Source organism: Sphaeramia orbicularis, chromosome 1 (genome assembly GCF_902148855.1).
Source record: "Sphaeramia orbicularis chromosome 1, fSphaOr1.1, whole genome shotgun sequence".
Lineage (NCBI taxonomy): Eukaryota > Metazoa > Chordata > Actinopteri > Kurtiformes > Apogonidae > Sphaeramia > Sphaeramia orbicularis.
The window spans coordinates 55,078,627-55,366,984 of record NC_043957.1 but is presented as its reverse complement, the minus strand read 5'-3'; the positions used below and the strand labels follow the sequence as shown (position 1 = coordinate 55,366,984).

At 37.9% G+C, this 288,358-nt stretch overlaps 5 protein-coding genes, 2 long non-coding RNA genes and 2 pseudogenes across 10 annotated transcripts in view; 2 read left to right on the top strand and 7 right to left on the bottom strand.

Moving 5' to 3' along the window:
* The window catches only part of kcnq5b (potassium voltage-gated channel, KQT-like subfamily, member 5b), a 296,398-nt gene extending 285,837 nt beyond the window's left edge, over nt 1–10,561 (top strand). Inside the window, exons 13-15 of one of the 2 annotated variants that reach the window (XM_030142230.1) lie at nt 1,361–1,465; nt 7,709–7,835; nt 9,237–10,561. In XM_030142230.1, the coding sequence (XP_029998090.1) occupies nt 1,361–1,465; nt 7,709–7,835; nt 9,237–10,544 (1,540 nt within the window). In that variant the 3' untranslated portion in view covers nt 10,545–10,561. The remainder of the gene's footprint in view (nt 1–1,360; nt 1,466–7,708; nt 7,836–9,236) is intronic. The other variant, XM_030142235.1, reaches the window with a different exon arrangement.
* A 5,776-nt stretch (nt 10,562–16,337) lies between these two features.
* LOC115424940 (elongation factor 1-alpha 1) lies at nt 16,338–30,936 on the bottom strand. 2 transcript variants are annotated; one of them, XM_030142358.1, is made up of 8 exons: nt 30,810–30,936; nt 24,071–24,235; nt 23,686–23,865; nt 23,179–23,475; nt 21,947–22,097; nt 20,146–20,402; nt 19,805–20,039; nt 16,338–17,057 (listed from the first exon to the last, which is right to left on the bottom strand). In XM_030142358.1, the coding sequence occupies exons 2-8, from the start codon at nt 24,212–24,214 to the stop codon at nt 16,933–16,935; spliced, it is 1,389 nt and encodes a 462-aa protein (XP_029998218.1). In that variant the 5' UTR covers nt 24,215–24,235; nt 30,810–30,936; the 3' UTR covers nt 16,338–16,932. The 2 variants fall into 2 exon arrangements, with proteins under 2 accessions (XP_029998218.1, XP_029998227.1); XM_030142367.1 differs by having other exon boundaries at nt 24,071–24,225; nt 30,810–30,922.
* Nucleotides 30,937–34,616: 3,680 nt separating this feature from the next.
* On the bottom strand, nt 34,617–54,645 carry LOC115424828 (NACHT, LRR and PYD domains-containing protein 14-like). Of its 2 annotated transcripts, XM_030142237.1 has the most exons (9): nt 54,562–54,645; nt 45,342–46,973; nt 43,037–43,381; nt 41,101–41,268; nt 40,828–40,998; nt 39,838–40,056; nt 37,997–38,170; nt 37,728–37,898; nt 34,617–35,113 (listed from the first exon to the last, which is right to left on the bottom strand). In XM_030142237.1, exons 2-9 carry the CDS (start codon nt 46,955–46,957, stop codon nt 35,098–35,100), a joined length of 2,880 nt encoding a protein of 959 aa, XP_029998097.1. In that variant the 5' UTR covers nt 46,958–46,973; nt 54,562–54,645; the 3' UTR covers nt 34,617–35,097. The 2 variants fall into 2 exon arrangements, with proteins under 2 accessions (XP_029998097.1, XP_029998100.1); XM_030142240.1 differs by lacking the exon at nt 54,562–54,645 and having other exon boundaries at nt 45,342–47,088.
* A 1,696-nt stretch (nt 54,646–56,341) lies between these two features.
* Nucleotides 56,342–58,843, bottom strand: LOC115425227 (uncharacterized). Its single transcript, XR_003936209.1, has 2 exons — nt 58,634–58,843; nt 56,342–57,958 (listed from the first exon to the last, which is right to left on the bottom strand). It is a non-coding gene; the product is annotated as an uncharacterized LOC115425227 (long non-coding RNA).
* Nucleotides 58,844–60,308: 1,465 nt separating this feature from the next.
* On the bottom strand, nt 60,309–82,220 carry LOC115418012 (ras and Rab interactor 2-like). The gene is given in 9 exon segments (XM_030132293.1): nt 60,309–61,511; nt 62,894–63,057; nt 68,228–68,359; nt 69,194–69,419; nt 69,723–69,805; nt 80,385–81,354; nt 81,356–81,633; nt 81,666–81,814; nt 82,006–82,220. Coding segments are annotated over 9 exon segments (2,544 nt in total). The 3' UTR covers nt 60,309–61,184.
* A 56,244-nt stretch (nt 82,221–138,464) lies between these two features.
* On the bottom strand, nt 138,465–254,111 carry LOC115424856 (sodium/potassium/calcium exchanger 3-like). Its single transcript, XM_030142253.1, has 17 exons — nt 253,900–254,111; nt 235,766–235,894; nt 197,023–197,099; nt 184,194–184,268; nt 176,796–176,880; nt 172,930–173,033; nt 167,243–167,317; nt 157,819–157,844; nt 157,660–157,713; nt 157,435–157,565; nt 151,578–151,738; nt 147,514–147,778; nt 147,245–147,411; nt 146,201–146,315; nt 145,130–145,242; nt 142,147–142,212; nt 138,465–140,276 (listed from the first exon to the last, which is right to left on the bottom strand). The coding sequence occupies exons 1-17, from the start codon at nt 254,093–254,095 to the stop codon at nt 140,124–140,126; spliced, it is 1,992 nt and encodes a 663-aa protein (XP_029998113.1). The 5' UTR covers nt 254,096–254,111; the 3' UTR covers nt 138,465–140,123.
* Nucleotides 203,593–203,711, top strand: LOC115430101 (uncharacterized; annotated as a pseudogene).
* LOC115430055 (uncharacterized) lies at nt 204,271–204,389 on the bottom strand (annotated as a pseudogene).
* Nucleotides 236,965–237,253, bottom strand: LOC115425201 (uncharacterized). Its single transcript, XR_003936197.1, has 2 exons — nt 237,222–237,253; nt 236,965–237,121 (listed from the first exon to the last, which is right to left on the bottom strand). It is a non-coding gene; the product is annotated as an uncharacterized LOC115425201 (long non-coding RNA).
* Nucleotides 254,112–288,358: the final 34,247 nt, after the last annotated feature.

Here is a 288,358-nt window from a genome sequence, read left to right as displayed (position 1 = left end):
GTGGTCAGTTTCACACTGTAAAAAAAAAAACAATGAAAAATTAGTAATATTCTGGCAGTAGGGGTGCCGAAAAAATATTGTAAAATAACAGAAAATAACTATCTCATAAAAATACGGTAATTTTCCATAATTAAATTACAGTTTTTTGCCCTAACTTTACATGAGATTTTGCATGTTTTTTTTTACTTTTTAATGTTTAATAAAGAATATTTACATGTATTAAAACAATCAAATTACATATATATATATATATATATATATATATTTATATATATATGTGTGTATGTGTATATATATATATATATATATATATATATATATATACATATAACATTTTCAATGAGACTAAGTTGTACAATCCATAAAAACTGTATTTAGACAGTTTATCAGCGCTTATACATGTTATACATTCACAAAAACACATTTATTCAACATTTTTGTTGTGAAACCTCCCATAATTACACAAGATATTTGTCAATTAACAAACCAATCTTGTTAAACTTACAGAACAAATACTTCTTTTATGGTTAATTGTCAGTAATTTTATCTCGATTCATTATTTTTTTTTACAGTATTAAACTTGAAATTAACAGTTCAATCTCATAAATAGAAAAGAAGTATTTGTGAAATTATGATACATTTGCAAATGTATTTTAACTGTATTTTTCTGTGAAGAAAGAAAAAAATTCTTTTAAAAAATGGAAATTTTATGGTTATTCACAGTTACAGTTTTTTCATGTTATTTTACATTTGACGTGTAAAATCACTGTCTGTTTTTGTAATTTCATTGATGTTTTCCTGTATGTTAAAAATACAGGAAAATCTGTAAAATAAACAGTGAAAATTTCGTTGAATTACAGATTTTTTTTTACAGTGCAGATGCTGCAGCTCTTTCATAATCCATAGTTTCAGTTCTTGTTTGTTCAGTATTAATTGTCCTCCTTGTAAATCACAGCTGGACTGACTGTACATATCCTGACCAAGGAAAATCAAATTCTCATTTTGTGCAGTAATCTACACCTGGATTTACTGCCTCCGTCCATTATAATATACATTATATAGACTAAATTTGCCTAAAATTAACATTTATTTGCAACATAGTATAGCAAACTATTACATGATCAAAAACAAATTAAATTTAGCAAAAAAAAAAACACTTCTCAGTTTTGAATGTCTGGGGTCGCCAGAAATTTGTGATATTAAAATGGGGTCATGAGCCAAAAAAGGATGGGAACCACTGCCCTAGTTGTCTGTAAGTGTGTTGTATTGTGAGTTTGTATATGCATGTCTTCACCTGTGTGTGTCCTTTTTCACTTTTACTGTCCGTACATTTGTGTGTGCATGTGTGTTTCCTTCACAGGCTGGACATGATAGTCGGCCCTCAGCCCCTGAGCAGCCGAGCCAAGACCTTTTCTTCCCCCTCCCTGCCTGTCTATTACAGCAGAAAGAACTCCACCACCCAGGGGTCAGAACAACCCCCCCCCCCCCTCCCCTTCACACACCACACAGACCCACTTCACCTCCATTTCAATCAATTCAGGCCTCAAAAACTGACCAAAAACTGGCCTGGAAGACAATTGATTGAAGTGGGAGTGAAAGGATTCCCAGTGTCCTTCCCTCTTTTGTCTTGCATTAATATTTCCTCACTTCTTACCGTTCTGGGTGTGAAAGACGCCACTGATCAGAACACAAAGCTGCATGGTACTAACTTTTTTTTGCCAGTTGTTTTGTTGCTACATGCTACAGAAATGTTCAGACAAACTCATGCAGAGTAAAGGAAGGCTGCTAACACTAACTCCCTGTTGTTTCACTGCATGGTCTTTACAAACTGTGACTTACATGAAATGCTGACGGAGCTGGGGTCACGCTGGTGGGCTTTTCACAGATGGCCATTTTAACCTGCAACTTTCAAGTTAAAATAGTGGCTGGATTTAAAACATACGTGCACATGTAAATAGTTTTGTGATATTTGAAGGCCCTTTTTAAGTTAAGGAAGTTTTCAAGAGTAGAAAGAATTGCAGTCAAGTTAGCACATATTCAAGAATAATAGATAGATAGATAGATAGATAGATAGATAGATAGATAGATAGATAGATAGATAGATAGATAGATAGATAGATAGATAGATAGATAGATAGATAGATAGATAGATAGATAGATAGATAGATAGATAGATAGATAAGACTGTAAAAAAAAAAAAAAGGAAACAAAAAAAAACGGTATTATTCCAGCAGCAGGGGTGCCGAAAAAATACTGTTAAATAACGGGAAATAACCATCTCATAAAAATACGATAATTTTCCATAATTAAAATACAGTTTTTTGCCCTAACTTTACATGAGATTTTGCATATTTCTTTGGACTTTTTAATGTTTAATAAATAATATTTACATGTATTAAAACAATCAAATTATCTATAAATATATATAGAAATAATTTTCAATAAGACAAAGTTGTACAGTCCACTGATAAAAACTGTATTTGGACAGTTTATCAGTGCTTATACATGTTATACATTCACAAAAATACATTTATTCAACATTTTTGTTGTGAAACCTCCTGTAATTACACAAGATATTTGTCAATTAACAAACAAGTCTTGTTAAACTTACAGAACAAATACTTCTTTTACAGTTAATTGTCAGTAATTTTATCTCATTTTATTTTATTTTTTTGCAGTATTAAACTTGAAATTAACAGTTTAATCTCATAAATAGAAAAGAAATATTTGTGAAATTATGAAACTTTTGCAGATGGATTTTAACTGCATTTTTCTGTGAAGAAAGAAAAAAAATATTTTAAAAAATGGAAATTTTATGGTTATTCAGTTATAGTTTTTTCATGTTATTTTACATCTGACATGTAAAATCAGTCTGTTTTTGTAATTTCGTTGATATTTTCCTGTATCTTAAAAATACAGGAAAAATCTGTAAAATAAACAGTGAAAATTCTGTTAAATTACAGATTTTTTTTAGTATAGATAGATAGATAGATAGATAGATAGATAGATAGATAGATAGATAGATAGATAGATAGATAGATAGATAGATAGATAGATAGATAGATAGGTTTATTTGTTCCTTCACAGGAAAATTGTTTTCACATTCTGTACAGCCACTACCTTAACACTGTTTTGTTACATTTCCATCATTTATTGTACAGTGCCAAACCCGAGGGGGATTTTCTATTACTGGAAGAAAAAATTTTATACTTAACTAAACAAATTCATAGTGTTATGTTTTATAACAATAATATAACTTGAACCAAAATACAGTACAGAGATTTTTTTTATTGTAATTTAAAGTGAAGTAATGGGTTGTGCTGAGAAAATAAATTAAACAGGAAAATTAAGCAAAATTAAATGGAAAAAATTTTACCAGAGTGAGTTTGTGCATACCTAGGGTCCTGTAGAAGGTCAGAGAGCCTCCCTTCTGTAGTATGTGTTTTCATTTAACATCAGACATGAATCCAGAAAAAATTAACCTGTGAGTTGCATAATAATAAAAAAAAAAAAAAATGCTGTGGGATAACACCAACATGCTATTGGCCACATGTAACAGCCTCTTGGAGCTAAGTGCTGTTATTTATAACCAGAAAACACATGTAGGAGTATCAGTTTTCTCTTGGTGATGACAACGCAACAACAATAACAGTAACTGCATGACACAACCCTTAACCCCTTTAATTAACAAACCGACCTCACTGGATTGAGCAAGAACATACATACACGCAAAAAAAAAGACAATTAAAGGCATCAAAAGCAACTAGTGTGTTATGTAAAAATCGATCATCAGCTCTTGTTAAAGGATGCACAGATGTGTCTGAATCTCAGAACTGGTTTTACTTGCTGTTGTCTGTACTTATTGATAAATGTACTTTTGTGTGTTAGCGACAGTCAGTCCCTGTTGTCTGCAGAACTCAACCCAGAACTTTATCTAATTATAAATAAAGTGGATATTTTCCAAAGATATAGTTTCAAACAGTAGCAGATTTCACTAACTCTGGATGTCCCATGTGATGTGGAGCTCTGCCTGCAGAGGCCTTCAAGAAAATGTTCTCTTTTTCAGAGAACGAGGCCTGTTCCCTTAAAGATGCAGAGGACTTTCGTGACCAATTTTTCATCAGATCTGTAAAACCTCAGTCATATCCTCAGTATCATGAATCTGTAAGTCTAGCAGCCACCTGACAGCAGCAGCGAGAACAGACACGTCGCAGAAACAGCAGGAGCTCCCTTCCCTCTATGCATATTCCTCCAGCCGTTTCCGCGTCGTGTTTGTTTCATTCATAAAATATCATATGGATGCGCTACCGCTGTCAGGCAGCTGCGTGAACCTCTGCTTCCCACAATGCACGTCGCAACAAAATTCCGAAGATGCCCAAGTTACCTCCCAGCTCTGTTTGTAAACACGTTTGTTTATAGTGGATGGAACTAAGAAATTGTTCACCGTAATGCAAGAGATTCAGGTGAGTAATCACAGAAAGACTTACAGATTCATGATACTTAACCGATGACTGAGGTTTGACAGATTTGATGAAAAATTGGTCACAAAAGTCTCCCGCACCTTTAAACAAAAAGTGTGGTACACTCTAAAAACTCTAACTATGCTCTACTCAGTTTAATCTGTGTAACATTTTTACACTCAAAAATATTGAGTAAATTTGAATGCTGTGAAATCATTTAGATTTACCTTATGAATTAAGCACATGGAATTAAAAAATTGAAGCAGATCTGAATAACTAAATTGAGGACCATGAAATATAAAACTGAGTCGATATAACCCTAACCCTAAGTTCAAACCACTCAAAAAGCAGATGCAATTTAAATATTAAATAGATGCAACTGAAAATTAGGGTATTATTTTTAACAAAACATATCTGCTACATTTACTCAACATTTTGAATTGACTGTAATTCATGCTGAATTATCATGTAATGATGTATTGTGGTTAGAGGACTGGCAAGATGTTTACTCAGTGAAATTAAAGAGCACAGGAAGTGCATTCAATTTGACAAGTAAGATGTAGTTTAACGGTGAAAGAGCCACCTACTATTGTAGATGAACAGGTAAGGCATTGTTGGGCCTATGGCACTTCTGGTGCACCTCAACAAAAATAAAAAAACAAACAAACACAAAAAGGACAATAAATATTGCCATATACACATTAACCCCAAACAATTCTGCTGAACGCCTGCACATAACTAGAAAAGCACTCTGAGAGCGCAGACCTCCGCCAAGGCAGATCAGTGCCCCCCCCCCCCCCCCCATCACCACCAAAATTTAATCATTTGTTCCTTGTGCCAGTATCAATATTTCCTGAAATTTTCATCCAAATCTGTCCATAACTTTTTGAAAGATCCAGATCAGTCTTTGCCATTTGATAGAACACCCCATTGTAAATCCCTGAGTCAAATTGCATGAGATTTGCACAATTCCCCCATATTGTGATTTCCACCATAAATATTAGTCCCATATTTATTTTACCTATATTTTAAGATTCCTTGACCATGAAAACATACCATTAGCAACTGGATTCATAATTATGTCCTTATTAGTTCAGTAGTTATTCACGAAAATCACATTTCTCGTAATGGCGGTTTTCTTCTGGATCTAGCTCCTTAAGTATTAAAGCTACATGAAATCCGGTGGCATACTCCCGATGCGGAACTGACTGAGCTACACGATGGCGCTTGTCAGAAATTTCTACCTTTAATATAAAAGGCACAGTAGGCCAAAAAGTAAGGGCACCCCCATTTTTTATATAAATTGAGATAAAATCCGCCTTCTGGATCAGATCCGGATCAGCCTTTGAAATGTGATAGAGGACCCCATTGTCAATTCCTGAGTTAAATTTCATGAGTTTTGGTCATTAATTAAGCGAGATATTGGGAAACGAAAATTTTGGCCCCATTTACCACAATGTTAACGAAAGTTTCAAAGTGATCCAGAATCCAGGATTTCTTCCAGGATCACCCCCAAAAGTTAATCATTTCTTCCTTATCCCATTTCCAACAAACCCTGAAAATTTCATCAAAATCTGTCCATAACTTTTTGAGTTATGTTGCACACTAACGGACAGACAAACAGACAAACCCTGGCAAAAACATAACCTCCTTGGCGGAGGTAAAAATAGCACATAATCAAGCAATATGCCCAATACCCACAATGCAATGCAGCAAACATGCCACAATATGTTACACTTACTTTTCAAAAATGTATTTACTCTTTAATTTAGTAGTACTTCAGGTTAGGGATGGGAATCAAGAGCCGGTTCTTTTTGAGAACCGGTTCCCAGTAGCTCAGTTCCTTGGAATCATGGTCCTCAGTCTGATGAAGGGCCTCAGCCCGAAACGTCACGTGGTTTAATAAATGCTTTGGGAGCTCACAAGTTGTGCTGCCCTTCCTTTATTTTTTTCATTGTTTTTTTGGGGGGATCCTGCACACCTCTTATTCTTCGGATGTGCGTGTCGATCACTTCTCTTCATACGTTACAGTAGTCCAACCTGCTAGAGATAAATGCATGGATAAGTGTCTCTAAGTCTGATTTGATTCTAGTAATGTTTTTGAGAAGGTAAAAGGTTGATGTAATTGATTTAATGTGGCTGCTAAAGTTTAGGTCTGAGTCCATTATTACAAGGATTAGAGAATTATTATGAAGGATTCAAGATGACGGCTGGCACTTTCTCTTGGTTTTTGTGGATCAAAGAAAATGTCTTCAGTCTTTACAGAAAATATTATGGATATCTTAAAAGTATAAACTTATCTGAACTATCTCTAAATCTGCGTAATTGTGTTGTCTGTCCTATCTGGTATGATTACTAAACTATTTTGTTATCTTGTACAAAACTTCAGCATTAATGAAATGTAATGAAAAGTAACTAAGTAATGAAATATTGATGTAATACTTAGGGTAAAGTTAAAGTTAAGTTTAAGCATAATCTCAATTTCTGTGGCTGGAATATGAATCACTGACACAATGGGCTTGAATGAATTGTGTTTTATTTTAAATACCAATTTTAATCAGTAATCAGTTTTTTCAAATCAAATGTTCTAACACCGTGACCTTATACAGCAAAATTAATTCAAACTCATTCTTCAAAACTCAAAAGAACAGCAATTATTTTCAAACTATTGATATTGAAAACCTGAAAGAAAAATGTCAAGCAGGTCAAGGAAATGAAGTCATTTTCAGTTGAAATGATGAATAAATTAATGCCAATTAATGACCCACTTCATCTAAATCAAAACACACTGCAACAACGTATGACCTAATGTGTACACATATTGTAAATGTTTGAGCAACTGCAACAAATACATATATTTTTTTGATTTCAGAGTAAGCTTTATCCAAATTGATTTGTCGTTGATGCTTAAATTGTCTTTCACATGTTTGCAGTATTGAGACTGAGTGGTATTTAGAGGAGAAATGACAACAGAAAGCAAAACCTGTCCGTCTGACTCTTGTTGTAATAAGAACCTCTCAAATTTAGGAACATATGCCTTGACTTAGTGATGTGTATGTTCTTTAAAAATCCAGGGGGGAAATCTATTCTTTCACTGGTCTGTATTTGTTGGAAAGAAAAACACACTTAAATAGTTTCTTCTCAGTCTTCCTTCCTTTCTCTGGGCTGCCTCGCTGGACTTGGACTTCATCACAGTTCTTGCCCCACATCGGTGTATCTGATGTTGGATGTGTTGGTTTTTTTTCCAGAGTAGACCAAATCCTCGGGAAGGGCCAGATCCCTCTGGATAAGAAAATCCGAGAGAAGCTTTTGTCTGAAGGCGACATACTGGAGGACATGAGCATGTTGGGCCGGGTCTGTAAGGTGGAGCGGCAGGTCCGTCATATCCTCATTTTATTCTCTGATGATCATCTTGAATCTTTTCAATAACCTGTTTTTTAGGCCTTTCATACACATTGTCTTCTTGAAGTATGGCCGCCTATAATTGATAAAAATAGGACCAATGGCCCTGTAGCTTACTGGCCAAATTAAAAGGAAATAGATCCAGATGCCATTTATTATCACCCAGTTCTGTGTATTTATTCTATTACAGAAATAGCCCATGTTTTGGTCATATTCCAATCAGATCTGTAAAAAATTCAAATTCCAACTTGATATCATTGATATTTACTGATTTATTGGATCAATCCACTTCCTATCTCTTACAATGGGAAAAATTTTTCAAAGTCGCACCAAATCCAGAATCAGATCCAGATGGAAATAATTTCAATCCCTTGTGTTGACATCATCATACAGAAGCTGTATACCAAGTTTGAAGTCAATCAGAACTGGAGTTTGGGAGAAAAAGACGATTGAAATTTTGTCCCCATAAGAGCCCATGTTAAATTTTCCGTCAGTTCCGGATCCAGAAGAAGATCCTGATCAGCATGTGGACATTATGTTTTGGTCATCTCCCCATCAGGTCTGTAGTGTAGAAATTTACACTGGATATCATTTATATTTACTGAGTTATTGCATCCATCCACTTCCTATCTCTTATAATGGGGAAATTTTTCAAAGTGGCACCAAATCCAGAATCAGATCCGGATCCAAATAATTTCACCAACTTTTGCTGACATCATCATAAAGAAGCTGTATACCAAGTTTGAAGTCAATCGGAATTGTAATTTCGGAGAAGAAGACAATTGAAATTTTGTAACGGACAACAGGTGCCACATGACGACAATAGCTTACAGCCTGTTGGCCGGTAAGCTACAAATAAGTTTTTAGAGCAGGTGTGCTAGTTTTTATTAGTTTTTGTTTTTTTCTAAATGCTTAGTTTTATTTATTTTTTTTATATCTTTTTTCATCTTCGCCGTCAAATTCAAATAAATTCCAGACAGGACTCTGCTGCTTTCTCCCAACTTTAGTCTCCATGTTTCCAGGTAAAGTGGGGAAGAAAAGACGACTCTAAACCACAAGTGACGGACCATGAAGTGTCGTATGGTGCCGCCAGCTAAAATTGCTTGAATGAAATAAATCGATTTCATATCAATCCGACATTGACAAAAACAGAAACGAAGGGAATTTTATCCGTAATTTTTAAAGGTTTTAGTTAGTTTTGTAAGCACACAATACAGTTTCAGTTAGTTATCGTTTTTTCTTTTAATTCTAGTTTTTATTTATTTCAGTTAACGAAAATGTTTTTTTCAGTTCTAGTCTTCGTCATTTCGTTAGTTTTCGTTAACGATAATAACCTTGGTCCATTCCTCATTCTTCTCCTTTTTCTCCATACAGGTCCAGTCAATCGAGTCAAAGCTGGACTCGTTGCTCGACATCTATCGTCAGGTTTTGCGTAAAGGCTCGTCTTCAGCGCTCACGCTCTCCTCTCTGCCCCTCTTCGAGCTGGAGCAGACCTCCGACTACCACTCGTCTGTTTTCAGTAAGGACCTGTCCTGCTCCACCCAGGTCAGCAGCAGCGGTGGAACAGCTCCCCCTGGTGGCTGCGTCACACGCTCCTCCACCAACTCCCACCTCTCCCAGGGAGGACTTCACCTCATCCTGGCCCCATCCAGTGAGCTTAGCCTCAATCTTAACGCCTCCTCCTCCACCCCTCCTTCCGGCCTCCCTTCCTCCTGTTTTAGTCCGTCACCACTGCCGCATCATCACCACCACCACCAACATCATCCTCATTACCCCCACCATCACAAGCAGGGTCAGCCCACCACACCTGAAAGTGGTAATGATGAAGCTATGGGGAGCTCTCCACCCATCCTCACCCCAAATAGTGTCACAAGTAGTGTGAGCGGAGGAGTAGGAGACGGAGGCTTTCCTCTTCTGGCGAGGCTTCCACCCCCGCCCCCTCCCAGCCGGAGCGGGGGTCCAGGCAAGTTAGTACGAGCGACATCCACAGAAGTGTCCCCTGATATGGACGACTTCTGTGGAGGTCTGGGGACACACATGGAGGACAGCGGTGTCAGGGAGGACCTTGGCCTTGGTTTGGGGCTGAGTGGACTTGGGCTGCAGCTACCAGGAAGCACAAATAACAACAAGCTCAGTGCCAAGGAGGAGGGGTCCTGGAGGAGACATATGAGCCTGGAGTTGGAGCCTCTGGTGCCGTCCGCCCTCGGGTGCTGCTCCGGCGCCATCGCGTTAGACCAGGGCTTGGGAAAGTCCATGTCAGTGCAGGACCTGATTCAGGCCGGCCCCCAAACAGCCCAGGACACCCCCCACCACCACAGCCTCTGCCTCTCATCTCCCACCGCCAGCACAAGCAGCGATTCTCCCATTGGCTTCCACAGCTGCAGCCAAGACTCAGGGGGTGGAGGTGGAGGGGGAGGGGGTGGTACCGACAGGAGTGGTGGGTTAGGATGGGGTGATGACGACCTCTTTATCAGCGATAGGGACATTGAAGCACAGGGGTTTGACTTCCTGTCACAGGGGACCGCTGAGGCCCATAAGTACTCCTCAGAGCTCCTGAGAACGGGGGGCCGAGCCGGGGAGGGGTCTCACGGCTCAAACCAGAGCCTGGCCAGCGGTCATGCATCCTCACCTTCTACTGGCAGCACTGAATTGCTGAATATGCCACATGTACGTCTAAAATAAACCAGATGGTATCTACAGATCTAACCTCAAAGTGACAGTTTTTATCCTATTATGTTGGAATGTGGGAGGGGGGGAATATTAAATACTGAAACAAGGGGGTCCTTTTTTTGTTTAATTCTCATGTTGATCCATTTGATAAGAATCACAGTATTTTCCTACAGGCCGATCACATAGGGCGCATCTATGGAAGTAAATCTGTCTTATTGGATCTTGAATTATAAAAGCCATTGAATTTCTAGCACTGGATTTTTTTTTCTGAAATTAAGTATTTGAATTTTTTTTTTTTGCACTGAAATGAAGTATTTGAATTTTTTGTCTCTCAATTTTATTATGTTCATAAATTTAGAATGAAAAAATTCAGAAGCAAAAAAATTCAGATGCAAAAAATTTAGATGCAAAAATTTCAGAAGCAAAAAAATCAAATGCAAAAAATTCAGAATCAAGAAATTCAGACGCAAAAAATTCAGATCACACATCCAGAAAACAAAGGATAAGCAATCACTTCTATCAAGTGGAACAGCCAGCCAATCAAGTAACATTAGGTTGGTCATGTGATGCTGAAAAAATTCCGATACTTTATTTCAGTGCAAACAAATTCAGTGCTAGAAATTCAGCGGCTTTTATAATTCAAAATCTGATGAGACAGATTTACTTCCGTACGCATCACTGCACGAGTTATTCTTAATTTTAAAATAGGAGAAAGAAATCTGCATGAAGGAAATGAAGGATGAAAGAAACGCACAACCCTCGATTACCAGGATTTTGCTGTTAAACAATCCCGACAAAACTTGGTGCTGTATCAACTGTTGGTTGATACAGTACATACCTTGAGACACAGCATGAACACTGCATGTCTTTACTTAAAGGTACTGGATTTCACAACGGCACAGTTTACACACAGACAAAGCATCAAGGCATGGACACTGAAGGCAAAACTGAGAAGATCACATCTGTTTCAACTGTAGAAGGGGTTTCCTGTCTTAAATGTACACAAATAAATAAGATTTTTTTTGTTCTTTTTCTGAGATCATGTATTATGCTCCTGCTGAAATGAATGTTAACTCACCATGGCCAAACATTTCATTCAGACTTGCAAGCTTTCTGTTATTTCCCATACAACCGATCCTGGTTTCTGTTTCCTTAAAGGTTCAGTGTGTGATATTTAGTGACATCTAGTAATCCAGATGCAGACTACAAACAAATTAACATTTCTCATTCTCATCTACTGTGGTTGCCAAAACTAAAAAAAAAAAAGGTCTCTTGCTAGCGTCACCGTTTGTGTTGTCTGTTCTGCACCTTTTACATAAGAGGATAATGAACTCAGTGCCAGCAAATGCACCCTAACACTGACTGCTATGCATCCGGAAGAATGGAAGAATTCTGTTTGTAACTATAGTGGAAATGTGACAGTATCAAGGTTATTATCGTTAACGAAAACTAACGAAATGATGAAAAAAAAATAGGACCAATGGCCCTGTAGCTTACCGGCCAAATTAAAAGCTTTGGGAAATGTATCCAGATGCCATTTATTATCACCCAGTACTGTGTATTTATTCTATTACAGAAATAGCCCATGTTTTGGTCATATTCCAATCAGATCTGTAAAAAAATTCAAATTCAACTTAATATTATTGATACTTACTGATTTATTGGATCAATCCGCTTCCTATCTCTTATAATGGGAAAATTTTTCAAAGTCGCACCAAATCCAGAATCAGATCCAGATCAAAATACTTTCAGTACTTTGTGTTGACATCATCATACAGAAGCTGTATACCAAGTTTGAAGTCAATCAGAACTGGAGTTTCAGAGAAGAAGACGATTGAATGTTTTCCCCATAAGAGCCCATGTTAAATTTTCTGTAAGTTCCCGGATCCAGAAGAAGATCCTGATCAGCATGTGGACATTATGTTTTGGTCATCTCCCCATCAGGGCTGGACTGTAGAAATTTACACTGGATATCATTTATATTTACTGAGTTATTGCATCCATCCACTTCCTATCTCTTATAATGGGAACATTTTTCAAAGTGGCACCAAATCCAGAATCAGATCCGGATCCAAATAATTTCACTAACTGTTGTTGACATCATCATAAAGAAGCTGTATACCAAGTTTGAAGTCAATCGGAATTGTAGTTTCGGAGAGGAAGACGATTGAAAGTTTTGTAACAGATGACAGACAACAGATGACGATGCTGCCGGACGCCACATGACGACAATAGCTTACAGCCTGTCGGCTGGTAAGCTAGTTAGAATTGTAAAAAACATTTTCGTTAACTGAAATAAATAAAAACTATAATTAAAAGACAAAAAATGATAACTAACTGAAACTGTATTGTGTGTTTACAAAACTAGCTAAAACATATAAAAATTCTGGATAAAATTCCCTTCATTTTCGTCTTTGTCAATGTTGGATTGATATAAAATCGATTTATTTCCCTCAAGCAATTTTAGCTGCTGGCACCATATGATATTTAACGGTCCATCACTTCTCGTCACTTGTCGTTTAGAGTCGTCCTCTGGTTTCTACTCTACCTGGAAACATGGAGACTAAAGTTGGGAGAAAGCAGCAGAGTCCTGTCTGGGATTTATCTGAATATGACAGAAAAGAAGAGAAAAGATATAAAGAAACTAAAACTAAGCATTTAGAAAATAATGAAAACTAATAAAAACTAGTAAACCTGCTCTCAAAACTAATTAAAACTAACTGAATTAGAGAAAAAAAAAGTTTAAACTATAATGAAAAATCCAAAACTGTTATAACCTAGGACAGTACAACATTGTGGACAGTGAATGGCAACCGACTCATTATAAGATGAAAAAAACAATGATTTTCATTTATGTATAATTATAAACAGGCAAATAATTAGGAATACATTTAGTTTATGCATTTAGATTCTCTTATAGCCCCCCTAAGTCTTACACACTGGACCTTTTTTAAGCAAATTATTATCCACAACTATGATTTACCAATTAAAAAATTTTAAAAAATCCTCTGGGTATCTTTTCAAAGAGACGATTTGAAAATACTAGAGCACAGCTGTCAAACATGCGGCCTGGGGGCCAAATCCGGCCCACCAAAGGGTCCAATCTGGCCCATGGGATAAATTTGTGAAATGCAAAAATTACACTGACGATATTAACAATCAGTGGTGTCAAAATCATCTTAATTCAGGTTCCACATACAGACACATACAGTCCAATTACAGTTACAGTTATAGTTAGATTTCAAGTGGGTCAGACCAGTAAAATATTATCAGAATAACCTACAAATAATCATAACCCCAAATTTTCTCTTTGTTTTTTTGGTGCAAAAATGCACATGAACATGAAAATGTTTCCATTACCAAACGATACTTTTACAAAAAAAAAAAACATGAATAACCTGAACAAATATGAACAAATGGAAATGTCTTAAGAAAAGTAAATGCAATTTTACCAATATTCTGCCTGTTACTAAATGTTTTGGGCGATTGTAATGCACGTGTGTAAATGATAAACTGATAAACCCAGGCATAATATTGTTAAAATTATACTTGTTTTTCTTAGGACAATTCAAGTTGTTCATGTTATTCAGAGTTTTAAGAAAAGAGGTGCACAACACGCACATCCAAAAAATAAGAGGTGTGCAGGATCCCAAAATTAGTGATGAAAAAATAAAGGCTCGCACAACCTGTGAGCTCCCAGATTTTTAAGGAAACTTTGTAGATGTAAACCTGATCATACTATAATTTTACTCTTTTCACTGTTATTACCTCCGCCAAGGAGGTTATGTTTTTGCCAGGGTTTGTTTGTTTGTTTGTTTGTCTGTCCGTTAGTGTGCAACATAACTCAAAAAGTTATGGACAGATTTGGATGAAATTTTCAGGGTTTGTTGGAAATGGGATAAGGAAGAAATGATTAAATTTTGGTGGTGATCGGGGGTGGGGGGGCCCACGGGGGGCGCCACTGATCAGCCTTGGCGGAGGTCTGCGCTCTCCGAGTGCTTCTAGTTACTTTACTGGTGTGGCCCAGTTCAGATCCAATTGGGCTGAATGTGGCCCCTGAACTAAAATGAGTTTGACACCCCTGTACTAGAGTTTAAAGCACTATTCTATTGGATGTGCCAGTTGAAGAACCTAAAAGAGATTCAATACTAAAGATTTTTACAGAGAAGATTCAAAAGCAGTTTTTAAAACCAATTGTTAATCTCAGAAAAATAACTTTAAGGTTTGCAAAATGATTCACTGTAATGTAAATAGTTAACTGGCTGAAACATGCTTTTCCTTTAGATTTACTTTTACTTTGACAAGAAAAATGTGAGTCACAACTGTAATGGGAGCAGCAGAAAAGATAAGACAAAAAGACATGTTGGTGTCACTGCCAAATCTTTGGATGCTTGACATTTAGTTTTTAACCACATCAGCTCTGTTGTATGATGTGCATGACCCAGTATGTTCACACTTGCATATGCAATGGTACATGTAAGAATTCCCAGGAAGAAGCCTGAACTCAACGCCTGTGCAGATCATACTGCCGATAGTACCAGCAAGACGACTATAGTCCAGGAGAGACGGAGCTGTTGCTTATTCTCAGATTATGTGAGCTCAGCAAATGACAGATATGGATTGATACATCTTGAATGTCATATCTTGATTTTTTTTTTAAAGTTTGTGTCATTTGTGTCTTATCAAATGCACTTTGTTTTCATTGAGAATCACGCTTAAAAACTTTTCTGAAATCTCACTTTTTATTGAAATTGGCTCTTTGCTACATTTTTACACAAAACGAATCATTTTTGTTAAAATTCACGGTTAGTGTTTGCTTATTTCATACTGTGTAATGGAGTTCATTTTGTTTCCGTAAAGTGGACTCACAGCAGAATGTAAAGCTTTCATCGCTAATATAAGCAGCACAGATATAGCTTCACCTGCTGGGGCACAGTGGGCAGTAAAAACCATTTTCACTCATCCTCTCCCATGGCACAGTATAATATGCATCACGTTGGCTTGTATGGTTCTGTAAAAAAAAAAAAAAAACAAACAAAAAAACCCACAAAATGCAAGTAGGGGCTCTCTATCCAAAGGCGCAGTGGTGCCATCTAATGTTCAGTTAGCAGTACCTCAATTAAAACCCAAAGACCTGTATCTCAGAGCAGCGTTATCAGTCAGGCTTGGTGATGGGTTTTCATTTTTTATACATTTGCATGAGTAGGGTGACATATTCAGACCTATTTATACTTATGAATGAATGCCAAGTCATTAAGAAATTGCATCAGCTCAAAATGATTGCATCAGTAGTAAAAAAAAAAAAAAAAAAAAAAAAAAAAAGGCCCCAGCTCTGATATGAAGTCTTTAACATGTGCAGTCCTTATTGGTGCCTTGTTTCTGTGATACATTTTGTTTTCATCTCCACATTTGCATCATCCTGAAAAGTGCATTAGTTTTGTCTGAGCAGAAATAGTTGCACTGTCTTCATTTTCTTTTCTCGACTTGAAGCATTTTACACATTGTTTTTGAATTCAAAGATCATTTTGCTACTGGGCATTAAACAGGCCTTTGACATGTTAACAGTCTGTCTCATTTCTATTAATTTATTTAAATTATGTGCACATATTTACACGTTAGTAATGATCTCATTTAAATTTATGAAGCCTGTAATGTAATGAAACTGCAAGTGAATTATTTCTCATTCGTCAATAAATGAAATTCTGTGATGCCTGTTGTGTTTGTTTTGTCCTGGACACTCACTAAAACTGTGTTGTTTTTTTTAGTGGTTGAGGAGGATGAAGATAATGACACCAGAGGCAGACGTACTGTTTAAACATCTTTACTTTTATGAACATGTTCTCACAAATAACAGTGATTAAGGTGCATGAACTGAACATTAACTAACATTTTACAGTGCTTCTGCAAGGGAGCATAAGTCAAGCAAAGTGCTAGGAATGATGTTCAAAATTGCTGATTCTTGCTTTTCTAAGGTGCAAACAGGGAACATGCAAGCAGCTAGCCTACCTGTGGCTAATAAGCTAATCTCTTTTAAAGCTAGAACACTTTCCTTCAATAAAGAGCTGGAAAAGGAACATCTCAGTCTTAATATTGGCGCTAAACAACTACGTTTGTTGGCTAAGTCCATGAGCAATTTTATGCTAACTACAACAGCACACAACCAGAAAGCCAGTTATGCAAATTAGTTTTGTTCTGCCACAAATCAAGTGACAAGAAAACTTCCATGTAACAGTATGTTAATCACTAACTGTGAGGTATGAGTGTTTCTTTTTTTCCTTCGTCTGCTTTTGCGATGCATTGTGATAATAGACCAGACGCTGACTATGGTGCGCAGAAGGGGGGGGGTGCTAGTGTGTCTTCGGCCATGGTGAGCGTTTGGGGCAGCAGCCCAGCACAACGTTCATTTGGCCTTCTGTGCCTTCTGCGCAGACTTGGTGATCTTACCGCTGGTGGGGGCTTTCTTTTCCACACCTTTAATCACTCCCACCGCCACCGTCTGACGCATGTCACGGACAGCAAACCGCCCTGTTGGGAAAACGCAGGAAAAGCTTCCAATTCAACTTGTTGAGTGTAAAATTAGAAATAACATTTAAGGGACAATGACATATAGCAGGGGTGTCAGATTCATTTTCTTTCAGGGGTCACATTCAGCTAAATTTGATCTCCAGTGGGCTGGACCAGTAAAATAATAACATATAAATAATGACAACTCCAAATTGTTGTCTTTGTTTTAGTGTAAAGAAAAAAAAAACATTAAATTATGAAAATACTTACTTTTATAAACTATCCAAACAAAAAAGATGTGAATAACCTGAAAAAACTGACATTTCTGAAGAAAAATAAGTGCAATTTTAACAATATTATGCCTCAACTTACCATTTCTACATGTGCATTATGGATCAGATCTACAAAGACACTAAACATTTAGTAACAGTTAGAAAATAGTTAAAATTGTGCTTCATTTTCTTTAGACATTTCAGGTTGTTCATATTTGTTCAGGTTATTCACATTCTATTGTTACAGGATAGTTTGTAAATGTAAATATTTTCATAATTTGATGTTATTTTTGCACTAAAAGACAAAAATTTGAAGTTGTTAATTCAAGATTTTTTTTGGCTTAATTCAAAATTTTTTTTGGCTAAACTGAAGATTTTTTTTACTTAATTGAAGATTTTTTTGCTTAATTCAACATGCTTTCCTTAATTCAAACTAAATTTTTCTTTTTCGCTTAATTCAATTCAGTGGAATTTTTGACTTTGCAAATTCATCCCAGGGGCCGGACTGGACCCTTTGGCGGGCCGGATTTGGCCCCGGGCCGCATGTTAGAGACCTGTGACATATAGGGACAGGTCGATTTTAAAACACAAAATTTAATACATTTTCATACATATAAATTAGGAAATAAAATGTCACCCTGCTTTATCTTAAATTTAATAAGGACATGTTCTGGTATCCTATCTGTTTTGCCCACTTTGGATTTATTTTAAAAATAGGTGTGTCTGGCTCAGTAAAATGCACAATTTATGTCTAGAAAATCATTTTGGACCATGTTCAGTGAAGCATGACTCAACAATATCAAGCATGTCCAAAATGGATCCCTTGTAGCATGATAATGTCTGTAAGTATGAAACTCTTTTGTATTAATAGTGACATGATCTACTCAACTGGAAAGGAGTTCCATTAAAACACAGGTGCCCAACATGCGGGGGCAAAATCAGGCCCACTAAAGGTTTTAGTCTGGCCCTTTGGATGAATGTGTGAAATGCAAAAATTACACTAAGGTATTAACAATCATTTTAGTTCAGTTTTCACATTCAGACCAATATGATTTAAAGTGGGTCGGATCAGTAAAATACTACGGTAATAACCTTGAAATACTCACAACTCCAAATTTTTCTCTTAGTAAATGTAAACCTTTTCATGTATTTACACTAAAACAAAGTATAATTTCGCAAAAACTGTGAATAAGCTGAACAAATATGAACCACTTGAAATGTCTTAAGAGAAGTAAGTGCAATTTTAACAATATTGTGTCTGTAAACGATAAACTGAAGCATAATATTGTTAAAATTGCACTTATTTACTCAGTTTGTTCATGTTATTCACGTGGTTTTGAGGGGTAGTTTGTAGATGTAAACATTTTCATAATGTGATCTTACTTTTTCACACTAAAACATAGAGGAAAGTTTGGAGTTGACATTATTTATATATTATTATGATATTATTTTACTGGTCTGGCCCACTTCAGGTTAAATTTCGCAAAATGTGGCCCCTAAACTATGATGAGTTTGACACCCCTGTATTAAAGCAACAAATACTTATGATCATAAAAACAACAAACATTTGTAAATAAGACATTTAGGTGATCACTTTGGATGTTACATTTACTTCTGTAATGTACAATTTTTAAACCTTCTTAGTTTACCTTAAAATTTAACATATTAATTAATTAATTAATTAAACATCTTGCCCTCCTCATAAATTCTAAAGCTTTTATGTATAAATATAGTGTGTTGAACATATTTCAAGTCAGGTGGCCAAGAATGTGATTTTGTGATTTAAGAAGTCAAACCTAATGATTTCGCTGCATTTTCCAACATGATATTCAAATGTGTTCAGGTCAAAGGTCATGTTTGGTCTATATATGGAGCTGGATACATATAAAAGGCACTATTTAAGTATAATATGCATGAATGATATATACGCTGATAAAATTGCATAAGATCTTTGATGTCATTTTTAGAAAATATTGCTGGTGCATGGTGATGTGGAAATGGGGGTGACTTTAGCTGCTGCTGTAGCAGCATCTGGCGGTTTAGTTAGTTGCAGAATACCAATATATGGCATCAGAAGATGGATCCTTCTTGGAATCAAAAATTCAACTATTTCTGAGTAAGTCTATGAAAGTGGGCCGGGTAGGGACAGAAAGGAGAAAAACCCTTTGCTCAACCTACTTAACATTAGTATGGTCTTGGCCAGAAAAGAAAAAGATTTGTGTTTCTTTTTCATAAAACAACTTTAAAATGATATTGAAAAAAGTATGATTCAAACATTCTGTACTGTAAATACTTTTGAATAGATTTAAATGTCAAGATGGTTGTACCACAAGTTATTTTGACAGGTTAAATAAGAAAAAATTACAAATAACTACTAACTTTACAAAAGTGAAAGATTTCAAGGTGTCAGAAAATTCAGATAGATAAATAATTAGCAGATTCTTTAAAACAGATTAACTAATAAAATTACAAACTGAGAGGATCCAGGTATCTTACCGAGCGGTGGGTACTCAGAGAAGCTCTCCACACACATGGGCTTTCCAGGGATCATGTCCACAATAGCAGCATCTCCTGACTTCAGGGATTTAGGATTGTCTTCAAGTTTTTTCCCAGAGCGACGGTCGATCTTTTCTTTGAGCTCTGCAAACTTGCATGCGATGTGTGCAGTGTGGCAGTCCAGCACAGGGGCATAGCCAGCACTGATCTGCCCAGGATGGTTCAGGATGATCACCTGAAGAACCCGAGACATGTCAACAGGTAAAGACAACTTTTACACGCACAGTCATTAAAGGGCAACATTTAAGGAAGAATTCTTTCCAAAGCCAGAGGGTGTAGACCTGGGAGGTGAAGCTGGCGGCCTCCTGTGGCGGGTCACTCCTGCTATCACCAGCCACGTTGCCACGGCGAATATCTTTGACAGACACGTTCTTCACATTAAAGCCAACATTGTCCCCAGGCAGGGCCTCGGTCAGGGCCTCGTGGTGCATTTCCACAGACTTCACCTCAGTGGTCACATTGACGGGGGCAAAGGTCACTACCATGCCAGGTTTTAGGACACCTGTCTCCACTCGGCCAACTGGCACGGTCCCAATGCCTGAAGGGAAGGAGGTACGGAACATTACAAGTACAAGTCAAACAAAGTTTCACCCCACCCAGCAGGATTGTGGTAAATTAGATTTAGTCACGTCTCAGTCAAACACCACCTTGAGCTTCTAATACACAGGTGTCAAACATACGGCCCGGGGGCCAAATCCGGCCCGCCAGAGGGTTTAACCTGGCCTGCAGGATGAATTTGTGAAATGCAAAAATTACACTAAAGATATTAACAATCAGTGGTATCGAAATAATTTTAATTCAGGTTCCACATACAGACACATACAGTACAATTAGATTTCAAGTGGGTCAGACCAGTAAAATATTATCATTATAACCTATAAATAATGACAACCCCAAATTCTCTCTTTGCGTTTTTTTGGTGTAAAAAAGGAAAACTACATCAAAGTGTTTACATTACCAAACTATACTTTTACAAAAAACATGAATAATCTAAACAAATATGAACAAACGGAAATGTCTTAAGAAAAGTAAATGCAATTTTACCAATATTCTGCCTGTTACTAAATGTTTTGCGTGATTGTAATGCACATGTGTAAATGATAAACTGATAAACCGAGGCAGAATATTGTTAAAATTGCACTTGTTTTTGTTAAGACAATTCAAGTTGTTCATGTTATTCAGATTTTTAAGGAAACTTTATAGATGGAAACCTGATCATAATATAATTTTACCTTTTTCGCTGGTATTGTTTTACTGGTCTGGCCCACTTGAGATCAAATTGGGCTGAATGTGGCCCCTGAACTAAAATGAATTTGACACCCCTGTTCTATTACACTGATACTGTATATGATGAAATCAAACTTTTTTATTTATTTAATTTTTTTTTTTTTTTTAGTGTCATCCCTGACAAAGCAATGCAGCACAATTTGGTCTACAGCAGGGGTCACCAACCAGGTCTTCGAGATCTACCATCCTGCATGTTTTAGATGTATCCCTCTTCCAACACACATGATTCAAATAATAAGCCAATCATCCAGTTCTGCAGAAGCCTGACAACGACCATCAGGTGTGCTGGAAGAGGGAAACATCTAAAACACGCAGGATAGTAGATCTCGAAGACCAGGGTTGCTGACCCCTGGTCTACAGAATGAGTCTATTACACCTATTGAAGTAAAATGATACAAATTTCAGTCTGCAAGCACAGGACACACTTAATGTAACAAACTGCATGCAAGATTTCTGAACAGTGTGTTCTCTTTCTGTAATACACTGTGGTTTCCTATGTGATTTGTACACCTTGCCACACCAAGTACTTCCTTGTCATCAGCGTCCTAACTTATTACTATTCCTCAAAGTTGTTTATGTGTAAGTATTTCCATAAAACTGCACCATGAAAAAAGCCCACAATCAGGAAAAAAACAGTTGGGATTCTTTCAAATCCTCAATCAGTGCTCTCATTTCCAAAATACTTCAAGCCTATCTATTTATCCTGACACATTAGACAAACTTGGTAATTGGAAGACTTGCATTTTTCAAACCTATCAACTATACTGACAGTAGCAGCAATAGCACCACCCTCACCTCCAATCTTATAGACGTCCTGCAGAGGCAGGCGGAGGGGCTTGTCGGTGGGGCGTGTAGGGGGCTGGATGGCATCCAGAGCCTCCAGCAGTGTGGTTCCAGAGGCATTCCCATCTTTACGGTTGATCTTCCAGCCCTTGAACCAGGTCATCTGAGCAAAAGTGACATCAGTGATAAGACAAACAGCCATGTTATCCCTGGAGTTTCTGAAACCAACTGAACTATTCGTTCCAATGTTTAAAATTCACACAATTACCCCGCCCCGAAAGGGGAGGCAAGGGGTATTGTTTTTGGTTTGGTTTGTTTGTTAACACTCTAGCAGCAAAACTATTGGTTGAATTCATACCAAATTGGGTTTATAGATTGCCAGAGACCCAGAATAGATCTGATTACATTTTGAGAACAGTAGGTCTAAGTTCAAATTTATTAATTAATTTTTTAAAATCTTTTTTTCCCCATTTACTTATAATGGGCAGAATTTCAAATGTCTGTAGCAGCAAAACTATTGATTGAATTCAAACCAAATTGGGTTTATAGATTGTCAGTGACCCAGAATTGATGTGGTTACATTTTGGAAAAAGTAGATCAAAGTTTACAATTTTTATGCATTTTTTAAATCTTTTTGTTTCACCCATTTACTTATAATGGGCGAAATTTCAAATGTCTATAAAACATCAATTTTGTTTCAATTTACTTCAAACTTGGCACATATAGAGGCAATTGATATGCTGACATCAGCACATGCATAGACATGATATCAGCTGGACTGATGCCACAATAAGCTGAAATACGTGTAAGGGGCAGGGTTTGTTGTGCCTGGCACCACTTGTTAAATATTTTATTTCAATGGATTGCTGTTTCTTTTAAATTCATTATTGTTAAGCTTTCTTCATCCTGTGAATAGATACCACTATTCTAAATTCCAAACAGATCAAAATATCAAAAAAGAAAAAGTTGCATGTGACTATTTTCAAAATGTAAAAATGCAGTAAAAGAAAAGCTATGTTTTTTTGTTTTTTGGTCTTCCTATAAATTTGGTGAAATGTCACTTTATGCCCCTTTGAATTTTAGTCCTTGAGATACTTTCTGAGATGGTTTTCTCATCCTCATTACACTGTCTCAGTTATTTATTATTTATCATTTTATTAATATCAATATTTTATTGTAAATAATTTATTTTTTATTTGTCAAATCATGTTACTGTTGCCTCTTCAGCCTCCAGTCATACTCACATTGGGGCTGGGTTCCAGCATGTTGTCTCCATTCCAGCCAGAGATGGGTACAAAGGCCACTGTATCAGGATTGTAGCCAATCTTCTTGATGTAAGTGCTGACTTCCTTAACAATTTCATCATAGCGCTTCTGGCTGTAGTTGGGCTCAGTAGAATCCATCTTGTTAATGCCCACAATAAGCTGCTTGACTCCGAGGGTGTAGGCAAGCAGGGCATGTTCACGAGTCTGGCCGTTCTTTGAGATGCCAGCTTCAAATTCGCCCACACCTGCAGCCACGATCAGCACCGCACAGTCTGCCTGAAAGGGGGGGGGGGGGGGGGGGTTCTGCCTTTACCGAAACTAACACAATCCTTATCAAGTGACTTTTTAACATATTTTGTTACTCCAAAACCACATAATTCATCTATCTAATCTAAATAATATGACCGAAAATCTACTCTCTGCTCTCCATGGTCTCTTAGTAACATTGCTTTCATCTATCAGGCATTTCATTTTGTGTCTCTCTACCTGAGACGTCCCAGTGATCATGTTCTTGATGAAGTCTCTGTGTCCTGGAGCGTCAATGATGGTGACGTAGTATTTGCTGGTCTCAAACTTCCACAGAGAGATATCAATGGTGATGCCCCGCTCACGTTCTGCCTTCAACTTATCCAGAACCCAGGCATATTTGAAGGACCCCTTTCCCATCTAGTAGATATGAAAAGTAACATTAACACGTTTATCTCCACACACATAGATATTTCTTGTTTCAAAAGCCTGGTATAATCAGTTACATCTTATTATTCTTATATAAAGCAAACACTGGTTAAACAAAATTTAAAAAAAAACATGCTATGATACTTGTAGAGCACAATGATCTTACTTTTATTCTAGTAAGTCAGTTGAGTCATACCTCAGCAGCTTCCTTCTCAAACTTTTCGATCGTTCTCTTGTCAATGCCTCCACACTTGTAGATGAGGTGGCCAGTGGTGGTGGACTTGCCTGAGTCAACATGTCCTATGACCACAATGTTAATGTGGAGCTTTTCCTTCCCCATGGCAGCTTGTCCTGGATGATACTGAGAAGGCCCAGCAGTTCAGTTAATGGGGTAAAGAGACTTGGTGAAAACCATCATTTATACACAAGCAAGTGTCCCTTACACTCTGAGGTTATATTTACAAACATTAAGAATGTGCAAAATGGCAAAATTGTTGGCAGTTACTGATACCGATATTTAAAACATTCTGGCCGACAATCAATGTTAGTTTCTCTCTCTGTCTTCTGTTTTTGTTGCGTCATGAATAGACTCAAATACACAAATTTATGAAAAAAAAAAAAAAAAAAACTTTAAAAAAATACAGAATATCAGTAATATCATATACATTTACATTTGTACATGTGTCTGTTCACCTGTGTGTGCATGCGTGGGTGCCCATGCATGTGTGCTTGGTAATTAGGATTTGAAAGATGTCAAAGAAGAGAAAACTGGACAGAAGACACTTCTTTAGGAGTCAAAGTGTAAGTTAGTTCAAGCGTATAGAACCGTAGAGGCTTAACAACACAGATATTGAATAAAAGACAATATTTAATGCCAAACAGATACACTTTTTAAAGTTATTTTTTACTCATTGTTTTCATGTATTTCTGTAGAAGAGAACAACTATATAAAAAACACAAATAAAGAAAGTTTGTGGGGAAAATACAATAAAACCTCAGATTCTAAATGTGATTCTCGATGTGATTTTATCCATATTTTTGGAGAATAAATTACATGTAACAATTGAAAGTGAAAGCCAGTTTGCTCAGGCAATAACTGTACCATCAAACTCTATGATCACTGTATCCAGAATCTGTTCATATGTCATGCATCAACAAATTTATGTCAGGTGACAGACAGTAGAGAGGAGGGAGGAGGTAGAGGAGGAGAGGCTGTAAATTCACAAGTGAGGTTAAATATGATGTTAAATATAATGATGAACATGTTAGTCATGAGAATAACTTCGCAGAATGCATTAAATTCTTGTATTCTCTTTAGATATTGAGATATGCATTATAAACATGCCAATTACTGATTTTTTTTTTTTTTTTCTGACCATGATTGTTTGCTTGTTTGATCAGCTCTATATGACATGAAATTGTGACTGCAAATGCAAAAAAACATCAACTTTCAGGAGTAGTGCCTTGGAGCACTTTTGTGTCTCCACCAATATCCAAATCAAACCTACACCCTTGAGACAAGGTAATGGCTTATTAATTAGCCTTTTGGGGATCACTGTTAAAAACCTGCCATTAATCACCTTACATGTGGTTCGGTTTGTTAAACCTATTATCTATTTTATTACAGAAAGTTACATGCAAAAATAAAATTAAAAAAACATACTGTGTAAATTACGCAAGTGTAAAATATTGCATTAATGGCCGTATTGGTGAAAGGATTAATATTAGTTACTGTCAATGTGACTGGTAGAACATTTATGAAGAGTCACCCAAAAATATTTGTAAAATCTATTGACTATTCTGATGTGACTGCAAATACTTAATTTTTCCATTTATCATTTATGTAGTTCTTGTTTGATTTAAACAGCCTATTACGAGGTTTCAGTTTCTCAAATAGCTGCCTCCAAACTCTCAAATACCATTTGTAAAACATATACAGTACCTAAACTTCTGGACAATAAAATGATGACGTTAACATTGTACAAACGTGTAATATTAGTACTTATTGGGGATCAGTTAGCTTAACTGAGCTATTGTTAGCATTACAGGCTACGGATATTTTATTAGCTAGATTTGAAATATATATTTTAACATAGAGTAACTGAAAATTACCCAAATTTATTGTTTTACCTCTTGATTTGTGTGAAGACTGGCTAACAAGATAGTGAACTACCTTTAAATAAACAGATAAATAAAAAAGTAGTGACCTAGCTAGCATTAGCTTAGCTATGTTGCCTGCACTTCCCGCCACTTCACCCCTGAAAAAATAAGAAAACTAAAATAAGTTAACAGTTGTTTACTTCATAACATAGTTAAGGCTAACTTTAGTCAAATGAATCTCTCCTTTTGGAATATTAAGAATAGTTTTTTTGCATTTTGCCTTTGTAAAAATTTCAAACATGGCACATTGACAACCTGACATGTTAATCTAATGTAAATCTGAGGTTTCATTATGGGCCTAATAGAACAGAGTCTGCACTCTTACCTTCTCTGTGTGTAACCACTGAGTAAACCAGAGAAATACGCTTTTGTTAAAGACGTGGTTTTTAGCCCAAAAGCGATTTAACGTTGTATCACTGTTCCACGGTGAGGCGTGCACGCGCTGAGGCCGCGCATGACATTAATGCTGCGTTCATGTCCACCCGTAACTCCTGTTTTTCCAAACTTCTACTGGTGTTGTTTTTTTCCCCAACTTTATTAACAACATTTGAGTATACGGTACAACATTTTAAACAAACAACAGGATGTCAAAAGGGAAAAAGCATTTGAACATATAAATTTAAGAAAATAATGCATAGATTTAAAAATACAAAGCATAATATATAAATAATTGTAAAAAAAAAAAAAAAAAAAAAAAAAAAAAAAAAGTAAATAAATAAAAAATAATAATTCTGACAAATATAAATAAATAAATGAATGAATGAATGCAACAGAGAGTTCAGTCAGTATTAAAAAATAGTTTATAACTAGCCAAAGTGTTAGTGCTTTTTTATTATTATTATAAATGAGTTCTAAAGATTTAATATGATTTCCAAATTCTAATAGGAAGATTTTAAAATTTGGGAGTGTTTTAGTATATTTGTTTTTATGTATATGGAATTTTCCAAATAATATGAACAAATTTACAATAAATTCATGTTTAAAATAAGTAATTACATTTTGGGATGTTATATTTATTTTATTGTTACTTTTAGATATGATATAATTTTCCATTTTGGACCAAAAATTAGAAGAATGTTCACATAAAAAGAATAAGTGTATAGTAGTTTCAGATTCAGATTGGCAAAAGTTACATATTTCTTCCACATCATAAAATCGACACAAAATAGCATTGGAGGGATATATGTTATGTAAAATTTTGAGATATAAAATTCTAATTTTGTTTGTAATACAGTATTTATACAGTAATGTCCATGCTTTTGACCACTCAGTTTTAGAAAAACTTGAATTCCATACTGCTTTACCTCTGGAGGAAATTTTCCTCTTTTCATTCAGTGCATTGCGTATATGCCTGTTATTACAGCTCGAACTAAAAGTATTAATGCCATTAATCAATAAACAAGGCTTATTTGTCTGTGATGTTAGATAACTCGTACTAGATCCTCTTTTTTTTTTTAGTTTTTATGTTGTATTTTATTTATTTATTTATTTTCCTTTCAACTTTATTAACATTTGAGTATACAGTACAACATTTTAAACAAACAACAACATGTCAAGAGGGAAAATGCATTTGAACATATAAGTTTAAGAAAATAATGCATAGATTTAAAAATACAAATCATAATATATAAATAATAGTTAAAAAAAAGTAAATAAATAAAAAAAATAATAATTCTGACAAATATAAATAAATAAATAAATAAATGCAACAGAGAGTTCAGTCAGTATTAAAATATTGTTTATAACTAGCCAAGGTGTTAGTGCTTTTTTTTTAATTATTATTATTATAAATGAGTTCTAAAGATTTAATATAATTTCCAAATTCTAATAGGAAGATTTTAAAATTTGGGAGTGTGTTAGTTTTAGTTATTTGTTTTTATGTATATGACATTTTCCGAATAATATGAACAAATTTACAATAAATTCTAGATTGTTTGTATCATGTTTAAAATAAGTAATTACATTTTGGGATGTTATATTTATTTTATTGTTACTTTTAGATATGATATAATTTTCCATTTTGGACCAAAAATTAGAAGAATGTTCACATAAAAACTCATACTAGATCCATGTTCTCCCACTTACGAGTTCTGACGTCACATGACAATGGCAGCCCCCGTGGATGTGGTGTTTATGCAGATTGTTTATTAAAACAAAGTATTGCTCTAACGTTATTTATCTGCAAATGTTCTGCATAATCAGCAGCTGCTCTAGCTAGTTAGTTAGCTAGTGTTCAGTCCATTGAACGCATGAATAAATTTAAACAGCTTCTCTTCCGTTATGCACCATTTTTCCTCCTCTGTTTCCCTCAAATAACCAAGGCGCAGGCACCTTTGGCGATAGAAATGTTGGGAAATGAAAATAACATATGGTCCACCATGCTGGTTTGTTTACATCCAGCTCCCACACTTCCTTGCACTCAGGCAGTTTGGTGTGACTTGCCTGGAACGCTACAAAGTCATGAGTTGTGGTTTGAAGTCGTGATTTATAGGCTCAAAAAAACGGCCTGGAACACAGCATCAAAATGACAACGTTCCATTTGTTGTACTGAATTCTACTTCCTGCCTTGAAAATATGTCCAAAAAAAAGCCAGAAAACTTTATTTTAGTTTATCTAAATCCTTGCTGTTTTAACTATATCTTGCCTAGCCCTTTGTGCTTTGTTGTCCAGTCTGATTTAGTTATTTTTCTTTCTGCTTCAATATTTTCATTACACCTCAAATGTCTAAAAAGTATTATTATTTTTTGTTTGTTTGTTTTTTGTTTGTTTTTTGTTTGTGATAGTTGTAATAGTTGTGTTTAATCATTCCACCATGTCTCAAATGTATTTCTATATTTCTCTTTTGCAATGATTATCTCATTCTTGTTCTGTAAATTTGCTTTGTGCCAATAATTAATTAATTAATTGATTGATTGATTAATTAATTAATAATTCTACTTCCTACCGTAAACTGCTCCCCCTTCCTAAATCAGCAATGAAGAGGACAATGTGCACCAAATCCACCCTGTCACAACTTTTTCTCCTTTCTGACCATAGGGTATGAAATTAATTGTGAATTATTCAAACTCTTAACACCATCATAGCTGTGTAGCAATTCAGAAATGAATAATATTGTAAGATATTGCAGTTATGTTTTTTTAATCTGGTTAATATTAACCCTTTCATGCATAGGGGTCACTACAGTGGACAGCTATTACTATTCTACAGCTGTTCTCTTGTATATTCATGGATTTTCTTTTTTTTTTTTTTGTTGTTGTTTTTTTTTACACATATCTTTATTAAAGTTTGAAGACACTACATATCTTTTCTGGCATGAAGTGGTAACATGTAGATCTCTCCTGAGCATAAACCCCCAGAATCACAAGCCCTCCCCATAGTTTTCACACAATTTATCAGTAAATACATGTTTCTGTGCGTCAAAAATTAAACGCATGGTGTCCAGCTGAGTGGACATTTGTGCAACTTCATGAAAAATAGGTTCATCAGAATTTTTTTTTTTTTTTCATTATTATTTTTTAATGTATTTTTATTTTTTAAAAATTTTATTTATTTATTATATTTATTTTTCAGAAGAAAATTTTCAATCGCATTGTTTTTTTCATGCCTAAAGAGGAATAAAAACACTCAGGAAAAAAATTTGATTAAGGTTCTCATAATTCGTGCATGAAAGGGTTAAAGAACTTGCAAACTGTAAGGAATATAAAACTTTCTAAAGTTAAATCTTAGAAGCACAACACACAAAATATACAACAATAAAAACAGATACCGTGGCAGGGAGCAGAATTTGGCACCAGATATTGCCAAAAACTGCATCCCTTATTACAATAAGCTTGCAAAGCTACAGGAGTGAAATGACTGTAGCAGCTCACATTTGGAGCTCTTCTGGTGTGACAGGGTGAATTTCGTGCACTTTGTCCTCTTCGTGGCTGACTTAGGAAGGGGGGGGGGGCAGTTTTCGGCAGCTGCTGCGTGATGCAGTTTTCGGCAGGGAGCAGAATTCAGCACTACACCATTGACCTGACCGCGTCCCCGGAGCACGAGACTGCGCCTGCGGCTGGTTTTGGTCTCAGAGGGAACATGGGATCAACATGGATTATCTAAGAAACATGAGGAGAAGGGGAAAGCCCTTTGACAGTTACAGGCCATTTACAGCTGCTAATCACATACAGTTCATGTCTGCGTGACCATTATTATTATTATTATTATTATTATTATTATTATTATTATTATTATTATTGCATTGGTTATTGCGTAATCGTGAGTCAGCCCGCACTGATGGGTGATTTGCTGGATAATGGTCAATATGCGCCAAAAACATGGAAGTAAAGGACAGTAAGGACATACTGCAGCAGTGATCAGGCAGGACGTTCCACTGCTGACAAATGTCTCCATCATTGTCCCCAACTTTACCCAGAGTTAACAGCCTTATCTGGATTCGACACAGGAGATGCCCACATAAAGGATGCTGGGAGGTGTGTTTTGCCTCCGTTGAAACTGCGCCATCCAGGCCTACGCACAACGACCGCAAACGGTGCCATCCACACCCATCCGCACTTTTTTTTTGGCACGGTTCTCCCTGATCAGATTACCATGACACCGATGCAACACAGCATTCAGCTCCACGGGTGGAGTCTTAGAATAATGCAATTACATAACATCTGTAAGGGACGTCCACAACTGTCCATGAGGGACTGAAAGTGAATGACAGTGCGCGCACACACACATGCACATGCGTGTGCGTGTGTGTGCGTGTGTGTTACCGCCCTGTGTCCTACCTTGTGTCGGTGAAGCGGCTCCGCAGATTCAGTGCAATGACACCGGAGATGCTGAACTGACACAGACGCAGCCGTGGAACCTCTGATGCCCACTGGCGTCACCAGCGTCACCAGCGTCACCCACTGCAGGTTCCGGATGTGGCCACTAGATGGCGCTCTGGCACAGCAGAAGACTAAGCAGGGCCACGGAGAAAAGGTGCATTTGTGCAGTTACAGTTACAGTTACAGTTACACGAGTGGAACTATTCCAGCGACAATCAGAGAACTGACACCTTTTAATGACTTAGAAATCCATCTAAGACAGGGCGGTCAAACTCATTTTAGTTCAGGGGCCAAATTCAGCCAAATGTTTTGGTTTTTTTTTTTTTTTTTTTTTTACTTTATTTAAATATCAATTTACAAACTTTGTCAAACATTTAGCATGTAACACAATACATACAATACAGGAGAATACAGATATAAAAACAAAATACAATCATAAAATCAATATATGCATGAAATACATGTTCAATAATTCAGATACAAAAAAATAATACATACATACATACATACATACATACACATACACATACACATACATACATACACACACGCATACATACATACATGCATACACACACACATACACACACATACATACATACATACATACATACATACATACATGCATACATACACACACACACATACATACATACATACACACATGCATACATACATACATACATACACACACACATACATACATACACACACACATACATACATACATACACACATACATACATACATACACACATACACAAATTACGTTAAGTTGGTCATATGACGCTGAAAAAATGGAGATACTTAATTTCAGTGCAAAAAAATTCAATGCTAGAAATTCAGTGGCTTTTATAATTCAAAATCTGATGAGACAGATTTACTTCCATATTTGACCTTTAAAGACCCACCACAGCTACTGTATTTTTGTCACAACTTACAAATGATTGTTTGTTTGTTTTTTTGTCCTTCCAAAATGATTGATCACCCTTTATTATATTATCATCTGCATTTTGCATTTCTCAGTAAAAATCGTGTATTTTCCTATATTTAATTTACTGATCATATAGATGTCCATAACAGTTCAGAATATTTTCAAAGGTTATTATATCAAATCAGAAAAAAATAGAAAAAGTCACTTTTTTAACAAAACATATCAATAATTGGACATAAACCAAGGGTCTCTATCCACTGTCATTTATCAGACTCCATGGGTTTTACTGGTGAATCCATGTTGTAGAAGATGACAGTGTTTCCACGTTCACTATCGAGCCTCTGAACATCCACATGGGTCATATCTGATGACCATGAAAAGATGAGAAAATGCATTTTATACCAATGATTTACAATGTGGATGTTTGGGTCTTTATGGGTTGATATGTCTAAGTGCAATGTGTATTTTAACAATCTTTTTCTTACTGTCAGATGTGTAATTAATTGTAATTTTCTGTATTTTAGCACTCGTCTTCAACTCATTTGTGGTTAAATTTATATATTTTTTAAATTGTACGTTTATAACCTTGTGCAACCTTTTAGTGTGGCAATTTATTTGTCCAGGGACTGCAGATGAAAAATAGCCATTGGGCTAAATTATTTTTAAAAATGTGAATTAATGTACAATGTCCCTCTTAAATAAACCAAGAAATAAAATAAATAAATGCTCTGTGGTGAAATGTAAGCTAGTACTTTAACCAAGCTGGGCACATATTTTGTAAGGACTCCCTTCTCTTATTCAGATTCAGAAAACTTTATCCCATATGGGCAATTCATCTGCATCTTACCATAGACATCAGCCCAGACATCAGCCCACATCCAAAGTGCAATGTGACGAACATAAATAAATCAGTACACAAATACAGGATTATTGAAAGCAACTACGAATAAATGCATTTAAATAATCAACAATAAATACCAATGCAGACTAAAAGACCCTATTGGTTCTGCTAATATTTAAAAAATGAAAAAAAAAAAAAAAAAAATCTTATAAAATGACTAAAATGGCCCCTGTCAGAGTTTAAAAGTGTGATAGCTGAAGGAATTTTAGGCACACTTTGCACTTTGTGCTAAAAAACTTCATATTATTTTTCACAATTTAAATAAGGTTAGAATTCAAAAGTTGTTCATTTTTGCATGATCTTTAAAATTCTGGTCACCAACTAAAATTTGCACATTGTAAACAAAAGAAAATTACAAGACTAGCATCTGTCTCCAAGTGCCTAAAACACACTATTTCTTCCATTTGATCTGTATGATTAGGGCTGACCTTGATTTACAAAAATAAAATCAAATTAGAGCAGAAAAATAAATCAATATGGAATATTTAATAGTTTGATTTATAGGTGTGCCTTTTTGGTACACTTGGTGACAGATGCTAGTATTTTTGAACATTTGACCTAGGGCCAAAAATAATAATGCAAATGAACCGATGTTGGAGTTAATCACTGACATACGCCAGGCTGCAAAAATCAAATAAGATGCAATCCACTTTTTATGTAGTATATTGAAAAAAAATTCTTTTTTGTGATTTTTGCATCCAAAAAAATGGTTTGTTTGCATTACAAACATGGCATTTAAAGGGTTAAAAAATGTGACAATTATTGAGTATTTGGTATTTTTATTTACGGCTCAAGTTGACGAAATAGAAAAAAGTGTAAAAGAATTAAAAAAAAAACAGTATGAAATTTTTTTTGACATTATTCCACAAGTGTGCCAAAAAGGCACACTTGGTGCTTAGTAAGGGCCTTGCTGGACGGGATACCAGAGGGTTAAAATATTGAACCAACAGATAAAAGAAAACATTAAAAGGCTTTCAATAAATGAACAATAAAAGTTCCTTAAAATCTTCTCGCTGACATTAAAAGAGTTCAGTCTCCTCATCAGATGGATTCTCTGTTGGCCCCTCTTCACCACAGATTCAGTGTTGGCATCAAACCTGAGCTTACAGTCAAAAATAGTGTCAAGATATTTGTATGAATCCACAATCTGATCATCTTCACCATGGATCACACTCACTCTGTGGCCATTGTTGTGTCTAAAATCAATGATCATGTCTTTAGTTTCCTTATTCTACATATGTCCTTCTGTTCATATGTCCTTATACTACATATTGATTTTGAAGAGAATGCAAGCAGATGGTCAGATTTACATCCAAACATGAAAAATTACCATTAAAATTAAAGAATGAGAGACAATTTATGTCTTTCAAAAGTTATCTGTAACAGAGAACAGTCCCTTCATCTCCATCAAGGATCAGATTTATTCACTCATTCCAGTGTCCATGGTTAAAGTAAAAGCGTATTGTGGTGATCTGGACAGGTTTCTAATCAGGGATTAGGTAGGAAAACATCACCAAATCCACCCATTAAGAGTATTTTACTGGCCAATAAGTACAAGTACTGGACATTTTAGTATTTCATTATTATTAAACCAGTGTTTTTAAAAATATAAATTGTCTGCTTCTTTCTTGTTTTTACTAGGGGACAGACATTTCTAAAAGTGGAGGTTGACCTTCTACCAAATTCTACACCTATGTACAAATTTAAGGCACTTGTGTTTTGGTATTTCCATTTTCCCCAGTTTTTTTTTTTTTTTTTTTTACTTTAACTCTGCACATCAGAAGCAAATATTGCACCTTTTACTCCACTCCTGACAGATTTAGTTCCTTTCAGATTAGTTTTTCATCTCTTTATAGTCCATGTAAATCCAAGAATAAAAAAATACTGTGAATGTGCTTAATCTAAAATACAACACACACGTTTATGGAGCAGTAAGTTTAATTCAAAAACATCATTTAGTAGCACAACACAGTATTTACTGTGAAAGTAAACTTTTAGTTTGTGTACACTGATAAATACTTAAGACTTGGAATACAGAACTGTAACTTGTGCATTATTTTCGTAATAAGGGATATTGCATGAGGAAAAAAGCTAACAAGGGGTAAAAATATACTGGGAAACAGGTAACTCTTTAACCATTACATATTGCTGCTCCATGTATGACAATGAACATGAACATACATACTTGAATTAACTAAATGACAAACAAGCATGTCGAACACAGAGTTCAGCAATAGGGTGCAACCATAGTAAAAAAAAAAGAATTAATAAGAATTAGGAATAAAATGACAAATTTATTGCAGATTTCCCACTACAAAAATGGTGACAGATCATGCCACACCTTGAAGTCCCATTATGGTTAAATGTATATATTTCTTGTCTGTCTTGGAATATCTTCTCCCTCTCTGTGCTCAGTCTGTTGACACACTGAAAGGTAAGAGTATTATTAGTATTAGGATTATTACATGGCAGCTGATCACATGAATGAATTTTAATTCACTGAAGTATCTGTGATTAATGACGTGATTTTCAGTTATGGTACACTATAATATAAGCTAAACAGTATTTTATGAAACACATATTGAACCTCTAATGCAGAAAAGCCATTTAGTGATACTGAACACTGCAGTGCAGAAACAGAAACTGGATTTCTCTTTGCTTTTTAGGTTTTGTAAACCAAACTGCACAGGACAGATTTGATGCAGCTAACTCATAAATACAAAAAAATAGTTACTGAAAATGACATGGAACTAGTAATGAACAGGTGATCAAACTCCAGGGTTTTACTGATGACTCAATGTTGTAGAACATGATGGTGTTTCCACGTTCACTACGGAACCTCTGAACGTCCAAACGGATCATATTTGATGACCTTGAAAAGATGACAAACTGCATTTTACATACAACAGGTATTTAACTTTTTATATCAGTAAATGATTTGGTCTGCCAGTGGATGTTTGGGTCTTTATGGGTTAATCTCAAAATGGAAGAGTACATATCCAACATAATTTTGACCTTAAATGAAATGTGCATCACATATGTATGTGTAAAGAATGATGATATGAGATATGAGGCATAACCTATTAATTGTTGCCAATCAAATGGTGAATAAGAAACTGTTTTGGGTTCATACATTTGTAGATCTGACTCCCAAAGAGTCAGTGCCTCACCAGCCATGAAGTTCAGTGCACGTCACTGGTGACAGGCTTATATACAGTCGGGGAAAAAATTATTAGACCACCCTTGTTTTCTTCAATTTCTTGTTCATTTTAACACCTGGTAGCGTTAAAGGTACATTTGTTTGGACAAACATAATGATAACAATAAAAATAGCTCATAAGAGTTTAATTTCAGAGCTGATATCTAACCATTTTCCATAGTTTTCTTGATAATAACCAAAATCACTTCAGTTCTTCCATCAATAGCTATGGCATTGTACTGACCAAAAGAGCGCTTTAGGCATTCCATGTTTTCTTTTCTATCTGTTTTAGTCACATGATACACACAGGAGTTAGTACTTGATTGCATAACCATTGTTTTAGATGACTTTTGATCGAATATTTTTTCCCGTGACTGTATAATGCCCTGTGCACATGACAACGAAATTATGTAAATTCGCAAAAGTTTAATATTGTTTCAGCCTTTTGTCCACATGACACTGGCACTGTCGGTGCCTTGAAACGGTATTTTTGGAAAACGGGTCCCAGAGCAGAACAATCTTACAACACCACTCTTGCATTGCCATATGGGTCAGCAAAACCCCACTTTTTGGAAACAATGATGCCATAGTACCACATGACCAGAAGAAGAAAACCCTGGACATAACAACCAGTAACAACAACAACAAAAGATTACAAAGTTGTGTTTGCGCTGCAGGTGCTGCTAATAAACTACTCTGCTAACTACTCATGTGCATGCTCATGGCTCTGTCTATGTTTGTGTACAGCACCACATACAGGTGTGGCACATGTATTACACCATGTTAGCCCAGTTTTCCCAATTCCACCTGGATGCAGATATTTCTTGAAACTATACCTGTATGGACGCGAAACTTTTAGAATCTGCAAAAGAAAAATACCACCAGCATTGTCATCTGGACATTGCCTAAATGATTGTTTCTATTGTTTTTTTCCACTGTCATGTGTGCCAGATCTTCATAGGTCAACACCAAAACTATATAGCTTAAATTCTATTCCTTTACACTACGTGGTATCGGCTCGACTCGACTTTTTTGCGTTTCCATTATGAAAAGAACCTGGAATCTGGTACCTGGTACTAGTTTTTTGGTATCACCTTCACCGAGGTTCCAAGACTGGGGACCAGATACTAAAACGTGATGTGTAAACACTGCAGACCACTGATTAGTCAGACAGTCGTCTCTGTGACCCGCCGTTTTACAAAAAACAGATGTGGAAGTTTACAGTAAATATAGCAGTAGGTTAATCCACATGATGACAGACCATAAAACTACACCATGGTTTGTCGAGGAGGTTCAGACATAAAAATTTAGCATGAGTTTGATGAGACAACACAAAATGACTGAGTTTATCAGCAACTCTGAGCAGACGACACGGAAGTAATGCGCCGCATCGCTATGACGTCCAGGTACTGTAAAGTCAGTAGTATCCTGTGATGGAAACGGTCTCCAGGAATAGGACCTGGTACCCGAGTCGAGTCGAGCTGAGCCACTTCTATGTAGTAGAAACGCAGCATTATTCTACATTTCTTTTACTTTTCTCCCAAGCTTAGAAAATAAAACCTGTCACAAAAGTCTGTAAATTTCCATTCTGAGGTAAAAGTTAAGTTTTTAGTTTAATTTTTAAATTCAGGAGATTTAATAAAACACTTCATTTTCAGTTTCATATCATTCACTCAACAGTCTTTCCTCTGTTATGGCATTAAACTTTTTCATGTTGTGTTTATATATAAACATACTGCTTTACAGTTGTATTTTGTGTTACAATTGGGCAGAGAACGTAGAATTTGGACAAGACTATCCTGTGGGCTATTAAGCATAGGAACCTTAAGGGGGTGTACTCACTCTATTGACTTTAACATGTATTTCTCATTCTGCGTCATTTCCATCAGCACGTTGATTCCCTGGTCGTTCAGATTGTTTCCCATGATGTGCAGTTCTGTCAGGCGACGGTTTGACTTCAGGGCAGTCGTGAAAAAGTCGATGCTCCTTGAGCTGAAGCCACAGCTCCTAAGTCTGGTAAGAAATGGAGACAAATCAGAAAAAAAGATCCAGTGCAGCCCAGTAATTAGCTTATTATTAGAAGAATGCTCCGGGGAGTCTTATAAACTCACAGTAGTTTTTCAAGTTTACACTGGGTGCTTGTGAGTGCCAGGCAGAGAGTCCTGACTCCTTTATCCTGAATCTTGTTACCAGACAGGTCCAGCTCACTGACGGTGCTTTCATACGATGCAAGTGCGGATGCTAACTCTGTACAACAGTCATGAGTCAGACTGCAGTAACTCAGGCTGAAAGGAAACAAACTGCTATTACTACATGTAGGGGTGTAACGATTACCAGTATAACAATAAACCACGGTAAAATTGCAGACTGTTACTATTACTGTTTAAATTCTAATTATCATGATAACTGTGTTTGATTACTGCACTTTTAGGGGAAAAAATCCTATGCAAACCTATGCTTTTATGTCAAATATTTGAGTATAGTTTTAATTTATTACAATTTTGATTTTATATATATATATATATATATATATATATATATATATATATATATATATATATATATATATATAATATTTGGAACCAATATTCACTTTTAAAGTCTCTGAAAAGGTTCAGTAAGCATCTGTGTGTTATTTATGCAATAAAGCATATACATTTTTCAAATTGGATTTTATATTTTTTGTGTATTTTTTGGCCTTTTATATTTTTATAGAAGGAGAAAGTGAAAAAAATAATAGACAGATGATGTAGATGAAGTTGTGCTGAAAAAAAAGATACCAAATATGGGTATAGTAAACATTTCTGTATATAGTATATAAAGGCAAAATCAAAAGTACCTAAAAACGGCCAAAATAGGCTCAGACCACTAAGGGTTAATATTTGAATGTTTCTGCCAACGAAAAGTACATTGTGCCAATTATTATTACCTCTGCCAGGAGGTATTGTGATCACTTTGCTTTGTGTTTTTTTTTGCATGTTTGTTTGTTTGTTTGTTTTTATAGCAACTTTACGGGAAAACTATTCCAACCATCTTCACCAAATCTTCCCCACAGATAGGCCTCGGCCCTGGGACCAACCCATTAAATTTTGGGCCAAGTAGGCCACAGTTCAGGTTCACAGCAAGGTCACAAAATCTCAGATTTTCCTACCTCTCATCACTGAGCAATTTTCGAAAATTCATAAAAAAATTCAAAATGACTCCGATTAGCCTCCAATTTGATCCACCTGTAGCTTCTAACAATATCTTGTATCTGGCACAAAATTGTCCACATCCACTGTGGAATGTGGACTCTGGAGACATTTCAATTTAACACTGAAAATCCCATTTACGACACATTTTTCATTATAACTTAAGAATACTGATTAGAATTTAATATAATTTGACATACATATGACTGGTACCAAGCTTCAACTTTTTCTGTTGTATGGAACAACCTTGAAGAAATGGTCGATCCACACATGCACACCATTCGGGGTGCTTGGTGGAGGTTTTGCATTCTCTGAACGCTTGTTTCATCTGGGTTTGTCTGTTTGTTTGGCTGTTAGCAAGATAACTCAAAAAGTTATGGACAGATTTTGATCAAGTTTTCAGGAAATGTTGATACTGGCACAAGAAACAAATGATTACATTTTGGTGGCGACCGTGGGGAGGGGGGTACTGATCTGCTTCAGTGGAGGTCTGTACTCTAGTTTTGTGTTTTTCTAGTTTTATTTGGTTTTTTTTGTTTGTTTGTTTTTTTTCTCAAAATACAACTTGGTTAAATTATTTCAGTGTGTGTATAAGTACTTTTTGAACATTTTGAGCACAATTTCAACAATACTGCGACAATAATGATAACTGTGATAATTTTGGTCACAATAACTGTGATATGAAATTTTCAGATCGCTACATCCCCAACTGCATGCTATTTCTGAAGACAAAAGTGTCTTGTATATCCAAAAAGACTCACTTGAGAGTTTTAAGATGGCTGTAAGGATTCTTCAGTCCTGTTGAAAGTTCTTTGACTCCCTTGTCTGTGAGGCAGTTTATGCTGAGGTCAAGGTCTGTCAGCTCTACAGCCTGCCAGCATGTTTTGGGAAGAAATTCTTGACTGTACAGCTGTGAGATGCAAGCAAGGACCTTTGATATGTAGCGGCAACCCTCACTCGTGATTCCACATCTAGACAAACTTGTTAAGAGAAAAGGAACAAAGAAATAAAAATGAGATCCAAGGATATTCAGTTATTTCATTTGCTGAATGTTTAAAGCACAGGTGTCAAACATGCGGCCCGGGGGCCAAATCCGGCCCGCCAATGGGTCCAGTCTGGCCCTTGGGATAAATTTGTGAAATGCAAAAATTACACTGAAGATATTAACAATCCTTTTAGTTCAGATTCCACATTCAGACCAATTCAATCTCAAGTGGGCAGGACCAGTCAAATACTATCAGAATAACATAAAAATAATGACAACTTCAAATGTTTCTTTGTAAATGTAAATATTTTCATGTATTTACATTAAAACAAACCATAATTTTGCAAAAAAATTTGAATAACCTGAACAAATACAAACAACCTGAAATGTCTTAAGAGAAGTAAGTACAATTCTAACAAGATTCTGCCTGTTACTAAATGTTTTGTGTGTTTGTAGATCCACTGTGATCCATAAGTTACAATGTACATGTGTAAATGATAAACTGAGGCAGAACACTGTTAAAATTACACTTATTTTTTCAGTTTGTTCATGTTATTCACATCATTTGAAAGGATAGTCTGTAGATGTAAACCTTTTCATAATGTAAATTTACTTTTTTCGCTCTAAAACACAAAGAAAAGTTTGGAGTCGGCATTATTTATATATTTTTATGTTACATATGTTATAATATGTACTGGTTCAGTGTGGCCCCTGAACTAAAATGAGTTTGACACCCCTGGTTTAAAGGATTATTGCTTAAACTTACTTGAATTTTTCCAGCCTGCTCCATGCCACCATACCTTCACAGATCTTCTCAAATCCTGCATCTGCCAAGTTATTGTTGCTCAAATTAAATTCGACCAGATTGCTGCTTTCTACCTTTAGGGCTTCCCCGATATTTTCACAGCTCAACACCGTAAGGCCACAGTGGTACATCCTGCCCAAAAGAGGTGCACATGTGAACAAGTGATGATACAAACTGTTATCAAATGACCGCTGTGTATTTAATGCCAATGAGCATTATATTTGCGTCACTCACTCCAGTTTTGTCAGCTTTGAGATATCAAACTTCGCAAAAAGGTCATTGGCAGCCTCGTCGCCTATCGTGTTGATGCTCAGATCCAACCATTTGAGGTGAGTGGAGTTTTTCTGCAGAGCTGAGGACAGATAATAGCAGCCTTGTCCCTCAATGTTGCACTGTGACAGTCTACAGTGAAAACAGAGACACAGAACAGAACAGATTAATATGTACCTATTTGGAGCGTTGTGGTTAGAAATGTATCTTCTACAATACAAACTACTCCACAGAACACATCTCACTGGGCAGAAAATGTGTAAAATGGGATTCATTGTATGCCGTCTTCAGGGAAGATCAAATATAACATCCATGTTCACTCCAATAATAAATAATCCTGCATTTCCCCCAGGGTGACCCTTTCTCAGATGATAAGCTTATGTCATTTGAACAGTTTACTAACAGTTACAAATTGATCAAACAAGATTCCTTTCGCTTTTTGCAAACAAGGCATTATATCACTCATAGCACAACCCCTATTGTCCACCCTGAAACATCTGATGTTGAGAAAATGCTGTTTCAACAACATTCAAAAGTGTCTCTGAGCTCATTTTACTGTGTACTTAATTGTTTATGTCACAGGTGTCAAACATGCGGCCCGGGGGCCAAATCTGGCCCGCCAAAGGGTCCAATCCGGCCCATAGGATGAATTAGTAAAATGCAAAAATTACATTGAAGATAGTAACAATCAATGGTGTCAAAATAATTTTAATTCAGGTTCTACATACAGATCTCAATTGGGTCAGATCAGTAAAATAGTATCACAATAACTTATAAATAATGACAACTGCAGATCTTATCTTTGTTTTAGTGAAAAAAATAAAATTACATGAAAATGTTTACATTAACAAACTATTCTTTTACAAAAAATGCGAATAACCTGAACAACTATGAACAACCTGAAATGTCTTAAGAGAAATAAATGCAATTTTACCAATAGTATAGCTGGCACTATATGTTTGGTGTATTTGCAATAATAATCTAAGTGGTAACGCACATGTGTAAACTGATAAACTGATAACCTGAGGCAGAATATTGTTAAAATTGCACTTGTTTTTCTTACGACATTTCAAGTTGTTCATGTTATTCAGATTTTTAATGAAACGCTGTAGATGTAAACATTATCAAAATGTAATTGTACTTTTTTCACTGTTATTATCTGACTGGTCCGGCCCACTTCAGATCATATTAGGGTGAAAGTGGCCCCTGAACTAAAATGAGTTGGACACCCATGGTTTATCTATTACTAACACACAGGGGGTCAGAGGTGTGTGGGAGAAGGAGCTGTCTGTGACCACTGATGAAGAAACATGGGATACCATTTGGTCTTTGGCAAAAAAAAGATTTCAATTTGCACTCAGACAAGAGGAATACAACTTCAATTTTACACAGGTTACATATATCCCTTCACTGCAAACATCTCTTCAACCACTCTTTCCCCTTTGTGTCTTAAGTGTAAAACTGATGTGGGAATCTTAACTCGTTTCTGGTCTTGTTGTAAACTGCAAAAATATTGGGCTAAAATTGTATGTGAAATGGAGACAATTTTTCAAACTAATATAGAAATGGACCCCATATCCTTGATCCTGGGTCTTCCAAGTAAATATGTGAAAACAGCAGCCGGCAAAAGACTGTATAATATTCTAACATTTGCAGCAAGGAAAAATATTTTCTTGCAGTGGGTCAAAAAAAAAAAAAAAAAAAAAAATAGAAATGTATTTTCTTTTCATTTTCTTATTGTCCACTCTTTTTTTTAAACTTTATTATCATTCTTTGAACATTCTGAGGTTGCTTGCTATAATACCAGATGTTAGACTGCAGTTTGAATTATTCTGATGAAGAAAATAGGATTTACCATTTAGCACTAGTATTTAGGTGATCAGGTATTCAGTAAACTTACTTGAGGGTTTCTAATTGGCACTCAGGAGATTCCAAACCACTTGAAAGATGTTTCAATCCATCATCTCCTATTTCATTCGCACTGAGGTCTAGCTCTCTCAGCCTCTGGGATCGTCTCAGTGCGGTAGCCAGGTGTCGGCAGGCAGGTGAGGTCAGTCCACAGCCCTGTAACCTCAGTGTTTTCAGCTTGCAGTTTGGATTGGTCAGCCCCTGCACCAGCTTCTCCACCCCACTGTCACCAATGCAGTTGCATCCCAGGTCGAGCTCCCTCAGGTACGACTCTTTTGTACTTAGAACTGCAGCCAGCGCTGGACAACACTTGTCTGTCAGGTTTGAGAACCTCAGCCTACAATGATATGAACAGTAGCAATATATGCAGGACAAATTATAAGCATAGGATGGTTGAAAATACAAAACATATCCATCACTTTTCACTATAACAGTACTTGCCATTACTAACAGTTTTTTTTTTCCTGAAGCAAAACTTCATTTAATGGTTAGAATCTGAATTTAGTGGGTTTGTAGAGGCTGAGAATATAAATAGCAGATCAGTCAGCAGATATTTTTGTTTTTTGTTTATTTCATTCACAAAAGAAATTCTGCTTCCACATGTCAGCAGACCGAACACTTCATGAACGAAAAGGAGCAGAAACAAGAGCAATCTTGTATTTTCTGCCCCTTTTTCAAAAAATACTTTTAAATCTACAGTAGCAGAGGTAGAGGTTATGAAATCAACCTCTTAATATAATATAAGCCACCACTTATTGCTGCAATTCATCATTTTTACACTATTTAATATGTATTATGTACGTGTATATGTACACTGGTCCTAGGAGACACTTCTCATTCCTCCGTGTTGTTTTTAACATGTTTGAATGATAATAAAGGAATATGAAAAATCGTTTAATCGAATTAAAAAAAAAAAACAATCAATAGATTAATCGATTACAAAAAATAATTGATCGCTGCAGCTCTTATGACATGGCAAGGATTGGAATCTTGCATCTTTTAGCCAGAATCGTTGCCTTAACACTGGATTCCAGAGAAAAGAAAAACCTGACATGGCCACACTGTGGCAGACTAGAACCATTTCCCCTGGTAGACAAAATAAAACAAAAAGATTAAAGACATCGTGTGTGGGGTTCCACAGAGGTCAGTGTTGGGTCTGAAATTGTTTATCATGTACATCAATGATATATGTAAGAGATCACAAATATTCAAATTCATTTTATTTGCTGATGACACAAATGTAATCGGTTCAAGTGACAATTTACGGCAACTTCTGGACACTATCACTTCAGAATTCATCAAAATCAAAAAACTGGTTTGACAAAAACAAGTTGTCACTAAATCTGAGAAAGATTTAATTTAAGATTTTGTTTTTGGGGCTTTTTTTGTTTTGTTTTTTTTAGTTTTTATTAATATCTGGTAGGATAAGTTGTAAATGGGTATTATCATATTAGTGGATATAGGAAAAAGGATGTGTGATATTGTTATACTACTACTACTATTATTATTATTATTATTATTATTATTATTATTAGTAGTAGTAGTAGTAGTAGTAGTAGTAGTAGTAGTAGTAGTAGTAGCAGTAGTAGTAGTAGTAGTAGTAGTAGTATCATTATTATTATTATCATTATCATTATCATTATTATTATCATTATTATATTCATACAAAATAATAATTCCTATGTAGTGATCATAAGGAATAGAAATTGGGGATAGGAGCACATAAGTTTTACTTCTTCCAACTCCTTTTTGAGCATGTATAATTTAATTTCATTTGTTTTATTATTATTATTATTATTATTATTATTATTATTATTATTAATAATAATAATAATAATAATAATAACAATAATTTGTTTGTTTGCTTATCAGTTATTTATGTATCAGTACTTATATTTTGTTGGTTTATTTTTGTTTTGATTTCACTGTCTACATGTTCAAAATAAAGATTTCATTCATTCAATACAGCTATTCTCAATGTCATGTGATTATACACACTAGTGAAAACATAATTATGACATACAACTTATACTCCATTTCTACAGGGTGTCCCATAAGTCTCCATACATAGGAGACATAATACATATGGTTCTAACATGGATTTCTTTATATTTCTTCTTTATAGTTCTTCAGCAGTGGAGGACATGCATTGAAATGTGTTCCCGACAAAATGGCAGTCATATAGAGCATATTATAGAAATAAAAATGGTTTATGTCAAGAAACGTTTATTTTTCCTATGTATGGAGACTTATGGGACACCCTGTACACACCGAAAATAAAGGAAATTCGAACTTACATGGCTTTTATGGATTTCAGAAGAGCTGGGAGTTGTCTGAGGAGCCTTTCATCACATCTTGTGCACACTTCCATCTCAAACTTGTGGCGCATGCCTTCAAAGTTAGCGGTCATTTGACTGATTAATTCCCACCGATCTGATGAGAAGCCAGGGATTGGAGATGAACGTGTCTTCATATAACATGTGACTTCATTCAATAAAGCCTGGCTGTCAAACTCTCTTAGACAGTGAAACAAGCGCACAGCTTTATATGTCAGAATGTTGTCCAAGATCATCATCTTCATGTAGTAAAACAGTGGATTTGAGGCTTCCAGTAACCTACGCTCCTTTATCAGGCCAAAGATGAAGCGAAGGTGGACATCATTTAAACCATTTTCCAGGCCCATCGCTGTGTCCACCAGGTGTTTATAATACTTCGACCGCCTTGCAACAGGATGGAATTGAGTGTTCTCCACTTCACGTAATCCATTCAGGAACTCACAAATGCATATGTGACCAAAGTGGAACACTGAGACGTCACGCAGCCCCTTCTCTTCTCTCAACACAAGTGGATACTCTTGGGAAAAGGCAGACAACTCATCAAGAGTTATGTAATGATCCATAAGATCATCTTCAAACAAAAGTCCATCCATCCACAAATGAGATTCTGCTATCTCTTTCATCTTATGGGCAATATCAAAGTTGAATGTTCTGATGAGATTGGAGAAAATCTGGGTAAGACTCATGGGACTGATTTCAAAGTCATCTTCTGTTTCTTCCAGATGATCCTTCAGAACGGTTGCCATGATGGTACACATGGATGGTATCTGGCACAGGAAGTCCAGACTCCTTGATATTTTCACATGGTCAATAACTCTGTTGGCAAGTTGATCATTGTTGACAATATCCCTGATGTGAAGCTCCTTCTGTTTGTCATCAAACCCTTGTATCTCAGTGTATCTGAGTATATGGGGATGAGGGATTTGTGTTGCTGTTGCATGTCGCGTCGTCAGCCAGATGTGAGCTTTGGGAAGCAAGTTTCCCCTGATTAGATTAGTCACCAGGCTATTCACAGTGGTTCTTTGTGACACATCACTGACTTTTGGACAGGAGAAGTTTAAACAGTAACGATATTCATCCAGTCCATCAAAGATAAACCACACATTTTTTTCATTCAAACTGGAAATGTGGAGTTCCTTCAGCTCTGGGTAAAACATCAGCAGTAGTTCAATTAAATTCATTTTACAATCAGACCCCAGCAAATATAACTCCCAGAATTTGAGAGGGAACAGAAGCTGGATGTCAGGGTAGGCTTTGTCTTCAGCCCAGTCTAGAACACACTGCTGAACTGCAGTGGTTTTCCCTATTCCATACACCCCTAAAGTCATGACTGTTCTCTTGCTGGTGTCATGTTTGCAGTCGCAAGATAAAACCTCCACAAGCGGAATGGTGTCATAGACCATCCAACTCTGACTGTCAGAATGATCAAAATACCTAAATTCCTGGTAACACAGCGTTTTGTCATCGTCTTCAAATGTCCGATAGCAGAACCTTGAAGGAAGTAACGGGTGGCTGCCATTATTCAGATTGTGATACTTCTTCCGCAGTGCAGTTTTGAGAGAAGTTTGGAGATCCATGGAAATGCTGCGGTACCTGAAAATAACATAAAAAGTGTAAAGAATTAAAGCTAAGGCACATAAAATACAATAACGTTCTAACTATTTAGACTGCAGCATTTAAGGGATACGTCTTCAAGTATGAAAGTATTCATGCTGCAGCAGGAAGAGAGTAGGGGAGCTTTTCTGCAAAGGAAATGAAACTTTGAGGGTTTCACTGCTCCACTGGTTACATCATATCTAAATGAACAACCAGTAAAAAGTGCAACAATACATGCAAGTAATTTCACACATTTAACCTCCTAAGACCCAGCTGTGTGTTTTCTGTCCACATTTGTGGACAAGTTTCACAACTTTATACAAAAAAAAAAAAAAAAGAAAACTGTCCACCACAAAGGACATTCCATAAAAATTTTAAAAACTGCATCTGAAAAAACTGTTGCATCATGGTGTTTCCAATATAGGCACTTGTTCAATAAAAAAAAAAAAAAAAAAAAAAAAAACAAAAAAAGCTTGTACTTTGCTGACATTTCCTGGGTCTTAAGAGGTTAAATGTAATTAATGTATCACCCATTTTATGTTGTTTTATGTAGCTCAACTGTATTTCTACCACAGATCATGTATGGGATAGTGGTGGGTGGATCGAACCAAGTATCGATATCAATGTTGGTACTGATATTGATCGATACCAGGGTAATGAGATGGATATTTTAGTTTCAGTTTCTCTGCTGTCTGTGTCTATGTGTAGAAGTGAAACCAGTTTAACAGTTTACGCTCCAGCCAGGCAGGCACACCTGGCTTTGGACCACAGGAAATGGTCCAAAGCTTCACGCCATCAAATCTTTCAATTTTTTTTTTCATTTATTACCTCCGCCAAGGAGGTTATGTTTTTGCCAGGGTTTGTTTGTTTGTCTGTTTGTTTGTCTGTCCTTTAGTGTGCAACATAACTCAAAAAGTTATGGACAGATTTTGATTAAATTTTCAGGGTTTGTTGGAAATGGGATAAGGAAGAAATTATTAAATTTTAGTGGTGATCGGGGGTGGGGGGGCCCACAGGGGGGGCGCAGACCAGAAAATTTCATCAAAATCTGTCCATAACTTTTTGAGTTATGTTGCACACTAACGGACAGACAAACAGACAGACAGACAAACAAACCCTGGCAAAAACATAACATCCTTGGCGTGGGGGGGCCCACGGGGGGGGGGGGCACTGATCAGCCTTGGCGGAGGTCTGCGCTCTCCGAGTGCTTCTAATTCATTTATTTATTTATTTTAAATCACTCACTAATCACTCACTCATTAAATCACTTTTTGTGATTTGATGTTGTAATATCACGTGACTCAGCTGTCCCAGGAAGGCAAACAAACAAGCGTGTACCAGCAAAGTCTGTCCATGAGCCCATGGTTACATTTCTGATCACAGATGTCTGATGTTACTAAACCTAAAAGGCCTCTTACAATTCCCAAATACTTTGTTACAAAATCAGAAACAAAACAAGGATATGAATAGGAGATGCTTTTAAAACATGGAGACGGCTGAAAGCGGAGAAGAATTTGAAAAACGAAGTCGGCTCTCCCGTGGTCTCCCACAGCCCGTGCTGCGGTCTCACCCCGGGTGAAGAGACCAGGCCTTTATTCATATCAGTGTAGGACTCTTTGCTTGCCATTGTAACTTCTTGTAGTAGACGCTCGTGCTGGATCTGGCAACCCCTAGTCTGGGGGGGGGGGGGGGGGGGGATACCATGCTCTACAGCAGGGGTCACCAACACGGTGCCCTCTGGCACCAGGTCGCCTGCATGGACCACGTGAGTCGCCCGCAGGCCTGTTCTACATATAGAACTAGTCCAGGTGTCTCCAACATGTTGCTCGCAATCTACTGGTAGCTGCCAAGGGTCAATAATATGAGAACACAAAGTTGATTTGTCATTTGGTTGAACAGGTCTAAATTTCCACCCAATCAAAATTACAAGTGTCCTGCCGCCCCCCCCCCCGAGATGAAACAGTCAACTAGCTGTCAATCAAACTTTAGTGCTGGTTTGCTGTCTGTCATTGGAGAGGGGCGGGCCCAGGGGGAGCAGGAAGAGCCACATGCCAGGCAGGAAGTGGGTTTAGCCCCGCAACGATGTGGGCCGCGTATAGTCAGGGAGTTATTTTCACCAACAATGAGACACAGACTTCTGTTTGACAAAAGTGAAAGACAAGTGTGTGTGTCTGATCTGTGGGCGGAGCCTGGCAGTCAGTAAAAGATGCAACGTGGAGTGGAATTTCACCAAAGTTCACAGCAACTTTTCTGGAGATTTTCCAGTGGGAATCAGCCTCCGTAAAGTTAAGATAAAAGAGAAAAACGAAATGCCAAAAACAACAGTCCATATTCAGTACAGTACATATATTTAGAGTCTGGTTTCAACCCACTCAATATGTAAAGTGTCATGAGATAACTTTTGTTATGATTTGGTGCTATATAAATAAAATTTGATTTGATATTCACTAAACTGACCAAGGCCAACACTTCAGCTGAGGTATCATTAAAGTGGTTCACATCCTGGACCAGCACAAACAGCCCTTCACTGATGGAGGTAGAATTAAAGAGGCTATGACCGCGGTGGTGGAATCAGTATTCCGATCAGGACCAGAAACAGAAGATTTGGTCCACTATCGCAGATGGGGACTCCTATTTTGGGGGCATTTTGTCATACGTCTTTCGCCCAGGGGCAGGGTTATGTTCTATGTGTTAGGGGATAACTGGATTATGACACCACACGAACACAAGAACCCGCATCCAACACATCAGTGACGCAGGACGTAACCCCGCCTCCGGGCGAAATGTTCCAAAAAAACAGGAGTCCCATTGCTGATGTGTGCGCTATCTGCACATGCACTCAGACAGCTGGAGTCGGACCTGAACATCTGCCTGTGTGTTTGACTCCAGTGTGATGACTCTGTAGAAGTGACAGGGGGATGGTGGATTTATGTGCACAAAGTTGTTCTGTTTTTGACTATGTTTTGACAACATATGTGAATTTAGAACAGGTCAAATCCTTCAGAAATACAGCAGCACATGATAGTGAAGTTTTATTGTGTGAGTGACAACATTCCTTTTCAGAATTTCTAAGTATTAAAAATTGCACATACCGGTGTGTATTATTTGTTTTTAATAATTCTATAAAAATATGCAGGATTGCTCCATTTCATAATTTTTGACATAGTATTAAAATGTTTGGGAATACAGCAGCAAATGCTTGTATTTGTTTTTTTTCTACTTTTGATTTTCTTAATAAAAGTAAAATAATAGCTTCATATTAACACTTTTTAAAGGTGAGGGAGAGTTTCGTGACCAATTTTTCATCAAATCTGTAAAACCTCAGTCATTTCCTAAGTATCACGAATCTGTAAGTCTGTCTGTGGTTACTCACCTGAATCTCTTGCATTATGGTGAACAATTTCGAAGTGCCATCCACCATAAACAAACCATATGTTTACAAAAAGAGTCGGGAGGAAACTCGGGCATCTTTGGAATGTTGTCGCAATGTGCATTGTGGGAAAAGGAGGTTTGTGCAGCCAACTGACAGTGGCAGCAGAAGTGCGAGCATATGATATTATATGGATGAAACACGACGCGGAAATGTCTGAAACGCAGATACGGCTGGAGGAGTATGCATAGAGAGAAGGGAGCTCCCGCCGTTTCCCACAAAATTCCAAAGATGCCCGAGTTACCTATTGGCTCTGTTTGTAAACATATGGTTAGTTTACGGTGGATGGCACTAAGAAATTGTGTACCGTAATGCAAGAGATTCAGGTGAGTAATCACAGAAAGACTTACAGATTTGTGACATTTCGGCTATGACTGAGGTTTAACAGATTTGATGAAAAATTGGTCACAAAAGTCTCCCGCACCTTTAAGTATTGTAAATGTTAAAACAAAGAAATATAAATAAATAAAATAATAAAACCGGCAATGTTACAAACGTATTATACAAAATATGTGTATGTATGAAAATTAGGTATGTAAATAAATGTTGCTAAATTAGAGTAGCTCTCCCGCAACTTCATTATGTAAAAGTAGCTCACAGACGATAAAAGGTCGGTGACCCCTGCTCTGCAGTATTTTGAGTGTGACTGCAGTATCAGTTTTAGCCACAATCCTACATGCGACTCCTTTAACCCTTTCATGCACGAATTATGAGAACCTTAATCAAAATTTTTTCCTGAGTGTTTTTATTTTTCTTTAGGCATGAAAAAAAACCCAAAAAAAACAATGCGATTGAAAATTTTCTTCTGAAAAATAAATTTAAAAAAATAAAATACAATAAAAATAATTTTAAAAATTAAAAAAAAAAAAAAAAAAAAACATAAAAAAATAATAATGAAAAAAAAATTCTTATGAACCTATTTTTCATGAAGTTGCAAAAATGTCCACTTAGCTGGACACCACACATTTAATTTTTGATGCACAGAAACATGTATTTACTGATAAATTGTGTGAAAACTATGGGGAGGGCTTGGGATTCTGGGAGTTCATGCTCAGGAGAGATCTACATACTGTTACCAATTCATGTCAGAAAAGATATGTAGTGTCTTAAAACTTTAATAAAGATATGTGTGGAAAAAAAAAAAACCTCGACAAAAACAACAAAATCCATGAATATAGAAGAAAAAAGCTGTAGAATAGCTGTCCACTGTAGTGACCAGTATGCATGAAAGGGTTAAAGGTCATGAAAATGCATTCAGATTTAGCAACGTGATGATGTATCCATCTTAATTATTAAAAAATATTGTTATCGGCGATGCTGTCCCTGTATTTACTTGGTATTGGAGTGATACTAAATATTGCAGTATAGTATAGTAACCACTCATATGGGGATTAGGGATGACCATTTAAAGTACTTTTTAAAGCTGAATAATCAAGCAAAGAATAACCTCATGTGGTACATTTATGCAGGGAAGTGGTGGACAAGACAAAACAACAGCTGCTAGGGTCAGGTTGAGGTTTATCCATCTATCTAACAGAGAAAACAACAGGAACAACCCATGGTACAAGCAATGGAATGCAGCCTTGAATGAGAACATACAAGCTGTAAGTAACCTTTTTCCAACAGAGCATTTTGCCAAGTTTATCACATGAAGGCCTAACCTGCACCCTGCACATTCTGTTTATTTATTGAGACATTTTATCAAACTGAAGTCTACCTCAGTGCTGGTTGCAGAGACAACATGGAAAATCATCGGTTCTTTACACAGTATACAACTATACTAGAGTTGTTATTCAGTGCATCACACAGCTACTATTAATACTCAGCTGAACTTCACTACTCATGTGTAGGAGCCACTGACCGACTCGATCTCCTGTTGAACCTCACTTGAACCCTTAACACAGGGGTGTCACACTCATTTTAGTTCAGTTCCACATTCAGCTAAATTTGATCTGAAGTGGGCCGACCCAGTAAAATAATAACATAATAATATATAAATAATGTTAACTCCAAACTTTTCTCTATGTTTTAGAGCGAAAAAAGTAAATTTACTTTATGAAGAAGTTTACATCTACAAACTACCCTTTCAAAAGATGTGAATAACATGAAGAAACTGAAAAAAATAAGTGTAATTTAACAATATTATGCCTCAGTTTATCATTTCCACATGTACATTATAACCTACAGATCACAGTGGACCTGCAAATACACAAAACATTTAGTATCAGGCAGAATATTGTTAAAATTGTTCTTACGTCGCTTAAGACATTTCAGGTTATTCACCTATTTTTTTTTTTTTGTAAAATTATACTTTGTTTTAGTGTAAATCAGGCGTGTCAAACTGCTTTTCTTCCGGGGGCCACATTCAGCCCAATTTAATCTGAAATGGGTCGGACCAGTAAAAAAAAAAAAAAAAAAAAGCCAATAAATACCCAATACATAATGACAAGTCCAAATTGGTTTAGTGCAAAAAAAATGACATTCAATTATGCCAATATTTACATTTACAAACTATTCAAACAAAAAGGGTGTGAATAACCTGAAAAAAAAAAAAAATTGTTAAGAAATTTAAGTACAATCTTATCAGTATTATCCCTTGATTTATCATTTATACATATCCATTACAGATCAGATCTACAAAGGCACAAAACATTTAGTAACAAGCAGAATATTATCAAAATTGCACTTAATTCTCTTTAGACATTTCAGGTTGTTCATATTTGTTCAGGTTGTTCACATTTTATTGTTAAAGGATAGTTTATTAATGTAAACATTTTCATAATTTAATGTTTTTTGCACTAAAACGAAGAGGGAAAAAAAATGGTGTTGTCATTATTTATAGGTTATTATGATATTATCTTTTGAGTTTCATGCCCTAACTTGCACTTTGCAAATTCATCCCGCGGGCTGGATTGGAACCTTTGGCGGCCGGTTTTGGTCCCCGGGCCACATGTTTGACACCTGTGGTGTAAATACATGAAAATATTTATATTTACAAAGAGAAACATTTGAAGTTGTCATTATTTATATGTTCTTATGATAGTATTTTACTAGTCCTGCCCATTTGAGATTGAATTGTTCTGAATGTGGAACCTGAACTAAAAGGATTGGTAATATCTTAGTGTAATTTTTGCATTTCACAAATTCATCCAAAGGGCCAGACTGGACCCTTTGGCAGGCCGGATTTGGCCCCCGGGCCGCATGTTTGACACCTGTGCCTTAACATTATGAATGAACTGATGTTTGTAATAATGTTTTTTTCTGTACTTCGTATTCTTTGTTTCTGTGCATATAATACTCTGATAGTGATGTACTTAGCATCGATACCTCAGTTGTACGCTGACTGTCATTTTGCTGGTCTTGGTCCTTCTGTGCAGAAGTTAAATAAATATGCAAAAACACATTTCTCTTTGTCGGTCTCCCTTATTCAGTCAAATTTCCACCACACTAGTAACATGGCTTTCATGATGTGGAATTCATCCACTGTCTTTAACAGCTTTGTACAAAAGGGATGAATGTGGGTGCAGACATCATAAAATCAAGACATCATTATATAACAAAGATAAAAATCTACATCTCTCCCAGATTTGTCACTACATTGACATCTGCAAATATTTTTGTAAAATTTTAACTTTTTTAATCACAAGTAAAATTGGATGCAAAATGGTGAAATAATACAGCACCTTGGAGTTCACATGACATAATTTAATATACTAACTAGTTCTAATTTAAAAAATAAGATGTTTTAATGAGAAATTGACGTTTGTTTATGAAGGATTTATTATTATTAGGTATTTATTACTCATCAGGTGGAAGATTTTACATTCAGACCACATGTATTTTTGTCGCACATTTTTCTCTCAAAATCAGAATAAAATCAGAATTCTCAGACGAACCCCTCAAAAAGGAAAGGCTGAAAGTATCTGGCAACTTTTTTTCAGATTTCAATCCTTTTAGAAATTTATCAAGGCATAAGCACACAAAAATATTGCCGTCACGTTCAGTGAAGCCTGTAGAAATCGAAAGTACAGAAGGAGTTGTGAGTTCATCTGGAAATGTTCCATCTGTCAGCCAAGAGGTTCCTTCAGCTGAACTCAACAGGCATGTCCTCATGCACTTTTCATCCATAAACTGACACTTTTAAATCGAACTTACCACGAAACTGGAGAAGTTCACGTCTTTCTGCACAGACACGTCAGTCTTCTATGATCGTAGGTTGGACCAGCTGGACGGAGGAGAGTCAGAGAAGGGACCGCTTTTCCTGCCTCTGATTGGCTAGAAGGGCTCTTCTCCGATTGGCTCTTTGATCTGGCATTTAATACGTACTGGGGTACTCCAGCGGCTACGGTGGCTCATCAAGCACAAAAAGGCTCATGGTTCTACTAATTTGTGAAATTAGTAGAAGAAGCTTTTTACCACAAATTTCCAAGATTTCATGGTCTAAATTCACATTTCATGGTAATAATTCTTCAAGACTTGTCTAAAATTTTATATATATATATCTATAGATAGATAGATAGATAGATAGATAGATAGATAGATAGATTTATGGCTTGTGACAAAAAACTGCAGGATATATTGCGGAGAACTTTTAACCCAAAGTCCATGAGGGTACAGTCTAAACAAAAATGCATTTAAAAAGTAGTGCCCAGACATGGGAACGAAAATGATTTTCTAGCCACTTTTCATGGTTCACCTTATGGTAGGGTGTTTTAGTTCAGGGGCCGCATTCAGTCCAATTTGATCTCCAGTGGGCCAGACCAGTAAAATAATGGCATAATAGTATATAAATAATGTCAACTCCAAACTTTTCTCTATGTTTTAGAGCAAAAAAAGTTAATTTACATTATGAAAAGGTTTACATCTACAAACTATCCTTTCAAAAGATGTGAATAACATGAACAAACTGAAAAAATAAGTGTAATTTTAACAATATTCTGCCTCCGTTTATCATTTACACATGTACATTAGAACCTACAGATCACAGTGGATCTACAAATACACAAAATATTTAGTATCAGGCAGAATGTTGTTAAAATTGTTTACGTCACTTAAGACATATCAGGTTGTTCATATTTGTTCAGGTTATTCACATTTTTTGTGAATTTATACTTTGTTTTAGTGGAAATACATAAACACATTTACATTTGCAAAGAGAAACATTTGGAGTTGTCATTATTTCTATGTTATTATGATAGTATTTTACTGGTCCTGCCCACTGGAGGTTGAATTAGTCTGTATGTGGAACCTGGACTGTTAATATCTTAGTGTAATTTTTGCATTTCACAAATTCATTACAGGGGCCAGACTGGACCCTTCGGCGGGCCAGATTTGGCCCCCGGGCTGCATGTTTGACACCTGTGCCTTATGGCCTAGTTATATTCACATCATGAGTGAACCAGCCCATAGTGTGTTTGATTCGAATCAGAGTTTGCATGTTTGTATTCACACACACACACACACACTCTTAAACAGACCATACGAAGTAGGTGTGAATACACCCTAACTGGCAATTCTCTGTTTCGAGTCATTTAAACCCTGAACAGTGATGTGCCACTCACTGATTCCTTAGCAGTCTCTTGACTGTCACTAACACAGATTTCAGTCTTTCTACACAGAAGTCAAAAAATAAAGACAAATTTCACTTTGTTTCTTTCTCTTTATTCGATCACATTTCCACCACAGACAGGCCAATTTATATCCAGGTCTTTTAGGAGGAAATGGAAGCTGTGAGCTCCAAACCAAAGACCACTACTTTCCTGCTGAACATCCAAAGATGTCTCATGACTCGGCAGGCTCTTAGAAACACTTTACTGGCCTTTCAATATAAAATCCACAAACCCACTTGACAAGTATCCCTCTGAAGTACTGAACTGTCCTGGAAGTTTTCTAGCACTTGGACACAATTTGAAGCAAAAACACAAAAGTCACTGAATCGGGGTTAAGGCAGGTATATTTTTGCATATGCAAAGATACAGCAGAAAACAGAAACAACAGATCGAACTTCCAGAGTTCTGCTTGCTGCTGCCTCCTTGGTACAGAAATACCAAGGTTTTTAAACACTAGGTCATCACCATGAAAGCTCAACTGTCAGTGGCTGGTTTTTCATTCCACTTGCATTCTCCTTTTCCGGTGAGGTTTTATTTTTCCAGTGAGGATGTATTGATCAAAACAGGTGGCATGTTAAAATGAGATTCTTAACATGCATGCTGGTCATTTATGTTTGAATGAGGAACTGTTAAACAATGTGTGTGAATGAGAAATCACTGCAAGACACATGTACTTATGGGTATGAATAAAATGACCTGAACCTGCATTGTTGCAATTTCCTTGTCAGTACGTTTAGGCCTGTACAGTAGATTATGAACATGATCATCTTCAAATTACCTGCAGTTTTACTGAGGAGTTGTTAAATATTTGTGACTAATGGTACATTTCATATGCTGTTGTGTGCAGATTACATTTCAACATTTAAATACTCCTTCCTGCTGTCAGAACAAGTTCATGTAAATGCACGCCATAAAAATAATGCTGCATTTTCCTGAAAGACAACATTTTGTTTGTGTATAGCTTCTTTTCGTGGAATCCTTCACCTAAACTATGGTTACATTTGATCCATATTTAAATGGATGTAGTTTAAGTTGTGTTTCAGCCACATGCTAAATACAAGAAGTAGAAGATGTTCCCTTTTAATTGTATATTAGCCTTAAAGTTGACTCTAAGACCTGGTGGATGGTAAGAAATATTTTTCTCCAGTCCATAACAAACATCTGGAGCAGTATCCTTCTGAATGTACTCCATAGAAATATCAGACACAACTCAAAGTCCAGTATTGAGTCCAGTACAGCTATATGAAATCTGAATCCAAATCTTTCTCACATTGAGAATGAAAGAAGACATTTGATTACAAAAATATTTCTACATAGAGATGTGAGCTACAATTGACCAGCAACTGTAGAAAAAACAGAAAAGCAAAATAACATTGCATCATAACTTTTAACAATAGTTCAATTTATGTATTAAATTAATCTTTTAATATTTATATCTGGGTTATTTTGCTAAAATTTACATATCAATTGATGATGTCTGAGTTTTCAGTATCATACAGTATGTTCACTCTCTCTGTAGGCACCTGGAGAACAGCAGTAAAGGTGAACATCAGTGACACAGAACACTATACAATGTAACCTCTATTAAAAGGAACTCTTGCAAAATAAATATCTGGCAAATGAGCCTGTGCTCATCACAGGTACAGTATATACGATATCTCCCAGCCATACTCTAGAGATGTTTGATTGGACACCAGCACTTTACACACTTCCTCCTTCCATTCGGCAGCACACAATAAACTGTTTAAAAATGTTGAGGCCCTTTTCTTGCTACACAAATCCTTTCATGAAAATGATAATTGTAATTATTTGAAGCAGTATCCTGATAAGTCTGCTGATCATTTGTTGTCAACATCCCCAGCGAAGGGCCTGTTCAGATCTTGCATTAACATCTTTGCTATCTTAAGAGCCATTTTAGAACAGAAATAGAAAAACAAAACTGTCTAGAGCAGGGGTGTCATTTTAGTTCAGGGGCCACATTCAGCTAAATTTGATCTGAAGTGGGCCGAACCAGTAAAATGATAACATAATAATACATAAATAATGTCAACTCCAAACTTTTCTCTATGTTTTAGAGCGAAAAAAGTAAATTTCCCAATGAAAAGGTTTACATCCACAAACTATCCTTTCAAAAGATGTGAATAACATGAACAAACTGAAAAAATAAGTGTAATTTTAACAATATTATGCTTCAGTTTATCATTTACACATGTACATTGTAACTTACAGATCACAGTGGATCTACAAATACACAAAACATTGAGTAACAGGCAGAAAATTGTTAAAATTGTTTTTACTTCTCTTAAGACATTTCAGGTTGTTCATATTTGTTCAGGATATCCACATTTTTTTGCAAAATTATATTTTGTTTTAGTGTAAATACATCAAAATATTTACATTTACAAAAAGAAAAAATTAGAGTTGTCATTATTTATGTTACTGTGATAATATTTTACTGAATCCTGCCCACTTCAGATTGAATTGTTCTGAATGTGGAACCTGAACTAAAAGGATTTTTAATATCTTAGTGTAATTTTTGCATTTCACAAATTCATCCCAAGGGCCGGACTGGACCCTTTGGAGGGCCAGACTTGGCCCCCAGGCCGCATGTTTGACACCTGTGGTCTAGAGCCAAAAGATACCCTTATACGTTTGATCTTAAAATAGTGACTGTTTAAGAAGCTCTTTAAGATTAGTTATATGGAATATGTCTAGGATGACTTGACTTCTTCCCTGGAGTCTCTGTGCTTTATCACTCCACAGGTTTTCCCTGGATCATCACAGGTTTTCCCAGGATCCTCTCTGAACCTGCTGCTGTGGTCCTGCCTCTCTCCCCCTTCATTGTTATCACTCACTTATCCATATAGTTATGATAGTGTTTATTATATAGTTCCACAGATGTTCTAGTTTAGTTATCTGTGCGTCAACTGCATCCATGTGTCTCCCCCCTACTTCCCTCTTTCTCCCCCTCTCCCCCAGTCTCTCTCTATCTCTATCGCTCTCTCTTTTTTCTCTTCCTTTACTCTCTCTCTCTAACTCCAACTGGTCAAGGCAGACGGCCATCCTTCAGTAGTCTGGGTCTGCTCCAGGTTTCTGCTGTTAAAGGGAAGTTTTTCCTCACCACTGTCACCAGTCACAAGTGTTTGCTCCTGGAGGATTCTGTTGGGTTTCTGTAAATTGGCTTAGAGTCTGGTTTTGACCAACTCTATATGTAAAGTGTCATGAGATAACTTTTGTTATGATTTGGCGCTATATAAATAAATAAATTTGAAATTTTTAAAATTTAGAATAATTCAAAGTTACAGTCCATTTACAGAATTACACTAAAGAAAATGGTGACATTTGTCATTATTCTGTTGTGCAGCAAAAACTGACTGGTATGTGAAAGCTTTCTTTGCAATGAAGTATACAGATGAATACCTTCAGTGTCATAATATCAAGATATATATAGTCTACTTTTACTACTATTTCTATTTTAAATTTGCAGTGCAGTTGAAGTGCACTACATTTTTACAACAGCATAACATCAGAATGACTTTAAGGTTGTTACAATAATAGCAAAAATGTGGAAAAAAGTAAGATTTTTGTATATTTTTTGACAAAGCCACATGGAGCCACTTGAAAAGGGCCCAAGATCCAAATGTTACTTGGGAGCCACAGGTTGCCCACCCCTGGCATAGACAAATCTGGCCATATGCAGACAAGTTGGAGCAGTCTGAGCAAGAATTACAGCTGGACACATTGGACATCTGAGGACAATGCATGATCTGAAGAAGGACTGGGAGCCTCCTGGTGCTGACACAGACCTGCCTGGGATCTTTCTTGGTTGGTTCTCATCAAATGTCTTAACTAATACAATGACTTCACAGGTCTCATTAATTCATTTGGTCATGAATGGATGTCCTGGTCAAGTTGTTTTTAAGCTTTTTGAATGTTCTCCTTATATGCTTTCTATATTTATTTTGTGAACAGATACTGCATAAACAGTGTAATAAAGGCTCTACAGCACAGGTGTCAAACATGTGGCCTGGGGGCCAAATCCGGCCCGCCAAAGGGTCCAATCCGGCCCATAGGATGAATTGGTAAAATGCAAAAATTACACTGAAGATATTAACAATCAATGGTGTCAAGATAATTTTAATTCAGGTTCTACATACAGATCTCCGTTGGGTCAGATCAGTAAAATAGTATCACAATAACTTATAAACAATGACAACTGCAGATTTCATCTTTGTTTTAGTGAAAAAAATTAAATTACATGAAAATACTTACATTAACAAACTATCCTTTTACAAAAAAATGTGAATAACCTGAACAACTATGAACAACCTGAAATGTCTTAAGAGAAATAAATGCAATTTTACCAATATTATGCCTGGCACTATATGTTTGGTGTATTTGTAACGTAAGTGGTAACGCACATGTGGTTAAGACAGAATATTGTTAAAATTGCACTTGTTTTTCTTAAGACATTTTAAGTTGTTCATGTTATTCAGATTTTTAATGAAACATTGTAGATGTAAACATTATCAAAATGTAATTTTGCTTTTTTCACTGTTAATATTTTACTGGTTCGGCCCTCTGCAGATCATATTAGGGTGAAAGTGGCCCCTGAATTAAAATGAGTTTGACACCCCTGCTCTACAGCATGTGAAATGTCATAGTTTAATTCACAAATGTGAACATTTTTTAGAGGTTGACCCTAAAACACCCCTGTTGTACACCTAACTCCAACAGAACCCAAAACCTACCAAATCCTTCTGTAAAATTAGAAAAAAAATGTTGTGTTTGTGTAATGCTTAAAAATACTAACATCAAACTATTGTGGGCCTCAGCTTTTTTCTTTTAAACAGTTTATATAATGAATCAAAACTACTGTTTGAATGATATTTCATAGATTAAGACAGATACAATACACACACCATCTTTTCAATCAGACATACTAAAAACCTGTCCATAAAAAAAAACTTCCAAAAGCACCCTTAAAATACCATGAAACCTACTGTTGAGGATCAAGTAGGGCTGGGTGATCTCAAAATGGGATTGTGATAAAATTAAATGTTGATAACGATGATAAACCGTGGACATTTTTTCTTGATACGGACTATCACACAAAAAGAAATAAATATGGTATCCACAGTGCACATTGTACACTGTCATCTACTCCTGCTATTCAACCTGTAGACAGTTTCCATTGTGTACGAGTGCTGGGATGCAGAGGTTCAGGTTGGGGACCCTCCTGTAGACAAAGTGGAAGGCGTGGCCCCGGGGCCGGCTGTGGAGCTCCGCTTTAATTCTCTGGGGGTGGGTGTCGGGGGCAAGCTGCTGCCTCGTGTCCTCTGTCACCAGAAACAGTGCATAGTTCTCTGGGTCACGGATCTTGAACTTGTAAGCGCAGACTGAGCAGACCTCCTCTGTGGTGGTGTAAGGCTGGACTATCAGGGTTTTGGCTGTGCATCCTGTGTCTTCGTCTTGCAGGGCGACACGCAAATAGTTCTGCAGCACCAGACAGAAAAGGACAGATTAAGCATTTACACAGTACTATGAAGGTGTACTAGGTCACATTAAATACAAAATAAATCAAGTGGGAGAGGGGGATGATTAAGACCCTCACAAATGTATAAAAAAGGACAAAAGTATGACTTTATGAAGGCCTAAACCTGGAAGAAAAATCTCAAAATACTGAAGATTATGGTCATAAATGTACTCAGATAATCTCTGAAAATACAGTGCTAAATCTGCAAGGAATTCATACATTTGTGAGACACAAAAAGGCTTGGAAAAAGGTATTTTGAGGTGAAAAAAATTTAAGTAATAGTAATTTAGGAATTTGGAGGAAAAAAAAAGCTATTCTCTACAAAACAATCAATTTGTGGGAAAAAAAAAAAAAAATTAAATTATATATACATACATATATATATATATATATATATATATATATATATATATATATATATATATATATATATATATATATATACTTCTTTTTTTTTTACATAAAGATCATATCGTACAGACAAAGAAAAAAGAAAAATTCTGGTAATTTCAGTTTTTTCTGGAATGCTACGCCCCTTCTTCTTGTACAAAATGTGTTTTAACAGAAGTGACCCTGTAAGAAAAATACAGTGTTACACTATTCTCTCAGAATATACTGTCTGCTTGAAGGTTGTGTCATGGTGACCTCTCTCCAGGTGGTTAACCCCCACAGTGTTCCGTCTTCTTGGGCTTGTCTGTGATTCCTTCTTGCTTGAAGGCACTAAAGCTCCCTCAGTGTTTCAGTATTTTGTCTTGCCATAGGGGCATGGCCTAAGACAACTGGACAAAATGTACAAAAACAAGATGCTTCAATACCACCTGGAGATTGCCTCTGCCAAAGGAGGAAGGCGTGGGCTTTGTTACCATACACATACATCACAATGTTTAGAAACGTGAACCAATGAGTGTACCATTCTTTATTTTCGATAAGAATCTATATTTCCATGTGTTAGTCAGTCAGCTGCTGCTGCATCTTGCATCCAGTGACTCTGTCTTGTGTGTCAGTGTCTCAGAATTTTTGTATCAGACCCTAATACACCATCATAAACAACAGACAATAAGTTAAAGTATTTTTCAATTCCACTGCAGTGTTTGGACGAGCATGCAGACATGCAGCTACCAAACTATCCACTAGAGGGTACCATCCATTAACAACACCGTGTCCACATGCTGTCATGTTAGTAAAGCTTATCTCTTATCATTGCTCACGGTTAAAACAGTGCGTTTCATGCACCCTTCCAATGCCCGGTGTGAGGTTTGGACAGTTTTTTTCTTTTGGTGTATTTGTACAACTTTGACTCACTGCCTGGATGTTCATGGTAGGGTCAGGTCAGGCGTGATACCTGAAAGTCATCCACAGAGGGCGCTAAGCGCTGGGCAGTGCGCCGCTGATGCCACTGGTGCAGAGTGTTCCTGGCCTCAGAGCTCAGAACCCGGGCTGCCTGTTCCTCCTGGAAGTTCTTGATGAGGGCCATGGCTCCGTAGACACTGGTCAGGTAGTATCCACCTGTGGCAGACAGCCCATGAGACCATGGTCATGTTAGAAATTCAAGATGTTTGAGCATATGAGTTGAGTGGTTTCAGAAAATGGACCTTTCACTACCGCTCACTGCGCTCCATGTTTTCATGTAGAAAGATGAGCGTATCCAGGAACTCAGACAAACTCTCAGACCCTCCCCACACACATGCTTCTGTAGAAAACTGCATAAAACAGCTCATTCAGTCTGAAACAACACAAGCACTAGCTTATTCAGTCAAAATAAATGATATCCAAATGTGAGTAGCATAAATCCCATAACAAACTAAAGAGTTCATTATCCACAGTCAAGCATGCATCACATGTCGGAGTTCCCCTACATGCTTTCTGCAGTGACTCCACTACTTTGGATTTGGTCTCATTGTACAGTTCAGGAACTGCTTTCTGGGCAAAATACTTTCGGTTCAGAAGTTTGTATCTGGGCTCTGGTGTCTGCATCAGAGCATGACAGCCCTATTTCCAAACACTAGCTTTTAAGCCTGTTGGGTGAATGTGATGCTCTGTAACTGTAGCCAAACAGTTAGAGTCGGTGTTACTATGTTCCCCTGGTCCGTTCCTTAAGGCGTCCGGGCAGCACGCTCCATTTTTATTTTCATGCAGCGCTCTGTGGTGTGTTCCTGTCATTTAATAATTATGAAATATAATCGCTATCAAACATTTATGAATTGTGATTGAATCGTCAGGTGTCGCATCACGATGAATCTAATAATTGATGTATTGGCACACCCCCAACATGCACACACACATTTTCTTGTATGAACTACTAGTAGATCTTCTACCAAGTAGAAAAAACTTATGCACCACTACATCTAAGCCTCAGGGTTAGTTAAGATTAAAGTGTATACTCTGGATCTGCCAACGTAGACCAAGGTCATTATCGTAAACGAAAACTAATGAAATGACGAAAACTAGAATTAAAAAAACATTTTCGTTAACTGAAATAAATAAAAATTGTAATTAAAAGAAAAAAAAACAATAACTAACTGAAACTGTATTGTGTGTTTAGAAAACTAAGTAAAACGTATAAAAATTATGGATAAAATTCCCTTTGTTTTCATCTTTGTAAATGTCGGATTGATACGAAAGCGATTTATTTCACTCTAGCTTAGCTAGCGGCACCATACGACACTTCAGGGTCCGTCACTTCTCGTCACTTGTCATTTAGAGTCGTCTTCTGGTCCCCACTCTACCTGGAAACATGGAGACTAAAGTTGGGAGAAAGCAGCAGAGTCCTGTCTGGGATTTATTTGAATACGACGGGGAAGAAGAGAAAAGATACGACAAAACTAAAATTAATGCTAAAACTAAACTAAAACTAAGCATTTAGAAAAAAATGAAAACTAAAAAAAACTAGCAAACCTGTTCTAAAAACAAATTAAAACTAACTGAATTAGAGAAAAAAAAATCAAAACTAAAGTATAATGAAAAATCCAAAACTATTCTAACCTTGCTGCAGACAGGTTAGGGTTGGATTGAATTCTGGTGGCATTTTCAACCATCTTTGAAGAAACCAATCCAGTATGTTTAGTTCCATTCATCACCCTCCTGTATTATTTCACACTCACAGTTATGATTCTCAGAAGCTCATATATTTGTGAAATACTCCACTGACGCCAGTGGCAAGACTGCACATGGACTTGGGCTTTTCTTACGCGAGCTCTGTGCCAGACAGGCTGACGCTGAGAGGAAAATATTTTCTCCTAGGGAGGGTTCAGTCTGATTTCCTCTGAACCTGCTCCAGCTCATTCAGGTCTTACACTGACTGGAATTTCCTACCAGTGTCGTAATGACTGCCCCTCTAATGAATATGTTTTTTAGGGCATTCTTTCTGAACTGATCCATATATCTGAGGCGCAACAAGATAAACATTAAAACTAATTACATTTAAAGAAGGAAAAACTGCAGGCCTGTGTATTGATTTAACCCATAATGACCTAGTGCTACTTCTGTGCTAATTCTTAAGTGTTTTATCACTATTTATTACAATATTATCATCTGTATTGTGGGTTTTTCAATGAAAATCAGGTATTTTCCTATATTTAATTCACTGATTGTGTAGATGTTTATAGAAGCTCAGATTAAAGTTGTGGGCTATTGTATCAGAAATAGAGAAAACTGAAGAAAAAGTGACTTTATCAGCTAAGATGTCATTAACAGAATGTAAAAACAAGTGTCTGTAACCAGTGATTTGTCAACTCCATGGGTTTTAGTGGTGAATCAGCGTTGTAGAAGATGGCAGTGTTTCCATGTTCACTACAGCGCCTCTGAACATCCAAACTGGTCATATTTGATGACCATGAAAAGATGACAAACTGTATTTTACCTCAATTATTTCAACATATTGATAGGCTTAGTGATCCAGAAGTTATTAAACATTTTAGATCAGTAGATGATTTTGGTTGCCACTGGCTGTTTGGGTCTTTGAGCGTTAAGATTGTAGAAAGATTTCAGATTGTACATACTTTGTTCAGGATGTGTGTGTATGTACATGAAGTACTGTACACTAGACTTTTGATAGAAATAGTAAATTCCTAATATTTTACTGCATTCTAACTTAGACAGTAAAAAGTCAGAGTGCTCTGATTAAGATTAAGTTATTCACGGAGGGAATGTGGAGAATTTGATGTAGATCACACACATGTTTTTTTGAAATGTGATAAAATAACTGTGCTTTGGGAAATGGTGTGTAGAGTACTAAAACAAACAATGGGGTGTGAGATTCCAATGTGCTGTGATGTTCTGTATTTGTGCAACTTATCTGATGGAGATGTAGTGGGAAACAACATATACTTGCTTAAGATACTTTTAGTGGCTTGAAAAAAAGCTATTACAAGGAACTGGGGAAGGACAGAAGCACCTACACAGGACCTATGGCCAGGACGCTTTGGCGGTGACAGCTGGACAAATGCAGTACAGCATGCACGAATACACAACAGCATAAAAACTATGACATCCAGAACCCATGGATCTCCATGGGTCAATGTGCTAATTAACTTTGAAGTCTTGAAAATAGGTCTTTCTACAAAAAAATGGGTTGGAAACCTCGTGAAAATTGCTCCATACTGTTAGTATCTCCAGTCATATTGTGATGTCAGAAACCAGTATTTTCATCAAAAGTATTCAGTTTGTATTCAAAAGTACTCTACTTGTATTCATTTGTATGCTAGAAGTTATTCTTAGTGTAATATGAAGATTGTACCAGAGTAACTGACTTTTTTCCGGGAGAACCGCTACAAAAAGACTCTTGCACCCATGGAAAAACATGTGCGCCTACAGAAAGTTTTCAAAACATGGTGGACAAAAAAGTACATGTGAGTGGAAATTTTGGACATTGTGGGAAATAATTTACATATTCTGGGAAAAAGTTACATATTAATTAGTGGTGGGCAGCGATTAAATTTTTTAATCGCAATTAATCGCATGGCTTTCTGCAATTAATCGTGATTAATCGCATAGTTGTTGGGGGGGGGACGCATCAACAGCATGTATTGCCTTTCAGTGATATTCCAGACTGGAAGTACTCCGCTGATAAAAATAATTGCATGTCAGTGCTTCCAAACAACTGTGTCCTTCTCCCCCCCACCATCTGAAGACATTTAAAATGAAAATGTCCATGGAAAAAACCACTACTTTTACACATGTTTATGTCCCCACCAGTGTATTTACAGTTGTGAGTGATTGACAGGAGTCTTAAGCCCACTAATCAGTACTAATACTAATAAGCCCATTAATATGTGATGTTCAGTTGTTCAAAGCAAGCCAAAGGGGCCCTGAAGTGGTCAGAATAAGTTGCACTAACGTATGTTTTGTCCTTTCCGTGTTACCGTAGTCAGTTCGGACATAGAACTAACAGACATGTTTCTTTCACTCTGTTTGTATGGCCCCAAAAACGTTTGCCTGTGAGTATTTTATGTTCAGTTGTAAGAATGAATAGTATCAAATATCTCTGATGTGAACCTTTGTTGCTGAATAAAAAGACGTTGTAAATCTTTAATTAACCTGTAAATGCTAATCGTTAGCGTGTCTATGGATTTTCCCATTCAAGTTAGCATCGAGATAAAATGACTGCTAATACAACATTCACATCGTAAATGAGTAAAGGTTAGTTCAAAGGCTGACATATTAGACCTAAACACAACCAATGAATTTACATAAACTTAGCATGAGCCTGCAGAAAGAATTAGCAACCCATCTCCGACTGCTAGCATAAACGAATTAGCTTAAACATCAGCATTACTTGTAAAGTTCGCCGGTTTTCTCCTCTGAGCTGCACATACACACAGCACCGGTGTGTGGACCGGCAAAATAAAAGCATGAGTTTCAAAATAAGAGTCCGTATGTATAAATCAACTAAGACTTGCTTGAAAGGCAGAACAATAATAAAACGGCGTTAACGTGAGATAAAAAAAATTGTCGGTGTTATTTAATGAATGCGTTAACGCGGTAATAACGCGTTAACTTGCCCACCCCTAATATTAATATATGATAAACTAATACTGGGAAATAGTTGCATGTTGCCCAATCGAGACAGACACCGGTAAAAACTTACCCTATGGGAGACGAAGGCAAGAAGGAGGGCTTCTGACATGACTAGATTAATGTTCAAAATATGATAAAAAGGGAACATAGGGGTATGGTCTATACCTAAAACCCAACCTACTTTTGGTCCGATAAAAGCGGTCTCCCAGAGTGAAAAGTCAGTTGTTTCTGCAGATGTCAACTCAGTGTTTATTTTGTGTATGAATACACACTTTATGCGGCTCCAATTCTGAGTTTGTCTTTGGCTCTGTGTGACTGTTACTTGAAAAATTTCCACTACATAGATGGGAGTACAGAGACATAAATATAACTGGGGAAGACCGTCAAAGAGACCAGAGACGTCTCCCACTTGCGGTCGTAAATTTTACACGACAATATACAGCATATTCACAGCCTGGCCAAAAATCCACACGCAATATTTCACTGGATGGCTTTCAGTTTGACTAAGGGATGCATTCATTAAGGACATTGCTCATGCCATGCCATGCGTGTACAATATTTATTTATAGAGTTACATACATTTTTGGCCAAGATGTCTGGAATCTGTGGTGGTCAGTCCAGGTGTACCGGTAGGTATGAGGGTGTGTATGTCGGTACTTACCCTCTCCTTGAAGCAGAGACGGATCCAGCAGTTCCATCATGTACTGGATCTCTGTGTCCAGCTGAGGCATGTCACACTGAGCCACAACATAGGTCAGCATCGGCAGGAAGTCATCGGCTCCATACATCCTCCCTGGAAGGAAGAGATGCAATTAGGCGTGGTGGTTTTAAACGGGTCAAATGGGGGTCAGTGTTGTAAAATCGATCTAAAATGGTAAATGAAACGGCACTCACATAGCCTTCCTACCTTTATGCTATTCTAAGCACTGTCACAATCACACTAGAGCTGCAGCTGTAGATTATTTTTGTAATCGATTAATATATTAATTTCTGTATTGACTCGTTTTGATTTGATGATTATTTGAAAAGGTTAAAAAAATACAAAAAATGTGAAACAGACTTGTCTGAAAATGACAAACAACTTGTCCTGTAGTCCAGAACCAGCTGAATCAACAACCACAAAACAGTACAAAAGAAAAAGGATATCTAAAAATATCTACATTGAAATAGCAATAACAACAGTATAAAAGTATGTATACATATCTATATCTAGATAGATAGATAGATAGATAGAAGTCAAATGACATTCTTCTTCTTCTTCTTCTCAATACTGTTTACCTTAGGGGTGCTACAGTACAGGTAGTTTGGTCCATATCTCGGTTCTTGGGTCACAGTTTTGGTTCAGTTTCGGTACATGATTCATGCATATAGAAAACCATTTTTTTTTCTCCCAAAAAAGCATTTTTATTTTGCTTGTCAGCAAAACCTGAATTTCACAGTAGGAACAAATTATATCACTGTACTGAATAAAATAACACTTTCTGTATTGAACAGTAGAACCCTTTCTTATTCCTTGTATACAGTCGTATAAAACAAACATGTGCACACATAGGGCCCAAAGGGGCCTTTCTTTAAATAAATAAATTCCTTTTCTGCCTAGGGATGTCCAAGTTCCCATCTCTGATACCTGAGTTATCCTGCATGATGGTGTAGATGAGTTTGCAGACACGCAGCAGCAGTGACACCTTCTTCTCAGGTGAATACATCTTCCTCATGTTTAGGAACTTGTGGCGGATCTTCTCAATAGCCACGGGGTCCGGAGGGATGGCGCCGTCCACCCCCAGCTGCTGAGGTCTTTTGGTCTTGGCTAGCTCCAGGTTGTCCTTCAGCTGCTTCCACGCTCCACTGTTCACCTGCACACAATCACATATGGAATAAAAAAGGCCAGTGAGTACCCTCTAATGCCACAGGATAATAACGAGTTTTAAATTATTAATTCATTATTATTATTAATTATTAGTTAATTTTGATCCTGAGTGTGTGTGTGTGTGTATACACTGTACTGTTATGTATTGTAGATAAAGAAACTGTAACCACACAATTACCTCTGCGAGTAAATATAAATATTCTGAATCTGAATTGTATGTTGAGAGAAGCTACAGTTTCACTTTAGCTTTCATGTTTTCCCACCCTGCATCACACATGACTGTTCTCACCTGGTAGTCATGCAAGATCGCCTCAATGACGCTCTTCAGAGGTTTCAGGACACACTTGTGCATGGCTTTCTCAAGGACCTGGTCTGCAGAGGACACATATGAAACGAGACATTTTTAATTAAGGGACATCAATGAATCAAGTAATATCTAATAACTGAAAATGTGTCACCATCTATTGCGTAAATGCAATGCCAGGCCACTTTATCCAAAATTAAACCAATGTGTCACCTCCTGAAATCTGAAAATGAGCACTAAAGTTTGACTTTCACACAATGTTGAGTAACGTTTTACCAGATTACACATTTGCTTTTAAACTAAATTACAAATCAGTGGTTCATACTGTGATTATTAACCAGTTTAACTCACAAAAGACCCAAACATCCACCAGCAACCCAAACCATCTACTGATCTAAACTGTTTAATACCCTTTGACCCACTAATCCTATCAATCCATGTAAATAATTGGTGAAAAATGCAGTTTGTCGTCTTCTCATGGTCATCAGATATGACCCATTTGGACGTTCAGAGGCTCCATAGTGAATGTGGAAATGCAGTCATCTTTTATAACATTGATTCACCAGTAAAACCCATCAAGGTCGATAAATGACAGTGGATGGAGACACTGGGTTTATGTTCAATTCATGATATATTTGACTGAAAAAGTCACTTTTTCTTCAGTTTTCTCTGTTGCTGATATAATGACCCTCAACTTTAATCAGAATTTTTTAAACATCTACATGATTAGTAAATGAAATACAAGAAAATACATGATTTTCACTGAGAAAAAATACAAAATACAGAGGATAATATTACAATAAATGGTGATAAATCACTTAAGAAAGGTTAAGTAGAGTGAAAGATTCATTTGCGAACTGCCACAAAAGCAACAACGGGTCTTTATGGGTTAAAGAATGACCAATTTAGAATCAGAATCAAAGAACTGAAAAACATCCATCCATGTTAGTTCCATTCAGCTGCCATGCAGTAAAGAGTTGGTCCTCTACAATGGCTACGTCTGTACTGCAGACCTACGTCCATATAATACAAACAATTTCCTGCCTACCTAAACTATGCCCAGCATGTCACATTCATACAGTTGAGTCTTATTGTTCCCTGACAGAGCTATGCATGGGTCACAGACATCCCAGCCTCATCAGATACACAGAACTGAAAACACTGGAACAAATTAAAGGGGCGATCATGTAGATACAAGAGCCCTGTTGTCCTTTAGGTGATTCAGGGTGAATATATTCCACTTCCACTAAACAAATGTGCACTCTGAATGTGCCTAGTGTTGCCAGTGGCCTGAGGTAAGGGTTGGGCTCTTCTTTATTTCACACTGCCTGCTCGGACAAATCAGTCTAAAACCACAGATTAGGAGAGGACTGAGGATCTGCACGAAAACACTGTAAAAGTGCAGTGTGGAAGACAGAGGAGGATATAATGGCAGAAATAAAATATCGTATTCCGAATTATGTTTTCATTAGTTTATAATCACATGGAAATGAGAATCATTATGTTTCTGTTTCCATAAAATGGGTTGTTTACATCTACAGAGGGAGCAGCTCATTCTTCACAATGTCGCTATGTTTCAACAGTAGCTCAGAATGGATGTGCTCTTCCTCCTGTTTTGCTTTTTTCCCCCGTTATGTAGTGGGCAGCATCCAGCACCAAACATCACATACTGTTTGGGTCAAATGTGACCTGATCTGACATTTGACAGCAGAAAACATTCTATGAATACCAATTTTATAGGCCAAAATTTGAAGTGCTACAAACTAAACTGTTGTGCATTGAGGGTGTTCCGGGTCAAATATGATCCACATCAAATGAAATTAATTTGAATTTGTAATTTTTTTTTTTTTTTTTAAAAAGGTGGTTTTAATAAATCTTAATAATGTAAAACTGTACATTAAATTATAATAATAAAAAAGTTCTAATTTTTTTTTTTTTTAAGTAGACAGATAGTAAACTACAGCTAAAATGTTTACCACTGTGTAAAAAAAATCCACAAGCTACGGACAACTAGTTAACAGTTGGATTTTAAAGTAATCTTTTTCTGTACATGTAGCATCTAGATACTTCCTACTCAGATATCAAACATGGTTTGAAAAATCTGGAAAAGTAAACCACTAAAAAAGACAAGAACAAACAAAACAAACACTGGCTCAAATGAGGAAGCTCTGTGTTTGTAGTGTGGGTGATGTCACTGAATATCATGTTGAATTATATATAATATATACAATTATATAACACATAATAAATATTGGTCAATATCCAAAGGAAATTTGGATGTTGAGCAATGTTTTCCATTGGACTTCATCTACCAGACATCAACCCTCCCTCTACAAACACCTCTGCTGCCTTCGTATAGCTGATGGTGCGCTCACATAAAGGTTCAGAACCAAACTGAAGCAGATTTTCAGCCAGGATGTAACCACTTTTAAAGCAGAACTATGTAACATTTTGACCTTAATTAAACAGCTTCAAAGTATCTGTCATGGTTAAATGGCTTATTAGGGGGAGAATGGAAGCTCTCCCTCTTCCCACTAGGGTAGAGGTCTCAAACATGCGTCCCGGGGGCCAAATGCGGCCCGCCAAAGGTTCCAGTGCGGCCCCTGGGATGAATTTGTAAAGTGCAAAAATAAAAAGGCTGTCAAACTCATTTTAGTTCAGGTTCCACATACAGACCAATATAATCTACAGTCAAATAATAACAGCAGAATAACCTACAAAAAAAGAATGACTCCAGATTTTCTTCTTGGTTTGATGTGAAAAAAAATATTACACTATGCCTATAAATAATGACAACTTCAAATTTTTGTCTTTGTTTTAGTGCAAAAAATAACATTAAATTATGAAAATATTTACATTTACAAATGATCCTGAAACAATAAAATGTGAATATCCTGAGCAAATATGAACAACCTGAAATGTCTAAAGGAAATTCAGCACAATTTGAACTATTTTCTGCCTGTTCCTCAGTGTTTAGTGTCTTTGTAGATTCGATCCATAATGCACATGTAGAAATGATAAGTTGAGGCAGAATATTGTTAAAATTGCACTTATTTTTCTTAAGAAATTTCTTTTTTTTTTCAGGTTCTTCACATCGTTTTTGTTTGTATAGTTTATAAAAGCAAGTATTTTCATAAAATAATGGGGTTTTTTTGCACTAAGACAGACAAAAATCTGGAGTTGTCATTATTTCTAGGTTGTTGTGTTATTATCTTACTGGTCCGGCCCACTGGAGATCAAATCGGGCTGAATGTGGCCCCTGAAAGAAAATGAGTTTGAGAGCCCTGCACTAGGATCTCAAGGGCCAAATATGCCACTTGCAACTTCTCTGCCACTGTCCTGGTGTCGTAGATCTCATCTCCTGTGAGAAGCGTCACGGTTTATGGCACTACGACACAAACACGCCCCCAGCCAGGTACCGCCAGCTAGCTATAAACACAAGCCAGCCATGGCTTCATTTCACAGGCGTTTACTAAGGCAGAGCCGGCGGAGAAAAGGAAGAGGTGGCTATTGACAGAAGATGGAGGAAGAAGAAAAAAGTGAGTGACCAAACGAGGAACGAGTCTGTGAATGTAAACATTTTTGGGAAATGTGACTTTTTTTTTTTACACTAAAACAAAGAGAAAATCAGCAGTTTTCAATATTTGTAGTTTATTATGATAGTATTTTACTGGTTGGATCCACTTTAGGTTGAATGGACCTAAAATGATTCTTACATCTTTGACCTTTAACCCTTTCATGCATTGTGGTCACTACAGTGGACAGTTCTTCTCCAGCTGTTCTCTTGTATATTCATAGGTTTTGTTGTTTTAGTTCCATATCAGCCAACACAGTGGACACTTATGCAGCATCCCATAATACACTGTAATTCATACCATTACTATAACTTTGCGGTTCTTGATAAACCTGATCTGCAATAACATGTTTAAGTGTAAATCAGTTGTTAGTTGTTTGACAAAAAGAGTTGTTTTTTTGCATATTATATGAGGTAATAACTAGCATTAGAGTATGTTAAAATGTGAGAAAACATCAAATTAGCAGCCTTAAAAATGTTTTTATTTCATTGTTTTCATTTTACTTTCTGATATTGGGTTTTAAATACATATTTCTTTCCTTAAAAAATTAAATGCATGGACATTTTTGTAACTCCATGAAAAAAAAAAACTCGATCGCAACTTTTTTTTTTATGCCTAAGGAGGTATAAAAACACTCCAGAAAAAAAGTCTTGACTAAGGTTCTCATAATTCATGCATGAAAGGGTTAATATCTTGAGTGTGATTTTTGCATTTCACAAATTCATCCCACGGGCCAGACTGAGGCCTTTGGTGGGCCGGATTTGGCCCCCGAGCCGCATATTTGACACCTGTGGTCTAGATAATCATTGTTGTTATCAATATTAGCCCTGGGATGACAGCATGCTAATTGCTAATTAGGTAGGGATGCGGTGACAGGTGGGAGTTGCTGATGTCTGTTAGCCTGTAAGCTCTTTAACTGTGCAGCTAACATTAGCAGTGCGGTGCTAGCGGCTGCATACGGAGCCCCAGACCGATGGTATCTGCACCCACAACTGGTGTGTCAATGTGACCCGTCCGCCTGGATGGCCATGGGGTTCCTGTCTGCACCATCACTGTTTTTGGCCTTCTCATTGGTGGCTTCATTCAAAACGAATGCACATGGTCAGAGGGGGAGGGTTAGGTGTGGGTTTTACGACAGTGAATATGTGCTTTGAAACTGTAGGAGGAGCTCCACAGAGAAAAATGCTACAAAAACAGTGAAAAAGAACCAAAACGATAAAATGTTCTATACTGTTGCTCTGCTTTAAATCTTCCTGTAAACATTTGTCCAGTCCTATGCAGGGTTGTCTCATCATGTCAGCCCATCTCCCTGCTCTAACTTCTCTTTATTTAGATTTTTCAGGGTAACATAAATCAGTCCTTTTCCAGCGGTGACATTTGAGAGTGTGAAATGCTTTCTGTGCATATCTGTGGTCTGTTAGCACAATCCAAATGGATCACTGTGAACAAGGCTTTGCTGTTATTGTTTACAAAGAACAAGGGAGGAGAGATGAGTGCAAAAACATGCTTACATATTCATCCAACTGCTCCAATCCACAATAAACCCATTTGACTCAAATGTCTGTGTACTTTATTTGTATGTTCCTCATGACTTGAATGGAAGCACTTTTATAGGATTCAATAGCATGAGATATTAGGACAGGCCTAGTTGGATCTTTCTCTATGACTATTAATGTGCTGGGAGATTAAAGCAGTGAGTTTAGATCCCAGAATAACCCACTGGCCACAGCTCACTGGCATTTCTGTAATTCAACACCAGCGCTGGCTTAAGAAGACTAATATAGAAAGCTTCAGCTTCAGCGTCTGATTCCCCTGAAAATGACAGGCCTGGACACTTCACATTAATTTTCCCTGAGTCTTTTTTGGGATCAAGTTACATCTGACAAGTTTTATTCCTCAAATTATGCTGGAATAAAAGCATGTAGAGAGATGCTATATGACACAAAAATCATAATTTGTGTCCACAAATATGACCAATTGTCCCAACAATGTCTGCTGCATTGATTTGCATTAACTTTGTATTGGTGATAAAGCAGTTGTTATCAATGTGAAACATGTTTATCAATCAATCAATCAAATTTTATTTATATAGTGTCACATAGGGCAGTGCAATTAATCGAAATTCAATTACGATTTCGATTATTACACGCAACGATTACAAAAATTATGTAATCGAGAAAAAACTATTATTAATTTTGAGTTGTTTTAATTCACGCGCACGCAAGCTACCATGAGCTGCTCTGCCCCGCCCCCCTCTAAGCTACTGCTGCCAGCTAGCCGGCAGGTCCACCCCAAGAGGACAGTTGTACCAGCGGTCTGGAAAAATGGCAGGAGAATCCCAGCAGAAGTGCTTGGTAAACAAAAAAGGCAAGTCAAATTCAATTGTATGGAATCACTTTGGGTTTGATGAAGAAGACGAAGAGCAAAAACACATCACGTGCAAAAAGTGTTTCGTAGTTGTGTCAACTAACACAACAAACCTTTAAACCATCTAAAGTTGAACCACCGCGACCTTTATCATAATCTTATGAAAAACTAAAACACATAAAAACAACTCCGTCTACAACTTCGTCCGCAATGCAGTCTTCAGTTTCCGTATCTCTTTACGCTACAACTCCCGTATTAACCTAACCCTAACCCGTATAACCCTAACGTACGTATTCTATAGATGGTTGATGTATACAGAAGGCCTGAACTGAAACCTCACGGCACGCCACTGAATTTACTATGTTTCATACTACATTGAACATTCTTGAATTTATAATTTGCACTTTACGTGAGTTTTTTTTTTTTTTTTAATTGCTACAGTTCTATGGCAAGTCTATAGCAGTTTAATTCCAGTGCACTATTTGTTTACAAAAGGAAACATACTTGAATTTACAGTACACTTATTTGCATTCAAAGATTTTTTTGTTTTGTACAAAAGTGAACATACTTTGTTTTAGTGGTTAAAAGCTTTATTTATGTTTAAAGAGTATATTTACCTCCGCCAAGGAGGTTATGTTTTTGCCAGGGTTTGTTTGTCTGTCTGTTTGTTTGTCTGTCCGTTAGTGTGCAACTTAACTCAAAAAGTTAAGAACAGATTTTGATGAAATTTTCAGCGTTTGTTGGAAATGGGATAAGGAAGAAATGATTAACTTTTGGGGGTGATCCGGAAGAAATCCTGGATTCTGGATCACTTTGAAATTTTCGTTAACATTGTGGTAAATGGGGCCAAAATTTTCGTTTCCCAATATCTCGCTTAATTATTGACCAAAACTCATGAAATTTAACTCAGGAATTGACAATGGGGTCCTCTATCACATTTCAAAGGCTGATCCGGATCTGATCCAGAAGGCGGATTTTATTCTAAAAAATAAATGTAGGATTTGTATCACCGATTATGTGGGGAATTTTTTCGCTTGGTGGAGGTCTGCGCTCTCCGAGTGCTTTTCTAGTTTATACTGTTTTGCAAGAAAAAAATAAACAACTTTAAGGTTAACAAATAATTGTTTTTAATAATCGTGATTTCAATTATTGCTAAAATAATCGTGATTATTTTTTTTTCTAAAATCGAGCAGCCCTAGTGTCACATCATAACAAAAGTTATCTCATGACACTGAAGAGCTTGTCTAAACCAGATTCTTACACCAATTTACAGAAACACCCCAAAAATTCCTCCAGGAGCGAACACTTGGTGACAGTGGAGAGGAAAAACTTCCTTGTAACAGGCAGAAACCTCGAGGGGTAAAACAGAGAGGGATAAAATTTATATTGTGATAATTATATTAATGATGGTATAAACCAGGGGCCTCAAACTCATTTTCTTTCAGGGGCCACATTCAGCCTGATTTTATCTCAAGTGGGCCGGACCAGTAAAATAATAGCATAATAACCTATAAATAATGACAACTCCAAATTTTAGTTTATGTTTTAGTGCAAAAAAAAGCATTAATAACCTTAAAAAATGAAATTTGTTAAGAAAAATAAGTGCAATTTTAACAATACTATGCCTCAACTTATCATTTCTACATGTGCATTATGGATCGGATCTACAAAAACACTGAAAACTTAGTAACAGGCAGAAAATTGTTAAAACTGGGCTTAATTTTCTTTAGACATTTTCGGTTGTTCATATTTGTTTAGGTTATTCACATTTTATTGTTACAAGGTAGTTTGTAAATGGAAATGTCTTCATAATTTAATGTTATTTTTTCCACGGAAACAAAGACAAAAAAATTGAAGTTGTCATTATTTATAGGCATAGTGTAATATTATTTTCACATCAAACCGCGAAGAAAATATGGAGTCATTATTTTTTGTAGGTTTTTATGCTATTATTTTACTGTAGATCATATTGGTCTGTATGTGGAACCTGAACTAAAATAACTGAATATAATAATAATAATAATAATAATAATAATAATAATAATAATAATAATAATACATCAGTTTTATATAGCGCTTTTCTAAGTACTCAAAGACGCTAAAGCGGAACTCTAAATTAAAATTCAACAGCCTTGACAATGGAATTTTTGCACTTTGCAAATTCATCCCACGGACCGCAATGGAACCTTTGGCAGGCTGCATTTGGCCCCTGGGCTGCATGTTTGACACCCCTGGTATAAACCGTTTTCTTTTGTCTTAGGGTTTAGTTCATGTCCTCTCTCAGTTACAACACTTTGTTTCGGTGATTTGTTAACTGGAGTAATGTATATTTTGATGTTGAACAAAACTTTACCATCTTAATTGTTTTGAATGTTCTACCTCTAGATGTGTGAAATGCTCAGCGGTTTGGTAAATGTCATGTTCTGACCATAAGAAAGAGTTTGCAACTACAAAAGAAGTCTTCTACACTGTTTTTCCTTTGTTGTGTAAGAACTCAGATTGTGCTCTTTTGATTTATTTTGATATGTTAAACCAGGGGTGTCAAACTCATTTTCTTTCAGGGGCCACATTCAGCCCAATTTGATCTTGAGTGGGCCGGACCAATAAAACAATAGCATAATAGCCTATAAATAATGACAACTCCAGATTTTCTATATGCAAAAAATAACATTAACTTATGAAAACATTCACATTTTACAAACTATCCAAACAAAAAAAGATGTGAAAATGTGAAATTTCTGAAAAAAAAAAATAATAAAAAAAAATTTGATCAATATTATGCTTCAACTTATGATTAATACATGTGATTTACAGATCAGATCTACCAAGACACAAAACAGGCAGAATATTGTTTAAATTGCACTTATTTTACTTTAGACATTTCAGGTTGTTCATATTTGTTCAGGTTATTGACGTTTTATTATTCAAGGATATCAGAATTTAATTTCTTTGCAATAAATCAAAGAGAAAAAAATGGTGTTGCCATTATTTTTTGGCTTGATGTCATATTATTTTTTTCACACGTCTTGTGCTGTTACTGTAACAAAGTAATTTCCCCATTGTGTGGATCAATAAAGTAAGTCTAAGAAGAAAATTTGGAGTCATTATTTCTAGGTTATTATACTATTATTTTCGAGTCGACGCCCTTGACTGTTACTATGTTCTGCACTTTGCAAATTTATCCTGCGGGCCAGATTGGGACCTTTGGCGGGCCGGTTTTGGCCCCTGGGCCGCATGTTTGACACCTGTGCCTTAAACCTTAAAATGAAAACATGTAGAGACATGCAGTTTGAGGCAAACTTTTCATTCAACTGCCCACACGTGTACAGTAATAACCCTTAAAAACCCAAAAACACCTGCTGATTTGAAATGTTTCATAGCATGTATCGTATTTTCCGGACTATAAGCCACTAGTTTTTTCTCACGCTTTGAACCCTGCAGCTTACACAACGATGCGGCTCATGTATAATTTTTATGGGGCTAGCGGCCTCCAGGGGGCGTTCTAGCAGGAAGCACAAAAGTGAGACAGACAGGTGGAAGAGGTGATGTGAAGAGGAGAAGTTTTAAGCTTAACGTTTAACAGTCATTTTGCACAAACCCTCATCATGGAAAACACACGAAGAAATGCATATGATGCAGCTTTTAAGTTGAAAGCAATCGATGTGTCTGTAAAGAAGAAAACAGAGCTGCAGCACAGAAGAGACAATGAGAGACAACAGAAGAGAGACTGAGAAGGTGTGTGACGGAGCCTTTCTGAGGCTGTTCAACTCTGACACTGAAGAAGACGACTGCAGTGGTTTCAATGAGCAGAAGGAAGATAAAGATAAAGATCAATGACTTTTCTGGGTTTTTGAACCAGCCGTGTTCCAGGCACTGTTTGGAAAAAAGCAGTTAAGGTATGGAAATAAATATGTAAATAAACTTTCTGTTCACCATCCTTCTGTGTAAATATCTCATGTTACAATGTGGACACCTGCAGCTTATAGTCAGGTGTGGCCTATATATGTACTTTTTTTTTTTTTTTTTTTTTTAATTTGCTGGGTGCGGCTTATATTCAGGTGCCCTCTGTAGTCCGGAAAATACGGTAAATAATTGGTGTAAAATGCAGTCACCTTTTCATTGTCATCAGATATGAACCATTTGGACGTTCAGAGGCTCCGTAGTGAATATGGAAACAGTCTACAACATTGATTCACCAGTAAAACCCATGGAGTTAGATCAATGACAGTGGATGGAGACACTTGTTTTACATTCAGTTATTGATATCTTTGCTGAAAAAGGCACTTTTTCCTCAGTTTTCTTGAGCTTTTCTGAACATCTACAAGATCTGTGAATTAAATATAGGAAAATAACAGATTTTTACAGAAAAATACAAAATGCAGATGATAATATTATAATAAATGGTGATATATCACTTAGTAATGGTTAAATGTAGAGAGAAATAATTTGGATATCAGCAAAAAAAAGTATTTCTGGGTCTTCATGGGTTAAAGAATAAGCATTTTGGGCTTGATCCATGACATTTTGTATTATTATTATTATTATTATTATTATCATTATTATTATTATTATGATGTTATATTTGTCATGTTATGTCTTTTAGGAATATTTCAAATTTTTTCACATTGTCCAGCTGTAGGCAACCACCCAGACACCAAAAGCTACAACTGATTTAATTCAAAACAATCTGGACAGGCAGACTTACCAATGTGGTCTTCAGGTATGAGTGACTCCAAAGGGGGGTCCAGCTCCGAGCTCTGGCTGAGGTAAGCCTTCATCTGCGTCATAAACTGCCTGAGAGTCTGCAGAAAGTCCATCCCAGACATATGGCAGCCTCGGTTCTCCTTAACAAAGCTGATGTAGTCCTGGACCAGGGAACCGAAGTAGGAGCTCTTATCACGGGACAGCTCGGCAATCCTTTTAATCGCCCGCCGCTCTGGGGTCACGAGGGAGGTGAGCATGCTGCTCACCTTGCGGAAACGACCCTTCAAGGCCCTTGGGAGGATGAAGGATCCCCCACCAAGGCTCACACCCACCCTTTGCCTGCGCGCTTTAAAGGAAGGTCGAAGACGCATTTCTAAGTCTGCCTCCAGGCCGACCCCATAGTCTTCATCTTCCTCTGCATCTTCATCGTCTTCGCTGCTGTCCTTCCCCGGGTCTTCGTGGTTCAGATGTTGAGAGGGGCTGGAAGCCAGACCTTCCTGACCCAGTGAATACTCCAGTGTATCTGAGGACGAAGTGGATATGCTCATGTCACTGAGTCGCTGGCGTCCCCTCTCACTTGACGCAGATGCACTTCCGGCCCCTGATAATCCATCAGAGGGGACGACAGGATGAGGTTGGCAGGTTGGGAGCTTGGCACGGGACAAAGCCTTGGCGATGGTCTCATCATCGAGGGCGATGTGGCAGCGGAGGGCAACCAGATCTGGCTTTTTCGGTCTTGGAGGTGGCTGTTTTGAAGGCGTGGGTATGGGTGAGCGGGCATTTTTGAGTGGGCTGCTGCTCTTGGCACCCATCGACGGTCGAGCAGGAGCCGGACGCCTGCTGGGGGTCTGACTTTGCTTTGCAGCTGCAGCGACAGCCTCGGGCATACTCTTAGGCCTGGTTATGGCTGCTGCTGCAGAAGGACCTGGTGGAGGTGGGGCGGGACGGCGGCGTGGCATTGAGCGGGGGGGGAGGGGGGCGAGGGGGAGGGGGGTGCAAATTGCCGCTCAGTTTGATTTTGTCAGTGTGCTGCTCACTTCCTTCCAGGGAAGACTTCCCCACATTCCCTTGGCTCCCGTCCGACTTGACTACCGGCAAGTCTTGCTGGCAGTGGTGACAGCAGCGGTGATGGTGGAGGGTCTGAAGAAACAGGGGGTTCACGAAGCACCGGGGGCCGTTAGAAAGTTTCCTCTCAATATGACAGGAAGGTGAAGAGGGAGCAGGAGAAGATGAAGAAGAAAAGGCAGGCTCTTAAATTTGGGGGTATGCTGTCACAGTGAGCCTCGGTCTGTCTCTGCGGTGACCCCCGACCTCCCTGTTCCTGCCAGTGTGTTGGGGGGGGGTGCGCTGAGGGTCTGGCTCACTGGCTCAGAGGACGACAGTGACAGAGGGAGGTAGGACGAAGGCTGTACAGACCAGAGTCCCAGAAGCCTGTAACACACAAACACATAGAAACACTCAGAGTAAACATTAACTAACCTTAAGCTGAACAAATAAATCATAAAATAACAGCCCAAGGTTCCAGGAAGGTGGATAAAGTCAAAAAAGAACTCACAAAACCAACATGTCACAGTAAAACTCACATTAAACAAAGCAAAGAGACTCAGAAAACACTCACAGACATTACAGAAATCTTCTCAGTATATCCCTCAGCGTTTAACTCCCTTGTTAACGTGTTTCTTCCTTCTAAGTGTAGCGAGTTCTGCTTGGTTTCTCTGGGCTGTGATTCACACTGTGTCGACACACCCAGAGACATGGAGAGGGAGTGTCCCATGCTAATCACAGAGTAGGAGGAAGCTAAACACACCACACTGAGTGCAGCTGCCAGCTCCCTCATTGCTCCTTCCTGCTCTCTTTTCCTCTGCTTCCCTGTAATTCTTCAGCTGAGTTGTTTGAGGATATTTTACTGCCCTCTGGCCTATTTATTTTTGCTCTGTTAGTCCTGTGTGCGCCCCAGGAACATGTTTGTTTTTGTGTGCTTTTGACTCAATCATCCTATTGTCTTCAATTATTTGGCGGCAGAGTCCTCATGCCAACACATGACAACAGCTTGAAAAGACGACACTAGCATGTTTCTACAATGTACTAGTGTATAAACAGGCAACTACTCACTCCCTCTTCAAGTGATTACAGCTCATGCTTAGTAAAGACTAGAGCTGAAGCCTAAAAATGGAAACGGTAGCTCTTGTATTCCTGCTATTATAAAGAGTCTGAGGGGTGGAACAGTCCTCTCATGTCAGTGTGTAGAGACTGAATTCTTCCATGTGGTCTTGTTCCTGCTCCATGTGAGCAAAGACCACCTGACACTGTGGTTGTTTGTGGACAACAACTGCAGTAAAACTGTGTCCTCTGTATATTTGCAGTCTATTTGCATCTTTAACCCCTTTAGCCCTATCAGCCTGCCCGCGGGCCGAAAAAAATATATTATTCATCTATTATAAAAATATAATAAATCAGGACAATGAATGTTTTTTCAACTTTTGCTCAAAGTTTAGACCCTAATGTTAATAAAAGTACATCAAAAGTGTATTTTAGTGCAAACTTTAATGTTCAAACATGATTTTTAATCTTTGTGGGGTGAAATATACGCTATTAAAAATCTCCAACACGAACAATTAATTTATGCATATCATCGTCAATCCAGCCGAAAAAAAAAAAACAAAAAACAGGCGAGGATAAAAAAATTCTAATTTCTCTTTTAGTTTGTTACAGTTTACTCAGGCATAGTAATAGATACAATATTTTAGACAACGGGAACTGATTCTGTGAGGTCTCTAAATGTCCACAGACACCAAGAACATCCATATGAACTTTATTATTGTGAAGTAATTCTTCATTTACTTTGGGTGTGTCTTTTTAGGCGTTTTTCCCCTGAAAATATGGTCAGGGTTAAACAGGTTAAAGTAAATTAATCCCAAAATAGTTTATGATTTTTTTGTGGCTACTCCTTTACATTGTCTGCAGATGTTTCAAACTAAAAAAACTATTTTGCAAAACTATTGTACAGACACCTTTTCTGTTCAGAACATCTGAGCAGGAGCTGTTGTGTTGATGACAGTAGCTAATGCAGCTTTTCAACTGATCCAAACAGCTCAGTTTGCCTTGACTTGGCTGAGTTTTGGTTCTAGCACATTGTATTTCCACTGTAGGTATAGTATGCTCTTATTGTGGATGGTTGTCATAGTGAAACAATATAAACATAATGTGACAACATCTTCAGCACGACTGCAGCTACAAGCAAAGTGACAATGAGAGAGGAGGAAACTTACTTCTACATTCTTTTATCCCTCTCTCAATCAAGCTCATTAATGAGCAGTTAGGCCAGTGGTTCCCAATCTGTTTTGGCTCGTGACCCCGTTTTAACAGCACAATTTTCTAGTGACCCCAGACATTCAAAATGGAGACATGTTTTTGCTAAAATTAATTTGTTTTTGATCATGTAATAGTTTGCTATACTATGTTGCAAATAAACATTAATTTTAGATGACATTTAGTCTATATAATGTATATTATTATGGACGGAGGCAGTAAATCCAGGTGTAGATTACTGCACAAAGTGAGAATTTGATTTTCTTTGGTCAGGATATGTCCAGTCAGTCCAGCTTGGATTTACAAGGCTGACAATTAATACTGAACAAACAAGAACTCAAACTATGAATTATGAAAGAGCTGCAGCATCTGACACTGACCACAATGAACATTTGACAGATAAACAGAACCACAGTGCTTCAGTTTCAGCTTCACAGTTTGTCAAGTTTTTAATGGATTGGGATTGTCTCTGTCAACTCACCATATATATATTTTTTTTATCAGTAACTTGCTTTTTGTTTGTTATTGTTTTTTTTGTTTTAATTTTTGTCAATTAGTAGAAATTTCAGGTGACCCCATTTGAATTCCAGGCAACCCCACGTGGGGTCCCGACCCCAAGGTTGAAAAACACTGAGTTAGGTGCTGCTACCAAAAGGAGGTAGCCAAATGTTGTGTACAAACGGTTATATAATGTATGTATGTATCGGGTGTGTGTAGTTTTGATTTCAGGGGGTGGGGTGGGGTGACACTTGAGTATTGTGTGTGTGTGTGGGGGTAGGGGGTGGGGGGGGGGGCTGATATCTACCCTATAGTAATAGGAATATCAATGAGTCATTTATAATTTAATTACAATAATGACACAAAATATGGCCAAATAACCCAGTTTATGTCCCTCCCTCCCTCCCTACTGTGAGTTCCTGACCCTGTTTATGAAGTCACTGCTTAGTAGGGGTGTAAGAAAATATCGGCTCTGCAATATATCGTGATATTTCCTTTCACAATACTGTATCGATATTTTAAAGTATTTTTTCAAATGCAGATATTGTGGAGGTTCATTTTTGTTTCTTTGTTTTTCTTTTTTGTTTATATTTTATTAATTATTTAACACTGTTTTATTAAATAATGTTAGTTCCTTTGTTGGGATTCCGCAAAAATACTGTTCTGATATTAGTTGTGAACTAATAGAATATGAACATTTGAACAGGATCTTAAACTGTAATGTCTGTAAAACATAATTTAAGTTTTAACAAAGGAGCATTTTGTGATATAGCATTAGATCCTGTTCTGATCAATAAAAATGTGTTTGGTATTTGTGCATATCTCTGGTGTAATTCAATTCTTCCAGGAAATAATCATTTAAAAAAAAGAAACAAACAAAAAATTGCCTTCTTAACAGCATCATGATATATCATGATACATCGTATCGTGATCCTAGTATTGCGATTTGTATCGTATCACCAGATTCTTGCCAATACACAGCCCTACTGCTTAGTAGTTACTGTTTCTTACCAATACAATAATACATTTACACAGACTTTTTAGCACACAAATCAGTAGTGATTTCAAAGCCACATGGGTGAACCACTGTTATACAGATGATCATCACCCTAACATGTGTCACAATGCTCAATCTCATGACTAACATATGCAGCGTTTCTGCTGGTAAGGTTTTGAAACCAGCCAACACCCCCCCCCCCCCCCCTCCGCCCCATTACACACCGCCACATCAAGAGATCAATTCCACAGGAAACACTGAACATGTTTATTCCTTCAACCTCACCTGTGAGCCTCTGGCCTCTCCTCCTCTTACCTCCTCCAGCTTCTCCTTCTGTGTCTACTTCCTCATCTCTCCTCTCTGTCACCTGACAGACAGGACATGACATGAACAGTGGGACAATTTGGGGTGCAACAATTATCCATTTTGATGGTACAGTTATAATCTGAGGAAAAAACTTAGTTTCATAATTATCATGTGTTTGGATGTATAAAATCACATTTGTAAGCTGAGGTTTTATTGTATAGTTCCCTAAAACTTTAATTGCTGGTGTTTTTTAAGCAGTTGCTGCCTTTCAACACATAAATGATACGTGAAAATAATAAATAAAAATAATCCAAGTATATCTCTATATCTGCTTTGTTGAGGTTCCACAGTCAGAATGATAATAATAATAATAATAATAATAATAATAATAATTATTATTATTATTATTATTATTATTATTATTATTATTATTATTATTATATTGGAGCAAGTGAAGATTTTTTTTATGTTGTTTTTATCAGATTTTAATTTGTCTTTGTTTTTATGATGGTTGTATTTTGTTGTTCTTAGCCCACATTGCACCCTGTGTTATCACTGTTTTTACTTATTTACTTATTTAATCCCTTGTTTTATGTTTCGTGTACGGCACTTTGGCCAGCTGTAAAGTTCTTAAAGTGCATTATAAATAAAGTTGGTATGGTATGGTATGGTATGGTATGGTATGGTATGGTATGGTATGGTATGGTATGGTGTTGCAGGATGAGTGGAACACATTACTTTGACTAACTTACACTTTGACTTCTAAAGAAGTCTCTTATTTCAACTTTTCTTTTTTTTGGACACCTTGGCTGCGCCTAATAACCAAACACACACGCACACACGCACATCATGTGCGACACATGGACACTGATTCAAAGGTGACTGTAAATGAAACCTCTGGTATTCCAGTCCGTCTAGCTGACATGAACCAGGCAAAACAAACGGACAACATGTGAACGACAACTTACACCAGCAGAAGAACACAGAGGTCAACCAGCGAACCGGTGTTTAAGTCCAGGCGCTGTTTACAACTTGATGGAGTGACAGCGGGGACGGCCAATCACACAAGAAACGCCAGAGCCAATCAAGGAGCTTGTGGGCGGGTCTAAACGCAGGGCTTCAGTTTGGGCGGCTGTTTTCCGCTGGGTCCTAGTGTCTGTGTTTACCACATAGGAACAAATGAGCCCTGTTGGATCACTTAACCCATCTGGAATACATTTTAAATGAAGTTAACCATCATTACATATCCTTAATTTCTATTTAAAAATGGTACAACATGTATTTTCAACTTGTCATTCCTTAAACTAAATCACATCTAACTTTAAGTGTGATGGATGGTTCTGTTTCATTTCTATTGTTTTATAGATATAGTCTACTTATATTTTGATGCCTTGCAAATGAACAGACAGTATTAGGTTAGATTTTTTTTTTATTTATTAAAAATTGAAAACAAAACAAAAGGTGCAAAAAAAAAAAAAAAAAAAAAAACGGTGCCTTGAGATTAAAAGGGAAATAAACATGTGTGAAAGGTCAGGCTTCTGATGGGACCATGGACTTCCAGACTTACTGTCCTGAACCAGTTGGTCCACACACTTGTCCACAAGCCTGAACCTTTCACACATGTTTATTTCCCTTTTAATCTCAAGGCACCTTGTTTTTTAGTAAAATAATGACTTAATAACTTAGAAATAATGACAAATCCAAGTTTTTCTTTATGTTTTAATATGAAAACCCCCCAATTAAATTATGAAAATATTTACATTTTACAAAAAAGATGTGAATAACCTGAAAAAACAGACATTTCATTTGGAAAATTTGTGCAATTTTAGCAATATTATACCTCGACTTATTATTTATACATGTACATTACACACAATGTTGCATAAACATTTGGTAACAGGCAGAATATTATTAAAATTTTGGAGTTTAGAACTAAAATTTGAACAATTTCTACAATATTACATATCTTATTATTATTATTATTATTATTATTATTATTATTATTATTATTATTATTATTAACACAATTACAGATCACAGTGGATCCATAAATGCATGAAACATTTAGTAACAGGCAGAATATTGTTAAAATTGCACATTTCAGGTTGTTCATCTTTGTTTTTATTTATTTATTTGCATTTTATTGTGAAAGAATAGTTTTGTAAATGTTAATATTTTCACAGTGTAATGTTATTTTTTTCACTTCAATTTTTTCCACATAATTTTTCACCAAGAAAATGTGTTGTTGTCATTATTTATGGGTTATTGTGTTGTTGTTTTTATTGGAGATCACATTGGTCTGTATGTGGAACCTGAACCAAAATGATTTGGACAACCTGGACTGTTCAGGTTCATTTTTGCACTTTCACCCAGTGGGGCCGGAATGGAACCTTTGGCGGGCCAGATTTGGCCCCTGAGCCGCATGTTCGACACCTGTGACTTAGTGAGTTATACATGAATCCTTGTGGTGGATGTGATCTAAGGGGCCAATAGCCTGCAATATGTAGATACTGTGATGTTAAATAAGACCATCACAGCATCTGAGCAAAACTAGTAAACTTTATTTAATCATAACACAGTCCTTGTCCTGTATACGTAAACCCATACATGCATTAATCATGTATTTTCTCACATCCTTAAAAATGTATGCACATAAAAGAGAGAAGTTCTGTCTCAATAAACACACAGTATCTACATTTTAATAAAAGCCACTCCCTCATAAACATTACTGGTCACGTGGATGTGAAATGAATCCTTCATCCTGTAAATATAGCCATAAAAATTACTGCTTTAATTAGACCTATACAACTGTTGGTCATGTTTTAAGACAGGGGTGTCAAACTCATTTTAGTTCAGGGGCCATATTCAGCTAAATTTGATCTGAAGTGGGCTGAACCAGTAAAATAATAGAACATATATAACAATATAACATAATAATATATAAATAATCTCAACTCCAAACTTTTTTTCGATGTTTTAAAGCGCAAAAAGTAAATTTACATTTTGAAAAGGTTTACATCTACAAACTATCCTTTCAAATGATGTGAATAACATGAACAAACTGAAAAAATAAGTATAATTTTAACAATTTTATGCTTCAGTTTATCATTTACACATGTTCATTTTAACTTACAGATCACAGTGGATCTACAAACACAAAGCATTTAATAACAGGCAGAATATTGTTAGAATTGTACTTACTTCTCTTAAGACATTTCAGGTTGTTCATATTTGTTCAGGTTATTCACATTTTTTGCAAAATTATACTTTGTTTTAGTGTAAATATGTGAAAATATTTACATTTACAAAGAGAAACATTTGGAGTTGTCATTATTTATGTTAGCTAAAATTTGCTTAGAGGTCTTATTTCTGTCTTTGTGCATAAGAAATCAATAGAAGTGAATCCCCAAAGGAACTTTGTGTTGGTAAATGCAAGTTCTGCAAATTTACAGGATTTCAGTTCTTTTCAACATGTTGATGCTCATATGAACTATGTTTTCTGCTCAAAAATGTCCAATTTCATCACAATTAATGCTATATTTTCATGTCACAAATGGCTAAGTTCTATTTGAACTGAATTTTCCTGAAAAACAAATATTCTATTCTTTTAGATTCCCCAGTTTTTCTTACAAGATTCTCTCCTACATATCACATGTTTTATTTTTACAGGTTCAATCTGGAGTATGGTGCTGATCCATCCTGCTTATGTTACACCAATACATACATGAAGAATGTCACACGTCACTTTTTAAATCAACAGTTTTCTAATAATAAGCATTTTTATAAAGAAATAACAATTCTATATTGTTCCTTCCTCTTTAGTCTGATGATAAACTATACAATAAATCATTGTGATCCTAGTTTTTGCACAGGGATCATTAGTGTAAATGCTGACATGGCTGCAGAGCATCAGTATGATGGGATCCACAACAACCATGTCACATCCGTCCACTGACACATTTAGTGTTTTTGTGTCAGCTGGGATTGTTTTAGATCCACAATACTAACATTTATGAATAAGAGGAGAGTTAGCAATAGTAAGTCTATAAGTTTATTACTAATAAAGTACTGGTACTGACCAGAGCATCATGGGTAATGTCACGTCCGTCCGCCAGCAAACGTTTTCACATACACGTACTATTCAAAATCCAATATTTATGAAAATAGAGCTTCCACTGTCAAAGAATATCAGTAGTCTGTGCACAAATGGATTAGCATGATTTCAACACAGTTCTATGCATTTCTTGGAACTTTTTTTTTTTTGACAAAAATGGCCACTCATTTTTAGCCGATAAGTTATTATGATAGTATTTGACTGGTCCTGCCCACTTGAGATTGAATTGGTCTGAATGTGGAACCTGAACTAAAAGGATTGTTAATATTTTAGTGTAATTTTTGCATTTCACAAATTCATCCCAAGGGCCAGACTGGACCCTTTGGCGGGCTGGATTTGGCCCCCGGGCCACATGTTTGACACATGTGTTTTAAGATCTACAAAAGTTTATAACATTTGTTTCCTCACATCTAACCTTACTCATATGACATTATCATTTATGTGAAGGCAAATAAGTCTCAGTGATAGTCAAATACATCTGTTAAACTGTTTGTGATGTGTGTTTGTGTTTCTAATTCCACATCACACATGGAGGCAGTCTGCTTTGTCTTTAAATAGAAGCTTCAGTAGAAGAGAGGGAGTTTCCCTCTTTGACTGTGAGTGTCTATGACGGGCTAAAGCGCTGAGACCGTTTCGAGCTCTCACATAAGCTGAGCAATGCAAAAGGCATTACTGTCCACCCACTCCCATTCACAGGAATGTAAGCACCAAAACACTACAACAGCTTTTCAGCTCTGACAGAAGCTGTGTCACAGTTCAGTCTGCGTGCTACATTCGGACCAGTGCGTGCATTCCTAATGTGTATTCAAACATGTGTGAATGTTGTGTGATGGTATGAGTGTGTGTTTAGACAGAACACAGCCATGTGTATCTTTCCACTCACCACTCCCTTCTTCCCCCCTCTCGGTGCTGTGCTATGTCGTAGGATTCCACTCTATGAAGCTGACTCACTGCAGATGAAGAGCAGCTGAGCTCAGAATAACTCCAGAGCTGAAGTGACCGCAGTGGAGACACACCACGACAACAAATTAAAGCAGCGGTTCCCAACCTTTCTTTGGCTCGTGACCCCATTTTAACACCCCAAATCTGTGGCGACCCCAGACATTCAAAATAGAGCCTTTTTTTTTTTTTTTTTGCTAAAATTAATTTGTTTCTGATCAAGTAATAGTTTTCTACACTATGTTGCAAATAAACGTTAATTTTAGACCAGGGATTAAAGCAAAAATTTTTCATCTGACTGAAAATTTTCTTCTGGTCAAAATCATTGGCCACTATTAAAAATGATGCAATACAATACTACTATAGCGTACAAGTTTATATAGTGAAATTTGGCAATACTGTAAAGCACACTGAATGGGAGAGTGTACAGGTGTAGAAGATTAGTAACATGGATACAAAAAATGTCATGAGTGGTATTGGTGGGGGGTCTGGGGGTCCTCCCCCAGAAAATTTTTAAAGCTTCAGGTCAATTTTGGTGCTCTGGTTAATTTTAAAGGGTATGAAAACCTTTGAAGCAAGTGAAAATAACTAGAAGAAAACCTTACTGCAAAAAATGAGTGAAAAACTTTTTATTTAACAATTTAGGAACTCCTAAAACATAACTCCAACAGCACATGAATTTTGGGGAAAATGTCTGAGTAAATGTAACCCTAACCAACTAATCTTTTATTTTTTCTGCTTTTATATTTATATATATTTATGTATTCCGTTACAGATACTCTCTGAGGGTATTTAAAATACAGTGGCTTTGCAAATACCAAGGGTGTTACTCATTCATTCAGTTTTATCTTCATACTGTACCACACAGATAGAAATAAGATGCTAAACGGGTCCAAATAAAGCACTTATGCAGTCGGGCGCGTAACCGCGTAAGGCCGCGGCGCGCACAGCCGCACGTACGGGAAGGGCACATACACACAAACACAAACACACACACTAGTCATATACCGGCAAGAGGAGATAAGCTATGAACCCAAACATGAAGGTACATGTAGATCAGTTCTGTCTTTTACCTTTTTGCTGTGGTTCTTTCATAATGAAAGCTACTTGTTCGCACTAAACTAAAGTTAGCGTCTGGAGGCTGAACTTCAGTAAAGCTGAACTTGTCCATGTGTTTCTGAGGCACAGAATGAGCAGCGTTTCCTTCCAAAGAGAAATATTCATCAATCTGTCCTCCCGACATAAAAATAAAGAAGTCATCTTATTATCATCACTGTTAAACCTATCAGCCCCCTGTGTGTGTGTGTGTGTGTGTGTGTGTGTGTGTGTGTGTGTGTGTGTGTGTGTGTGTGTGTGTGTGTGTGTGTGTGTGTGTGTGTTAAACACCTGCAGACCCAGGACAGGATCGCGGTACCGACTAGACTCCGTGAAACACGTGAGGAAGTTACTTCAATATGACTTTTTTCCCCCCTCAATTTTTCCATTTGATCCGTCGTGGTGACGGAGAACTTTAATCCCTGTTTTAGACGCCATTTAGTCTATATAATATATATTATTATGGATGGAGGCAGTAAATCCAGGTGTAGATTACTGCACAAAGGGAGAAGTTTATTTTCCTTGGTCAGGATATGTACAGTCAGTCCGGCTTGGATTTACAAGGCTGACAATTAATACTGAACAAACAAGAACTCAAACTATGAATTATGAAAGAGCTGCAGCATCTGAAACTGACCACAATGAACATTTGACAGATAAACAGAACCACAGTGCTGCAGTTTCAGCTTCACAGTTTGTCATGTCTTATGTATAGTGATTGTCTCTCTCAACTCACCATATATTTTTTATGAGTAAGTTATTTTTATTTTTTTTTTTTTTACTCAGTTACTAGAAATTCCAGGGAACCCCAGGGGGGGTCTCGCCCCCAAGGTTGAAAAACACTGAATTAAAGGAAATATGTCCTTGCACATTTTCTGGTTTTGTCCAATATTTGGAAGTTTCCTAGACTTGTTTTTTCTTTTTCGACCATTTTTATTTCATATTCTACTCATTTGTTTTAGTGCTACTTCTCAGCATTTTCATTTGTAAATTGGACAAAGACTGAAAACATACCATTCCTTTCCTAGAAGCAAAGCCAATTAAACTGTCTGTTGTGGCTGGAAATAAGTTTGAGAAAAAAAGTGACAGGTTTAGAGCTGTAAAGTTGTGGGTAGTATGTAGTTCAGTACAGCAGTGGTTTCCAGCCTTTTCTGGCTCGTGATCCCATTTTAACATCACAAATTTCTGGCGACCCCAGAATTAATTTGTTTTTGATCATGTAATAGTTTGCTATCCTATGTTGCAAATAAACATAAATTTTAGATGACATGTAGTCTATATAATGTATATTATTATGGACAAAGGCAGAAAAGCCAGGTGTAGATTACTGCACAAAGTGAGAATTTGATTTTCTTTGGTCAGGATATGTACAGTCAGTCCAGCTGTGATTTACAAGGCTGACAGTTAATACTGAACAAACAAGAACTCAAACTATGAATTATGAAAGAGCTGCAGCATCTGAAACTGACCACAATGAACATTTGACAGATAAACACAACCACAGTGCTGCAGTTTCACACTCACAGTTTGTCATGTCTGTTATGGATTGGGATTGTCTCTGTCAACTCAACATATATTTTTTATTAGTAAGTTTTTTTTCTTACCAATTACTAAAACATTCAGGTGACCCCATTTGAATTCCAGGCGACCCCACATGGGGTCCCGACCCCAAGGGTGAAAAACACTGCAGTACAGGATGGAATGAATATTTTTCAATTTAGTTGATGCTTCATTTACAATATCAGTCTCAATTTTTGTGGGAAATATGGTGGCTGAGAGAGTTCATTACCCTACAGCTGAATAAATACATACAAATAGACTAAACACAGCAAATTATGGAAATAACCTCTTCAGTTTGACAATACATGCACTGTAAAAACTCATTAACAACTCTGTTTTTTTTTTTTTGTTTGTTTGTTTGTTTTGCCTGTGCTCCATCTGATTCTTACAACTACAGTGCCACCCACCAGTGGCAATGATAATACTTATGTGTCTTTTTCACAAAAAGAAATACAGAAATGTATTTGAAATGTAAAGGTATAAATTAAACCTACAGGAACCAAAATCGGGGAAAAAAAATATAGCAGAATGTGAACAAGCATGTTCTTTCAGTGGCATCTCCTGCTGGTCTAAGTCTATAGACTAAATGTAAAGATACATGAACATGATCCACAAGAGTCCACAGAGCTGGTTTGAGTTCCTCTTAAATCTCGGACCACTATGTCATGATTATGGTTGTTTTGGGTTTTTTTGTTTGTTTTTCTTTTTTTTTTTTGCTCAGTCACACCTAAAACTACCAAGCACAGCAGAGTTCAAGCATCATTTATCCCTAGGTGGACTAAAAAGCTAAAAAAAACAAACAAAAAAAACATTAAAAAAAACACTGGTGACTAAAAGCACCTACTCATCTAAAATATGTAATAACCACTGAACCATTAATCCTATAAACAGATGAAAATGATTCAGGTAAATTGCAGTTTCTTTGCTTTTCAGCATTGTCTGGACATTTGGACCTTCAGAGGTTCCATAGTGAACATGGAAACACTGTTGTGTTTCGAAACATTGATTCATCAGTAAAACCCATGTGGTTTGACAAATAATGGATGACGACCAAAAAAAAAGTCACCTTCTCTTCAGTTTTCTCTGTTTTGATACTTTGAATTAACTCAAAAAAAAAAACAAACAAACTATGAGGCCACTAAATTAAATTTAACTAAATATTGGAAAAATATCTGTTGTTCATTGAAAAATGAAAGATGTAGAGGATAATATGACAATAAATGGTGATAAATGCCTTAAATGTGGAGAACACACAGCAGTTGTGGCATGTATCAAGGGGAATGAGGAGGGGGAATACAGGAGACTGGTGAGTGACTTTTGTTACTGTAGGGTGGTGCCAGAAGAACCAGCTGCTCCTGAACACATCAAAAACAAAGGAGATGATGCTGGACTTCAGGCGCAAGCCCCTCCCCCCACTCCCCGTTTACATCAAGGGGGAGGCGGTTGAAATGGTGCCCTCCTACAAATACCTTGGCTTGATAATAGATAGTAAACTGGACTGGTCTCTGAACACTGAACACATCTGTAGGAAGAGTCAGAGCAGGCTCTACTTCCTGTGCATCCTTTCATTTCAATGCTGCAGCTCGGCTTTTAACAGGGACACGGAAACACCAACATATTTCACCGGTTTCAGCTTTACTCCACTGGTTACCAGAGTTGATTTTAAAATTCTTCTATTTGTTTTTTAATGTTTGAATGGCCTTGCCCCCTCCTACCTGTCTGACCTGACCCACCCCTACGCCCCCCCTCGTGCTCTCAGGTCAGCAGATCAGCTGCAGCTTGTGGTTCCAAAAACTAAAAAGAAGCTTCATGGGGACCGTGCCTTTTCTGTTGTCGCCCCAAAGTTGTGGAACCAGTTGCCCTTAGTTGTTAGACAGGCTCAGTCTGTACCTGTTTTTAAATCACATCTAAAAAAAAGCACTTTTTCTCATTAGCTTTTAATCAGTGAGTGACATGGCTGTTTTTTTGTTTTGTTTTGTTTTGTTTTTTTTAATGCTGTTTTTATCAGATTTTAATTTGTCTTTGTTTTTATGATGGTTGTATTTTGTTGTTCTCAGCCCGCTTAACACCCTGTGTTATCACTAGTTTTATTTACTTATTTAATCCCTTGTTTTATGTTTGGTGTACGGCACTTTGGCCAGCTGTAAAGTTCTTAAAGTGCTTTAGAAATAAAGTTGGTATGGTATGGTATTTCACATCTGCACCAAGCTACTACAGATGTTTTACAACTCTGTAGTGGCTAGTGTTGTTTTTTACGCTGTGACCTGCTGGGGGGGGGGGGGGGGGGGGGGGGGGGGGGGGGGGGGGGGGGGGGGGTAGTGGCAGCAAGAGGAACATCCAGTGCCTGAGCAAGATCATCAAAAAAGCGGGTTCTGTGATAGGCCTGCAGCTGGACTCTGTAGAGGTGACGGAACAGAGAACCCTGTCCAGACTGAGGGCGAGCATGAATAATGTCAGCCACCCACTACGCAGCGTCCTCAGCCAGCAGAGGAACACCTTCAGCCACAGACTGCACTCACTGAGCTGCTCCACCACTAGATATGCAAAGTCGTTTGTCCCTCGTGCAATAAGACTGTATAACTCTATAAGTGGGAGGGGAGGTGGGAGGAGAGGGGAGGAGGAGCAGCTGGGTGGGGGTGTATGGGAGGTAGAAGCTCAGGAACACTTCTGTCCTCGGGTGGGTTTCTATGTTTTTATGCTTTTATGTTTTTATGTTTTAATGTTTTTATGCTTTTATGTTTTTATGTTTTTATGTGATAGGTAGAAAACACATCTTGTCTTGTCTACTTCTTTATTCACAGCTACTTATACTCTGCATTTATTTATATATTGATTGTTGACGTGGTATGGCTGTGTTTGTGGAGCAGTGACCGCATTTTGCATTCTGAATTTTCCCTAGGGGCTTAATAAAGTAAATCTATCTATCTATCTATCTATCTATCTATCTATCTATCTATCTATCTATCTATCTATCTATCTATCTATCTATCTATCTATCTATCTATCTATCTATCTATCTATCTATCTATCTATCTATCTATCTATCTATCTATCTATCTATCTATCTATCTATCTATCTTATGCTCACTTTGCTGTAAAAGCTGCTGTGACACTTGTATTTCCCCACTGTGGGATAAATAAAGTCTTATCTTCCCATGACATAGTGGTCTAAAAAAGCTAGAGTTCAGTGAATAGTTTGTTCACAGTTTAATCCTTGTGGTTTTTGTCATTTTTTTGCACTGACTGAAGTTACCCAGATTATAATCACTGATTAATGACATTCGCCACAGTAGACAGTTACACTTTACAGTGAAATAATCTGTTTTCTTAAATCAACAGTGTGTTCTCTTTGTGGAAACAACTTTGTGGATGTGGATATATTAGTGATATGATGGATCTTAAAAAATGAATATCATTACATATTAAACTGTTGATGCATAGAATGAATATGATTTATGTCAAAATACCACTAGTTTATTTACCATTCATGTATGAAAGGGTGAAAATGCAAGTTTGAGATTTGTAACTCATTTCATTCTGATTTCATTTACATTAGTTTATAGCTGAAAATGGTTCAACTTCCTGTTTTAAAATCAACCTGAGCCTTCCCACCATGAGGGAATATGAAGTCAGCATCATGAAATTTAAGGGGAAAAAGGAAAAAAAAAAAAAGTGTTAACCCTTTATCGGGCACTCATAGAAATACTCAGAAATTCAAATTCAAAATTTCAACCATAGTGTGTTATTGGAGGTCACAACAAGACTTTATTACTTTTTTGAAAAATTTCCAAAATTGTCTATTGTAATGTAGAAAATCAAGGTCAGTGAAGTTACCGCATTTGACTCCTTACATGTAAGTGGCAAACGAAAATAAAAAATCTAAGAGGTATACCTGAGACCTGAGATTGTTGACTCACTGTAACTGTAGCGGTCACTGTTTTGTAATGTATGCGGAAATGAACAAAAATCCTGCTGACCTAAAGGAGCTGCTGTGTCTGTATTTTGTCTGTTATTTATTTTCTTTCATGTTATGTTGTGTAGGAAAAAAATTTGGCTGACTAGTTGTAAAGATTGTTGGAAGGACCCAGCAGGAAAAGCCTTAGCTATGGTAGAGCTAATGGGGATCTAAAGAAAGAAAGAAAGAAAGAAAGAAAGAAAGAAAGAAAGAATGAATGAATGAATGAAATCTTTATTTCAAACATGTAGACAGTGAAATCAAAACAAAAATCAACCAACAAAATAAAAGTACTAGTACATAATTGATTGATAAGCAAAAAAAAAAAAAAAAAAAAAAAAAAAAAAAAAAAAAATATATATATAAATATATAAAAAAAAAAAAAAAAAAAAAATATATATATATATATATATATATATATATATATATATATATATATATATATATATATAATGATAATAAAACAAATAAAATGAAATTATACATGCTCGAAAAAGGAGAAGGAAGAATTAAAATTTATGTACTCCTACCCCCAATTTCTATTCCTTATGATCACTATATAGCAATTATTATTTTGTATGAATATAATAATAATAATAATAATAATAATAATAATAATAATAATAATAATAATAATAATATCACACATCCTTTTTCCTATATACGCTAATATGATAATACCATTTAAGACTTATCCTACCAGATATTAAGACCAGATATTAATGAAAACTAAAAAAAATAAATAAAACAAAAAACAAAATGAACAAACAAAAACACATATACATATATAATATCAATACATATAATATTCTATACTGTCCTATATAGTAATACAGTAATAATATATTCATATATCCATATTTAAACTAGATATTATCAACACATATGTGGCAAAGTCACACTATGAAAAACAACTGGATGCTGGAAGAAAGAAAGAAAGAAAGAAAGAAAGAAAGAAAGAAAAAGAAAGAAAGAAAGAAAGAAAGAAAGAAAGAAAGAAAGAAAGAAAGAAAGAAAGAAAAAGAAAAGTTGAATGCACTCTTATCAGGTGTTAAATCCACCTGTCCTTCAGACGGAGGCTGTAAATGTGGTTCGTTCGTTATCTGATCTAACCGGAACCGTTATCTCTCTATGTTCACAACCTCTGGACTCACAGGGGGCGGGGACTTACCTCACAAAACGGCTTCTGTGATTGGTTCATTTGTTTGCCTGTTTGACTTTGAAATAATGTGAGAAAACACCAGCTCAGCCTGCAGGATCGTTCTTTATTTCCGGTCTTCAGTATCCTGGTGGAACAGACTCTCAACCCTTTCCGACTCTTCTATCATATGAAATAATCTGGCTCTAAACCAGGGCTGTCTGGCATGCGGCCCACGGACCAAAACCAGCCCGCCAAAGGATCCAACCTGGCTTGTGAGATGAATTTGACAAATGCAAAAATTACACTGAGGATAAGAGTCAAGGATGCCAAAATCCTTTTAGTTCAGGTTCCACATACAGACCAATATGATTTGAATCGGGTCAGACCAGTGAAATACGATCATAAGGCCCTTTTACACTGCACTTCTGTTACAGCAGAGCTCTCAGATTCATGTTCTTTCAGGTTCCACATTCAGCCCAATTTGATCTCCAGTGGGCCGGACCAGTAAAATAATAACATAATAACCTATAAATAATGACAACTCCAAATTTTTTGTCTTTGTTTTAGTGCAAAAAAACCCATTCAGTTATGAAAATACTTATTTTTATAAACTATCCAAACAAAAAAGATTTGAATAACCTGAAAAAACTGAAATTTCTCAAGAAAAATAACAGCAATTTTAACAATATTCTGAATCAACACTGAGGAACAGGCAGAAAATAGTTAAAATTGTGCTTAATTTTCTTTAGACATTTCAGGTTGTTCATATTTGTTCAGGTTATTCACATTTTATTGTTACAGTGTGAAAAATTATTCACTAGCCCAAAAAATTATCTTAAAAATTTTCAGCCTATGCTTTTATTTTCTGTGGTGGCCTTAATTTTCAAGCAAGACACCTTTTGGGTAAACAGCGCCCCCTTAATTGAGAAAGTGGATGATGTTTTGGGTTTTTTTCTTATTGTGGATAATTTTTTGTTCTGTTCTGTTTTTTTTCTTATAGTGAGATAATTTTTTGAGCTGTTCTGTTTTTTTTCTTATAGTGGATAATTTTTTGGTCTGTTCTCTTTTTTTCTTATAGTGGATAATTTTTTGGTCTGTTCTGTTTTTTTTTTTCTTATAGTGGATAATTTTTTGGGCTGTTCTCTTTTTTCTCTTATAGTGGATACTTTTTTGGTCTGTTCTCTTCTTTTCTTATAGTGGATAATTTTTTGGGCTGTTCTCTTTTTTTTTTCTTATAGTGGATAATTTTTTTGGGCTGTTCTCTTTTTTTTCTTATAGTGGATAATTGTTTGGGCCGTTCTCTTTTTTTTCTTATAGTGGATAATTTTTTGGGCTGTTCTCTTCTTTTCTTATAGTGGATAATTTTTTGGTCTGTTCTGTTTTTTTTTTTCTTATAGTGGATAATTTTTTGGTCTGTTCTCTTCTTTTCTTATAGTGGATAATTGTTTGGGCTGTTCTCTTTTTTTTCTTATAGTGGATAATTTTTTGGTCTGTTCTCTTCTTTTCTTATAGTGGATAATTGTTTGGGCTGTTCTCTTTTTTCTCTTATAGTGGATAATTTTTTGGGCTGTTCTCTTTTTTTTTCTTATAGTGGATAATTTTTTGGGCTGTTCTCTTTTTTTTTCTTATAGTGGATAATTTTTTTGGGCTGTTCTCTTTTTTTTCTTATAGTGGATAATTGTTTGGGCTGTTCTCTTTTTTTTTCTTATAGTGGATAATTTTTTTGGGCTGTTCTCTTTTTTTCTTATAGTGGATAATTGTTTGGGCTGTTCTCTTTTTTTTCTTATAGTGGATAATTGTTTGGGCTGTTCTCTTTTTTTCTTATAGTGGATAATTTTTTGGGCTGATGCATCTCCGGGCCACCGCAGGCTATAGTCACCTATAAAAACAGACAACTCCAAATGTTTCTCTTTCTTTTACAGTGAAAAAAGTAAATTATATAATGAAAATATTTACATCTACAAACTACCGTTAAATTTTTTTTAATAACATTAACCACCTGAAATTCATTAAGAAAAATAAGTGCAATTTCAAGAATATTATGTCTCAGCTTATCATGCACATCACAACTTACAGATCGCAGTGGCTCCACAAATACACAAAACATTTAGTAACAGGCAGAATATTGGTAAAATTATGCTTACTTCTCTTGACAACTCATTTGACTTGACAATTTTCTCATTGTTTTAGTGTTAAAAAGTAAAATTACATGAAAATATCTACATTTACAAACTTTCCTTTCAGGGAAAAAAGGAAATAACCCGAACAAATATGAACAACCTGAAATGTATTAACATAAGTAAAAGCAATTTTAACAATATTCTACCTGTTACTAAATGTTTTGTGTATTTGTAGATCCACTGTGATCTATAAATTGTAATGCACATGTGTAAATGATAAAATGAGGCATAATATTGTTAAAATCGCACTTTTTAAAAAATCAATTCCAAGGTTCTCATGATTTCTTCAAGAACAGTTTGTAGATGCAAACATTTTCAACATATAATTTTACTTTTTACACTCTAAAACATAGAGAAAAGTTTGGAGTTGACATAATTTATAAGCTATCATGTTATTATTTTACTGATCCGACCCACTTGAGATCATATTGGACTGAATGTGACCCCTGACCTAAAATGAGTTTGACACCCCTGCTCTAAAATAAACTAAGTCTGAAATGAGCTGCCCTGCTCCAAACTGAGCCGCTTCCTCCACACTGTAAAAAAAAATCTGTAATTCAACAGAATTTTTACCGTTTATTTTACAGATTTTTCCTGTATTTTTAAGATACAGGAAAATATCAATGAAATGACAAAAACAGACTGTGATTTTACACGTCAAATGTAAAATAACATGAAAAAACTGTAACTGGGAATAACCAAAAAATTTCAATTTTTTAAAAGAAATTTTTTCTTTTTATACAGAAAAATACAGTTAAAATACATTTGCAAATGTATCATAATTTCACAAATATTTCTTTTCTATTTATGAGATTAAACTGTTAATTTAAAGTTTAATACTGTAAAAAAAATAATAAAACAAGATAAAATCACTGACAATTAACCGTAAAAGAAGTATTTGTTCTGTAAGTTTAACAAGACTTGTTTGTTAACTGACAAATATCTTGTGTAATTACAGGAGGTTTCACAACAAAAAAGTCGAATAAATGTATTTTTGTGAATGTATAACATGTATAAGCACTGATAAACTGTCCAAATACAGTTTTTATCAGTGGATTGTACAACTTAGTCACATTGAAAATTATTTATATTTATATGTAATTTGATTGTTTTAATACATGTAAATATTCTTTATTAAACATTAAAAAGTCAAAAAAAAAAAAAAAAAAAAAAAGAAGCAAAATCTCATGTAAAGTTAGGGCAAAAAACTGTATTTTAGTTATGGAAAATTACCGTATTTTTATGAGATGGTTATTTTCCATTATTTAACAGTATTTTTTTGGCACCCCTGCTGCCGGAATAATACTTTTTTTTTTTTTTTTACAGTGCAGTTCTGTCTGGGTTTTGATGGATGCAATGGCTTCTGAGAGTTTAAGTATAAACGGCAGCACATCCCTGAGTAAAAAAAAAGTAACAAGATGACAATGGACATAAAAAAACATAAGTAACAGAGCATAAAAAAAAAAAAAAATCAAATGAGAAGGAAGCTGAGATGGCAATAAATTGCAGTAAAGAGTGACTGAAACTGTGAAATGCTGACACTTGTTTGTGAATGTGTTTCATCAGTGTGTCGCTGTCTTCATCTGACACTGACCACCTCAAACAGAATGATGATACCATACAATGTTTAACAAAAACAAAACATCATAGTTCCCTCAATTTCCCGTGTCTGCTCTTTGAAGTCCTGCATCTAGTCAAGTCTCTCGGGACGGGATGAGCAAAAAACCAGAAGTGAGAGTCCGGGGCCGCCCACAGCTGACTGCTTACTCTGCAAACTTTATTTTCACCCGTGGATTTTCCATCCTAAAAACCACTGTCATCACAAAACAGTGGAACAGACACAGAGAGAGGGAAAGAATAGAATGTACACATTATTTACCTGCTGATAGAGTTGGAAGCTATCTGCAAAGCTGATGCCAGATCCTTCCAGAGAAAAGGCTAAAAAACACATTAAAATAAAGATGCACTGCATTAACCCTTTCATGCACAGTGGTCACTACAGTGGACAGTTATTCTACAGCTGTTCTCTTGTATATTCATAAGTTTTGTTGGTTTATTTGCATTTCAGCCAACACAGTGGACGCTTATGCATCATCCCATACATTGACATACATACCATTACTGTAATTTTGCTGTTCTTGATAAACTTGATCTGCACTGACATGTTTTTTTTTTTTGCGTATTATCTCCATGAAATGAATAACTAGTATTAGAGTGTGTTAAATTGTGAGAAGACATCTGATTAGCAGCATTAAAAATGTTTTTATTGTATAGTGTTCCATATCATTTTCTGATATTAGGTTTCAAATATATGTTTCTTTGCCTCAAAAATTAAATACATGGAGTGGCCATTTTTCCAACTTCTTAACAAAAATAAATAAATAAATAAATAAAAACACTCAGGAAAAATATATTGGGTAAGGATATCATAATTCATGCATGAAAGGGTTAAAATTCATGCACTGACCATACTTTTGAGCACTGGTAAACTTCCAACTAAGAAAACACAACTTTCAGGTTTACGGTGGGAGATTTATGAAAATGACCTAGGACTGAGAGTCACTTGACTTTTATAATTATGTGTCTCATTAATAAACTACTTTTAAAATATGTGAAAAAGTTCAACTTGCACTGTGGGGACTGGAGGAGGACTGAATAATACCTTTTTTTAAGTTATTTGTAAGTAATTTTTAGGGGTGTGTTACTGTTATTGCTTTTTTTTTTTTTTATATATCAGTATTTTATTATTTTATCAGTAACTTATACTGTTTTTACTAAATGCTGCTGACAGTCGGGGACCTGAGTACAATATTTCGTTTCTGTGTATTTTTATATGCTGAAATGACAAATAAACTTGAATCTGAATCTGAATCTGAGGTCCAGGGCCTCCTGTGTGTACTCATACCTGGGACAGGACCAGTCTTCATGGGATCTGAGCTCTTAGAACAGGGCTGTCAAACTCATTTTAGTTCAGTTCCACGTTCAGCTAAATTTGATCTGCAGTGGGCCGAACTAGTAAAATAATAACACAATAATATATAAATATTGTCAACTCCAAATTTTTCTCTATGGTTTAGAGTGAAAAAAATAAATTTACAGTATGAAAGGGTTTACATCTACAAACTATCCTTTCAAAAGATGTGAATACCATGAAAAAAACTGAAAAAATAAGTGTAATTTTAACAATATTCTGCCTCAGTTTATCATTTACGCATGTACATGATAACTTACAGATCACAGTGGATCTACAAAGACACAAAATATTTAGTAACAGGCAGAATATTGTTAAAATTGCACTTACTTCTCTTAAGAAATTTCAGGTTGTTCAGGTGATTCACATTTTTTGCAAAATTATACATGTTTGAGACCCCTGGAATAAAGAAAATTAAGGACAACTTTAAGAATTTTCTGCCTGTTCTTCAGTGTTTAGTGTCTTTGTAGATCTGATGCATAATGCACATGTAGAAATGATATGTTGAGGCAGAATTTTGTCAAAATTGCACTTATTTTCCTCAAGAAATTTCAGTTTTTTCAGGTTATTCACATCTTTTTTGTTTGGATAGTTAATAAAAGTAAGTATTTTCATAATTTAATGTTTTTTTTTGCCCTAAAACAAAGACAATAATTTGGAGTTGTCATAATTTATTGGTTATAATGCTCCCACTGGAGATCAAATGGGGCTGAATGTGGCTCCTGAAAGAAAATGAGTTTGAGACCCCTGCTTTATCGAGTCTTTAGATTTTGCTGTTTTCTGTGTGTATTGCTCTCATCATCACTGTCATCTGTGTTTCAGCTATATTACAAACCAGGCTTCTGCTTCAATATATTCACAGATTGAAGAAATCTCAAAGAAACAAATAATAAATGAGTATGATCACTGCGCATGGTCTAGCTGCAGTGTCACCTTGAATAAGCAGAAATAAATGAAAACCTGGATAAGTTTTTAAGTCACAGATGGTTATAGACATTTGTTAAGATACCTGTAAACCACTTTCACTTTAACAGAGGTTGCAAGAGCAGATACTATAACTATATTAGGTGCAGATCAGCTGCTGCGTGACACCAAATTAGAATGTCATCGAACGCCTTCGGAGTCTTGAAGTGCTTCTTCTCTGGATATGATGCATTTCTCTGTATAATATGTTAAGATGCTGACCTTATTTTTTAAGGTTGTGTACTTTTTGTCTTGAGATAGTTGTTTGTTAGAATTTATCAGTATGTTAATTATACTGTTAGATCAAATTGAGCAGAGTGAAATGCAGTGCCATCTAGTGGTGAAAGAGTAGATTAGAGCAGTGCAAGTGTGTTTTTTTGTCAATTGTGGATTTTTATATTATCTTTGGTCCACGTTAGGTGATGGAAATGTATCTTAACATTGGATTACACACACTACTGCAATACCACTGCTCCCTCTGCTGATATATATGTTTCATTCTAAGGTTATCACAAACACGATGATGCAAATTTTTCTGTGATTATACAACAATGAAAACATTTTTTTTTTGGTTAAAACAAACGTAAGAGTTCACCAAACTATGATTATGACAGCAGACACTACTTTCTCATGATGCTTAAATTAATCTAGAGCACAGGTGTCAAACATGCGGCCCGGGGGCCAAATCCGGCCCGCCAAAGGGTCCATTCCGGCCCTTGGGATGAATTTGTGAAATGCAAAAATTACACTAAGATATTAACAGTCCTTTTAGTTCAGGTTCCACATTCAGATCAATTCAATCTAAAGTGGGCAGGAGCAGTAAAATACTATCATAATAACATAGAAATAATGACTCTGTAAATGTAAATATTTTCACGTATTTACACTAAAACAAAGTATAATTCTGCAAAAAATGTGAATAACCTAAAATGTCTTAAGAGAAATAAGGACAACTTTACCAATATTCTGTCTGTTACTAAATGCTTTGTGTGTTTGTAGATCCACTGTGATCTGTAAGTTCTAATGTACATGTGTAAATGATAAACTGAGGCATAATATCGTTAAAATTACACTTATTTTTTCAGTTTGTTCATGTTATTCACATATTTTGAAAGGATAGTTTGTAGATGTAAACCTTTTCATACTGTAAATTAATTTTTTTCACTCTAAACCATAGAGAAAAGTTTGGAGTTGACATTATTTATATATTATTGTGTTATTATTTTACTGGTTCGGCCCACTGCAGATCAAATTTAGCTGAATGTGGAACTGAACTAAAATGAGTTTGACAGCCTTGCTTTAATTCATATAGAGCACAGGTGTCAAACGTGCGGCCCTCCAAAGGGTCAAATCCGGCCCGCGGGATGAATTTGTGAAATGCAAAAATGACACTGAAGATATGAACAATCAGTGGTGTCAAAATCATTTTAATTCAGGTTCCACATACAAACACAAACAGTCCAGTTAGATTTCAAGTGGGTCAGACCAGTAAAATATTATCATAACTAGAAAAGCACTCGGAGAGCGCAGACCTCCGCCAAGGCAGATCAGTGCACACACACCCCCGTTCTCAATTTTCATCCAAATCCGTCCATATATTTTGAGTTATCTTGCACATGGACGGACAGACAAACCAACACCAGCAAAAACATAACCTCTCTGGCAGAGGTAATGACCTATAAATAATGACAACCCCAAATTTTCTCTTTATTTTTTTGGTGTAAAAAAGTAAAATTACATGAAAATGTTTGACATAAAATGTGAATAACCTGAACAAATATGAACAAATGGAAATGTCTTAAGAAAAGTAAATGCAATTTTACCAGTATTCTGCCTGTTACTAAATGTTTTGCGTGATTGTAATGCACCTGTGTAAATGATAAACTGATAAACCCAGGCACAATATTGTTAAAATTGCACTTGTTTCTCTTAGGACAATTCAAATTGTTCATGTTATTCAGATTTTTAAGGAAACTTTGTAGATGTAAACCTGATCATAATATAATTTTACTTTTTCACTGTTATCATTTTACTGATTCGGCCCACTGGAGATCCAACTGGGCTAAATGTGGCCCCTGAACTAAAATGAGTTTGACACCCCTGATCTACAGGGGTTGGACAAAATAATAGAAACACCTTCACCTCAAGATGATAATGCCCCAATCCATACAGCTAGAATTGTTAAAGAATGGCATGAGGAACATTCTGATGAAGTTGAGCATCTTGTATGGCCGGCACAGTCCCCAGACCTCAACATTATTGAGCATTTATGGTCAGTTTTAGAGATTCAAGTAAGACGTCGATTTCCACCGCCATCGTCTCTAAAAGAGTTGGAGGGTATTCTAACTGAAGAATGGCTTAAAATTCCTTTGGAAACAATTCACAAGTTGTATGAATCAATACCTCGGAGAATTGAGGCTGTAATTGCCGCAAAAGGCGGACCTACACCATATTAAATTATATTTTGTTGATTCTTTAAGGTGTTTCCATTATTTTGTCCAACCCCTGTAGAGTAAGTATAAAATAAATGTCCAAAAAAACATTAGGGGAAATGCCTAATTTAAAGTAACAAGTGAAATCAGCAGTGCCAATTGAATGTTTACAGCTTGTACAACACTGCACTGCCTTCCACTACTTTTACTGTCTAAGACTTTATCTGAATATTTCGCTGAGACTGTGACACTGAACTCCCAGGGTTAATAAAATCTCTTGCCTGCATGAACTGTTCATATAAATCGATTACAGTGTTAGTTCAGGCAGGTCATAATGTCAGGCTCAGCGACATTACTTGAAAAGGCAAAAAAAAAAAGTAAAAATGTGAAAAAAGGAGACTGATCTCATGAAATCACGTTGTACGTCACATGAGTTCTTATGGCATTTGGCATGCTATACATACACATTTTCAACCTTTCGCATGTTAATCAAAGCCATTTGATTGTGTGTCAATTTATGCCAAGATCTCTGGTTTACATAATCCTCCTCCATCTAACCCTCAGTGCGTAGTATTTGAGGTGGCGTGAACATACACGCGGAAAGCTTATACACACCAATTAAAAGTGGTGTGTATATTTGCACAAGTTATAATATCACGTTGGAAAAACGACATGTGTGAAAATGACAAGCAACTAGTCCTTTGTTCCAGAACCACCTGAAAGAACAACCAAAAAAATATAAAAGTAAAAGGATATAAAAAAAATATCTATAACGACAACAATAACAACAGTATAAAAGTATATATGAAAAATAACTATAGATTTAAACAACAACAAACAAGTCAAATAACATCTACAAACAATGTGTGCACTGCAGTCTTCAACACATTTGGATCCAACTTACTAACAACTTAAGATGGAACTAACATACAACTGAAAAAAAAGACCAATATTTGGGATGTCTGTGAGAACGCTTAAAAGTTTAAAGGAGTAAGTGATGGTTCTAATCAAGGTTATTATTGTTAACGAAAACGAACGAAATGACGAAAACTAAAATTGAAAAAACATTTTTCGTTAACTGAAATAAATAAAAACTCAAATTAAAAGAAAAATGACAACTAACTGAAACTGTATTGTGTGCTGACAAACCTAACTAAAACGCATGGAAATTATGTATAAAATTCCCTTACTTTTCGTCTTTGTCAATGTTGATACAGGATAGAACATGTGAAAATTTCGTGTAAGATCAGCGGTGTAAGAGAGGTATAGAAGTCGGGAGGCCAACGGTAAAAGTATGGAAAGATTCAGTTTCGTTTTCACATAAGTGACTTTGTGTACGGATCACACCCTGTTGAGCCGCATTATGTCATAAATTCTCATTATATAATATAAGTTCAAAATGTAATAAGAATGTCACGTCATCTTGTAATAAAGCCACATTATGTAATAAACTGACGCATTTTGTAATAAACTACCTCAATGCATTGTGTAGTAAATTTTTTCGCATTATGTAGCAAGTTATTACAATTTGAGAAATTTATTATAAAATGCACTTGACACATTTTTATTTTCAGGTAAATGTACTAAATTAATCTTTAAACTGTGTGGTTAAAGTTCTGATTCCATTACCTGTAGCTCCTGTGACTAATTTCTTCTAAATTACTCTGAAATTATATTAATTTGGATTGTTATTACATCATGAACCATGTTATAACATTTTTTTAAAAATAAAAATGTGTCAAGTGCATTTTGTAATAAATTTCTCAAATTGTAATAACTTCCTACATAATGTGAAAAAAATTACTATATAATGCGTTGATGTAGTTTATTACAAAAAGCGTCAGTTTATTACATAATGCGGCTTTATTACAAGATGACGTGACATTCTTATTACATTTTGAACTTTTATTACATAATGGGAATTTATTACATAATACGGCTCAACACACCCCCACCTACATTACCCCCTCCAACCTGTTATAGGGAATTTATCCATGGTACTGTACATATGTTTGTGTCTCTGCTCAGTCAGAGCCACCCTAACCTGACCCCAAAATAAAGTGTCCAGGGTAACCTCACTTATTTCTTTGAATAGGATGGTGAGGAAGATAAAATACATGAAAAAACTGAAACTAATACTAAAACTAAACTAAAACTAAGCATTCAGAAAGAATGACAACTAATAAAAACCAGCAAACCTGCTCTAAAAACTAATTAAAACTAACTGAATTCTAGAAAAAAGAAGTCAAAACTAAATAAAACTCAACTATAATTAAAAATCCAAAACTATTATAACCTTGGTTCCAATGAAAAAAAAGTGAGTGCACAGGCTTTTTCTGCCTTTTTGTCTTTGTCTCCTCTGAGCTACGCTCCATGTTGTTTGTGTTGATCCACAATATTGTGAGTCACAATAAGCTTCCGTGTGCAACACAACAGTGGAACCAGTGTTTAGCATCAACAAAATTCAGGAAACAAAGGTTCAACTCAGAAATATTGTAGTCAAATAATCTTTTAACTGGATTCGAGCAACAGGGTCACTTCAAATATGTATAAACACCTCATATGTTTAAAAAAACAAAAACAAAAAAACCTTAAACAATGTCTGCGTAACTTTTAATGAAAAAAAAAAAACTAAACAAAAAAAAACAAAACAACTAAAAACAGGTGGAGTTCAAGCGCTGGAATTTTCACTCCTACATAGACGTAGGACAGAAAACATGTTGCTTCTGTGATAATGCGCTGAACTGAATCATACAAATACATGTACATCTACGGTGCTACCAATGTTGCACAGTCTATTCCACCTGTGCAGGTAGATGCTGCTAAATCTTCGAGCTTTGTTGTAGACAATTACAACTTCAGAACAAGGTTCTAGCAGTTTTGGATTTTCATTATAGTTTAGACTTTTTTTTTTTCTCTCTTCAGTTAGCTTTAATTGTAACGGACAGAGTACAAAGCCTGAACCCAAATGCAAGACCAGTACGCAGATGAAAAGTTGAGTGTTTATTAAACACAATCACAGGAGAAAAAACACAGCACAGAGTTATTAACACGTCTGTGAAGGCGTGTGATTCAGGACTCGACGTCCGGGCTGTGAGCGGGGACAGCGGGCGGTCAGCACGGCCGAGCCGGAGAAATCCCGACAGCAACCCGACTAGGGCAAAACAGAGGATAGTCAAAAAACAGGCCAGGTCATACACAGGAGAGCAAATCAGGTGGCAACGGGACATGAGGAGAAAGCTTACTCACAGTCAAGCTCCAGGCGAGGGTCAAAACACAGGTAAAATGGAGGCTGAGGTAATCAGGGGAAAGGCAGAATCGGAAGTCGGATGAACGAACCAGGTCAGAACCAGACGAGCAGGCAGATGAGGAACAGGCAGAATCGGTGGTCGGTAGTGTTGTTCCATCCGACACTGAAGCCCCGAAGCCCGTGTCGAGCAAAAGGGGCGTGCCCAGATGAAGCCTGCCTCGAGGCCTGTATCGTGAGTGACAGTCTCATGTGACAAAAGGCAAACGAAGCCCCGTTTTCTGAAATCACGTGATTGCCTCGTTATGTGATGCGATTCGTTTAAAAAGCTGTGGGAAATACAGGAAATGTTCCGCGTGATTCGAGGTGACTCTGAAGATCGTGACGTGTCGAACAGAACAGACTGGAGAAGAGCAGAATTATGGAACCACCAAAAAGAAGAAGAACATCTACCGTTTGGGAGCATTTTGACCTGATTTCTCCCAAGAAGGTAAAATATGATGTACAACTGCTGAGATCGATCACATAGAAGATAGATAAAATAGATGAGGTACATAAAACAGATAAAATCAATAATACAGATTAAATATATGACTTATGTGTTACATGTTGATACAATGATAATGTTACCAAGAAACACATATGCATGAATATAATGTTATTGTTTAAGGTGAAGTGTCGGCTGTGCATGAGAGAACTGTCATACACCTCCCCATCCCTGACCCAACTTCCCCAATGTCAGTAATAACCCAGTCACACAAGCACTTCATGTAACTATTTAATCATAAAAACAGCCACACACTAAAATGATTTATTAATACATCACAATTGACAAATTGACATTCTGATATACCATCCAAGTTATTTTGTCAGTATACCATGATCAGGATAGATTACGTTTTTCACTTAGCTTTACAATAACTCAAATGATAATTTTGACATAATACTGGAACAATTACACTAATAGATCTACTGCCCTACATGCAACACACCAGCAGATGTCAGTATTCTTAAATGAGCTGTTAAACGGGGCTTTGTTTGATCTGGCGTTTAGTGAAGCATTTGGCCAGAAAGACTCGACACATTCACGGGGCCTCATTTTACCATCACTAGTGGTCGGTAGACAAAAACGGGTCACAACGGGCGGGCAGACTGACAGGATCCAAAAACGCTGGTGAGTAAGCACAACGGGTGTAGCAAACAAACTGGCAGAGAAACAGGGAAGACACAGGGTTTAAATACACAAGAGGGCGGGAAGACAATTAGACACAGGTGGAACACATCAGGGTGGAGTCAGGTAATCAGGAGCAGGTGAAACAATCAAAGAAGGGGAAGTAAAGACACCAGACATGACACATGAGGGAAACTTAACAAAATAAAACAGGAAATGAGAAACAACATAAAAGACAGACAAAATCCAGACAGTCTGGGAGCAGACATGACATTAATTAGTTTTTAGAGCAGGTTTGCTACTTTTAATTAGTTTTCGTTATTTTCTAAATGCTTAGTTTTAGTTTATTTTTTTTTTAATTTTTTTTTTTTATATCTTTTCTCTTCTTCACTGTCTAATTCAAATAAATCCCAGACAGGACTCTGCTGCTTTCTCTGATTTTAAAACCAATGTGAGCCCACCTTCTGGTCTTCGTCAGCACTCGAGCGGCTGAATTTTGAAGAAGTTGGAGACATTCAGTCCACAACTTGTACAAAGACGGCAGCGTTAATATCCACCACACGAACAAAACCCAGTGAACATGAACCCTGTAAAAGCAGAGCCATTCAAAACAAGAAACTCAATTCTAGAGTTTGGAAATTAAAATGTTTATTAGCTTTTGTAATAGAATCCAAGCAAAACACTTTAACACATCATTTTGTTTATGATGACTTTTGTATCACATTCGATACATTGGGTGTTTTTGGCAACTTTTTGTTCATAACAATATTAACTTTGGATTAAAAAAATTACTTTACCAGTTACATTCTGAAAATATAGAACATTTCAGGCATTTTTTTTTTTTTACATAAAACTTTTTACAGCCTCCTTTATTTTCCTTGAATAGTAATATAATTTCAATATTTTTTGATATTTAAAATTTTCAGCCAAATAAATATGCAAGTGTTCTTCTTAACGCAACTTCTTGAAAATTACCAAAGACTTTCCTACAAAATGTGTGTTGGATGATTAGTGGCCACATTGAAAAGGGAGAAAAAAAAAAAAGCCTTTCCACTGGCTGCAGTGGGATGATAATCCACCAGGGGGCAGAAAACATGTACCGGGTCATATACAACACATTTTTAAGGAAAGTATGGATCCTGTTGATTAGATAAAGCTTTCAGAACCTGGTGTAGCAAATATGATACAAATGGTTTTAAAGGGTTCAGACTGTGCAGTGAATGTAGGGCAGAAAACTGTGGTCGACTCAAAGCACAAGAAACTCTAGTTCATGTTGGATGTGATGAGATGGAAGCTCATCTGGATGTGGCTTTGGAGATCTTCCAGGTTTTACCCACAATTCAACTGTTCAGTCAACTATGGATGGAGGTTTAGGATCACCACCAGAGAATCAAAGGCTCATTTTTACATATAAAAAGTCCTATTTCAGTATAAATGTTGTTCTACTGTTTTAATAAAAGCATCATACACAGAGTGAAGAACTCTTTGGACTATTCTGATAAAGAAGTATTTTCCAAACCAAGTCAGAACATGATCAGAATAAAGTGGTGTTTCATGTGTATAAACTCTGAACAGAAGCTCAGACGCTGAGAGATCATGAAACATCAGAACAGAATGAAGGCGTTTATTGGTTCAGCTGTGAAACTGTTGATCAGATCCAAATATCAGCTGGACTCACTCTGAACCACTGGGACTATTATGGGATGTTTGTTCCTGAACTCTCATTGTGGTTGTGTACTCCTTCATTCGGATCCGCTTCACGGAGACCTGGAACAAACATGGCAGCAGACATGTCCAGTTCAGACTGATGTGTGAGTGACTGCGTCTACAGTCCAATGAATCCACTGAGGAAAGATGTGAACCAACCTTATAGAAGAAGAAGAGGCAGACATCAAATATGAGCAGAGCTGAGATGATGAGCACCACCCTGATGATCAGATTTGTCACCAAGTCTGAAACACAATAGAAACAACCTTTAAACCAACGTCCATGGAACACGTGTCCGTCATTATTCTGCTGATCACAAAGAAAAGAACTGATCAGATCAATAATGACCTGGAAACAACTGGAACACATTCACATCCAAGAAGAAACTGATGAAGAAAATACACAAATCATCCAACAGCTGCTTTTATTGGACATATTCAACTTTAATAAAGGCTGATTTAGAATCACATAGAGCATGGGGACAGTTTTCTGATTCATTCCTAAATATTGTTCAAGTCCATCTGGTCTGTTTGGAATCCTGTGTAAGTGTGTGTTTACTGTGTGTGTTGGAGGTCTTGTTGACGCTTACGTTGAGTTGCTGTTACCAATCTGTTAGTAGAACCCAAGACCTGAACAGAATGATTTGTGCTCCTTTGGATGTCAGATACGTGAAAATGCTTCGACATAAACACTTTAGAGCTTCTGTATGGAAATAACAGGACCTGGATGTGAGCGTCGTACATCAGACCTGAGTAACAGTTACAGAGACATTAGTGTTTATGTGCATGAGCTCTACATTCAGGGGCGCAGATAGGATTTTAGAACTGGGGGGACCAAACTGTGTATATGTGTGTGTGTGTGTATTATATATATGTATATATGTATATATATATATATATATATATATATATATATATATATATATATATATATATATATATATATATATATATATATATATATATATATATATATACTGTGACTTCCAGTCTATAAGCCACTACTTTTTTCCACACACTGTGAACCTGCGGTTCTAAAATGATGCGGCTAATTAATTTATGTTTTCTGGGCTAACGATCGATCTGGCTGACGAAGAAGGAAATAGAGCTGCTGCACATAAGGTTCACATCAGTGAAGCAATGATGAGACGCTGGAGATGGGGTGAGTGTGGCTTATAGTCCGGAAAGTACAGTGTGTGTGTATATATATATATATATATATATATATATATATATACACACACACATATATGTGTGTATATATCTATATCTATCTATCTATCTATCTATCTATCTATCTATCTATATATATATATATATATATATATATATATATATATATATATATATATATATATACATACACATACAGGGTGTCCCATAAGTCTCCATACATAGGAAAAATAAACGTTTCTTGACATAAACCATTTTTATTTATATAATATGCTCTATATGACTGCCATTTTGTCGGGAACACATTTCAATGCATGTCCTCCACTGCTGAAGAACTATAAAGAAGAAATATAAAGAAATACATGTTAGAACCATATATGTATGGAATGTATTATGTCTCCTATTTATGGAGACTTATGGGACACCCTTTATATATATATATATATATATATATATATATATATATATATATATATATATATATATATATATATATATATATATATATATATATATGTGTGTGTGTGTGTGTGTGTATATATATATATATATATATATATATATATATATATATATATGTGTGTGTGTGTGTGTGTGTGTGTGTGTATATATATATATATATATATATATATATATATATACATAGATATAGATATAGATATAGACATACAGATAGATATATAGATATAAAATTAGAATCTTGAGTTTTCTGATATATACCTGATCAACACTAGCCATACATGGTCAAACAGTTATTTGTCTGGTATGTCAATCACAAAACACTGTGTATGATAACAGAAGTATACAGTTGTTTAAGTATACTGACTTAAACAACTGATTCATATCAAAAACCCTCGGCTTGACTTATGAAAATCTTCAAAATATTGACTGTCACTGATACGTTGATTTGCAAAATGTAAAATGTTTGAGACTGTGATTTAATACTGGAATTGGTTTGTGCAATAGATGTATAAAAGAATCCCAGATTTATGTTGAACAGTCCATACAGTAGAAAAGAATGAATGTAAATGAACCAGAAGTATAAGAGAAGTAACTCTAAGAGAAAGAAATATACAATGAAAAATAATTTAAACTATTAAGATACTTAGCATGTTTCAGATCACGTGAGATGGTGTCATGCCTTTAATAGTAAATAATAAATAAATATGGATGACAGAATCCACAAAGTGGGATAAGTGGAATAAAGATTTGTCATATTGGGGCTTGATTATGATTTATTTAAGTGAAAACATGTCAAGGAAGTGTAAAGGGTGCATTTAAAGTTTACTATATGGATATTTTTATGTATCTATTTATTTTTCATTGTATTTGGTTTTTTTTGTGTGTGAAATTTGGCACCCCCTCCATACCATCTGAACTTAGCCCTTCCCAGTTTAAAAACTAGGACATCAGGGAACATAGAAGTCGAAAAAAAATTGACAGTTTTTGAAATAAAATGAAAACCCCAATGTTTATGCTTGTCGATGCTAGATTTCAATGCTTTTCCGACTTTAAAACTCTGGTTTACGAGTACAACTGAATGCACCATTAGTCGTAGGCATGTAAGACAGCACAAGCACCAGGATGTTACTGGATCAGCTGTGCATTGTTATTAACTGAGGAATATGTGGAGAATTGAACACCTTGGTTTCCCAACTCAGCATGAATCTGCTCCGGGCTTCCACCTTCTTGAATCGGTGTATTGTAAACTGATCAATTTGGGGGGACGGATCGGATCACTGAAAAACTGGGGGGAACACGTCCCCCCCGTCCCCAGCGCTATCTGCGCATATGTCTACATTAAACCTGGATGGACTGGGTTTAAACCTGGGTTTAAACTCAACTGTGGTTTGAACTGAGCTCAGATTAAAGGAGTGTTTGTTGGTTCAGCCCAGTCTCTGACAGGTTCAACTGGACCGGCTTTACCTGATCTCCGTTCTACCAACGTGGTTCTGCTCACACCTGTTCACTCTGCTCACTGGGAATGTTGTGGAACATGGTCATGTGACTGTTACTGATGCATTGTGGGTGTTTTGTGTGCGTTTGTCCTGACGTTACCTCCGACAGTCAGATAGAGGGCGGGGCTCTGAGACGACGAGAAGCTGTGGTTATAAACGTCCACGTGATAAACACATGTGTAGTTCCCTCGGTGGGCGTAGCCCATGGCAGACAACAGGAAGTGGGCGGAGTGATTGACAGCCGGCAGGGTGAGGTTCAGGGGCTTCTTGGTGTCGGAGATCAGCTGGAAGGAGCCTCCTGGGTACTGTGGTTGGACGGAGCATGTGATGGTGAAGTCGGAGCCCACCAGCACCCGGAACCCCTGCTGGTAGACCTCAAAGACCCCGTCAGACAGGGAGATGTTGGGCTGAAGCAGCAGATCTGTCCACACACAGAGACATGATTGGACCAAGCAGCACACATGAGCACAAACAAGCAGTCAGAGAATCCATCCTCCTCAGAGACACAGATGGATCTGATCCACAGGAGTTTGGGATGGGATGAACACTGACCAATGAAAACATGGAGGAATGGGTCATTTAGAGCACAGCTGACCTTCAAAGGCATTATGGGTAAAAAAGGACACACATGTGGTGGTTTTAGAGTCTCACATGTCAACATTTGGTCCTTTTGTCCTAAATGAGACGAATGGGAAATCTGTTTGTGTTTTCAGCCTCATCTGGTCCAAATGAAGACGTTCATTTGGGACCTGGACGTTCCAAAGGTCAAAGGTCAATATTTGACACATTTGACCGAAAAAAACAATGAACTGAGACAAAATAATCAACTGATGAAATGAAAAGATTCATTAGATGTAACTTTAAATGTCAGAGTCAGAACCATCTGGTCACTGAGAACTGAGTGAAGACAGTTTGTGTCCATTTGTACCTGAACACACCACGTCCACAGCAGAGAGACTGCAGAACTCCTCTGGGCCAACACAGTCCCTCAGTCCAGATGTCAACTTTACACAAGGAGCTGAGACCCACCACACAGGTCTGTCTGTAGAATCATCTGTTGTGTTGACTGAAACAGCTGATCCACAGTCCAGATACTGACACACAGCAGATCCAGACTTCAGGTCCCAGTCTTTATACTGGTCTTCTACTGGTCTCCACTGTCCCTGGTGTTGGATCTCCAAAGTACCAGCACAGTGGCTCGGCTGTCCTACCAACCTGACACCACCTGGGTCTGAGCAGAGACACAAAGACATGAGTCAAAGGAACACACTGTCATGTGAAAGCCACGCCCCCTTGGTACCTGTACAGGTGAGTCCTGCAGCTGTTCCAGGTGAGCAGGTCTTCCCAGCTGAGCTGGACCTTCTACAGTCCAGGACCGCAGACTCATTTCCTTCACACTGGAGCTCACTGGTCCAGACTGGAGCCTCCCCCTCTCCATAGAGCCCCCCCTGGAGGAGCCCAGGAGCCCCACAGCCCAGCTCCCTACAGACCACCTGGGCATCGTTAAGGTCCAAATCCTCTTCACACACCGAGGACCAGGACTGGTTGGACCAGACCTCCAGTCTGCCTGAACACAGACTAGAACCATGGACCAGTCTGACAGAGTCTGTGGACCCACAACAACACACACACACATGTTTAAAGACACAAAAGCCCCTGGACAGACGGCAGTGTGAGGGTGGACAACTGAACCCTTTCAACCCTCAGTCTAAAATGGGCCGCCTGCACTTTTTTATTACTTTTGACAAGAAAAAGGGTAGAAAATATGCTGTGAGTTCATCCTTTTGCTCATATTTCCAGAACACTTACAACATTCAAAATCTAGTCATTTCCAATTTCCTGCATGTTCTAATTCTGCTAAAACGGCTTCTTCTCCAGCTTCTAGTTCAGGCCTGAGTGAAATGACTGTAATGACCCAATAAAACCTGTAAAGCACAACGTCTTAAACGGTGAAAGAGTTCCATCCATCCAAACTGCATATGCACAGGGTGTGTCAGCGATGACACGACAGGTTTGAAAGACTTAACAACACATCTGTTCATTTTGAAGAACGGAGTACAATATATAACAGAACAGTTCTATACAGTCTATTGCCACAGTGATAAATACAACAATTATGAGAGATAAATAATGGTTGGTTACCCACAGAGATGATTAGAAGGATTAATATGGAATAATTCAAAATATTACTACTGCTAATAATGGCTGCATGTTCAAATGTTCTTCCATGTTCCCTGTGCAGAACCATGTCTGTGCACATGTGTTCTCACATTCATCTGCAGAAGGTTTTCAGTTCTCACCAGAAAATCTGAATTTATGAGCCTGACTGACCACATAACATTTGGAAATATGACGGATGATAGAAAGTGGACTTTTACAGAAGCAGGAAATGGGTATTATCTGAAAACAAACTGATAATAGGTCCATTTGTATTTGAACAAATGCTTTTTTTTTTCCAGAAATGTGGACAAAAAGTCAGTTGAACATAAACTAAACCATTGAACTTTGGAGGAAACACCATGTTAAAATCAAAGATTAAATCAATCTTGAATCTTTCAAAGCCTCCTGTCAGTCATTAGTGACACAGGAACTAAATAGGACTCATGGACCAGTTCAACCAGAGCCACAACGTCCTCAAAGAAAACAGCAGAACATAGAACACACCAATAAAAGGCCCTTTAGTGTTGAATGTGGAGCTGAAGGACACAGTGAGTGTGTGCTGTTGTTGACCTGGATTCCAACAGAGGGCGCTGTCTACATTCAGACTGGACTCAAACAGGCCTCAGGTCCACTCTGTGGATCCTCAGTCACAGGTTAGAGTTAGTTTAACGTCAGCGCTGCTGGAGACACAGTCATTCTGAAGTCAGACTGAACATTCAATATGTGTGAGTGGGGTCTGTTCAAAGGCAGTGGGTTTGATGTACACACACAATCCCAGTGGTCAGTGAATGCACCATAATGCAGTGGGTTTGATCAGTGACCTGTGCACTGGTTCATCTCAGACAACTGGAAACATGTGGCTCATGTCAAACATTTGAGGAGATGGTTTAGTGTCAGTGATGTTTTCATGTTGTCCTCAGAGTCCAGCAGACCCACATAGAGCTGGAAAAAGAGCACATGGACCAACACAAAGTCCACTTCAAACAAATGGACTCAGTCCTTCTGAGCTGTTCAACAGCCTGTTGGAAAGCAGAGTCATGTGACCACGTTCATGGACTGGAACTGAATTCAGCTGCATGTGTTTGATGTTTCAGTCCAACTGTCCAATGTGTGGAGCTGGTCTGACTGGGTTTGGTTTGACCCAGCTCAGATAAAACACACCTGAATGGACTCATGGAAGAACTCTGACAGAATCAGGACCATCATCAGTAGACTTACCTGAGCAGGTGAGGAACAGGGTGGAGCCTCTGGAGTAAGGATTTGTTTTCACACAGTCCGTCAGTGTAGATGTAGAGAAGACAGGTGGGGCTGATGAACCACACAGGACCAATTGAATCAGATTCTCTCCCAGAAACAGCAGATCCACAGTCCAGTCGACGACATATGACATCTGCTGCCTTCAGGGTCCAGAGGTCAGAGGAATAACCATATCCCATGTACCTCCATTCTCCATGATATTTCATCTCTACTTCACCATTACAGCGACTGGCTCCTCCCACCAGTCTGACATCATCAGGATCTGATCAAATACCAATGACAGATAAATGAGATCAAAGTGAGTGAACTGATGTCAGCTGGTGTCAGTCAAAGCTCCGCCCACCTGTGCAGGTAAGGTCCACAGCTGTTCCAGATGAGCAGGTCTGTGACCCTGAGCTTCCACAGTCCAGCAGAGCAGACTCATGGCCTTCACACTGGAACGTCTGCACCACAGGAGCCTCCGCTGCTCCATAGAACGCCCCCTGGAGGAGCCCAGGAGCCCCACAGCCCAGCTCCCTACAGACCACCTGGGCACCATGAAGGTCCAAGTGTCCTTCACACACTGAGGACCAGGACCTGGACTGGTTAGACCGGACCTCCAGTCTGCCTGAACACACACTGGACCCATGGACCAGTCTGACAGAGTCTGTGGACACAGATGGAAGAAGACTGGAATAAGACTAGAGTCTGAAGTGGACTCTAAGGGACTGTAGTGGACTGGAGTAGACCTGGGTATGGGGGCTTGGACTATATAATGGATTTTACTGGACTGTAGTGGAGTCACATTCATATGTGTTAGTGTTTGTTTCTTCAGTGTGACATGATGTTCATCAGCTGTTTGTTTGTGCACATGAATATTATTGATTGTATTGATCAGTTTGTGTGAGTTCACATTAAATCTGAGTTGAAGTCTTGGACCGACCAGGATCTGAGAGTCCACAGAGTCTGGAGCCCACAGTGACAGTGGAACGGTTAGGGTTCAGTGTTCATGCTCTTACCTGAACAACTCAGCTCCAGGAAGGAAGAGAGAACTATCTCAGATCTAAAACAGTCCCTCAGTGCAGATTCATCACATTCTGATCTGATCCTCCAATTATCTATACGTGAATCAGTTTCTCTGCGTCTCACTGAAACTGCAGATCCACAGTCCAGTTCTGCACAAACTCTGTTTCCTAACTTCCTGTACCAGTCAAACCCATTCACTGGTTTCTAGTTTCCATCCTGTCGTTTCATCTCCAGGTCACCATGACAACGACTGGCTCTTCCCACCAACCTGAAGTGGACAGACTCTGTAGAAATAAGACAGACCAGTCAGAGTCCAGTCCAGAACCACAACACACCATCTGAACCACATGGACTGGATTATTGAGCACATGTGGTTTCCATGTGTGAACAGTGTTTTCAGTCCCACTGACAGATTTTCTATGTAAAAACTGAATCAGTTCATCCCTCATTCATTCAGTCAGTGAACTGAATGGCTCAGTCTGCTCCTGTTTGTCAGTGTTTCCTTCACTTGTGGATCTTTAAAGCCACACTTGTCCAAATGTCAGGAACAGGAGCTGAGCGTGCTCAGTGGAGCTTCTGTAAACCCATCATTCCTGAATCCTCTGCATTGGCTCCAGTTTGTTCAGATGAAAACCACCTGAACCAGGATGTAGGGCTGGGTAAAAAAATGGATTTGATCGATTTTGGATCAATTTCTTTTTAATTTTGTGTAATCGATTAATGGTGAATGAGACCGATTTTTCAGAGCAGGACTGTGGGTAAATGACCCTGAAACCGCCGACACAGAAGCACAGCCGGCTCCGTCTCGCAAGCCCCTCGTGGAGACTTGGTCGTGCTTGCAACGGCTCTGGCGCGGGAGGAACGCGGTAGAAGGGTGGGCCAAACCCCTCTGTGGGAGGCCCACCCGGCCTCAAACTGGAACCCACAGTGCGGAGGAACTGGCCGGCGGAGGCGGGTCGCAGAAGCCAGTCATTCTAGAAATATTAACTTGGATCACCTGTGGCTGAGGGCGGAGTTAGAGAAATAATAAAGTGGAAATCCTGAAGCTCCGCCCACCCTCCCCCTCCAGTGAGTTTCTTGTACCAAGGGCCCAACGTGAGTCTGTTTCAGGGGGACCAAATTGGTGTCAGTGCCCCAGGGTGATAGTCGTGCCTTAAGACTAGAAGCACCAGGTATAAAACAGAATAAAGATGATGAAGAAGTCCGTTCTGATCCACTGTAGAAGCATGGACATGTTTGTGTCCTGTTCATTATTTCAGAGCAGATTCATGTATTTACTGCTGAAATTTCAGATTTATTTCCTTTCTAATATCAATATTGATTCTGTGTTGCATGGCTGCAGTAGTCTGATAGTCAAGTTACAACTCAAAATTGTACTTTGGTATCACTAAAGGAATCTGAATTAATCAATTAATACTAAATCAAATCAAATCGCAATTAATTGATTCAGAACCTTATGAATCGAAATTGAATCGATTCAGGAAACTGGCCATGATACCCAGGCCTACCAGGATGTTCAGCTTGAACCCAGTTCACATCCCTCCTTTGTGCATTTCTTACCTGTTGAAGTGTTGTTGTTTTCAGACAGGAGCCCTGCAGGAAAAACACAAAGGACAGCCATGAAAATAGGACAATAGTCTGAATTCAAATCAAACATGTTCACATTAGGAACCAAACAGGAAACTGAGGCTGATCAGGTTGGATCTAAATCTGTCTGAACTGTGTTTGTGCTCTGACTTTTACAAATGTTGTCTAAGCACAACAGTCTCCTTTGCACTGACTCCTTGTGGAGAGTTAAAGTTTTTTTTATGATTGTGTTTTTACTACTGTTTTTTTTTTTTTTTTTTTTTAAGTTTGTGGATACTGCTGGAACCTGTAAATTTCCCTATGGGATGAATAAAGTATCTATCTATCTATCTATCTATCTATCTATCTATCTATCTATCTATCTATCTATCTATCTATCTATCTATCTATCTATCTATCTATCTATCTATCTATCTATCTATCTATCTATCTATCTATCTATCTATCTATCGATCTATGTCTCTGTCCGTCTGTCTATCTAAATACCAAAGCAGCACATGTGACACAGATGAAGGCTCAAATAAAAAATATATGACATGACTGAACAGCAGGAGATGAACTACAACAACATGAAACTGACACATTTAGATGGAGCAGTATCAGTTACACACAAATACTGTTGTGTTTCTGAAGCAATTTACCACCATTTATTAGAATATTATCCTCTGTGTTTGTATGTATTTTTATATATTTAATTTAAATGTTCATGAAAACTCAGAATAAATTCAAAGGTTATTCTATCAGAAACAAATCAAACTGAATAAACAGTGCCTTTTTAAGTCCAATCTGTCATTAACTGAACATAAACCCAGTGTGTCCATCCACTGGCATTGATCCAACTGCATGGGCTTGACTGGGGAATCAATGTTGGAGAAGATGATGGTGTTTCCACAGTAACTACAGAGCCTCTCAACATCCAAATATGGTCAAATCTGATGACCATGAAAAGATGAAGAACTGTATTGGACACCAATTATTGACATGGATTGATAGGATTAGTGGATCAACAGGAATTAAACAGTTTAGATCAGTAGATGGTTTAGGTTAAAGGTGGACGTTTGGGTCTTTAAGGGTTAAAGGTGGACGTTTGGGTCTGTAAGGGTTAAAGGTAGCCAACAAAGAGGGCCCCAAGTGCCAGCAACCACACCCCCTCCACGGACCAGGGGCCGACAAAGAGAGGGCCCCATGGACCCGCAACTGCACCCCCTCCAAGGACCAGGGGCCAAGAAAGAGGGCCCCAAAAACCAGCAACTGCACCCCCTCCAAGGACCAGGGACCGACAAAGAGGGCCCCAAGGACCGGCAACCACACGCCCTCCAAGGACCATTCACACCCACCCACACGGACAAACACCTCCACCCGTGCCCATACACCCACCCGCCCACATACACACACCTACATGTACAAACACAACCACACATGTACCCACACCAACCCACAGCCCCCCACACCCACATACACACACCTGCACGTCTACTACAGATGTGATGACATCAGAACTCCACACCACTGCCCCCTCCCACCACAATCACCCCAGCCTCCATCACCTCCGTGGCCCCACCAAAACACGCCCCAAACGCCCAAACACCATCCACTTCACCGAAACAACCAAATCAGTGTGTGTGCGTGTGTGTGTGTTTTATATATTTATACATAAGTTTTATATGTTTGTATGGATGTAGTATATATGTTTACTAATATGGATATTTATGGTGTATATATATATATATATATATATATATATATATATATATGTGTGTGTGTGTGTGTGTGTGTGTGTGTTTTATATATTTATATATGTTTTAGATATTTGTATGGATGTCGATATGATTTGCAGGATATTGTAAATTTTAAAATATTAAAGATAATTTATAAAGTAAAACAAATATGTGTTGACTGTCGTAAAAGTCCGACAGAAAAATCAAAGCGTCAGTCAAACATTGGCCCATTAAACCCAGACTCTGGAGTGACAGCTCAATGGACGCCCTAAAACAAAGAGGATGAGACAAAAGTGGGCTGGAGCTCTGGGACGGGTTCATGGAAACCCTGCATAGAGACAGTTTGTCCAAATATTTAAAGCTGTGTCTGGTTTACACTGCCCCATCTAAACATACCAAAGAAATGTCCAAAGCAGAGGAGCCCATGGATGACAGAAGGACTGATGAATGAGTGCACCAAGAAAAATACTGTCTGGAAAAAAAGGATCAGAAAAAGAACTGAAGAGGCAGAATGGAAATATAAAAAGGAGAGGAACAAAGGAACTAATGAGCGGAGTCAAATGAAGGGTCACATCTGCTCTAACAAATTCAAAGACAATCATCTGCACCACACTGATATCTGTGGGTCAGTAATTAGTTCTATTTTCAGGAAAATGTATTTTGAAATGAGAACACATTTGTGAAAAAAAACAAAAAAAACAAACTGTGAGTATTTTAGTGAGTGTGAATGTTTGTACAGTGACCCGGTTTAGTGCCATTATTCTGGGTTCATTTTATAAACTCTACAAATAAACTACATTTATTCCAAATACACTGATATTTGACAATTACATTATGTCATATTCTAAACACACAGTGCTTAAAATTAATAAATGCATATATCTGTGCAAAATACATGTGTATATAATGTTAATATTATTTGTATGTTGAAAATATTGTAAATAAATGTATATGATATTGATAATTTCAATAAAAAAATTTAATTTGATATTTACTTTAGTTGTCTGTCTGTAATGCTGATATTTGTCTAAACTCTTTCTCTTTAGATTTGATCAAATATTTTTTTTCCTCTCTGACCAATTATTGGGTTGTAAAATAGAAGGTTTAAGGTTTACACTGAATACATCTGAGGAGGAAAATGACAGAGGAACTTCACTGTGGAGAACTTTGGAATTCTGGAAAAAAAAAACAACAGACATACATTTTTAGTCCATCTGTGACGCAGTAGTTTTAGATATTTTTCATGTAAAACTATTTAAACTACATGTTTCCCTTTGGGTCTGTTTCAGATGGCATTTAGACCTTTACAATTCTGTGAAATATTTGTGTTAAACTGGTCTGGTTCAACAGTTAGGAATCCAACAGAAGTGGGGGGTCCATCTGGGACCCCCTGGACCTCGCCCTAATATAATAAGAAATTGTAAAAAAAAAAAAAAAAAAAGATTCTGATAGGGATTTAGTTGAAAAACACTCAGAAGAAATGAAAGGTATGTGGAGTAAATGAAATAGTGTTATTAGAAAGGATAGTAAGGAGAACATCTGCCAGATTACCTTCTAGAAAATGGACAAAAAAGAAGAAAATATGGGAAATATTAGAAACACATTGAATGACCACTTTGTTCATATAACACAACTAAATCAACTCATAAACTAAAGTCAGTTTGAGCCTCATTTCCATCATGACAGACACATGACCATCAGCACATGCTATGACTGATATCAAGCACACCCCTGACCCGTCTGTAACCACGGAGACGAAGCTGTCAGACAGCAGTGTGTGTGTGTGTGTGTGTGTGTGTCCACCCTTCCTCATACCTTGAACCCAGAAGGACGTAGAGATGATCAGCAGTGTGATGTCCATGTCCAGTCCCGTGCTGGTCTCTTCTCTCAGCGTCTTCTTCACTGTCTCTGTCTTTGAACAGGACACCAGTTAGCTCCCCCTCATTCTTATCTCCTCATCTCCTCTGCTGTGGTTAGTGTTCTGCATCACAAGCCTTCACATATTTGAGCAGTAATATTCCACTGTCCATCCAACCACTGTTTTCTGGACGCAACCATTCAATCATTTCATTCATTTCATTTGTTGGTTTATTTCCAGCATTTACATGCAAATTCAAAATTCCAACCATCATTCATTTACACTGGGAAAGGAGTGGGAAGAAGAAAAACTTATTTAAACCCACCCCCATTCTCATCATCAAATAACGGAACATAATAATATTTTAAATCCTCACTCCTGTCCTTTGACTTAAAACGAGAACAATGAACAAAATAGGCCTATACCAAATTAGAATGAACTCCTCTGACAGTATTTACACTGTAGAGCCAAAATGTGTGTGAAAAATAGAAACAAAGTGTATTCCTGGTGGTGTTACCATGGTAACAGTTAACTGTCAACTTACATTATAATAATTATATACCAACAATGGTAAAAACAAAAAACGACAGTACCACAAGTGGTAAAGAACAGCAATAATTACGTACCAACAATGGTGAGAAAAAAAACAAAAAACTACAATAGCACTAATGGTAAAGAACAGCACATCCCAGCGATGGTAAGAACAACAGCAGAAGGTAAAGAACAACACATACCAACTAGATGAGGAACAACAAGCACACATTAACATTTAAGACAGAATATTGATATAACATCAGTATTCAGACCCTCCATCTTTATCCTGGGACCAGGCCATCTGTTCATATACCAGTTTAAATTGGTGCATATGTGGGTGTGGCTTGTGTTGGATGTCCACACTGTTTCAAAGTTTCACTCCACATACAGTCAAACAAAAACGTTTAAAAACGTCTCCAAAGCCTCTCAAATTATGAGTACTCTCCCGAATTGTGAAGTTTTTTTGTATATTACTTGGTCGTCTTTTGTTCGATGCTTTAAATTAGATTATTGCTGTATAATATTCAATCATTTCCAAAAAGGCTGAATGTAGAAAATGGAAGCATCTAATGTGGAGTTCTAGTCCCATCTGTGTGTGGATGGAAACGTAGTGGTTGAAGGAACTCATCTACTGCTACTAAGTCCAACTGTGGTCAGTCCAGCTGCACACTCAACACCCACAATGCACCACTGCACTAGGACAGACCACCTGAATCCCATTATTATGGTGGGTGTGTTTTTGAGGCTCTGTCCGTCACACATCACATTCACATCTGGGGACTTTCCAGGTGTCCGATCCAAAATGTCAGTGTCACCATCTGTGAGTGACTCAGTTCAGTGTTGAATGTGTCAGCGCACTGTCACACTGAGCCCAGACCACAGGAACAGGTCAGAGGTCAGACCACAGGAACAGGTCAGAGGTCAGACCACAGGAACAGGTTAAAGGTCAGGCCACAGGAACAGGTCAAAGGTCAGACCACAGGAACAGGTCAAAGGTCAAACACAGCATCTGGCTCAGTGGTCAGACGGTTGGACTTTACTGTTGGATTCATGGAGTCAGAAACAGGGTTGTCATAGCGACAGTAACAGGTTTAATCATCTGTCCACCCACCAATCCATCCATCCATCCATCCGCCCATCCATCCGTCTTCCCACGACAGCCAATGACAAACCCACATTTATTTCCATGGAAACCATGGAATGTGTCCTCAGTGTCCAATAAAGGACGCATTAACAGCTGTGTTGAATGCTGGATTGTGATTGGTCGATGCCTGCGTTGTTCAGTCTGTTATTTGTATAGAACAGACTTTTTCTCTGTTTTATTCCTTTTTATTGGAGAATCTAACTTTAATTGAGCTGAAGATTTAAGAACATGTTAAACTCAGTATCTGAACTGAATCTAGACACAGAAACATGAACCCACTGAGTTGAGCTGATTTTTATCATCAGCCACTTCCTGTTTCTGTACAAACAGACATCATGTGACACGACAACAGCACCAGTCAATCAGATACCTACAAATATATATCTATTACTGGGGTCACCATAGCGACCAGGGACCACAGAGACAATGTGTGGTTGGGTTCAAGTCTGTCAATCCTGTGATACGGATCAGAAAAGTGAAGAGTGAGATTGGTGGTAAAACAGCAGATCCTTTTTTGAGAAGTGTTGTTGTTTTGTTTGGATTAGTTACAGATCAGCAACGAAAAAGATACAAAGTCTGTTTAAATACTGACACTAGCGCAGATGTTTACAGCCTGTTTACATACTGACACTAATGCAGATGTTTACAGTCTGTTTAAATACTGACACTAATGCAGATGTTTACAGCCTGTTTAAATACTGACACTAGCGCAGATGTTTACAGCCTGTTTACATACTGACACTAATGCAGATGTTTACAGTCTGTTTAAATACTGACACTAGTGCAGATGTTTACAGTCTGTTTAAATACTGACACTAGTGCAGATGTTTACAGCCTGTTTAAATACTGACACTAGTGCAGATGTTTACAGTCTGTTTAAATACTGACACTAGTGCAGATGTTTACAGCCTGTTTAAATACTGACACTAGTGCAGATGTTTACAGCCTGTTCAGATGTTTACAGCCTGTTTAAATACTGACACTAGTGCAGATGTTTACAGCCTGTTTAAATACTGACACTAGTGCAGATGTTTACAGCCTGTTCAGATGTTTACAGCCTGTTTAAATACTGACACTAGTGCAGATGTTTACAGCCTGTTCAGATGTTTACAGCCTGTTTAAATACTGACACTAGTGCAGATGTTTACAGCCTGTTCAGATGTTTATAGTCTGTTTAAATACTGACACTAGTGCAGATGTTTACAGCCTGTTTAAATACTGACACTAGTGCAGATGTTTACAGCCTGTTTAAATACTGACACTAGTGCAGATGTTTACAGTCTGTTTAAATACTGACACTAGTGCAGATGTTTACAGCCTGTTTAAATACTGACACTAGTGCAGATGTTTACAGCCTGTTTAAATACTGACACTAGTGCAGATGTTTACAGCCTGTTTAAATACTGACACTAGTGCAGATGTTTACAGCCTGTTTAAATACTGACACTAGTGCAGATGTTTACAGCCTGTTTAAATACTGACACTAGTGCAGATGTTTACAGTCTGTTTAAATACTGACACTAATGCAGATGTTTACAGCCTGTTTAAATACTGACACTAGTGCAGATGTTTACAGCCTGTTTAAATACTGACACTAATGCAGATGTTTACAGCCTGTTTAAATACTGACACTAATGCAGATGTTTACAGCCTGTTCAGATGTTTACAGTCTGTTTAAATACTGACACTAGTGCAGATGTTTACAGCCTGTTTAAATACTGACACTAGTGCAGATGTTTACAGCCTGTTCAGATGTTTACAGTCTGTTTAAATACTGACACTAATGCAGATGTTTACAGCCTGTTTAAATACTGACACTAGTGCAATGTTTACAGCCTGTTTAAATACTGACACTAGTGCAGATGTTTACAGTCTGTTTAAATACTGACACTAATGCAGATGTTTACAGCCTGTTTAAATACTGACACTAGTGCAGATGTTTACAGTCTGTTTAAATACTGACACTAGTGCAGATGTTTACAGCCTGTTTAAATACTGACACTAGTGCAGATGTTTACAGCCTGTTCAGATGTTTACAGTCTGTTTAAATACTGACACTAGTGCAGATGTTTACAGCCTGTTTAAATACTGACACTAGTGCAGATGTTTACAGCCTGTTCAGATGTTTACAGCCTGTTTAAATACTGACACTAGTGCAGATGTTTACAGCCTGTTCAGATGTTTACAGCCTGTTTAAATACTGACACTAGTGCAGATGTTTACAGCCTGTTCAGATGTTTACAGCCTGTTTAAATACTGACACTAGTGCAGATGTTTACAGCCTGTTCAGATGTTTACAGCCTGTTTAAATACTGACACTAGTGCAGATGTTTACAACCTGTTTAAATACTGACACTAATGCAGATGTTTACAGCCTGTTTAAATACTGACACTAGTGCAATGTTTACAGCCTGTTTAAATAGTGACACTAGTGCAGATGTTTACAGCCTGTTTAAATACTGACACTAGTGCAGATGTTTACAGCCTGTTTAAATACTGACACTAGTGCAGATGTTTACAGCCTGTTCAGATGTTTACAGTCTGTTTAAATACTGACACTAGTGCAGATGTTTACAGCCTGTTTAAATACTGACACTAATGCAGATGTTTACAGCCTGTTTAAATACTGACACTAGTGCAGATGTTTACAGCCTGTTTAAATACTGACACTAGTGCAGATGTTTACAGCCTGTTCAGATGTTTACAGCCTGTTTAAATACTGACACTAGTGCAGATGTTTACAGCCTGTTCAGATGTTTACAGTCTGTTTAAATACTGACACTAGTGCAGATGTTTACAGTCTGTTTAAATACTGACACTAATGCAGATGTTTACAGCCTGTTCAGATGTTTACAGTCTGTTTAAATACTGACACTAGTGCAGATGTTTACAGCCTGTTTAAATACTGACACTAATGCAGATGTTTACAGTCTGTTTAAATACTGACACTAATGCAGATGTTTACAGCCTGTTTAAATACTGACACTAGTGCAGATGTTTACAGTCTGTTTAAATACTGACACTAGTGCAGATGTTTACAGCCTGTTTAAATACTGACACTAGTGCAGATGTTTACAGCCTGTTTAAATACTGACACTAGTGCAGATGTTTACAGCCTGTTCAGATGTTTACAGTCTGTTTAAATACTGACACTAGTGCAGATGTTTACAGCCTGTTTAAATACTGACACTAATGCAGATGTTTACAGCCTGTTCAGATGTTTACAGTCTGTTTAAATACTGACACTAGTGCAGATGTTTACAGCCTGTTCAGATGTTTACAGTCTGTTTAAATACTGACACTAGTGCAGATGTTTACAGCCTGTTTAAATACTGACACTAGTGCAGATGTTTACAGCCTGTTCAGATGTTTACAGCCTGTTTAAATACTGACACTAGTGCAGATGTTTACAGCCTGTTCAGATGTTTACAGCCTGTTTAAATACTGACACTAGTGCAGATGTTTACAACCTGTTTAAATACTGACACTAATGCAGATGTTTACAGCCTGTTTAAATACTGACACTAATGCAGATGTTTACAGCCTGTTTAAATACTGACACTAGTGCAGATGTTTACAGTCTGTTTAAATACTGACACTAGTGCAGATGTTTACAGCCTGTTTAAATACTGACACTAATGCAGATGTTTACAGCCTGTTTAAATACTGACACTAGTGCAGATGTTTACAGCCTGTTTAAATACTGACACTAGTGCAGATGTTTACAGTCTGTTTAAATACTGACACTAGTGCAGATGTTTACAGCCTGTTTAAATACTGACACTAGTGCAGATGTTTACAGCCTGTTTAAATACTGACACTAGTGCAATGTTTACAGTCTGTTTAAATACTGACACTAGTGCAGATGTTTACAGCCTGTTTAAATACTGACACTAGTGCAGATGTTTACAGCCTGTTTAAATACTGACACTAATGCAGATGTTTACAGCCTGTTTAAATACTGACACTAGTGCAGATGTTTACAGTCTGTTTAAATACTGACACTAATGCAGATGTTTACAGCCTGTTCAGATGTTTACAGCCTGTTTAAATACTGACACTAGTGCAGATGTTTACAGTCTGTTTAAATACTGACACTAGTGCAGATGTTTACAGCAGTGTTTAAATACTGACACTAGTGCAGATGTTTACAGCCTGTTTAAATACTGACACTAGTGCAGATGTTTACAGCCTGTTTAAATACTGACACTAGTGCAGATGTTTACAGCCTGTTCAGATGTTTACAGTCTGTTTAAATACTGACACTAGTGCAGATGTTTACAGTCTGTTTAAATACTGACACTAATGCAGATGTTTACAGCCTGTTCAGATGTTTACAGTCTGTTTAAATACTGACACTAGTGCAGATGTTTACAGTCTGTTTAAATACTGACACTAATGCAGATGTTTACAGCCTGTTCAGATGTTTACAGTCTGTTTAAATACTGACACTAATGCAGATGTTTACAGTCTGTTTAAATACTGACACTAGTGCAGATGTTTACAGCCTGTTTAAATACTGACACTAATGCAGATGTTTACAGCCTGTTTAAATACTGACACTAGTGCAGATGTTTACAGCCTGTTTAAATACTGACACTAGTGCAGATGTTTACAGCCTGTTCAGATGTTTACAGTCTGTTTAAATACTGACACTAGTGCAGATGTTTACAGTCTGTTTAAATACTGACACTAATGCAGATGTTTACAGCCTGTTCAGATGTTTACAGTCTGTTTAAATACTGACACTAGTGCAGATGTTTACAGTCTGTTTAAATACTGACACTAATGCAGATGTTTACAGCCTGTTTAAATACTGACACTAATGCAGATGTTTACAGCCTGTTTAAATACTGACACTAATGCAGATGTTTACAGCCTGTTCAGATGTTTACAGTCTGTTTAAATACTGACACTAATGCAGATGTTTACAGCCTGTTCAGATGTTTACAGTCTGTTTAAATACTGACACTAGTGCAGATGTTTACAGTCTGTTTAAATACTGACACTAATGCAGATGTTTACAGCCTGTTTAAATACTGACACTAGTGCAGATGTTTACAGCCTGTTCAGATGTTTACAGTCTGTTTAAATACTGACACTAATGCAGATGTTTACAGCCTGTTTAAATACTGACACTAGTGCAGATGTTTACAGCCTGTTTAAATACTGACACTAGTGCAGATGTTTACAGCCTGTTCAGATGTTTACAGCCTGTTTAAATACTGACACTAGTGCAGATGTTTACAGTCTGTTTAAATACTGACACTAATGCAGATGTTTACAGCCTGTTTAAATACTGGGTCAAGGTCAAGGTCCAGGTCCAGGTCTGTGGCTGCCCCTCTTTAACCCCGGGTCCAGGTCCAGGTATGTTGCTGTTTTCCTCAATAACATTACAAGTTAATGAGATTATTATTGATGCTTTTTTTCTGTGTGTTGCAGCTGTAGCTGCAGTAGAAGACTTGTGCACCCTGGGTTGGTTTGTTCAGTAAAGGCATTTCTTGTGGCTACAGGAGTTATCTATCTGCGACGCAACGGCTCTTTATACTGCATTTCTGCATAATAAGATGGTTTTTAGAACCATAAAATAGTTACTGAGGGGTGGATTGAATTCAGACAGAGCACTACTGAAGGCCTAGGAGTGAAATGCACGGCCCGCCACTGATTGATTGATTGATTGAGTTTTCCACACTGAACCAGAAAAAAATTTGGAGTCATTACACTGGGTCACAAAAAAATGTTTTTTGCAAGTTGTCTAGGTTTTTTCAACTGAATTAGGACCATTTTGCACCGCTAAATCCAAAAATGACATGTTTTTCTCAATCAGGTCAGGTTTTTTTTGCTAATTTGATTTTGAAAAATTAGATCTTCACACAAAATTGATTACATTTAATTACATTAATACCAAAATAAGTGGTAAGCACACTTTATGAAACTTGTGACTTGATTCCTGTTAGGTACAATGGTGTATTCAGCGCAGATGCAGCAGAATACATCAGGCTTATTTTTGCAAGATCCAAGCCATTTCATTCACCTGTAATATTAAAAAAAACATTAATCATAAATTGGCAAAAGTACAATCTTCAGAACTCGTTTATTGCAAGAAATATGAAAGAATTTTGTATCATATGATGTGAAAATGCCCATAAATGTAAGCAAAAATGTTAAAAAGCCAATATGTAGCATAGTTCAGAAAGTTGACCTGATTGAGCAAAATTAATGTGATTTTTGGATTCAGCACACCAACATTATCCTAAATCAGCTCAAAAAACTTAAACAATAAATTTATTGTTGACCAGTGTTATTTATCGGCTACTATGCTATTATTTTACTTGAGATCACAATTGGGCTGTATGTGGCCCCTGAACTAAAACAGGTTTGACACCTTTGACTCTTACTAACTTCAGTGTAGTTTTTGCACTTTGTAAATTCATACTGTGGGCATGATTGGAACCTTTGGCGGGCCGCATGTTTGACACCCCTGCTATCGTGCGTCTATGGGCAGGTCTGTCCTTCCTCACATCCACAGGCTGGTATGGACCAGTGCCTTTCACTGCCGTAATGTCCCATATATCACTGGAAAGTGCAAATTCTTTTCTTCCAGCAAGATTTGGATCTTTTCCTATTGCATGAATAGTGACAGAGTTATGGTCATTGAAACCCAGACATTTTTGCTAATTTCTGAACCCTGCTCAGATGCTCCGGACAGGATGTGAAAAGAGGACATGTCCGGGCAAAAAAGGACATTTGGTCACCCTAACTTATTGTTAATATCTGTTTGTATCTTCAGAATTATGCTTAAGTAACTATTAATAAACATTATTTACAAGTTAATTTAACACATTTTTAAACAAAATGAAGAAGACTCCGTGATATTTAGGCCTATTGAATGTGTTCACTTTATTTCCATCATAATTTTCAATCTAAATAAACCAAATACAGGATGAAGCTATTAGTCAGGCACACAGCATATGAAGATGTGAGAAAACAATTTGTGTACGTAAATCAGTTCATTGCAAGATGACCTTTGGAACGGAGGCCGTTGTGTTGACATCAGGCTCAGCCCGGAGGTCCGACTACCGAAATGTTTTACAAACAATTCAAAAGACATGAGCAGAAAACAACATTAATTATCTTATAACTAACTGTTGTAGGCCAACATTCTAAATACTGTATATATCTCAAATATAACTGGTCATCAGAAGTTTTATCCAACATCTGTGTTTTATAATAGCATATCTTTCTGATATGTACAGCATAATCAAGACAGTGCCTTTTTGATCTTGAAGTTTACACACAAAATACTCAGCATTATGAAAAAGGCATGCAAACTGACCACAATTTGTTTCCTCTATGTAGCCTACCTGAAAATATTCACCAACTTCTTTCTAGTGTGAGTGCAAAAGAACAGCTTTGATCCCATGTGCAGATTCAGCAGTACAGTGCCCTCTGGCTGCAGGAGGAGCATCAACAACCTGCAGATGAGGTTTAGTCATTAATCCCCATAAAAACTATGAACAGGAAAAGAAAAGGAAAAAAAGAAAAAAACCCTCCACATTTTGTTTGAACAAGTGCTGAAACAGAACAATACTGTTAGCAAAGGTGGATTATTTTGGCTCAAATATATGCAGGAGGCTGGCTGCACATAAGACCAAGCGCTGTGTTTAAAGCTGTGGATGACTTTCATCACCCACTTTTCATCAAATCTGTAAAACCCCAGTCATAACCTAAGTATCACGAATCCTTAAAGGTGGGGTCTGAGGTGTTTTCCTGAAGCATTTTTTACTATATTGCTTAAAATCCCCTTCACACCCCGATGACAACCGATTAATTAAAAGCTCTAACACAAAAATAAAAAAATTTAATCACCTGTGGAACGGACAGGACTGAAAAAACACCATTCAATCATTTTGAGCGCCCACTCAAAATGATTGAACGGTGATATGTCTATCAAACTCAACTGCCATTCGCCCCTCCCCCCTCTGCGCATACCCATCTTTGAGCATGAACTGTGTGTTCTCAGAGGCTTGAAGCACTTGTACAGGAAACGCAGCCAGAGCCAGAGCTTTACTATATTAGTTTATTAGGATGGAAAGTTCAGCGGCAAACTGTTTTGTCACTAACATGAAGCAGTAGGAAACGTAACGTTAGTCAGATAGGTCTGAACTGGGGCTGTTCTGGAAGAGCGGGGGGGTTGGAGGAGACTGAATGAGGTATGCATGGATCTGTGAGCCGGAGCCTCAGCCGGGGTTGGAGCTGGGACTGAGGCCGTAGCCCGAGCCGGGGACAGAGCCTCAGCTGGGGTCAGGGCCTTAGCTGGCGTTGGAGCCCGAGTTGGGACCGTATGGGGACGGAGCCGGAGCCTCAGCTGGTGAGTTGTTGCTGTGCAGCGCTCGTGAACCCTCGGGAACAACCATTGTGTGTGCCAGTACTCTGGAGGCGTGGCTTTGGGGGGGATGTCTGAAGAAAGGGGTTTGGACTTCTGAATTGAGTATTTTCAAAATGTAGCTGCTTGAACCGTTCTTCTAAGATCTCGGACCTCACCTTTAAGTCTTTCTTTGATTGCGCATCTGAAACTTTTCCCTCACGGTGAACAATTTCGAAGTGTACTCCACCATAAACAATCCATTTGTTCATAAACAGAGCTGGTAGGTCACTCTGGCATTTTCGGAAATTTGTCGCAACATGTATTGTGGGAAGCGGAGCTCCACACAGCTGCAGTAGCAAGAGGCAATGAAGCTGTTTCTGTGTTTGTTGCTGCTGCGGCCATAATGCAGCTGTGTGGAGGCTCCGCTTCCCACCATGCACATTGTGACAAATTTCCAAAAATACCAGAGTGACATACTGGCTCTGTTTGTTTAATTTATTTGTATTTTTTTTTTTTTACCTTTATTTAACCAGGAAGTCCTGTTAAGATAAGGAATCTCTTTTGCAAGGGAGACCCGGCCAAGGTAGCAGCCATACAAAGTCCATCCAGTATAAAACACATACATGAGACACAATGAACAATGAAACACAATAACAACTATTCAACCATAATGGCATAAAAACCAGTGACATTCCTCCTTGTGGTGGATCACTTGCCACCACCATCTTGTGTTAGTAGTTTTTGTTTCATGAGTTTTTGTTCAGTTACAGTTAATGATTACATGGCACAGTTTAAGTATTTTATTTAAACATTCTAATGTGGGTGCACACATATTAGTTCTGTTTGAATTATTTACTCACATTGTTCTTCAGTTGCAGACAAAACACCAGAAAAAGGGGCTTGGATGGTATTTAAGATGGGGGAAGGAACTAATTTCACAAGACATGAGGTGGGGGACACTGTTTGTTTGTGTTAATTTAGTTGTTTGAATTCTTGATTTCACACAGTTAGTATTTTGTGTCTAGTTAGAATTATTTGCTTTTAATGTAATTTTGACAAAGTGAATGGATTTGTTTAATTTCATAGTGTAATGCCTCCCCCTTGTGTTTGGTTTGGGTTAGTCCCTTTCTATTTAAGCCCACCTTGGTTCTTTGTCTGGTTGGGTCTGTTTTTGTTCTGTTACAGTTTGGTTTCGTTGACCTCAGTTGGGCCCATCTTTGTTCATTTTGTTAACTGACATTTTTTGAGCTTGTATTAACATTTTTCTAACTTTATTAAATTATAATTTTTCCTAATTTTACCACTTTTGTCCTGGTCCTTATGTTTGGTCCTCTACACTCCTTTACTGCATTCTCCATGATACTTTTAAAATGATTAACAGAAATAAGTGTATGTAGTTTTACTGTTTTTTTTTTTTTTGAAGATCATTCCATGACCATGGTGAACGGAAGGAAAATACTGTTTTTCCAAAGTCTGTCGAACTCTGGGAACAATCAAGAGCAACCACTTGGAGGAACATAGATGGAAACTACTAGAGCTAACAGGAAGAAGATTACTGAGATGTTTTAGGAGTTTACCCAGCAGAGCTTCATAGATGAACATAAACCAGTGATTTGTCTACGGATGGTTAATGATGTCCAGCCACTAAGTCACAGAGAATGCAGTGGAGAGTGAGAGGTTTGGCATGAGAAATGAAACGTAAAGAAGCGTGATATACTGAATCGAGGCTCTTTAAAGTGGAAGTAGCAAATGGATTGTTTATGGTGGAGTACACTTCAAAATTGTTCACCGTGAGTAGCATGTGGGTCATGCACAAGTTTTTTGGCAATGTACAAAACTATCCCAAAATTGGAATAATATCAGCGAAGAACTTGGAAAAATACTGGGATATGAACTACCAAGGACATGTTCTGTGTTATATTTGGGTCACTGAACAGGAAAAGACATATGAGGTATGGATGAATATTTGATTAAAATCCTCTTGGCATCATCTAAAAAATAGGGCCAATGGCCTTGTAGTTTACCGGCCAAATGAAAAGCTTTGGGAAATGTATCCAGATGCCATTTATTATCACCCAGTTCTGTGTATTTATTCTATTACAGAAATAGCCCATGTTTTGGTCATATTCCAATCAGATCTGTAAAAAATTCAAATTCCAACTTGATATCTTGATACTGATTTATTGGATCAATCCACTTCCTATTTCTTATAATGGGAAATTTTTTCAAAGTCACACCAAATCCAGAATCAGATCTGAATCTAAATAATTTCAATACCTTGTGTTGACATCATCATACAGAAGCTGTATACCAAGTTTGAAGTCAATTGGAATTGTAGTTTGGGAGAAGAAGACAATTGAGAGTTTTGTAATGGACGACAGACGCCACATGATGACAATAGCTTACGGCCTGTCAGCTGGTAAGTTACAAAGCCATCACATGAAAATGGTGCAAAGAGGACCCCCCTACCCTAAAGAATTGGAGAGACATTGTGGAAGAAATTCACAACATGAAGAAACTTCTACAGCAAGCAACATGTGAAGATCGATGGAAAAAATGGACAATATACAGGACGACAGCTGACACTATGTTCTAAATGACAGTGTTGTAAAATTTCAAAAATTAAACAAAATATAAGTTAAAAAAAAAGTTCACCGTGAGGGAAGAAATTCAGGTGCGTATTCATGGAAAGACTTACAGATTTGTGATACTTAGGCTATGACGAGTTTTACAGATTTGATGAAAAATTGGTGACGAAAGTCATACGCAGCTTTAAGTATCACTTTTTCCTGCTCTTTTCTGAATATATCCCCTCCATTGCTAATTTAACATGTGAAGGGATTAGCCCACCATGTTATCAGGAATATGTGAAAGGGTTCTAAAGGTTGCAGTTCTAGTCCATCATCACCAAAACACAGGCAGGATAACACGTTGTGCATCATCTTTGAAAACTGTTCAGTTTTTGTACAAATGTTGCAGAATCTTTCCAAACTATACAAAACTTATAAATTACAAAGTTCCATTCTTAAATATAAACAACATCAAGTCAGTTTCCAGTATTTAGATTATATATATATATTAGGTACAGTACATTGTACAGCTCTGTCTTGGGAGATGGGACAGTGTTCCATTGAATACACTGTACATGATCCAAAGAGCTGAAACTGGAGTTTAGACATAACCTTTGAATAAATTAATTCATAAATAAATCATGATTATGTCTTCCCAGTAACAGTGGTATCTTTGGTTCCCCTCAAGACTGTGACAAAGACACACACACACACACACACACACACACACACTGTGCAGTCGGGCTGACTCCTCGGTCCAAATCTACATAGTCTTATTCTAAAAATACTTTTGGCTTTAAGAAGTGACAATATTACACATTACTTAGAAACTAAAAACTAACATTTTCATATAATACAGGAGGTCTATCCTTTATAGGAAAAGTCAGTAGTTACATGTTTGATTACCTGTAGATGCTTTGCAATGATATAATCTTATTTCTAATCAATAAAGTGACAGTGCTGGGTATAATTTCCAGGGAAATCCCTTTCCTATGTGGGTTTTATGAAACAAACAAACAAACAAATAAAAAGACCCACATCTACTCAGATATGCCAGTAGAGAGAAAGTTAACAGCCAAGAGTGGACTCTATTGAATTAGTGTTAAATATCCAAACTTTTGTCTGTCAGTGCAAAGTTAAAAGTTGATTTGTGGCTAGTACAGCATGCGAAGTTGGCTGATTTGGAGCGAGGGAGACACATTGCAGTGTTCAGAGTGCACTACCGGCAAATCCATCCAATCACTGTGCTGTAGCAACACTGTGCAACACAGCGTTACAGTGATGCATATGAAACTCCCATATACTGACTACTATATATACTTACTGTATAGAATCCTCAAATATAAACAGAGAAAGCCAGTTTTTTCTTAAAAATATCTTAATTGTGTGCTTATATCCAAACTTGTACAAAGAGTAACAAACAATCCAGCTAAAAATCGCTGTTATAGCGCAAGATTCCTCGCTTTTCCACCAGTTAGTCCAATCCAGTCCGGTCCAGCAACTCCACCAGCAGTAGCCTCAGTCCAGTTGCGGTCGCCCTAGTCAACATTTCTATCCATCACACCATGACTGGCTACAATCTGTGTTGCTGAGACTTTCATTTTGTGCCTCCTGTCCCATCCACAAACACAACCATAACGATCCTCTCTCTTGTGTTGTATCGCACCAAAGGTGAACCATACAGAATTATATTTTCTAATCAGAAAAAAGGAAGGACTGGGTACCAAGGCGTCAAGAAGGTGGAATCCAGGTTTAGGTTTCTCCAGTTAGCCATGGAAGAAGCAAGAAAAAAGAAGAAGAAAAGGAAGGGGAAGAAGAAGAATGTCAGTGGATGTCTCGGCACATAGGGAGGTTGACAAAGATGAAGACGTTAAACTCGATGAGAATGGAGAAACACAGGAAGATGGCGTATATGATGATGCAGGCCAAGCCCAGTCGCCGGTCTAGAGTCCACTTGTTCAAATGAACACCGAGGACCTGCAGAGGAAGGAAGAGGGAGAGCTAGTTAAGACCTAACCATTGACTGGAATCCATCCACTTCACATCACACAGGAGTCTGTCTTGTCTCTCTCTGAACCGTCTTGTTCAGTCCTGTGTAAAAGTCTATGGTCCACGTCGATGTCAATACAAAACAAAAAGAGGGCTATTATATTTCTTCCTAATCTGTGTGTTACACCTAGGGATGGGAATCGAGAACCGGTTCTTTTTGAGAACCGGATCCCAGTAGCTCGATTCCTTGGAATCGTTTGCCTGCCTGCTTATCGATTCCGCCTTTGTTGCGCATGCGCGATGACGTCACACGTACGCTGCATTGTTTTGGTCAGAACGTAGCCAACATGGTGTTGAGGCAGAAACGGTCCAAAAAGACGCCACCAGGTCCACTGGAACACTGTCAAAGCTTCCATGTCTTCAAAAGGGTGGAATCCCTCCAATCTGCTCAAACATTTGTCCACTTTATGTGATTCATTTGATTCGCTACTTAGCGGCGCTTGTGAATCTAGCGGCAGAGTGAACGCCAGGCCCAGTTCCGGTTCCGGTGTGGGCAACAAACGTCGTACCCCCTCAAATACAAGTTTCCGAAGGTAGGGGAAAGGAAATGAGGTGCACTACAATGGGAGACAGGCCGAGTTGAACCGGTTCCACGTAGTGGAAATACGGCAATAGAGGAATTAATAAAGTGTCTTTAGTTTGACTTGACGTGCCCTGCCCCCCCAGCCGGGCCCAGCATCATCTGTTCTTATTATTTGTACATATTGTATATGTTGTATATTATATTTTCTGTGCAGAGATGGAAATATAAAAGACAGTTAATGCAAACACACCCATTTGTACTCTTTTATTCCCTCACCCAATGAGAATGGATAAGAGAATGGATAAGGAATCGGACCAATGAGCAAAATCAATAATGGAATTGGAATCGTTAAATTCTTATCGATTCCCATCCCTTGTTACACCAATAAGCTTAGTCAAGTTATCACGTAATGCAAATGTGATGAAGTCAGACAGTAAAGATGTAAAGCCCTTTCAAAAATATATATAAAGTAACTATGAATGTATTCTTATCTGTTACTTTTGATTTCAATAGGCCCTTTTCCACCAGAATCCCAGGAACTTTATTACCAGGAACTAATTTACCAGGAACTATTTTGGGTAAAAGAATTCCTGGTAATTGTGTTTCCATTGCACCCCAAAGTTCAGCGTAATTTATTCAAATCAGGTCGATGATGGATGGGGGAGCAGTAAAGGAAATTGCAGTCCAGGTCATGTCCATTCACAAACTCAGCTCTAACACAATAAAATGACACAGTACTTTAAGTGGACAGTTCGGGCTTAGTCTAGTCCAATTTAACTTCCTCCAAGTATGCAAGAGTACAGTTGGTATCGGCTGCTGCCTTATCGGTACAGACAGCTGCCTCTCAGCCAGCGGAGCCCATAAAAGAAAAAAAAAAAAAAATCTATATATATCTATCTATATCTATCTATCTATCTATCTATCTATCTATCTATCTATCTATCTATCTATGTGTGTGTGTGTGTGTGTGTGTATATATATATATATATATATATATATATATATATATATATATATATATATATTTTTTTTTTTTTTTTTTTTTTTTTTTTTTTACCCTACTGATGATGTGTTGTTGCAATAGTAATTCTCAGCTCTAGAGGTTTGCTGCTTGGCACACACTAGTGTAGGAAGCATCCAACTGTCATGGGGCTCGTGTTGAAGAGCCAGCATATTTTCCTTTTTTTTTTCTTCACTCAGAGGTGGACAGGACTTGTCGATATGATCGGTGCAGAGAGCTTCACCTATGACTGATGTCAAAGCTCTGGTACTTACTGTGAAGAATACTGAGGCTAATAAAAGCCCAACGGAGAAAATTAGTCCTCTGCTGTTCAGGTGAACCTGTGGAGATAAACAGTCTTTTTTTAGTACCGCTGCATTATTCCATCCATGCAGCCTTGAATTGTTTTGAGAAGCCAGTGCTGTATACAGTATTACACCCTGTGTTACACCAAATTTACCCATAACCTCCTCAGACCCAGCCATGGGTTTTCTGTCCACATTTGTGGACAAGAGTTTCACAACTTTGCACAAAAAAAAGAAAAGAAAACTGTCCACCACAAAGGACATTCCAAAACAATTTTAAAAACTGCATCTGAAAAAAACTGTTGCATCATGATGTTTCCATTATAGGCACTTATTTAATAAAAAACAAAAAAAGCTGGTACTTTGCTGGCATTTCCTGGGTCTTAGGAAGTTAAAGACCCAAAAATCCATCACCAACCAAAAACATCTTCTCATCTAAAATGTTCAATAACTTCTGAACCACTAATCCTATCAATTAGTTTGTCATCTTTTCATGGTCATCAGATATGGACGCTCAGAGGCTCTGTAGTGAACGTGGAAACACTGTTATCTTCTACATCACACTCATTCACCAGTAAAACCCATGGAGTTTGATAAATCACAGTGGACAGAGACAGTTGTTTTATGGTCAGTTAATGATATATTTTGTCGAAAAAGTCACTTTTTCCTCATTTTTTTTCTAATTTGATCTAATGACCTTTAATGACGTAGAACCTGTTTCTGGTACTACGTACCATTTTTGTCTGTACTTGTAATTTCCAATATATAGTTTACTTTGTCTGTTCGTTACTATTCACCCAGTGTCCCTTTCCCCCACTCCCCTCTGGGGGCGTGGCTACTATTTCAGTTGTAGCCGCCACAGTTCATTCCTGTGGCCCAATGACGACGGGATCTGAGCTGACTCATCTGTGTCCTGTCCTGACCTTTGACCCCTGACCTCCTCCCCCACCCTCACCTGTCTGGATGGACCTCTTCACCCTCACCTGCCTCATCTGACTAGATGGACCCCCTCATGTGCACCCACCCTACTGCATCTTTACAGACTGGAACTACATCCTCAAATGGACGTTCATCAGTCCTGGTGCATCTACAGCCTGTCCGTCCATGGGAGTGGATCTCTCTTTCACTGTGGTTCTTGCCAAAGTTTCTCTTTTCCCACTGGGGTTTTGGAGTTTTTTCTTGCCGAGAAGGAGGGTCAAAGGACGGGGGACACCCAGGACATAATTTCCTTCATCTGCTGTTTATTTGACTGTCATTTTATCCAACTAATTCTGTAAAGCCCTGTGAGTCAACCTTGTTGTGACATAGGGCTCTACAAATATAAGCAAATTGAATTAAATTTACTCTGAGCTTTCATGAACATCAACATGATCAATAACTTAAATACAGGAAAATACCTGTTTTTCACTAAAAATTCTAAATATATGGAATAATATTATATATTATTGTGGAATAATCTAGACCAGGAGATAAAGGAAAGTACAAACATAAATATATTTAAAAAGAGGTATAAAGAATTGTTTCTAAATAGGCATATGGAAGCTGAGGGATAAAAATAGTATTGTCTCAAATACCAGTCGTGGTTCTTGGAATTAAAAGAGAGTAATTCGAATTTCAGAGATTTTCATATGTGTGAGTGGATAATTGAGGGCAAATGTGAAGTCTAGATGAACTGGGATTGTGGGGGTGAAATTATGGAATGGACCTTATGACGCATTTAAGTTTATGTTTATGTTTAAATAGTTAAATTTAAAAAGTTATTCACTCCTTTAGCGAAGTTTAAAAAAAAAAGTGCCTTAAGCTTAAAATTATTCAGAAATATTGAATTGAGATGGTAGATATGTTTTTGTTGTTGTGGATTTTTATATGTTTTATTTTTTACATTTTTTATTATTATGGTGTGAATGCTTGATGCTGTACACATTTAAGTTGATGTAAGCAGTGTATTAGGTGAAAAGGACAGGCAGAAAAAAAAAAGCTTTTGCTTCTAGCCCACAGGTGCCAAAGGGTCCAGTCTGGCCCTTGGGATGAATTTGTTAAATGTAAAAATTACACTAAGATATTAACAATCCCTTTAGTTCAGGTTCCACATTCAGACCAATTCAATCTCAAGTGGGCAGGACCATAATATGATAATAACATGATAATAACATATAAATAATGACAACTTAAATTTTTTTCTCTTTGTAAATGTAAATATTTTCATGTATTTACACTAAAACAATGTATAATTTCGCAAAAAATGTGAATCACCTGAACAAATATGAACAACCTGAAATTTCTTAAGAGAAGTATGTACAATTTTAACAATATTCTGCCTGTTATTAAATGTTTTGTGTATTTGTAGATCCAATGTGATCTGTAAGTTATCATGTACATGTGTAAATGATAAATTGAGGCAGAATATTGTTAAAATTACACTTATTTTTTCAGTTTGTTCATGTTATTCACATCTTTTGAAAGGATAGTTTGTAGATGTAAACCTTTTCATAATGTAAATTTATTTTTTTCACTCTAAACCATAGAGAAAGTTTGGAGTTGACATTATTTATATATTATTATGTTATTAGTTTACTGGTTCGGCCCACTGCAGATCAAATTTAGCTGAATGTGGAACTGAACTAAAATGAGTTTGACAGCCCTGTTCTAGCCAATTCCTTTTTTGGTTTTAGTGTTTATTACGATTAATGTACAAAGAACAATGATTAATGTAAAACCAAAAATAAATTCAGTCATTTATTCATAATAGATGGCGATAAATCACTTAAGAAAGGTTAAATCGAGAAAAAGTAGTTCTGGGTCTTCATAGGTTAATCCTCCAGGAAACATCATGATAAGGACATGTGCTTGGTTTGTTACAGACTATTGTTTCTGTCCTTCCTGAACACAGCTCTGTTCTGGTTATACTTCAGCATAGTCTCATGTGCCTGAGCAGAGCTGAGAAAACACTCACGTTGGAGCCGTACTCGATGCAGAGTGTTTGCAGCGCCCAGGGCAGGCCCAGGCCCACCAGGATGTCAAACACATTACTGCCTATGGAGTTGGAGATGGCCATGTCGCCCATACCTGAGGCAAGGACAACAACAGCACTGTCAACGTCTGTAGACAGTCAGGAAACGGGTCCGTTACAACAAGCAATATTGTGCTGTTAGGGCGTCCCATTTTTGGGACTTCTTTTCAGATCAAGCTCTTAATTTGACCAGTTAATCTAAAGTCCCCCAAAAAATTTCGGCCCAATCCGTAAAGTTTTAGACCGCCCCCCCGCCGCCGCCGCCATCTTTAGGGTGCCCATCAGCCAAGTGTAGAAAACCCATTTTTCAGTGGAAAATCATGTATTTGTATTTAGTTCTGCCATATTTGCTCATGCAAATATCATATTAGAGGTTTTGGGGGATGCTACTGTCGTTTATGAAGGTCTCAAATCATGTACAGGTCAAGGTCACATGATTTTAGACAAGGTCAAGGTCATCACACGTTTTTGCTAATTTCTTTATTACCTCGTCTTATTTCAAAGATCTGCATTCAGGGCTTTCACTGGAGAATATTTTATCCTAGATTACCCATCTGGTACCCTCCCTTTTCTTCAGTTCAGCAGGTACCAGGTTTCTGTTTCCAGAGAAGTGTAACACATTTTCAGTGTAAATATGCCAAGTCATCCTGAAGGCAAAACACCCAAGAGTAGTGAAGAGAAGGAGGTGAAGCACCCTGGGGGCCCTTTGAAGAGAAACGGTGGCCCTGCAGATGAATGGGAGGAAGTTATTGGCCCTTCACTGAATGCTATTCCAGTCTAAAACTTTACAGATTGAGCCGAAATTTTTCTTAGGAGTTACTAATATATAAGAGATTAACTGGTCAAATTAAGAGCTTGATCGGAAAAGAAGTCCCAAAAATGGGACACCCTATTGTGCTGCGCACCATCCCTCCTCCTCTTAACTGTATTTCTGCTTTGATTTGCTCAATAGAGTCGTGATTGGAACTTCCTGTGTACTGTTGGACAGGATTAAGTGTGTGTGTGTGTGTATACCTTGTCGTGCCACTATAACACTGGCCATACAGTCTGGGACACTGGTGCCTGCAGCGAGGAAGGTGATGCCCATGATCACATCAGGGATGCCCAGGGTAAAACCAACTACAGTCACCTGAAAGCACACACATTTACTGTCAAACAAAAAAAACATCAAAAAACAATCCTTTCCATCATTATTTCTGACCTCTGTCAGTGTAAGTACCCTGTAGTGAGTTTCTGTTTCACATCATTGTTTAGTGTGAGTGGAACAATATAGAAACAAAGTGACTCCACTTCTATGACTCTCTCCTCTTTTAGCTTTTTTTTTTTTTTTGTCACTTACTGCGCTGTTCTTTCTGAGACGAAACTCTGGACAAAGGACACACATGCCTCTTAACAGATTTGTAGAAATTAAGTTTGTGCTTCAGATGCATTTTGTTGCTGAAAGGACAATCTTGTAGAGCAGGGGTGTCAAACTCATTTTAGTTCAGGGGCCATTCAGCCTAATATGATATAAAGTGGGCTGGACCAATAAAATAATATAAATAATACGATAAGAACTTAGAAATAATGTCAACTCTAAAGTTTTTTTCTATGTTTTTGAGTGAAAAAAGTCAAATTCTGAAATGAAAAAGTTTACATCTACGAACCGTACTCGAACATAACATGAACAAATATGAACCTGAAAATTCCTAAGAAAAATAAGTGCAATTTGAACAATATTATGCCTTAGTTTATCATTTATACACATGCATCACAACTTACAGATCACAGTGGATCTAAAAATACACACAACATTTAGTAAAAGGCAGATTATTGGTACAATTCCACATACTTCTCTTAAGAAATTTCAGGTTATTCACATTTTTTGTAAAAGGCTAGGATGTAAATGTAAATATTTTTGTGTAATTTTACTTTTTAAACACTACAACAAAGAGAAAAAATTGTAGTTTTCATTATTTATAAGTTATTATGATAGTATTTTACTGGTCTGATCCACTTTAAACAGACCACTATCCTGGTGCCATGACAGGTGTGTTTGCTGAATTTTTTTGGACTTACCATCCAGACCATAATGTAAGAGAGGCCAGCGATCCAGATGGTGGCGGTGAGGAAGGAAACCATGAACCATTTTTCCCAGCGCCGTTTGGCACAGTTGGGCACGGTGAAGAACAGAAGCAGGGACAGCGGCCACATGGTCAGCCACTTGAGCTTGTTACACACACCAGCTGTCGGGAAACACAAAGACAGGGGATACCAGATATGAATGTTCACTGAATATCAGCCGGTATCATCCCATTCTTCTGTAGTGCGTTTTATTTGTGCTGTACCTGGAGGTCTGAAAGGCACCAGAGGACCCTCATTGTCATCCTCTCCCTCCTCGTCATTCTCATTATTGTCATTGTCCTCGTTTTCGTTTTCGGTCTCGTTGCCAGACTCCAACCGCTGAAGTCTGCACCTCCTGTTCAGACCCTGCTCGGCTCCGCCCATCCCATTCTCTAAGCCCCGCCTCCCCTGAGTTCTGCCTGCTGATTCCGAGTCGCCGTTAGTGATGCGGTTGACTCGAGTCTCAGTGGTATTGATCAATCTTTGTCTCTAAAAATGAATAAAGAACATATTTTTACCGACCAACTTGTCAGTTTTCTGAAATAATAATCAAAATAATAATAATAATAATAATAATAATAATAATAGCTTTCTTTATATAGCACCTTTAAAAACGAAGTTTACAAAATGCTTTGACAGACAAAGCAGAAGGGCACAACAGCAGGATACAAGATGCAAGTAAAGACACTAAAACAGAAGCAACACAATAAGAGAGATATGTACAGCAAATGCAAAAACATGACACTTCAAATAAATTAAGTGAATCAGAATAAAGAGAGCAGGGATAATGTCACATCCACTGTAAAAAAAAAAAAAAAAGTGAAAAAATGGTATTATTCCGGCAGCAGGGGTGCAGAAAAAATACTGTTAAATAACCATCTCATTAAAATACAGTAATTTTCCATAATTAAAATATAGTTTTTTGCCCTAACTTTACATGAGATTTTGCATATTTTTTTTAGTTTTTAATGTTTAATAAAGAATATTTACATATATTAAAACAATCAAATTACCTATGAAAATATATATAAATAATTTCCAATGAGACTAAGTTGTACAATCCACTGATAAAAACTGTATTTGTACAGTTTATCAGTGCTTACAGGGTGGGGAAGCAAAATTTACAATATTTTGAGGCAGGGATTGATTGTGTATGACCAATTAGTTTATTGAAAGTCATGAGAATTTATTTGCCACAAGAAAATGTACATAATAGAAAATGTTTTATTCTATGTGTCCTCCTTCTTTCTCAATAACTGCCTTCACACGCTTCCTGAAACTTGCACAAGTGTTCCTCAAATATTGGGGTGACAACTTCTCCCATTCTTCTTTAATAGTATCTTCCAGACTTTCTGGTAATAGTTTTGCTCATAGTCATTCTCTTCTTTCCATTATAAACAGTCTTTATGGACACTCCAACTATTTTTGAAATCTCCTTTGGTGTGACGAGTGCATTCAGCAAATCACACACTCTTTGACGTTTGCTTTCCTGATTACTCATATGGGCAAAAGTTTCTGAAAAGGTATGGATAATAGTGTTAGGTATGATTATGACATCAATATATGTTTGGTTTCAAAACAATTGAAGTAGTGTCTGCTGAGAAAAAACAACTAAATGTTCATTGTAAATTTTGCTTCCCCACACTGTATACAAGTTATACATTCACAAAAATACATTTATTCAACATTTTTGCTGTGAAAACTCCCGTAATTACACAAGATATTTGTCAATTAACAAACAAGTCTTGTTAAACTTACAGAACAAATACTTCTTTTACGGTTCATTGTCAGTAATTTTATTTGGTTTTAATATATTTTTTTACAGTATTAAACTTTAAATTAACAGTTTAATCTCATAAATAGAAAAGAAATATTTGTGAAACTACGATATATTTGCAAATGTATTTTAACTGTATTTTTCTGTGAAAAACATTTTTTTTTTAATTGAAATTTTTTGGTTATTCACAGTTACAGTTTTTCACATTTATTTTACATTTGACATGTAAAATCACAGTCTATTTTTGTCATTTCATTGATATTTTCCTGTATCTTAAAAATACTGGAAAAGTCTGTGAAATAAACAGTGAAAATTCTGTTAAATTACAGACTTTTTTTTTTTTTTTTTTTACAGTATAGACATATTCCATATAACTAATCCTAAAAAGCTTCTTAAACAGTCACCATTTGAAGATAAAACATATAAGGAATGAAATAAAGCAACATCATGTATGAGAATATAAATTAATAACCAAACAGGATAAAATTCAAATTTAAAAAATTAAAATTAAAAAGGGACAGACATCACATAAAGGCAAGTCTATAAAAATATGTTTTAAGAGGTGATTTAAAGATGTCACTGATTTAAAAGTTGTCACTGATTCCGCACCATATTTATTGTGTTGCTGTGTTATGTATGGCAGTTATTAGTCCAAGCTAATATCTTAGATTTTTTTAAGTACATTGTACAAATTAGGAAAAGTCCATTATATTTGTGTGATACAGACATGAGCATTCATTCTTCTTCATTCTGTCAAAAGCCCATATTTGAATATTTGGTTTGGGTTTCCATCCAGTCTGCAGTCTGTGTCTTCCTCAGTGAAAATGTTGACCATTCAGCATTCACGTTGTTAAACAACAATGGGATTATTTGGTTGTTTCAATTCATACTTAAACTCTGCCTTTGGTAATATTTTCAGTTCAGTTCAATTTCAGTTGGCTAACCTATGTACACTCAACAAAAATATAAACGCACCACTTTTGTTTTTGCTCCCATTTGTCATGAGCTGAACTCAAAGATCTAAAACTTTTTCTGTGAACACACAAGGTTTATTTCTCTCAAATATTGTTCACAAATCTGTCTAAATTTGTGTTAGTGAACACTTCTTCTTTGCTGAGATAATCCATCCACCTCACAGGTGTGGCATATCAAGATGCTGATTAGACAGCAGGATTTTTGCACAGGTGTGCCTTAGGCTGGCCACAATAAAAGGCCACTCCAAAATGTGCAGTTTTATCACACAGCACAATACCACAGATGTCACAAGTTTTGAGGGAATATGCAGTTGGCATGCTGACTTCAGGAATCTCCACCAGAGCTTTTGCCTGTGAATTGAATGTTCATTTCTCTACCATAAGCCATCTCCAAAGCTGTTTCAGAGAATTCATGAAGAAGACTGTGCGAGGAAAATGGTGGTCACACCAAATACTGACTGGTTTTCTGACCCCCCTATACAGTAAAAGAGCACATTTTAGAGTGGCCTTTTATTGTGGCCAGCCTAACTCACACCTGTGCAATAATCCTGCTGTCTAATCAGCATCTTGATATGCCACACCTGTGAGGTGGATGGATTATCTCAGCAAAGAACAAAGGAGAAGTGCTCACTAACACAGATTTAGACAAATTTAAGAACAATATTTGAGAGAAATAGGCCTTTTGTGTACATAGAAAAAGTTTTAGATCTTTGAGCTCATGAAAAATGGGAGCAAAAACAAAAGTGGTGCGTTTATATTTTTGTTCAGTGTATATAATTCTCTTAGAGGGAACTTTATGGATGTAAATCTGTCCCATCAGATTTTGAATTATAAAAGCCACTGAATTCCTAGCACTGAATTTTTTTGCACTGAAATTACATATCTGAATTTTTTGTCTCTGAATTCAACTATGTTCATAAATTTAGAATAAAAAAAAATCAGATGCAAAAATTCAGCAGCAAAAAATTCAGAAGTAAAAAATTCAGCAGCAAAAAAATTCAGATCACACATCCGCGCTGACTGTCTTCCTGCATTGGTGTCATTTGACCAACCTAATGTAACTCGACTAGCTGGCTGTCGGTTTGACTTGAGACAAAATCGATTGCTCATCCTTAGTGTCCTGGATGTGTGATCTGAATTTTTTGTATTATTCTAAATTTATGAACATAGTTAAATTGAGAGACAAAAAAAATCAGACACTTAATTTCCGTGCAAAAAAATTCAGTGCTAGAAATTCAGTGGTTTTAGTAATTCAAAATCTGATGAGACAGATTTACACACATAGCACTTTGTTGTATTTTACAATTTCAAATAATCTTTGGCAACTGAACAAAGTATACAAACATGTTGTTAGCCTCATAGCATAACTGCCCAAGTCATATTTTTTTCAGGTCACAGCCAATGACAAAAAAATGAAGTAGCGGTGTTTGGAGAGTAAAGTTACGCAAATATCATAATTTGGCCAAAAATATGACTTAAGCAATTATGCTATGAGGCTAACAATATGTAAGTCATTGAATACTGTGTCTGTTATCACCTCATTGATAAGCATGCGTGATGCCATGGTGAGACGAGTTCGGGGGGAGAAATGACTGGTGATCATGATCCTCATTCCAGCTTCAGAAAAAGACAGCTGGTGTGGATACGCAGACAGCAGCTCATCGACCATCAGCACTGATGGCTTACAGTGGAAATTAGCTGCGGAGAGAGAACACACAACATTCAACCTGCTGTAACACTGCCTGGATACAGAAATGTTATCTATATAATATATAATAATCTACATGTCCTTTTAGTCGGAGTTTCTAGTTTTACGGGTGTTTCTCTGCATTTCAGCCACAAATTGATCAGTTACCCCTAAAATTATGTTAATGACAATTTCAGATACACACAGAGCTCTTCAGAATCACAAATCAACTTTCATACTTCTACGGTTTTTCACATCTATAACCCAATACTGATTTGTCCATCACAAAGAGACTTCAGATGTTAATGTGATTCAAGCAGGTCTGAAACATGCTTGATAAATGTCTTACTGTAAATATTATGTTATGTGTCACTGCAAATATCTAGAATTTTGCAGAAACATTAGCAATTATGTTCTGTTTGGGGATCACAGATCACTCTAAAAGAGACTGAACATTAACCCACAGCAGCAGTAACTTCATTAACTGAACATCAGATTATTTCCACATGTTTGAGTGGCAATGTAGAGCAAGCACCATGGTGGTTTATTTTTATTTTGTGTTTTGATGTAATATTTTAGTAATGAGCTTTGCTTATCTAACTTTTATAATATCTGCCCCATTGACTTTTAATAACAGCCTATTTTGGGCTATACTGTATGTATATTCTTAAAAAAAAAGGTGTCTAAAAATATTTCTGTATTGAGTAAAGCAAAATATTTGTTGGATTATAAAGCAATGAGAATTTTATATTGTTCACTTATTCTGCCGTATTTGAGTTTTTGTATTGAAGTATGGGGCAACACATATATGAGTAATGCAGAACCATTGTTTTTATTACAGAAAAGAGCAATAAGAATCATGTATAATGTTAATTTCAGGGAACAGACAAATGAGTTGTTTATTAAATCAGGATTGTTTAAGTTTAAAGAGTTGGTTGAATTAAGGACATAGCTGATTGTGTTTAGAGCGAGAAACGGACTTTTGCCTGCAAACTTGCAGAGATTATTTGTTTTAGTATCACAGGATGAAGAACATAGAAGGAGGTTTAATTTTAAACAGCAAAGGGTGCGGACTAATGTGAAGAAAATGTGTATTTCTGTTGTGGGTGTCAGGATGTGGAATTTTTTGGCAGTGGAAGAGAAGGGCTGTAGAACTAGAAGCACTCGGAGAGCGCAGACCTCCGCCAAGGCTGATCAGTGGGCCCCCCCACCCCCGATCACCCCCAAAAGTTAATAATTTCTTCCATATCCCATTTCCAACAAACCCTGAAAATTTCATCAAAATCTGTCCATAACTTTTTGAGTTATGTTGCACACTAACGGACAGACAAACAAACAGACAGACAAACAAACCCTGGCAAAAACATAACCTCCTTGGCGGAGGTAAATATTTTTCAGTTTAAGAGGTTGTATAGGGAAAGAATAGAGAAGCTTTATAAAAGGATGTAATGACATAATTCAACTTACGGATGTTGGATTTATTTTATTTGCATTGACTATCAGGTAAACTGTTTACTGTAATAACTGTAATGGCAACGTATCTGATGTAAGCAGATGTTTCAAGAAAGGGGCAGGTATTATAAGTTTTCTTCATCCTGCTCCTTTCCAATCATTTAGATTGGAATGAATGAATGAATAAAATGAAAATGAAATGAAAACTATACTATATTTAGATTTTGTACCTTTGTTGAACATTCCAGTAATGGGATTTGTATATTTAAGTTTTCTCATATCAGCTATGTTACATTTAAATCAAATAACAGGGGACACTTGGATAATATAACAATTTTTAGACTTACACAGGGTTATTCAAAAAGAATGAACCGATTTCATGACACATTGCTTCAGTTCTCAAGCATCGTCATGGAATGAGTCAGTGACCCTTTGAAAGAGGAGTTTTCTAAGTTTTGATTGGCTGCCTTGATGACCTTCAACATCGAATAACAACAGTGATCAACTCAGTGGATCGTGATATGCTGATACGCATCTGAGAGGCATTCTCTTATCGCATTGATGTTGTCTGTGCTGCAGGTGGTGGACACACTGAACACTTGTAAGACAGGAAATAAAAGCTGATTGTGAGTAGAATACTTGTGACATGGCCAGAGTTTTCTATTGCTTTTCCTCATTAAAATATTGCATAATATTAATATAGGTTAACAAACTCTCCTACTCCATTGCCTTCAGAACTAGTTTCCACATCAAAATGCAATGAGTTTGCAACATTCTTTAATGACAAGGTTCAGGGCATTGAACACTCAATTAATCCCACAGCACAGTTACCACTGCAGCCTTCCAGACACCTAGAGCTGACACGTTTCACGTCTGTCACTGACAAAACAGTCCAGAGACCATCTCTAGTCTGAGTTCAGCCACATGTTGCCTCGACGAGTTGCCCACTAGATTTCTAAAATCTGTGCTGAACAGTTTGCTACCCCAGCTCACTAACTTGGATAATATTTCATTATAATCTGGAACATTTCCCAGGGCCTTGAAAACTGCTGTCATTAGGCCTCTCCTAAAGAAGAGTAGTCTTGATGCAGCAGTACTGAACAACTATCATCCCATATCAAATCTGCCATTTTTAGGTCAAGTCTTTGAGAGTTGTTTACCAACAGCTCTCTGACTTTCTTCTATTGAACAACTGCTTTGATGATTTCCAGTCAGATTTCAGGCCCCATCACAGCACTGAGACTGCTCTGATCAAAGTGACCAATGACATCCGTCTGAACACAGACACAGGTACAGTAGCAGTCTTAGTCCTGCTGGATCTGAGCGCTGCATTTGACACAGTTTATCATGTGATTCTGTAACAGAGGCTAGAGGACTGGGTAGGCATCTCTGGTCCTGCCCTGGAATGGTTTAAGTCCTACCTTGAGGACAGGAAGTATTTTGTTCAAATTGGAAACTGTGTGTCAAACCAAATGGCAGTGACCTGTGGGGTCCCCCAGGGGTCCATCCTGGGACCCCTCTTGTTCAATCTTTACATGTTGCCCCTGGGCCAGTTAATATGCAGTAATAATGTGTCCTACCATAACTATGCAGACGACACTCAGATTTACATGTCGCTGACAGCAGGTGAACATGGGCCTGTGGACTCACTCTGTGACTGCCTCCAACAGATCACTGTGTGGATGCAAAACAACTTTCTCCAACTAAACTCAGACAAGACTGAAGTCATTGTCTTTAGCCCACAAAAACCCAGAGAAAGTGTCAGCAGTCATCTGGAATCTCTTACTCTAAAAGCTAAAAACCAGGTTAGAAATCTAGGGGTAATAATGGACTCGGACCTAAACTTTAACAGCCACATTAAATAAATAATATCAACAGCCTTTTACCATCTCAAAAACATTGCCAGAATCAAATGTTTACTGCCTAAACCAGACTTAGAGAGACTTATCCATGCATTTATCTCTAGCAGGTTAGACTACTGTAACGGCCTTCTCCCTGGACTCTCTAAACGAGTTGTAAGACAGCTGCAGTCCATCCAGAATGCTGCTGCTCGAGTCCTGACTAGAACCAGGAAGTACGACCATATTAGTCCTGTGCTCAGGTCTGTGCACTGGCTTCCTGTGGCTCAGAGAATAGACTTTAAAACAGCTCTGCTTGTCTATAAGTCTGTCCATGGTCTAGCACCAAAGTATATCTGTGACATGTTGGTCCCATATGAACCATCTCGGACCCTGAGAACCTCAGGAACAGGTCTTCTGCTGGTGCCCAGAGTCAGGACTAAACAGGGTGAAGCTGCGTTTCGTATATGCAGCTAAACTCTGGAACAGTCTTCCTGATGACGTGAGACAGACCTCTACTGTGACAACGTTTAAGTCCAGGCTGAAAACAGCTGTTCAACTGTGCATAGAATGACTGAAAGGGTTCTATCTGCACTCTGACCTTTTACTTTGTTTTAATTGATTATTATTTATGTTTTATTGATTATGTTTTAATTATAATTGTGTGTTTTTAACCTGTCTCTTTTCCATTTTTGTAAAGCACTGTGAATTACCTTGTGTATGAATGGTGCTATACAAATAAATCTGCCTTGTCTAATGAAAAAGGTTCATTCTTTTAGAATAACTCTGTACTTCAGTAATAACATAAACAATATAGACACGAATAATGCTAATTGCAATAATTTCTATCACAGTGAATTATCAACTCAAATGTCAGGGCTTTGAGACAGATCAACTGGCTCTTCTAGCTCTGATCTGCTTCCCTCCCTCCCTCCTATAAAACCTAGTGTAACTAGTTAACAGACCAACAGGTTCTCACAGTATCTCATGCAGAAGAGGTTGATAGAGGACAGCAGCATCCAGTGGTGGGCTGTCAGGGCCTGCAAGGCCTTCTCTGCTGGCCTAAAAAAAATATCTGAATCACAGACTGATTTTAATTTTATTTTGTCCATGAATACTTAATTAAATAATTCCAAATGCTCTGTCCACTTCCTTCCATAGCTTTTCCCCTGGTTGTGCTGCTTCCAGACACGTATTTTCATATTAAAGCATTTAACCCAAATTTAATCACATTTCAGCCATCATCTATTGCCAGATAGGGTCAAAGTCAAAGAAGTCTGCCTGGAGGCCTTCACAATCAGTTCTGCGGGCCCTCTAGCAAAACATAAGTCTGAATGAAACTGTTGCTTCAACCACTCAGATTTTGAGTTGGCGACACCAAGGACCTCTAGCAGGTGTACGGTAACGTCAGCATATTCACACTTTTGATTGGATAGTCAGAGAGCGTACTAGTCAAAGCTAGCAAACTGCATCTGTAGCCAGCTGCATGAACAGAAATACAGTTGTGTTGGTTTCGTAGCTGTTTTGTCAACCCACAATGGCTGAAGGAGGAGAAGAAATGGATTTGGTTGCAGATTTATTGTCAAAGCCATTTTCAAGACGGACTTTTCAAGGAAAGCTGGACGTGGTTAAGAAAGGTCGCGCAATTCCGAAGCTAGCAAGCCGGTCACAACCAGGAAAAGGATTTGTCGTCACTTTCACTCCACTAACTACGACCGGTACCCCGGGTACCCGCACGGATAATCTGTACGACAGAGTAGTTGAACTCTTTTTGAGGAAAGAAAGGAGGATGGATTTTGTGTACAAATAATCAGAATTTTTGGTGAGTAAAATGTTGCTATTTTCCTCAATAATATTGCAAGTTAATGAGGTTATTATTGATGCTTTTTTCTGTGTGTCGCAGCTGTGGCTGCAGGAGAAGGAGACTTGTGCACCCCGGGTTTGTTTGTTCAGTAAAGGCATTTCTTGTGGCTACAGGAGTTATCTATCTGCGACGCAACAGCTCTTTAGACTGCATTTCTGCATAATAAGATGGTTTTTAGAACCATAAAATAGTTATTGAGGGGTGGATTGATTCAGACAGAGCACTACTGAAGGCCTAGGAGTGAAATGCACGGTCCGCCACTGGTAGCATCAAAACAGTATAAATCTGCAGAGGATTTGGTTAACTTTAGGCATGACTCTTCTGTTAGCTGCTATACTGTACCTTCAGGAAGATGTTGACTATGGTTATCTGGGTAATAAACCAGGATAAAACTGACTGAATTCGGTGGATATCTTAGCATGGAGTAGATAAGGAGTGGTGCCCCTGCTGGCTGTATATTTCTGCATATTTCAGTATGCAGAGATGAGAAGCTAAAACATCCAGAGCAATTTTTGAGGGCAGAGTCTGTGAAAAGCCGAGCAACCTACTTTACCTTTCTGAAGCAGCACTGCAGTAGCATCACATGTGACGTCCTCCAGGTCAGTACTTCCTGTTAACCCATTGGCAAGATTTACAGAGCCTTTCTTTCGACGGTCAAAGTAGCGTTGTGCCCTGCCGTTAAACCTGTTAATGACAGAGAGAAAAACAACATAACTGAAGGAAGCATACCTTTCAACAAAGCTATCAACAGAAAGCAGAAGTCTATGGAAGCACTTACTTCATAATAAGGATGTAGACTGCATACATGATGACCAGGACTAGAGACTCCCACCTATAAACAAACACAAGTGAGTAAAATCTGGATGATTCTGGATGATAGAATATGTCCACAGATCTTTAACATATTTTGAGCACAACTGAAAATTCAACAACATACCAGCACACTTTCTCGTCGTATATGAACTAAAGAGAAAAGAAAAAAGCAGAAGCAAAGTCAGACAATAATTTAAAACTGAGCTTCACAACTGTTTAAGTTCTGCACTTCATCATGAGGGCCACCAGGGGGCGTGACTAACCCAGAGCAGCAGAAGAAGGTCAAAGCCTGAGCTTTTACATTTCATGTAAAGATGGGAAAGGACACAAAAAGCACACGCCCATCACTTCAGAGGTAAAATCACAGAATATCCTTCAACTTACTATTATTCCACAGCTGTTTTTTAGACCTGTTTCTCATTCTCTTGCCTAACATAGATGTTATCTACCCACAAAAGCATTAAAGGTGCAGTGTGTAGGAATTATGTTCTAAGTAATTATAAAATGGCCTTGACTGTCACCAGACATTAAGGAATCCCGTTCATTTCAAATACTGGTGTCACTGACAGTAGTAGTCCAGCCAGAATATTTGTATTTGAAAAGCTCAGTGTCAGCCCCGAAATTATGTTTATGTTTTCATTGTGTGTTTTGGTCTGAGGCTCCGCCCATCACCTGTCTGCCAATCACAGAGTCAGTAGCCTTTCAACATCCAGGTTGGCAGTTCCCACTGAGCTGCAGCTGGAGCATTTCTGATCATAAATGTCTGACGTTAATAAACCTTAAAGGCCTCTTATTATTCCCAAATATGTCGTGACAAAGTGAGAAACAAAACAAGGATACGTATAGGAGATGCTTTTGAAACATGGAGACGGCTGAAAGAGGAGAAGAATTTGAAGACTGACGCCGGCTAGTCTGACCACCGGTAAGAACCACTGAGAGCCGGGGCCGCGGTCTCTACACTCAGTCCCAGACCGTTGGTGTCTTCTCCTGGGGCCAGACTGCAGTCTCTTCTCCTGGCCCTGGTGAAGAGACTGCCGGTCCGGGACTGGTGAACAGACCGGGTACCGGTGTAGGACTTGCCTCTTGCCATGGTAGCTCCTTGTAGTTCAGTGTTTTCTGTGGAAGCGACCTCTTCATGTAGCGGTGTGCAATCTGAAAGGGGGGGGGGGGTTTGGTAGTCTGGCGTCCATGGTTCGGCCAGGGGGTGGTCAGGGGGGGTACGGTAGTGATCCATGCCAGTTGTATTTCGCAAAAGTAAAAGTGAAACTTAAGGCTCATTTACCTTTTCCCTATCTCCTGAGTCTTCGCAAACTTTCATTTGAGTGGGCAGGGACGGGTTCTAGTGCTGCACACACACACACACACACACACACACACACACAAACAGCGCTGTCCACAGTGTTGTGACTGGACTCCTGAACTGGCTATATAAGCAGATGTTTGTTTTTTTTTATCATGCCCACAGGCTTAAAAGTTTTCATTCACAATACAGAGTGACATACAGAGAGAAGCTATTTATTTCACTAATAACACACTTCACCACTGATAAACAACAACAGAGAAATACCTGTCCACCCCTCTGTGTGGAAAAAGAGCAACTTCATATTCATGAGTACTGTCATATCCCAGAGCAGTTTTTATTACAGCGTAATGTCTCCATGACAACAACCAGTAGCACATGCAAAATCCTCATTTAAAAGGGTGGTCTCCAAGACTTTGCACTTGTTGTCATTTGCGCAGGCAATCTTAGTTGATCACCCTTCACACGCATATGAATAGCACGCGCATTTTTTAGCACGAGCAAGCACATTTACACCCGTTATTTGTGATCTTAGTAAATCAGGCCCTAAGTGTGTCCAATGTGTAAATCCAAAATGCCTCTCATTGTAGTAACAAAACGGTTAATATCTCCACCTCGACTAGGTACACTAATGTTTTCTTACAGCCTTAACATGTTTACATTGTGTTGTGCTTGTGTGAAGTGTATGGCCTCTGGGCTTTTTGTGTCCTGATTCTGAATGTTTGATCGGTGTTCTGAGATTGTAGTTTTTAAGGGCACCACTGGTTTGGCAAATATAAGCTAGCCAACATGGACATTTCAACATGTGTATTATATGTTCTGTGTTGCAGGTTATTGGTCCTTTGATTTTGTAGGATTTGCCAGACCTGGGATGGGTAAAAATCTGAGTCTTGTGTGAAATTGTACTGTATGTAATGGCCGCATCTGTAGTTCCCACGTGGTGCATTTTGTAAAAAATGAGGCTGTGTCAAGGTCAGCTGAACACATGTTACTCAAGTTTTGGTGGTCTTTTAAATAGAGCACGAAGTGGTAAAGTAAATTCTTTTAGAATCGGATCTGACTGTATAATGTGCCAGTGTTTGTTGATGATATATGTAAAGTTTTTGCCCACAGGTGAATATTGGATGATTGAATTAATCTTGGACTGTTTTTTTAGTTTATGTGTGCTGAAGACATTGGCTTTGAGTCGTTGTGTCAGATCTATTCCGCACTTCTGAAATCCATTCTTCTTTGTACAGTCTTGTTGGAAATGCTTCTCCAGATCCTCCACTTGAGTCTTATAGTCCGAGTCTGAGTTACAAATAGGGTGAATCCGGTTGAATTTGGAAATGGGCAAGCTTTTCTTCAACGGCACAGGATGAAATGATTTTCCATGTAGAATATGAAGAATAGAGTTCATGTCAGTGCTCTTGCATTATAGATTTGAGCACTCGAGTCTTTATATACAAGGATGTCTAAAAAGTTCGTCTTATGAATGTTGTATTCCATGTTAAATCTTAGGTGTCTGTTGTTGGTATTAGTGAAATCATGAAATTCCTTGAGTTGAAAAAAATATGCCATCTATATACCTCCTCCAGTTGGTGATGTGATGCAAGTATGGATTGTGTGTTTGATTGAAGACAACGTGGTGTTCAAAATGTCCACAGAAGAGTGATGCAAAGCTGGGAGCCATCTTGGAGCCCATGCTGGTCCCAGAGATCTGAAGATAGAATTCAGATTCAAACATAAAGAAGTTTGAGGTAAGCATGATTTCTATTAGGTCTACAATGCATTTTGTGCTTGGTGAGCAGTTATCACATTGACCTAAAAAAAATTCAATAGCTTGTAATCCTTGGACTGGAACATTTGTGTACAGCGATTCAATGTCCATGGTCACTAAAAACTGTTTGTTACTGTGAGAGGCATTTTGGATTTACACATTGGTCACACTTAGACCTAAAGGTCTCAACAAGGACTTTAATCTGAGACCCTTCTTATAGACTCATGTAGATGACATCACTCCAGTGTATGTGGTGTACAAAATTTAGCTCCATCACTGTAGTTTTGGCATCTATTTGAATGTATTTCTGCACAGCTTCAAATATGTACATTTTGTAAATATGTAAATATGTATATATCGCACTAACGCTGTTGATCTGTCACCACACTCAGATGGGCAGGGAAGCACACACAGAACACTTTATTTTATTTATTGCCCTTTGACAGTCTTGTTTATATGTATTTAACCCTTTCATGCATAGTGGTCACTACAGTGGACAGCTATTCAAAGTTGTTCTCTTGTTACCTCCGCCAAGGAGGTTATGTTTTTGCCAGGGTTTGTTTGTTTGTCTGTTTGTTTGTTTGTCTGTCCGTTAGTGTGCAACATAACTCAAAAAGTTATGGACAGATTTGGATGAAATTTTCCGGGTTTGTTGGAAATGGGATAAGGAAGAAATGATTAAATTTTGGTGGTGATCGGGGGTGGGGGGGCCCACGGGGGGGGCCACTGATCAGCCTTGGCGGAGGTCTGCGCTCTCCGAGTGCTTCTAGTATATTCATGGATTTTGTTGCTTTACTTGCATATCAGCCAACACAGTGGACGTTTATGCATCATCCCATACACTGCAATTCATACCATTACTGTAACTTTCCTGATCTTGATAAACCTGATCTGTAGTAAGATATTTGAGTGTAAATCAATTGCTAATTGTTATTAGACTGTAATTAACAGGTTTTTTTTTTTTTTAACTTCTTTTTTGCATACCTGAGTGAGTAATAACTAGTGTTATCCTCCTGAGACCTAGGAAAGTAAAAGTTTTGGCTTTCTTACATTTAATAATTGTCTTGATTGGGAACAGCATTATGCAAGAGTTTTTTCAGATAGATTTTTTCTAATTTATAGAATGCCCATTGCAGTGGACAGCATTTTGTTTTTTTTGTTTTTGCTTTTTTTTAATAATAAAGCTGTAAACCTCTTGTCCCCTACAGAGGACAAAAATGCATTGCTGGGTCTCAGGAGGTTCTAGTGTGTTAAAATCTGAGAACAGATTAGCAGCATTTGAAAAAATTTATTTCATAGTTTTCACACAGTATGTCAGAAAATGATCATCAGGCTGCCTTTGTAAATAAGAATCTGTTCTTGATTGCTCCCCTGGGTAAATAAAGGTTAAATAAAAATAAAAAATGCATGGTGTCCAGCTGAGTGGAAATTTTTGTAACTCCATGAAAAATAGGTTCATAAAAAAAAAAAAAATTCAATCACATTGTTTTTTTCATGCCTAAAGAGGGAAAAAAATCTTGATTAAAGTTCTCATAATTCATGCATGAAAGGGTTAAAGACAACTTGATCATTCACATGTTTTCGAAAGTTACTGTAAATATCTGTAAATATGCATTGCCTGTTATGTGATACTGCAAATAGTGTTCTGTATGAGCAGCTGTGTCATGACCTGTCTCAGGTCTGACTAAGTCAGGCCTGCCAGGCAGATTCAAGGCCTGGATCTACCAGCATTCCATCCTAATGCATGTCCTGTGGCCACTGCTGGTTTACTCAGTTCCAGTATCAACAGTGGAAAGGATGATCACTAGCTTTCTTCGTAAGTGGTTGGGCCTCTCCTGCAGCCTCAGCAGCCTCTATGGGACCGGTAACATCTTACAACTCCCATTCACTGGTGTCACTGAAGAATTTATGGTGGCACGCACAAGAGAAGCCCTTCAGTACAGGGACCAGACAGTGTCAGCAGCCAGCATCGAGATGAGGACAGGGAGGAAGTGAAGGCTGGAGAGAGTAGTGGAGGTGGTGGAGTCAAGCCTCATTCACAAAGAGCTGGTGGGCACGTTGGCAACCAGGAGAGCTGGCTTTAGCCTTTTTCTGAAGGCCCTAGTGGGCAAGGCCTGAGTAAAGGAGAGACACCAGCTAATCCAGGAAAAGGTCTGAGCAGGTGTGGAGGAAGAGTAAGTGAGCAGGACAGTATACAAACAATTACAAAGCCAGCTTACTATCACCCCAAGAATATTTCTAGGATTAAAGGACTGATGATCGCAGCAGGACCTTGAAAAACTTGTCCATGCATTTATCTTTAGTTGAGTTGACTACCGTAATAGTATCTTCTCTGGTCTGCCTAAAAAGTCTATCAGAAAACTGCAGCTGATCCAGAATGCTGCTGCTCGGGTCCTCACTAAGACCAAGAGAGTGGACCACATCAGTCCAGTTCTGACGTCTCTACACTGGCTCCCTGTCTCTCAGAGAATAGACTTGAAAAGTCTCTTGCTAACATATAAAGCACTGAATGGTTTAGGCCCAAAATCCATCAGAGACCTTCTAGTCCATCCAGACCACTCAGGTCATCTGGTGCAGGTCTGCTCCGTGTTCCCAAAGTCAGAACTAAACATGGAGAATCAGCGTTCAGTTTCTATGCTCTGAATATCTGGAACAAACTACCAGAAAATATCAGGTCTGCTGAGAGTCTGAGTTCTTTTAAGTCCAGGTTAAAGACTCACCTGTTCACTCCTGCCTTTGACTGAAAGGCTTTTGACTTTTTAAATTTTATATTCTACTTTGAAACTCTGCACTGCAACTCTTACTTTAATATGTGTGTTTTTTTTAATTTTTGTGTCGTTTTCTTACTTGCTGTTTTTAATCACCTTTTACATGTTTCTTTTATAATGTTTTAAATGTTTCTTTTTCCCTTGTCGTTGTATTTCAATGTCCTGTGTGAAGCACCTTGAATTGCCTTGTTGCTGAAATGTGCTATACAAATAAACTTGCCTTGCCTTGGGGCTCAGGCAGCAGGGGGCATGGACAAAGTGGGAGAGTATCCTACAGTACAAAATCACCTGGACAAACATCACAGAGGCAGACTTCCGTAACATCCATTTCCTTGTGCAGGCTGTATATGACAACCTACCAAGTCCAGCCAACCTCCATGTGTGGGACAAGAGTGAGACACCAGCATGCCAGCTATGCTCTGGAAGAGGGTCCTTACAACACCTGCTGAGCAGCTGTCCAAAGGTCCTTGGGGAAGGTTGTTACTGCTAGCACCATGACCAAGTGCTGAAGGCAGTAGCAGAAAGCATATGCAATGCCATGATCTCTAATAAACACCATCTTGCCCCGAAGAGGACAATGGCCTTTGCTGTTGGCAGTGTTCCTCTCCAGCTTTGACAAAGGACAAGGTCAGGTCTCCCTACACAGCCTCTGACTGGCAGCTGCAAGGTGACCTGGGGAAGCAGCTGAAGTTCCCTCAGCATGTTACCACAACATCACTCTGACCAGACATAATCATCACCTCCAAGAAGGGATGTAACGATTACCGGTATAATGATAAACTGCGGTAAAATTTCTGACGGTTAGTATTACCGTTTACAACAAAGCTGTTTATAGCTGTTTATAACAAAGCTGTCATCAATCATGGACAATGTCTCCCACCCCCTACATGAGACTGTAAGAGCCCTGGAAAGCACCATCAGTGACCGGCTTCTTCACCCACGCTGTACGAAGGAGAGATACCGCAGGTCCTTCCTTCCCTCTGCTGTCAGACTGCACAACCAGTCCTGCTCCCAGTAGATCACCACATATGTGGTGTAATAACAACCCTCCCTCCATTCCATCTAATGTTGTATATATATATATTCAAATCCATATTTATATATATATATATATATATATATATATATATATATATATATATATATATATATATATATATATATATATATATATATATATTTCTATATTTATAACCATTGCACTACATACCAAAGCATATTTGCACTCTCCTTTTTTAAACACTTTTTTCTTTTTGTTCAAATTTATATGACTGTTTTACGTGAATGTGTATGTCTATGTGTATGTTTCTATGCTGCTGTTAACACTGTGAATTTCCCCATTGTGGGATCAATAAAGGAATATCTTATCTTATCTTATCTTAAATTCTAATTATCATGATAACCGTGTTCGATTACCGCACTTTGAAAATCACGGTGATACTGCTCATTTCCTGGAGAAGCAGATCAGCCTAACATGTTTTAAATTCCTCATTCTTTCAGAAGTATTTACATTTGTTCATTAAACAGTTCAGGAAAATATGATTGTGTTTCACTTTCTGTTCGTGTGTACAATAGTGTATATGTGTGACACTGTGAATGATTTTATATAGAAAATGTTCAAACCAGCTCCACTATCACCTGTCCAACTACTTTTTTTCCCATTCAAAAAACACCTCAGGAAACAATAGGAGAACTGATACGGAATTGGATTGGTAAGCAGAATGGACAATGGCATTGATATTGATAAAATGCCATCTTTAATGCACATTTGTATGTTTGATGTTGACATGTTAATATTTTAATGTTTCTGCCAACAGAAAGTAGATTGTGTGTGCTATTTTATTTGTTTGTTTGTTTTTTTCAAAATACAACTTGGTTACATTATTTCAGTGTGTATAAGTAGTTTTTGAACATTTTGAACACATTACAATAATACTGCGATAATAATGATAACCGTGATAATTTTGGTCCCAATAACAGTGATATGAAATTTTCATATCATTACATCCTTATCTCCAAGGCAACAAAACAGCTGATTGTGTTCGAACTTACAGTGCCCTGGGAAGAGCGGATGGAAGAAGCAAATGAAAGAAAACATGCAAAGTACCAGGAACTAGTGGAGAATTGCTGGGAAGATGGCTGGAAGACTCACTGCTAACCAATAGAGCTGGGCTGTAAAGATTTTGCTGGCTACTCACTCTGCAAAGCCCTCAACCAACCTCAACCACGCAAGAGTGATTAAGAAGAGGGACATCTGATCTGTATGTGAAACTGCAGAGAAGGCCACAAGGAGGCTGTGGATAAAGAGGGCTGATCCATGGGTGGTTGCTGCTGGGATGCAAGCTGGGGTCTGATTAACCTCAGCTGGATCGCCTGTGCGAGGGTGTCTGATGTTGAAAGACCCAAAACACCCAGTGTCCAGAAGATGCATCTTACACATAGATTTTATTATTTATTGTAAGCAAGAGTCAAAGCATGATAGCTAATAGGAATTAATGTTTATAAGTTTATTTGTGTGAAGTGGCAATTTTCTGATTTTCTTTGCTGCTATTTAATGCACCATCACTGTGTATGTGTCTTATGACCTCTCTGCAGTAAGAAAACAGAGAGCTTACAGAGCTTATGAGTATATAGTTTTTTCTACCATCTGACATGACGTAAATGAGCGCTTTTTTGTTTTAATACATTTTGGAACGGATTACAGTCTTGTCATTCGCATGAGAATACAACTCATACGTGATTTTTTTTTCAAAATGAACGGAAGATCAATACATTGTATTTTCACAATTAATGTTGTTTTTAAATCCGATTTTAATATGTGGAAAAAAAACCCCAACAATTTCAATTTTGAAATAAATCTCCCAATAGTGAGTACCACAAAAAAAGGCCATATGTGTGTTTTATTTGAAATTTGTTCTCATTACATGTTTAATCAGTGAGCTTGGTTTAATATTAAGTAATATTTATTATTCTGTATGAATGGTTATTGAGAATATCTCTGAAAAGACAAATAATTTTTCTCAATTTAAATAACTAATAAATAACATTGTGGGTGTCCCGGGATATGGAGTCTGTTCTTAATTTGGCCCCCTTTCTGATTGAGTTTGACACCACTGCCATAATGATAGAGGTCAACACTTTTTACTGTACTTTATAAGGAGTAGTGGTTCTATTATTTAAAAATGTCAGTATTTTTCAGATACCTTGGCTTCAAATTTGATTCACAATATACAATACACATACAAATCTTTGTTGGTTTTTCTTCTCATTTGCATTCCCAAACACTCAAAGAAGTGTTACAACTTCTCAAACATTTGACTCATGGGCAGCACGGTGTTGCAGTGGATATGACTGTTGCCTCACAGCAAGAAGGGTTCAATTCCAACAGCAAGACCTTTCTGTGTGGAGTTTGCATGTTCTCCCTGTGTCTGCGTGGGTTCTCCGGTACACTGGCTTCCTCCCACCATCCACTATTAATTGTGAATGTGAGAGTGATTGGTTGTTCATCTCTCTTACTGGTGGCACATCCAGGGTGTACCCCACCATAGGTAGCTGAGATGGGCTCCAGCACTCTTGCAACCCTCTCGAGGATGAAGCAGTTTAGAATCAATGACTCAAACCTTACAGTAAACTGTGAGCTTCTTTTGTTGGTGGCAGGGGTTCTACTCTTAATATTTCAATCATTGTGCCACTGTCTAATTTGTCTCTGTGTATTACTTACTACAATGAGGGCGATGATAGAAAAGGTGTAATAGATTGAGTCTCGGAGAAGAGCCCAATGTGAGAGCTTCACTGCCTGCAGAGGGAAAAAAAGACATGAAAACGTAAGTATGCAGCATTAATTCATAGATTTTTTTTTTTTTTTTTTTACATTTCAATGAAGATAAGACTGAGGTTATTGTGTTTGGTGGTTCAACTGGAGTCTCCCCAATAGATCTGGGTTATTTGGCTCAGTACAACAAGCCAGTTATCAAAAACCTGGGTGTTAAAATGGACCCTGACTTTAACCTTCAGAGTCATGTAAAGGCAGTTGTGAAGTCAAGCTTTTTTCACTTAAAGGTGGGGTCTGAGATCTTAGAAAAACGGTTCGAGCAAGCTACATTTTGAAAATACTCAGTTCAAAAGTCCAAACCCCTTTCTTCAGACGTCCCTCCAAAGCCACGCCTCCAGAGTAGTGGCACAAGCAATATGTGTTCCCGAGGGTTCACGAGCGCTGCACAGCAACAATTCGCTGGCTAAGGCTCTGCTCTGCTCCGTACCCGGGTTGGGCTCCGACGCCATCTACGGTCCGGTCCAGCTGAACCTTCTCCGACACCGGCTGAGGCTCCGTCCCCTGCTTTGCTCCCGTACGCCTCGGGCTCCTACCCCGACTGAGCCTCCAGCTGAGCATATTCATGCATACCTCATTCAGTTTCCTCCAACACCCCTGCTCTTCCAGAACAGCCCCAGTTCAGACCTATGGGACTAATGTTACATTTCCTAGTGGTTTATGTTAGTGACAAAACAGTTTGCCGGTGAACTTTCCATTCTAATATAACTAATATAGCCAGGTCCTGGCTACGCTTCCTGTACAAGCGCTCCAGCCTCTGGGAATGCGAAGAGGGGTACGTGCAGAGGGGGGACGGGGGGAGGGGTGGATGGCAGTTGAGTTTGATAGACATTTCACTGTTCAGCCGTTTCGAGTGGGCGCTCAAAATGATTGGATGGTGTTTTTTCAGTCCTGTCCGTTCCACAGGTAACTGATTTTTTAAATTTTTGTGTTAGAGCTTTTAATTAATTAGTTGTAATCGGGGTGTGAAGGGGATTTTAAGGAATATAATAAAAAATGCTCCAGAAAAACATCTCAGACCCCACCTTTAAGGCAGTTAGCCAAAGTGAAGCCAGTCATCTCAAAGCACCATTTTGAGACGGTAATCCACACCTTCATCACCACTCGGCTGGACTATTGTAATGCTTTGTATTTGGGGATGAGTGGGTTTTCCATCACTTGTCTTCAAAAAGTGCAAAATGCCGCTGCGCGTCTTTTAATTGGCACCTGTAAATATGTGCACATTTCTCCAGTTTTAGCGTCGCTCCATTGGCTGCCTGTCCATTTTTGAATCCATTTTTAAAATTCTTTTGTTTGTTTTTAAATCCCTCCATGATCTTGCATCACCCTACCTCTCTGAGCTCCTTCACACATACACTCCCACTCGCTCTCTCAGATCAGCTGATCAGCTGGTTTTGATGGTGCCCAGAACAACGTGCAGGCTACGAGGAGATAGGGCCTTTGCTGGTTCTGGTCCCAGACTGTGGAATGACCTGCCTCTGTATATCAGTCTGGCCTCCTCCTTGCCCGTTTTTAAATCTCTTCTTAAACCCCACCTGTTCTCCTTGGCCTTTTAACACTGGTGCAATGTTGACATTTCGTTTCTGTTTTTTATATTTTAACTTGTTTTATTTTATTTGATTTGAATGTTTTTAATGTTTTGAGTAATTTGTATTGTGCTTTAATTCTTCTGTACAGCACTTTGGTCCACTGTGGTTGTTTTAAAGTGCTTTATAGATATAGTTGGATTGGATTGGTTGGATTGGATCAAGATTATTATCGTTAACGAAAACTAATGAAATGACGAAAACTAGAATTGTAAAAACATTTTTGTTAACTGAAATAAATAAAAACTATAATTAAAAGAAAAAACGATAACTAACAAACTGTACTGTGTGCTTACAAAACTAACTAAAATGTATAAAAATTATGGATAAAATTCTCTTAGTTTTCATCTTTGTCAATATTGGATTGATATAAAATCATTTTTATTTCCCTCAAGCAATTTTAGCTGCTGGCACCATATGATATTTAATGTTCCGTCACTTCTCGTCACTTGTCGTTTAGTCGTCTTCTGGTCCCCACTCTACCTGGAAACATGGAGACTAAAGTTGGGAGAAAGCAGCAGAGTCCTGTCTGGGATTTATTTGAATACGACGGTGAAGAGGATACAAGATATAAAGAAACTAAAGCTAAACTAAAACTAAGCATTTAGGAAATAATGAAAACAAAAAAAACCTAGCAAACCTGCTCTAAAAACTAATTAAAACTAACTGAATTAGAGAAAAAAAAGTCAAGACTAAATACAACTAAACTATAAAGAAAAATCCAAAACTGTTATAACCTTGGATTCTGTGGATCATGCTCCATTGTGATTCAGAAACACCTCTGACATCACTATGACTACACTAATAAAAAGGAGGAGCTCTCAGATCAACCTGAGTTAAAAAGCCGAATGTAAGGTAATGAGGTTCCATCCTATGTAGAACAGGTGCCTCTTGTGCTTATCAGTTTGATATAATCAGATACAGAGCAGGAGCCCACGATACTATGAGTAACACTGCATCACTGTCTTCCCACACAGCACTAGCACTGTGTAAATCAGCCAAGGAGAAGAAGCCACATCTGGAATATGCCACTGTCAACTGTGGAAACAGAGGGTTAACTCTGAGTGCAAACTTGGGCTTGTACTGTTTCTTTGTTCATAAACATTAGTGAGGCTGAGGGTGATTTGACTGCCCCCATTCTCCTCATTATCTCACTATGATTATGTAATGCACAATCTGAGATGGCATCACTGTGGGAGTCCGTTGCATATATTTTCCAGCGCAGAGAGCCTATCCTTGTACTCACCTCATTTCCAAGGGCCTGCCCTTTGCCTGACATGTCAGACGGCATCACAGATAAGCTGTACTATATGATGTTATCTGCGGATCTCATGAAATATTCAACACAGAGGACGCAAAGCAGAAAACACATGTAGATACTGATGTGATGATCCAACATGAACCAAAAATATGCTACAAATATTTGTCTCAAATGAAAAATAAGACATACTGTTTTCAGCTATACTATTATGCTTTATACTTGTCCAGAAGGTAGAGAGGTTTGGACACAGCCAGAACATGTGCATTATCTGATGGTTAGCCTCTGCATCAGGGGCACAAAGGGTCAACATTTGGATATATTTTTGCCAGCCTAGTCTTAGTAAAATAACTCTGCGCACCATGTTCATTTGTATTAAGCCATGTTTAGCAGACACAGACAACGTATGTATCAGATCTAGGACAGAGTCCCATTGATTTGGGCCTTCTTATCTAGAGAGTTCATGTCCACTAGGGATGGGAATCGAGAATCGGTTCTTTTTGAGAACCGGTTCCCAGTAGCTTGATTCCTTGGAATTGTTTGCCTGCTTAACAATTCTGCTTATCGATTCTGCCTTCGTTGCGCATGCGTGATGATGTCACACACATGCTGCAATGTTTTGGTCAGAACGAAGCCAACATAGCGTTAAGGCAGAAACACCCCAAAAAGACGACACCAGGTCCACTTGTAACACTTGCAAAGCTTCCATTTCTTCAAAAGGGTAAAATCCCCTCAGTATGCTCAAACATTTGTTCACACAGCATGTGATTCATTTACAGGAGTGTCACGTATTTGATTCGCTACTTAGCGAGGCTTGTGAATCTAGCAGCAGAGCGAACACCAGGCCGTCATCCGGGCCCGGTTCTGGAGCAGGCAACAGACGTCCTGCCCCCTCAAATAAAAGTTTACGAAGGTAGGGGAAAGGAAATGAGGTGCACAACAACGGGAGACAGAGGAATTAGTGAAGCGTCTTAAGTTTCATTTTCACTGTACGGTGTGAGATCAGGCCAATCTGCACCTGGTTCTGGGGGGTAAACATACCTCCTGCTCCTTCAAATTAAAGTTTCTGAAGGTAGGGAAAAGGAAAATTAGCTGCATGGTAGGTTTAGAGGAATTAGTAAAACATCTATAGGTTTCACATTCACTTTATGGGCCGGTTGGGATGTGCGAGTCAGTGTTTTTTTCAACCCGTGGGGCTTTTGTGGAATTATTTGACCCGACCCAACCCACAAATAAACTGACATTCTTTTGACCCACCCCACCCCGACCCGCAAGTAACCCACTGATGTGCACCTCACTAACATACAGCGCAGAACACACCCCCATATAATACCTAGACGGACCGATCCATAGACCAGCTACAGTAGTGGTAAACACACGGCCTGTGGGCAAAAACCAGTCCGCCAAAGGTTCTAATTTGTCCCACAGTATGAATTTGGAAAGCGCAAAAATTATACTAAACTTATTAAGAGTCACAGGAGTCATACTTGTTTTAGTTCAGGTTCCACATTCAGCCCAATTGTGATCTCAAGTTAAATAATAGCATAACCTATAAATAATGACTCCAAATTTAAATCAAAATTTTATTGTAAAAAGTCGTTATCGGATCGGTATCAGATCGGTATTGGCAAAACTAATCCTAAAAAAAATCAAATTGGATTGGAAGCAAAAAAATCTAGATCGGGACATCACTAACAAGTGTTCAGAGAACGCAAACCTCCGCCAAGCACCCCGAACGGTATGCATGTGTGGATCGACTATTTCTTTTTAAATGAGGTATTAGTTAGCATTTGAATGTAAGAGAAAACAAATTATGACCCCCCCACAAATTCCCTGTCTAACTGCCTCTGTAATTTTCGTTGAACAGCAAAAACCAGAACTTATGTCATAGAACATATGTCTATGGATGTACCAAACAAATTTCATAATGATATTTCACGAATTGCATTTTTTATGATTTTTTGAAAATGTTGCATAAAAAATAACAAAAGTCAACAGAGCGTAACAGAAGAGAAATGGAGCGGAACGATATTTTGTACAAAGTTGAAGCTTGGTACTAGTCATGTGTATGCCAAATTATATTCAATTCCAATCAATATTTGTTGAGTTATAATGAAAAATGTGTCGTAAATGGGATTTTCAATGTTAAATGTGAATGTCCACAGAGTCCACATTCCACAGTGGATGTGGACAATTTTGTGCCAGATACAAGATTTGTTAGAAGCTACGGGTGGATCAAATTGGAGGCTAATTGGAGTCGTTTTGAATTTTTTATGAATTTTCGAAAATTGCTCAATGATGAGAGATAGGAAAATTTGAGATTTTGTGACCTTGCTGTGACCTTGAACTTTGGCCTAGTTGGCCCAAAATTTAATGGGTTCATCCCAGGGCCTAGGCCTATCTGTGGGTATAGTTTGGTAAAGATGGTTGCAATAGTTTTCCCATAAAGTTGCTAACAATCAAACAAACATGCAAACAAACACACAAAGCAGTGATCCCAATGCCTCCTGGCAGAAGTAATAACATATGCACTCATGGATGCAGAAGTGAACGGTGTATGAATGTGTCCTACATACAGTATTTTGTGAACATAAGCATACATATATGAGTGAATTTTGCCTCTTTGTTCTTGTGTGAGTATTTAAAGCTGACATTAGGATTTGTGTTTGTGTAAATGCCAGCAGGTCAGCATGCAGACCTGACTGCAGCAAAGTGACATTATCATGACAACATACCTGGCCAGCAAAGAAGCCGCATACACCGATGATACAGAGGATGTTGAAGACAGCTGAGCCCACAATGGTACCCACTCCCACATCACCTTTGGTGATAAACACCCCTATGGAGACGATGAGCAAGCACATAGTCACACTGTGACTCCATAATATAATATATCCATTTAATATAATTTCCTCAGCTTTGAGAATTTTAGATTATTCAAAAGCATATGTCCTTTTTATAAAGCACTACATGGATTAGCAGAAAAACAGGCAGAAAAACAACCACCTCAGTACTAGATCAGCCACTAGGGGGGACTGCGAGGTACAAGCAAAAAAAAAACATCCTTTGCACAAAATGCTTTATCATATAAAGGTAGTAGCAGCATGGAACACCATCCCAGTGGATGTCAGGGAGAGCCCCATGTATGCTGCTTTCAAAAGCCAGATTAAAGTATGGCTAAGAAACAACCAAACATGTGAACACTAGCACTTTAAAGAGATATCTGAATGTTTATTTTAATCTCTGACACGTAGTGTATTATCCTTTAAGTAGTAAATATTTATTTTAGTTCTTGGCATGTACTATATTGTAGTGTATTTAACTGTACTGTTTTGCAATGTATTGCCCTGTCTTGCTCTGTACTGCACTTATTCCACTGTATTGTTTTGTTTTGTTTTGTTTTGTATTGTATTGCACGGATCTCTGTTATTTATTATGTGGGGACTGCGGATGAAAATTAGCATTGGCGCTAACTCCGGCATATTTACATGTTTATACTGAAATGGAATGTATAAATGTGTTCATTAATGTGCACTGTCCCGCCTAAATAAAGATACATACATACATAATGGGCATGGGTGAAGTCAGCAGTGCATTTGACATACTCAGTTATACTGATGCTGTCAAACACAACTGCCACAACTGCCACTACGTAAATAAATTACCCCTCCAGACTGGCCATGGATTACTGTCTCAGGTATCCTTCACACACAGTCTAGTCTCAGTATCTTTGTATGACAGCAGAATGTATTCCCTTGGTTCTGACCCTTATCTTAAGCAAAACTGAGTTCTGCTGAGCAATCAATCCAAATTAGGGCTGCGGAATTAATAGAATCCTATTCAGTGTGTAAATATATAATCACAATAGGTTTGAATTTAAAGGAGGGGTACTGGAAAACATCAATCCATCAGTTTTCTTTGACTGTTGAATCCTTTGTAGGGTGACAGAGACTGGAAAACAGGAAAAATGTCATGCTCTTTTGTTGTTTTGAAGTTAACAATTATGTATTTCTTTTTTTCTGTAGTTTAGGTTTGTATGTTTGCGTTGCAAATCAAAACAATGTATTTAAAAATGATCAGTATTCTGTGTATTTTCCCTGATAAGTACTAAAATACAAACACAACAGTGTCAACAATAATTACAATTGGACTTTTTCATCAAAGCATTCAGCCCTAAATACACAGGAAACCACTTAAGAGCAGTCTGTGTGGTTCAAACTGATCACTATTTGCTGATGATCATTCTAAATAAACCTCTAATCTGCAGGTATAATCCTCAAAAGGAGGTTTATTGAACTTAAAATGTTAGTGACGGTGAACCTTTTATGTGCAAGTGTCTGCATTTATAACCTGTTTTCTGTAAGTCATCTGGTCCTAGTTGCAATTTCATGTTGCAAAACTACAATATGAAAATACAGGAGATATGTTCATACTACTGAGAAGCCTAGTCTTCATCTTGTTCATCTTATAACCTGCAGTATAACCCGAAAACCAAGGTTTTAGCTCTCACATGGTCAGTTCAAGTTGTGAGGACCAGGTAAAATTGTCCTCACAAAAGTAGATTCTGACATGTGTACACATATAGTCATAAACATGAACACACACAGAAGCAATTCACAGTATACAAACAATTACCAATTCCAAAATAAGAAAAAAAAAAATTGTCATTAGTGATAAAAAAAAAAAAGACATGTAGTGCTTCACAAAGTAAGATTTGCTTACAGAGTTTTTGTTCCAATATAAACTCTAACACATAAGTGAATCTTACACATTGCATCTTTATGGACTAGAAAAGGAATGTATATGTATACATAAAAGACTAAATTAGGACAACTTAAAAACAACTAGACCAGGGGTCGGCAACCTTCGTCTCTGGAGCCTCATGCGTCTCTTCTTCCTCCTTGTAGTGGCTCCTCCCTTTACTGCGGTCAAACCAGCCGCCATTCTCCTCTGCATGGTCAAGCCAACTGCCAGCGTTTTTCTAGTGCTCTATTCATTCAACAATTACGGTAGATGAGCTGCATGGAGCGAATGTGCCTTCCGGACAACAAAAGTAAGGGCTCATTTATGCTCTACGTTAAAGACGCAGACGGACGCAGGGTTCTGTCCGTCCTTTGTTTATTACTCACATAATTCTGTCCGTTTTCTGGGAGCTTGTGGATGTGAACGCAGACGGAGAATATGGAGCAGAACGACTGGGAACTGTGGAGGCAGTGTTGAGTTTTGAAGAGAATAATTTCCATAAATAGCGATACTTTTCATAGAGTGACTGTATGAGTATGAGTACTGTGTACTTTTGGAGTAATCCTACAACAGATTCCCTTCCAAGCACCAAAAGTGTGGTTTTTCATCTGAAATAGGCTTTAAGACTAAATTCAATGATGAATAAAATTATTTTTTCCAATAGGTACCTCGTGAATTTGGTATTTTTGGTACTGGTACTTCATATACTATTAGCACACATAGTATGAACTACTTTTACTGTGTACTTTTGGAGTAATCATAGTCCAGATTCCTTTCCAAGCTCCAAAAGTGTTCGTTTTTCGTCTGAAATAAGTTTTAAGACTAAATTCAATGATGAATAAAATTATTTTTCACAATAAGTACCTCGTGAATTTGGTATTTTTGGTATTGGTACTTCATATACTATTAGCACATATAGTATGAACTACTTTTACTGTGTACTTTTGGAATAATCATAGTCCAGATTCCTTTCCAACCACAAAAGTGTTTGTTTTTTCATCTGAAATAGGCTTTAAGACAAAATTCAATGATGAATAAAATTAGGATTTCAAAAAAGTACCTCATGAATTTGGTATATTTGGTATTAGTACTTCATATACCATTAGCACAAATACTATGAACTACTTTTACTGTGTACTTTTAGAGTAATCATACTCAAAAATCCCTTCCAAGCTCCAAAAGTGTTCGTTTTTCGTCTGAAATAAGTTTTAAGACTAAATTCAATGATGAATAAAATTATTTTTCACAATACGTACCTCGTGAATTTGGTATTTTTGGTATTAGTACTTCATATACTATTAGCACAAATACAATGGAATACTTTTATTGTGTACTTTTAGAGTAATCATACTCCAGAATCCATTCCACACTGTACTTCTGTTTGTTGTATTCAGTGGTTGTAACATAAAATGTAAAAAAAGATTAAAACTTTTAAAGTTTGTAAGCTCTGTTATTTTTTTGCGGCTCCAGACTATTTTTTTTGGTGGAAGAGGAGGCAAAATGGCTCTGACTGATAATAAAGGTTGCAGACCCCTGAACTAGGCTGTCAAAAGTGACAGTAAAGTTTCTGAAGTGAACTAGTTTTTGACATAGTGCTCTTTCAGATATGTATGTTACACTGAGTATGATCAAAAATAAAGGTAATCCCCAAGTATTCTCTAGTGCCTGTTACATAAGGTAACCTTAATATGCTTTAATATGTTGAAAGCCATGTGTGTTTGCTGGGAGCGTCTTGGAATACAAGCTTCAGAACATCCATTAAGAGTCATACATTATTTTGCACTAACAGCTGCAGAACATGCATGTGTTTTGGATAGAAGAGGAGGGGGGGGCAAGGGGGTAATCATGGGTTGAATACCTATGACAGATGTGAAGAGCTCAGGAGCAGAGCTGCCTGCAGCCATGAACGTAGCACCTGCGACATCCTCACTGAGATGGAGACGCTGCAACATAATAGGAAAGAAGAGGCATCAACTCAGAGAAAAAGGAGGTTTTTTTCCTGAAAAATACTTTACCTGTGGCAATTTAACATCCACTAAAGAGCACATATTTAAGCTCCTATCAGTATGGAGTACATACACAACACAAAACATGTCTATGTCAAAAGCTTTTAAAATAATCAACTGAAAGTAAACTGAAATATACTTTTAGAACGCTTATTGTGATGCATATATTCCTTTGTTTTAGGCTGCCTTTTCTTCATCTCTATAAATTAAGGCTTTCCCCACAAAATAATACCTTAAAAATTGAATTAACACTAACACTAAATAAAAAACAAACTGAAACAAGACAACATATCAAAATAAAATGAGTTATGTGCTTGGAAACTTAACTTAAACTAAACTAGAATCAAAAAAACAAATTATTTTGGGCACACTCAGATAAAATACAATGCTTCTTTGTTTCTTATGTTTCTTTGCTTCATTTTGATGCATAGTTTGATGATCATAAAGTCAAAAAACAAAAACAACTGAGTACTGCGTTGTTTTCATCTTGCTAAATAAGAACTCAGATTGAAGTCAGATTGAAATGAACAAAATAAGCAATACATTTTTTTCATTTTGTTCAAATCTTTTATGTGATTTCCATCTGTTTCGTCTTTAGTAACTGGTTAAAATCCTCTTAACATCCACCGAGTCATCGCTTACATTTTAAGCATAGGATTAGATTGAGCCATGTTCAAACTGATGCAGTTTAGGTTGTGTTTCAGCCACATAATGAACAGAGAAACTTGAAAATGTTCCCTTTCAAATGAATGCTAACATGCATACTGGCCTTACACCTCTTCTGTCCCAACCCAAGTGAAAACAGTGGATGTTAAAAAGTTAATCACGTACACATTTTACATCTGATGTCATAAACTTGGGCTCCTTTCATTTTTTTTTTTTTTACCATTGTATACATCTGGTCTGGTTATGTTTGCTTTCATACCAACTCAGTCTCATATCAAAATGTGAAACAGCTACATTTGTCTGCAGTAGAAAACGTATCAATCTCTCAAATATGGCCTGAAAAACGTAAAATGTTCATGTTTTATTATCCTTTCTTTTCTATTGGCCTGCGTCAGATGACTTTCAAGATTCTGGCTGTGAGCACAAAAAACATGGCAGAGATTTCTCTCATTTTGAGTAAAAAAATCAATATTTTGAGTAAGTTTTTGAGTTAGGTGAAAATTTTCACAACAACAAGCAAGCAGGTGATTATATATATTCACTGAGTGAATGTTATGAAAATAAAAAACTAAATTTTTCGCTAGTAATGTAACAAAAACACATTTTTATGCATAAACAAACTCAAAATATTGATTTTTTTTAGCTAAAAATGAGAGAAATGTATGAAATGTTTTTGGTTCTCACAGCCGGAATCTTCAAAGTCATATGACTTGGTCGCGGGCCAATGGAGAAGAAAAAAAAAAAAAAAAGACATGAGCATTTTACAATTTTCAAGCCCTAATTGTGAGACTGATATATTTTGTACTGTGGACAAATGTAGTTATTTTACATTTTGATGTGAGACTGAGTTGTTCATACTGCAGTTTGGTGAGCAAATTAATACATCCTACTATCATCATTTCTGTGTACTGTGTCCATGGAACTCACACTCAGGACATATTCACTAGGGGTGTTATTCACTAGGGGTGTGCCATCTAAGGCACCACACAATTCGATTTGATTTACAATTCAGGGTGCAACGATTCGGGTGCTATTGTGATCATCAGTGATGATCACAATAATAATAATAATAATCATAACAATTATTACAATTATAATGATTTTCAATGCATCTTTTTTCCTCATTTAGGATTTTTTTCTCCCTCTGTGGCGACTTCATACTTTTAAACGAGGTATATTTGTCAGTATCAAACAAAGCTTTTTCTATTATCTTTTATTTGTGTCAAACCACTAAAGGATCCAACATATTTTCCATCAGGGAACCAAGAGGAAAAAGGTAGCAGTGGCTTATAGAGCAAAAGGTGCTTTTATTCACAAATAAAGTTTTCCAGTTACCTGCAAAACATTTACTGTATCAAAAGCAATACTTTTCAAAAACATATATTTCTCTATTAACAGTACAAAAAAAAACTTTGGTGGAATGAAGTCCACTTTTTTTTTTAGGAAAACAAATAAAGTATCTCTAGAAATAAATAAGACTTATTTCAATCAAAAGTGGTTTTCACAGATTTCTGTACAAGTCTAATAAAAACAAATAAACAAATAATTGCTTACCGTACTTTCCGGACTATAAGCTGCTACTTTTTTCTCATTTTGAACCCTACGGCTTGTACAACGATGCGGCTCGAGTATAGATTTTTACGGGCTACCGGCATCCAGGGTGCGCTTTAGCAGGAAGCGCAAAAGCAAGACAGAAAGGTGGAAGAGGTGATTAAGAGGAGGAGTTTTAAGCTTAACTTAATCATTTTTCATGTCATGCACAAACCCTCATCATGGAAAACACAAAAAGAAATGCATATGATGCAGCTTTTAAGTTGAAAGCAATCAATCTGGCTGTCCAAGAAGGAAACAGAGGTGCTGCGTAAGTTTGGCGTTAATGAATCAATGGTGAGATGATGGAGACGGCAGCGTGAACAACTGACTCAATGCCAAAAGACGACAAAAGCTTTCAGAGGTAATAAAAACCGATGGCCCGAACTTGAAAAAAGTTCTTGAGGACTGGGTGAACACACAGAGAGCAGACGACCGAGGTGTTTCCACCGTGCAGATCCGACTGAAAGCCAAAGCAATCGCCACCGAAAAGAATATTGAAGATTTTAAAGGTGGACCATCGTGGTGTCTCAGATTTATGAGATGAAAAAGCCTGTCCATCAGGGCACGGACGACTCTGTGAGCAACTCCCTCCTGACAACAAGGAAAAACTTGCAAACTTCCACAAATTCACTCAAACAAAGATAGCCGAGAAAATCCATCAGACTAGACGACATCATAAATATGGATGAAGTAGCTTTAACATTTGACCTGCCTCTAACTAGGACTGTTAACAAGAAAAGTGAATCATCCGTCACAGTGAAAACAACTGGCCACGAGAAAACGGATTTCACTTGTGTTCTGAGCTGCACAGCATCCGGACAAAAGCTTCCACCAATGGTGATTTTTAAGTGGATGACTAAGCCAAAAGAAAAACTCCCGAAAGACATCGTAGTGAAAGTCAACTCAAAAGGGTGGATGACAGAAAGCCTAATGATGGAATGGCTGATGGAGTGCTACAGCAGGCGCCCGGGAGGATTATTTCACAGAAAAAAGACATTGCTTGTTTTGGACAGTGTGAGGGCCCATTTAACAGATTGTGTGAAAGCAGCCTTCAAGAGGACAAACTCAATTCCAGCGCTGATTCTGGGAGGCCAGTGAAGCATTTGCAGCCACTGGACATCAGTGTGAATCGCACATTTAAAGCGGCACTCCAAGTTGAGTGGGAGGCTTGGATGACCAGAAGTCATTCACCAAAACTGGCCGCATGTGAAGAGCAACTTTTTCTCAAGTCTGCCAGTGGATCCTGACAGTATGGGGCAGTGTGAAAAAATCCACGATCACCAACGGGTTTCGAAAGGCTGGACTGCTGCGTGATGAAGAGGCCAGCACACGTTCAGGAGCAACTTTGCCTCGGGACCAAAGTGACAATAAGAGCGACAATGAAAGAGAGACTGATACTGAGAAGGTGTGTGACAGAGCCTTTCTGAGGCTGTTCATCTCCGACACTGAAGAAGACGACTTCTGTGGTTTCAGTGAGCAGGAGGAAGATGAAGATGACGATCAATGACTTTTCTGGGGGGTTTTTTCACCAGCCGTGATACTGCTGTTTTACTGCCGTGTCACAGGCACTGTTCTGAAAAAAGCAGTGAAGGTATGTAAATAAATATGTAAAGAATCTTTCTGTTTATCGTCGTTCTGTGTAAATATCTCATGTCACAACGTGGACACCTGTGGCTTACAGTCAGGTGCGACTTAAAGTCAGCTGCAGCTTACAGTCAGGTGCGCCTTATATTCAGGTGTACCTTATGGCCCGGAAAGTAAGGTATTTAGTTTTTCTGCCCCCTCAAACGCTCCCCAGGAACTCAGTAAACTCTCAGACCCTCCCCACACACATGCTTCTGTAGAAAACTGCATAAAACAGTTCATTCAATCTGAACCAACACAAGCACTAGCTTATTCAGTCAGAATAAATTATATCCAGACCTCAATGAGCAGCACAAATCAATATTTCGCTATCCACAATCAAAGCATGCGTCACATGTCAGAGTTCTCCTACATGCTTTCCTCAGTGATTCCACTACTTTGGATTTGGTCTCATTGTACAGTTCGGGAACTGCTTTCTAGGCAAAATACTTTCGGTTTGGAAGTTTGTATCTGGGCTCCAGTGTCCACATCAGAGACCGAAAGTCCTGCTTCCAAACGCTAGTTTTTAAACCCACTTGGTGACTCTGACGCTCTGTAACTGTAACCAAACAGTTAGAGGTGATACTATAATTCCCCTGGTCCGTTCCTTAAGGCGTCCTGACAGCATGTGCCACTTTTATTTTCCTGCCGCACGCTGTGGTTGTGTTTCTGTCATTTAACTACTTTAACTAATTCTGTAAAGTCCTTTGAGGCAACCTTGTTGTGATATAGGGCTCTACAAAGAAAACTGAATTGAATTTAGTAATCATGAAAAATAATCGTTTTTGAACATTTATGAATCGTTATTGAATCATCACGTGTCACTTTGCGATGAATATAATAATCGATGTTTTGGCACACCCCTAATATTCACACCTCATCTGGTCTGGACAAGTGGAGTCTGAAACCGGCCCCAGTTGATATAAACTGAGCAGCAGAATGAATGACTGAATGAATGAATGAATTAGGGCTGCACAATTAATCGATTTTAAATCGAAGTCAGATTTTTTAATTAGGACGATTTTTAAAAAAGGGAAATCGTAAAATCGATTTCATCTCTCTCGTGCCTGCGGGCCGCATGCACCGTAGGCTCCTCCTCCTATCAGTGACAGCGGTCTGTCACAGAAGTCCATGTAATGACCGGACTTTGTTAATGAGCCCACAGTACTTATAGCAAGGTAAGCCGTGGCTTCATGCACGGATCCTGCAACTGAAATAGAACTGCATGCGGATCATCCATCTTCCGTTGTCCCGGATCCGTACCATACTGTCTTCTTCCGAACTGGGTCCGGGTCTCGGGGTCATCAGCCTCAGCAGAGGAGCCCACACAGCCCTGTGCCCACACACATCCACCAGCTCCAGGATAGAATCCCTCCAGCGTGTCCTGGGTTGGTCTGTTCCACGCACAGATCCCCCAGTTTACATAGAACCGCATGGGGATCACTCATATTAATGTGGTCCACACACGCACGACTGATGCCTGTCACTGACTTACATTGGTACCACTTCTGTGGGCCCAGATACCCAGAAAAAGATAGATAAATAAATAAATAAATAAATAAATAAATAAATAAATAAATAAGTCCCCTTACTTGCTGAATTTTTCATTCACAAATGTAAGTTCTGTAACACAAAACCAAATATTATTTATTTTTTGAAAGATGCTGAACATTATTTAAAGCTGTTTGATAAATCTGGAAACAAAAAGGCTATAAAAACATTCAGTATTTGCTCTGATTTGGACATTGTATTATAGTGTATTCCCCCTGGCAAACTTATGTTATTTTCTTGTTGTATACATTGTTTGTATACTCTACTTCATTCAATAAAGATTTAATTAAGAAAAAATAAACTTCTGTGCGTTCATCACGTGATACCATCACAGATTTGAGGTCAGAGCAGTGCCTTGCATTGTGGGTTGCTCACGAAAACGACATGCTGACTTCTGTTGTCTTTTGTAGTTTTACCCAAAAATCAAAATCGAAATAGAGTTTTTAGAGGAAAAAAATCGGGATTTTTTTTTTTTTTGGCCAAAATCGTGCAGCCCTAGAATGAATGAATGAATGAGAACCGTATGGGGGCAGAGCCAGTGAACTGGTGACACACACACCAGCGGGTGTGTGTGTGTGTGTGTGTTTGTGTGCACATAATGAGAACTCTCCACTGTCTGGGCACAGTCTATCACAGTGCTTTACGTTTCATTACAAATGCTGCATTCAGGACCCATCACTGTGAACTGGATGCTCTGGTCTGATGGGCTAAGGCTTAGGAGGCAGCGGTGTTGGCTTGTATTTATCTACAAGGCTGTATTGGGTAAACTACCCCCATATCTCTGTTGCCTCCTATCTCCATCCACCAGTGGATATAACTCCCGCTCATCACATCGGCTCCTCCTTAGAGTCCCCAGAGTCCACTCTGAACTTGGTAAAACAGCTTTTTCCTACGATGGACCGTGGTCATGGAACAATTTGCAAAACTCACTTCAGCTTCAGCACTTCATTACCTTGGGTGAATTCAAATCTCTTCTGTCAAACTGTCTAACAGAAGTGTGTAACTGCTATTCTTAAACTGGTTTTTAACTTTTATGTTTTTAGCCATTTTATGTTGTCTTACTTGTATGTAGTTTTATACTCTGTTAGTTCATTTGTATTGTACTGATGTGCCTCTTGGTCAGGTCTCCCTCGAAAAAGAGATTTCATCTCAAGGGACTTCCTGGTTAAATAAAGGTTAAAATAAAATAAAATCATTAGACATCCAGCCAGACGCACAATATATATGTGTAAATAATTCAGTTCCATTCAGTAAGGGGGGGGCAGCTGACCGCTGTCTCCCCCAGACAGATGCAGACAGCTGAGGAGGTACATCTATAGTCAGATGAGGGTGAGGAGGTCCATCCAGACAGGTGAGGGTAAGGGAGGAGGTCCGGACACACAGATAGCCTATAATAATTCTTCTGTCAGATGACTGGAAACAGCGGGAGCGGAGGTGTTATTCAGGGTTAAATAGTGAACGCTCCTGTTTAGTGCACCCCTCAGCGCTAATAGTGAGCTAACGATGGTTTAGCGAACGCAGAGAGTGCAGAAACAGATTTTGCATCCGTTATGTCTGGCTGCGTTCACTATTTAACCCAGAAATGAACCCCAGGATGGCCACCCTCTTTTGGCTGGTTCAAAGACTGGTTTGGTTCTTGAAAGGTTTCACACATTGCAGATTTGGTTCAGTGAGGAAGAAAAAACCTTAAACTGGAAAAAAGCTTGAGAGATTAAATCTGTCTACAATAATGATATGTCTAAATGAAAATATATGTTTTAATGTTAATATTCCCAGGGGTGTGAATTAGCATCCTGCTGTAAGAGCACCATCCTTACCTCACATATCTTCTCCAGGGAGGGGACAAAGTAGTCATCACAGACCAGAGCCAGGGCACAGAACATGTAGATGGTCTGAAAAGAGATGCAGTGATAAATATTACAGGGATCTGCAAAGTATAGTAGTAATATGATATGATTTATATATGAACTGAAGGGGTTGAAGCTGAGATGGGCTCCAGCTGCAACATTTACTGTAAAAAGCAAAAGTACTACATTTAATGTTTTCCTCCATTTTCCCTGATTTTATTTAGTTTGCATATCACGTTGGTATGTACTTAAATGCATGAATTATGAGAACCTTAGTCAAGAGTGTTTTTTTTTTTCCTCCTCAGGCATCGAAAAAACAATGCGATAGACTTTTTTTTTTTCATGGAGTTACAAATATGTGCACTCAGCTACACCATCCTACTATATATATACTATATAATGCAAGTTCTGTGTTCGTCTGTCCGATCGATGTCCAATCGATGTTGCAGCACAGGAGGGCATTTGTATGGATTTTCTTCAGCCTTCACAGGCCCGATTGCCGCCAAACTCGCCAAACATACAGAAACATTACCTGACTACTAGGCACAATTTTATGTCCGTATTCAAATGTTGTGATATGCTGGGCGATTTTAGCCTCTCATGCTATTGTATAATGGTACCACGGGTACAATGCCTCTATGCATTTAATTTTTGAAGCAAAGAACCATGTATTTAAAAACCAATCTCACAATGTGATATGAAAACAATGAAATAAAAACATTTTTAATGCTGCTAATCTGATGTTTTCTCACATGTTAACATATTCTAACACTAGTTATTACTCACTTCATGGAGATAAAACAATATTTTTGTTTAAAAAAAAAAAGCTGTTAATTAGCCTATAGTCTAATAACAATTTGCAATTGATTTATACTAAAACGTGTTACTGCAGATCAGGTTTATCAAGAACAGCAAAGTTACAGTAACGGTATGAATGTCAGTGTATGGGATGATGCACAAGCGTCCACTGTGTTGGCTGATACGGAACTAAAAGAACAAAACCCATGAATATATAAGAGAACAGCTGTAGAATAACTGTCCACTGGAATGACCACTATGCATGAATGGGTTAAAATAAAAGTAAACATTGCGCTGTTACATTACATCAATATGTAAATTTCCATGAAAAATTAAGCACCAAGTTTTGTAATTAAATGGCAATGCTTCAGTTTAGAGCTAATCCCATGCAAATGTGGTGCAGTGCATTAACACCTCAAATGTTAAATATTCATGACTGACATAACTGAGGGACCAGGGTATTTACATTTTTAAATAAAGATGTTTTGATGCAAATTTGGTAAGCATAAAGTGAAAAAACAAAAACAAATGAGGCTTACGCTGTCAGGGCCGACAGCAAGGGTATATCCCTTAAATCCCCCCGATCCTGCTATATGTAAATCTATCCGAGATAATTGTTAGACAATCGATATGAACTCAGTTTGAGCTACATCAACCTGAATGTGGCAGAATAACAGTCAGAGAATCAATTTTTCCCACAAAACTCCACCTAGTGAATTAAAATCGTACCATATGATCTCTGGATGGTAGTGAGAAAATAGATATTTGTAAGATGATCAATATGAACTAAAATTTGATCTCAATCAGCCTATTATTACCTGATTTATGTCCACAAAAATTATTTTCAACTAAAGTGCCCCCATTTGGATGACATAATCGTCATAAAGAAGCTGAAATTGATAGGGTTCTTCCACTAGAGGTCTCCTATATTGGTTATCAAGGGATAAGAAATCCAACCAAACCTGTCCTACATATCATGTTCACACAAAGGATATCCGATGAATCCAGTGGTGGCAGCAGCATATGGGATAAAACCATTATATCCCACATTCACAGGATAAATATCCATTCAGAATATTGTCGGTGGCAGGTTAAAAAGCCATCACTAGGAAGTGGCTAAAAAAGGATGCACCAAAAATGGAGGACTGGATAGAGGTTATAGATGACATCTATAGGATGGAGAAGTTGACTTTCTCTGTCAGACTTGATTTAGACAAATTCAACAATTATTGGAAAAAGTGGGTTGATTTTATAACACTATTAAGAGTGGGTATTACTTAAGAAGAGTAATGTGCATGTAGATCCATGTAAACCCTTGGTTCGTGCTACACACTTTAAATGTTCAATGTTCATCTTACACAGGGGAAAAGAATGAAATGTGAGCTATACTTGTTTTTCCCTTTAACTATATTTTGGTTTGCTTTGTATGTTTTTACTATTTATGTCAATGCGCCCCTGTCTGAGCATGTTTTTTATGTTTTTGGGGTTTTTTTGTTTATTTTTCTTTACATACATAGAATTTATGTATATGATGTAAAATGCTAAGATAATGCTGACTGAAAAAAAAATAAAAAAATAAAAAGATAATTACAAAAAAAAAAACAAAAAAACACCATATCCCCGAAACGTTATTTTGGGGATATAATAATGAGTGCTATGCTATTTTCATGTTGCTAAATGAGAACTCAGATTGTGCTCACTGAAATGAATAAAAAAGCAAAAAATAATTTTAATTTTGTTCAATCTTTTATGTTCTATGTTCATGTATTGTAATCTGTTTCATCTTCTTATTTCTTAAGCATTTTTTTTGTCTTGTTACACCCCCCCAAAGCGCCAATGCAGCTGTTGTGTGTGAGAAAATACATACAGTTTCAGCAAGGCTGCAGACACAGCATCCAGAGGCATTTATGGTTATTTCATGGGATTTTAACTGTGCAACTTTGGACTCCATTCTTATGCTGCATTGTAGTCCACCTGTAACTGGTGTTTTTCCAACCTTCTACTGGTGAAAAGGCACTGGAATGTCAGTCAAACCTGTGACTTCCCACCCGTGAACTCGTACTAGATCCATGTTCTCCCAGTTCCGAGTTCTGATGTCATGTAGCAATGGCAACCCCCATGGATGTGGTGTTTATGCAGATTGTTTATTAAAACAAGGTATTGCTCTGACATTATTTATCTGCTAATGTTCTGCATACTACTACTACTATACTACTGCTGAACTATACTGTTCAGCAGCTACTCTAGCCTTAGCTAGTTTTCAGTCCATGGTGTGCAAGAATAAATTAATACCAAATATGAAATCCAAATATACAAGTAACAAAACAAAAAAGGTAGAACAGCTTCTTTTGCCTCATGCACCATTTTTCCTCCTCTGTTTCCCTCAAATAAGCAAAGAGCAAGCACCTTTGGTGATAGAAATGATTGTAACGAGCATAATGTAAGGTCCATCGTGCTGGTTTGTTTACATCTAGCTCCCACAATTCCTCGCGCTCAGGCAGTTTGGCGTGACTTGCCTGGAATGTTACAAAGTCATGAGTCGTGGTTTGAAGTCGTGACTTACGGGCTCAAAAAACAGCCTGAAACACAGCATAACTTCATTCCATCAGTCTGTAAACTATCCCACAATGAACAAAAGGACAACTGACCTGCTGTATGCTAATGTATATGAGGTCACAGCCCTCCCCCCTCTTGGGAAATCAGACCACTGCCTGGTCTACCTACAGCCACATACGGTGGATTCATATGGTGAGGACATCGGGAGATTATCACACTGTCTGACGGAATGCCTGAACTTCTGCTTGGACATGGTATCCCCTGCTAAGACCGTTCGCTGTTACCCTAACAACAAACCCTGGGTAACACAGGAGATCAAGGCTGTCCTCAACAGGAAGAAGGCGACTTTCAGGAGCAAGGACAGGGAAGCAATTCAACCTACACAGCAGAAGGTTAAACAATCCCTGAGGGTGGCGAAAGACGCTTACAGGAAGAAAGTGGAGCAGAAGTTGAGAGACAATGATGTGAAGTAGAGGTCAACCGATATGGGATTTTTTGGGTCGGTGCCGATACCGATATTGGGAGCTAAAAAAAGCTGATATCCAATATATTGGCCGATATCCAATATTGGCTGATAACCGATATATTGGCCGATATATGAAATAAGAACACTGATCTACACAGGATATAATAATTTTAGATAATTGTGGACAGGTGGATTAACAGTTGCATAAATCTTTGTTTATCTCACAAATATAATTTACACAACTTTCAAATGCAAACTATACAATTACAAAAATAATTCGAGCAAAAAATATGAATTACCACACAATTATGTTTTCCCTCACAAATTTTGATGTGCCTGCCTCACGGCACTACAACTTCCCATGTGGACTAAGGACTAAACTGAGCATGTGCAGAGTGAATTAGGTGAGTCCTAAGTTGTTCCTGATTGGAGCAATTGCAAGAGTTACAACTGACCCATGTTACACCTGTCTCCGGTCTCCCCTACACAAGTAATACCCAGGCCTGCCTGAGGGGGATGAAGGATGTCTGGAAGGGTGTTAAACACTATCATGGGCCACAGGTCAAAGGGTGAAACAGCAGGGGGGGACAGTAGAGGAGACGAACAATCTCAATGCCTTCTTCAACCAGTTTGACCAGTATTCAAGGTTCAAGGATACTTTATTTGTACCCGTGGGTAGATTTGTTTTACAGATGAGGTGATTGCTTTTGGCATTACAGCAAGACATACATTGAACCTGTTAGGCAGGTACTTGATTGAGTGTCAAGACAAAAAGTCCTCAGTGTTCCACCATTCATCAGTATAGCAGCATGGATAAATAAAAGAATAAAATAAATAAAAAAGGTCAAATAAATAAAAACAAGATCCAGAGGAATCTCCAGAGGAAAGGACAAGACTGGGACTCACCAATAAGGCGAATGGACCATCTGACTATTTGATTCAGTGAGCTTCTCTCTGCAACTGAGGTCTGACCAAACCACGCCACCAGGCAAAAAGACAAAACAGACTCAATAAAGGAACGACAAGGTTAAAATGGTTCGGTCAATGTGGAAGTGTGCCAGTTTTCTAAGGCAGTGAAGCCACTGATGGCCCTCTTTACACACAGGTAGCCCACCCTCAGTGCAGCCCCCTTCTCTTCTTCCCTCAACAAGCCCCCCCCCCGTGTAATGGTATACGTACCGAACAGAACCGTTTCGGTACACACCTGTTCGGTTCGGTACACAGCTGTATCGAAACAGCATAGTATGTTGAGAAAAAGGAAAAGGAACAAAAGACGTTGTTTGATGCGGACCTGTAAATCTGCGCAAGTTCTGCACGGACAAATTAAAGGACACGCACATTGACCCAAAATATGAAATAACAGCTGATATAAGGTTAAAAAAAACAAAAAAACAACAACAACAAATATGATGTGAACCTGGAAGGAAGAGACTGGAGACCCTCTGCCATCATTACAATCCCGTTTGGGATCAGTTCAGGTCCCGGTGAAAGACAACGAGGAAAGAGATGTTAATAAGATGGACGTTGTTTGGCCCCTAGGAACTACAGTAGTTCTAAAACACTTACACTAGCTCTGTCTGTCTGTCTCTCTCTCTCTCACACGCTGTACAACAGAGGAACAGAACCCGGAGGTGGATGTTGACAGAATATAAAGTTTCACTTTTGTTTCACGCCAGCATAAGTTACGTTAGTTATGGACACCCCCACCCCCCTGGCTCCGACCAAAAAAGAAAAAAAAAAACATCCCCCTGACTAATCGCACCCTGCACGCGCATGTACACACAGTGTCCTAAACAGTTTGTTCTCTGTCCAAAAATAAATAATTTGGTTAATTTTTTGTTGTCAAAGTTGCTCTTCAGTTTGTTTAAACAGAATACCAGTTTACCCTCTTGTTAATGTTGCACTTCATGTGGAATTTTTTTGGTATTTTTATACAGAATGTGAACTGACAGAACTGTGATTTGATTTTTGTTGTTTGTTCAAAACTACCTGTCAGGGAAAAGTGCAATACTAATGTTTAAAATACATTTAGTAATATTAATAATTCATTTTATTTTCTATTTGATTTATAGCAGCAGAATTATATTCCTGTTTTTCTATATTCTATTGTGTCCAAAAATTGGGGGAACATTTTTTTTTTTAAATTCATAAATGTATTAAAGACATTTTGAGGGGTTTTCTTTCTTCCCGTACCGAACCGAAAAAAACCGAACCATGGCTTTCAAAACCGACAACGTACCGAACTGAAAATTTTGTGTACCGTTACAGGCCTACTAATTACCAGTTTACAGACATATGTTTCTACATATGTAATATAGAAACCCACATATTTATGTTTATGACAAATGCCATAGAGTGAATATTTGTTTTTCGCCTGTGGATTGCAATATAGGCTTGTAAGCACAAGACCAGCGCTTGCTTCTGGACGAGCGTCTCCCTCACCAGACCCAGTCATGTGATCACGTTTTACGATAACATAATGACGTGGCTCTGATTTGGCTCTGTTTGGCTCTTGGCCTATAGAAAAGCAAACCAGTTCTTTGGAGGGACCAGGTTGGAACCAGTTGAGCACTGGCTCTAGCACCGACACCGAAATAGCACCAGGTTCTTTTTGGTGGAAAAGGGGTATATGGTCCACGTCGATGTCAATACAAAACAAAATGAGGGCCATTCTATTTCTTTCTGTGTGTTACACCAGTAAGCTTAGTCAAGTCATCAAGAAATGTGAATGTGATGAAGTCATACAGTAATGATGTAAAGCCCTTTCAAAGAAATACATAATGCTGCGTTTCCACTCCGTGGAACTGGTTCGACTCAGCTTTTGGTCGGTGAATGAGTTTAATTCATCATTCACCTTCCTTGTCATCGCTCATTTATCTATATCGTTGTGATAGAGTTTATTTTATAGTTACACAGATGTAGAGGTTTCTATTATTGGTACGAACAGTTGCAGTAGTAGTATATCCACAGTTCATACTTGTATTTGTACTAATAGTATTAACAGTTTATGGACATTTGTTCCAGTTATTCGTAGTTATACTAGCACCAGCTGTTCTATGTTTTAACAGTTTTAGTTCAGTTTGCTGCGCATCCATGTGTCTCACCCGTTTCCCCTTTCTCCCCCTTCTCCGCCCTCCCCCAGCCTCAAGCTGTATTTTTTTTTCTAAATGGTAAATGGACTGAACTTACATTGTGCATTTTATCCACCTTCATGGTGCCCATAGCACTTTATAAGGCCTCACATTCACCCATTCACACACACACACACACACACACACACACACCAGTAGGCGTCTTCCTTTACCCTCTCTCTTTAACCCCAACTGGTCAAGGCAGATGACCATCCTCCAGGAGTCGAGGTCTGCTCTAGGTTTCTGCCTGTTAAAAGGAGGTTTTTTCTTCGCCTGTCACCAAGTGTTGACTCCTGGAAGATTCTGTTGGGTTTCTGTAAATACGTTAGGTGTCAGGAGATAACTTTGTTATGATTTGGCACTATATAATAACATTTGATTGATTGAATTCTACAGTGTTTTGTTTTTTTCATTTTAGTTTCCTGCACCCTGAAGTCATTCTTTGATTTAGTTTTTTGTAAATAAAATGATTGTTGTGGACTGCAACTATTTATGCACGAGTCTTCTTTGTGAGTTGTGAAAGAGTAATGTTTTCTTAGTGTCTTTTTTGTGCTATTTGTTTATTTTGTAAGGTAAGTAATTGCAAAAACAAATAATGCAAGGGAGGCTCAGATAAATTTACTACTATTGTAAGATAATACGACTTTAGTATATCACATTGATCAATGTTGTGATGTACATGGGTCTGTATGGAACGAAGTAAAACCACTTTCCAAGCCGCCATATGGCTGTAACAAACGCACACTGTGTCATGTAACCACCAAGGTTATTATCGTTAATGAAAACTAACGAAATGATGAAAACTGGAATTGAAAAAAACATTTTCATTAACTGAAATAAATAAAAACTATAATTAAAAGAAAAAACAATAACTAACTGAAACTGTATTGTGTGCTTATTAAACTAACTAAAACTTATAAAAATTATGGATAAAATTCCCTCAGTTTTTGTCAATGCCGGATTGATATGAAATCGATTGATTTTGCTCTAGTAATATTTGCTAGCGGCACCATACGACACTTCACGATCCATCACTTCTCATCACTTGTGGTTTCCAGTCGTCTTCTGGTCCCCACTCTACCTGGAAACATGGAGACTAAAGTTGGGAGAAAGCAGCAGAATCCTGTCTGGGATTTATGGGAGTATAACAGCGAGGAAGATAAAAGATTTGATGAAACTAAAATTAATACTAAAACTAAACTAACACTAAGCATTTGGAAAAAAAACAAACCTGCTCTAAAAACAAATTAAAACTAACTGAATTAGAGAAAAAAAAGTCAGAACTAAATAAAACTGAACTATAATGAAAAATCCAAAACTATTATAACCTTAGTAACCACACATCATATGTAAAGTTGTCCTGCACATTCATATCAGTGTTGTTTGACAACATCCTTTTGACAGTACATAGCATGTGAACAATAATTTGTCTTCTGAAACTGTTATTTTATGCCAACACATCAAATTTTGCTGCCACAACCTGAAGAAACTGCTCACCATTTGTATGTTTCATCTTCACCATTGCAAGACACAGACAGATACTGTTGGAATGAAGTGATCACCAGTGATATTGCTTCATCTGTCGTACAAAATGTTTAGGCTGATTGCTGAATACTTGTGTCACTGATCTGTGGCATTGGAGCAGGTATCAGTTCCTGCTCTCGTTGCTTTCTCCTTCCTGTATATACTCCACCTTCCAACTCAATCTGTGTAAGTTTTACTGAGCAAGTGGAGAAAATGTGCAAAGTGTCCTCAGGACTAAACAAATTTGTTTCAATTCTGAGTCTCACTTTCCAAAAATGGAAAGGTAGAAAAGTTCTGGATCACTATAGTTCTGCAGGTATTCGCTGTGACTGTCCTTCCTAAAAATGCAAAGTACGCCATTCCCTCCACAAAGCAAAGTACCTTAACACCTGCTATGAAATAAGAGAGTGCTTCATTTTAAAGGTTAGACATCATGAGGAAATAGCAATGATGATACACTGTATATTCTGCTTTCTTTGTTGTATCAAAGTATTTGAGGAAAGGTTACTTTTATATTCCTCTCAGTGGCAGACAGCCAAACTTGGAGGGTGGTGCACTGTGCAGTAACATTGACATTGCCTGTAATATTGCACATGTGATGGTCCATTCTGGAGTTCTTTTTGTTCTGTTTATACACAGTTCAGTTCCCTGGAGATGCTGCTCTGCTGGCATGAGCTTCCTTTACAGTCATCTCCCTAGAGACTATCAGAAAAAGCACACTAGGGGTCATTCTGGACTGGAACATTATGCCCACTTTATGACTGACTGCTCAGGAACCCCATCTTAGCTTTGGTCCCACATATTAACCCCTGCTGGGACACAGTGGGCAGGTCACAGAGCCTGGTTGTGCTTATACTGAAAAAGGACAGGACTGCAAGAAATTATCAACGACCAAAGATTAAATCCATGACACATTCTTTAGCTTGTAATCAGTTATCCAATGTAAACAATAAAGATGACAGAGAGTGACATGGATTGTGTAATGACTAGGGATGTAACGATATGAAAATTTCATATCACGGTTATTACGACTAAAATTGTCACGGTTATCATTATTATTGCGGTATTGTTAGAATTGTTCTCAAAATGTTCAAAAAGTGCTTATACACACACTGAAATAATTTAACCAAGTTGTATTTTGGAAAAAAAACAAACAAAAAAACCAAATAAAATAATTGGTACAATGTACTTTCTCTTGGCAGAAACATTCAAATATGAACCCTTAGGGGTCTGAGCCTGTTTTGGCCGTTGTTCAGTCCTTCTGATTTTGCTTTTATATACTATATAAAGAAATGTTTACTATACCCATGTTTGGTATCTTTTTTTTCAGCACAACTTCATTTATATCAACTGCCTATTATTTTTTTCCCTTTAACCTTCTATATCAACAAAAAAGGCCAAAAAACACAAAAATATATTTAAAATCTGATTGAAAAATGTATAGAATTTATTGCATAAATAACACAAAGATGCTTAACGAACCTTTTCAAAGACTTTAAAAGTAAATATCGGTTCCAAATATTAGGTAAATAAAATTAAAATTGTAAAAAATTAAAACTATACTCAAATATGTGACATAAAAGCATATCTTTACATAGGCGTTTTCTTCGGAAAAACGCGGTAATCAAACACGGTTATCGTGATAATTAGAATTTAAACGGTAATACTAACCATCTGCAATTTTACCACAGTGTCACAACGGTGGAAAGCAGAGGACTCAAATGCTCAGTGCTGAAGGGAGAAAAGCGGATTTATTAACATAAATAACAACATGAAATCAACAAAAACCTGAGTCAGAGTCCGAGTGGGTAAATGTCTGGGTTATGGATCGGGTGGACATGATGTGATGGACCAGCTGCAGCACCGAGCCTTAAATAGGCTTACTGGATGATGCGCTGCAGCTGCGCGACACTCAACAGGTAGGTCAGATCATGGGTGATGTGAAGATGATGTGGAGAGGGGGGAGCCAGCGGTCCCACCGGCACAGACCGTGACACACAGTTTATCGTTATACCGTTAATCATTACATCCCTAGTAATGACCACTTTGAGTGATGTTAAAGAACCCTTGGACAAATACAATAATCAACTACACTTGTCCAAGGGCTAGAAGAAGACCGCTGGGGATGGACATTAAAATAAAAAAATAGTTTTGGCACAATTATGCGCCCAATTATGAGTAAGTATTTTAATAGTTGACAAGTTTTTTTTATTATTATTATTCTTTTGCCTTTTCTTATTCTACTGTACAAAATAGCTGTGAAGACCTGTTCACTCTCTTCTGCCATTACAAAATAAAATATATTCACCAAAATACTGTTTACTACTGCTAAACCTGCTATAAACCAAAGTGTCTTTGTTTTCAAAAGCCAGTCTGACCTTAAGGTTCTGCTCACAGTTACAGAAAGATCAGATTAAATTACTATGTGCACTGTACACAACACAAATGTCTGCACAAACAGTAGCAATAATCAGTAACCAGGAAACTAATATTGTTTATACAAGGATATCAATACCCAGATTTCTCTGTCTTCCATGTAAACAATACATCCCAGATATGGTCAAAACTAGGATACTGCTTAGGGATGGTGTGTGGCCATAGTCACTGCAAAAATAATGGAATGATGACCTTCTTAAGAGCCATGCTCCTTCACTGTGCTTTAACACAGTTTCTGTTTTTAACACACTTTCCACAAACCTATAAAACCATAGTCTTCCTCAAGGTCAGCAGATTTTGGTAAAGTATTGCCTGAGACTGAGAAACCTCTGTCTGAGGGCTACACTAAGACAAATGTCAGTCATTGTCTAACTTTGAGGACCAAGTATGTGATTGACAGCTTTAATCACCAACCACGACAAGACTCAGAGGCAGTATCTTCACATTTAGTCTTTTGCTTTTTGACAGTGAGGTGAGAGCAGTAGAAGGAAGGATGTGGCTGACACATCCACTTCCTCCAGCTTTAAGACATCCATGCCTCTTCAAACAAAACACTAGAGCTACATTTTGTTGTTGTTTCAGTGTAAATCTGTTAAAAATATGGAAGTGTCTATTGCCACAGTACTATGGGATAACTTTCTCATTTGTCTATTACCACAGAGTCAATCAGTGCCCTCGTTATGCCATGTGTAGACTGGTAACCTGTAACCCGTCACCCTGCTGCCACAGTACTGTGGCAATAAGCATTGTACATGTGCCTAGGGATGGGAATCAATAAGAATTTAACGATTCCGATTCCATTATCGATTTTCCTTATCAATTCTCTAATCAATTCTCATTGGGTGAGGGAATAAAAGAGTATAAACGGGTGTGGTTGCATTAACTGTCTTTTATATTTCCATCTCTGCACAGAAAATATAACATATACAGTATGTACAAATAATAATAACAGATGATGCCAGGCCTGGTTTTGGGGGGGGGGGGGGGGGGGGAGTACAGTGAAAGGGAAACTAAAGACGCTTTAGTAAGTCCTCTGTTGCCGCATTTCCGCTACGTAGAACCGGTTCGACTCTGCCCATCTCCCGTTGTTGTGCACCTCATTTCCTTCCCCTGCCTTCGGAAACTTGTATTTGAGGGGGTACGACATTTGTTGCCCGCACCGGAACTGGTGTTCACTCTGCCGCTACATTCACAAGTGCCGCTAGGTAGCATATCAAATATGTGACAGTCCTGTAAATGAATCTTATGCTGTGTGGAGAAATGTCTGAGCATATTGGAGGGATTCCACCTTTTTGAAGAAATGGAAGCTTTGACAGTGTTCCAGTGGACCTGGTGTCGTCTTTATAGACCGTTTCTGCCTCAACACCATGTTGGCTACGTTCTGACCAAAACAATGCAACGTGTGCGTGACATCATCACGCATGCGCAACAAAGGCGGAATCGATAAGCAGAATCGTTAAGCGGACAGGCAAACAATTCCAAGAAATTGAGCTACTGGGATCCGGTTCTCAAAAAGAACCGGTTCTCGATTCCCATCCCTACATGTGCCTGTCCTTTTACAGGAAAAGGCTAGGGTAACAGTTATTGGAAGCTGGTTTGTACACCTATCCACACTTTCAGTTTCAGCATGTAGGCAAACAACATGAAACGTGGCTGCTGTTTTGCCTCACATGAGAAATTTGCCTGGGTTTTTGGTGAATATAAATTAGCCACTGGGACAATGTTCAGAGTGCAGAATTCGGATCATTTGATTGGCTGTGTGGCAATAGACAAACTGCCTAAAAATATAGAAGCATCAACAAAGCAGAAATGAAACAGATGATCAAAGGCCTTTTATAATATGTGGCATACACCATTTGTTGAGTTGAACAAGTAAAGGTAAACTTACACAGAGGACGTGTAGGGCCACAGCTCCTTCGGTTCTCTCTTTGTGTGTGAACAGGTCTGTAGGGAACTCGTGCAGAGCTGCAAAAAACAAAAACAAAAAACAGTGAGATCGCTTTATATACAGTAGTGTGTGTGTGTGTTTGTGTGAGAAAAGGGGGCATACTTGTGGTCAGATCTATGAGCTTAAAGACCTAATGAACTCACACAGATGGACACGCTCGTCTCGTGCCAATGCATGACAGTCGAACTGTGTCCTGCCAAGGACTGTGTGTGAGCATGCTTCCTTGGAGAGTGACAAGAGAATAGGGAAATGGAAAAAGTGAGCACTATGAGGGCAAAGCAAAGAGAGAGAGTGCTGTAAAAATAGAGCAAGGGATATTTAGGGTAAGGCAAGAGGGATGGAGCACAGAGAGTGAAAGGGAGTGGGAGTTTAATTGGAATACATGAACTACACTTGACTGTAGATAGGGATGGGAATCGATAAGAATTCCGATTCCTTATTGATTCTCTTATCGATTCTCATTGGGTGAGGGAATAAAAGAGTACAAACAGGTATGTTTGCATTAACTGTCTTTTATATTTCCATCTCTGTGCAGAAAATATAACATATACAGTATGTAAAAATAATAATAACAGATGACGTGGGGCCCGGTTTGGGGGTGGGGTGGGGTGGGGTGCAGTGAAAGTGAACCTTAAGACACTTTACTAATTCCTCTATTGCCGCATGTCCACAATGTGGAACCAGTTCGACTCGGCTTGGCTCATCTCCCGTTGTTGTGCACCTTATTTCCTTTCCCCTATCTTCGAAAACTTGTATTTGAGGGGGTACGACATTTGTTGCCTGCACTGGAACCGGAACTGGGCCTGGCATTCACTCTGCCACTACATTCACAAGCGCTGCTAAGTAGTGTATCAAATACGTAAATGAATCACATGCTGTATGGACAAATGTTTGAACATATTGGAGGGATTCCACCCTTTTGAAGAAATGGAAGCTTTGCAAGTGTTACAACTGGCCCTGGTATCATCATTTTAGACCATTTTTGCCTCAACGCCATGTTGGCTACATTCTGACCAAATGAATCTGAATTAATCAATTAATACTGAATCGATATCGAATCGAATTGATTAAGAAAATTAGGCACGATACCCAGCCCTGTCCACAGTATCAAAAGCCACACTAAGATCAAGCAGCACAAGGATGGTGCATTTACCAGCGTCAGAGGCCATCAAAATGTCATTGGAGACTCTAAGAAGAGCAGTTTCTGTAGAGTGCCACTGACGGTAACTGGACTGAAATTCATCATAAATGCTGTGCCTATTCAAAGCAATGACCAGCTGCTTAGCAACAACTTTTTTCTAAAATCTTGGATATGAAAGGCAGCTTAGAAAGAGACTGATAATTCTTAAAAGCAGAGGGATCCAGTCAAGGCTTTTTAAGAAGAAGCTGCAAAACAGCCAGCTGAAAATAACCAGGGACACAGCCGTAGACCAGTCAGCAGTTTATAATGGAGTGTAAAAATGGACAAATGGAACTGAAGACTTTTTTCAACAGGGTTGAGGGCAGAATGTCTAACGGGCTGGAGGAAATCTCCATGCCACTCACAAGCTCTGTCAAATCTTGCAAGGAGATGGGCAAGAAACATTCAAACATTGGTCACTGTTTAGGACTGACAGGAGAGGGGGTGATGGAAATGGAGGTTATGCTTGCCGTAACACTGGCCACCTTGTCCACAAAAAATGTCCAGAAATTACTGCAATCCTTCTCTGAGCTAACAGGTACAGCAGGTGGTTGAGAATTCATGATGTTGTTTGAGGTGTTGAAAATTACCTTGGGGTTTCTCCTGTTAGAGGAGATAAGATCGGCAAAATAAGAGGCTCTTGCCATCTTGACTAAATCATTGTACTCAGTTAAAAGCTCTTTAAAATAGAGACAGTGGACCTGAGGCTTAGTGGACTTCCATAGGCACTCTACCCTCTGACATTTACATCTGAAACAAGTGTCATCATTTAACCAAGGGAGGTGTTGTTGGCATAGACAGTATGGAATTTTAGGGGAGCAACATTATCCAGGATGGCACAGCAGTGTGAGTTAAAAATGTTAATTTGAGAGTCCACATCAGCACTTTTACTAAAAGGCAGCACAAGACTGTTGAAAGCACAAGAAAATTTCTCAGCAGAGAGCTCATTTAAAATACGTGTTTGTGTTACATGTTTACTGACAGAGCTCACAGTATTAAAAGGCAGATTAAAAAGAAAACCTTCATGATCTGTCTAAGGCAACTCCTCAGAGCGGACACTGTCAACATCTATATCTAACCCCAGCGTGAAGACCAGGTCCAGAGTGTTACCTTTAACATGTGTAATGCCCCTGATGCGTTAAAAAAGTTAAAAGTCTCAATTATATTTATAAAATTAACCACAAAGCTATTAGAACTGTCATTTATAGGGACATTAAAATCACCCAGCATTAAAATCCTCTCCAGTTTAATAACGAAGGCCAAAAGGTCACTTAATTTTGGCTGAAAAGCACCATTAAAACCAGGGGGATGATATATTAAAACACAGAAAAATGGATTTGGGCACCCCACTTTGGTTAATAACAGCTCAAAAAATCAGAAAGATCTAAAATTGGCCCTCCGAAAGGGAAAACAGTCCTTGTACACAAGAGCCAAGTCCCCACCCTGGCCAGTGGTTCATGGGGCACAGATGAAAGAACACTCAGGTGGACATAGTTCATTCATGACTGAGAACTTCCCACCCCTTTGCCAAGTTTCAGTGACAGATAGGAAATACAGGTTTTTAGAAAGGAACAAGTTTTTAAAATGAAGGATTTGTTGGCAGTAGATCTAGTGTTCAGTAGTGCCAGGTTGATGAACTTGGATCCTGCTTTGTCGACTGCAGATGCCTGTACCAGCGGCCACAGGACTCGGGAGTCCACCGTAGTCCTCGACAGGGGGTGTCTTGCTGAGAGGGGCTCTGCATGTTATGATGGAGTGACTGGGAAAGATTTGGTGGGAGTGTAAGGGTGTGAGAAGCCAGTGGAGGGAGCTGTGACATCGACCATGATGTAGAATCCTTGCTGTGGTAGAAAGGGAGGGTGGGAGTGTTTCCTGTGTAAACAGTCAGTCATGGGAAAAGTGCTGCACAGCATACGGCAGGTTAGCTGACAACATTCGGCTACCTCGTCTGTTGGGATTAGGGATGAGAATTGAGAACCGGTTCTTTTTGAGAACTGGATCCCACTAGCTTTATTCCTTGGAATTGTTTGCCTGCTTGCTTAACAATTCTGCTTATCAATTCCACCTTTGTTGCGCATGCGTGACGACATCACGCACATGCTGCATTGTTTTGGTCAGAATGTAGCCAACATGGCGTTGAGGCAGAAACGGTCTAAAAAGATGACACCAGGTCCACTTGGAACACTTGCAAAGCTTCCATTTCTTCAAAAGGGTGGAATTCCTCCAATATGTTCAAACATTTGTCCACAGCATGTGATTCATTTACAGGAATGTCACGTATTTGATACGCTACTTAGTGGCACTTGTGAACACCAGGCTGTCATCCAGGCCCAATTCCATTTCTGGTGCAGGAAACAAACGTCGTACCCCCTAAAATACAAGTTTCCGAAGGTAAATGAAATGAGGAAATGAGGTGCACAACAATGGGAGATGGGCCGAGTCGAACCAGTTCTACGTAGTGGAAAAGCGTCTTTAGTTTATCTTTCACTGTGCGCCCGCCCGCCCCCCCAAAGAGGACAACCAGGGGAGAGTGGTCACAGAGTCCAACACCATCTGGGACACCAAGGAGAAGAACAGTTGGGCCGCTGAAGCAGCCAGAACGGATGCCCACATATATGAAATCTGCTTTGACTGAGCAGTGGCTACGGAAGCAGACTCTCCAATCATCTCATCCCTTTTCCAGAGCTCAGACTTCAGTCGATGAATATTGTCCTTCAACTGTGAGTAGGCCAGTTTGCAATCCACACATACAGGCATAATAGTTGATTGTAGACCAACAAAACAATAGAGTAGTGGTTCAAACCCAGTTGAAAGTGAAGTTAATCCTCTCCTCCCAGCCCCCCAATGGCTGTCTGGAACGCTGTCACTGCCCAAACAGTAAGGAATATCTCTATAAATAAAACTGAATTGAATTGAATCCCTCTTAGGATGGATAAACGTAATTAGAATGAACATTCGACCACGATTAAACTTTCTTATCCACATGCTACCTTACTTCTAATCATCAGATTTTTTTCACTCATTAAATACAAGTTTCTCTAAATTTGGAATAATAAAAAACCTAGAATCAGCTTAATGACTCTAATGAAGCCTGCATCCATGGGAGGGTTAGATTTCCCCAACTTTCAATAGTATTTTTGGTCTGCCCAATTAAGAAACTTGGTTTCATGAATACTAGAAAGACAAGAATCCCAATGGATACAACTTAACACCCATCCGATCCTTTTCCTCTGCCATCCCTTATGTTTATAAATCATTTCGAAAAGATAAAAAAACATACACAGGTGTTTCACCATCTTTAATACTCTGCAAAGCTAGAAAGAATGTAGAAAAAATATGGTATTCTGTCCCATATTTCTGTTTATTCCACTATTCACCTAAACCCAGATATAAATACTCAGTCAACAGTGATCAATATAAGTCAATGGACAAAGTATGACATACAGCAATTTAAAGACCTATTGAAGCAAAATATGGAATTAAAATAATTTATTGATTTAAGATCAGAATATTATATTCCTAACAAAGATTTTCTTAAATATTTACAGATGTGGAGTCTTGTTCATTCACTTATTAAAGCAAACAAACTGCGTACTGAACTAGTGGAATTAGAAGAATCATTAACATCTGACACAATTAAAGGGAAGATCTGTGAGTTTTATAATGTATTAATAAAAGGAGGCCAATCATCTTTACAACCCCTGAAGAGGACATGGGAAAAAGAACTGGAGATTTCCTTAGAAGAAAATGCCTGGATAAATATATGCGAAAGAACCTATTTTAAGTTACAAGTAATAGAATTAGAGAAGTTAATTTTAAATTTATCCACAAACTTACGCCAGTAAAAATGAATTAAATCTCCAAGGATATCCCCCAAAGTGCCCTCATTATAAAACAAGAGAAGGAACATTCATGCACATGTTTTGTGAATGTGCTCTTTAAAATCATTCTTGAGTTCTATTCACCTGTTTACACAGTCAACCCTGGGAAAAGATGTTAAATTAGCTCCCAATGTGTATCTGTTAAATGACTCAAGATATGACAAGACATTCCTTTGGACAGAACAAAATGCAGATTACTAATTACAATAATGTATTTTGCAAAGAAATGCATTCTTCTTTTTTGGAAAGATCAGTCTCCTCCGACTTTCAAATTATTCTTAAATCAGTTGTCAATATTCCTACCACTGGAAAGGCTTACATTCAAAAAATATACCAGAGGTAACAAGTTCCAAGAACTCTGGTCACCAATATTTCACAGCCTTGAAACTATTTCTGGAAGAGACCTATAAATAGACTTATTTATTGTAAGGGTGTTTGTTTTTTTCTCTCTCTCTTTTTTCTTACCAAACCGGTACCTAACTGAGGGCTGTGTATGTCAGTGCAGCCGCCCGGCAGTGGCAGCTGCTACAGACACGAGGCGGAAACGGCAGGAGCTCCCTTCCCTCTATGCATATTCCTCCAGCCGTTTCCGCATCATGTTTGTTTCATCCATATAATATCATATGGTAGCGCTGCCGCTGTCAAGCAGCTGTGCAAATCTCCCTTTCCCACAATGCACGTCGCGACAAAATTCCGAAGATGCCCGAGTTACTTCCCAACTCTGTTTGTACACACATGGTTTGTTGATGGTGGATGGCACTAAGAAATTGTTCACCGTAATGCAAGAGATTCAAGCGAGTAATCACAGGAAGACTTACAGATTGGCGATACTGAGGATATGACTGAGGTTTTACAGATTTGATGAAAAATTGGTGGAAAGGAGGATGGATTTGGTGTACCAATAATCAGAATTTTTGGTGAGTAAAATGTTGCTGTTTTCCTCAATAATATTGCAAGTTAATGAGGTTGTTATTGATGCTTTTTTCTGTGTGTCGCAGCTGTAGCTACAGTAGAAGGAGACTTGTGCACCCCGGGTTTGTTTATTCAGTAAAGGCATTTCTTGTGGCTACAGGAGTTATCTATCTGCAATGCAACGGCTCTTTATACTGCATTTCTGCAGTGTCATGGTGTCACAACATATCTGAGGGTTACCTGGTGAAACTTTGCTTTCACTGTGGCTGTAAGAGTCCAACCGCCACATTCCCCCTCCTTCAGACACTGAATATACGCACAAACTGCTATTTCCAGCTTGGTTCCATGCTTTTGGTGAATTCATTTCAGGCTGGTATGTTCATCTGGACTCTTTTAGAGATTATTCAGATCACTTTGTTTGTCCTTTGCCACTTTAATACTGAGTGATTTAGATTTGACATGTCAAAAAATTAGTGGAAAACCTGCCGTTTGGGTGTGATTAAGTCTATAAAGAGGGTGAATATGACAACCACCCTCACTTATGGCCATACCACCCTGAACACGCCTGAACTCGTCTGATCTTGGAAACAAACAAGGGTTGGACCTGGTCAGTATTTGGACAGGAGACCGCCTGGAAATACCAGGTGCTGTAAGCTTTGACCCTTTTCTGCGTGCCCAGCACAGGACGCTGCTGCTTCACCCATCGACGGGAGAAAAAGATCCGCTGATTCACTCCAAAACTCAGAGAGTGCCCCAGAGACAGGGACCAAAAGTCTGGGTCTGGATGTGTGGAAAGGAAAGACACGAGAAGGAAAGGGTGGTGCTGTTGTGGCTTCAGCCATTTGCCCCCCTTTCCAGCCGAAAACAGTCAGGCCAAACCCCCCCTCGACGCCCACATTAGTCTTTACTGTTTCTGTTAAGCCCTTTCAAAATGCCAATACGTTTCCTTTGTCCACACTGAACGAATCTAAAGAAAGAAGAGGTTTAGAGAGTGCCAACTAAAAAAATGTTCCCATAAAGAAATTTTCTTTACAAAGATCAATAAAAGTGAAAAGTTACAATTTTCTCCTGTTCACAAAGGCTCAGAGGTTTTGGGATCTGTCACCATCATAGCTTTCGTTTTTCAGGAATTAATTCATTTGAATTTTTCTCTTGTTGATAAACTGTTTGTTACTGGAAGACGCAGCCTCTGCTGGTCACACAGAAAAGTGTAAAAGCTTACAGCACCTGGTATTCCTAGGAAGTCTCCTATCCAAGTACTGACCAAGCCCAACCATCTTTTGCTTCCGAGATCAGACAAGATCAGGCGTGTTCAGGGTGGTATGGCCGTAAGCGAGTATGTCAGTCCTCCTCTCCCGTTTTAGAGATTCAGTAACGCCGCATGTGAGCGAAAGAGGTTCCAAAGGAATCTCAAAGACTTTAAGCTCTGACACCCGACACACTGACTGCACCGAGCGCAGAGGTTTGCAATTTTACAGCAGTGGTGGGCTGTCAGGGCCTGCAAGGCCTTCTCTGCTGGCCTAAAAAAATATCTGAATCACACACTGATGTTAATTATATTTTGTCCATGAATACTTAATTAAATAATTCCAAATGATCTGTCCGCTTCCTTTCATAGCTTTTCCCCTGGTTGTGCTGCTTCCAGACATGTATTTTCATATTAAAGCCTTTAACCAATCACATTTCAGCCATCATTTGTTGCCGGGCAGGGCCAAAGTCAAAGAAATCTGCCCGGAGGCCTTCACAGTCAGTGAAGCAAACCATAAGTGTCAATGAAACTGTTGCTTCAACCAATCAGATTTTGAGTTGGTGACACCAAGGCCCTCTAGCAGGCGTACGATAACGTCAGTGTATTCACACCCTTTGATTGGATAGTCAGAGAGTGTACTAGCCAAAGCTAGCAAACTGCATCTGTAGCAAGCTGCATGAACAGAAATATAGTTGTGTTGTCAATATATAATATATATATATATATATATATATATATATATGTATATATATATATATATAATATTCTATATATTCTATATAATATTCTATATATTCTATATATTCTATATAATATAGCTGTTTTGTCAACCCACAATGGCTGAAGGAGGAGAAGAAATGGATTTGGTTGCAGATTTATTGTCAAAACCATTTTCAAGACGGACTTTTCAAGACAAGCTGGACGCGGTTAAGAAAGGTTGGACAATTCCGAAGCTAGCAAGCCGGTCACAACCAGGAAAAGGATTTGTCGTCACTTTCACTCCAGTCACTACGACCGGTACCCCTGGTAACTGCACGGATAATCTGTACGACAGAGTAGTTGATCTCTTTTTGAGGAAAGAAAGGAGGATGGATTTGGTGTACCAAGAATCAGAATTTTTGGTGAGTGAAATGTTGCTACTTTCCTCAATAATATTGCGAGTTAATGAGGTTATTATTGATGCTTTTTTCTGTGTGTCACAGCTGTAGCTAGAGTAGAAGGAGACTTGTGCACCCCGGGTTTGTTTATTCAGTAAAGGCATTTCTTGTGGCTACAGGAGTAATCTATCTACGACACAACGGCTCTTTAGACTGCATTTCTGCATAATAAGATGGTTTTTAGAACCATAAAATAGTTATTGAGGGGTGGATTGATTCAGGCAGAGCACTACTGAAGGCCTAGGAGTGAAATGCACGGTCCGCCACTGCATTACCGAGATAGAAGTCACTACAGGAATCTCCACTTTGGCCGGGGTTTTTAGAAACCTTCGTTTTCAGTCTGTTGTCCTGTAAACAACGGGCACAAATGCTGAGAAAAATCTCACTTTTCAAAAATACCTGGCTATGTGTAAACGTAGCATCAGTTCACAAGGAGCTTGGTGCGAGGTGAAGTGAAACATTGTGTTGATGCTTATAAAACACCTTGTTTACATGGAAGTTCAGTGGGTTTCTTGTGTAATTGTGTTGTTAAGCATTAGAATATCGCCTGGTCTTGACTCTCACGGGAAATTGAACCTCACACTGGAAAAAGTAATTAGCCGTATGTGCTCTAAATACTAAAGTAGCAACTTTCTGCTAATTTAGTACGGTTTGTTTTGTTCTTTCTTTCTATAGTCATGACCTTTGAAGTGCTGCACTGTTTCTTTGTTGTTTTTCCTGGATTGTTAGTGGCTGCTCCTGCTGATCGTTTTTTCCTCATCAGGGGTGCAGTACATTAGAACCTGAAATCCTTCGCCCTTGCACTCCTAGCTAACTGTAGTTTGTAAAAGTAAATACTAAACATACGGAGTTGTCGCAGTGAGCTGTCTGCACTGCTGCTTTGTACCCTCTGTGTCTTTTTACCGTCTGTTCTGTATTTTGTTAAGATTAAGAGCACAGTGCTGAGGGCTGCAGCCACTCAAACCCAGCAAGATATGAAAGGTGCAAATAGGTCAACACAGTTAAAAAAAAAAAAAAAAAAAAGGTAGAAAGTGGGAATAAACTCTGGGTAAGTAGTCAGCTATGTCTTTCTGCTCTTTGTTTTTGCAATATGTCATGACAACTGGAATGCAGGTTAATGAAGTTTACAAAAAAGAATAAAACCCAAACTAGCAATAAAAATATTTCAACTACATTAGATATGACCCATTTGGATGTTCAGAGGCTCTGTAAAAGGTAATTCAAATCAGAAAAAAATTTGGAAAAAGGGACTTTTCAACAAAATACTGTACATCAATAACTGAATATAAAACAAGTGTCTCCATCCACTATGATTTATCAAAATCCATGGGTTTTACTGGTGAATCAATGTTGTAGAACATGACGGTGTTTCCAAGTTCACTAGGGAGCCTCTGAACGTCCAAATGGGTCATATCTGATGACCATGAAAAGATGACAAATTGCATTTTACACCAATTATTTACATGTATAGGTAGTACTACTGGATCAACATTTAGTAAACATCTGAGATCAGAAGATAATGTTGGTTGCCAGTGGCTGTTTGGGTCTTTGAGGGTTAAAGTTCTATGGAAAGCTCTTTCAGACAAAGATTGGTTTACTAATCTAACCAGGGGCGTAGAATTGTGTAGGGACTCTAGGGACATGTCCCTACCAATATCCACCCACTACTGTGTTGTCCCTATCAATCTAACCACTATCCGTAGTGTTTAGTCAATGATTATGGCACACAAAGGGTTAACAGTCAGTCTCGGCTAGAAGTCCCGCCTCTAAATCTAATTATCACTCTCTGACTGGCTCTTTGGTTTTACTAATGTACATGTGATTGGCCGTCCCCGCTGTCACTCCATCTACTTGTAAAAGGAACCTGCTAGTTGGACCGCTAATGTAAGTTTTCAATATGTTTACCTCCGCCAAGGAGGTTATGTTTTTGCCAGGGTTTGTTTGTTTGTTTGTCTGTTTGTTTGTCTGTCCGTTAGTGTGCAACATAACTCAAAAAGTTATGGACAGATTTGGATGAAATTTTCAGGGTTTGTTGGAAATGGGATAAGGAAGAAATGATTAAATTTTGGTGGTGATCGGGGATGGGGGGGCCCACGGGAGGGGCCACTGATCAGCCTTGGCGGAGGTCTGCGCTCTCCAAGTGCTTCTAGTTGTATTTGTTCTGCCTGGGTCAAATCAGCTAGACGGATTTGAATATCAGTGGTGTCATTTACATGTACATTTGTACATGTGTTTTTTTGCGTGTGTGCTCGGTAATTAGGATGTAAAGGACGTCAAAGAAAAGAAAACTGGTTGTAAGACACTTCTACAGGAGTCAAAGTGTAAGTTAGTTAAAGGGTCTAGAACTGTAGAGACTCAACAGAGATACTGAAAAAAAGACAATATTTAATGCCAAATAGATACACTTTTTAAAAGTTACTTTATTTATTATTTTAATACATTTCTATGGAAGAGAGCAACTGTTTAAAAAACACATATAAAGAAAGTTTGTGGGGAAAATACAATAAAACCTCAGATTCTAAATGTGATTCTAGATATGATTTTATCTATATTTTTGGGGAATAAATTACATGTAATAATTGAAACTAAAAACCTTTTTTGCTCAGGCAGTAACTGTACCATCAAACTATATGATCATTGTATCCAGAATCTGTTCATATGTCATGCATCAACATATTTTTGTCAAGTGACAGACAGTAGAGAGGAGGGAGGAGGTAGAGGAGGAGAAGAAGGAGGAGGTAGAGGAGGAGAGGCTGTAAATTCACAGGTGAGGTTAAATAATGGTGGATATGTTAGTCATGAGAATAACTTTGCAGAATGCATTAAACTCTTGTATTGTCCTTAGATATTCAGATATTCATTATAAACATGTCAATTACTGATTTTTTTTTTCTGACTATGATTGTTTGCTTGTTTGATCAGCTCGACATGATGTGAAATTATGATTGCCAATGCACAAAACATCAACTTTCCAGAGTGCTGCCTTGGAGCACTTTTGTGTCCACACACCAATGTCAAAATCAAACCTACTCCCTTGAATCTAACTCTTCCTCACACTGTGAGCTACAGAGACTGGATACTAAGCAGCAGAAAAGGGTGGAGTTTCTCACACTCCTCTATCAACACCTTCCCAGCAGGCGGGTGGAGGGTGACAGTATAACAACTCTCAACACCTCAAACACCATGAATGAGCCTCAATCAAATACACAATCTCAACACTGGGCTTTTAAAAATGTATTTTATTTTTGGATACCAGACTACACTGTAAGCCCGGACTTTGTATTTATTAAAATGCTTTAATTACATTGTACTTAAATGATTTCAGATTTATTCCATTACTATAAAATGTTCAGTATATTCTACTAATTTGTAAACATAGTCGAAAGTACGAAAAAGTTTAAGTTGAATGGATTTAAATCACTAAGTTTTAGTCATGACCACACCTTTTTACCTCCGCACTGCATTGTGGGTATGGGCATGTTGTTGAAAATGTGTTCTTTTTATGTGCAGGGGTTCAGCTGGGTTGTGGTGTTAGTGTTAATTTGGATTTAATGTGTGTATGTCAGTGCTTATTGGCCTTTTTGTGTTTGCTTTGTATTTTTGTACAGCTGCACCATGAATCAGAGCCAGGGGAAGAACTATGGTTTACTGTTAATCTAGAATTGGTCTTATTCTCTGTAAATCTTAATGCCTTGCCACATTAAAAGCACTTCCTGTGCTGGCAAATTATGTTGAGCTAACTTCCTGCCTAACTTCCATCCACATTAAAATATATTAAATTGAATAATTATACTAAATAATTTATATTGCAAAATGTTTTCATTTAAATCAATTTGGAATTGAGTCCAATGAGCTGATGATATAAAGTCTAATGATTATACAAAACAATAGACATTGCAACAAATTTTAAGTTAAATTAACTTGGCATTTAGTGTGTTGTACTTAAAATAGCAATTCCATTCAAATCAAGCATTTAAGTTTAATACACTAAAGTTTTCATCACTCATTACTTACATTTTTTAAGGCAACCAGTTTACTTACATTTTTTAAGTAAACTCAGCTTATCCGGTCTTGAAGTGTAGCCTGAGAACCAGATGCATCTGCCTGAAAGCCACTACATCATTTCCTCTGGCAAATCATTCTCCCATCCAAACTTTTTAACTTTTTGTACGCTTAAACTGGTTTTAAATTCATCAGATGATCCTCTCATTGTCTTTCTATCTGTCACACACATACAGGATGATGCCTTCATTTTTAAAGATTTGTCCAAGGAGTTCACTAGTCACCAACAGTGATAATCAGATCAATCAACCATGTCTATTATTTTTCTTTCTCTCTCCCTCTCTGACCAATCAGTGGTCTGCAGTGTTTACACATCACGTTTTAGTATCTCTTCCCCTGTTTTGGAACCTCAGTGGAGCAGACACCAAAAAACTAGTAACAGGTACCAGATTCCAGGTTCTTTTACATAATGGAAATGCAAAAAGACTGAGTCGGGTCGAGCTGGTACCACGTAGTGGAAATGCGGCATAAACTACCCACCACAGTGTCCTACCTACTACAGGTCATATCTGACCTACAGATCAACCCATTTTGGAACAGTACTTCAATTAATTCAGAAAAAAATCACTAAAAATCTTCAAAAATACATTTTCTCACTCTGATTGCTGTAGTAGTTACCCACCACAGTGTCCTACCTACTACATGTTATATCTTACCCACAGATCAACCCATATTGGAATGTTACTTAAATTAATTCAGAAAAAAAAAATCACTAAAAATCAACAAAAATATATTATGTCATTCTGATTGCTGAAGAAGAAAACCCCGAACGTACCCTCATGTGCATGCTCACTGCATTCTTCTGTGGTTTTAATGTGTTCTGTGGTTCTGTGAAGTGTGGTTCTGCTTGAGTGAAGCAGGTAGTGATGGTGAGATGAAGCCTCATGAGGCATCGAACCACATGAGCCAGTTGGTTCGAGAAAGGGTTCATTTCTCGAAGCGTCATGTGCGCACAAAACCACCTACTGTCCATGTGTAGAATCACAGGTAGCTGGATCTGAACCACAGAATGTGTGACGCATTGAATTTTTGGGTCTGTTATGGCTCTTGGGAATGACTATGAATAACAAAAAACGTATGACCAAATAATTTCTCTACATAAATTATCACATATGTGTAAAATAAATATTTTTGAATGTATTCTGTGTGTGTACATTTCCCCCAAATGATAGTATCATATGTGGGAGGTTGTGTAATTTTTTTTTTTTTTGTCACTTTAGGAAAATGCCATGACTTAAACAGGCAGAGGACAGTGATAGTACTTATGGAACTAGGAAGAGGGCACTGAACATGCTTGTGTAACTTGGACAATGATGTACAGAACAGGGGAGATTTTATTCATTTTTATTCAGAAATAACAGTTTCTCAACAGTTTTTAGTTTGAAATTATTCTTTTCTTTTTTTTTATGACACAACCTCTCCGGCATTTGAAAACACCTTTTCACATGGTACAGAAGATGCTGGCATGCACAAAAATGCAAGAGCAACATTAGATAAATTGGGCTACAGTAATTTTTTGTCTCCCAGTACTCCAGAAAAGCAAACCTTATGTGTCTGAAATAATGTTAGATTTGGTTTACCTTATTAGGAGTTATCAAACTAAAATGTTCCCACACAGGGGAAATCCTCCTCTTCTTCACTGGCTCCATCCTCTTACTCATCCCTCTCTTCTCCCTCTCCTAAATCTTCAAATGATCTCTCGCTCTAAACTCTTCAAACTTTCTCCAAACTATGTAAACGCTATCCAAACTCTAGTAACCAAACTATCCAAACTCTGTTCAAACTCTGCACTGACTGTAACTCTCAATCAAAAACCCACATTTTGAACGGAGCCTGATGGGTTTATACTGCTGTCAAATCTGAATCACATAGAACCACCTCTGAACCACTGCACGAAGCAGTCACGTGGTACAGCTGGGCACCTCATCATTTTCAGCTCCTCCCCTAAATGAAACAAGCCTCGATACGCGCTTCGCAGAAACGCCCCCTCCATTACTCGACACACACTTTGAAGCCTTGGCACATCTCCTAACAACACTAGAAGCAGGCCACTGAAGCTGGTTGCCCTTAGCCATGGGCTGATTTTCCTTATGTTCTGTCGAGCTGATTTTCATCAGTTAGTTTAGTGTTTTTTTGTTAGTTTGTTTTTCTATAACACAGCTCTAACAGCAATGTTACCTGGGCAAACACTGTAAATAAATTATACTACGGTGAAGATCATTCCAGCCTCCTGGTGTTTCCTCCTCCACTTGGCCAATCATCACATATGTATCATGAATTGTCCGTCTGCTTTGATCTCTGTCATTGATATCACCTCTCCTTCCTGGATGCCTGTATCTGCCTGAACACAAAGACCATAGCAACCAAGGGTCTTCTTGAAGCAGAGTGTGTGTGCAGAAGAAAGAGGTGGGCACATATAATAGACTGTTCGCCTTAACCTGAAGGGAGTCACTCCACTGCTGCTCCACCACAGCACGTGAGCCATTAGTAATGAGGTTTTCTGTACGACATGTGGAGCACAGGCCTACGTGTGATGCATTATGCATGATGTTCAGAGATCGGAAAAAATATACACATGTGCCTATGATGCTGGAGGTAGTGAGCAGAATTAATCCAAAGATATTCCTGTCCTAGAAAAGTAGAGAAACCTGCACCTGGATAAAATAAATAAAAAAAACTTCTAGTGGTGACAGAGTGTAACCATTATAAACAGACACTCACTAATAGAGGTGTAAGAAAATATCTGTATCGCGATATTTCCTTTCACAATACCGTATCGATATTAAAAAGTACTGTATCGATATTTTTAGGTATTTATTCAAGTGCGGATATTGTGGAGGTTCATTTTGTTTTTCTTTTTTGTTTATATTTTCTTCTTTATTATTTAACACTCTTTTATTAAATAATGTTAGTTCCTTTGCTGGGATTGCACAAAAATAATGTTCTGATGTTACTTCTGAAATAATAGAATATGAACATTTGAACAGGATCTTAAACTGTAATGTCTGTAAAATATAATTTAAGTTTTAACACCGGAAAATTTTATGATGTAGTATTAGATCCTGTTGTGACCAAATAAAAATGTGTTCAGTATTTGTGCATATTTCTGGTGTAATTCAATTCTTCAAGGAAATAATTATTAAAAAATAAATAAATAAATAAACAAAAAAATTGCCTTTTTAACAGTATCATGATATATCGTGATGTATCGCATCGTGATCCTAGTATTGTGATTTGTATTGTATCGACAGAGTCTTGCCGACACACAGCCCTACTCACTAATGAAGCAATATTGAAGCTAAAAACAACCCATGGTGCAAAGCTCTCTGTAATGCACTTAATTTATACTGGCAATTGTTTATTATTATTATCATCAATGTGTGTCTTAGACAGGGAGAGATGTAGAAAAGCGAGTCTCATATGCCCTCTTAGTTGTGACAATTTGTACGCATTACCTGTAACACAGTCATTTACCTGCCATTTACCCAGAAGAACAAGCCCAGTACAGACACATATATTCAGCTTAGTAGGGGCGTGTATTGGCAAGAATCTGGCGACATGCTACAAATCACAATATTAGGATCACGATACGATATATCACGATTAGGGCTGGGTAAAAAAATCATTTTAATCCATCTTAGATCGATTTCCTTTTAATTTTGCGTAATCAATTAATAGTGGATGAGATCGATTTTTCAGAACAGGACCGGGAGTACGCGGAAGCACGGCCAGCTCCGTCTTGCGAACCCCTCACGACGGCTCTGGCGCAGAAAAGACGCGTAGGAGAGGTGGAGGGAAAACCCCTCCACTGGAGGTTCTCCCGGCCTCAAACTCGAACTTGCAGTGTGAAGGAACTGGCCGCCCGGAGGTTCTCCGTGTCGTGGAAGCCGGTCGTTCTTAGAATAATAACTTGGATTTATACTATCACCTATGGCTGAGTATGGAGTTAGAGGAATAGTAAAGGACAATGTCCGACTGCTACGCTACCCCCCCCAACACACACACACCGCTCCACGACCAACAATCATGGAGTACCCCACCACCACCACCACCACCACCACCACACACACACACACACACACACACACGCACACACAGCAATGTTTCTGTCCCGTTCATTATTTCAGAGCAGCTTCAGCTACTTCCTGCTGAAATGTCATATTTATTTCCTTTCTAATATGGATTCATGGAATATTACACCACTGATTGTAATTCCCACATGCATTGAAATAGAGGGTGTTTTCAATTTTAAGGTGTGCCAATGTGTGCAAATGACAAATACTACAGTCTCTAAAAATAGCTGTTGAACATTAGCTACATAGCTGAGAGCAAAGTCTTTTGAGAGTCTGACATGATTGACACACTTCCCCTAAATGGATAAAAAGGTGTCACGAGGAGCCATAAATGACCCTTAAAAGTGCAAAAGTGCTGTCAAACTGAAACTGTCAATGGTTTAATGATGCTGGGAGGAAACGGTGAACAAACACTAAGGACAATAACAAAACAACAAGGGGGATGACAGCACCCTGCATAACAAAAAAGAAAAAAAAGGGTGATTTCAGTTGCATTTTCCACCCACAGGCTCATTCTTGTCTTCATCTCGTGCATATTTGCAGTGCATGTGGAGGGCTGGGGGCCTGTTCTGCACTTGCTCAGCAGGTGACAGTGATGCAGGCTGACAAATCGCATGTCATGAGCATAGTTACTGTGCTGAGCAATATGACATTTAAGGACTAGCACTTTTTTCTCTATTTGTCGCACAGTTTGTAACATGCACATAGCAAAAAAAATGAACATGCAGCTGGGCTCACATGCACACCTTTATTATGACTTTAAATCCCTTCAACTGAGCATAAATTGGTTTCTGTGTGGTTTGACACATCACTCACAAGATCACAACAGCATATTTACTCTACAACAGTAATACTGACAAAAATCACACGATTTTACTCAAATCTTATTACCTCCGCCAAGGAGGTTATGTTTTTGCCAGGGTTTGTTTGTTTGTTTGTCTGTCTGTTTGTTTGTCTGTCCGTTAGTGTGCAACATAACTCAAAAAGTTATGGACAGATTTGGATGAAATTTTCAGGGTTTGTTGGAAATGGGATAAGGAAGAAATTATTAAATTTTGGTGGTGATCGGGGGTGGGGGGGCCCATGTGGGGGGGCACTGATCGTTAGTGTGCAACATAACTCGAAAAGTTATGGACAGATTTGGATGAAATTTTCAGGGTTTGTTGGAAATGGGATAAGGAAGAAATTATTAAATTTTGGTGGTGATCGGGGGTGGGGGGCCCACAGGGGGGGCCACTGATCGTTAGTGTGCAACATAACTCAAAAAATTATGGACAGATTTGGATGAAATTTTCAGGGTTTGTTGGAAATGGGATAAGGAAGAAATGATTAAATTTTGGTGGTGATCGGGGGTGGGGGGGCCCACGGGGGGGGGCCACTGATCAGCCTTGGCGGAGGTCTGCGCTCTCCGAGTGCTTCTAGTTTATGAATGCACTACTGTAGTTACATCGTAGAAAGTCCCCTTAAATTTTCGACACTGGACCATTTGTATGGCGCTACATTTCCCAAAATGCATTCACCTACATGCTGACCCCTGACAATGAGCATACATTTGTTGTGTTTCAAAGAGATAAATGGGTGGAATTTGTCATGTCACAAAAATCAGTGGGAAAACAGAACTCTTTGTAACACAGCAGTAGTGATGAGGTGGTCTTTGTGCAGCAGGTGGTCTCAACAGAAACCCTCTGCTCTCTGGTTCAATGAAAAGTTCATGAAAAGGAAACAGGTTCCACATCAAAACACATCATTCTGAGTGTCACATCCACAAGTGAAGTCACATGGTTATGTTCAAACATAACCCTGGCCTTTCAGTACAACAATGGTGAGTCACTTTTAAATAATGAACATCACCATGGTAACGCAGACTGCACAGCTTACTCCAGAGCAGGTTAAGTTGAGGCTACTGAATCCACATATAAAGCACCCCTTGTTATGATTCATCTGTGTGGAAAAATAGTATTACCACTGCATTCAGATCAGATGAATGAAAAATATGATTCAAAATTCATTCAGTCATCATCTGGACCACTTTGTCCTTGAGAGGGTCCTGGGGATGCAGGAGCCTATCCCAGCTATGTTTCACATGTAACACACGTCCTGCTCCCTCAAATTAAAGTTTCTGAAGGTAGGGAAAAGGAAAATTAGCTGCAGAACAGCAGGAGGCTTAGAGGAATTAATAAAACGTCTATAGCAGGGGTGTCAAACTCATCTTAGTTCAGGGGCCACATTCAGCTAAATTTGATCAGAAGTGGGCCGGACCAGTTAAACAATAAGATAATAATATATAAATAATATCAACTCCAAACTTTCCTCTACATTTTAGAGTGAAACAAGTAAAATTACATTACGAAAATGTTTACATCTACAAACTATCCTTTAAAACAATGTGAAGAACATGAACAAACTGAATAAATAAGTGCAATTTTAACAATATTATGCTTCAGTTTATCATTTACAGACATAATATTGTTAAAATTGCACTTACTTCTCTTAGGACATTTCAGGTTATTCACAGTTTTTGCAAAATTATACTTTGTTTTAGTGTAAATACATGAAAATTTTTACTTTTAAAAAAGGAAAAAAATTGTAGTTGTGGGTATTTAAAGGTTATTACAATAGTATTTTACTGATCCAACCACTTTGGATCATATTGGTCTTAATGTGGAACCTGAACTAAAATGATTGTTAATAATCTTAGTGTAATTTTTGCATTTCACGCATTCATCCAAAGGGCCGGACTGGACCCTTTGGTTGGCCACATTTGACCCCCGGGCCGCATGTTTGATACCTGTGGTCTATACTGTAGGTTTCACTTTCACTTTATGGTCCGGTTGTGATGCGTGAGTCAGGTTTTTTTCAACCCGCGGGGCTTTTGTGGAATTATCTGACCCAACCTGCCCCGCAAATAAACTGACATTCTTTTGCCCCCCCGTCCCGAACGTGCACATCACTAACATACAGCACAGAACGCTCCCCCATGTAATACCTGGACAGACCTATCCATAGACCGTCTACAGCGGTGGCAAACATACGGCCCACAGGCTGAAACCGGCCCACCGAAGGTTCTAATTTGTCCCACAGTATGAATTTGGAAAGTGCAAAAATTATACTGAAGTTATTAAGAGTCAAAGGTGTCATACTTGTTTTAGTTTAGGTTCCACATTCAGCCCAATTGTGATCTCAAGTAAAATAATAGCATAACCTATAAATAATGACTCCAAATTTAAATCAAAATTTTATTGTAAAAATTCAGTATCGGATCGGTATCAGATCGGTATCGGCAAAACTAATCCTAAAAAAAATTAGATCAGATCGGAAGCAAAAAAATCCAGATGGGAACATCACTAGTACCCACATCCTCATTCTGTATAAAACCAGTTTAGTGAGAAGATGTGTTGTTTTCTTCTTTCACATCTGTAGTGTGGTTACAGTGAGCTGCAACAAAGGACTGAACATTGTGTTTTAACGGTTGGCACTAGAGATGTAACGATATGAAAATTTCACATCACGGTCATTGTGACCAAAATTATCATAGTTATCATTATTATTGCAGTATTGTTGAAATTGTGCTCAAAATGTTCAAAAAGTACTTAACACACACACACTGAAATAATTTAACCAAGTTGTATTTTGAATGAATGAATGAATAAATAAATAAATAAATAAATAAATAAATAAAATAAAATAAAATAAAATAAAATAAAATAAAATAAAATAAAATAAAATAATTGGCACAATGTACTTTCTGTTGGCAAAAACATTCAAGTATTAACCCTTAGGGGTCTGAGCCTATTTTGGCTGTTTTTCAATACTTTTGATTTTGCCTTTATATACTATATAAACAAATGTTTACTATACCCATGTTCGGGATCTTTTTTTCCAGCACAACTTCATTTATCATCTTCCAATTATTTGTTTCACTTAAACCTACTATATCAACATAAAAGGATAAAAGACAAAAAATATGTAAAATTTGATCTGAAAAGTGTATATACTTTATTGCATAAATAACACATAGATGCTTAACAAACCTTTTCAAAGACTTTCAAAGTGAATATTGGTTCCAAATATTAGGTATATACAATTGAAATTGTAAGAAATTAAAACTATACTCAAATATTTGTCATAAAAGCAGATCTTTACATTGGCGTTTTCTCCAGAAAAGTGCGGTAATCAAACACGGTTATCATGATAATTAGAATTTAAACGGTAATACTAACCATATGCAATGCGGTTTATCGTTATACCGGTAATCGTTACATTCCTAGTTGGTACTCATAAAAATATAAATTTTCATATTTACAATGCACTCCCCTTTCTTTGTTCACAGCAGTAAGAGTGGTACGTCTCATGTTTTGTTTAACTGTTTATTTTAATTGCTTGCTTTATTTATCTTTTAATACAAACCGTAGCATCTTATCTAGCACATTATACCAATGTCATGGTTTAATAATCCTGGATTGATAGTCCACTCAGGTTCATACTGTCTACTAAGAAAATATAAATAAGGAATCGTTATATCCTGGACTGGTGTTCTCCTTCCTTCAACTATTTGTATCTCCCTTGATACTTGACAGAACAACCTCCATGCTGCAACTACACGATGAAAATGATAAGTTTTGACAAAAACACATCTTTAAATATGCTGTCCTAGTCCTTTTAGTACCTCGGTGTGCTTCCTAAAGAGTGCATGTTCGACCACAACAACTTTTCTCATTATATTATTTTGTAAAGGGACTTCTGTTGCATCCTGCACTCAGCATGTGATTTGGTTGTAGAGATACATATGAGCAAAACCAGCCACTATTCCAGATAACAGAGTGTGTCTAACACTAGCACACCACTAACATCTATATACTCGAAGAGCGAGGCTTCCAGCCTGTGAAAAATGCTCTGCACCCATACCCAAAGTAGGGTTTCCAGCTGAGTACAGACCACTAGCCCTCACATCATACATCATGAAAACCCTGGAGGAACTGCTTCTGCGTCTACTGTGACCTCATGTCATCTCCAGCAGATTGCATACAAGTAACACAATGGAGTAATGGTAAATGGACTGAACTTACATAGCTCACCTTCATGATGCCCAAAGCGCTTTACAAGGCCTCACATTCACCCATTCACACACACACTCATATATCAGTAGGTGGCTGCCACCATGCAAGGTGCTGCCAGACTCTACTGGGAGCAATTTAGGGTTCTTGCCCAAGGACACTTTGACATGTGGATAGTCAGAGTCAGGATTCAAACCGCCAACCCTTTGGTCACTGGACGACCCGCTCTACCAACTGAGCTAGAGCTGCCCAGTTGGTAGGGCGGGAGCGGGAGTGGATGATACTGCCCTCTTCATACTACACCAAGCATACTCTCATCTCAATGAACCAGCTAGTTGTATGAAAATTATTAGATTTTTGGAGAACCATCCAATCCTCCATAATCAGATGCTCTGGAGTAGACCCATCCTTTTACCCTTTGTTTCTTGGATTACAAACTTTGAAGAGAGGGCCACTGGGGACCTGCACATCTGAGACAGTAATGAGCAGAACTGGGGCTCCACAGGGGACTGTTCTGGGTCCATTCCTGTTTACAATGTACACAGGGAACTTTAAGTACAACAAATAATCACAAACAGAAATAAACTGATGATACTGCTATTGTGATATATATCAGGAATGGGAATATGTTGATATCAGTCACAAAAAATTTGTCCTAATGAACACCTGCAAGATCAAACAAAAGGTGGTGGATTTTATGAAACTCCCTCTTCAGCCAGTCGACATTCGTGGGGTGGACAATAGGGGGATGTCAGCATACAGTTATCTTGGTGTCGACCTGGAAAACAAGATGGACTGTCTGAAAATGTATGCAGCCTATGGAGAGGGACAGTCGTGGCTCTAAGGAAGCTCAGGTCCTTTTGACATCTGCCCTAAGATGCTACACACATTTAATCGGTCGGTGGTGATAAGTGTGCTGCAGTCTGCTTAGGAAGCATCAAACAAAGAGAAGCTGGACAGATAGGTAGAAAAAAATAGCAAAGACAGAAACTGGATTATTTGGGAACTGTTGGCACAGCCATTTTGTGTGAAAGCCAGTACTAAGCTACATATATATCTTGATGAAGGATGAATCGCATACAACCATCATCGAATGCGTTCTCGGAACAGAATCGGAACTTCTTTGATTTATTGCTTTTGTATTTACACATGCACATTACTTCATTGCCACATAGCCAGAATACTACCACAGTGTAAGAGCACATAAAGTAGTCCACAACTCAACAGGAAGTGTGGTGAAGAGATGGATTTTTTAAAAAGTGGAGGTCATCTTAGGCAATGTGGACCATCCTCTTTACCAAAATGTAACCAACTAGAGACTGAATCTTACAGAAGATCCTTCATTCCAACTGGATCAGACATTTCTACATTTCCATCAATAGAAGATAAACTGGAGACTCATCTGAACGGAGAATAAATACAGGCTGGCTACTCAGTAAATATTCCACTGATTACTTAAGTTTATATTTTGTCTTGTATTTCTTTGGCTCAGCTTGAAGGATAAATGAACTTCCCATAGCAATCAGTTTCTAATCAGATCTATTTTTGATGCAGGACACATCTAAAAATTACTCATTACTTTTGTTCAATCATTACTTTAGTTCAACAGGTACAATGCAATACTAAGCAATTAATGACAAACATTTCAATATTTCAATTAAAACAGAAAGAGGAGTGTTTTTTTTTTATATATACTTTATGTAATTTGTAATAGTTTAGCATTTCATCTAACCATCATCAGCCATGACAATTTAACAGCAACAGCTACTACGAGGAGGTTTTAATAATCAGTTGTGTTTAGTCAAATTGTGCAACTAGTATTCTCATTCTCATCATGATAAATATTAATTTCGCCTGCCTTTCAACATTTTCTATGCTTGTCCCTCAGTGAATCTCAATCTGCGTTTTCTGCCAGACGAGTCACTGCTCAATTTTGTCCAAATATAAGATCTTAAGCTTCGAAAATGTAATCATGTATACAAACGTGTGTCTGTTGTTTAAGGTTATAATAATTCTGCTGCTCCTCCCTTGAAAAGGTTTATTTCTTTGAGTTCTGGAAAAACATCTCGAACTACTTGATCAACAGGACATGGCGAGTGCAGGATTCTAAGACACAAAACAGCATTTGTAAATTCAGCATCCTCATGTGTGGCCATGTGACAGTGGAACACGTTACCATCAGAACTCCTAACAATTACAAACTATCACACATTCTTCCACATGGTGAAAAAACAGCTACTGTCAAACCAAACCTGTAGCCATAATGCAATGCAATGTAAATATGCTCAGAGTGTGTGTGACAGACTGCAGTGGGACAGATAAGAGTGAATGGTTGAATGTGAATGAATATTTTATACAGATGGAGTTGTAAATATGCTTTTTTTTTTTTTTTTTTTTTACTGTTTTTTAATGTTTTAGTTTTTATTAATGTCTGTTTTTTTAATGATAACATCAGCCTGCCCAGGGACTACAGGTGGAAATTAGCACTAGTGCTAGAACCTGGCACACTACACCTCTCCTTTTTAAGGCTAATGTATAACAGGAGTGTCACACTCATTTCAGTTCAGGGGCCATATTCAGCTAAATCTGATCTGAAGTGGGCCGGACCTGTCAAATAATAACATAATAATATATAAATAATGTCAACTCCAAAATTTTCTCTATGTTTTAGAGTGAAAAAAGTCAAATTAAACAATGAAAATGTTTACATCTACAAACTATCCTTTCAAACAATGTGAATAACATGAACAAACTGAAAAATAAGTATAATTTTAACAATATTATGGTTCAGTTCATCCTTTTCACATGTTCATTATAACTTACAGATCACGACAAATGCACAAAACATTTAATATCAGGCAGAATATTGTTAAAATTGTACTTACTTTTCTTAAAACATTTCAGGTTGTTCATATTCAGGTTATTCATATTTTTGTGTGAAATTATACTTTGTTTTAGTGTAAATATATGAAAATATTTACATTTACAAAGAGAGAAATTTGGATTTGTGAATATTTATAGATTATTATGATAGTATTTTACTGACTTGATCCACTTCAGATAGAATTGGTCTGACTGTGGAGCCTGAACTAAAAGGATTGTTAATATCTTAGTGTAATTTTTACATTTCACAAATTCATCCCAAGGACCGGACTGGACCCTTTGGAGGGCCAGATATGGCCCCCGGGCCGCATGTTTGACACCTGTGATGTATAATGTGCATTGTCCCTGTCTAAATAAATAAATAAAATGAAAAATGAAAAAAAAAAAAAAGCCATCAGGGAGCTGTGGATCTGTCAATCACCATCAAAGGCGCATGGGAAGAGCTTACACTAAGAAAGTGACAGAACGTAATATGGCAGAGTTAAATATTGTTCTTCATGAAATACAACACTTAAGCTCTCACTCATACTGTGCAGCACATGTGCATTTTCTGGCTGAGTCATGTGGTTGCAGAAAGTGTTATTGCTTTTACCGTGCAAATCATAGTCTAGTATTCATATCATCCTTTTGTCACGCTATGAAATTCATCATTTTGATCACTGCTTTGGTTGTTCCTCACTTTGATACAAGCTGCTCCATTTAAATGAAACCTGGAGAGTCACAGAAGAACAGATCTTACAATAAATTTCAGACACAATAAAACTTATTAGGTATTAGAGATGTGTTGGTGCAGTAGCCCCATAATCTCAATCTCAGGGAATGACGACATTATATTTGTATCTCAATGCTGAGTAAGCAATGGCAATTTCCGAGCACAGAAAGATGTTTTTAGCATGCATATAAATTCTATTTTTGCCCTCTAGGTTCCTACGTCATCACTGCTGCACAGAAGGGGTCAGAGAGTAGCCAGACAGAAAGTAGCTTCTTCCAGGTGCAGCCTGCAGGTAAAAGCTGAGGAGGTGTTTGATTTTAAGGTGAACAAAAAGAGGTCAGAGTTTGCACCAAAAACTGCTTTGTGAAATACTCTGATTGGCAATAAATTGGGAAATTTACTACGGAATTACTAAAAATATGCAATCCACTTAGGGATGTAACGATTGTCGGTATAACAATATGTCAGTTCAAATGTCCCTTCAATGTTATTGCAATATCGGAAACCTGGTTAAATAGCAGTAGGGGTATGGATTTTGGAATTGAAGGTTATGAGATGGTTTACATTAACAGACAAAACAAGAGTGGGGGTGGTGTTGCTTTGTTTGTAGACAGGAATCTTGATTTTAAGGTGGTGGAAAACATGTCAGCAGTGGTGGATAAGGTATTAGAACATGTCACTATGAGATAAGAAAGTCATAATTATGATTAAAAAAAAGTTGAAATTATCAGATAAAAAGTCATAATTATGAGATAAAAAGTTGTAATTATGAGATAAAAAGTTGAAATTATGAGATACAAACTGCGCATGTGCCGCAGGTGTTGTGTCAAGGTACGTATCCCCACACAGAATTGTTTCCCTTGGCTGCGGGAGCACACATGTATTAAATGAGGGCTGAACTGCAATACTGCGCTGGAATTCAACTAAATAAAAGGAAACTAGTCACATTTGCATTGTTTGAGTCTTTGTGCGATCTAAAGGTTTGGTAATGCACTTACAATGTAGGGCATCTGTCTGAATTCCGATTTGCCCTAATATTGCGTTTTGAGCTCTCGTAGTGTAAGAAAAGTTCATTTAATTTGATAAAATTTTTCTGAAATACCATGTATTTCTGCTTTCTATTATGACCCAACATATAATTTTATAATCCAAGATTTTGTATGGAATAAAATAAAGTCTGCTATTCATTCAGTCAGAATTGTTGTAATTGTTTGCTGGCCTCACTGGGATCTACATGATTTCATGTGATGTGATGAACAGGTGAGGCCAGTTTGTATCTCATAATTTCAACATTTTATCTCATAATAATGACATACCATGGAGATTTTTTTTTCAGTGGCGTAAATGGGCTTCTACAATAACCAGGGGTGCATGTTGCTCAGAACACACGAGTGCAAATCTTTATGTCTGTGGAAGCATTTGTAAAGGTGAATGAGGAAACAGCGTCCAAGTCACACAAGTGAAATGTATTTAAAGTATGTAGGATTGTGGCCAAAACTGGTACTGCAGTCACATTCAAAATACTGTAGAGCCTGGTGTCCTCTCCGCATCCCCCCCAGACTTGGGGTTGCCAGATCCAGCATGAGTGTCTACTACTAGCGTTTCCACTAATCCTTGCCACCAAACCATAAATTTCATACAAAAAAATCCTCACCAGACTTATTATACATGAGTGTAATATATAAAAGACCAGGACAAACGTCCTGCCCACTCAAATGAAAGTTTGCACAGATTCAGAAGATAGAGAAAAGGGACATGAGCCTTAAGTTTCACTTTTACTTCCGCGAAGTACACGCGAAGTACACGGAATGCTGCCGCACCCCCCCCCCCAATATTATAGGAATCCGGCCAACCCCCGAACCCCGCCCCACACCTCTTTCGGATTACACACCGCTACATGCAGAGGTCACTTCCACAGAAAACACTGAACTACAAGGTGCTACCATGGCAAGAGACAAGTCCTACACCGGTCTCTTCATCAGTCCTGGACTGGCAGTCTCTTCACCAGGGCCAGGAGAAGAGACTGCAGTCCAGCCCCGGGAAAAGACACCAACGGTCTGGGACCAGGTGCAGAGACCGCGGCCTCGGCTCTCAGTGGTTCTTACCGGTGGTCAGACTAGCCGGCATCGGTCTTCAAATCCTTCTCCTCTCTCAGCCGTCTCCATGTTTCAAAAGCATCTCCTATACGTATCCTTGTTTTGTTTTTCACTTTGTCACGATGTATTTGGGAATAATAAGAGGCCTTTAAGGTTTATTAACGTCAGACATTTATGACCAGAAATGCTCCAGCTGCAGCTCAGCGGAACTGACAACCTGGATGAACAAAGGCTACTGACTGTGATTGGCAGACAGGTGATGGGCGGAGCCTCAGACCAAAACAAACATCATTTCGGGGCTGACACTGAGCTTTTCAAATGCAAATATTCTGGCTAGACTACTACTGTCAGTGATAACAGTATCTGAAATGAACAAATACTGATTCCTTAATGTCTGGTGACAGTCAAGGCCATTTTATAATTACTTAGAACATAATTCCTACATACTGCACCTTTAAGGGTGAGTCGATCCACTTTCGCTCACTGCAAACTACCTAAGTTCCATAATTCAGCAGGAGGAACTACAATTTCTTCTATATGTGAAAAAAACATGACTCTCAGTGAGAGAGGTAATCAAATTAACCTGCAGAGAATTAAAAACAAAAGAGAAGGGGGTGGGGGGTGGGGGGTTGACATTGGATAAATGCAGACAAGAGTGAGGTACAAACAATCTGCATCAGCTCCCTCTGATTCTGTACCCCCTTCTCAATGCATGAGGAAAATTTAGGACTTGCTGAGCTAATTGCTGTGATGGATCAACCTTAATCCCCTGAGCGCAAAGCTCCTGCTCATGCAATAACACAACCAGATGACTTTGCTGATGTGCACACTAGGCAGTTATGAAAGAACTTTGCTACCATCTGCAACTGTTAATGTAGTTTGTTGTCATTGTGTTTGAAAATCAGTGACCCGCTCACAGCTAATATTGTAACATGGCAGAATTTATTTCTCAGAGGAAATCCTTGGAGGTGCATTCTGGGTCAATTTTGCACTTGATTAGCAGGGGGTTAGTGCCGAGATATTAAAGAAGTCATCATTTATTCCAATTTAATTAATCTGTCTGCTGTACTGTGGTGATGCTTACTTTCTTGCCTGGAGGATGCAGAAAGCAGCCAGCAGGCTGCCCACACCAAGCAAACACACAACTACACATGCACATGTTGAACACTACACTAGTGAAGTCCCGATCTGGATTTTATTTTGCTTCCGATCCAATTTGTTTTTGGGACTAATTTTGCCGATACCGATCCAATACTGATCCGATATGGACTTTTTACAATGAATTTTTTTTTTTTAATTTGGAGTCATTATTTATAGGTTATTATGCTATTATTTTAGTTGAAATCAAAATCAGGCTGAATGTGGAACCTGAACTAAAACAACTATTACACCGTTGACTCTTCATAACTTTAGTATAATTTTAGCACGGTCCAAATTCATACTGCGGGACACATTAGAACTGTATATTTTCCACTGCTGTAGCCGGTCTATGGACAGGTCCGTCCAGGTATTATATGGGGACGCATTCGGTGCCGTGCATTAGTGATGTAAAGCAGGTTACTCACGGGTAGGGTTGGGACGGGTCAAAAGAATGTCTATTTATTTGCAGGGAGGGTTGGTCCAGACAAATAATTCCACAAATGCCCCGCGGGTTGAAAAAAACCCAATTCACACATCACAACCGGACCTCATAATGAGTACAAGCACAGAGTGAAAGTGAAACTTACTAGTTCCTTTAAGCCTCCCACTGTTATGCAGCTTTTCCGTACCTCCAGATACTTTAATTTGAGGGATAAGGGTGTTTGCCCCCCCCCCATTCCCAAAACGGGCCCAGATCGGCTTGATCTCGTGACTAAATCGAATTGGATCCGATCTTCTAAAAAATGACAGATTGACAGCCGATACTGATCTGTAGATTGGATCAGGACATCCCTACCCTACCCTACCCTACCCTACACACACACACACACACATACACACACACACACACACACACTAGGGGTGTACCAGTGCACTTGTTTGTATCAAACTGATTTGGTTCGAGGCCTTCAATACAATACAGAGGTGTGTTTTGGTATGTTCCTTTACAGCAGGGGTGTCAAACTCACTTTAGTTCAGGGGCCATATCCTCCCAATATGATCTGAAGTGGGCCCGACCAGTAAATTAATAACATAATAATATATAAATAATGTGAACTCCAAACATTTCAATGTGTTTTATGGTGAATAAAGTAAAATTACACTACGGAAACAATTACATCTATAAAGTGTCCTTTTAAAAATGTGAATGACATGAAAACAACCATGAAAAAAAAGACATTTATTAAGAAAAATAAGTGCAGTTTTAACTATATTTTGCCTCTGCTTATCATTTGTAAATGTGCATTACAACTTAGAGGATGGATCTGCAAAATACACCAAATATTTTAGTAACTGGCAGAATATTATTAAAATTGCACTTACTTCTCTTAAGACATTTCTAGTTTTTCATATTTTTTTGTAAAAGGCTAGTTTGTAAATTTACACAATTTCATGTAATTTAACTTTTTTACACCATAAAACAGAGGAAAAAGTTGGAATTGTCATTATTTGCAGGTTTTTATGATTGTATTTTACTGAACGGACCCACTTGAGACTAAAGTAGGGCTTTATATGGCCCCTAAAGTGAAAGGATTTACTAATAAAAGTTAATATCTTGAGTGGAATTTTTGCATTTCACAAATTCGTCCCACGGGCTGGATTGGACCCTTTGGTGGGCCAGATTCGGTCCCCAGGCCACATGTTTGACACCTGTGCTTTATAGCAAAAACAAAATCAAAACAAAATCAAGTGAACCTGCTCCTCTCCTCCTTCACCGTGCCTCTACTGCGGTGTTACTGTGAGGTCACGTTCACAGCACCTCAGGGAATACTGTGAGGCGTTCAAAAACACTCAGTAAATTACAGTGTTTGTCATAAACGAACATTGAACATTCAAAAATGTGAATGCACAAATGACTGAACAATATTTTGTAGAAATGTCCTGTGTCCCACTGGTAGATACAGAGCACACCCCCCCATTACCCCCCCTACCCCTCACTGGTCTCCTTCACTGTACCAAAAACGTACCAAACCGAAATTTTTCTGTACCATTACACCATTAGCGCACACACACACACACACACACACACACACACACACACACACACACAGCTACAGAAAGCAGGGCCAGCACCCCTGCATTAATCAATACCTATTTTTAACAAGGCTCCCACTACGTATGCGGACAAATGCACCACATTTCTCACAGGGAAGCCCTGATTAAGTCATTCCAGGCCCCTTTCCTAAAATGGAGTGTTGCATCAGAGCTGAGAGCAGAGCTGGGCCGAACAGAGAGGATCCTTCATAACGGAGGGGGACAGCCTCCAGGGAAAGGCCCCTGGAGAATGGTCACATGGACGGGGGTAGCCCACTGTGCACAGGGGGATGCTCAGGGGGATGGAGGGGCTACATCAACTAACTGTGCTTGTAAAAAAGACAAAGATGCACTGGTATTAGGGGTGTATACAATGCTGGGAGGGTTACTTTTAAAATGTGTACTATAATTTTTAACATGGAACATAAGTGGAATTGGTTTGCAGGCAAAAAGAATAAAAAATAATCACCACCTGGCCAAATTACAAGCAGATATATGTTTATTACAAGAAACTCATCTGACTGACTCAGACCAAAATAAATTAAAATCATCATAATTCATCTATGTTTTCTCCTCAAACTAAAACACCAAACAGAGAGTTCAATTCTGGTTAGCAATAAAGTTTCATTTGTCCATAATTTTACAGTCACAGATAGGGGTGTAAGAAAAAAATCGGTTCTGTAATATATTGTGATATTTCATTTCACAATACTGTATTGATATTAAAAAGTACTGTATTGATATTTTTAGGTATTTATTTAAATGCAGATATTGTGGAGGTTCATTTTTGTTTTTCTTTTTTGTTTATATTTTATGTATTATTATTTAACACTCGTTTATTAAATAATGTTAGTTCCTTTGTTGGGATTGCACAAAAATAATGTTCTGATGTTACTTCTGAACTAATAGAATATGAACATTTGAGTAGGATCTTAAACTGTTATGTCTGTAAAAAAAAACAAAAAAACATCATTTCAGTTTTAAAATTGGAACATTTTGGGATACAGCATTAGATACTGTTGTGATCAAATAAAAATGTTTTGAGTATTTGTGCAGATTTCTGGTGTAATTCAATTATTCAAGGAAATAATCATTTTAAAAAAAAGAAACAAAAAATTGCCTTTTTAACAGTATCATGATATATCATGATATATCATATTGTAATCCTAGTATTGTGATTTGTATCGTATCACCAGATTCTTGCCAGTACACAGCCCCTAGTCACAGACCCAGAAGGACATTTCATGATAATATATCAATCAACAATAACCCCATCACAAATAATGTTTACAGGCCAAACTCCAACTGTCCAATCATCATAGGTAGACATTTCAACACAGTCACTGACCCATCTATAGGCCGAAGTAATAGGCTAACCTAGAGTTTTTCAACCTTGGGGTCGGGACCCCACATGGGGTCACCTGGAATTCAAATGGGGTCGCCTGAAATTTCTAGTAATTGATAAAAAAAAAAGCCAAAAAAAAAAAAAAAAAAAACTTACTAAAGTGGCAAGGTTTCACTGTAAAAGGGTCGACGTTATTACAATGCAAACTTTGGTGCTGCTGGTGGATATACACTCCAGGTGAGCCTCTAAATAAGACCCTCTTTCCTCCTCATTTCAGTTTAACCCCTTGAACACTGGTTTCAGATGTTTGTGGTGCAAGATTTATCAGTTTGAGAAAGAACAGACTGTACCACACAACTTACAAAGGGGATTGGGAGCAGTTAATGCAGTGTTTTTTAACCTTGGGGTCGGGACCCCATGTAGGGTCGCCTGGAATTCAAATGGAATTGCCTGAAATTTCTAGTAATTGATAAAAAAATTTTAAAAAATTAAAACTTACTAATAAAAATTTACATTATATAACCTAAATGTCATGTAAAATTAATGTTTACTTGCAACATATTATAGGAAACTATTACATGATCAAAAACAAATTAATTTTAGCAAAAAAAAAAAGGTCTCTGTTTTGAATGTCTGGGGTCCGCAGAAATTTGTGATGTTAAAATGGGGTCACGAGCCAAAAAAAAATTGGGAACCACTGGGCTAACAGAAACAAACGACACTGGCAGTCATCAGAAACAATTAAACAGTTTATGAGTGACCTGGATGTCGGCAATAGTTGACGGCATCAACATCCATCCAAAGGACAATAGTCATTATTTTCGCCAGTTCACCAGTCATTCTCATGCATTGATCTATTCCTCACCTGCAATTCAATTATATCTAATATTTCAGAATCAAAAATCCATCCCATCATCATCAGTGATCATGCTCCAATAATATTTACATGGAATAAAACTACCCCATATAAACCCACCACCAGATGGCGCCTCCATACATCCCTCCAAACAGGTCCGGAGTTTGACAGGCTCATTAAAAAAGGGTGGGCATCCTTCCTAGAAATAAATGATTCCCCAGAGTCATCCCCGTCTATTTTATGGGAAACAGGTAAAGCAGTTTTAAGAGGCATAATCATCATAATCATCAATCATCATCACACAAAAAAAAAAAAAAAAGAAAGAACAGCAGCAAGAAACTGAACCGGAACAGAAAATAATTTAGAATTTAGAGGACATCATCGCTAACAACCCAACAGAAGAATCACAGAATGAATTTAGAAAACACAAATTTAAATTGAATGAAATCCTGAACAGAAAAACTCGATTTGTCATACACAGACTCAGACAAAAACACTTAGAGCAATAAATCCGGCAAATACTTAGCCAACCAAATAAAGTAGAACAAAGAAAAAACAACTATTTCAACCATCAAGAACTCAGCAGGGAAACCAACAAACACACCTGAAGAAATAAGTAACATTTTCAGGGAATTTTATGCAAATTTATATTAATCAGAAAATAACCCGAACCAAGATGACATAATTTCATTTTTAAATAACATTTATCTACCGCAACCCAATCAAGCCCATATCTCTGTTCTAGAAGCTCCAATAACTCACGAAGAACTTTCCACTGCATTCCGTCTCGTGCCCAAATCACCGGGGGCCTCATGTACAACAGCTGCCCCCCAGCCCACCCTGCAGGGCCATGATTCAGCGTACACTAGTAGGTGACACACACACACACGCCCTCTCTCGGTGCTTCACCACACTAACCACAAGTAGCATTTTATTCCATATTTATATTACAGAGTAGGCTACCGATACATAATATGTAATTACCTCCGCCAAGGAGGTTATGTTTTTGCCAGGGTTTGTTTGTCTGTTTGTTTGTTTGTCTGTCCGTTAGTGTGCTACATAACTCAAAAAGTTATGGACAGATTTGGATGAAATTTTCAGGGTTTGTTGGAAATGGGATAAGGAAGAAATGATTAAATTTTGGTGGTGATCGGGGGTGGGGGGGCCCACGGGGGGGGGGGGGGGGCACTGATCAGCCTTGGCGGAGGTCTGCGCTCTCCGAGTGCTTCTAGTTATATCTACATTTGAATTGTATGTAATTATATATAAATCATACAAAAATACCTGTGTTATTCTGGTGGGGTGACTGAACACCGCAGAAGGCCAAAGCGACATCTACCTCCAAGGACAACTGAGCTACAACTGCACCACACTACATGTGATGCACTCCTGTTGAGTTAGAAGAGTACTAGGAGGGAGAAAGAGAAATAAGTTGCCAACTAGACATTACGAGCACTTAAGCCAAATTGAGGTGACAAAACCCCCCAGGGGACTAACGCAGGGTTAAAGGAGACCAGTGTAAGGTGTTGCCATACAATTTTCACTGTCCCTCTTGCAAATATTGAACTCTTTAGCTACCAATATGTTTATTTTTATGAGGATTTTCATAGAGTACAATAAGAAATGTGTTAGCACAACACTTTGTTGAAGTTTGTATGTTATCTTGATGGTCTGAACAAAGAGAAGTCAGCACATTGAATAGTGCCTATTAAAAAAATCTCACATAGGCACCTGTGATTGCTCTCCAGCAACTACCAGTGACATTCTCTGTTCAGTAGTTGTTAACCTCCAGACAAGTTTGAAAGGCTTGTTTTAATGCCTGTCTGTATGTGTCCAGTTTCCAGTATATAGCTTATGTTTTGTAAATGCTGTGTACATTTTCCTTAGTCAAATGGCAAAGTTGCTGAAATTGTTGCCATGACATTTTATAGTATGTTGCCATGACATTTTATAGTATGTTTTTACTTGTCCTTTCATCGACAGAGTTTGTGCAAAACTGCAAGACTGCAGAATGTTATCTTACACTGTTTTTTGAAAAATAAATGTTTTTCTGAACATTTTAATGTTTAATTTCTTCCCTTCAATACAATATAAAATCATATAATTACAGTTGAAGAAATTTCATTTATGTAAACAAATGAATTTAAGTACTGATAAATGTAATGTATAGCTATGTATGTTTAGCAAACAAGTTGGGGGTACAAAGAAATTTAGTTAACTGAACTGAGGATTTTTAGTAAATAGTAATGCTCGTCTGTGTCAATACAACTTAAAATGTTTAGTTTCGGCATGTGTAAAAACTAAAGTGGGTTAAGGCAACGGGTTTCCATGCAAATCTGTAGTAAACTCAACTAATTCGGGTTTACAGTGTAGAGGAAAAGAGGCAGGAGGAGGTAGAGGAGGAGAAGCTGGAGGAGAGAGGAAGAGAGGCTGAAGGAGATGCTGGAAATTCACAGGTGAGGTTAAAGCTGTCCGATGTGGCCTTTCTACACTTTTCTTTTGTAAACTTAAAATGCTCATAATAAGGGTGTCGCAAAGTCAAAACCTGGTGGATTTCTTTTACATTTTAAACTCAAAAATGTCTAGTTCTCATATTTCTGATCAAAGTTTGACCAATCATTTTACTTGGTCTGAAAAATATAACTGGCCGAGCTTCTTGTCTATCAGTCATCCGTTACCACCGTCCCACATCAAATACCTCGGAATCTGATGTTTCAGAGAGAGCAATCACAGGCGCTTGTGTGTGATTTTTTTAATAGGCACTATCCAATGTGCTGACTTCTCTTTGTTCAGACCATTGAGATAACATACAAACTCGCACTTCATGTCATTAATGTAGGATGATGTAGGATGATAAATGTTTGGAAGATGAACCTCAAATGTCTACAGACAGTGCATGGAGTCTGCGCTGCTCACAGTACAGCACAGTCCGGACCGACTCTGTGAACCTTTACTGTAGGTGATGAGATGCAGATGAAGACAATGAGCCACAGATCTGGGACCTCATGATTTCATACTGAGGTTTCAAACTCTTGCACAGTTTACCAAAGCCTTTGAAAAACAAAAAAATTGTAACTCATCATACATGGTGGCATCTTGTTGCAATTTTTTTTATGTAATATGTCATTTATATTTATTTCTTGTATTAATTCAGTGATCACTGGAGTCTTGTTATTGCTCCACACATGCACACACATTATAATTTCCTAGCTCTGTTTCCACTGAACTTATTTGCATTTATCATTTATCATTATGCCAACTTTTCCTGCTCTCCAAACCTTTGTTTTCCTGTTTTCAATATTTCATATGTGCCAAATGAAAATGAGAAATTAACCCACAAGGATAGAAACACATCTGTTATTTGACAGGCAGTTCAGAACTTGTGTTTTTGAAATGGGTGAAAAACATAGATGATAAATAACAAAACTGAAAATGTACAGTTCAATCAAAGATGCAACTTTACACCCATAATTATTCCAACTGCCAGTGCTTCAGTGAAATGTTTGTTGCATTTTTATTATTAATGCAAATATTGGTTCCAAAACTCACACTGATCACTAATTATTTGTATTTGTCCTGAAAAAAAAAAAAACTCAGCTTCTCTCCAAACCAGGAAACTCTCTTCAACATTTTCAGCAATATTTTTAAAACTTCAGGAGAGCAGAGAGCAAAGATAGTAGGTGACAAAGGTAAACCAGGTTAAGATTTAACAGTGAACAACACAACTACCACTACCCTCCCTGTGCTTACACTCTTATTCTATCTGATTGAAGAGTGACACTGGTGAATAAAGAGTGGGTAGGAATACTGAAAGAGTGTCTGAAATCAACAGAAGCAGCAGGACCCTCACAATCAAAATCACAAAAGGAGATGCAGTGGTGGGTTTGATAGTTTTTCGCCTGTCTGGGAGTGAGGGCCTTTTCTCTCTCTCCAGTATGTTCTCTCACTCATCCTTCCGGCACTCTGGGCCAGATCTACTAAAGGTTTGTGTGTATTAAAACATGTGCAAACTCATTGCACACACAAAAAAATGTACAAACTGATTTACTAACTGTGCAATAAGGGTTGCATCTTTCAAAGGTGCAAAATAGTGCGTCTGCATCCAGTTAGTACATTTGCCACAATGAATATGCAAAATGGGGTGTTTATTGTGTGTGGTGGGAGGAGAAAATGTAAATATATTAATTTAGCACATGCAAAGTGATTTATCAAACCAGAAAGCAATTTTTCTGATAGAAACTGCGTCTATATTAAACACGTCTCAAAAGGAGGTGCGAACGGTTTGGATGTGTAATTCCGCACACATGGAAGGGGTTAGGAGACATCGAAAAGATGAAATGAGATGCAGAGAATGCATTTTTCACTGTTGTGTGAACATTTTTGGAGTGATGGAAGAAAAAAATAAGAGAATCAATAGGGGACAGAATCGAGTGATATCAATAATGAAACTGGAATCACTAAATTCTAGTCAATTCCTATCCCTAAGAATGGGTCACCAATGCTGCGTTTCCACTGAGTGGTATCGGCTCGACTTGACTCGACTCGGCTTGACCTTTTTGCGTTTCCATTACGAAAAGGACCTGGAATCTGGTACACGGTACTAGTTTTTTGGTATCACCTCCGTCGAGGTTACAAGCGATAGTAAACCGTGACGTGTAAGCACTGCAGACCACTGATTGGTCCGACAGTTTTCTCTGTGACCCGCCGTTTTACAACAAACAGATGCAGAAGTTGACAGTAAATATAGCGGTACATTAATCCACATGATAACAGCCCAAAACTACACCATGGTCGGTCGAGGAGATTCAGTCTTTGGTGGCCGACGGTAAAATTCAGACAAGACAACATGCAACGAGTGAGTTTATCGGCAACTCTCTGAACAGACGACATAGAAATAATGCGCTGCATCGCTATGACAACCAAGTACTGTAAAGTCAGTAGTATTCTGTAATGGACACGGTCTCCAGGAATACCGAGTCGAGCCGAGCCGAGTCAAGCTGGTTCCACGTAGTGGAAATGCAGCAAAATTCTCCACAAAGGTACTTTTTGTATGTCTCATACTGGGGACAAGCAGGAAAATATCAGAGTGGGCCAAGAATTTCAGAAAACAGAGGTTATTTAGAAAAAACCTTCCTGTACTCCAGAGGGTAACCTGGACTGACGCCACCAAGGTACTACTTTAAATTTAGCACAAGAGGAAAGGGGAGCAGCTACTGTATAATAAGTAGGAGAGGAGAATGAGTTGAACTTTGACCTCGGCTCTTTTTATAGATGACAACGTCGACCTTGGGACGGTGAGGAAGGAGATTGATGACGAGCATTTTGTTTAATGAACTCACAAGAGAATCGCCAATTGTGTCCGGCTCAAGGTAAAAAAAAAAAAGAAAGAAAAAAAAGACAAATGTCAGAGTGATTATGCAGTCAAGTCACCTCACTGCATCCAAACCCTTCCAACCCCAAGTCTTTTACACATCAATTATAGCCCAACTGAACATTAAGCCTTCTTCCAGCTGTGTCTGAAAATAGCAGGAGATATCCAAGCATGTGTAAACACACCAGGCTGGGCTACTGTACAAGCAGCTGTTTTTCAAAGCATTTTCACATAATATCTGCACATGTTAATCTTCATTCCCTGCCAATGAACAGAACTTTATACTTAATTATCAAATACTCCAGAAAATGCCTTCAAGCATCTTTCAGTGTCTCAAACAGAAATCACTTGTTGATTATAAGAGAAAAAAAGTCACCAACAGGGACTTTTTTCTGAGATGTATCATCGTGGAGAAAAGATGTTGAAAACACAGAGGAAAGGACAATGACTTGAGAGAGAGCTGAAGCAGAGAGTTAAGAATGAGGACCTGCAGGATCCTAAAAATTGTGTTGGTGGCTAAGTGTGAAGAAAGAAAGAAAGAAAGAAAGAACTTGTGAGGTGTACATTTATTTACCACTTTTTCATCTCCTTCCTCTGCTCAGGGTAGTAGATGACAGAGAGGATCGAGCAGGGGCGTGTTAACACTCTGGGTGTCCTCTTTCTTTCATCCTGACTTACCTGGTGCAGTGCAATTCTTAGATTCTTCACTCTCCATTTCCTCCAGGCTGCTGTTGTCCATTTCCTGCAGTAGCCTCCTCCCACCCAATCTCTCCTGGTCCTCTGTGCTGTGACTGGAGATGTGAAACCCTAAAACACAAAGAAAGTTCCCTTTTTAACATTAAATAAAGACTTACTATGTTTTTGGGTCATATTACTGCTTTTACTTCTTACATGGTCAGTGTCCTTAACCCAGTGTTTTTCAACCTTGGGGTGGGGACCCCACGTGGGGTCACCTGGAATTCAAATGGGGTCGCCTGAAATTTCTAGTAATTGATAAAAATAAAAACTTACTAATAAAAAAACATATGGTCAGCTGAGAGAGACAATCCCAATCCATAAAAGACATGGCAAACCCTGAAGCTGAAACTGAAGCACTGTGGTTCTGTTTATCTTTCAAACATTCATTGTGGTCAGTTTCAGATGCTGCAGCTCTTTCATAATTCATAGTTTGAGTTCTTGTTTGTTGAGTATTAATTATCAGCCTTGTAAATCCAAGCTGGACTGACTGTACATATCCTGACCAAGGAAAATAAAATTCTCACTTTGTGCAGTAATCTACACCTTGCTTTTCTGCCTCCGTCTAAAATAGTATACATTATATAGCCTAAATGTAATCTAAAATGAATGTTTATTTGCAACCTAGTATGGCAAACTATTACATGATCAAAAACAAATTAATTTTAGTAAAAAAAAATTAAAAAAAAAAAAGTCTCCCTTTTAAATGTCTGGGGTCGCCAGAAATTTGTGATGTTAAAATGGGTTCACAAGCCAAAAAAGGTTGGGAACCACTGCCGTAATCGCTCAGCAACTGGGCCACGTTAATATTTACAAAACTCTCCCCTGTCAATCAAAACAGGATCTTTGGTATGCTTCATAGATTGTAAGAAGTAGCCAGATGCACCGTGACATCAGTTTTTCAGAAGCTTTGAAACCAGTAGTTTGTATTTTGGTTGTCATGTCAGCCTCTTGTGGCCAGAAGTGATCATATTGGGATTAATGGGTGGAGCTGCAGGAGCTTAAAAGGTCATAGTTGAGCTAATGCTACATGCTAGCTTCTGAGTCAGTAAAACAATAATGCTGCACAGATGCCAAGTTCTGTTCTTGTGATAGCGTTAGTACAAACACTGAATCCAAATGCAGAACTCTGACACAAAAAATAAGATTCAAAAGATTTATTATTTACACCCAGGTGTAAAAATAATATTAGTGACAGATTCTTGAGGATAATGGTTGGGGATTTCCTCCTCTGATTCGTCCTCCGGATCGAGGGCGACAGCCCGTCTCCCCGAGCGGCCTTAGGGGTATTTCTCCCAACTAGGGAAAAGCAAAGGGAGGTCAGGGATGGAAACAGGTCATACACAGGCAGGCTATCAAACAGGCGACAGAACATAGGGACAAGGCTAAACTCACGTACCAGTAGTCAGGGCGAGAAGGTCAGAACCAGGAGATCAGATGAGGCAGACAAAACCAACAGGGAGCAGGCAGAGGGCAAAAAACCGAGGAATCCAAAAACGGGTCACAACAGGCAGACAAACAAACAGACGAGGTCAAAACTAGCTGGTAAGAACTGCGAGAGTTACAAACTGGCATCTGACGGGGAAAAGACAGGGTTTAAATACACAAAAGGGAGGGAAGACAACTAGACACAGGTGGCACAAATTAGGGCGGAGACAGGTAATCAGGGGAAAGGTGAGCACAATCAGGGAACAGGAAGTAAAGACAACAGACAAGACACATGAGGGGAAACTTAACAAAATAAAACAGGAAGTGACCAACAAAACATAAAAGACAGACAAAACCAGACTAACGTCTGGCTGCAGGTATGACAGTTCTGTTCTCGTTCTGTTTCTTCATTTTGTTTTTGTAGTTATTTACTCCCTTTAACAAAGAAATTTTCACTATAAACACAGGCTTTACACTTACTTTTTTTTAGGTGGTAGCACTGGTGCTAGCAAGTTAAAAACAGGACCAATGGCCCTGTAGCTTACCGGCCAAAGTAAAAGCTTTGGGAAATGTATCCAGATGCCATTTATTATCACCCAGCTATGTGTATTTATTATATTACAGAAATAGCCAATGTTTTGGTCATATTCCAATCAGATCTGTAAAAAATTCTAATTCCAGCGTGATATCATTGATACTTACTGATTTATTGTATCGATCCACTTCCTATCTCTTATAATGGGAACATTTTTCAAAGTTGCACCAAATCCAGAATCAGACCCGGATCGAAATAATTTGAATACCTTGTGTTGACATCATCATACAGAAGCTGTATACCAAGTTTGAAGTCAATCAGAACTGGAGTTTCGGAGAAGAAGATGATTGAAATTTTTGTAACAGACGACAACACCAGACGCTGCATGACGACAATAGCTAACGGCCTCTCGGCCGGTGAGCTAAAAATTTTAGTTGCACAAAGAAAAATTTAGTAGCACACACAGTTGGAAAGTTAGTTAACTTGTTTATTACCTCCGCCAAGGAACGGTGGAGGATGTTTTCATCGGGGTTTGTTTGTTTGTTGGTTGGTTAGTTAGTTAGCAAGATAACTCAAAAAGTTATGGACGGATTTTGATGAACTTTCAGGAAATGTTGATACTGGCACAAGGAAAAAATGACAAAGTTTTGGTGGTGATGGGGGGGGGGTGATCTGCCATGGCGGGGGTCTGTGCTTTTCTAGTTAGCTAAATTAATTTGATTCTGATCAGAAATTCTGACAATGTTGAACAACAATTAAACGGATTCTTTAGCCTTTATTTTTTCTCCACCAGAACAGAACAGGATGAATTAAAACATTTTTAAATATGAAAAATAAACAGAACTATATTTTCAATGCACATCAGTGAACAGTCTGTGGTGGTCTGAATTAGATAGATAGATAGATAGATAGATAGATAGATAGATAGATAGATAGATAGATAGATAGATAGATAGATAGATAGATAGATAGATAGATAGATAGATAGATAGATAGATAGATAGATAGATAGATAGATAGATAGATAGTGAGAGAGAGAGAGAGAGAGAGAGAGAGAGACGCACATCGTTCGCAAATTCAATCAGACAAATGCCGCCATACAATACTTTGTATGTATGTTGTATGTAAAACATTGCCTTGTTGGTGTGATCATATACGAGCCAGGGGAAGTCTTTTAACCACTGAGGGTTGAATTGATACATTTTTGTATCAGAGGAAACAGCCCAGTCCAATGAAGAAGCGATGTGTGAAGGCATTCAGCGTCAGATTCTGTAAAGGCTGTAGTACTACTGTCCACCAAACGGCGTCTTTTATCCTCGTTGTCGTGACATACTGAGGTAGAAACTACAGAAAAATACCTCTTCATGTTGCTTGAGGCTTCTTCTTGTTCTCAGTTATAATGTAAAAAATTATACAAATGTCGTGGTTTCCCGGCACACATCAGTGAGGGCGGGAAAGTCTACCTAGAAATGTAGTTCTTTTGTATTCAGATTGAGGAGGACAGTACACACTTAGAACTACAACTCCCATGAAGCATTGTTCCAACAACTGAGAAATAGGACAAGAGACAGAAATATTGCCCAGTTTCCCCCACTCTTTTAAACATGATACCAGTGCAACTCCTTCGCACTTGTGCTAGTGAATGCATATTTCTCTCCACACAGAAGGATTTTTAGTAGGAAATGCGACAGAAATTGTCACTGTACAGCCCTGAAACATAAAAATACTACTTTAAAGCCAGCCCTTCACATTCTCTTTGAATATGAACACTGATTCAATCATACAAATACACAAATATTACAAATATATATGTATAAAGATAAATATCTGCCAATCGTCAGCCAATGTATTGGTGCATACCAAGGTTCTAATAGTATTGGATTTTTCATTATAGTTTAGTTTTATTTAGTTTTGACTTTTTTTTCTCTAATTCAGTTAGTTTTAATTCGTTTTTAGAGCAGGTTTGCTAGTTACCTCCACCAGGAGGTATTGTGATCACTTTGCTTTGTGTGTTTGTTTGCGTGTTTGTTTGTTTGTTTGTTAGCAACTTTACAGGACAACTATTACAACGATCTTTACCAAATTTTACCCACAGATAGGCCTAGGCCCTGGGACGAACCCAATAAATTTTGGGCCAAGTAGGCCAAAGTTCAAGGTCACAGCAAGGTCACAAAATCTCAAATTTTCCTATCTCTCATCATTGAGCAATTTTCAAAAATTCATAAAAAATTCAAAATGGCTCCGATTAGCCTCCAATTTGATACACCTGTAGCTTATAACAATATCTTGTATCCGGCACAAAATTGTCCACATCCACTGTGGAATGTGGACTCTGCGGACATTTCAATTTAACATTGAAAATTCCATTTACCACACATTTTTCATTATAACTCAACAAATATTGATTGGAATTTAAAATTATTTGACATACACATGACTGATGCCAAGCTTCAACTTTTTCTGTTGTATGGAACAAGCTTGAAACTGTTTAATTTATAAAGAAATAGTCGATCCACACATGCACACCGTTTGGGGTTAGTTTTCGTTAACAATAATAACCTTGGTGCATACAATCATTCAGTCATTTACCATAACTATACTTCAGCTGTCTGTCAGGAAAAAAAACAAAAACTTTAATTCAATAAACAGAAGCTCTGAATCAGCAGGTAGATGAGCTATCTGTCACACCCATAAATCACAAACCAACACAGCAGGCATTAAAGCATTCTGTTCACTCTAATATCTGCTTAATGGAGAATTATTTTAATCCTTTCAGACCCAAACTGCCACCATCAACCAAAAGCATCTACTGCTGCAAAATGTTTAAAACTTGTTAATCCAATAATCCGATCAATACATGTAAATAATTGGTGTAAAATGTGGTTTCTCATCTTTTCATGGTCATCAGATATGACCCATTTGGACATTCAGAGGTTCCGTAGTGAAGTTGGAAACACAGTCATCTTCTACAAAATTGATTCACTAGCAAGACCCATGGAGTTTGATAAATGACAGTGGCTGGACTTGTTTTTATGTTCAGTTAATTATAGATTATGATGGAAAAAGTCACTATAATGAACAAAAGCATACAAAAATTTGCTAACGTGAATAACAATAACATGAAAAAATGCAAATACATATATATATATATATATATATATATATATATATATACACACACACATATATATATATAACTAAAATGAAGTTAAATAAATAAATAACTAAGCAACAGAATGAACAAAAACAGCCAAAGTTACCAATAAAATGAAAAAAAAGAAAATATATACAAAATATCAAATAACATGGGAAAATGAGCCAACAAAGTGAACAAAAAACAAATAGAATAAATAAAATGAACAAAATGAATAAAACATGAGCAAAATTAATAAAAAGAAATAAAATAATAAGTCCAATGAGCAAAATAAGGTTGTAAAAGTTTGTTTTTATGTTCAGCTAATGATATACTTTGCTGAAAAAATAACTTTTTCTTCAGTTTTCTCGGCTTTGATATAACCCTTGAATTCACTGAGTTTTTATGAAAAGCTACATGATCTGTCGATTAAATATTGGAAAATACATAATTTACACTGAAAAATTTAAAATACAGAGGATAATATTATAATAAATGGTGATAAATCACTTAAAAAAGGTTACATAGAGAGAAAATTCATTTGGGAACTGCCTCAAAAGTAGGCCTGGGTCTTCATGGGTTAAGGATGGGCTAAAACACTAATTAGAGGGTTTAAATAAAACAAATGATCCCAGAGTGTTGATCGGGGATTCTATTATTCACCGTGTGAGGTGTAGGTTGACTGTCATAATGTGTTTCCCGGGAGCTACAGCCGTATTTTTCAACCTTGGGGTCGGGACCCCACGTGAGGTTGCCTAGAATTCAAATGGGGTCGCCTGAAATTTCTAGATTTCTAGAATTTCTAAAAAGAAATACTATTAAAAATATATATGGTGAGTTAAGAGAGACAATCCAAATACATAAAAGTCATGATAAACTGTGAAGCTGAAACTGCAGCACTGTGGTTCTGTTTATCTGTCAAATGTTCATTGTGGTCAGTTTCAGATGCTGCAGCTCTTTCATAATTCATAGTTTGAGTTCTTGTTTTGTTCAGTATTAATTTCCAGCCTTGTAAATCCAAGCTGGACTGACTGTACATATCCTGACCAAGGAAAATAAAATTCTCACTTTGTGCAGTAATCTAACCTGGCTTTTCTGCCTCCGTCCATAATAAAATGCATTATATAGACTAAATGTCGTCTAAAATTAACGTTTATTTGCAACACAGTAGAGCAAACTATTACATGATCAAAAACAAATTAATTTTAGCAAAAAAAATAACAAAAAGTCTCTGTTTTAAATGTCTGGGGTCGCCAGAAATTTGTGATGTTAAAATGGGTTCACAAGCCAAAAAAGGGTGGGAACCACTGCCTTAACACACACTGAAATAATTTAACCAAGTTGTACTTTGAAAAATAAATAAAATTAAATAATAGCCACAGTGTCCTTTCTGTTGGCAGAAACATTCAAATATTAACATGTAAACAATCAAATATACAAATGTGCATTAAAGATGTCACCTTATGGCCACTGTTTGACCATTTTCCATATCAAGTTTGAATTGTTTTAGGGGCCGTTTACACGGCGTCGGATTCAGTCGACTCTGGGAAGATTTCATTGCGGATTAGCCTTCTGTTAACATGGAAACGGTGCCTAGAGTGCCTGAACCCGGAAACTTTTGATACCAGGGTCCAGGGTGGAATGTTATCGATACGCTCCGCATTTCAGCTCTGTGTTAACGCAAATCGGAGCATTCCGGGGTAAAATATGACGTCACCGCATGCGCGCGCAGCCAGGCACCGCCAGTTAACCCACTCCAGGCCAGTTGGTGGCGGTAATGCGCCTCCAAGCTGGTTTGCCAGCCTCTATGACACAATAAAGCTGCAGAAAAAGAAGAAACAACCACAACAACAATTGCCGGTTTCAGAACAACATACGTGCTGCTAACTGTGCTCAGCTCGTCTGTCCAGACAAAGAAGTCCTGCGTCTTTGTACGACCACTCGCCATTGTTGTTTGTAAATAGTGCTGTCCGCCTCTTTTTCTTCTTCTTCTTCTTCTTCTCCTCATTTAAAGGCTGTCCAAACCAGAAATCGTTTGTGCGCAGGCGCGTGTTTTACCGCCACTGTTTCACTACAGCTCTACATCGCCAGCTACTGGTCTGGCATGGCCACTACAGCGTATTCAGCCGTCCTCGCGGACTCATGTTAACACAGATCGTTATCATAGCGGCTTCGTCTTAACACGGAATGATTTTATAACGCAAAGGAGAAATCTTTGCGGAGTGTTGCCGTGTAAACGTACCCTTAGTTTCTTTTTCATAGACAGATAGATAGTGCCTGGAGTGCTGCTGCTTCTCCAGGAAATGAGCAGAACCATTAGTTTTCAAAGTGCGGTAATCAAACACGGTTATCATGATAATTAGAATTTAAATGGTAATACTAACTGTTGGGAATTTTTCTGTGGTTTATCATTATACTGGTAATCCTGAAATCCCTACTGTCAAATAAATCATTCAAAATTAATGACATGATTGTTGATAAGAATTTTGATTGCATGTTTTTAACTGAGACATGGACAGGCCCTGATGGAGCAGCAACCTTAAACAAAACTACAACTCCTAATTATAGTTACGTTTATTCATCTTGCACAGAGAAAAGAGGAGGTGGCACATCCATAATCTTCTCCACCTCGTACAGCTTAAAAAAATAATTAATTCATTCATTCATTCATTTTCTGAACCCGCTTTATCCTCACTAGGGTCACGGGGGTCGCTTGGAGCCTATCCCAGCTACTTACGGGCAAAGGAGGGGTACACCCTGGACAAGTCGCCAGTTCATCGCAGGGCTGAACATATAGAGACAAACAATCACTCTCACATTCACACCTATGGGCAATTCAGATTAACCAATTAACCTATGAGTGCATGTCTTTGGATGGTGGGAGGAAGCTGGAGTACCCGGAAAGAACCCACGCAGACATGGGGAGAACATGCAAACTCCACACAGAAAGGTCCCACCCCCCATCCACTGGTGTTGCAGTCGAACCCAGGACCTTCTTGCTGTGAGGCACGAGTGCTATCCACTGCACCACCGTGTCGCCAGCTTCAAAAGTGTTTATTTTAATCACTACTCCTCATTTGAGTACCATTCTCTGGCTTTAACTAATCCTCTTACTCTTTTTATTTGCATCTACCCCCCCCCCAGTCCTCTACACTATTTATCAGTGATTTCTCAGATGTCCTATCCATTGTTCACTCAACACGAGAAAATTATTATTGTAGGTGATTTTAATTTTAGACAATGATAATCAATTGGACTTATTAGCAACAGAGTTTTTAAATATTTTAAATTGTATGGAGTTTCACAACATGTCTACCATACCTGGCACGTGCAAAGCAGGGGGCCGGGGGGGGGGGGGGGGGGGGGGGCTTGAGCCTCTGCCGCTTTGATCTTCTGCCTACAAGTGTCCTTTTTACTCATTTTTTGTTTTGGTTTTTTTGCGCGAAAAACTGCATGACTAAAATTTTTGTGACAATGATAATAAATGTTAAGACTGGTTTAATTTCACTGTCACTTGACCTGGTCATGGTGCCCTTTCATCTATGTCACGCCCCGCCCCTTCCTCCTGTGCAACCTTGCTTGCAACACACACACACACACACACACACACGTCATGCGGTCTGGAGAATCAACGAGGAGGAGGGAAGCGCTGCGATTCAAGGTATGTGAGAGTCCACCCCGCTATCTGCCCAAAAGATTCACTTGTCGCTTTTGGTCCTGGTCCTATTCTTCAACAACTATAGTTTTGGGGCCAAAAACCGATCGTGAGTAAATAACTCAATATCATCGTCACATCATGGAATTAGCTCACAGATTAGCACGCTCTAACAGCTGGGTGCCCACCTGAGTCTGAGTCCTGCTGAAGTAGTCACACATATTTGCTTATGTTTTATTTCCATAAACTGTTGCGTTTTAGCCACAAAATTGTAACACATGGTAATAGTCCTCACTTTTGAGACTGAGAGATGTATATTTTACACTGTAGAAAATGCACATCTTTTACAGTAGCCTAATGTAGCCTAGTATACACAGAATAGGTGCAGTCTGAGTCTAGTCTAATTAGTCATATAAATTTATTGAATGAAAATAATCAACAGCCACCCCACAGTTTTCAAATAATTTTAACAAGGAATTTCCAAGGACTTGCTTGGAATATGGAGTCTGGAAAATAATGATAATAATACTGATAATGATACTAAATAATGATAATACTGAATAATAATAATAATAATAATAATAATAATAATGATGATGATGTAGCATTAGTATTATATATCTTTTTTGGAAACTCAATGACACTTTTCATTGGATTTTGTATTCATTCCATACACATTGGTGGCAAACTACTGTTGTAGCCACATCTGCCCACCACCAACCACTCACTCACCCCTTACATTCACTCATGAATAATAAAATAACTTGGCATGCATGGTGTGCATGTGGGTGTATTTGTTGTATTTCTCATATATTTTATTGTTTTGTTCTTTAGTTTGAAGATGCCTCTCAAAGAAAGATGCATTAAACAAAAAAGAAAGGAGCAACTTGAAGCTGCTAAAAGTAGCGGATCCCTTACCAACTGGGTGAAAAAAAGTACTACAGGTAAGCACAATATAAGGAACAACATTACATACTATTCATGGGCATTAGGCACACCATTCACACACACTAATTATGTTTAAGTTGTTGTAGCCTGATTTAAATGGATTTGTGTACTTTTTACACCTAGATGGACAAAACGAAAGTGATAGGTGGGATTATTTAAGACCAGTGAGACCATCCTTTTCAGAGTGATCTTCATCTGGCCTGCAAGGAGGCTACAACAAGAAAGAAATTCAAACCTAATTTTTATCACTTTATTCAACTGTGTAAGTTATTACATGTTGTTATTGTCGCTGTCTGCCAAACTAATGTAAAAATGTATACTTTGTGTAATGATTTATTAAACATTTCAAATCATATGTAATTGGTGGTTATTCGTTTTCATGTGCCCTTTTGGAAGTTTGAGCTCCTGCCCCTTTATAGCTCTATGCACGGCCCTGTACCATACCCACCCACAACAGAGGCCACATACTGGACCTTGTGAACACGCTGATACAGTCTCTGTCGTAAATGTTGGCCTCTCTGATCACTTTTGTGTGTTTTTTTTAATATAAATATTATTCAACTTCCTTTGTCTGTACAAACTGTCAAAAAGTGCTACCTTACTGCTGAAGTGACTTCAAATTTTACCAAGATTTTAAATCAAATTCCTAATCTCGCTATACCATCTTCTTGTGATTTTATCATCGACCATTTCAATAATAAACTGAAATCTGCCCTTGCTTTTTAGACTCTATTCCCACCCAGTTTATTATCGTTAATGAAAACTAATGAAATGATGAAAACTAGAATTGTAAAAACATTTTTGTTAACTGAAATAGATAAAAACTATAATTAAAAGAAAAAAACAATAACTAACAAACTGTATTGTGTGTTTACAAAACTTACTAAAATATATAAAAATTATCCAAAAAATTCCCTTAGATTTCATCTTTGTCAATGACGGATTGATTCAAAATCGGTTAATTTCACTCGAGCAATTTTAGCTAGGTAGTACGTTATCCATTACTTCTTGTCACTTGTTTACAGTCATCTTTTGGTCCCCACTCTACCTGGAAACATGGAGACTAAAGTTGGGAGAAAGCAGCAGAGTCCTGTCTGGGATTTATTTGAATATGATGGCGAAGAAGATAAAAGATACGAAAAAACTAAAACTAAACTAAAACTAAGCATTTAGAAAAAAATGGAAAATTAATAAAAACTAGCAAACCTGCTCTGAAAATGAATTAAAACTAACTGAAATAGAGAAAAAAAAGTCAAAACTAAATAAAACTAAACTATAATGAAAAATCCAAAACTATTACAACCTTGATTCCCACATCTTTTTAAATTTTTAGATCAAGATGTTCTTAATACTGTAAATTATTCATCACAGACAGGGGTCTTTCCAGCAACTCTTAAAACCACCATGGTCACACCCCTTCTCAAGAATAACAAAGTGGACCCCTGCCTTGGCAGCAACTACAGACCTGTGTCCAACCTGCCCTTTTTAAGTACAATTTAAGAGAAAATTGTTTTAACCAGATCAGTGATTTCATTATTTCTACCAAACATTTTAGAAGTTTATCAATTTGGTTTTCGAGCACACCACAGCACAGAGATGGCACTAGTTAAAATTTTAAACGATATTAGATCCAATATGGACAACAAAAAGCTTTCTGTCTTGGTCCTATTGGATCTTACGGCAGCATTAGACACTGTGGACCACCGCATTCTGTTAGACAGATTGCATAACACAGTTGGTCTCTCTAGGTCTGTTTTTAACTGGTGTGAATCATTGCTAACAAACAGGGATTTTTATGTTAGTGTTGGGAAACACTAATCAAAAAGGTGTAAAATGGAATGTCATATTCCCTAAGGGTCAATTTTAGGTTCAACCCTTTTTACCTCCGCCAAGGAGGTTATGTTTTTGCCAGGGTTTGTTTGTTTGTTTGTCTGTTTGTCTCTCCGTTAGTGTGCAACATAACTCAAAAAGTTATGGACAGATTTGGATGAAATTTTCAGGGTTTGTTGGAAGTGGGATAAGGAAGAAATGATTAAATTTTGGTGGTGATCGGGGGTGGAGGGGCCCACAGGGCGGCCCATTTCCAACAAACCCTGAAAATTTCATCAAAATCTATCCATAACTTTTTGAGTTATGTTGCACACTAACGGACAGACAAACAGACAGATAAACAAACAAACAAACCCTGGCAAAAACATAACCTCCTTGGCATGGGGGGGCCCACGGGGGGGGGAGGCACTGATCAGCCTTGGCGGAGGTCTGCGCTCTCCGAGTGCTTCTAGTTAACCTTTATATGCTGCCACTAGGACAGGTCATTAGGAGACACAGCATTAACTCTGGTAGTTATGCTGAGGACACTCAACTTTATATTGCCACTTCTCCTGATGACCTTAGCCCATTTGACACCTTTTTAAGTGCATTTTAGATATTAAGTCCTGGATGGCAGCAAACTTCCTCCAGCTCAACCAGGGCAAAACCAAGGTTTTAAATGTTGGTCCTGAGGCTCAGAGAGAAGCTCAAAGCTAAGCTCCAAACCCATTCACTAAATCCTTCTGAAAAGGTTAAAAGTCGGTTTGTTTTATTTGATTGTGAGCTTAGCTTTGAGTCATACATAAGGTCTGTCACCAAAATTGGTTTTTATCATTTAAAAAATATTGCTAGAGTACGACGCATTGATTATTGCAACGCTCTCCTTTCTGTTCTTCCTAAGAAAACCATTACACCTCTGCAGCTGCTCCAAAACTCAGCAACTCTGCTGACAAGGACCAGAAAGAGAGAGCATATTACACCAGTGCTCATGTCTCTGCACTGGCTCCCTGTGAGCTTCAGGATCGATGTGAAAGTGCTTTCATTCATTCATTCATTCATTTTCTAACCCGCTTTATCCTCACTAGGGTCACGGGGGTTGCTTGGAGCCTATCCCAGCTACTTACGGGCGAAGGAGGGGTACACCCTGGACATTTCACCAGTTCATCGTAGGGTTGACATATAGAGACAAACAATCACTCACATTCACACCTATGGGCAATTTAGATTAACCAATTAACCTATCAGTGCATGTCTTTGGATGGTGGGAGGAAGTCGGAGGACCCAGAGAGAACCCACGCTTTTATTGGTTTTTAAAACTCTTAATGGTCTTGGCCCTATTTATTTATCTGATTTGCTTTTAAGATGTGAGCCCTCTTGGACCCTAATGCTGCGTTTGCACTACATGGAACCAGCTCAACTTGCCTTGGCTCAACTCAGTATTCCTACAGACCGTTTCCATTACAGAATACTGCTGACTTTACAGTACCTGGTTATCATAGCGATGCGGCGCGTTACTTTGTTTGTTCAGAGAGTTGCTGAAAACTCACTCGTTGCGTGTTGTCTCATCTGAATTTTTACGTCGGCCACCAAAGACTGAATGTCCTCGACCGACCATGGTGTAGTTTTGGGCTGTTATCATGTGGATTAATGTACCGCTATATTTACTGTCCACTTCCGCATCTGTTTTTGTAAAACGGCGGGTCACAGAGACGACTCCACTACGCACCCCGCTGCAGGGACCCAGACTGGCTGTGGCTTTTTGTGGCTACACTCATTTCTACTAATGTAGCCACAGTGGCTGTATCTTTCATTTTCCTAGCGCAAGTACAGAATTATGCTATGAGGCTTACAAGCATCTTACTAGACAACCTTCCTCCACTAATGTGTTTGTTGACTGTTGCACATAACAAGGTACATGGGAGGTAATTTCTTTTACTTGTAGTGACTAGGGTTTTTCCCTCTGTCGCATTAAAGTTTGATTCCTTATGTAACAGAAGGGTAGTAAACAGCTGGAGGAGTGCAATGCAGGCGTGTCAGAGTAGTGTCCCCCCTACCCCCAATTATATTAAAGGAAATTTCATGATTTTCCAAAACAAAATCTTCTTGAAGGTGGAGCAAGAAAGTGGGGCTCCCACTGTGGCTACATCTGCACATTCTGCAAGAAAAAGCAGCAGCAGCACCACCGCCGATGAATTCATTTCATACTTCAGAGAGCCCAGCATGAGCTCTGTGCCCTTTCCACCCTGCCAAACACAAGTTTGGCCTAAGAGAGGGGGTCAGAAAGAACTAAAGAGCCCGGTTATTTAGTCATCCTCAGGGCAGAGCTGAATTTGTCACCTGGCCTCACTTTTGCTACACCTCACACAGCAGCAGCTACAGCAGCAGCTACAGCACAGGGCTTCGCATGCCGGCGCTGTGCCGCTCCCTCCCCTCCTTCCATCGTTCTCTATCTTGCACGTGGAAAACGAAGAGGAGGGTGGGAATGATTAATGTGCCACAGTGAGGAGGCGTTGAGTGCTACGCTTCCAGCTTCGCAACATCAAGCTCAATTTAGCATAACTTCATTAAGCACATCATAAATAATCAACTTTAATTGATATTCCAGCATGCTGATTAAGAGTTAACAAGAACACAAAAGGGACAAGGGAAACGCATTAAACACCCTGGTGTCGGCTCTTGTTCATCTCTAATATTGAGCACATGCAGAGAGCGGTGCTATTGCATTTCCATGTAACCAGGATACACAGTGGGAAGGAAACGAGGAAAACACAAGCCCCACTGATGATGTACAAATCATGAGTGTATGAATATTCATGCAAGCCTTCTGTCCATGGACAATGATAAATACATCTCACTTAAGCTGATGCTGTCTAAGTAATCAAGAGGAATGTGGGGAACCCAGTGAAAACTATACAGAAAATAAGAAAAGAGAGGAGTATATAAACATAACGTCAAGTTGTTTCACTAGAGCAGATTTAATGCCCTGGCATCTCAATTTAGCCTATATGTATGTGAGGAGAGAGAGGGAGTGTGTAAGCTACATTAAAGTAACCTGGTGAGGTATAGGCCTATACCCTGGGACTCACTGCCCTGATTTCACTGTTCTGCAACTAAAACACCTGAACGTGTAGGAACCCCTGCATCCTCAGCCACGTATAGCCTCTCACAGTTAAAGCTCAGATGATTTCCCATTATAGGTTACTCTGTACCTGGATAACAGTCTACAGCAGGGCTCTCAAACTCATTTTCTTTCAGGGGCCACATTCAGCCCGATTTGATCTCCAGTGGGCCGGACCGGTAAAATAATAGCATAATAACCTACAAATAATCACAACTCCAAATTGTTGTCTGTGTTTTAGTGCAAAAAAACCCCATCAAATTATGAAAATACTTAATTTTACAAACTATCCAAACAAAAAAGATGTGAATAACCTGAAAAAAATGAAATTTCTTAAGAAAAATAAGTGCAGTTTTAACAATGTTATACCTCAACTTATCATTTCTACATGTGCATTATGGATCGGATCTACAAAGACACTAAACACTTAGTAACAGGCAGAAAACTGTTAAAATTTTGCTTAATTTTCTTTAGAAATTTCAGGTTGTTCATATTTGTTCAGGTTATTCATGTTTTATTGTTACAGGATAGTTTGTAAATGTAAATATTTTCATAATTTAATGTTATTTTTTGCACTAAAACAAAGACAAAAATTTGAAGTTGTCATTATTTATAGGCGTAATGTAAGATCATATTTTTCCACATTAAACCGAGAAGAAAATATGGAGTCATTACATTCTGTAGGTTATTGTGCTGTTATTTTACTTTAGATCATATTGGTCTGTATGTGGAACCTGAGTTAAAATAAATTCAACAGCCTTGACTGTGAAATTTTTGCACTTTACTAATTCAACCCACGGGCCTGATTGGAACCTTTGGTGGGCCACATGTTTGACACCCCTGGTCTAAAGACAACGTTGTTAAGGTCAAGAGGTAAACAGGTAACATTTTTTACATTATAGTTAGCGTTATGTACAGAAGAAGTTGTTTAGATAACAGATACTTATATTTCCTGTTTGACTCTTGAATTTTTCTGCCTGTCTGCACTTTTTTTTGTATTTTGCTCCTTACAGTTAATTCTCTATATTGTTATAATTCAACTTTACTATAATTAAACCAGTGGTTCCCAACCTTTTTTGGCTCATGACCCCATTTTAAATTCACAAATTTCTGGCAAACCCAGACATTCAAAATGGAGATTTTTTTTTTTTTTTATGCTAAAAATTAATTTGTTTTTGATCATGTAGTAGTTTGCTATACTATGTTGCAAATAAACGTTTATCTTAGATGACATTTAGTCTATATAATGTATATCATTATGGATGGAGGCAGTAAAGCCAGGTGTAGATAAAATTCCAATCGACCCCACGTGGGGTCCCTACCCCAAGGTTGAAAAACACTGAATTAAACACTTCAATTAGAAATTTAATAATAAGCAGGTCACATTTTACCCTAAGTCCATTTCAGTCTATTGAGATACACTAGAAAAATATTGAACATATTTAACATGAGGAGGAGGGAATGTTAAAGTGTTTTGTGACAAACAGGATAAAAGGAAAACTATTAACCCTTTCACGCACAAATTATGAGGACCTTGGTCGAGATTTTTTTCTTGAGTGTTTATATTCCTCTTTAGGCATGAAAAAAACAATGCCATTGAAATTTTTTTTAATGAACCTATTTTTCATGAAGTTACAAAAGTGTCCACTCAGCTGGACACCATACGTTCAGTTTTTGAAGCAAAGTAACATGTATTTAAAAGCCATCATCAGAAAGTGATATACGAGTGGCGACTGAAAAGTTTTGAGCCTAACATGGAAAGGATGAAGATATGAAGACCAAATTCGGTCCATGAAATCTTTCACATATCTTAATTCTATCCACTAAATTTCTTGGTCATAGCAATCTTTTCCCCTGTTTCACAGGTCCCTGAACTTTCTGTATCAAGTGACTCCTGAAAAATGGACAAACTTGAGCATCGGGCTGTCATCAAGTATGCGTACGACCTTTGCCTTCTTTGGGGTTGGTGATATGGGATAACCCTTATGCAAAGAAAATATATTTCTCTATATATTGACTGTCAATATATTACTGACTGAAAAATATATTACTGTATAATATATATTCATATTTAAAATATACAGAATAATATATTGTATCAATATATTTTGTATTATATTACAATATATTGAAAATACATAAGGAATTGCCGCTTTCCATATATTGAAACATATATGACAATATATTTACTTATACATGTAAATATATGTCATTATATATTTAGTAATACACTTCATGATGTATGTATGCATATATACATACAAAAATTCTCTAGTGTATTACTAAATATATGTAATTATATATTTAGTAATACACTTCAAAAAATATGAATGTATATATATGTACATCTTTTTCATCCTATGTTGCCAAAATGACTAAGAAGGCATCTTTTTTCAGCTAACACTTTTTTCATGTATATCACGATGCATATTTTCATGAAATATGTTATTATGCATACCAAGTAATGTAAGTGTTGATAAATATCTGCTTTATTTAAACTTGTGTCAATGGAAAGAAATTGAGTTTCAATAATACTATATGTAAAAATATAGGGCAGTTTTTGTCTTCATTGCAATATATGTTTTATATGTGTCAATATATGATTAAAGCATATATTGCAGTATATTGGAAAATATATGCACTACTTTCCCATGTATGGAAATGTATTTTTTAATATAATGCATTATATTTTTCAATATATTGCCATATATTTTTGTTTCATAAGGGATTTCCATTGTTTGGACTGCTCCTTGGTCTCAGGCTGATAGTGATGGACCCAAGTCTCATCCATAGTCACAAATCAGCCCCATTCTCAAGTTTGTCCATTTTTCAGGAAACACTTGATACAGAAAGTTCAGGGAGCTGTAAAACAGGGAAAAAGATTGCTATGACCAAGAAATTTAGTGGATAGAATTAAGATATGTGAAAGATTTCATGGACCAAATTTGGTCTTCATATCTTCATCCTTTCCATGTTAGGCTCAAAACTTTTAAGTCACCCCTCGTTCTGTGTGAAAACTATTAAATTAAAACATTTTTCATGCAGCTAATCTGATGTTTTTTTCACATTTTAACATAGTCTAATACTAGTTATTACTCACTTCATGGAGATAATATGCAAAAAAAAAAAAAAACTTTAAGAAAACTGTTCATTACAGTCTAATAACAATTAGCAACTGATTTATACTAAAACATGTTAGTGCAGATCAGGTTTATCAAGAACAGCAAAGTTACAGTAATGGTCTGAATGTCAGTGTATTATGGGATGGTGGATAAGTGTCCACTGTGTTGGCTGATATGGAACTGAAACAACCAAACCCATGAATATACACAGAACAGCTGGAGAAGAAGTGTCCACTGGAGGGACCAGTCTGGATGAAAGGGTTAAGAAACAGATTTGAGAGGCGAACATGAAGAGTACCTGAACGCAGCAGGGTTACCTTAAAGCTCACCTGAATTCTCCGCTAAGAAGGAAAAGCCTTTAACGAACAGAAGCAAGCCTCCGAACAAACAGATCTGGATTAAAACCAACTTCTTTCTTCCTTTCCGTCTGGCTTTCACCTTCTTCTGGATCGGCATCATTTGCGCCGGTTGGTTCCGCAGTCGGACCCCCGTCACAGACATCCCCTGTCCGGCTGCCACATCCATACTGATCCCCAAGTAGAAAAAAAAAAAAAAAAAAAAAAAAAAGAAACAAACAAACAAACCTCCGACCTCCTTTAATTCCAAGGGAATTTACTTCTGTCCACGGAACGGCTGAAAAAGTAAAAGGGGAGGGGGCTGAGGGGGGTAAGGTTTAAAAAAAAAAAAAGAAAAAAAAACTAAGTTGCTACCGCAGGAACTGTTTGGTGAGAGCGGTGAGTTTGTGTCTTTAATCTCCGGGTTTTCTGTTTTAGAATGTGTTTTAGGAAGTCTGAGGGCAGAGGACGGCGGCACGAGCTCTCCATGGATGCTTACGTCTGCTGAGTGAGCGCGAGACACAGAAGAAGGAAGGCAGAGGGCGCGCGTGGGCACGCACGCACGCACACACTACCAAAACGTGAATCACTGACAGAGGCTGCACGAGCACACCGGATGTGGACGGACGGGTCACACCAAGAGCAGGAGGCGAACGGAGGAGAGGACATGAGCATCCTGTACTCCAGCAGAAAAGCCTTTAAGAATGAGGGTGATACCGGTCCTGCTACATCACAGGTGTCAAACATGCGGCCGGGGACCAAAACCGGCCGCCAAAGGGTCCAGTCCGGCCCAGGGGATGAATCTGAGAAATACAAAAATTACACTGAAGATATAAACAATCAAGGATGTAAAGTCATTTTAGGTCATTTCAGTCTAAAGTGGATCAGACCAGTAAAAATACTGTCATAATAGCCTATAAATTATGAAAACTGTAAATTTGTTTATTTTGTTTTTGTGTATAAATAAGTAAAATTAAACAAATATGTTTACATTTACAGACTTTCCTTTTACAAAAAATGGGAATATCTGAAATGTCTTAACAGAAGTATGTGGAATTTTAATATTCTCCCTGTTATTAAATATGTTGTGTATTTGTAGATCCACTGTGACCTCTAAGTTGTGATGCACATGTATAAATGATAAAAGGTGTAATATTGTTCAAATTGCACTTACTTTACTAACAAATTTTGCAGGTTGTTCATATTTGATCATGTTATGTCCAAGTACAATTCATAGATCTAAACATTTTCATTACGCAATTTACTTTTTTCACTCAGAAGTTCTTATCCTGTTATTTATATTATTTTACTGGTCCAGCCCACTTTAGATCATATTAGGCTGTGTGTGGCCCTTGAACTAAAATGAGTTTGACACCCCTGTTCTAGATCATCTATAACACAAGTGTCAAACATGCGGCCCGGGGGCCCTAAACCGGCCGCCAAAGGGACCAATCCGGCCTGCAAGATGAATTTGTGAAATGCAAAAATTACACTGAAGATATTAACAATCAAGGATGTTAAAGTCATTTTAGGTCATTTCAGTCTGAAGTGGATCAGACCAGTAAAAATACTGTCATAATAGCCTATCAATAATGAAAACTGTAAATTTTTCTCATTGTTTTAGTGTATAAATTTGTAAAATTAAACAAAAATGTTTACATTTACAGACTATCCTTTTACAAAAAAAAAAAAAAAAGGGAATATCTGAAATGTCTTAACAGAAGTATGTGGAATTTTAATATTCTCCCTGTTATTAAATATGTTGTGTATTTGTAGATCCACTGTGACCTCTAAGTTGTGATGCACATGTATAAATGATAAAAGGTGTAATATTGTTCAAATTGCACTTATTTTACTAACAAATTTTGCAGGTTGTTCATATTAGATCATGTTATGTCCAAGGACAATTCATAGATCTAAACATTTTCATTACAGAATTTACTTTTTTCACTCAAAAGTTCTTATCCTGTTATTTATATTATTTTACTGGTCCAGCCCACTTTAGATCATATTAGGCTGTGTGTGGCCCTTGAACTAAAATGAGTTTGAGACCCCTGTTCTAGATCATCTATAACACAGGTCTCAAACATGCGGCCCGGGGGCCTAAACCAAAGGTCAACCAAAGGTCAAAGGTCCCAATCCGGCCTGCGAGATGAATTTGCAAAGTGCAAGTTAGGGCATTAAAGTCAAAAATAATATCATAATAACCTATAAATAATGACAACACCATTTTTTCCCTTTGATTTAGTGCAAAAAACATTAAATTATGGAAATGTTTATATTAACAAACTATCCTTTAACAATAAAATGTGAATAACCTGAACAAATATGAACAACCTGAAATGTCTAAAGAGAATTAAGTGCAATTTTAACAATATTTTGCCTGCTAGTACACATTTTGTGCCTTTGTAGATCTGCTCTGTAATGCATATGTATAAATGATAAATCAAGGCATAATACTGATAAAATTGTTCTTATATTTCTTAACAAATTGCATTTTTTTTTCAGGTCATTCACATCCTTTTTGTTTGGATAGTCTGTAGATGTAAATATTGGCATAATTGAATGTTAGTTTTTGCATTAAAACATTTTGGAGTTGTCATTATTTATTGGCTGTCATGCTGTTATTTTACTGGTCCAGCCCACTTCAGATTGAATTGGGCTGAATGTGGCCCCTAGAAGAAAATGACTTTGACACCCCTGATCTATATCATAAACATGGAAAAATACCCACTTACATATAATTAGGTAAGTAGTAGAGCTGCAGCTATGGATTATTTTTTACAATATATTTATTTTCTTACATAAACGATTATTTGAATAGACGAAAAAAGTAAGTGTGATACAGACATGTCTGAAAATGACCCAAAAAAGTAATAATAATAATAATAATAATAATAATAATAATAATAATAATAATAATGCATGTTTTGGCCCCGCCCCATGTCCCATCGATGTTGCAACACAGAGGGCGTTTTTACGGGTTTTCCTCAGCCTTCACAGGCTCGCTCACCGCCAAACGAATTAAATCGTTACCTGACTATCTACGACGCATAATTTTATGTCTGTATTCAAATGTGAGGTATGCTGGGTGATCTTAACAGGGTCCTAGCTCACCACAGACCAGAGGGTGTACGGGTACAATGCCTCTGTTGCACCATGGGAGGGCGCTATCGTACAATGTCACTACAGGTACAATTCTGCTAACAATAATAATAATAATAATAATAATAATAATAATAATAATAATAGCTTTATTTATATAGCACCTTATAAAACGAAGTTTACAAAGTGATTTGACAGACAAAGCAGAAGGGCACAACAGCAGGACAAGATGCAAGTAAAGACACTAAAACAGAAGCAACACAATAAAAGAGATATGTACAGCAAATGCAAGAACATGACACTTTGAATAAATTATGTGAATCGGAGTAAAGAGGGCAGCCATAATGTCACATGATGCTGTCAAATCAATGTAAAAATGAAGGCGTGAGATAAAACAACATAATGTATGAGAATATAAATTAATAACCAAACACGATAAAATTCAAATTTAAGAAATTAAAAAGGGACAGATATGACATAAAGGCAAGTCTATAAGAATGTGTTTTAAGAAGTGATTTAAAAGATGTTACTGATTCCGTAAGCCTTATCTCCTCAGGCAGGCTGTTCCAAAGTCCAAATGTCCATTATCCAAACCATGCCCAAACAATGACCACAAAAAGTATTTAGTAAAAGGATATATTTTAAAATATTTATATAGAGAAACAGTAACAATAGTAGAAAAGTATATATATATATATATATATATATATATAAACATCTATAGATATAAACGACAACAACAACAAACAAGTCAAATGACATCTGCTAACAATACGTGCACTGCAGTCTTCAACACATTTGGATCCAACTTACTAACAACTTAAGATGGAAATAACATAACTTTGAGGCAATCCTGGCATCATGTGTATCACAACAGAGGGTCTGCACGTGACGCCACCGCGAGCCGAAGTCACCGCGATTCCGCCCACTGAGTGGCAGACAGAGGGAGATGAGTGACAGCGTTTGCTTCAATACTGTCTAAACTGAAGAACAATATTTAATAAAAAATGGGGAAGAGCTGTTGTGAGATTGATTGTATGAACAGGTTTGAAAAGCAGTCGGAGCTATTGTTTTACAGACACCGAAAGACAAAGAAAAGAGAATTAGATGGATCTACAAATCCAGGAAACCAAACCTAGATCTGTGGATCCTGTTTGGTGTCAGCTAACATTCATTTATGCTGTATTTTTGGGTCAAATCATACCTTAAATTACGTATTGTTTTAGCTAACGTTACTTCTTAGTGCAGCTCTTGGTTTCATGATCAGATCTTTCATGGTTTTCGTCTTCATTTTGTGATTGTGAACCTTGTGCTCCTACATGATTAGTAAACGAACTGAAACTGAGGCTAACCCAGTTTTTCAAATACGGGGGAACTGGAGAATAAAGCTACGACAGAGTATTAGAGCCACAGAAGAAAATAAAAACACTGGTCACTACGAGTATAAAGTCATAAAATATCGATATAAAACCTGTAATTTTATGAGAATAAAGTTGAATACATAAAGAATCACAATATTATGAGAATAAAGTTGTAGTTATAAAAAAACTCATAAATTAACAAAAATGTCATTCGTTTATGAGATTAAAGTCGTCATATTTTGACAATAAAGCCATAATATTACCAGAATAATGTTGTAATTTAAAAACAGGTGGGGGAAAATATCAGTATTTCCCAGAATCCAGTGGTGCCCTGCTGGTCCACAGCAGTAGTATCTGTGTTGGATAAAGTACTGGATCTGAACTAGACTCAGTAAATCTCCTCAGTCCCAGTAGATCATGCATATATTCACTGGGGTCAGTCCACGCTCTACTGGAAATGACCTTTGGATCAGCTGGTTCTGGGCCCTAGTCTTGGACCCTTTGGATCAGCTGGTTCTGGGCACTAGTTTTGGACCCTGGTTGTCAGTCCTGATAAAACCATGTATATTTGTTTCAGGTAAAAATAGCGCTGATCCCCTCCCCCCTGGATCAGGTCTGGATCCTCCATTTGTGTCCACATGTCAGTGTTCATGGACCACTTGTTCTTTGGTAGCTCGTACAGATCCATGTCCAGTCCAACTGTCCTTCATTTAATTTCATATTTCCCATTTTCCCACTCTGGCTGTGTTTACTGCTATACTCCATCATGTTGAGCAGGTTGTTTTAAGACACTCAGTCTGACTTAGAGGGGCGTGGCCTGGGGGGAAGTGACATATGTGCATACCCTCTATGAGCATGTGTGTGAAACAACAGTGGAATTAGTTTTTACCTGCAGCAAAATTAGGGAAACTAAACTTCAATTCAGGAAAATTTTAATGGAATAATTTTCTTAACTGATTTAATTAATCTATTAGTCATTCCAGCTAAAATAGTGTCATATACTGGCATATATTTATCATATACAAAATATAAGTAGTTACATTGTCACGGAGAATAAGGACCCACAAGCAAACTCAATGGTGTAACAGAAAAAGGCTCTTCATAGAGCTTCAGAGCAAATGCACAAAAACAGGACATTTGGCAAGGCACGCAAAGTTCAACAATAAAGAAGCAGCAAAAGAGGTTGCTGACAATAACTAAGGAAGTGCATAGAGACACACAGAAATACAAAGGGCTAGGGCTGCTGGCCAGTACCTGGCCGAACTGGAATAAGACAAGGGAAGACACGGACACAACATGCTGGAGAAGAAATGAAAAACAAACCGACAAAGAGTGCAGGGGAGAGTGAACTTAAATAGTGTGCAGTGATTGAGGACAGGTGTGTGGTGCAAATGAGTGGCAGGTGAGTGGAGTGATGACAGAGGTGGATGAGTGGATGTGACATAATGTGACATACATTAGGACTGGGCAAGAAAATGATATCACTAGAAATAAAAAAAGAAAATACAAAAAAACTGGAGAAAGTAAACATCTGATCTTCACAAAGCCAAAACACACTGTAAAAAAAACAAAAAAACGAAAATGTAAAAAAATGGTATTATTCCAGCAGCAGGGGTGTCGAAAAAATACTGTTAAATAATGGAAAATAACCATCTCATAAAAATGTGGTAATTTTCCATAATTAAAATACAGTTTTTTGCCTTAACTTTACATGAGATTTTGCATATTTTTTTTGACTTTTTAATGTTTAATAAAGAATATTTACATGTATTAAAACAATCAAATTATCTATCTATCTATCTATCTATATATATATATATTATATTAATTAAAAATTTCAGTGAGACTAAGTTGTACAATCCACTGATAAAAACTGTATTTGGACAGTTTATCAGTGCTTATACATGTTATACATTCACAAAAATACATTTATTCAACATTTTTGTTGTGAAACCTCCTGTAATATGAGAATTAAACATTTTTTTGTTTCAAAACCTGATGGATTCCTTTTACATTTAAATTTGCCTCACACTTATTAGGAGTATTTTAAGATTACAAAAGAAAAGAGTAAAAATGCCATAATGTAAAGTATAGCTTTAAGGTCACATATGGGAAAAACACACAACCACACAAATCACTCCCCATACAGGTTTTTAAGTCCACTTTCATCCACCAACAACTAGAACTGAAGAAGTCTCTTGTATGAGAGACAAAACATTTTCAAAAGAGCAAAACTAGTCCAGTTGAACTTAGAAGAACTACCATGAATGATGACCTGGGCAAATGAGAACTTACACAGACGTCCTGGTTGTATTTTACACTGAAACATGGAATGGACTCTATGCACAGCCCCACGACTTCCTGAACTTCATGTGGGTCCTTTATTTCCTGTCTTTCATTACTGGACACACTGATTAATTCAGGTGTGCCTGATTAATCAGTAGTCACAGCAAGAAGTAGCAGACACACCTGGACTAATCAGTGTGTCCAATAATGAAAGACAGGAAATACAGGACCCACCTGAAGTTCAGGAAGTCGTGGGCTGTGCATAGAGTCCATTGCATGTGTGGTCATTAGAACTGAAACAACAGGGGGTCTTCACCACCTTCTTCTCTCTTGTTCTCTCCCCTTCTTCTACCCCCCCACCCCCATCCCCCATGTCAGGTCCGGCATTGAAATGTGGTTCAACAAAACTCATAATAAACACAGTAGAATATCAAGGGTGCTTCATATACTTTGTGAGGTTACCCTTGGAAAAGCACATTTGTTCAGCACCGGGAGGAACCAGACTACCATTCTGCTGTTAGGACGCAGGACAAGACAAGTAGGAAAAAAAAAATGTAGTGTGAGATACTCCCTGGTAAAATGTCCAAATAAAAGAAGACACACAAGCAAAGGTGTCAGAAAAATGGGCAATGATGACTGGGAGTACAGTTGGTGTCGGCCGCTGCCTCATCGGTACAGACAGCTGAGCCCATAAGAAGAGGAAAAAAAAAAAAAAAAAAGAACTGAAACAACAAACCTAATGGTACCAAAAGGTGATCTTTTTAAATGTAATGAGTCTACATTTCTCTGTGAGGAACTTTTCAGTCAAAGAAGTTTTAGTTTCCTTTGAGGATGGTGGATATTTTTATTGACTGAGATTTAGGGATCTGACTCCAGATCAGTCAGTGTACATTACATTAACAGGATAAAATGCAAAGATAGCACAGAAATGTTTTAACATGTCTGATGGTTAGTGAATTGTGAATTATCCAGTGTCTGCGGATTCAGAACTGTATCTTCACATACAGACAAGTTTCCACTGTCCATATAGTTTCGGACCCCGACAGTTGCAGCTCGTCAATAGAGGGCACTAGGGTGCCGCCCCTCCTGTCTCACATGAAGAAGAAGATGATAGGAATCACCTAAAATATTTTTTTAAAAAATCATTCATGTTTAAATAAACGAGCTTTACATGATACAGCCTGTTAGTACCGTGTATAATCTACTTTCAAGTGTAGTTTGAAAATGTTTTTGGTCGTTTTGTGAGCAGTGAAGTCATGAGTTTCCTGTTTGGAGCACAAAAATCTGCGCCCAAGCACCATCCACAGGAGTCAACATCACATCCTGAATAGAATCAAGACCTTCCTCAGAAACTGAATCAGCGAATAGGTCCCTAGGTAATACTACTGGATCAGAACTAGGTGGTTGGATAACTCAGTGGTTAACACAGCTGGCTTAAATGCAGGAGACTGGTGGATTTATTCCTGACATGAGTGGTATAATTGATGCATTTCAGCCTTATGTTGATTTTCCTTTTTTTTTAATGCCATGCAATCTACCCACAATACCTTCACCCCTGGTCTAAATGCATTGTCCATACTATTAGTGGAAAAGACACTTGTCAGGGACATGCCTGACTTTAACAATATAGTCATAGAAAAATGTGCATGTTTGAAGAATAGTTGGGTGAAATTTACATATAAAATACTAATTTGAAAATACATGCTGTGTATTTTTATTTTAATTTAAATCAATATATATACAGGGTGGGGAAGCAAAATTTACAATGAACATTTAGTTGTTTTTTCTCAGCAGGCACTACGTCAATTGTTTTGAAACCAAACATATACTGATGTCATAATCATACCTAACACTATTATCCATACCTTTTCAGAAACTTTTGCCCACATGAGTAATCAGGAAAGCAAACGTCAAAGAGTGTGTGATTTGCTGAATGCACTCGTCACACCAAAGGAGATTTCAAAAGTAGTTGGAGTGTCCATAAAGACTGTTTATAATGGAAAGAAGAGAATGACTATGAGCAAAACTATTACGAGAAAGTCTGGAAGATACTATTAAAGAAGAATGGGCGAAGTTGTCACCCCAATATTTGAGGAACACTTGTACAAGTTTCAGGAAGCGTGTGAAGGCAGTTATTGAGAAAGAAGGAGGACACAGAATAAAAACATTTTCTATTATGTAAATTTTCTTGTGGCAAATAAATTCTCATGACTTTCAATAAACTAATTGGTCATACACTGTCTTTCAATCCCTGCCTCAAAATATTGTACATTTTGCTTCCCCACCCTGTATGTATATATATATATATATATATATATATATATATATATATATATATATATATATATATATATATATATATATATATATATATATATATGCTAACTGTCCTATAGATAACAAAAAGGCAGCATCACTGTTGATATACAGCCATGTAATACATTTCTATGTGGGTAGGCATTTACTTAGACCCCACCTGCCAGGTAACCTCATTTTTTCAGCATCTTATTTTCGTCACACAGGTTTGGTTTTGTTGAATAAATATGTGAGGCCAACCTGATATAAGCCTGCTGACATCATCAGGGTGTCAGCTAATCCACAGAACAGACCACATGCGACTATTTTAACAGGCTGAATCCAGCTGACTTGGACACTGACCTTTATGTGTGAAATAAGGGACAGATCTCTACTGTAAAGCATGATGCAAGCAGCACATGTGTGGGTAGGCTTAAAGGTGCAGTTTCTTTTTTAACCAGTATATGTTTTCAAGGCATAATGTAATGATCATACTGTTTTGACAGTTGCTGGTTAGGAAAACCTAGATTGTCTGGTTAGGAGGATTTTTCTCAAAGAATGATGTTTGCATAGATTTTTTTTGCTTCTGCTGTCTATACCATATGCTGTTGCTCTTTTTTTCCTAGACTGTATAGTACTTATATTTGATTTAATTAACAATTTGTTATGAAATTGATTTGATTTTACAGCCGAAGTTATTTTGTTCAATTGTAATCTGACAAAATTATGACAATGTAAAATATGTGATAGGACGAATTACCATAAATATAAAGGGAAAAAAGTGTAAAAGATGCAACTTGAAGAAAATACTTTGAAAGACAGAAAGCTGTAACAAGATAAGAAAAAAATAATAATGCAAATGATGTAGCACAATTTAAACATAATTAAAAATATCTTGAAACAAGAAGAAACAAGATAAAACTATATAAAAAAAACTTAATGAGACAAAGCCGACATAATAAATTTAACATGAAGAAAATTACACTAAAGACAGTATAGGGAAAACAGAAGACAGACAGAGGGGAAAAAAGACAGGATGAGATTTTTTCAAAAACTATATAAAAGATAAAATAAAATGAAAATATTTAGGAAAGTAAGATGTAATGAGAAGGATGCCATAAAAGTTGTAACAAGATGAAAGAAAATAAAAGGCTTTATGAGATACACTCCGATCTAAATTTTACCAACTGAGCCACAGTCGCCCCTGTTTTTGAAAACAATTAAAGTGAAATAGGCTGTTCATCAGCCGATCAAAAGTTTAAGACCACAGCCTTTAAAAGACAAAACCTACACACAAAAAAAAATGGATTCAGTGTCATAATATTTTGAGCTCTGTCCTTTCATTTTACATTTACTGTTCTGGACCATGGTATCCAGAATTTTGTGATGATCCAGATCAATCTTTCATGTAATGTTCTCTCATAGTAAAGACATATATTGGTTGTTGTCAAATCAATTTTATTTGTATGGATCAAATGTTTTTATTTTGGAAGATGTTACCTGTATGTCATGTACTAATGTGCTACTCTACTAAATGCATATATATTGGTTGTTAATAAATTGCATAAATTGTATAGTTCAACTAATATATTTGTTATTTTTATATCTTGGCAAAAGACATGAAATAGAGGAAAACAATAAAAAAGACGATAATATCAATGCTATGGGTCTAAGTCCAAAGTCTAGGTATTATTTTTAGTAGATCACAGCATGGCAGACTGAGCTGCCTTGGCGGAGGTCTGCGCTCTCTGACTGCTTTTCTAGTTTTTTTTTTTAATGAACCTTTAATTAGCCAGGCATGACAGACTAAGACAACATTTATATTTACAACTGTGGCCCGGCAACAGGCAGGGCCTTTTGAGGGAGAGGGAAAAGGGAGCTAAAAAAACAACAAGATTAAAATTAAACTAACAGGGCATTCAAAACAAAGTAAGCAAGGAGAGAATCATACAACAACATCTTGAAGCTGAAGTGCTTTTCACTGCCCTCTTCTGAGAATGTCGCTCACTAATATGAAAGACTGAATGGTAGCGGAGAAAATAATCCATTCTGTGTCGCTGAAAACTGCAATGGGTTTCTAATAACATCAGTAATAGATTTAGACTAATACAACTCAGACACTGAGAAACATAAACCCCACAGTAATGGATTCAGTTCAGTCATCATGTTATCATCTTGAAATATGTCCATAGATCAGCCATTCCCTCTGAATAAAAGCTATCTGATGTTTCTCTGAAGACATCTGTTCTAAAGTAAAGTATGGATCACTCATTCCAAGGGATCATTTTCCAAGGCCGAGACAGACAAAATATATATGGAATGATTTCACTCATTTGGGTCTGTTTCTGTTTTGGATATGTTTCCTAATCTCCCTCTCATTAAATATATGTGTCCACAAAGCACCACAGGTTCCTCATTTTCTATGGTTTCATATTTGACCGTCCTAATTAAATACAACTTTGAGATAATGAATAATACTTTATCCTTGTCAAGTGGGTTTCTTGATTGTCAGGCCTGAGGTTTTGTATAAATAGCACTGGAAACTTTCCAGTAAGAATGGAAAAAGTGGTTAGAGCTCTAGGCAACTGGTTTCATTTTGACCTTTTAACCCATTGGAGCTCGGACCTAAGAAAGAAAGAATAAAATGTATGAAAGGTTGGGAAATTAACCATTTTAATGCATGAAGACCCAGTCCAACTTTTGTTGCAGCTCCCACATTAGTTTTCTCTCTAACCTTTCATGTATGTAATGTATCACCATCTATAATATCATCCTCTGTATTATGCATTTTTCAGTGTAAACTATGTGTTTTTCTATATTTAATTTACAGATCATGTAGATGTTATTATTGCGGTGACCTGCCCATCACCCTGCCTTTCTCCCGCTTGGCACAGGTGGAACTAATTGACAATCATGTGTGCGTGCCTGGACCCCTTTAAATGACGGTGGCTTCATTTGTTTATGTATGCACCTTGAGATGAGAGGACGCCACGGCAGGAATGCAACCTGGAGATCACTGTAAATATGACACAAACTCATTGCTAAATTCTGTGCAGAAGCAGGTGTTCACTTAAACCCTGAGCAGACAGCCGGTAAGCTTCAAAGCACTACTGAGCATGAGCTGTTGGAGATTGTCCTGTGCTATCTGTTGCTGCCTGTTGCTCTGTTGCTGTTGTGCTAATGTTGCCTTTATGGACACTCAGATTTTTGTATGGAGTTTATATGCACACTTTATTGAGGATTATTTTTTGATACGTGGGTTAAAGTGTTAATAGTTAATCCATTAATTTAATAAGTAAGAATACAGAGTTAAAATTCAGTTCTAAATGAAATGTTAAATTTGATTTCATTAAATGGTTAAAATGGTCATTTAAAATCCTATTAATTCATGTGGTAAAAAGCAAATCCTAAAATTTGCATAATTTAATTTGCATAAATGAAGCTATTGGTAACTATCTTGGGTTTAGTAAAGTTGTTCCACTGTGAAATACTTATCAGTCTTTTCCAGTGTGAATGAAAACTTAAATGTGAATACAGTGTTTAACATGTATGTGTGTATATTACTTACACTGGGTTTGTTTTGTTTTTTTGATTTTTTTTTTTCCAAGGTTTTTCACGGATGTCATCACGTGTATAAACCTTTTCAAGCTATCCTGAAAACTAAAATAAATTTGATAAAAGGAAAAACAGGCCTGATGACTTTGAGTGGAATCCAGTTCAATACTTCAGTGTGAGCCCGCCCCTTTTCAAGTGTGGGAGAACTGCACAGGAGCTACAGACACTTGACAGTTATTGAGTAAATTCAGAGGTTATTGTAACAAAACAGAGAAAAATTAAGAAAAAGTTACTTTTTCAGCAGAGATATTATGGTGAGACTCACCAGTTGGTGACATCAGGAGGTAGGACTCCCCAATTATTGATTTGGTGCTGGTGCGGCTGATTGACAGCGGAGAGGAGCAGTCAAAAGATGCGGAGGTGTGGCATGGCATGGTTGGAGCAGTGGTGGCTGCTCGTCTTCCAGAGGGGAAGCTCAGTGTCGGCTTACATCAAAAAAATTGTCAAGTTATTTAAACATAAATTTGGCCCTGCGTTCCTTGTCATTTGTGTATTTACAGTGCAAGAAATGAACAAGTAATTTCGTAGTGGTTTCTCTCTCGATTTCACAGCAGAATGCACGACGGTATTAAACTGAACTCTGTCAGTGAAGGAGTAGATCTGAAACAAGCTGTCAGTCAAACAGGATTCAGCCTTTTGACTGATCCTCCAATCAGCACATGGAAGCTCAGCATCCAGCCCGGCCGAGCTCCGCCCACAGCCCCATTTACCCCCAGAGACCCTGAGTGTCTGGGGGCGGGACAACATCGTGGCATTTATCCAATTACCATCCAGTTTTGAGGCAATGAAACAAACTGTTCCACTCAGTCCCATTGAAGTGCATGGACGCTGAGTGTCTTCGGGCAAATGCACTGAGCAGAGATCGAATGAGAAAACAGCGCAATGGGAATGTATGAGAAGTAAAGTCCATTGATTTGTGATAAAACTGATTCTGAACAAACTCGTCTGTGAGATGAACGTGTTCTAACACATTTGTAGTCGATGAAATGTCAACACAACCAAATATATTTAACCATTTAATTTTAGGGGAAGTTGAGTTTCCCTTGCAGTCTGAGAAATCGCCTCTGGGTTGGAGCGACTGTGCGGCAGCACGGGACTCCGCTACGAGAGGTGGGTGTTGTTCGCAGGTATATAGCACTGCTGGCAACAAAGACAGATAGTGAGGGGAGTTAGCTGTGTGGATTAGGGTTGGAAATATTAGTTGTAAGGCCAATACGATACGCATCTCTGATCTGATACACTGAAGATACGCATGTGGCACCTCACAATGCAATACAATACCATTCACACCCAAATCATGATACAGAGCAATTAAGCGCAATCTGATTCAACAAATTCACTCTAGTAAAAAAAAAAAAAAAAAAAAAAAAAAAAAAAAAAAAAAAAATATATATATATATATATATATATATATATATATATATATATATATATATATATATATATATATATATATATATATATATATATATATATATATATATATATATATATGCAGTGCAATTCAATGAGCTCGATAATTTATTTATTTGTCAAATAAGACCATGACTTTTAACAATGCAGCTTTTGTGCAATTTAAGAACACATGCCTCACATAGTCACATGAAAAAGTTAGGACTTTGTTTCCAAAGTTGTTTCTCTGCATGTTTTTCACGCTCAACTTCTTGATAACCTTCTTGAGACAGAAGACAACCTGTGGACACTTACAGGAACCATTATCAAGAAAAAGGCTACTCTATTGACTATTAAGAAAAGACATTGGACTGAGTAAACCTAGGGTATGAATAATTCTGAACATGCTGTTTTTTGGAAATCCATTAATAAAAAGCTCCTGAAGTAAAGTATTTCTCCAAGTATCATTTGTTGTTATTCCTTCACTTGTTTATCACATATAAGTCACAAACAAATTTGAGGAAACTCATTCATTTCATCACAAAAACAAAAGTCACAAAAAATGGCAGGGGTATGAATAATTTTGAGGACGACTGTATATGACACTGTTTAAGGAAGTATCTCTGGTATGTACGACAGTATTCAATACAGCTGATAGAGTAAAAAGTACATGTTACGAAACCATGTCATCGCTTCCCTTCTAAGGCTGTCAGATTCAGATACAGACATTACAGTATTCATCGGTGGCGCTCATGCCACAGTGCACCTCATACTGTAATGTACAGTGTACAATTCCGCAGCGTGCGTTAACGTGGGTCTACAGAAAATAAAAACTTTACTCAAATACAGAGTAACACTTTTAAATGGAAGTAAAAAAATATTTTCTATTCAACGGATTGAATTTTATCAATACAAACATTCAGTAACCAATGCATTGCAATATAATTCCAACCTTTTCATTCACTCGCAGCTTCTCTACTGGTGAACTCGGATCGTGCACGCACATGTCGGTGTATCGATATGTATTGATGCGTATCGGATTATCTTCCCGTCCCTAGTGTCAAAACAGGCTAGGAGGGGAGGCTGGGTGCCTCCTGCAGTTAGACCAGGGCTCATTGTAGAGTGCTGAGCTGCCAGCGCTCCCTGTATGACTGTGCCACCTGCTGCCTGTCGCAACACTGATTCTAACACCAGCTGATCCCTGGACCAATATTTCAGAGAAATAGAGGGTATGCACATGATGTCACCACTAGCAGAAGTCACCGCGGTTCCACCCACTGAGTGTCAGAAAGAGGGAGATGAGTGACAGCGTTGGCTTCAATACTGTCTAAACTGAAGAATAATATTTAATTAAAAATGGGGAAGAGCTGTTGTGAGATTGATTGTATGAACAGGTTCTTAAAGCAGTGGGAGCTATCGTTTTACAGACACCGAAAGACAAAGAAAAGAGAAGGAGATGGATCCACAAATCCAGGAAACCAAACCTAGATCTGTGGATCCTGTTTGGTGTCAGCTAACATTCATTTATGCTGTATTTTTGGGTCAAATTAGACCTTAAATTACGTATTATTTTGGCTAACGTTACTTCTTAGTGCAGCTCTTGGTTTCATGATCAGATCTTTCATGGTTTTCGTCTTCATTTTGTGATTGTGAACCTTGTGCTCCTGCATGATAGGTAAACTAACTGAAACTGAGGCTAACCCAGTTTTTCAAATACGGGGGAACTGGAGAATAAAGCTACGACAGAGTATTAGGGCCACATAAGAAAATCAAAACACTGGTCACTATGAGTATAAAGTCATAAAATATCGATATAAAACCTGTAATTTTATGAGAATAAAGTCGTCATTATAAAAAAAAAAAAAAACTCGTAATTTAACAAAAATGTCATTTGTTTATGAGATTAAAGTCATCATATTCCAACAATAAAGCCATAATATTACAAGAATAATGTCATAATTTAAAAACAGGTGGAAAAATATCATAATTTCCCAGAATCCAGTGGTGCCCTGCTGGTCCACAGCAGTAGTATCTGTGTTGGATAAAGGACTGGATCTGAACTAGACTCAGTAAATCTGCTCAGTCCCAGTAGATCATGCATATATTCACTGGGGTCAGTCCACGCTCTGCTGGAAATGACCTTTGGATCAGCTGGTTCTGGGCCCTAGTTTTGGACCCTTTGGATCAGCTGGTTCTGGTCCTAGTTTTGGACCCTGGTTGTCAGTCCTGATGAAACCATGTATATTTGTTTCAGGTCCAAATAGCGCTGATCCCCTCCACCCTGGATCAGGTCTGGATCCTCCATTTGTGTCCACATGTCAGTGTTCATGGACCACTTGTTCTTTGGTAGCTCGTACGGATCCATGTCCAGTCCAACTGTCCTTCATTTAATTTCAGATTTCCCATTTTCCCTTTTCTCTGGCTGTGTTTACTGCTATACTCCGTCATGTTGAGCAGGTTGGTTTAAGACACTCAGTCTGACTTAGAGGGGCGTGGCCTGGGGGGAAGTGACGTATGTGCGTACCTTCTATAGGCCTTCTGTGTACGTAGAAAAGTCTTAGATATTTGAGTTCAGCTCATGAAAAATGGGAGCAAAAACAAAAGTTTTGTTTATATTCTTGTCCAGTGTAAATAATGAGCAACTCTGTTGAGTCGGCTATGATGTTTTTTATTTCAGTTTTGCATGTTTTTGTCATGTTATTACATAAATATTAATTCTGAACTGCTCCAGATTATGTTCATGGCACAGCTGCAGTTTTAGTGTAGAGGTTTGGAATTGTGTCAATTAGGTTTCTTGCTTTAGTAGTAATGGTATTCAACCTCAAAACAGGAAATCTCTCTCTCTCTCTCTCTCAATGCCTTGTTATGTTGTGTTTTTTATATAGTATTGATGGTTTCTATAATTGTGACATCATAGTGGTGGTATTAAGAGGTGTTTTAAGTCGATTAAGTCCCCACTGAAGGCCCAGGTATCAAATGCGCAGGCCGTGATGGGTTAATATCCATTCTTTTCAAGTGTAATCGAACATTTTGTAGCTTCTGAGACACATCTTAAATTACATCAATTTAAATATGGCTCAAACCCAAATCCCATAAAGTGTGCTGCTGGTGACCTAGTGGAAGTCATAAGGTAAAGTTGCACATGTAGTAAAAATCAAGAAATAATAATTCATTCTCTCCCTGGTAGATGCTCCATCTTTAATTATGCCCTATTGTAGTAACGCATTGATCTCAATATGACTTGAGGCTATAAAGCTGCCCTGAAACCTGTGCCTGTTCTGAGCAAAATGCATTCCCAACCTCTTGCAGGCACAAAAGAAAAAAAAAATGCAACGGGGGACAGAGGAGGGAGGGGCAGAGGCAACAAATTAAATCCAGTTAAATTGTTTTTCCATAGCCATTGGGCTTGGCAAAGGACTCTCACACACACACGAGAGGGAAAATGAGTTTGGAGAAGACAAACCAGACCGTGTGGCTTCTGATGTAAAAGAATGCCTGGAATTTAACCCACTTTCCCATGTCCAACTGACACTGTGCCCACTGCCATGCTCCACACAAAGGCAACACCAACTGCTGAACTATAGGCAGGTGTTAGACCTGTGTTTTCCAACCTTGGGGTCGGGACCCCATGTGGGCCACCTGGAATTCAAATGGGGTCGCCTGAAATTTCTCGTAATTAATAAAAATAAAAAACAACTTAGTAATAAAAAACATATGGTGAGTTGAGAGAGACAATCCCGATACATAACAGACATGACAAACTGTGAAGCTGAAACTGAAGCACTGTGGTTCTGTTTATCTGTCAAATGTTCATTGTGGTCGGTTTCAGATGCTGCAGCTCTTTCATAATTCATAGTTTGACTTCTTGTTTGTTCAGTATTAATTGTCAGCCTTGTAAATCCAAGCTGGACTGACTGTACATATCCTGACCAAGGAAAATCAAACTCTCACTTTGTGCTGTAATCTACACCTGGCTTTTCTGCCTCCGTCCATAATAATATACATTATATAGACTAAATGTCAACTAAAATTAACTAATTTTTTTGCAACATAGTATAGCAAACTATTACATGGTAAAAAAAAAAAAAATAATAATAATAATTTCACAATAAATAAATAAATAAATAAATAAATAAATAAATAAAAGGCTCTGTTTTGAATGTCTGGGGTCGCCAGAAATTTGTGATGTTAAAATGGGGTCACGAGCCAAAAAAAGGCTGGGAACCACTGGGTTAGACAAACCTTGAACCTCATTCTGCACTCTGAGCTCAAACCTCCCTCTTACAAGGGCAATCAATTCCAGCTTTCTCAGATGTTTGGTGCAGTACAACAATAATCCAGGGCTTGGCAGTTGATTTCCTCCTCTCTGTCTGACTGTATGAAGCCCCTGGTAGCACTAAGATGGCATTGCATTCATTGCAGAGGAAAGCTGCAGCTCCAGCCCAATTTGAAACAGCCCTAAGGCTGGCTGTGAGCAGACATATTTGGGTCATGTCTTCCCTCTCTGAGAGCTCCCAGGTCTGGGCAAAAACACTTCCTTTCTCCCCCTCTCTTGTTGCTCTCCACCCCAAAGTGGAGAAACCTCAGCTCAGCACCGTCGCTGGGAGAATGGGGTGGGGTGTAGATGCTATGGTCGGACAAGAATAGCGCCATGAACTAAAAAAAAAAAAAAAAAAAAAATAACAGAGCTAAAGCAGGGACAGTATAGATGGCCCAGGTGGTGATACTGAGAGGAGAAATAAGGCCAAGTATCCAAGTCCATTATGTAATACAAGCACAATAAAACAGTGGAAAGTAACACACAAACAAACCACAGATCACTTTTCCAACTGGCATTATAACCTTGATTTGACAAGTATAAGTGATCCACATATCCACATGGGAAAGTACAGGTCACTGACACAAAATGACTAGACACAAAGAGCTGAAGCCACTTGATCATAGACAGCAAATCGATGTCTATCACTGTCCTCCCTGCAGTCAAACGGTCATTTCCTCTAAATAGGCAGGGTGGGCTGACAAAACAGCATTTACCCCTTGCATTTGGCATGATAAGCACAAACCTGTCGTTAATGTGAACTCTTTGTATTGATGGTAGGGGGTTAACATGTAAACTTTTTTTTTCCTGTTAAAAGACCAATGGAACTTGTCATCCATGGCGACAAGTCTCATATTAACCCTTACACTTCCATGCACAAAAGACTTTTATTTTGCACAGTTTAAATTAGCGCTGTTCACTGAAGCATGAAAACTGACCCAGGACACTGGTGTCAATCAAGGGGTAATTACATGGTCAATAAATACATACGACCAGATTCTCAAACTGTCTTCACATTTTGGTTTTATGTACTTTTTTTCTGAGAATTTACATTTTTATGTGACACATCCTGTAGAGTAGCAAATTTATATTTAAATTTTCTTCATGCCTGTGACACATTCAGATGTCATGTAGACTTTGACAATATAGTTAAATGTGTCAGTTATGTAAAATGTTGCTCATACGATGCTAATTTGATTCCATTTTTACCATGTGCTGCTTGCCTCATGTGAAAATTTGGTGTCTGTTCTATGCACCTCTCACACAACTGTGGTGGCACTCAGATGTGTTCACTTGGGTATGAACATGGTGATGCAACAACTAGACACAAGGCAACTAACATGTTCTAGGCACCAAATGAAAACAGCAACAGAACACAGCCATGACTGAAATAAACTGTGGTGGAATTTAGGGATGGGAATTGACAAAAATTTAACGAGTCGGATTCCATTATTGACTTTGCTTATCGATCCCATTCCTTATTGATTCTCTTATCGATTCTCATTGGTTGAAGGAAGAAAAGAGTACAAACGGGTGTGTTTGCTTTAACTGTCTTTTATATTTCCATCTCTGCACAGAAAATATAACATATACGGTATGCGCGAAAAATAATAACAGATGACGCCATGCCCGGTTTCGGGGGGTTTGGGGGCGTACAGTGAAAGTGAAACTAAAGACACTTCACTAATTCCTCTATTACCACATTTCCACTACATGGAAACGGTTTGACTTGATTCGTCTCCCATTGTTGTGCACCTCATTTCCTTTCTCCTACCTTCGGAAACTTGTATTTGAGGGGGTACAATGTTTGTTGCCCACACCGGAACCAGAACTGGGCCCGAATGATGGCCTGGTGTTCACTCTGCTGCTAGATTCACAAACGCCGCTAAGTAGCGAATCAAATACGTGACATTCCTGTAAATGAATCACATGCTGTGGACAAAAGTTTGAACATATTGGAGGGATTCCATCCTTTTGAAGAAATGGAAGCTTTGGCAGTGTTCCAAGTGGACCTGGTGTCATCTTTTGGACCGTTTCTGCCTCAACGCCATGACCAAAACAGTGCAGCGTACACGTGACATCATTGCGCATGCACAACGAAGGTGGAATTGATAAGTAGAATCGTTAAGCAAGCAAATGATTCGAAGGAATCGAGCTACTGGGATCGGGTTCACAAAAAGAACCGGTTCTCGATTCCCATCCCTAGTGGAGTTATATGATTCAGACAAGCAGAAACGTCAGCCAGCTTCAGCTGTCGACTCAAATTGATTACAAAATTATTCCATCAAAATTTTCCTGAATTGAAGCTTAGTTTCCCTAATTTTGCTGCTAGTAAAAACTGGTTCAACTGCTGTGTTTCACACAGATGCTTATTGTGACGTACATGATGCCAGGATCAACACAAAGTTAGTTCCATCTTAAGCTGTTGGTAAGTTAGTAAGCTGGATATAAATTTGTTGAAAACAGCAGTTCACATATTGTTTGTAGATGTCATTGGACTAGTTTGTTGTTTTTATCTATCTATGTATCTATCTATCTGTAGAATATCTAACACATAAAATTTGCTAGATGCCCCAGTACTACCTGTTCCATGCATTTAAATAAAATGCTGGTAAGGGTAACCGGTCTAAAGTCATTGAGTGATACAGGGTTATTATTTTTAGGCACTGGAATGATGGTAGTTCTCTTCCATGATAATAGGAGAGCATGTGTGTCTAGCAGAGTCTGTAATAGCCTAGTGAAAACACCTTTAAGTTGGTACATGCACCGAGCTATGGCCCTCCCCCTAATGCCACATTTCTACTACGTGGTACCGGCTCAACTCAACTCGACTCGGCCTTTTTGCGTTTCCATTATGAAAAAGGAGCTGGAATCTGGTACCCGGTACTATTTTTTTGGTATCACCTCCGCCGAGGTTCCAGGACTGGGGACCAGACACTAAAAGGTGATGTGTAAACACTGCAGACCACTGATTGATCAGAGAGTTCTCTCTGTGACCCGCCGTTTTACAAAAAACAGATGTGGAAGTTTACAGTAAACATAGCAGTAGATTAATCCACATGACATCCCAAATACTACACCATGGTCAGTCCAGGAGATTAAGATGTAAAAATTCAGCATGAGCCTGACGAGACAACACCCAACAAGCGAGTTTATCAGCAACTCTCTGAGCAGACGGCACGGAAATAACACAGAGCATCGCTATGATGTCCAGGTACTGTAAAGTCAGTAGTATCCTGTAATGGAAACGGTCTCCAGGAATAGGACCTGGTACTCGAGTCAAGCCGAGCTGAGCCCAGTCGAGTTGAGCCGGTTCCACATAGTGGAAACATGGCATTAGACCATCTGGGCCAGGTGCTTTGTGAGAGTTTACTCTGGCAAGACAGCTAGCTATCTCCTCCTCATCATGGGCCAATCAGGGCTGTATGCATAGTTAGACCTGACCCCCAGTACAATTGTGTTAAACCTGCTATAGAACTGATTTTGTTCATGTGCAAGTGAAGCACTAGTGAGAAGGCTATGTGCTTCCTGACTTCCCTACCCGTCATATTATTAGGACTGCTCCACGCCTTACGGGCATCCCCTGTAATAAACTGTCTCTCCATTTTGTCTTCATGATGTTGCCTGGATTTTTTAATAAACCCTCTGAGTTAACATCTCCTCTCTTTAAAGAACATAATGTTTCCCTGAGCAAAAGCAATCCTTTTCTCACTAAGACACCTTTTCATTTCATGTGAGACCCAAGCCTTGTTATCAGGGTATATCTTACAGTGTTTGTTCTAACGATGCTATTGTCTCTGTAAGCTCATTTGCATTTGCACAGTTATTAAAGAAAATGTCCAAATCTGTGTCCTCATAGCAGTCGCTCAGTCTTTCCACAGAGTCAGACCACAGCACTACTTCTCTAACAGCAGGCTTCTCTTGTTTAAGTTTGACTTTGTACTTTGGCAGCAGATGGATAATATTATGGTCTGGCTTACCCAAAGGTGCGTGGGGCACTGCCTTGTACGCATTGAGTATGTTGTCATAACACTGATCTAAAGTCCAAGAGAGTCATGTAGGACAATCTATGTATTGGTGTAGGGTAGGCAAGTGTCCGGAGAGACTACAGTTTTTAAAGTCCCCAAGAATAAAGACGGGTTGGTCTATAGAACATGAATGTGTTGTTAAAACTCACTTATCCAGCCTGCGGCTTCCTCATATTTAGGTCCTAGTATATATGCCAGGTTGTTGGAAATCTGCCCGAATTCCCTCGGTGGGTAGAATGGCCTGAATGATAGCAAAAGCAGTTCATAGTCGGGTATGCAATTCAATTCACTTTTATTTATAGAGCCCAATATCACAACAAAGTCACCTCACAGGGCTTTACAGAATTTGTTGAATTGTTGAAAAAATCACAGTGAAAATGAACAAACAGTCAAGTAATCAGTTGGTAAACAGTCGGTGAACCAAATGGATTAATGTACCGGGTATCCCCCGTTCTTAGACCCTCCTTCTCGGCAAGGAAATACTCCAAAAAAACCCAGCGGGAAAAAGCGAAACCTTGGGGAGAACCACAGTGAAGGAGAAATCCACTCTCATGGACGGACAGGCTGTAGATGAGACCAGGACTGATGGATGTCCAATGTCCATTTGCTGATGTAATCCCAGTCTGTAGGGATGCAGTAGGGTGGGGGTACATGCAGACGGCTGACGGGGTACATCTGGTGGGAGTGAGAAGGTCCATCCAGACTGGCAAGTGTGTGGGGATCCATCCAGATAGGTGAGGGTAACGGAGGAAGTCCAGGTCAGGACAGGGGACAGATGGGCCACCTCAGGTCCCATCGTCAGTGGGCCTTAAGTGGACACATCTGAACAGTAGCCACTTCGCCAGAGGAGAGTCGGGAAAAGGGACACAGGGTGAACAGCGGTGAACAGACTAAGTAAACTAAACTAAATATTGTAGACTATTGGTAGTGAAACAGATGACAGGACTCAGTGAACTGTACTTCCTCCAGCATTAGAGCTGCTAGGGCAGCTTAGACTAACCTGTGGGGTTCAGCCTGTTTTTAACCAGCCTGACCATAAGCCTTTTCAAAGGGAAACATTTTCAGTCTAATCTTAAATGTAGAGGCTGTGTCTTCCTCTAGCTGGAAGCTGATTCCATACGACAGGAGCTTGGTGGCTAAAGGCTCTAGCACCAGTTATACCTTTAGAGACCCTGGAAACTACCAATAGACCTGCATTCTGAGAATGAAGTGCTCTGTTAATATGGTAGGACACTAGAGCATCTTTGACATAAGAAAGGCCCATACCACTAATGGTCTTGTATGTAAGAAGAAGAATTTTGAATTTCATTCTAAACTGGACTGAAGCCAGTGAAGGGCTTGTAGCACAGGGGTGATATGTTCTCTTCTATTAGATCCTGTTAATAGTTTTGCCACTGTGTTTTGAACCAGTTGAAAGCTTTTTAGTGAACTTTTAGGACACGCTGTGAGTAGGGAGTTACAGTAATCTTGTCTAGATGTAACAAACACATGGGTAAATTTTTCAGCATCGTTTTTAGACAGAATATTTCTAAATTTGGCAATGTTACGCAAGTGGAAGAAAGCTGTTCTGCAGGTTTGGTTAATATGAGCTTTAAATGAGAGATCTGGGTCAAATAAAACTCCCAGGTTTTTAACTGTAGCACTGGAAGCTACGCTCACATTGTCCAGAGTGACTATCTGGTCAGTTAGGGAGTCTCTCACACTTTAGGGCCTATTATACAGACCTCTGTTTTTCCAGGGTTAAGTAAAAGATAATTAACGGTCATCCACGTCTTTATGTCTTGGACGCAGGCACTTAATTTGTCCACTTGCTTGATCTGATCAGGTTAAATTGATAAATACGGTTGCGTGTCATCTGTGTAATAGTGAACATTAATGCCATGTTTTCTAATCGTGTTACCTAAAGGCAGCATATACAGCATAAACAAAATGGGCCCGAAGACCGACCCTTGCGGTACACCACAAATAACTCTAGAACATGGCGATGATTGTTGGTTTACACTGACAAACTGGTACCTATTAGTTAAATTGGATTTAAACCAGCAGAGGGCTGCTCCTCTAATGCCTATGTCCCATTCTAATCTGCAGTAGGATGCTGTGGTTAATTGTGTCCAAAGCTGTACTCAAGTCCAACGGAACCAAGGTCGAGACCAGTCCAGCAGCAGCAGCAGCAGCAGCAGCAGCTAGTAGCAGGTCATTAGTTACTTTGACTAGTGCAGTTTCAGTGCGATGATCAGCTCAAAATCCAGGCTGGAAATCTTCAAATAAACTATTGTCCTGTAGGTGCTGACATAGCTGTTTAACTACCACTCTTTCTGGGACTTTTGAGAGGAAGGGGAGATTTGATAGAGTCCTGTAATTGGAAAGAATGCCTCCCTGTCTCCATTGTCCCATGTCCATTTTTGCAGAGTTAAACAAATTCTGAAGGCAAGAGCAACCCCATCCCCTCCTCTGCCCTCATCATCCCTGCAATATGAACCACAGGATAAAAACAAACAGGTCTGTCTTGTACGAGTGTAACTGGGTTTCACTGTAATGTCACCAATAACACAGAGCAAGCAGACGGAGAAAGGCCCAGCGCAAAACACAGATGTTATGTGAATGTGAAGCATTTTCTCTCATTGCACATTTCAAGCTGCTGTCTTGTAGATGACGCAACAAAATTAATGAGACAGAACTATTTTTTGGGGACAACTGTATTTGTTGAGAATGCAAAAGAAAAACAGCTGCAAAAATTCCAGCAAAGAAGCATGGCTCTGTGTTCTCTTAACTTGAGTTATTTTCTATCACTGGTGTCAGGCCTGTTCGGTCTCCTGTAAACTGACTCAAGGGTGATGATAGGCTATATGCACAGGCAACGCATTAAGTACTTACGATGAAAAGGTCAGGTGGCATGAGAATATCCGCTGTCAATATGCTGACAGCCTACTGGAAGGCGATCTGACTGAAAAACTGAGTAACCTCTTTCATTCAACGTGTGACAACCTGGGGTTATGTGATAAGTACATTGAATAGTTTGGTTCAAGTACTTTTAGAGGTCAAAATGGCATCAAAAGTTTTTACCTTCAAAGACAAGGAGATAGCTCCTCCAGCCAACACTGCAGTGTGCCGCTATGTTCAGCGTCTGCTAGATTAAACTTGGTTTTGAGTTTTCACACATTTCCCAGTAGGGATGGGAATTGAGAATTCCTTGAAATCGTTTGTCTGTCAGCTTATCGATTCTGCCTTCATTGCACATGTGCGATGATGTCACGTGTGCGCTGCATTGTTTTGGTCAGAACGTAGCCAACATGGTGTTGAGGCAGAAATGGTCTAAAAAGATGACACCAGGTCCACTGGAACACTGTCAAAGCTTCCATTTCTTCAAAAGGGTGAAATCCCTGTAATATGTTCAAACATTTGTCCACAGCATGTGATTCATTTGATTCGCTACTTCACGGCGCTTGTGAATCTAGCAGCAGAGTGAACACCAGGTCAGCATCCAGGCCCAGTTCTGGTTCCAGTGCGGGCAACAAACGTCATACCCCTAACATACAAGTTTCCGAAGGTAGGGGAAAGGAAATGAGGTGCACAACAACGGGAGACGGGCAGAGTCGAACCGGTTACATGTAATGGAAATGCGACAATAGAGGAATTAGTAAAGCGTCTTTCACTTTCACTGTACACCCCCCCCCCCCCGAAACCGGGCCCGGCACTATCTGTTATTATTTGTACATACTGTATATGTTACATTTTCTGTACAGAGATGGAAATATCAAAGACAGTTAATGCAAACACACCCATTTATACTCTTTTATTCCCTCACCCAATGAAAATCGATAAGGAATCGGATCTATAAGCAAAATCGATAATGGAATCGGAATCGTTAAATTCTTATCAATTCCCATCCCTATTTCCCAGTGACCCAGAACTACAAAGGAGATGGACCGTTTGTATCCGCAGGGTCAATTTCACCATCACAACAATGAATATAAGAATTTGTAGCCGTCATTTCCAAAGCTCTGACCTAATCAAACCTCCAACTCCAGCTGGCCGCAGGCATCTTAGGAAGGGAGCTGTGCCAATACTTCTTCAGTGGAACAACTTAAATGTTCCAGTTCCACATTCCAGAGTTTGGGAAAGGATAGAACGACCAAATACGGAATCCTTACAAAGTGATGACCGAAAGAGCTACATGAAATATTGAATGAAGAAATAAAATGTGTATCAAACTGGATTAAAGTAAACAAGCTAATGCTGAATATAGCCAAGACAACATGTATTTTACTCAGGAACAAATGTGTAAAGAAGTCATCTTAAAATCTGTCTATAGATGGAACCCCAATAGAGCAGATAAGTAAAGTGATGCTATTAGGTGTAATTATAGATTGTCAGCTGTCATGGTCTGATCATATTGATTCAGTCGTCACAAAAATGGGGCAGGGAATTTCATTAGCAAGAAAGGCAGCATCATACCTGTCTGTATCAACTAGAGGTCAAAGGACTCAGGCACTGGTTCTGTCACATTTAATTCATTGCATGTCTGTGTGGTCCTGTGCAGCAAAAAAAGAAATTAAAAAAATTCAACTAGTCCAAAATAGAGCAGCCAGATTGTCCTCAACAGACTTTCTGTGTGATCGTAAAAAGCCTCATATTTATATATATGCCTGATCGTAGTCCGCAATTTAAAATGAGTTTATCAGCACCAAAGTAGGTTATTTCCAAATGCTATCTCCAGCTTCCCTGGTCAGGTCGGACAAGACTGGACTCATTTACAGCAAACCTACGTCACTATGACAACACCACACCTAGCAATAAGACGTAAGCTAAACCAGTGAGGAGTAAGATCTGCCCTTTTTTCTAAGGAAAGGGATTTCTTGGATTTATTTAGTTGTAATGGTGGACACTGAACTGGAGCTGGACTGGGAGAAAGAAAAAGAAAACTAAACAGCAGAGTGAAAGAGCACAGACTAAAACACCGGTAAACCTTTACACTGAACCGATGGATAGAACTAAGGGAGTTAAAAGGTATGAAAACAGACCTGGGGCCTCATGTACAAAGTCTTGCATGGATTTCATACTGAAACCTGGCGTACAGCCAAATCCAGAAAAATCCGTGCGCACAAAAAAATGCAGATGAACAAAACTGAGCGTACGCCCGAATCCAAGCACTTTTCCTTTGTACATCCCAATCAGCGTGGAATTGACCGCATATGTTAGAGTACTTGACTCCTCCCTCTCCACGCCCACATTTCAATATGCAAATTGGTATAAACTGGACCCCGGGTGAGATTCCTTTCTCTGCATGATCAGATAACAAGAAAAAGCCATGAATAAAAGAGGGAAGAAGAGGAATTTCACATATTGTGAGTTGGAGACGCTGGTAAATGAAGTCGAAGCCTGTCAAAGTATGATTTTTGGCACGCTGTCCTCTGACATCAACACCAAATGAAAGAGGAGTGAGTGGGAGAGTGTGTGTGAGGTGGTGAATGCTGTGGGGTCAGAGCAGCGCACCGTCCCAGAGGTGAAGAAAAAGTGATCGGACCTCAAGGTGGATGTGAAGCGGAGGACTGTCGCCCACCATCGTAGCATGGCCAAAACGGGCAGGGGGAGAGGAGAGGATGAGCTCACCCTGTTTGAGCAGAGGGTCGCCATGATTGTGGGTGACACTGCTCTGTCAGGTGTGGTGGGAGCACATGTGGGTGATTTGGATCACCCTCAAGGTAAATATATACACTGAACAAAAATATAAATGCAACACTTTTGTTTTTGCTCCCATTTTTCATGAGCTGAACTCAAAGATCTAAAACTTTTTCTGTGTACACACAAGGTTTATTTCTTTTCAAATATTGTTCACAAATCTGTCTAAATTTGTGTTAGTGAGCACTTCTCCTTTGCGTAGATAATCCATCCACCTCACAGGTGTGGCATATCAAGATGCTGATTAGACAGCAGGATTATTGCACAGGTGTGCCTTAGGCTGGCCACAATAAAAGGCCACTCTAAAATGTGCAGTTTTATCACACAGCCCAATGCCACAGATGTCATAAGTTTTGAGGGAATATGCAGTTGGCATGCTGACTGCAGGAATCTCCACCAGAGCTTTTGCCTGTGAATTGAATGTTCATTTCTCTACTATAAGCCATCTCCAAAGATGTTTCAGAGAATTCGTGAAGAAGACTACGTGAGGAAAATGGTGGTCACACCAAATACTGACTGGTTTTCTGACCCCCCTGGACCACCCAATACAGTAAAAGTGCACATTTTAGAGTGGCCTTTTATTGTGGCCAGCCTAAGTCACACCTGTGCAATAATCCTGCTGTCTAATCAGCATCTTGATATGCCACACCTGTGAGGTGGATGGATTATCTCAGCAAAGGACAAAGGAGAAGTGCTCACTAACGCAGATTTAGACAAATTTATGAACAATATTTGAGAGAAATAGGCCTTTTGTGAACATAGAAAAAGTTTTAGATTGTTGAGTTCAGCTCAGGAAAAATGGGAGCAAAAACAAAAGTGTTGCATTTATATTTTTGTTCATTGTATTTTGGATTTATGTTACTCACACATTTGTTCATAATACTGGTGATATTATAGTCTGTTCACAGCCAAACAAAACAATGGTTCATGCATAATTATGCCAGGATATCACAGAGGAAATCAAAGACATTGACTCATGTGTAATTACTCAATTTATTATTTCTAAACAGACAATGAGGCAGGAGAAGACTGGTGTCACAGACCTGGGAGATTCTTCCAGCCTCCCCAGTGCCAGCCGATCCTCTGGTCCACCAAAACAACCAGCTGCAGATGCCCATCCCACCGACCGTGTCCTCACCCATGCTGTGCTGGAGTCCCAAGAGGAAATCGTCATGGCAGCATCAGTGAGGGCATGGACCGACTAGTCAATGTGCTCACAGACATTAACAACACACTGAAGACATTTCTTAACAAGTGAGTTCTGTGTCTGTACCTCATTATATGGTTGAAATTACATATTGCTGGCCCACATGGCCTCCTGGGCAGGATTGGCATTGATAGGTCCAGCGTCCGGTTCATCAGGATGTGCTGCTCTGGCAGTGGGATGGTGTACCGGTGTGCCACATTGTGGAGGACGCCACATGCCATCACAATACGGCACACCTTTTCAGGTCTGTAGAGCCGCACACTCCCAGTCCAGTCCAGGCAGCGCCACCGGCTCTTCAGCATACCAACTGTCCTCTCAACGACTGACTGAGTGCATGAATGGGCATCATTGTACCTCCGCTCTTGGTCAGTCTGGGGGTTGGTGAGGGGGTCATCAGCCAGATTTTCAGAGGGTAACCACGGTCACCTGGGATCAGTTAAAAGAGTTGACATCTACATAGTTTGTACATCACTGTCCAGTTTCCATTAGGTAATCTGGCACACCGTTAACATGGCTCACATTATAAGAAGTGAATGCAGTTGTGCACCGGAGACAATGTGAGGCTGATCAAGTCACTTTGGAACTTTACGCACGTGTTTATTAACATGAGTACGCCACACACAGAGACAATGAGGGGCTTGTTGGGATGCTCTGACTGTAGTTTAAGCAGCAAAAACTAGCAAGTCACTAACTTTAACCAATGAAGAGTAATGAAGCTGTGACAGTAGGATGACATTCGGGGCCGCACATGCTCAATGCATATCAGGGGGATTAATATTGGACAATTAATTGATTTATTCACCAAGAAGCCACCCATCCGCCACCATGCCAGCTTGTAGCCTGTTCCTGATCTGCACAAGCATGTTTCCAGACATGAAACACTTTGAACAGCCAGTGTGCAGGGACTCATCAATGTCTTTGATGCACATTTGATTACCACTAGGCTGTTAATTGCTGGCTTTATCTCACATGTTATGTCAAGATCTACCCATCGGTATAAATAAAATAACCTTGAACCTCGAAGATGACCATGGTGCTCTTTACAGTAGCCTCTGATTTCAATGTAATTGTGATTGATGGCTAGACCTTGGCTCTTTTATAAATAAATGTGCAAGGACTTTTGACTGCTTTCCAAATCTGCTCATTTATGACATGACTCCAGGTGCCAGGCTTCAAATGGTATATTCTTTTATTGTAGAAAATTTGTTGTACTCAACCTTTTTTGGAATAAATTCTCTCCATTTGTCTAAAGGGTTACTTTAATACATTAGCAATATTTTGTGAGCAATTTTTGAGTCAATATTCTACTAACTTCATTTTAAAACATTTCACTTACATTGGCCAGAAGTCAGATTTTGCAGAGGGTTGTAAATCCACTGCTGAGAAGCTAAAACTTATAAAATCGGGCAATATTAGATGTGAATTTCCTGCAGCACTACCTTCTCCTCCACAGGTGTACTTCAGGTTCAAACCTGTCCAGCTCCCACTAGTGATAAAATTGTGAAGTCTCATGATGCTCCATTTAAACAAATCAGGAACAAAACTACTGAACAAAACACTTGCTTTGCATTGCTTTTTTATTGAAATTTTAAACACTGTTGACAGGACAACTTTACCAGGAAAACAACAAAGAGGCATCAAGAAGTTATGATCGTCATGACAGCTGTGATTAACAGAGTAAGAACAATGTATAACCAGTGCAAATGGAGCTCCTGTAAAAATATGTGAAAGACCATTTTGGGTGAATTTATAGCGTGGGGGGGGGGGGGGGGGTTGCCTAATGTCATTGGTTGAAAATAAATGGAATATCTATAAAACCATAACAGCATAAACAAAACTTTAAACAACACAAACAAAGTACAAACAAATGCAACCATTTCCACTCAATTTAGAGGAAGTGGGGGGGCTGTGTGATGTCATCGGCTGAAAATAAATCCTGTAATATCTATAAAACCATAACAGCACAAATGAAAATTTTAACGGCACAAACCAGCACAAATGAAGCACAAACAAACGCCACCATTTTAGTTAAATTTGGAGCAAGTGGGGTGCTGGCTGACCTCAGAATGACCAATAAAATAATTGTTAATAACTCAATAAGCATAATAGCACAAACTCAAATTTTAACAGCACAAACCAGCACAAATGAAGCACAAACAAACGCAACCATTTTCGCCCAATTTTGAGGAAGTGGGGGCTGTGTGATGTCATTGGCTGAAAATAAATCTTGTAATATCTATAAAACCATAACAGCACAAACAAAAATTTTAATGGCACAAATCAGCACAAATGAAGCACAAACAAACGCCACCATTTCGGTTAATTTTGGAGCAAGTGGGGGGCTGGCTGACCTCAGAATGACCTATAAAAGAATTCTTAATGACTTAATAACCATAACAGCACAAACAAAAATTTTAACAGCACAAACGAATGAGACTATTTATCCAGAGATTTTCGTTGGGTGGGGGGCCAACTTCACGCAGGTCTTTCAGAAAGTATAACAAACCTTTGGTTGTAAACGCTTTGTCCAGATATGAAGCTGCTCCTACCAGTGCCACGGACTGTGAACATGAGGCATGCAATATCCACATTCTCTACCCCATAGTCAGCACACACCCTAAAACAGTTAATTAAATACACAGGATTGGAAAAAAATAAAAATAATAATAATAAAAAAGTACTTTTCAGGGTACCTGAAATAATTGCAGTTGTATAATTTGTTGTTTATTTTTCTTAATGTATAAGGACTCCTGGAACTATTTCAGCTGAAGCACTAAAATAATCTTTTAAGAGTACTTTTACAAGTCTTGGTGTTCTCGGTCTCAAATGCACTTTTGCATCATACAGATGACAGTGAATGAGGGAAATTGATCCACTCATCCATCAGTCATTGATCCGATCAGCCTGCAGATATAACAGCAAATACCTTACAAGTCGGAAACTTTATTTTCCTCACTTAACAGTTCTTACGTAAAGAATTCACCCATAACCTTCACAAATGACACAACCAACAAGTCAACCTGCATCACATTGAACACAATTCAGGACCATCTTAACAATATTTTGTCATTATGACAAAATATTTTCAATTCAAAATACAAAAATACTGCTTCATACAATTTTGATGAATACATTTTTATTTTTTTTTTGCTAAGTTCCTTCATTGTCCATAATGCACGCTTCCCAAAAAATTAAAAACCAAACCTAGAGCATGTGGTGTCTGTTAATTGTGTTTATTAAAAACCTTCAATAAATAATGTCACTAGGACAAGATACACATTTTTCATACTTTATTCTAAAACACATTCTATATAAAATATTGAGACTCAATGAACTAAAATTGTCAATCAATATGATAGACTGTATGATAAATTATTGTATTCCAAATGATTTTTTTTCTCTAGACCTGTCTTTTCTCTTACTGAATGTTGTAGACAGGCTGTACCAAAATTGAAATGTGTACATCCAGAATGTCACAGAAATGTCTTTCAGTTAAAGATATCCAAATATATTTGAAATAGAGTAGTGACTTAAGTTAAAACTGAATGCAATCCCACCATGCATATTTCAAGGAATTGAACTTTCCCACAGTCTCCAACTGGTGCTTTAGTACATTACCTGAGAGGGAAGCCAAACTTCATGACAGACTCCTGGAAAAAAGCAAGGGCAGTGGCTGCTAGGTTGTTGGAGGCGGCACCGAGGTACATGATCTGCAACACAAATACAATAACAACAATAACACCACAATCAGACTCTGATTCATTTCATGAAAATAAATATAGCATGTTTCTACAGGAAGTTCTAACCTTGCTGGAGAAGCCATCAATGCCACCAAAGATGTTAAAGCTGAGTGGTAAAAACATAATTAATTAATTAATTAATTAAAATACAATACAAAACATGTGTGAGTGCGGCGTATAACTCACTAGCCATGAACCTTGGAGTTCTTCTGTACATGACATGTATCAGTAAACAAAGGGTCTGGAATCCAACTTTTCTTTTTGTGGTTTTTACTTAAAATTTGGATTGATACAAACAAAAGATGAGTTTCTAAATTAAATTACATGACGGTCAAAAGACTGTGATGCTTCTTGGCTCCAGGCTTCCAGTTCCACTTTTCTTTCTTTACATTTTATAATCTTAGCAGCCAATAGGATTGCATCACACAATGATGTCAAGACTTATGCTATTTTTACTTAGCATTCATATAATATACATAAATCATTAATAAGAAATCAAATATAAATATAAATATGAATTTTTAATTGAAGCACTAAAAATGGCTCTAACAACATGAGTAAGCAACACTAACAATGTTTCAGATGCACTTACTAAATGTTATGGAGTGGGCACGAGATAAGAATGAGGTCAAATATTTACTCCCATAAACCTGACAATTACAACACACACTTTACAATCCTTCAAATGTTATTTGCAAGATATTTACCAAATCAGTTTATGGTTGGTGTCAATGTGCATCAGACACTGGGGACCAGGAACACAGTAGGTCCGTCGAGCTACGCATCCCAAGCGTATCAACCGTGATATGACACCAGTAGTGTCAACAAGGTGCATGGAAGCTCTCACTCCACTGTACTGCACCCTCAGTCCCCTGTCCTGAAGTAGGCCCTTCGTCATGCGGTATCCAGCATGGGGCTGACTGGATTGAATTTCTCTGACGTACTGGTCCAGTTCCTCATCAGTCATGGTACTGACTGAGAGATCAGCCTCAGCCATGCGGCGGTACACTGTTCGCCTTGACATCTGCAGGAGTTGTGCAACGCATGGGACAGAGAGATTGAGTTCCAATAGTCTGCAAAGGTAATCTGGAGATACAATCGCTGTCAGCCAGATGGTCCTCTTTCAATCTGTACAAAACCAGTATGTTGAGATTCTTTTGCTTTTTCAGCAGTTACTAACTGGTGCAGCTGTGACAATGGATTCAAAATTTCTGGACTTATAGATACTTGGGATGACATTGCATTTAAAACCACAAGGTCTGTGAACTCCAAGAAGTCAAGATCCAGAGGTATGTGTTCCAGGCAATGCTCCAGTCGTGACTGAAGTCTCCGGAAAATAAATTGAATCAGGTGTTCCTTAAAGAGAGGTGTGACAACAGGTAAATGGTAATACCAGCTATCAATTAATTGTTACACTTCTTGACATA

What these genes read in the sequence shown, in the direction of transcription:
- LOC115424940 (XM_030142358.1), bottom strand. Translation starts at nt 24,214, where the DNA reads ATGGGGAAGGAAAAGCTCCACATTAACATTGTGGTCATAGGACATGTT. An exon ending in TGATCACTGGGACGTCTCAG is followed by an intron (nt 23,476 to 23,685) that starts GTAGAGAGACAC and finishes CCCCCCTTTCAG; the next exon opens with GCAGACTGTGCGGTGCTGAT. An exon ending in CTCTGAGTACCCACCGCTCG is followed by an intron (nt 17,058 to 19,804) that starts GTAAGATACCTG and finishes TTTTCCCAACAG; the next exon opens with GGCGGTTTGCTGTCCGTGAC.
- LOC115424828 (XM_030142237.1), bottom strand. Translation starts at nt 46,957, where the DNA reads ATGGATCTCCAAACTTCTCTCAAAACTGCACTGCGGAAGAAGTATCAC. An exon ending in TGCCAATTAGAAACCCTCAA is followed by an intron (nt 41,269 to 43,036) that starts GTAAGTTTACTG and finishes TTTTCACTGTAG; the next exon opens with ACTGTCACAGTGCAACATTG. An exon ending in AGCAGGCTGGAAAAATTCAA is followed by an intron (nt 40,057 to 40,827) that starts GTAAGTTTAAGC and finishes TCTCTTAACAAG; the next exon opens with TTTGTCTAGATGTGGAATCA.
- LOC115424856 (XM_030142253.1), bottom strand. Translation starts at nt 254,095, where the DNA reads ATGGATGTGGCAGCCGGACAGGGGATGTCTGTGACGGGGGTCCGACTG. An exon ending in TAAGAATTGCACTGCACCAG is followed by an intron (nt 197,100 to 235,765) that starts GTAAGTCAGGAT and finishes TGTTTTTTGCAG; the next exon opens with CTCTGCACGAGTTCCCTACA. An exon ending in TGGCCCTACACGTCCTCTGT is followed by an intron (nt 184,269 to 197,022) that starts GTAAGTTTACCT and finishes ATCTCTTTTCAG; the next exon opens with ACCATCTACATGTTCTGTGC.